This window comes from Ammospiza caudacuta, chromosome 10 (genome assembly GCF_027887145.1).
Source record: "Ammospiza caudacuta isolate bAmmCau1 chromosome 10, bAmmCau1.pri, whole genome shotgun sequence".
NCBI lineage: Eukaryota > Metazoa > Chordata > Aves > Passeriformes > Passerellidae > Ammospiza > Ammospiza caudacuta.
Genome location: NC_080602.1, coordinates 9,166,001 through 9,426,203, shown reverse-complemented (window position 1 = coordinate 9,426,203; position 260,203 = coordinate 9,166,001). Strand labels below are relative to the sequence as shown.

Genomic DNA, 260,203 nt, shown 5'->3' with positions numbered 1-260,203 from the left:
TTTTTCAAAAGAATGTTAGCCATGACATGGGAGCCTCTAGGATATAGGAGAAAGGATGAGATACAGGCAGAAGGAAAGGAACTCAAAGTTTTTAAAAAAATACCTAAAGGATGGTATCACCTTCACAGAAAAAAAAATAATCTTGAGGTTCTACTTACATGAAAATGTCCAGTTAATAAGCTTTGTTTATAGCAAGATGACCTGTATCCATGGGTTTGAACTGGCTGATGGTGATTTAATTTTTGTTTTCCTCCTAGAGAGAATATGAAAAGTACAGACGTGTGTTAACATGCTTGCTATACCTTTCATTAACAATTTCAATTACTTGGAAGCTTCTGTTCCAGCTGGCCAAGAAAGATAGGTTTAGAAATGAAATAGCTTGTATAGTCTCTCCCTCTTTAATTGATATGTGAAGACAGATTGTATGCAAATTATTTTTACCTATTGAAAAAAGAAGGCAGCGCTAACTTTGTTTTTATGACAGTACCAGTTCTCCAATGTTACTTGTCACCTCTTGTTTTTCACCACAATGGCTCATCTAATCTCATCTCATCCCCTCTCATTGAAATATGATGCAGGAACTCCCTAGCAGTAGTTCCACTTTCTTCTGGGGAGTACCTACTGAACTCATTTTGAATTCTGTTAATTTAATGGGGCTCTTAGCACCAAGAAAGGATAGCTAGTTTTGAAATTCACAACTCCTTCTGTGAGCAGGTGATGCCACAGTTCAGGCTCACTGACAATACAGTAAGGAGCAAGGCTGAGACTTGTTTATAGAACAATGTTTCTGTCATGTCACCTATCCCTTATCATGGGCAGAAATTTGCCTTGAGGAAGATTTGCTCTTTGGGCATAGATTGGGTTGGTCATAGGGGGTTCATTCTGAGAACAGACAAAAGGGGAGATGGACATATTCACTTGGAAAAACTTCAAACATGCCTTTGGAGTTGCTTTACCTACTTCTTATTCTTCTCCTAGGTCTCTCTTTGTTTTGGGTTGTGGGTTGGGGTTTTTTTGTGTGTGTGTGATTTTTTTTTTAAGGAATATACAGGAAATGACACCTTACAACTGGTTCTGCCAGTTCTATAAAACATACCTCCTAAAAGACTATTAAGGATTCAAGTTAGGTCAGTCACAGTGAACTCACAGGCCTGTATGTCATTTGAAAAGTGGAGTGTTCCCTCACATGGAGGCAAATTGAAATATAAACCAATTTCTCAAGGCCCTCTGAGACCTCTGCTGCCCTTGTAAAACACGAATGTTCCTTTTGGACAAAGGAAGCCAACAACATGAGTGTAGGATATTATCAAAAATAGGAAATTGAAAACATCTGCATTCACCTCAAAAAACAAATAAAATAATACTGATGAAATCAGGAAGGTTTTACTAGTACAGTCAGCATATTTTATCCTGTAAGGATCTCCAAGAGCTTTGCACTACAGAAACTGAGGGACAATATTTCTGAAAGAAGCATAAAAAGAGCAAATTTCCCCTGGGGAAATTGGTCATTTGTGCTTCAGCCATCAGGGAAGAGAAGGCCCTAAAGCAGAAGGCAGGAATCCCAATGGCCAGTTCTCTGCACAGCTCAGTAGGCAGCAAACAAGTCCAGAAATACTCCAGAACATGCCAGTCATGCTTAGCACATGCTGTAACCCTGAACAGGTTTTCTGTAACATTTCCTGGGGAATGGTAGAGAGCAGTTTAGCTTTTGTAATTAAGAACTATGGAATGATTTATTGGAAAATTAAGCTTCAAATTATTTTAATAATTTTCCTCTTCAGAACTAATGTTTGTTTGGTTTGTCATTCAAGAAAGCAGTGAACTCCTTAAGTAAAGCAGTATTTATAGCACAGTCTTCTGCACCTGCCCTGATCTGTAATCCGAGGGTCTACTCAGATACCACACCAAATGCTAAGAAGCACATGACCTAACTCATGACCTAAGATCTTAAAATAGCTCTGAGAAGGTCTTTTTTATTTTTTCCCTAAGACTCCTTTCACTCTAATTGCACTACTGCTATTTGCTGGATTTCAGCTGAGCAAACATGTCTCCCAAATTTTTGTATTGGGCTTTCTTTAAAAATCAGATTTGCTTTAGCTGGTAGTTAGGAGTTACTAATGTCATTCTCTGGAAAAAATCTACAAAAAAACAAGTAACAGAAAGACAAAACCCAAAGTCCACTCTTGGTAAGATGTCTTCCTACATCTTTTTCTTTATAGCTTCAATGTGTTTCAGACCAAAAGAAAAGATTAATAGATAATTTAAAACTGTTTATTTGTATTTATATATTGTTTGGATTTGTGTCCCACTCAGTGAAGTCTCGAGACACTTAAATCTGACTAAAGTAATCATCTATTTTTAAAAAGTGTTTAAAAAATAGTCTTGAAAAAGAATATCCAGTCCGTTTTGATTTAGAGTATGGGATTGTGCAACAGAAAAGAAGAACAGTGAAGAGGCCAAGTAAAGAAAAAGACAATTAATATGCAATGAGGGAAAAAAAAAAAGAAATACTACAATCAACTGTACCCAAACACCAAACTGAAAAGAACTGTGAATCAACAAATCCAAAAAGAAGCAACTCTTCTGGTGAGAGTCCACTCATGACCTTACAATGGTGCAGAAATTGCATTAAATATTGTGATCTCTGATTTACACTTATTACATTTATCCCAAATGATTACATTTATCCCAAATGATTACATTTATCCCAAATGATAACAGACCAAGTTCTACTGAATGCAATTGAGAAAAAGTTGTGGACAACAAGAAGGCCAATACCTTCAAAGGCAGAGTTCTATCCTTGTGAAGCAGTGCTTTGAGCTAAATATAGATAAGTACACTATCACTGTAACATCTGCTGCCATATCTACAAGATTACAAGATGTGCTGAAATTTGCAGTTTTGTTGGGGATTTTTCCTCAGCAGAACAAAGAACAATTACCATTGCATACCTCTGACAGATTTGTGTTACTGATCTCATTGGTACAGTAACATATGATAGCAGCACAGAGCAGGAATGAAAAATAGGAAACAAGAAATCTGATTATATTTCTGATGCCCATCCCTTGATACAACAGTAGAGAGATGCTGTAGAGAAATATCAGAGCAGACAGCAATTTCCCTTCTCTTGGCTGCAACTGGGAAAAGCTCAAGTGTTTTAGGAATGTCCTGAAATCCTGTATCAGAATTCACAGCAGTTCATGCAGCAGTACAGCACAGAAGGAAAAAAGAAAAGCTGTTGCAGTAAGTGAATGGACAGGAGCTGTTGGGCTGTACATGTGAGCACCCCTCTCCTGATTTGTTTTAGTTTTAGGATTTAGGATTTAGTTTTGTCTTGTGCAGGTTCTCAACCATCACACATCAAGGCATCAATCTGAATTTGGACAGGATGTAGGAAAATATGTCCACATTCATACAAACTATCATGATATCTACCTATGACTGATGACTGAGGAATTTACACAGATTCTTCAGAGATTTCTGCCATGAAGAAATAGCAGAGTGGGACATTTCTACTGTGTGACTTTGGCTCTGGGAAAAGCAAATTTGCTGATAGCAAAAAAGTTAATATTGCATTTAACCTTCAGGAATTATTCTGTTTCAATCAAACTGTGTGTATACCTCAAGAAAATAATTAATTAAGCTGTGAAAATTCATTATATAAGCCTAGGAGGTAAAGAGGTTATTTCTGGAAGACAGGAGACTTTTTATTTGACCTGAATATTCACCTTTCTCAGGATTAGGGAAGATCCTGAGAACCAAACCGATTGTGCCTTCAAACAGTGTAAATTTTTGTCAACAGCCAACACTGCCAGGTCTGTCCAAAGTATTTTTTTACCATCAAAGGCAGACCCACTGGGGAACAAGAAAAAAACACCCACAAAAAAACACTTTAAAAGAAAAAAACTGTCTACTGAAACCCAGCGAAGTAATTTTTTTTTTTTCTGAGAGGAGAGAAAGGGAAGAAAGTTGCATGCAGCCTTATCTTGTAAACAGCCATTCATCATGTAGCAGAACAAGTAACACTTTATCCCCCTCACTTCAGACCTTGTATTTGTACAGCCTGAGACCAGCTGCCACAGCAAGAGAGCTGGGAAAGGTTCAGTCCCAGCTCAGGAAACAGGAGTGCAGCCCAGGTGCAGCCTCTCTCCTGACATCCATCTCCATGTGTCCCACAGCCTTATCTTGGGCTTTCCTATTGTCCCTGATAGCAAACATGCATTTGGTATCACTGAGATCTTTGCAACTTGATATGTTATCAGCATGCCAGATGAGATTCAGCAGTAGTAAACACAAGAAATCCAATCCACAGGAATAACAAATATATACTAATCTGTCCTCTCATTAGCTCCTTTTTCTTTCTCTGAAACATTTCACTAATTACTTGGCAGTTAATGTTTTTTATTCTTAAAGAAATTACTTGATGTTCTCATTAATCTTCATGCTATTTTTACTATGAAAAGCTATTTGGGCAGAACTCATGGGTCTGTATAATTTACATTTACATAGTCCCATTGAAATAGAAAAAGGAAATTCCCAGATCATTTTCCTGGAATCAATCCTGATTTGAATGTAAATTCATCAAACCTCAGAAGACATTTTTTTAATGTTCCAGCATAAGATCCAAATTACCAGATGCAGAGGGAGTATCTGAAATAGGAAGCTGACAATTTCAGTGAAGAGTACTATTTTTCTTCAGAGAAAAACTACCTTTGAGTTAGTTAAAATTATCTCACACACCATGATGCCAAAATTAATGGCTTTTCATTTGTCTGGGAAAGCTACTCACAGATGTTGGACACAAGACTGCCATGGGCTTGCCACACTACAGCCCCTGGGCAATAGCAGAGAGAACAGTCCCTGCACACCCATCACAAAGGTACTGCTGTAGTTAATGCAGTGTATCACAGCATGTATATTTCAGCATGCAGGTGCCAGTTTCAAGCATTAAGATCATTACAGATAATTAGAGTTCACAGCTCCTTTTCATTTTGCAGGTAAAATGTTCTCTCTATTTCAAATTTTCAATCAGTTTTACTGAGCAACACATTGTTTTGAAATCTGTCTAGAACCTGGTGTCACAGCTCTCCCAGTTCCTCAGTGGCACTGTAGCAGTGGGTGGCAAAGCAGCAGTTTGCAAGTGTCAACAGTGAACCCAGTGGAAGTGGTAATCCTCTGCCTGTCAGTGTTTAACATCCATCTCAGCCCTGCCATGCTCTGCAGCAATTGTTAATCAAGCAGAATTGAAAGCTGGCACTCAAATGGCATAGCTGCTATGGCTGGATAATGGCCTAGGAGCTAGCCAGGAGCTAAAGTTTCATTAGGAGCTATTTTAACATTCATTTGTCTACAGGAACAACAAGCTCAGCAAACAACTGGACTGTTACAGAGCCCTCTGCCACAGGCTCCTGGGAGCTCGTGGCTGGAGTTCAGTTTTACAGAGAATCACCCACACACCTTCCCAGTGCAGGCAGCAGTGAGTTTAACCAGAGCCCCAGTTCCCCAGTGGCCTTTTTGCACAAGTTTTACTTTGCTGATTGCAATTTCAGTTCAGCAGTTTAGAGGGAAGATGACATTTTCTGACAGAAAGGCTGCATGTTCTAACACCAGCACATCAAACACAAATGAAACTGAAGGCTGCTCAAGCCTTTCTTTAGTACACAGCTCTAGAGCCAAGGCTTCAAAACATTCAACTGCTGAGAGTTAGTGAGATTTAGATATTCTGGACTCATTCATCTAAGTTACAGAGATGAGGAGGCCTCATGAGTGGGACATTCTGACTCATTTAATCACTGATGAATGAGGGTTCTGCATGCTAACAGCCATTCCTTCTGAAGACCTTGTTGAAGCTGACAACTACTACAAGTCTAAAACTGAGGCACTTTTTTGATCCTTGACAGGATGCCAACTCAACTTCTCTATGTGCAGCTTTTAGTTTTTGGCTATTACCACAACAGCCTGAATGATTTTTAAGGCAAGATCTGGCAGTGTTTGCTCAGTGCTCCTGCTTTTATTAACAAATCCAGTAACAGAGAGCAGATAGGTAACAAGGGTACCCTGATGACAAGAGAATATAAGGAAAAAAGTGTGACTTTTAAACCATTTTGTAATGTATTTCAATTTGAGTGTTTAACAGGTAAATCACATTTTAAGATCTGTTGGTTTGCTGAAATAAATCCTGAGTCAGAAGATGGGGTACATGCTGAGCAGTTAAACCTTGACTTGGATTAGAAAAGCAATACACCATGTTTTTGTCAGGGCTGTTCACAAAACAGGATTGTTTTGCATGATATTTTCCTTGCAAAAACAGAGCACTGGTTTCATTCTGTTGTCTACAACTGCTCAAGTCACTACAGCATATTGTACACTTCACCTGAGCCCTTCCTGTTCACTCTAAATACTCCCCACATTACCTTGATGTAAAGCAAGATGCAGATGCCTGTTTCTACAATACTCCAGGGTATAATTGCATTTCCTGTACTTAAGACAATGACATATTCAGAACTTCCTGCTATGGTTACTATTTATCTTTTCTTCTCACAGCATCCCTTATTACCCAGTTCACTTTCCAGATCCTTTGGGCATGTGTGCATCACATAATGAGCACCCTGTAAAAATCCCCAAGCAAGTGTCAGGGCTGAAAGATGTTTGGCTGCTTCAGTACCCAAAGGTATAAATTCTAATTAGCACTGCCAGGACCAAATTCTGCTCAGCACCTCTGCATGGTACTCTATGCCCACCACAGCCTCAGCAGCCTCTTGGAGGTAAAGCTGGGATTGCTAATTTGGGGCTTTTCTCTGCAAAGCACACCTGATCATTGGCTTCTCTAATTAAACAGGGGATCTGCAGAACCTCCCCTGTTCTGCAAAACATAGCCTCAGGGTGGATGCACAGATCAAACATCTAGTTTTGGCTGAGTGTTCTACATAGAGGGAAAATAATACACTCCTGCACTATACATTAAAAAATATAATAAAAAACTTGTATGGAATATTTAATATTAGTGAACAATTTAAAAACATAACCAATGGGATTCTTCCACCTCCTACATGAGGTGAATCAATTCTCAGTATTAATACAGGAGCTTGGTGTTGAGAATAAGCTTTTAAAAATTCTTTTCATCCTTTTTGAGTTTTGTATGACATTAAATTTCACTACTTCCTGCATGAAGTTTATTTTGTTTAACAACTGCTCTCAGAGCATGAAGACCTTAAGCTCTCAAGAATTTAACAAAGTAGCTGGGGGACATTTTTGGTTTATTCCCCCCCATATAAATAATTTATTCAATGAATGACAGTGCCAAATTTCATAACAGCTTTGTAAAATATCCTTTAAATTTAAATACAGTAAACAAAGGACAAACTAAATTGTTTAAATTGATTGGATTCCTAAAAACATTACATGATTTTTTAATTAAAAGAGAAGTTTTATAGAAGCTCATTTAACATTGTAGAGATTAAATAAAAGGAAGGAACTTTCTTCTAAATGAGGGCTTATCACTGATTCCCAGTTAGTGCCTTTGCCATGTAACTTACCTGCTTTGTGCCTCTGGTTTTGAGTCTGTGAAAAAAAAAATTAAAACAGGCTGAAAAACTGCTGTTTGTGAAGCACTGTGAGAACAATACACAAATAAGAATATTGCTATCTTCCACTACATTGCTGCTACTTATTTCTCAGCATCTGTACAGCACATAGCATCAGTATCAAGGGAAGGGGGTGAAAATGTTACTAAAACTCCAAAAATAATTACATGAAGTATCACTAAGATCATTGGGACTAGAAATCATATAGAATCCCACCAAATCTCCTTTTAAAGGAGCCTTGTTTTCAAGAGAATACAGCTGGTGAGAAGAAGCTTGGATAACAAGGCATGAGAGCACCTGAGCCTCTGCTTGGCCAGCCTGAGCAATCTGTGACAAAGGCAACGTGCACAGGCTGGGCCTGACAAAACCAGGCATTGCTGCTCTTCCTCTTCATGCTTCAAATATGAGCGCTCAGCCCTCAGGGAATTTTTTTTTCTCAGATTTTAGGGCTGCAGAAGCCCATTTCACAACACAGACAGAGAAACAGTAACAAGTAATACTCTTAAGTTCACAATGTATGAAGCAAAACTCAGACCCAGAATAGTAGATTCTTTGTTACCTCATGGCACATTTTTTTTTGTTTGAACTTCCAAAATCCCTCAGGGTTTATGTTACTCAGTACTGGAATTCAACATAGAACCCACACTGCTTATTTTCAAAGCAAAACTAGACACTCAAGATTAAAAGAAAAATGAACGAGTCACTGAGTGATTTTCCCTGCCAGCTGATTTTGCAACTCACAAAATTTTGAGAGAATCCTCCATTCAGGAGTTCTGAATTTATAAGTAAGGGGATTTCCTAATTCTATTTTTCTTAATCTCTAATTTAAAGGTATATTTTTAACATTCTAAACATTCTCATTCTTCCTCTTCTGACTTCCCTTATTATTTTAAATTAAGATGAAACATTTGCTACATTATTGCTATTTTTTTCCCCAGAATAGCAGAAATTTGGCAGTAGAAACATGACTGCAAGAGCATTGGGACTAGATAAATTTCTGTTCTCCTGTCTTCACAAAAATAATTTACTCCAGAAATAGCTGAAAAACTGTCTGTTGGAAGAGTTATGATGACTGGGGAAAGATGACAACCTTCAGGACATTTTGGGGTGATTCATTTACTTCACATGTGGGCACAGGAAGCAGTCACTGAGTACACAACACATAACCAAATGAGATTTTCCAGAAGCTCCCAAAGAAGCCCTCAACTGCTATCAAGAGTCAATAGGCATAATCAGGCACAGGTTTTTATTAAGTGGAAGAGAAAAATGAGGAAGAACAAACCTAGAACTACACTCTTATCTGTCCCTATCACTGGCTGTGATAGAGCACAAGAACAAAATAACATAGAACGGGTTTGATGAAGAGAGACAGAATGGGGGCAAAATATGAGGCAGAGTCCTGTGGCCCTTGTTCATTCCCTAAATATTCCCTCTGAAACCAGAACTATGTCAGGAATCTCAGCTTTCAAAAACAAAGTCTCTTTCCTACATTTAAAAATGGCCTGACAGATTAAATTCAAACATAGGAAAAAAAATCCTGGAGTGCATCTTTTAATGCCAAGTGTCTGCCTGGAACAAATTTCTGTGGTTGCATATTAATCTCCTGAGAACAGCATAGAAATGTTGACAACTGCAACAGTTATTCATAATGGTCCTTTAGTCCTTTACTTCCACCAAGTTGCTAAAATCTTGTATTTAATTATCACACAGAAAAGAAAAATCCCACTGACCAAGTGACCACTGAACAAAACCCCATTAATTTTCAAGAAAAAGATTCAGTATTCTTTGTCCACAGAATCCCAAGGTCTTCATAAGGAAAACCACAGGACTACAGGAGTGGGTGAAAACCTCTTGGGTTCAGGGGCACTGGTGGCACTGACATCTTGTTACACTGGGCAGCAGCTGCTCCTAATGAAAAGGGCTCTCACTGCTGCATTTCTGCCTTGGAAAATCTGCTCCCAATGAAAAAGGCTCTCACTGCTGCATTTCTGCCTTGGAAAATCTGCTCCCCATGAAAAGGGCTCTCACTGCTCCATTTCTGCCTTGGAAAATCTGCTCCCAATGAAAAAGGCTCTCACTGCTGCATTTCTGCCTTGGAAAATCTGCTCCCAGTGAAAAGGGCTCTCACTGCTCCATTTCTGCCTTGGAAAATCTGCTCCCAATGAAAAAGGCTCTCACTGCTGCATTTCTGCCTTGGAAAATCTGCTCCCAGTGAAAAGGGCTCTCACTGCTGCATTTCTGCCTTGGAAAATCTGCTCCCCATGAAAAGGGCTCTCACTGCTGCATTTCTGCCTTGGAAAATCTGCTCCCCATGAAAAGGGCTCTCACTGCTGCATTTCTGCCTTGGAAAATCTGCTCTCAGTGAAAAGGGCTCTCACTGCTGCATTTCTGCCTTGGAAAATCTGCATGGGATCCAATCAGCACCCTGCCTTTCCAGGGTTGCCTACATCTCCCACGCAGCTTGTGATGGATGAACTAGCCAAAACCACTGCTAGAAACAGCTCAGCACAATAAAGGATGCAGACACTGCATGCTTTCAATGTAAAAAACCCCAAAGTAAATCACTTTTAGCCTTTACCTGGTGGAGGTCAGATAACATTTGATGATCAGTCGGGAATTCTCCAAGGGCACTGACAGTTTTCTTAAGAAGCTGATTCAGAGTTCCCTTTTAGATGGGATTTTGGTGTACTTCACCTGAACCACTCCAACATTTGTAACTTATGGACTGTGCTGCCACTTGACTACCCTGCCTGGTAAAACACAGAATTTCTTATCATGTGTGGCTTGAGGTTGGAAATGAGCTAAAGCTACCATGGCAGCAAGTCTGATAAAACAGTGTGAAGGGCCAGGAGCCTTTTGTTCCTTATTATTGACCAGTTTCAAAGCACACCCAAAGGAGCAGGGAGGAGCTGCACCAGTGTCCATTAGCCATGGGACAAGTTTCAGGTTGAGCTGGTTTGAGAAAGCAGAAGGATGAAGTAGGAACACATCAAAAGCAGATTTTAACTGGAAACCAACTGGGATTCTACGAGTTTCACCAAACCAAATGAAGCAGCTTTCAGCATAAACCCAATAATGATATGTTATTGGGGATTTTTTTCCAAACACAATATTTTAGATCTTATAAATCTTAATTGCAGAGTGCAATAGAACATACAATATTTTAACTTGTCTTTGCTAACACAGAGCAGTCGGGCTAAAACAAAACCACACCAAAAATGAAGGAGCCCTTTCTTGATGAAATGGTAACTAAACTTTTCACAGAGAAATTTACCATAGAAGAGTGCAATGGAAATCTGAAACGTCTGCAGGACTACACATTACTAAAAGTAAAACTTTTTTTTATTGTTTTCCACAGCTATTTTAATGCCACCAATATTATATAATACCATGAAAGATACTTAGTATTTCTTTTTCACTATGCTGAAGATTTCAAAATCTTAGGAGGTTGTTTTGTCTCATTTGATTATTTTTTTTAGTATCAAACATTTCCACAGAGCAAAAACTTCTGGAACAGGGTTTCTGTGGATGAACAGGTTGACAATGATGACAGCATCTCTGAAGGGAGAAATCATATTAACAGAAAATTTTAGAAAACAAATTAAAAATTAGGAAGGTTGTCAAAGAATACTGATTCTAAAAAAAACCCCCACATTATTCTGATTCATAATCTAAATTCAGAATGATTAAAAGCCATTGGATTTAGCTAATACAGCAATGACAATTTATTCGCAGAAATCATCATTAAGTGTTAGGGATATTTCAATTAAAGGTTTTCTCCTGTAGTTTTAACTGGGTAGAAATGAAAAAGCTGGACAGACTAACATCAGGCAAATTCTTTACTTTTCAAAGAGAAGTAATGAACTTTGGGGAAAATGGTTTGAATTTCACTTGTTAATAACTAACTGCTCAGGTGGCTAATTCTCAGTTCTGTTAAAATCTCTGTTCATTGGGCTGATGAGGTTAGAAAGGTTAACACTTATGTGGAAAAGAAAATAAATACAATATTAAAGGGCTATTTGAAAGGGAAAAGGGTACCTTCATCTGTATTTGTGGCTTCAGTTCTGGTGAGCAACTGGGCAAAAGCAAAGCTGAAGAGAAAGACTGGTGAGGGAATTGGAAAAAGTAAAGACTTCTCTTTAAAAAAATCCCATGGATGAAAGGAATTTAAGTGTTTCTTTAATAAAGGAAACTAACAACAATTAGGCTATATAATAACAAATGGTGCAGGAAAAGATAATCAGGAATATCTTTTTAGCTACTCTTTAGAAGAAAAATGAAACACTCAGTAAGCAGCCAGAAAACAAAAAATTTGAAACGGATGAAAACTTGGATAAAATATGAATCCATGGAACTTCCTGCAGCAGATAAAACTGAGGCTAATATTTTGTCAGATAAAAATTAAAACCTGTTATGAGATGATCAGGAAGCTAAACAACATAAGAATTCTTCACAGCTGTTTTTTAGCCCTTTATGCTGCCCCTTTACCTCTCCAAAGAAACAAAATAAAACCAGAGACTCAAAGAGAATATAGTGCCATGCTTCAGGAAGGAAAATCAATAATTAAAAAGAAATCCCAAACATAGGCAGGTTATGTCAGAATTGTACTTTACAGATTTGGGATATTCTGTTTGAAACATCTGGCTCTGGCTATAGAGTCAGACTCCTGGACTACATTCCTCAGAGCTATCATGGCAACTTTAGCTTTTGCCTTTATATTGTGTGTATGTTACTTTTCTGTTTCCCTATCTGTTAGACACAGTCAAAGCTCCCTGTGTTTATGGAATGTCTGCAAAAACCACTCGTTTTTTGGGCAGGGAAAACTGACCACAAGTGCTGAATGTTCAGAGGTTTTCTCAAAAAATCATCTGATGATTAAAAACAGGCTTTGGGAATAGAACTCTCTCTCTCTTCCATCTCCAAAGCAGTGTGCTGATTTAAATGCATGCACTTTAAAAGGAAGAGGAGTGGGGTGGGAGTTGTTTTGTTTTTTTACTGTTTGTTTGGGATTTTTGTTTGTTTGTTTTAATAAAGGAAAAGTAAAAGGGCTCTTTTTTTTCCCTTAGTAGCAAGATCTTGGATTGTGTCAACTTTGAACTTTTCGAGTTCTGTTTCATTTGTGTTTGGATCTCAGCTGGGCATGTTCTCCTGCTGTGCACACACATTCAAAGAATCTGCAGCATTTTCTGTGGATTAAGAGAAATAGCAAGCAAAAGCCCCAAAACCCTCACACTTTGCCCAAAATGCTAACTCTTGTACCAGCTCTTTGAAAAAAAACCACCACACTGGCTTGGGTCTGTCCCTTTCTTACAGTCTCTCACTAGAGAAGTAAGAAATGAGTAAAGTCTGGAATAGCATTTACTAGAACCACAGTCTAACATTCTCAGAAGACAAAAAGAGGAGCACCAGTGCTGCAAAGATTCCCAGGCAGTGGATATCCCTTGAAAACAGGGTGAGCTGGCATTCACTACAGCAAGCTCTAGCAAGGCAATGTTCTCAGTACCATTGAGGAAGTGAGATACACAAAAGTAAAGCCACTTATCTACTGTAGAAAATCTCCTGAGAGGTGGGACTTGCACTCAGGTCTCCTAAATAAGAAAATACTGAAGCAGTTGCTGGAACATCTCTTCTGGAGTCCTGTTCACACCTTACTGTGCTTTCTGATGAATATCATAAATAAGAATCATATTATGATGTGATCCTTATTTAGTTGAAGACTTTACTCAGATACAGAAAAACATAATTTAATATTAAAGAACTAATAATTCCTTTTTCCTTTGCACCTTTTTTTGATGCATTAGCAAGAAAAAACAAAAAAAGAAGGAAAAAGGTGTGTGACCGTGTTCACAGGGGTCCGAGGATGAGGGAAGAGACGAGGATCTGACTCCATGTTTCAGTAGGTTTGATTTATTATTTTATGATATATATTACATTAAAACTACACTAAAAGAAGAGAAGAAAGGATTTCATCAGAAGGCTAGCTAAGAATAGAAAAAGAAGGAATGATAACAATGGCTTGTGGCTCAGCTCTCTATCTGAGCCAGCTGACTGTGATTGGCCATTAATTAGAAACAACCACATGAGACCAATCACAGATGCACCTGTTGCATTCCACAGCAGCAGATAATCATTGTTTGCATTTTGTTCCTGAGGCCTCTCAGCTTCTCAGGAGAAAAAATCCTAAGGAAAGGATTTTTCACAAAAGATGTCTGTGACAAAGTTGAGAAGCCATTTCTCTTTGTGAGGATTTGGCATTACAAAGCTCAGTTGCAGGATGAATTCTGGTAAGGCTTTGAGTCCATCAGCTTTGTTTCTTCATTCCAACTGATCACATAACAAATCTCAGCTGGATACTCCCCACTGTATTCCCTTCTCATTGCAATGAAGATGTGTATTAGACTCTATGAAGAGCCATAGGGAACATCACAACAAATTCCATAGGGACAAAGCCTCACTCTGCCCTTGCTCAGGGAGTTTGCACATCTGGAACAGAGCTAAGGGTTGGCACTTGCCATTTGGCAATTCATGTGCCACACAATTTAACCTGGGAAGTCAAGAACATGTTCAAATGAAACTGCAGAGCAATTTTAGGTAGAATATAGTTACTCACACTAGACTTCAGCTGGGAGATGGGATTTATTAGCACTTGCAAAAATTATGCAAGAAGAGATATTGGACAAGACATAAAACATATCTCTTAGATCCTTCAGTAATGACATGTCAAGGAAAACATTGGACTTTCAGCTTCACATTTGCTACTGGTTCCATTTTCAAACCACTGTTATTTCTGTCTTTTTTGTCAAAAAAAAAAAAAAAAAAGACCAGAAAAACATTAAAGGTGGAAGTGGTGCAGCATAACCAACAAAGCACACAGAATCAGCAGCAACAGTAAAAACTCTGGAATTGAAGCAGTCCATTGCTGCTTCAATTGCTCAAAAAGAGAAGAGGGCTTTAGCACATAGCTCTGACCCTGAGGATAAAGGAACTTTGTAGGGCCCTCCTGCTAGGATGGTCCCATATACCCTTTAACAGCCTTGCAAAAAAGGTTGCAGAAGCCAAAAGTATAATTTGTGAGAAGCTAGGGTGGAAGCACATGACTACAAAGGGGGAGTGGATTAAAAACAAACTAAAATGGATCCTTCTGTTTTTCAAGTACTGCTTTTTAAAGTCAGCTTTCCTAAGCTCCAGATACTGCTCCCTTAGCAGACTGCCTGTGGAGACATTCACTAACCAAGGGTATTTTGGAGCAGATGGTTTCCTTTAATACTTGCATATAAGAAATTGGTGTTTCTCTCTCCCTTTCCCACTGTGACTCTTTGAGATTGTCTCAAGTGCCTTGGCCAACTTAATTAGTCCAGTCAGGCCAGACTCATTTCTCTGGCACAAGCATTTAACAGCTCTGGTCAGCAGATGGATTTTTGGGGGCAGGTTTCATGTGGCTTCATTTTGAAATAATGAGAGAGAGGGAAATTTAAAAATAATATAACTAGAAAATAGGAAGGCAAGCCTGTGGAGGTGGTGCCATCCATCCATCTGAGAATGCAGAGTGACCTGACCCCACACTTCACATCTTCCCTGCTGCAATGCTGGAGCAGATGTGGCAACAGTCAGCAGTATGGGCTGTGTTTTCTGCATCTACAACCTGCAGATTTCCTTGGAGGTGTGGAAAGAAACAACAGTTATGGAACAGTATTCTTGGATCACATCATGCCACTAGATGCTGGTTTTTCAAAAGAAAATAATCCAATACAATAATGGTACATCTACAAAACCCAGCAATTTCTTCAATTAATTTTATTTCCCATTTATAATGATGTGAAAATATGAGACAGAACACATCCTGGAGGTCATGGATACTCCAACAATGGCCTTGCTATTTTACATGGACTGTGTTCACATTCTGCAGTGATGGGGAGCAGCATAGGCCTCTAATAACACCTTCTAGCCTTCATTGTTACTGATATTTTTTAAAATACAGTTATTCTTTTAAATACTTGAGCTTCTGGAAAGCCTAAGAATAAGAGAATTTATATCTTCAAAGTGACAGGTCTTCAAAATGGGAGGACACTAAAATAGAGAAAAATTATTTTTCTGGATCAACCATCAAGAATAAGACAGAGAAACCCAGGAAAGAAGCACTAGTGAAGAAGTGCTAGGAGATCAAGGATAGGATGTATTTGAGGTGATACATTTCTGAGAAACTTTGATTAGATTATTCCCAAAGCAAAACTGTCTGGTGAACAAAATTCTTTACAATTAAATTATCTTATTATATGTTCCTGATGGAAGAAACCAGTTCTGTAGCACAATTAGCAGTGAAAAGACAACAATGACCCTCCCATCTGTGAACCAGACGGGTTCCACTGTCTGTGTCTTGCAACACAAATACAAAATACAAAACCTGTTTCCTTTTGGTTGTTCTGGGGGTGTACCATGCTTTCAAGCAACACAATTCATTTCTTGAAATGTCACTGGGATTTTGTGACAAATAGCTATTAGTAACTGATGGCTTGAGTAATGCAAGATAGAAAATCAGGAAGTCACAATGTTAAAAATCTAATCAGAACCTTTCTCTTCACCAAATATTCACATGCAAAATTCTCTTTTGGGATTCAGAGGTTTTTATGCCATGCTGTTGTTGTCTTTAATGACAGACTTTGGTAGGCAGAATTAATTCAGAAGACTTCTGATCATACTTGGGATATGTAAGGATAGTGCAGAGCAAAGACAATGAAGAGTTCTTTGCTTTGATGTTGACTGCAGTACTGTCACCCACTGGGAGACATTGCAGCTAAGTCAAGCAGAAGGAAGATCACAGACAAAGGATACAATAATGGAGAATTTTGCTAATAATCTGAACACTTGGAGACCTCCAGGCATGGATATCTCTATAAAATAATAAGGATATTATATTCAAAGTAGAAGCTACAAAAATGCATATATTTAAAATCCTGATAGAATTGTTAAAAGGTTCAACCTCTGGTGCCTTTTGGCTATGTGTGATACACTGTCTTATGAAAACAAAAGCCAGTTCAGATCTTGGAAGTGGAAAAGCTTGCATTGTCCTGAACCACACCAGCTAATAGACCTTGTTTCTCAGCACCACTAAGGTACATGAGGAGTGCAGCCTTCCTGTGGCCACATTGCCTCACTCTGTGTGGGTGCATCCTCTGCACAGCACAGGCTGAATTACCAAACAGGGAGCAGCAGGTTTGCACCCAGATGACAGCACAAAGTGAACAGTGCCAGGGCTGGGACTCACAGCTTGCCCCGAGAGAATCCCCTGTTTTCACTGCATTGCTTTTCCTCTAGCCAAACCCATTTTGATGTCACTTTTTACCACCAGTGGGTTGAGTAAAATGACTTAAGCAAATGAATGCATGCGCTAGTTAATTAACACAGAGTTTGGGACAAATAGCAAATTATAAGGCAAGCAATTTTTCCTCTAAGTATTGTGATCTAAACAGCTATAAATGAAATTTAACATGAGCAAAACCAAGAAAAAGTAAGCATTTTGTCCAAAGTCTTTCTTCCTGCCCTCCCCCCTCTGCCTAAATCTAGAGTTAACATTGTAGGAGAAATCCCTCAAAAAGCTGTAAAACAGTATCTCCTGCAGAAATTTCACAGCTAGGTAAGAAGGATATATCTTGCCTCAGGCTCTTTCTTGCCTAAGACTCTCTAGAAATCCCAGCACTTTATGCAGTGATCCTGTGAGTTTCCCACAGCAGGCAGCAGGAATGACAAACATTCTTTTCGAGGCTATTGCCAGCAGTGGACCCCTCACACAGACGATTAAAAATCCCTTAATCCCCTCCACTTAATGCTGACCTAAAGAAACAGAAGATCAAAACATAACCTCTGGAATGACCTCAGCTTGCTCTGTAACACCTCACCCCGGTCAGGGATGTCAGAGTTCCCTGCAGGCCCTTGCTGCTCTCTAAGGAATGTGCTGCTTATCAGATCCACCAGAAAGCTCCTTTATCCTTCACAAATATGTCAAATATACACAAGGCCTACTGGCCATCTTCCTCATGAGATCTACGTGCAAAGCAGGAGGCAAAGTTTACATGTACACAACCAAAGACACTGAAATAAAATCTGTACAAATCCAGAGCTGGAAAAACAAAACACCTCAAGGTTGCAGGACCAACAGACTGATTCAATGTATTGCTCCACATTTTTAAGTGGTAAAGACATGAAGTAAGGCCTAGAACACGACTGCAAAGGACAAGACCACTACTCTGCACATCCTGCTCTCTTCCAAGTAGGGATAAATTCGCAGGGACTCAAGAACAAGAAGCCAGGGGATGCTAACCTAGACCCTGGAAAACTTTCAAGGCTAGCAGAGCAACTCCCTTGGTTTGTTTTTTAATAATTACAGTTTGGTGTCAGAAAAAAATTTGAAAACAGGTTACCATGTCTACTGGATGTCACAGCATATGCCACAACACATGTCACAGCTGAGATGGCCATGATACACAGAATATCATCATGCAATTTCAGAAAGCTTCACCCCATACACAGTAACACCACAGCACTTCAGAAGGCTTCAGGTGTTGTTTCTGCCCATACAGAATGACATCACTTCACTGCAGAAGGCTGCAGGCATCTGCTCCTCTTGTTCTTCAGCCCAACCTTTTACACCCCTGATGTTGATACACTGCCCTGTGTGCCCTCTGCTCCCTTTGGTGGCTGTCAGTGCCCCTGGGCACTCCCTGGCTCATTGCTGCCAGTGCTGCTCACAGCTGTGCCCACTGGGGATGAGCTGCAGCCCCACTCCCAATCACCACACACTGTGTGCCTACAACTGGCCTTAGGGTTTCCATTGGCAGAGGAGCAAATAGCAAAGTCTACCTCCAAAAATCAGCTTCTGCATGAGCTGGCAGAACCCCAAAGGAAGCTGCTGTTTTAACCACTGTTGATTCTGGAGATGCTGCAAGGTTCTGCAGACTGCCCAGGCCTGCAGACCTGAAGTTTGATAAAATCAAAGTCCAGAAGAGCAAGGTGAAAAATGTTCTAGGTGCCATATTACCTAATCCCAAAACTCAGCAATCTGAGATAAATTCTGTGTGCTAATCACAAGGCACTGGAATAAAGATTCTCATGTTTCTTTTTCCTACTGGTTATATGTTAGTCTGAATTTACTGGAAGTTCTAAATTATGATCACATTTGTATCCCAGCATTTTTCACAAGTCACATTACTGGTTTACTAAAGAGGCAGTTGCCACTAGGTTGAACAGCTGGTACTTTCTGTTTTTTAGTCATTCTGACTCTCAACAAACCCAAGAAATTAAAATCTAGATCTTCCATAGCAATGCTCAAATGGCCTTTTTGATGGCCATCTAAGTTTAAAACCAGATGGCTTATTCCCCACTTTATGCTTTAAAGCATGCTTTAAAGAGCTCAGGGGCTCAGAGATTATCAGGCCATTTCTGGGGTGCCTTGTTTGATGCACAGAAAGGACACTAGGCAGTGAGGGAGACTCTGGGCTATGCTGCCATCATTCCCACAAACACATCTCAGCTAGCCTGGTAGCACTTTTGCCATGGTGGTACAAGGTTAACTCAAAAATCACAGTGTAGGTATTTAGCCAGCTTTTAAAATGGATTTTACAGCCTATTTTGCCTTAGCTATACTACTCCCAGTGTTTAAATAGCCTGTTAAAGGACAAATGTGTAAAACCTTTAGTCAATGCCTTCCATCCTAATTATATTTTCTGCTCTAGTATAGTCTCTGAAAGGAAATGTCTCCAAGAAAGTAATTTTCCAAGGATTTTCTTTCTAAAATATAAAAAGCAGAGATGGAGAAAGAGAATCATGTTTAAAGCAGCTTAAAAGGAAATGCTGGGATTCCCAGAGGGGCTGAGAAACATGTGGGATTGGGATGAAAAGAACCAAGCCAAGAGCTAGCTGGCTACTTCCAGTTTCCACACCATAAATTGTTACATTCTTAATGTCCAGTCCTCTTTCACATGTAGAAGGAAACTGAATACAGTAGGATGCAGCAGACAAGACAGAGCTTAGCCAAGGGCACACTGTGTCAGGGACCTTTTTGACTCTCTAGTAATGCAAAGAAAAAGCTGGCGCAGGGCCCAGCATCTCTGTAAATCAATACAGCTGTTTATTTAAACCAAATGGCTGGCAATCGTATCAAGCTTTGATTGTTGTAGACATTTCCAAAAGGAAATGAATAAAATTTCAGGAGATGACAGCAAACCCATGTAAGAACAAAAGAATTCTTTTCAGCTAAGTTTTATTCATTATAGGGCATGCTTTCAGTTCACTGCTTGAAGCCAAACAACAGGAGTACCCAGTGTTAGCAGAATCATTGTAAAGCCCAACAGTCAGCCAGACAGACACTTCTCACGTACTCCTGACTGCAGAAAGCTCCTAAATGTATTTGTAGTCATGAATGACATGGGTTTAAGCTTCTCAGTAATGTGTGAGAATCCAGTCCCTAGATTTCACTGCCAAGTGCATTAAAGACTGGCATGGACATGTGCAGTGACATAAAATCCACTGGGTGAGAAGCCAGGCTTGGCATGACTCAGGCCCAAGGTCCTGCCTGTGTACAGGGACAACTGCAACACTCATTTTCTGCAAGGTAATATCTCACTCTAATCCATTTTTTCCCTTTGAGGCCATGGCTGCAGATACAGAAACCTCTCACTTAGAAAAAGAGAGGAAGAAAACACCTAAGAGGGAGAATTTGCATCTTTTCACTTCCCCTCCCACCCTATCCTGGATCACACAAATGTTGGGGGATTTTGTTATTGTTTTTAAAGAGATTGCTTTTGCTCCCTTTCTATCTATTCTCAAGCTTGTTGTTAGTTTTTTTAATAACCTTTTGAGAGATGAAAACAGATACTCTTAAAAAAAGCTGCAACCTTTGACACTTTCAAGCTATGCTGTCACACTTCATTGGATAGATGACAGGGTAAGATAAATGTGACAGCTTCAAGTGAGCATGGGGAACATGAGACTAAAATGTCTTTTTATACTGAGTAAGGAAACTGCTTGAGTGTGGGTCAGACTCACAGTTGGTGCAGGAGGATAACAGAAATCACTTTGGCCTGTCACTGTTTACTGTCAGTAAAATAACATAAACCTCTCCTCAAACATTTGAAATTAGGTGCTGGGAGATTTCTGGTTTGTGCAGCATTAAAAAACCAAGACTGAGAAAGTCGTAGATTGTATAACAAGCATAAATTGTATTTCAGGCTGCATTTTGTCAAAGTTCTTGCAGAAGTCACAGATTCCAACATATTCATATATTTAAAAAAAACTCTGTAGCTCCTGACACACGTGATGCTTTGCCTATGAATATGGTTTCAGAACAGATATTCTCACAAGAGGCCTCCTTAGCTGAAAGCAGACAACTTCAGGAAGTTAAGAACCACTACTACAATAGCAAAGGCTCTACAGACACAGGATTCCTTTTATGCTGTGCCCATTTGATTAAGAACCATGAGGACCATCTTGCTATTGCTAAGTCTGGTTTTGAAGAGAAATAAAACCTGTGTGGCTAAAGATTGCTGGATGGTAAAAGATGGCAGAGGAAAAGCTCTTTGTCACTGTGCAGTGGAGACTTGTAGGGCATAACAGTCAAAAGGCAGCATTGGCAAAGTGAAGTGTTTAGTTAGTTCTGTCATTCATTCCTGCACCTTCAGATATTGCTGGAGCCTCTTGGACACAGTGATGATCCTAAAATTGCTCCTTCAATTCTCAGTAAAAGACACCTACACCTTGGAGACAACTCAGAGACTCATGGTGAGAGGCACCAGAGAAAAAGCAACTTCTTCTGCATGTTTTTGGTTACTGTGATGTTATTGGTAGAAATTTTGGACAATGAGTCTTTGGCATTTTGAGCCTGACTATAGCCAGGGTAATGTAAAAGAGAAGAAGCATTGAGGAGTTTCCCACAGGTAAGGGTGCTCCAGCTGGCAGCCTGCAGGACTCTGTCCAAGCTGTCCCTTTCCTGTGCTGAGCTCCTCCATCTGCACTGATGGATGTGCACCTGACTGCACCTGTGCACAGCAAAGAACCTTAAACATCACCCACTGGCTCACACAGGCTCTAATTGAGACCTGAATTCCATCTTCACATGATTGTTCTGCCCTACATAACACACAGTTGGCAACAATAGGCACTCCATAGCACAAACAATCCTGTGTTACATTTTGTCTTCCCCTAAAACTAATGCTACAGCCATGTATTAATCTTTGTTTCAAGAAAAGAAGGTGGAACAGGAAATCAGTCCTATATTGCATCAAGAACTAGCTGGGCTTTCTCTAAAAATCAAACCACTCACTTAAAGCTGTATCAACAAACAAAAAGAAATTAGAACATTATGTGATTAATAATCAGATTTCAGATACCACTGCATCAGTCTGGAAATAAGTACTCCCTTCCTTGGCTGAAAATAATAGCAATACTAGTCAACATAAACCCTGTCAAGCTCCATGACAGGTAATGTAACACCTTCCCTTCCCAATACAGTAATGCATCATTAAGTACAGTAGTGCATAATTAGCTCTGGTATTAGAGACAAGAAAGGAGTCTCTAACTCTTCTGAGGTAGAAGCTATGTCCTGAAGAATCTAACTGCTGCTTTCAGAAGTCTACTCCCTCAGGAAAAATGTGCTTGCTCTGGTCTTTAGTGGGGCTGTTGCAATATTCCCAACCCTGTAATCAATGCTGAAGCACAGATGTAACCTTACTACTGGTCTGAATATAAGGACTTCACAGAGAAAAGCAAGGCACAATTCTTCCCAAGAATATTTCTGGGTTTCACATTCTTTGAACCTCAGAGAAAGAAAAACCAATTCTTACCTCATTTGCTGTGCCTGTGTTTGTGCCAAAGGAGAATGCAATGTGGAGATTGTTTACCCAAAGTGATGGGGTTTTGTTTCCTTAGCCTGTCAGGGCCAAGTGTGTGTGTGTGTGTCAGGACTGTGGGCTGACAGTCACAAGATTCTGTGCAGTGGTGCGCAGAGTTGAGTGCTTGGCAGATTCAGTTTAGATATAATATAGAATAATATAGTATAATAAAGTCATTAATTAGCCTTCTGATAAGATGGAGTCAGATGAATAATTTTCTCCCCCTTGTCAGGATCAAAAATATCCACTATAAAGGACTCTGTGATTTTGTACATATGATCAAGAACATGCAAAAAACTGCTTCTCAACACACTGAAAAGTACTTATGATCAACAAGAAAACAAAGATGATATATATGTTATCAGGAGTACTGAGTGATCTTAGCCACTTAAACACTGAGTGGGCCCTCACATTTAACTTTTTCAACTCTTCTGCGGACACTGATTTTTCAGAATGCATGTAACACCTACCACAGAAGGGCACTGCTACTACACCTAGTGACAGGTGTCCTGTACACCTCAGGGTGACATCACACCACTCCAAATACCTCAGCTTCTGAAATCCAAATCTCAGGATCTGACTAGCATAGCCAAAACCACCCTGTGATCACAAATACCAGCATAGGGGAATTCACAGATGATGGACATGTTCCAGTGTTCAGACAGTGCAGGAGGACACATGGCAGGGAATGTGTTACCTGCTCACCTCCACATCAAAGCAAGCACATTGCTTCCATTCAAACAGGAGAGACACATTCTAAATACTCATTCTTCAAGGCATCATAGGGAATTTTAGCCTGACTCTTCTGAAAACCAGGTCTAAAATCAGTACAAGGATATCCATCTTGCTGCACATGTGTGTCTTACACTCAAATTTCTCTTGAAGTCCATGCTGAGGATATGCTGTGGTCCCTGCAATAGATATTGTAAGGACTGTTACAACAGGAAGAGCAGAGAAGACTCTTAGCTCAATTCAAATATGTTTTCAATGAAAGCAAGCTTATTCTTACATCTATTGGGCAGCTGAAGCTGAGTACAGGAGCCAAGAGCAAAAGGACACTATTGGCTTTTTTACTGTGCAAAATGCTTCAGGGCTGGGCAAGCTCTCTGTTCCCATTTCTTTCACACACCTGTGTGCTTCCTCAGCCTTTCATAATTTTAAAGCTGAGTGCCAACAGTTACAATGTGGAACTCAGGAGTCCACATTGAATTACAATGGAATTCAGAGGCATGAATTGTACACTCTGTGGAATTCCCTAAGAAGCATCAAGCAGGGCCCCTGCCTGTCTTCCCAGATAAAAACAAAACAGCATTTCCAAAGGCAACAGGTGCGAACCTGATTTTGACAGCACAACTTTTCCATGTGCTATGGAACATGTGGAAGACTTGCAATGGGCTACACTGCTGCTCTGCCTGCAGGAAATTCCATGCTGAATGGCACACTGTTTGGAGAGAGAAGGGGGGGGAAGAAAAAAAGAACAAAAAGAGAAAAATATTAAAAAATAAAAGAACATGAGTTGGCTTAGTAAAATATTATTTCTGGACTCTACATTAATAGATGCATTAAAACTGCACAGCTTGCAGTGTAGAAGGACTGGATACATGAGCATCTGTATATATTCTCCATCTTGAGAGAATCTGTAGGAATTGTACAGGAGTTTCTGAAGACTGATTTTGAAAAAATGGTAAAACAGCTCATGTTACACTTACATAGCATACAAAATAACAGTATCTGATATTACCATTTTTGCAGAAGGTTGCTAAATTTTCTGAATTTTAATAAGAAATAATGAGGTGGAAGACTGATTGTAATTGTGAAGAGCACACTTTCATACTTATGAAAGGAGTATTTCTCAACAGGAAGGCTTTCAAATCTGGAGCTAGTTCTTGCACTGGCAACTGTGCTTTCTTTTTTTATTTCCTGCAGCTGAAACAAGAAAGCAGACTTCTGTGGTCCAGGGCACTGCTCCTCTCAATTGCCACACACTCTTGTGTTCAGGCAATGTTTCTTGCAACATATTGATTTTCTTTTGTTTAAGTTATTAAATATTTTCACTGTGGTTTTTTTTTTTTAACCCTGTTGATTGAAAAAAGCACAACAAAAAAAGCCCCAAACTACCACTTGTTTATAATTCACTATCCCTTTATCTCCTACCCAACCCTTTTTACACAGGGGCTACTTCCTAGGCCATTTACTTGTAGTTCCCTTCATAAACCCAAAAAAGAAAGAATCAGGTTGAGCTAATGATCAACTAAGACTGATGCTTGTTCCCTGAACTCTAACATTTGATCAACAATAAAACAAATACTTGTGTGGTTGCCCAGTTAGTAATAATGAAAAAAGAACCCAGCTGAAGATTCTGTCACATCCAACTCATTCCTGAATCTGTTCTACAAGAACCAAGCAGTTCTCTGAAGTGCAACATAGCTCAAAAAAATATTTTGGATCTCAAAGAAACAACTGTGGAAATACATTGTGACTTCTAATGTATTTTGACAGCTGTTGTACTGAGCTCTGCAAACTTACCTTGGTGCTTTAGGATCATGGCCATAATGCCTGGTGGTGCTTGGTCTTTACCTCTTCCAACATCACCACATTTCTCTTTCTGGATGAAATTTGCTGCTTTTTCACCAACATATCTGACTCCATCTTCCCACAAAAAAGCTAGCACATGGTACTTGGAGGTGTCCATGTCAAAGACAGAGAATAGAACTGTTTATATTTATTTGCACTATCTAAATTCACCCTACTTTAGGCTCTCTGACATAGGCTACAAGAATAAAAGTTAAGCATCTGGAAATGGAGCTGTAAATTCCACATTAATCCATTTGAAAGGAAAGGACACAAACAACTTAGTCACATGTGTATTGTTATCTTCTTATTCACAGATGAAATAACTGATAGGTTTTTGGCTGTACATAATTCTGGTTAGAGAGCAATAAACACAAATACCAGCAAATGGCAAGGGGAATTACAGGATTTGATAGTACATGTCAATAAATTTTAGAATTTATTGACACAGCAGCACTACAGGTGATGTAGATGAAAGCTTTTTCTACCACTTCATAATAATTCCAAGCACTTCTGGTTATTGCAGATCTCAAGTACAATACTTACATTAGAGAAAAGATCCCTTACGTGTAATGACATTCTGCTGCTTCTGCTTCTCTGACTGGATATCATACTACCATCCTTCCAGTATCTGCAAAAATGTAAGCTAATGCCTGTAAAGAAATCTTTAGTGTAAAACAACCTTCTAAATTTCTCATGTTGATCATTCCAGAAAGTGGAGTTAATTTCTTATGGATATGCCAGCACAGGAAGGATGTGGGCTTGTTGGAACCAATCCAAAGGAGAGTGACAAAAATGACCAAAGGACTGGCACTCCTTTCCTGTGAGGAAAGTTGAGGTTGTTCAGCCTGGAGAAGAAAAGGGTCCAGCAGGTCCTTATTGCTGCCTTTGGTCCAGCAGTAAAGAGGGGTTATTTTGAGCAGGGCCTTCTGTGATAGACAATGGGTAATGGTTTTAAACTAAAATAAGATAGATTAAGAGAAGATGTAAAGTAGAAATGTTTACAATGAGGGTGATGAAACACTGGAATGAGTTGTCCAAAGAGGCTGCAGGTGCTCAATCCCTGGAAACATTCGAGGTCAGGTTGGACAGGGCTCTGAACAAACTAGATCTAGTTGAGTATGTCCCTGCTCATTGCAGGAGGGTTGGACTGGATGACCTTTAAAGGTTTCTTGCAAACCAAACTATTCAATGACTCCATGCTGATAACATGGAGCTGAAAATGTGGCAGCAGACATATAAGGAATTAAAGGAAGTACTTGACAGATTCTTTGCTGTGGTGGTATCCACTTTATCTTGGTAAAAGCTGGAGGGAAGACACAATGGCTGAAAGGTCTAAGTCTATTGCATTCTTCTTTCCCTGGACACACTGACCTTTTCTTCAGAGACAGAGGGTGAACATTGTTCTGTTGGCACAGCCATGTCATGTTGGCTGGCACTCCATGTGTTGAACTTGGTGTCTCCCAAGCTGAACATGTGAGCTACCACAACCCAAACTCAGGAGCTAACACTTTCTGGCTGGGCAACAGCTGACTAATAACATTTTGTGGGTTGGGCACAGAGAGAGATTTACACCACAGTCTCACTGACAGGTTTAATTTCAGTAGTTTTTGAGATTACTGCTGGTAAATATGCATAAAAAGAAGGCGCTGTGGAAAAATTCTGCCAAGCTGCTGTCCACTTGGGCAAAACCAGAGCACTTGCAATAAAACTTGAAGTTAGAGCAGGCAATGTATGCTCCAAGTTGAAAGCATAGTGAATTTTCTCTTTCATCCTTCCAGCCCAGGCATACCACAGGCATTTACTTTAACAAGCAGTTCAAGATATGCATTTAAAACACTGATTTGCCTCAATAAAAAATTCTAGGATCAAGGTTTATCATTCAACATTGAGAATGACTCATTGTACCTTAAACATTTGACCTGCCAAGGCATTATTTATTATATGTTTGTAACTAGTAAAACTACATAAACACACACATCAATTTTAAAGGTGTTCACTGTGTAAATGCAGGGAGGGGTCTCAGATTTCCAGTAATTCCTCTTCACCCAGTTTTACATGCTCATCAGGCCTTTATTATTACAGCTTCAGGTATTCCCCACATCCAGGCCCTGATAGCAAGAGGGTGGGTTAGCAATGAGACCAACGGGAAGTGCAGCCAATGTTCCAACATGCTTCCCTGCCTGGGGCTAATGTTCATTCCAAAGGCTTGGTATCAGCCATGGTTTTAAACAGTACAGCTTACACCTTCAGAAAGGTGCCAGCAGGCTGCTGATTCCCTCCAGAAAGCTCTTCTACAATCTGCCTGCTGGTCACAAATGCATGAAATCACAGGCAGCTTTTTGATCTCTTCTGATGCTATTTTCCCATGTTACTGGAGAACTCCAGGTCTAGGAAGGGGACACTGTATGTGCATCATTTGGAAGCTGCTTTCTTCTAATAGTTTGCTGGATCTTCAGCTTAGTTCTAAACACAATTGTTTTCAAGGGTTGAATCAACTGATTAGTATTTGCTCTGTCCAGGCAGCATGGCAGGGATCCTGCTCTGGAAGCACTCATGCATTTCACTCCTCGGGAGGATCTCCAGGTGCCAGAGCTACAGATAACAGTACTAAGTTTTCAGACAAAGACTTTCCCCTCAGTTATCCATCTGTGTTTACAGGAACCTGAAGTAATTTGCCTTGGTAGTCTGGATATGTTTGCACAATGCCTATTTATGTTACACCTGGCTCATACCAACACAATGAGGTACTTACTTTCATTATCACTAAATACATTACCAAGCTTGAAAGAATGCAGCTGTTAGAGATAGAGGAGGATCCCAGAGCACTCCTCTGTTGAGAGCAATAAATTTTGCTTTGCAAAGTACCTGTACTTTTTTAAACATCAACACCCAGAGCCAGCCTGAGTGGAGATAGGAAAAAGGGGATGTGCAACATGAAACCACTACAATTAGGCAACAGCAAACACCATTCACACAGGCCTGTGAAATGGAGGGTGGACATTCATTTTACTTGCCAACTCAACTTCTCAGCTTGCTTCCACAAAACCTAAAACTGCTCTGCAAAAACCTACTGTTAGGGTTATGCCACCTTCATCCAAAATCACCTGTTTCCCATAAAAAGTTTATGAAATACCAAGAATATATGTGAAGTACTAATTTCAGTGCAAACAATTAATGAAAATACAGATGCTAGACAGCTAATTTGTGAGTTATGAATGCAATCTACTTCATAACAAGTGTGTCCCCATTAACAAGTGCCTTATAGTTTGATGATACTCAATATCTAAAAGGTTTATCATTACAAAATCTTGAGTGAAGGCTACCATAACACTGTAACATATTTTTTAACAAATGGTTATTTGTGATGATGTCAGAAAGCACAGTTAACTCCTGAGCCTTTCTGTACATAGGGAAGACAGTTTATCATAGAGCATCTATTGTTATCTGGCACTGGATTGCACTGCTGAAGACCTGGACTCCTTTCCTTACCTGACTGCACGCTCACATCAGTTCTTTTGGTTATGAGTTAGGTGTATCGGTGTTTGCAAAAGTTTCTTGAAGCAAACCCTCCCTACTCAGTGCCCTGAAGGGTTCTCTCCTCTGTAATTGATCCTTCTGCAGATAACTGCAACAAAAGTAACACAGAGATCTTGGTGAAACAAACCAAGCCGAGACTTGGAGGGTGTGGTTCTCCTTCTCATTTGTTTTGGAATGACTTCACACACCTGACAGCCAGATCCAGTGATGGACATCCATTCTAAGGCTTTCTGAGGAATGGAAGAAAATGAAGTCAGTTCTGATTTTCTAGCAAAAGGTTATCTGTGAATACTGCAGGCAAAACACTAAAGCTTTTAATATTCCTTGGACAGAGACCTGATAGGGATGTTTCAGTTTGTTACATTTATTGTTTTAATTTCTTATTCAATCATTTTGTTTGGTTTGTTGTGATTTTCTTTTTTACTAGAAGATGCTATGAGGTGAGAAGGAAACTCACACTAAGGTCCTTAAATTCTTTCTGGATCTGGCTTCCAGCCTGAAAAAACATTTCATATGGTGTTATTTTGCTGGTCTTTAAAGCTCTATAAGCAGTGTTTGTACCACAATAGACCAAAGTGACAGAAATTTCATAGCCACAGCTCATCTTCTGCTAGAAAAGGGAATCTCAAAACTATTTCTGGTATTGTAGGATCATCAAATTTACCATAACTGGCTCTCACCCTTGACCTCAGATACTTAGAAATTCATGTCTGGCCACTTTCTGTCTTGTTTTCCTGCACGTATACAACTTGGTTTCCTGTTCAGAATAACACAGAATGCAACTCTTTCTTCTTTCTGATTAATCAGAGAGCTGCCTGAATGTTCACAAAATTAAAAATAAATAAATACAAGTGATGCTACAGCTATCTAGTCCTTAACATGCTGGTCATCACTCTTAATCTGCAACTGTGCTGGTTTTAGTTCACCCCACTGTGAGGTTTAGAAATTGTTTATTTAAGGATTGTCACTCTCTGCAATTCATAAATGCCAAATCAAGTTCCTCTTTCTTCTAGCTTGCCCCTAGGCATTGAAATTTGCTCCTGAAACTTTTGGAGAGGGACTTTCCCATAAATTCACTTAAGCCAAGGAAGAGTCCAATTTATCCCTTCTCAGAGAGCTTGCTCACATGGCTCTGCTCTGATGCCCCTACTCCACATGGTCTCTTACATTTGGCTGCTGGAGGACCCTGTGGAGGATTCTGCTTCCAATGAATTTCATGCTTTCATGCTTTTCTGGAGCTGGCAGTTAGAAAAACTGAATCTCTCACTCTACCTTGTTCCATCAGCCCTGGAAATGACTCTTTTGCAGATATATACAAACTGATGAGTTGCTTTTGCATGACGCTCCAATGCAGTCATGTGAGCCACGTTTCATGAGTGAAAAATCCTGTTAAAATTCAAAGCACAAAGCAAAATAAAGAACACAGAAATATTTTGGATGAAATATTCAGAATATTGAACTATTGAAATGAATTGCTTTGATATTTATTTCAGAATTAGCATTTTGCACCAGAGTTTGTTGAAACACACAATCTAAAAAAACTGAGATTTAACAAAGTGTATAATATATTTACAAATATTTTTCATCCTCATCTTCCTCTGTCCCAGATACATAGATATAAGTGCATCTTCTTACTCCAAATTATAAATAGAGGATCACAAATATATGGAAAAAAAAGTACTGACACTTCAACTACCTGTCAGCATGCAGGCATACAATGTCAGTTTTCCATTCCTCAGTTTCAGACATCCTCCTTGAAACACCACACTTGTTTTTCAGCTGGCCCATGAGTATGTTTCTTTGCTTCATTGGATTGCTCTGACATCTAAATCTTGAACTAATCTGGAGCACAAAATGCCTCTGATTTACTCAATCCTGACCAGTTTTTCTTAACACAATTACAACAGCAGTTCAGGAATCAAAATGTCAAAGTGGAAGACGGTTCTGTGGAAGGAAGTTACTAGATCAGAATGGGAAACATTTCTGGTTGCATTCCTGGACATGAAGCTAATCTGCTGCTGAACACTGGGGATATATTAAACACAACATGACTTGAAAAAGTCTAGTTTTAAAGCTGAAAAATTACAGGGGCAAATTCTGGTAGGTTTAAAATAAAACTTTCAAACCCATCAAAACATGCAACTTTCTTCTTCAGGTGAAAGGCAAGAATAGAGAACACTTCAAGTTTTATATCTGAAGCCTTTTTAACTGCATGATGAAGAAGCTGTTAAAAAGCAGATTCCTTCTGGGAAGATGTGCCTGTATCATGTTGACACCAGCAGATATAAATAGCTGTGAGCTCTATCAATAGCTATTTTCAGAGTCAGGCACAGTGGTATTAATGCGTGAGAGCAGGAGGGAGGCAGCACAATCAGCTTAAATGAAATATGAGAAATCCCTCATGTAGGAAAGACTGGACAATGTCTTGTAAGGGAAAGCTAACCCATGGAACTTCTCAGAGTGAGGTAAGGTCAACAATTCCTTCTGGAATCTCAGCTCTCTGACATCAGCAGCTCCTGAAGTCACAGAGAGCTGAGAGAACTGAAAATTCTGGCATTTGATGACATCACTGAGTAGGACTTGTACTTCCTTATAGGATATAGAGGGTTCACATCCTTTTAAAAGAAGAATGCTACCTTCCTATTCATGTTCTAGAGTTTTGCTCTTTCCCTTGAGAGCTGGCATATATAGCTACTCCTGCTTGATTTCCTACTGAAACAAACTCCCAAGCAGAGGTGCAGTAGAAGAAATTTAGTATAAAGTTTATATTAAGGCTGAAACTTCAAGGGGAGGCCTTGAGCTCTTTCTTCACATTTCCTGTTTTCCTTCACCCTGATGATGACTCTGTACCTGCTAGTCAGCTGAGAGCACTCAGAAGCAAAAAGTCCTGAAAGATTAAAGTTAAACTGAATGTGGATGACTTAAGGCTTAGTTATGGTTTCTGATGAGTTTTCTGTTTAATTATCCTCCACTGCTTGTTGCACACTGGTTAAGAAATTAAAATCCTGCATTATGGCTGGTACTGCCTCAGCACATGCATGTGAGTTTCTGCTCCACATACTGGTTTAGTTTGAAACTACACAATCAAGCAGAGGTTTTGTGATGCTAGCATGCAAACCCTGGCACTCTCATGCTATTCTGAACTCAAATGCCCAAAACCAAAAGCAACTTGTGCACTCCAAGAATGGCCAGGAAACATGGTGTGAACTGAGAATATCTGTAATGGTCCAGAGAAAACGGCTCAGTATGTACTCAGATTGGAGAATAAGAAAAAAATAATGTAAGACTAAAAATTTTTATTCTTATACTACTTACAGATAATGTTACAGGATGTTGTCTTTATTTAAGTAACATGTCCTGCTTCCCTATGTTTCCTTCCCTATTGCTGTTTACTGCCTACATATTACAGAGATCAATGTCTTGATGCTGTTTATGCTGATAAATAAATGACAGGAGGTTCCTCTCTGATGACCCATAGTGCACACAGTAACAATGCACACTTCAGAAATACACAGAGTCACTGAAAAACCTGTAAGAGCAAAACTGGCTGTGAGGCTGGAAATTGATCCACATTATCCTGTGTCTTACATGCTGTCCTAAACTGTTTTTGTCTTACATGCTGTCCTAATCTGTTTTGCTGTACCAAGGGCTCCTATCACAGAAGCAAAGAAAAAGCAGAATAGCACTTATCATCATCTGGCTGAATTTACAGTTTAGTGACAGAAATCAGAAGCATTATTCTAGTCTATTCTAGTACTCAGCACAGAATATTCTCTACCATATTCTGTGGTAAATGTGTAGCACAGCTCAGCTCTGTTCCCTCACTGAGCTCAGGGAACCCTCTCTTAGTTGCACTTTCAGCCATAACCTTGAAAGATACCCTGAGGAGGCCAATCAAAACATTCCCCACCCATGGCAGGAAAAAGAAAACTCCTAACAAACCATTTCCCAACCTTTTCCTCAGGGTCTACTTCCAAACCCCAAATTCAAACATGAGATACACCAATTCAGAGAGCAAAGCTCCAAATTCCCTTGTGCGCCCTTCCTGCCCCAGGAGCAGGAAGGAAAGGGGAACACCCTTCTGATAACCTCAGCCCCAGAGGCTGCTGCTTTGCCCAACACCTTCAGCTTGGCTGTAATGTGACCCTGAGCATGCCAGCTATTCACTGTACAGACCCTGGCTCACGTCCTGAGCATGGAAAGGAACATATGAACACCACCTAGGAGCTTTTGCTTAATCACTCAGCTATGCAGACACGGGATCCTTACAGGCAAGCCACTCTGGTGAGGCAGGAAAGAGAATATTTAATACTCCTTTCTAAAAATACAATTAGAGATGCTTCCTGTAGAAAAATCAAAGTTCTTGCCTCAAACTGGAATTTAATATAGTAATTTTTATGTTTTGAATGAATTTGTGTGGTCAAGCTATAATTTGGAAAGGAAACCTAATCCACATAAAGTTAGGAAAAATGTGAAATATAATCTAAGAATGTCTTTCAAAGCAAAGGCTAGATCAAAAGAGAGATCCTCCAAGGCAGAAGCAGCAGCTCAATTGAAGCAGCTCCATTTGATTCATTATGTACAAACTAAAAAAGATATCCCTGGAAGAGAACTTGGGACACCTGCTCTGTTGGCTCCACTAGCACACCTCCTGCTTTATTGACACTTCATATGCAATAATGCATTTGAAAAGAAAATGAAACAGCCTGATGAAAAAAAAGGAAGAAGTGAGAGAACTGCTCAGTGAAAAGAAAGGATGAAAGAGTGTATTTATTTTTTTACATGACTATGTGTCGTAGACATCTTTTATGGAAAATCCTTTCCTTAGGATTTTTTCTCCTGAGAAGCCTCAGGAACAAAATGTAAACATTGATTATCTGCTGCTGTGGAATGCAACAGGTGCATCTGTGATTGGTCTCGTGGTTGTTTCTAATTAATGGCCAATCACAGTCAGCTGGCTCAGACAGAGAGTCCAAGCCACAAGCCTTTGTTATCATTCCTTCCTTTCTATTCTTTGCTAGCCTTCTGATGAAATCCTTTCTTCTATTCTTTTAGTATAGTTTTAATGTAATATATATAATAAAATAATAAATCAAGCCTTCTGAAACATGGAGTCAGATCCTCATCTCTCCCCTCAACCTGAGACCCACGTGAGCACCGTTACAGCTGTGAAATATTATTACCACTTTAATTTGCAGATAACCTCAATATATGATCCAAAACAAACCAAAAATACACAAACAAAATGTATTGCAAAAAAGACCTTGAAAACAACTGAACTTCTTACAGCAAAAGTCCAGAGGTGTCTCTGGAATTTGAGGTTTAATTTATGAGTCTATTGCCAGGCTAAGAATTGTTGCATATGCCTCCTGAAAAGAGGAGAGACCTGCTACACCCCAAATGAGAGGATTTAGGACAGCAGATTAGTAATCATTCAAATAGAGACTTGTCATGAACTGTGAACAAACAGCAGCAGCTCATCCAACACTGACACACCTTCAGAAAAATCTGCTCTGTGATTCACAGAGGAGCTGTGATGCAACCTCCAATGCTCTGCTCCCAATTGATAATGAGAGTCTCATGCACTCTACACAAAAAGAAAATCTCTTATATTGTTCCACTGTTATTCTTTTGATTCACCATGGTTTATAATGGCAGTCTTGGCAGAGCCTGAGGGCCCAAGAACAGGCTCTCACAAATGATGCTCTGTCTATGACAGGCTTTCTAGGATTTACAACAACTCTGGCTTGCTTATTTGAGGAATTCAATTGGAATAGACACATGAAAAGAGTAGTACCCTGCATAGACACTTAAATAACTCAAATATCTTATCCTAGGGTCTGAAATATCTGTCCAAGGAAGACCCAGAGAGGCTAAGCAAGCACGAAGAATTGGAAGCAAGTGGGCTGATAATTTTTTGTTGTGCAGTTTCACCCAACAGTTTTCACTTCAGATTCTTTTTCCCAGCAAATCTGAATACACACACCATACCTCCTCTGTAAGTACCAGCAATTCAAGGTACCTACATGATTTCCAAAAGCTTGCCTGTTTATCATTCTCAAACTCCACAATACAGAATTGATGTGGTATGAAGCAGATTTTCCTGATAGCACTTAAAATTCTCTTTGAAGCAGAGAATATCTTGCTGATTATATCTGAAAGAAATCTTGTAATTTCCCTAAGCCAAATTATCACATTTTTTTATTCATCCATTTGTTTATTGGATTTTGATCTATGCAAGGAGTAATTGTGAACAGAGTATACAAAGGCATATGACTGTCCTGGTTTAAAAACACCCCTGTGTTCAGCAAATTTGCCTTGTCTGTTTAATATAAATAAATTTGCCTTCATCTGTTTAGCATTTTAATAAATTGTTAACAATTGGTCTTCCACCTATAGGCCTAAATCCAGGCTCTGGAAAGAAATATTTGGGAAATATGGATCCATTTCAGGTCCATCTCTGTCCATGTCTTACTTTTGAGATGTCTCACAGCTGTTAGGTATGATCTCCTAGATTCCCTTGTGTCCTTGGTGAGAGAGCTCTGAGGCTGGTGATGCACAGCAGCCAGGTCACCACACAGAGAAGGGACACCACCATCACTCACTCCTCACTGCAGAGCTGTGCCTGTTTAACTGGCCCCCTTGCTCCTGGTAAGGTGCTTCAATTCCTGATCAGGCAGCAATGCTGTTGAGCTTGGTAATTTTTCTGTCTCCAGCTGGTAACCTCATGCCAATACTATCCACTCCCCTTTCCTCGTGATGTTTGTCACCTGCCATTGCTTGGAGAAATAAACCACACTCTGAAATAAACCACACCACAGGCTGAGGAAAGCAGATTCTGAACCACTACTCTCTGCTGGTGATTTCTGAAGATGTTGCCTACCATGGAAAAATATGCACCAGCGTGCTGTGCACAGCACCAAATCTCAACCACTGACAATGGAGAAAAAAGGATATCTTGTTATCATTTTCTTTGAATTTGATGTCAGAACTCAAAAAGGGGGAAAAAAACTGGCTTGCCTGACAGCAGATCTTAACTCAATGCTACCTTTCCTCAACAAATACTCCCCCACATTTACAACACACTGGATACTGCTGCACACAGCCCACTGTGACAGCTCATTGCTGTCTAGCTTGGCCACAACATCAGGAAGGTATCATGGGGCTGAGCCAACACAGAGCCAACAGGCTGCTGTTATCAGAACACACTGCAGCACATCACCCAGATCCTCATCCCCCAGCACAAGAGAAAAGTGCCTTGTCAAATTGCCACTCACTAAGGAGAGCAGTATAAAGTATACAACAGCAGTGAGGATTCAATTCCCAGATATCACAGCTCTGGGGGGTTTTGTTTTGTTTAGGTTTGTTTTTTTAACAACTCATAGGCACAGTCTCTCTGAATACAGAGCAAGTATCTGTGAGAATGGTATAGTGAAGGTGATGAGTGGGATGGGACAGCTTTCTCTTCAGGTCATCAGACATTTGTTTTTTAATTAACTATTTGTTAAAAAAGCAATTTTCCACTATGACTCCACACACCTTCAATCAGTAAAAAAATCCTTCACTTGCCTTTAACAAGCTAACTTCAGCATTGCAAGGAATTTAAACCGCTCACAAAGAATGCAGTAAATCTCTTGCCCCTTCTCTGTTTGAGGGAATAGCTCTTTAATTGCTTAGCAGAATGATGCTAGAGATCTTTTAAAAAACGCAGGAATTTCAGGCTTAAGCTACACCCACATGTGTAACTGAGAATGGAAAATTCAGTTCTACTGTCTAGGAATTTTTCCAAAAGTGTAATTTTTACAATGGGAAATAAAACTTCCTTTGAAATAATAAATGGACATGAAAATTTTAATCGGGAGTCCAGTATAACGAAATTCCACAGCCTAAGTTTTAGCAGTACAAAGATGATCTGGAACATCACTGGCTTAATCTGCTTCTGAGAAACAGATTGTAGGCTCATAGCAGCAAGATCATGGAACTGCTCACTCCAGAGACCTCCCCAGGAAATCCCTGACCATGGGATAAATTGCTGCTAACAAATAGTGTCATCAGCAGACTAGATTTTAGAGTTTACCTTTGGCAATGGTGAGGGCTGTCCAGAAAGCAAGCACTGTGCTGGCTGCAGGCTGGCTGAGCCCTGCAGAAGGACTTGGCAAGGCAGGCACTGTCTGTTGCCAGGAGAGCGGATCCAATTTCACAGGTCTGTGCAACAAGACCCCTGACGGCTCAGCTGCATGAGCACACCCTGAAAAATACTTAGGGACAGCCAACTCCTACCCAGACATTAAAAGAAGAGTTTTGACTACAGAAGCTTAAGCAAACAACTTTCTTTTCTTTTCTTTTTTTTTTTTTTTTTTTTTTTTTGGGGGGGGGGTTATGTTTTTTTTCTCCCCTATATCAGCGAGAGCTCTTGCAACAAAATGATCTTTAGGAGCTGGATTCATCAATATCTAAGTAATCCTACACTCATATAAAACAACTTCTTCCCCACCGTCTTGATTAGAAGCAAGATGTGGGGTAAGCAATTTAAAGCTCTGTAGCTCAGGACAGTATTAGCAACACCTGTCACCATGTACAAAAATCCCTGTATAACATTTTATAAACCAGAAAACTCCCCTGACTTTGTCTGATGTATGTGAGCTGCTGGGCCAAACCCAGCCCTGCTCAATGGCAGCCGTGGTAGGTGCACAACCTCCTTGAAGCATGTTGCTAGGACTTTCTCCCATATTTTCAGGGATACCACAGATATTTGGGATGGAGAGGACAGAGATAGGTGTGTCAGCTCGAAGGACTCCCTCAGGAGCAGTACAGCACCCTCACCGCCCGTGCCTGGCAGCCACGTTGGGCACCCGCCCTGAGGCGCCCCGCACGCCCCTCACGGCGCTCCCGCCATTTTCCCCCGAGGCTTTTGCTGAGCTTCTCCCAAAGGCGAGGGAAGCGCCCCGAGCCCCCTCAGGCAGGGCTGCTAAAGGAGGGCGGAAATCACCGCCCAGAAATCACTGTTTGGCACCTCAAAGAAGGGTGAAAAGGTCTGTGAGGAGAAAAGGTGTCAAACTTGTTTTGACTACGGGCTGAAAAAGACGTCATGGGAAGGTAACGCTGCTGCCAAATCCCGCCCTCGCTCCGGCAGAAATAGCCGCCCTTTGCCTGAGGTGCCCGGGGGGCTGAGGGAAGCCAGGCCGCCCTGCCAGAGCCAGCCCTGGGCACACCCGGGTCCGTGGGTAACTACCGAGGCCCCCACATGCCTGTCCAACAGTGGGGGATGCCAGGACATCTGCACAGAAAGACCAGTGTACCAAAAACCCACAGAGAAAAGGGTGGTGAAAGCGCCATCTTGCTCGGCGACATGTGGGTTGAACTATACGGTATCAGCCACACAACCTTTACAATCTGTATAGATGAAGCAGACTATTGTGCTGATGTAAAAGTGGCAAAGGGAGGTTATGAAATGGCCCCCAAACTTTTGACTGCACTCCAGAGATTCTCACCACAGCAGTTGCAATATTATCAGCCTCATCCAAGGGCCCTCCCTTCGTAATGGCATCCCCCACAGCACAGTGAGCAGGAAAGACGTCCTTGCCTTTGAGCAGCTCCAGTATGTAATCCGGTATAATTTACAAAAAAAAAAAAAAAAAAAGGAGCAAAGATAGAAACCTGTGCAAGTAAAGGGCTCAGGGACAGCCTTTTCCTTTCTGATGTGTCTGCCATGAGGGCAGCAAGCTTTGGCAGATGGTCAGAGTGGACAGCAGGACAACCACGGTTTATGAGGCTTTAGTGAGGTTTGTCATTACCTTGATTTAGTGAGATGAATCAATGCTTGCCTGTCCAAGCCTCCAGTCAAGTAAAACATGCCAGGCCTTGCAAAGAGCAGAGCCCAGAATACCACTCACCTGAAGTCATCTCTGAGACACTTACCTGCAGGGGAATAACAGCTGAGGTAAGATGTTGAATACCAGCCATAGAAATGATTTGTTTTGTATGAACTTGAGAAAGTGGCTATCAGCCTATATTTCTTAAGTTTCTCTGCTTCAGAGTAACTTACTTGATTTTGTCTGTTTCCTGTGAGGTAGGATTAACCTTACTTTAAGGGTCCTGAAATTTCAGCGACTTTTGATCAGGCATGGCAGCTCTAAACATTGTTCTTAAATCACCTGCTCATATCAGCAATACTATAACCCACAAGTTTATAATCACCTAATTGACTGCTGTGGAAGTACAGCAACACCTCCTTAGAACTGGTAGAATAGTCATTGAAACAATATCAACAATTTTTCTGCTGCCCATTCTGAAAATCTGAGGGAAGACTTGTCTAATGTCAGCACCAACAAAAAATAAAGCTTTTGTATAGTATGTTAGGGTTAATAAAAACCTGGGTTTGTGCAGAAGAGAATCAATATATGGTTTCTGCAGAAATACAGAAGACAAAACCTCCTGCAAATGCAAGGTAGGCTAGAGTTCTGGCACCATTTCATTATTAAGTACACTTTTACAGTTGTGCCCAAACATGCCCACATAGAATTTACTGACTGAAGTAAGAGGCAGTGGTGACTTACAGTGTCTTAAAAAACAAAAAAAGATTGTTCAAGTATTATGTGTAATATAATACACATGAGTGCATTATATTACACACATTTGGGTATCATGTGTAATATAATACACTCATGAGGTTTTTTGCTGCATTACTGATAAGCAGAACTGTGTCTTGTCTTCCTTTTTTTATTTGCCTCTTCTTGGGCCCTGGCAGTTGGATTAAGGTAATGGAACTGGAATGTTGATGGGCTAATATCTCTTTTTAAATGAAAGATTTGGTCTCTAGCTCACTACTCTTTACTAAGATCACTGCAGTAGGTTCATCCTGCTGGTTTTGGGAAATAAGTCAATCATCTTCTATAGTTTGATTTTAATTAACAGCACTAGGTAGGCTCACTCCACTAGAATATTAGTATTGGAATCTAGGAAGTGCTTGGAAGGAAAAAATCAGGCTCTGCCTCTTTATGTGGCTGAGATTAATCCTCCTCACCTACCACCCAACCCTCACTGACTTGGAGGATGTTGTTATGCCTTAGAGCAGAGACTTTAAGTGAGTCTTGTTACTCTGTAATTCATGAACTCAGCCTCTCAGTTTGCTGACAAGAACTTCTGTAATTTGTACCTGGACTGCAGAGAATTGAGGGTTTGCCTTTCCCCCTTCCTTTTTACAGCACAGCTGGCTTGTTTGTGTCCAACATCCTTATACTCTGGAGTCTTCAGAGTGCCTGAGTCATCATTTTGCCAGTGTTTCTCTGGTCTAGTATGGGCAGGTAAGAAAAAAGTCTGTCAATGCCAAAATCATTTTCCAGAATGCTCCCTGTAAGGCTTCAGACTGAATATTAAACACTGGGCTAAAGTCCAGCACACTGAATCTACAGAAGTTTCGTAAACTAAATTGAAGAATTAAACATTTCTGCAGTTTCTAGTGTATCCATAGCACCGTGGGCTGAGTGTGGATGCATCTGAAGCTCTTTAAAAGGGTCATGTACAATTTCTAGTAGAAATACTTCAGTATGGTGCAATAGTTTGGCATTTAAATTGTGTCTGCTGAAAGATTTGTATACAGGTTAACAGGAGAGTATTTTTCTTTTTGTCTCAAAAATGGTTGAAATTGGTAAAACCACCTCAAAATATTTTTGAGGTTTATTTTGGGGGGAGGGGGGTTATTTGTTTAATAATCTATGAAAATAGGGCTTAATTAGGAAGCTGACATTTGCATACTGACCTGTTCTTCCATAAGAAGGTCACAGAACAGCTCTCCACACCCATGGAAACACACAGCAGCTCCCACCTCCAGCCCACTGTGACATAAGCCTGCAAAAAAATTTACTGCCTGTTTCCAAAGATTTCACATGCCACTCGTGAATGTCTTAATTATTTGGATTTAATTACCACAGTTCTAGTTGGGATACTTGTGGCTGGCTTTCATCCAAACTGTGCAGCTGTCCTGACTGGGGGAACAGTTGGTCAATAAAAGGGACTTAACTAGTTAACAGAAAATAAAAACACACAGCTGAGAATGACACACCTATGATTATACTTTAGCTAATAGATAGGAAACATGGCCTGGAAACATGCACTGAGATTCAGCTCTAAACACAGCTTTCTGCTTACCTTGTGACTTTTAGCAAGTCCTGGTGTTCTGAGCTTTCTTTTCCCCATCTTCAGTTTTGGCTGGTAATTCTGGTTAATTCAAACAGATTTACTAGGGGTATTCAAAAAGCTTTTAAGGCTCTTGCATTGATTTGTGCTGCCTACATGTTTGCATTGTGCATTATGGCCCATGATTTATAGCTCCAAGGGCCTTACAGTCAGATTGAAACATCCTCTGTCCTGAGGAGCTGACCCCTGTGGGGAACAGCTGATCTCTGGGAGGACCAACACCAGCTCTGGTTGGTCTGTTCTCAACAATCAGAAGCATTTCAGGTCAGGGTTGAAGATAAACTCTTCAGGTCTGTCATGGAGTGTGATAAAGCACCAGACAGAAGAGGGGATGGTGGGGGATACAGCCAGCACAACTGGAGAGACCAATGGAGAGGCATGGAGAATAAAGCTGCAGCAATAGAAAGCAAGAGAGGGGACTGGATGCTGCACCTGAGAGCATTCTGACCATCTCTCAGAATGTGTAACAGCTGTGGTTGTTGCTACTAAAGGAATAAAATACCATTCTGAGAAAGGATATAGAAGCTCAGCAAAAGCTTGCTGAAAAAAAGAGCAAAAGGTGTTATAAATCATATTGGATTTTGTAGAAAAAGAATGATACGTAGAAATGGGATGCAAGTTCTGCACAGGCAGGACAGGAAACCTGCAAGAGAACAGGATGCATGTTTTCCCAAAGCAAATTCATTGCACCTCAGTAATCACTAGTCTCTGGATTGATCTTCAGACATTTAGCCAAAATGGTAGTTTAACTGGAACTTGTTGTGGAGGGTCCAACACTTGAATGAGAAGCTGACTCTCCATCATCTACATTTGAAATAAGTTCATTCTTTCCTAAGGTAGAAAGAGAAACGCAATTCTTTCAGGATGTTTGCTTGAGGCAGCATTTTGCTTTTGTTTTTTATTTTACTCCACTTCTGATGAGAAGTAGCTCCAGTTAAAATGCCTTAATAACAATGTGAAGGTCCTGATTTCCATCTCACAAGCCATTTCATGCCGGTATGACTTATGCTTGAGAATTAAGCCCAGGGTGTCCATGACTTCTCACTTCTCCAGGATCCTGAAGATGCAAGTTTTTATACCTGACACAGGCCTGTGCAGAAGCTGCAGCATTTCTGGAGGTCACTCATGCTTCAAAACCATTGCTGTGGTAAAAGAAGAGTTTACAAACAGCCGTGGTTCATTGCACCTGTGTGTTCTCCCCTCTGTGAATGCTAAAAGGCTGCCTGCTTATATTCAAGTGTTAAACAAAATTCAGTGTTTATTTTACCACCAGTGAAAGAGCTACCACAAATGGCAGTGCTCAGGATCATCAAAGTGAAGGAATGGCAAATACTGCAGAGAGTCCTCTGATGGAATTCAGTCCTTAGGAGAGAGCCAAGAGCTGCAGAGCCCTCCTTCTCCTTTAGCATAGCAGTGAGACTGTGATGTCTTGGCAGGCAGCTTATGAGGAGAGGCAGGAGCATCAGAGGGAGCTCACGGCTGCACTCAGCCCTGGCAGATGCAGTTTCATGGCCATACTTGGGATTTCTCTCTAGGTCGAACTCCTGGCTGCTTTCTGTGCTGAATAAGGAAGTGTGAGTGAGCACTGCCTCACGTTGGCCTGCTCATGGTGGGATTATTTGAAATCTCATTTTAGACAATGACAGAACAAGTCAAAGCTAGCAAAATACTGTGACAGCACGTTTCATTAAGGCACTTTCTCTCTCCTCCTGTCTGAAATTTTTGATACCAAAAATACTCTGTAGCTTTCAAAAAATACCTTTTAGAAGGTACTTCTCTGTACCAGTCAGAATGGAAAAACTGTAAATAACAGAGAAATTTAGATTATGTTTGAGATTAGCTACCCTCAGAACCTGCTGTTATGGAAAACTTCAGGGAAAGCAAGACTGATCTTTCATCACTAACCCCATTTATAAATTGAGTCTCATGCCAATGTTAACTTGCCATTTAAAGGACAATGAAAGATCTGTTGTTCACTGTTACTAATGACAAATATTAACTCATCTATTTCTAACATCCCATTTTGTAAGGCTGATTTTTAACGTATTCCTTAATATGGAAATACTTTTACTGCTTCTGAATGTTTATGTGGTATTCCTATGACAGGGTTTAATCCTGGCATTCATTTTTGTATGCAATGAATCCACTTAATGGGGGTTTTTAAGAGAGACTGAAGAAACTTTACAGTGAGCTGCCCACTTCATTCCACACAGAGAGGTGGACATCTGCACAGTCTGCTGGTCATGTCTAACTGGAGTTCAAGGGAGCAATCAGAACACATCTTTCTCTGCCAAGTACATTATTTGAATTTAGGTTTCCTCACTGTCATGGGGTGACAGCCTTTATCCCAATATCGTGTGTTGTGTCTGCCAGCTGTGCCTTTTCTCTCTTCCCCCTCCCCCGGCCGTCTTGCTGCGGCGGGGCGGGGAAGAGAGGAGGGAGTGTTTGACCAGGTCTTTTTTGCTTTTGGCTTTTGGCTGCTTGGCTTGGCTAGCCGCTTGCTTTCTTGCTTTCTGCTTTTTGCACTGTTTCTTTTTTTTTCCTTTTCTTTTGTTCCCTCTTTCTTACCCTCCCCTGAAGATACTGGACCGGCTCCAGACCTGACCTGGACATCCAGGACACCCGGAGCTTGTGAGAGAAGCTCAGCGCCCTTCACAACACAGTCTGTTTTCTTTTCTTTTCTTGTGTTGGGGAGTGTTCTTTTGTTACTTGTAAATAAATAGGTTTTGTTTTCCACTTTGCTCCTCCGAGAAATTCCTTCCCGAACCCGGTGTTGGGGGAGGGGTGGTTGGAGGTTTGTTTTGTTTTGGGGGGCTCCCTTTTGGAGATTTCCCCTAATTTTGTCCTAAACCAGGACACTCACCTTTGGGTTTGTGAATCCCACTACTTAGAACAGCTCCAGCTCTCTGTCCTTGGGCTTGCTGCAACTCATATTGTAAAGAACATGGGGGAGGAGCTGGCTAACTCAGCTGACTATAAAGATACTGTAATATTTAGGAAATGTTACTTGCTGGTATTGGCAGGTTTCAGTTAAATGGCAGTGACTTGTGCCAACCCAACACATCTAAAAGCATGATCAAAGGAAGCAATTGATATACTTAAAGATATATGTATGTGTGTGCAATGATAGTCCAGTACAATAGAATCTGCATTAGTGAGTAGAGTGGTGGAAAAGTAACAGTTTTGGAGCAGATAATTTGGTTTTAAGGACCTGAGTTGGCCCTACATACATGAGTGGTTTTTTTGGGCTCACTCCAGCCTTGTCTGGACTAAATGCTGCTTTGGGGTCTGAGCACATCTTGTGGTCTCAGCTGAAAGGTCCCTAGTGTGTGTGCCTCAGAGCCACCCAGCATTGCAAACAGCACAGGAAGTAAGGTTACCAAAGAGACTCACATCAAAACTGCAGTCCTGGATCTAAATTAAAATGCTAATGAGGATGGATGTTATGTCCCACTGGCAGTGCAGATGGGTGATGTGGTCAGTGCTGTACCATTCTTCTGATAATCATTTGCAGATAAACCCTCAGTACCTTTAGATGTTAATAACTGTGACTGTACTGGTAATTTTTGTTACATACATGCAGTCTGGCCTCTCTCTGTGTTTAAATGCCATTTCAATTCATTGCTGGCTAGCAGAGTTTTAAATTATGTTTAGCTTTCTTGTGGCACTTGAGGCTTGTAATGCCCCACCATAAATGCACTATGCTGCTGCCCATTGTCTGTAGAGCTGAGAAACGTTCCAAGGTTTTTTATGAGCAGTCTCTAAGTCATTAGTCAGCTTGGTCAATCTCTATTTTCCACTGGCCTATAAACTGGAAGGGAAAGTAAAATATGCTAAGTTGATGCTAAAATACCATGACATACCTCACTGATTTAGCAGGGAATAAACAAAGGGCAGATCTTGCCTTTTATAGATGCAAGCTTCTCTTTGCCAAAGTTGTATAATCTGCCTTTGCCAAAGTTTAATTACACACAGTGTTTGTGGACACTTGGAATCACAACCTCAGTTAATTTTCATTTAAAAAAAAAAATCTGTGTTTAAATATCTCCTCATTAGATTTTTTTTTCATCACAGGCAGACTGTGATGAAGGAATCAACTGAGAAATGACTTATTGCCTGTGACTGGAGATGCTCTGCATCCTTTGAAGTGACAGCACATTCATGTGGACATTTCTGATCCATCATAGCACATGCTTTGCTCCATCAGTGCCAAGGACAGGGGGATAAATTCTGACACCCAGAATTGTCTGATTATTTAGCAAAGATCAGATCTCAAAACTGCCTGAATGCTGCCACAGAACCCACAGCAGTCAGAAGTGGGATAAGAGGGATCCCAGAGGTTCCTCATCCTCCCTGTAAGCTCAGGACACTGCAGATGCAACAACTGAATCACGTCAGCATTCCTGCTGAGCATCCTAATGTCAGGCACTTGGGGAAACTCCACACACCAGGGTGTTTGGGATATGCCTGGGTGCCACAAAGCCCTGCTTGTTATTGTAATAGTTCCTCAGAATACTTTTAAAAAAGAGAGAGAAAAAAAACTGATTAAATTACCTTTTGGCTAAAGATACACATTCAATAATAGATTAGTCCTGCTGTACACAGCCACTCAGAATTAAGGGGGTTTTGTTCCTTTTGCCAAACACTTCTCCTTCCTTCTATCACCACTCTGCTTCAGAAGCAGATAAACAGAGGTTGTGCTTTAAACTGAACTTTCCAATCTTCTCAGGCACAACACAGGCATTGACAAAACCTTCACTGACAGATTCCCAAGGTCAGGCAGGGAATTCCTGTGCCATCCAAGCAGCTGTTTGTTCAAATGCCTCCTTCCCAGCTCCCCATGCTTTCATTTGGTGGCTACCACCAGTTACTTAAGAGTGGGGTTTGGCTGTTCAAGAGGCAAGTGGCAACAGCAAGCATGATGTGGCAGACAGCAAGATGATGTAAATTTTGGAGTGGCTTCTTTCTTGCCACTGGAATGAGTTAGAGAACGGAGCTTTAATCAAAATCCATTCAACTGAAGCTAGGTTAAAGCTGCCTTTGCAGCTCACCTGTCAGCAGTAGAGTTTAAGTCTCAAGTTGCACCAAGGGAGATACAGGCTAGAATTAAGGAGGAAGTTTTTTACAGAAAGAGTGGTCAAATACTGGAATCATCTACCCAGGGAGGTGCTGGAGTCACCATCCCTCGATGTGTTTAAAAAAAGACTGGAAGTGGCACTTGGTGCCATGATCTAGTTGAGGTATTAGAACATGGGTTGGACTCGATCTTAAAGGTCTCTTCCAACCTAGAAATTCTGTGATTCTGTGATTAAGTGTATTGGATTGCCATGCAGGATAGAATCCAAATGTTATAGGAAATTATACATCAAGAAATGTTGGTGGTGTATATTGGGTAATTAAGTAGCCCCATGCTTTGTCTGGCTTACAGATGTCAGCAAGGCAGAAGATGGTTTTGCAGTTTAATTGACATTTCTTGCAAGGTAACATTGTGTTAGTGAGCTCATGGTTTATAGTTACATTGCTTTTCCTGCCATCAGACATCCCTGCTTACCCAGGACTGCCCACTGACCTCTGACATTGGAAATTCACACTCAAGTCCCTGCACTATGGAATTAGTCAGGAATTTGAAATGTCTCCCACATCTGAACCAATGCAGTGCTGCTGACTGCACCATTAAATTGTAACCTTTTAATGTCAAAGTTGTTGCTAACAACAAAGAATCCCAAGCTGGCATCTGAGAAGGGGCAGGGAAACTGGAAGAAGCTGGTGGTAAGTGTAACTGTTATTAAAGCATCAGAGCAAAACAGATGCCTGGAAGGAAACTGTGGCTTTCAATGCATTTCTGAAGGCATTAGCTGTGCTAGGTGAGGGTGACTTCCTTAAGTGTTTGGACAGTGCAGGGGGGCCCAAACCTTGAGTGTCATGCTGTAGCACAAGTCTGCATGGACATTTTCTCTGATTTTGAAATTGCTGCTTCTGCCTGTCAAAGAAGCAGGAGTTACCAGATTTGGTCAGTGGCCCTGTACTTCTCTTCTGAAACACAGAAGCATATTTGATGAGCATATTTGATCTTTATGTTTCCTAAAATCTGGTTTACATTTTCCTTTTGTCTTTCAAGAGCAGGTATTAAAGGATTGATTCAGTGGGTCAGCTCTCCAGGGCTGCACAAACTATCACAGCCTGTGTTAAGGTATTCTGATGAAGCCATTTTGGTTTACACTACTAAAGTCTCATGAGTAGTCTTACCCAAGATGGCCATTATTTCATTTTGGCACATTTACACTTCTGTGTTTCATCAAATGACTGGTATTGGTGTGAGAAAACAGGGAAAAGAAAACCATGTGGATATTTGCATTCAAAACTAGATGTTACTAACTTATTTGCGTTCCCAAACCCAAGGGAACTTGCAAGAGCAGGGAATTTCCCTTGCTTTGAATTCTTATCTTTGTGGTCCAGAACATATCAACCAAAAACTAAAAAGCAGGAATATCATAGTTTCTTGCATGTTGGTCCCAGGCTCTGTACATTCCCTGGTGCTGGCAGACTCTGCCTCAGCAGAGGAGCCCTGGCTGTAACATTTCCAGCAGCAGACTGAAGTGCTTGACACCAGTGAGTGCCAGACAAAGTGTGTGACTGAGCTCTGTGTGATAAGCCTATCTGCAGCAGCAACAACAACTACTGTAACTTATCCAACTCACTGCCATACCAATTGACATTTTAACTGCACACACACTGCCTAAAGGATCTAGGGAATTTGACAAGGGATTAGTTCAGATAACTCAGCATTATCACCATCCTGCCAGCATTGTATCTTCTCTCCACAATGATCTGCTTAATGGAATTGTCTGGTAAGCAGCAAGCCTCAGCTTGTTACTGTCCTTCAGGTTAAGTTTTTAAATCTTGGCAAACAGAAGTAGGGACACAGTGAATAATACTGCACAGCAGTCTGTCCCTCACACTGACCTGTGGTGGTGTTCACAGGGGTCCCAGGACGAGGGAAGAGACCAGGATCTGACTCCATGTTTATTATTTTATCACATATATATTATATTAAAACTATACTAAAAGAATGGAAGAAAGGATTTCATCAGAAGGCTAGCAAGGAATAGAAAGGAATGGAATGATAATAAAATCTTGTGACTGACCAGACAGTCTGATACAGCTGGACTGTGATTGGCCATTAATTAGAAACAACCACATGAGACCAATCACAGATGCACCTGTTGCATTCCACAGCAGCAGATAACCATTATTTACATTTTGTTCCTGAGGCCTCTCAGCTTCTCAGCAGAAAAAATCCTAAGGAAAGGATTTTTCATAAAATGTGTCTGTGACACTGCCCTGGTAGACATCTGGTGTGCTACAGAAATGCTTCCAGGAGAGTTGCCTAAGTAGGATGGAATTGGGTTGGGATGTCCTCTTTAATCCTGTTTACCTGCAATTATCTATGGTGATAAAAACATGAGTACAAATTAGAGATTGCCTTGAACTCCTTCAGAAAATACAGACAAACATTAAACAAGAAGGCAGGTCAACTGTCCAGCACACTCCATGGGAATTCCTCTTCTCCAGGAAAATTGGTTCATGTCATTCCAAGTTAGATGCATATTCACATCCCTGCAAAGCTCTCTAGGAACTGGAGCAGTGTAAGATCAAAGCACCTCTCACCTCTCAGTATTTAATCTTGCCAAGTATCTCTGTGAGGTTTACGTGCAATTATCCGACTTTACAATGAGGTAGAGGCCAAAAGACACGAGTGAGGTCATCCAGGAAGTCTGTGGGAGGATGAGGTATTGAACTGACTGTTTTCATCTCTTGGTGACACACCATTCCAGTGGGGCACTGGAGGTTTGCCTTTATCACTGCAGCAGAGTCTGAAAGAAAACAAGGGGAGTCCCTGCTGACAGTGAATGCATCCATGTGAACACATAAAGGGAAGGAATGAGGGGAATTCTCTCTGAGGGTTTCCAGCTTTGATCCATTTGTTTACGGTGCTGTGATGTTAGCAGAGAAAAGCAAATCTCCTTGGGAAACCTAGAAAGCATGCAGCTCCTCTCCCTGCCATGGTAGCTCTGAAACCACTTGGGATGAGAATCTTGGTTAAGGCTGTAGGATATTTATTAATGTAAAATAATAGCTGATGATTTTTCAGTGCCTTTGATTGTAACACGCTCTGCACACTAGACTTGCTGTGCTGGATGTGATATTTCTGACATCCTGACACTTGAAGAGCTCCATGAAGAGCCAAATGTTGTTTTGGTCCCACACCACTGAGCTGAGGGAAGGAATTGTGGCAAGAATTAAGAATGCAATGATTCAGCTTGGAATTTAGCCAGAAATACCCAGCTTCTTTTAAAAATACATAATTAGATGTTCAAGTAACAAAATATGGAAAGATTAAAAAACCCTAGGACCATAAGCTTTTCCCATGCTTCAAGGACTGGGAATTTTCTCAGAATGCTGTTATCCAGGCTCATTCCAGTTTATCATTGTACTTTCAGAACTGCTACCCTGTGACACCTCTAGGCCAAGGTGCAGCATCTCCCTCAGAGGCAGCACTCCTTTGTTTCTTGCAAAGGCAAATGAACAGCCAAGTCTTACATGGGACAGACTCTGCTTCTATTTTCCTTCAAGGCCCGCAGGCATGGCAGTGTCCTGGCAGAGCTGGAGCTGCAGACCACATCCTGGAGTGTCTGTATCTCACTGTAGTGCAGGGCCAGAGCAGACAGCTCTCAGCTCTGTCTTCCACTGAGTGTTGCAAATTGAAGACTCCTGTACCATGTTACTGGGAATTTCCCAGTTCTGTGGGCATGTCTGTGTAAGGAAGCATGACCTGCTTGCAGATCTGCCCATGTATCCGTGTGAATAATGAGGCAACCTTAGCAATGTCTGTTTCATTGGTGTGTCAGGTTAAAACCCACAGATGGCCACAAAGCTGAACGTTGCTTTGAGCTGACAGGAGAACATGCACCTTCTTTCCTATTGTAAAATAACAGTTCCTGTGTCACAGACATCTTTTGTGAAGAATCTTATTTTTAGGATTTTTCTCTCTTCTGAGAACCTGTGGCTTCAGCAACAAAATGTAAACAATGGTTATTTGCTGCTGTGGAATGCAACAGGTGGATCCATGATTGGTCTCCTGTGGATGTTTGGATTTACTGACTACTCACGGCAGAGCTGGGTCTCGCTCTCTGTCTGAGACACAGACCTTTGTTATTCATTCTTTTTCTATTCTTAGCTTAGCTAGCCTTCTGAGATCTTTCTTTCTATTTCTTTTGAGTATAGTTATAATGTAGTATATATATCATAAAATAATAAATCAAGCTTTCTGAACATAAGGTCAACATTCTCGTCTCTCTCTTCACCTGCAACCCTTGTGACCACTGTCACATTCCTGTTTCTACAGCCAGCCTTTTCCTATGCCTGAGCACTCTGTGTGGGTTTTTAATTTAAAGGAAACCAAACCAATCAAATTATAAACCCCAGAATTTCAAACACTGCTTTATAGGCCCAGTGTGGTATTTAAGTGTGCAGAATTGAGAACCCTAGCATCAGACTACAGCATTTACTCCTAGAAACAGGTGCTTTTCAGACCTCCTCTACTGAAAGGCAGTCACTAGCCTTTTCAACTTTTTGATTCTAATGAGGACCAAAACTAACCAGGTGTAACACTAAAGCTACCAGTGCCACCCTGTAGCTTTAATTGAGCCAAAGGAACTAAATTTACTTAAGATAAGCAGTGCACATGAGAACACTTCTTCCTTGTGAATCAGATGACAGCACAGAACCCACCCAAAAGAAGGGAGCCAGGCATGCTAGACCATATTTCAAGTGTGCTGAAGATGTTTCACCATGTTTGGCTCATGTTAAAATCACCAGAAGATTTCTTTGTCCTTCCTCAAACACATGGAATTGGCTGCAGCTGAGGTGTGACAGTGAGCAGGCTCCAGGCTGGACTGAGGTGTGCAGTTCCACAGGGCTGAGAAGGGTTTGCATCCCCATGGGAGAGCAGGCACAGGCAGGGACTTCTCTCCCACTGCTGCACCCTGAAGCAAGTGAATTCAGACATAACTTCACAGTCACAGCCTCTCCCATTCTTTCAGGAAAACAGCAAAAGCCAGCTGGGACCCTGGAGAACTACAGCTAAAATATGTAACAGAAAGCTACTAGAAGTGTGGCTGTATGAGTACTGGCAAATACACATTTATTTCTGAAGCTGAACATGGCTTTAAAAAAGACACATCTCATGAAATTACTGAGGGAAATTACTTGCTCTGTTAAGCACTAAGAGTCTGTGGAGATTTATTGGTCTCCACCTTTTTTCCCCTTAGATTTTAGGGGCAGATGAAAATTTTTATGTACACTTGCAACTTACTCTTCTCTGTCCTGTCTCCATCATGTAGCCTTTTCAGCATGGAAAGCTTCAAGACTGCTGTGGTTAAAATCTAAATTGTCCCCTTGTTTTATCAGGCACCAGAATATGATGCTCTGTTTCCTGGCATGCACCCTAATTTCCTTAGGGATGTGGTGAAATTACCCAGTGCACGGAGACTGACTTCAGTTGTTCTCAAAGTCTGATTTTCTTTTTCAAAACGGTCAGCATCTCTTTAAGGCTGTCTGACATCTCTGAAAATGGAAAGTAGAGCTTTCTAATGCATGTTTAACAGCAGTCAGGGAATGTTAACAGGATGCAAAAGCATTCTCTACAACCAGACAGGGACTATGAAGAGAAGTGGCCAAATATGGTCCTGCTTCAGCATTCCAAAATGCCTTTGCTGATGCATGGGTCTGAGCAGCACAAGTTTTCATCACCACATACAAGTGGAGTACCACAGAGTGTATTTGCATTGTTGCATTTTTACTGCAAAAAACCCTACAAGTAGTCACACACAACCCTCCTTTTTTGTTTTTTGTTTTAAACATAAGGAAGTGCCTTGGGGAGTGCCAGGGTGATGCTGGAGGAGGCTCCTCCCACACCAGTGCAGCTGAGCCCTTGCCAGAGGCCGTGTCTCTTAGCAAATATTGAGGAGCCAATTTACACAGCCCTGCTTTGGGAAGGGTTTCAGAGCTCCCTGGGGCATCCAAGTTAACATTAAAGGCATTTTGGTGTGGTCACTGCTGCACTGTGGGCACAGCAGCTAAGTTAAATAAGGACAGAGGAATATTGTGTGGAGCTGCAGTCCTGATCATGCTGGCAATTGAGGAAGTGGTTAATAATTGCATTTCTGTATGAAAAATGGATCTTTATCTGCCTTATCACAACAATGAGTTGTACTTACAAGAAGAATTATCCTGACAAGAAGGAATACATAGACTTGGTGTGTTAGCTTCTTCTATTTATAGAATTGGATTTCTCATAGAAATACAGCAGAGAGGTACTCAAACTAGTCCTAAATGAGAGATTAGACACCAGAAGAAGTAATACAAAAAAATAAGTAATATAAGTAAGTCCCTCCCTTCTCCTTAATGCTAATACTGAGATATTTCCCCTATTTTGTTTCCTTTTTCTCGCCAGAGAAGTCAAATCTGAGCCAAACATAGTAAAAATGAGAAAAACTGTAACACTTTAGTTTGAGGAAGAAAAAAGGGAAGAAGCTTTCAATCACTGTAATTCCTAGGTCTCATACCTGTGTGCAATACTGTTCTGATTGAATTTTATTTTTAAAGCAGTTCAAATAGAGCTGTCTGCAACAATATGAGAACTAAATGAAGAGAAGATAGCGTGTTGACCATTCCTGCAATGCAGTTCAGTGTTTTATACCAAAAGTTGTTACACCAGGTGGTTTCCCCTCCAAATCCTGCATCTGTTATGACACATGAAGAAGGATGCTTCACTAATCTCTAATTTTTAAAGACTGCTGACCATACAAATCTTTTCCCAGATTATAGGAAGAGTTCTCCACAGCTATGTGAAATAACTTATTTTCCTATATCCTCCATGCCTGATGAGCAGTAGTTCCACTTCTTGTGCTTCTGTGGATGTTAGAGGTGTGGGTAGAGCTCTTTCCATGAGAAGGGGACAGGAACAGGATCTGAACTGTGGCCCATTCCAAGGTGTGTTTAAAGAAGGTAATGTTCACTGCTTGGTCTACCTCACCCTAATATCTTTGGAGATACAAATAAAGAGGAAGCAAAATAGGTTAAAAGATAATCTAACAAGAGGCAAAACTAGCATTGAAGGTTATCCCATTTTTCAAACTATTATGTTATCCTTTCTACTTAAAATAGTTTAGAGGTTATGCCAAATCAACTCTTTGCCCAAGTTAAACCTTAATTACCTCTCTCTAAAGAGAAAAATTAATTCCATTTTCTATATTCACTGAGAGAAGAGAGGAAAATTGCCAAGAGCCATATAGCTCAGTGGTAGAAGAAATTCAGCTCTAAGGCTTGAGGGCTGTAAATCCTCCATGTTAATAGAAGTTTTATACAGTCAGAGAGTGAAAGTACAATTTCTGTGTAGCAATAGTGGCAACAATATAGGGGAGAGCTTGGCATATTAAAGCAGACACACAAATTCCACCCAGCTCCTTGTTCCTTTGTTTCCCAACATTTGTTGAATTCTTCCCACTTTCCATGGTTTTTTTAGGAGTTCTTGCAGATGTTTTAGATTTCATCTAATCACAGTTAGGCACTGCTTATGTTGGGGGTTTTAAAAACAATATGAAATACATAATTTAGTATTAAGCTCCATTTTCCACAACGTCTGTTCTCCTGTGCTTTTTGTTCTCATGTTACCCATTATAAAAATGGACTTATAATTAGAAATTATTGCTTTAATATTTTCAAGCTTTGACTGTTCTGTCTGTTGGTAAAAATTACATCTATCTCTGTAGTGCAAGGATGCTGTGGGGAATTGTGCTCATTAGTGTATTTGCAGTTTTACACTTTACCTGAAGAAAAACTCTGATGCAGTTCAGCATTGCTTGCTGGAGGTTGAACTGGTGGTTTGGGATGAGGTGGTGGAGCATGAGCAGCAGCTTTTCTAGGCACAGAACCAGCTGACGCAAACAGGAGAAGTTAGAAAGTCTTTGTAGGAATAACCCTCTTGCTGCTTTCCCTGCACATCCCTGCAGCTGGGCACTGCAAACAGCATCAGAGGCTGGGAGCAGTGCAGGAGCATTGCTCATCTCTGCCACCCCTGCTAAGATGTGGCTTCATCTCATGCTCTGCTGTAGCTCAAACACTGCCCTGAAGACTCTGCAGGTTCCAGACCACCTTCATGCCAGAGGTGCTTACAGACAAAGCAGCTCTGAGAAGAGACAAGTCTGGAGCAGCATGAACAAAGCTCATTTTGTTTGGTAGGATGAGGTCAACTGTGAGCTGCTGCTGGAAGAAAGATCCTCCAGTGAGTCCACTGCAGGATGATGAAGTTTTCCTATTTCCTTCCTTCTTCCCTTCAGTCTCTCTGCTCCTCTCAAGCCAAGCCAAGTTAAGAGGTCCCAAGCAGCTCCATGCCAGAAACACCAGTCAAGTTTGACAGAGCTTTTCTCTTATGTTCAGTCCACAGGCAAGGAACAAATGGAAGAGGAAAAAGTGAAACTTCACCCAAAATCACTTCCTGAAACAATCACTTTGTCATCAACTCACCTTTCTTTGGTGGGCAAAAAGAGAGTGAGCAGAGAAATGTGAGCAGGAAATGCTTTCCAGTCAAACCCTCCCAGTGATGAAGTGCAAAGACAGCAGAAATGGGACATTGACACAGGCATACACAACTGTCAGCACCAGCAGGCTGAGTGAAGAGCTAGGGGAAAGCTCCAAGCTCACAGTCAAATCATCACCAGAGCAAGAGAGAGAGTCTGAGACTGCAAGGCACATTGAGTTTCTACAGTGACAGCACTTTCCTGCTATTAATAAATTTAATCTTGTCTGTTGTGGCATTTGTCCAGTAGGTGGGAGGTTTCTGTAAATCCCAGGATTTATTCCCTAGTGAAAAAGTGCAGTGTTTGGCTAGCCCTATTTCTAGGACACATTCCCAATTGAAGAACAAAGCCATGGAATTATCCTTTTTGGTTTGGTAACAAATCCAAATACTGTTCTGTCCCTCAAATGAAAGGAATTGAGAATACAGAGAATATACAACACTTGCAAGGGAAGACATGGCACTGTTTTACATGAAGTTTCTGCCATACTTGCACTCCAGGGTGGAGTTGGCCCAACACATTCTGGAGGCAAGTAGGATCTTGGGAGTGACTTTCCCCCAAGAAAGGCACTAAACCTCTGGCTAACTCCTGTGGACTCTCCCTTAGCTGTTTCTCTCCTTGGCTCCTGGAAGCAGCTGGTTTTAGTGATATTTATAGAGCAGGGTGTGCTGCTAACTCATCCAAACAGTAGGCCTCCTGCAAACTTTTAAGAGGCCTCTGCTTGTAGCAGGCATAAGTTCCCAGATCTTATTAAATGTTATTCTGGGCACTAGTCTATACCCTTGTGAAATTCCTTACTGAGCAGATTAGAAGGACAGGCCGTGACCCAATAACCTTCATTTTCCTGGGATGATGCAATAGCTGCTTCATGCTCAGGAAGTAGAGAGGGCTGAGCAGAATGAAATGAGCTGCTGAAATTCCCAAGTCAGCATTTTGTTCCCATGCCATTGAGGGTAGAATTTCAAAGTGTAGAATGGTCCTTCAAGTTCTGTCTTTTATGAGGTCAGGCTAAATGCTTCCCTTTTATATATGAAGAGAGGGTGATCTTTGCCAGAGTCTGCACTGGGTTTGCTCTTGATTTCTGCTTTGCTTGAGAGCTCTGTGTAGCAGGAAACAGCTTTCAACAGCAGTTCAGGCTCTGCTGGGAAGTGGCCCCTGCAAGAAGCAGAGGGCTGCAGAAGCATCAATGAAGCAATTTAGCAGCAGCAGACTCTTACTCAAATTTCTCATTCCTACTCAGTCTCAGCTTCAAGATATTTGATTTGGGGCAGTGAGAACCATGAATGAAGGAATAAAAGAAAAAAGCTCTGAAGACTTGTCCAGGCTGAGAGAGAAGTGCAAGGATTTCCATATAAACTGACCTAGTGAAGGGCAGGTTATAAACACCCAGGATTCTTGACAAGAAAAAATTTTAAGAGCAGTCTACAGGGATCTCCAGAAAAGCATTAAAAAGTACATTAAAACTGGTAGCTTGGGTGAAATCACCAGAAAACATTCTCTACAGTAGTACTTGCAATAGCAGAGAAATAGACTGGGTGCACTAACACACTTGTGCCTGTTTTAACACACTTTTGGATGCTCTAACACACTTGTGGATGCTCTGACACACTTGTACCTGCATTGGCTGCAGGGACTGCAAGTAATCTGGGCAGCTGTTTAGATTCAGCCATTCAGGGTGATCACCCTGGAACCCTAACACTGGGTTCCCATCTCAAAGTAAACACTCTGTAAAGGGCAGAGACACAAATCTCTGAGGCCAAGCCTTTACTGTGACTGTTAAAGCCTGTTTCTCATTCTTGATGTCAAAGCAATTTGACCTCTTAAAGACTAGTCCAGAATTTTCTTCCTGCCTAATCTAATTTAGGACCAATACATATAAATTCCTCTTATGCCAACACTACTGTGAATTAAATAGCACCCTGTCTCCCAAATGTGCACTCACCTTCTTGCTGTTTGCATGCAGACGAGCCATATCTGGCTCAGTCTCTTATGCTTAAACAAAACATTTCTCCCTTTGGCTCTCAGAACAGACTCTCATTTCCTTTTGATTTCAGAATTTCTGCCCTTTGAAATGCTGTGCTTAGCAGTTCAGGATTTCTGAGCATGGAAGTTTCTGTAGGGGAACAAAAAGTTGTCAGAGCATTCAGAACTGGTCCCTAGGATGAGTCCTGCAGGAGCAGCACTTCACAGAGCTCGAGGGCTCTGGGGAAGCAGTTAGGCTGAAGAGCTGCCAAGTGGTTTTTGAGCAAAGAAATGCATTTTTCTTTGAAGATCTAAACAAAGCAACAGGATCTCACTGCTGATGAAAGGGGCTGGACATGAGACTGGACAAGCACTGCAAACACAAGAGAATTTTCCAGGGACCATATAATGTATAAAAACAAAGCTGCAGCGAGATGCAAAATTTCTCCTTGGGGCTGCAACATAAAGAGTGGTCTGTTCTTAGTCCAGAAGGAAACAAAATCAGATGAATTTGATCCCAAGTAGTGAACAAAAAAATGCCAGGCATTTTCTGGATGTCTGTGTTATTACAGGGAACAGCCAGGGATGAATTATTTGTCTTTGAGCTATACAGCTGTTAAAGTTCTAAGAAATGAAGTCATGGCTTTTAACATGCCTCAGTTATTGCATATATTTTTGTTTGAACTCTAAGGTGGCTTGGACTCTCAGAAATGCACAGATGTCTCAAAAGCCACTATTTACTTTGCTGCAAGATCAAAAGGGACTAAAAACATTTGAGTTCACCTGATTTTAAATATTATTCTGTAATTCACCATAAGTAGTGTCACTGCAAGTTTGACTCACCATTTGGATACTCCACTACAGCAGGGAGCAACTAGAGATGGTGTAATCCTTGTTTGGAAGCAAATATCTGAAACAAGTCTCAAGTGGTCTGCTTGCTGTCTCAATTAATGTATTTTTGCAATTTTGCTAAACCATTCTATAAAATTCAAAGTAACTCAGCATTTACCTGCTAGGAAAATCCAAGTAAAGTTCGCCCAGTCCTTATTCTGTTGCCCTTTTGCAATACAGTAAAGATACAGCAATGTCTTTCACTATGTCTCTTAAAGGATGGAAAGCTCTTATCTCATGTTTTGACCCTCTACCTTTGGTCACAGGGATTATTTTTTGTCTCCAGCACAGGATTTAGACTTGCCTGTGCTGCAGGGTTTGGCCAGCCCCATTTCTAGAACACATTCCCACATACCCAAAGCTGTGCTGGCTTCTCAGTTCCGCTGCAATAATGTGACCCAGCAGAGAGAGACCTCTGCAAATCCCAGAGCCACTCCCTGACCTGTGCCTGCCTTGCAGTCCCAGAAGGAACCACAGGCAACTTTCTATTCTATCCAGCAGCTCTGGATCCCAGGAACCCCACAGCATGACTGGCAGGAGGAGGAAGGGTATGAAACAACAAAATAAAGGGGAGCACCTGCTGTCTTCATCAACTGGCATCATGAATCTACCCATTCTGAATCTACACAGGCATCAAGCAGTTTGAACTTTGTTGCAAGCAAATACTTTTGAAAAACAACTAACTGGAAGGTTCTCTTTTAATGGGTGTTATCCTTAAGATAGGGAAGAAGATCTGAATAGGCTCTGACCTCTTCTGAGATGGGTTCAATGGCAGCCTGTTTTATTTTACAAAACATTCAGTCTACAAAATACTCAGCATATTCAGTTTTTCCAGTTCCAGGAGAGAAGTAGGACATCTGAAATAGGGGTCTCCTTGAATTAGGTCTCATAAGCTCTTGGAGATGTATTTCAAACCCAAGATACCTTAGCAGGCATAAAATCAACAGGATGTCTTCTGTGGTGGTGTTGGAAACAACAAGTTTTTACAAAAGGCAAAATAACAAAACTCTTTACAGAGAAAAACCAAGCCAGGTGCAAGAGGTTCTTGCTCCTGGTAAACACCTCAAAAAAGCCATTGGTTTCTTTTTTCTCTTCTTTTTCTAGTGAATTGCTCAGGTGGGACTTTTTAGCTCCTGTCCAATTGGCCATCCTTAGGTTTGAGGTGAAGTCCCCCAGGTCCTATGAGGTGTATTTCCACCTAATTGAGGAAAGAAACCTCTGGGCTTATTTCTTTTTTAGGGGGACAAACGATAGTTTTGTATCTCTCTCAACAGGAGGCACATTTCTACAGACATCCTTTGAAGAGAAACTTTTGCATCTAGCCTATTTTCAAATAAAAAGATCTTGAACAAACCAAAATAGGAGGGATCTGGTCATGCAGTAAGGAGCCACTCCTGTGATTTGGAAGAGATCTGAGATGACTCCTGAACAGTCAAGAAACTAACCAGAAAATTTTCTCTGTGGCCTGAATTGCTGAGCTGCAGCATCTGGAGGCATCATAGGCATGTCACAGCAGTGGTTTAGTTTGAGAATTACCCTAAATAGCCTTATTATCACCACCAAATGATAGAGTATGGCAACTGGAATGCAAGCCAAGCACAGTGGAATGACCGATGGAGCTCTTTTTCTGAGGTCATCTTGTTGAACTCTTATTTTTTTTCCCCACAGTTTTCACATGTGAAATCTCACTAACACAAGTCCCAGATCAGAAAAGATCAGCAATATATATGAGATCAGCAACATGACATTAAAGTTCTCACTCACTTTCATTTTTCTAAGGCAAAAAGAAACATTCTTCAAGTTACACTCACACACAAACATTTAGCTGAAATCACTGCTGACTTCATAAAGCAAAAGTTCAGTCTTAAAAAACTTATTAAAACATAATCATGAGACTGGATCTTGAGAAACTGTGCTAGCCTTTTAGAAACATAGTGTCATTTCAACTCATTTACCATTAAAAAATGCAAACAAAAGATGAATATTTAGAAGAGAGAAAATATTCATGCTTATATAGCTGAAGGCAAAGAGTAAGTAATTGCAGACAGACCAGAATCACTGCAGCTGACTAAAGGCATCTCTGAGTAAACTTCAAAACGGGTTCTGTGGCTAAAAGTGTCACACTGAAGGCTTCAGTGCCTCAGGAGTTTCATTGTATTTTCCAGGAAGCTTTGGGAAGGCAGGAGGCTGATTTAAATAAGCTGCAAAGCTTTTGTCCAAATTCTCAAAACTGTCACTTTTCTTGTAGAAAAATTCAGAGAAAAAAAGGTGCAGTAAATCCTAAATGGAAGGGAACTGAGGCTGGTGCCTCAACAGAAGTGGTTACAACATAAGGCAAAGGCAAGGAACTGAGCAAAGATTGTTGCAGATTAAATTCAACTCTGGAAGACAGGATGTTTGTCTAAAACCTTGGCAGTGAAAGATGGTTATTCTTGGCTCTAATCACAATCACTGTTGAAGTCCCTCTGCTATACAGTTACCAATAAAGAATGCATTTGATTTCTCTGGAACTGACAGAGTGCAGACACATTAATGCACAAAATAATGGATATATGAACTAGATGGGAATATAAGTATTAACTCTTTGCTTCTACTGGTCTGTCTAGTTCTATGTGGATCACACAAACTGGACTGGTTATTGCATTCAGGGCAACCTGCTCCATGGATTTGAACAAATTAGCTCCCTTCCTGCAACATAATTTTGCCATCTGTACAACAGGAGTGACTCATTTGTATGAGTGTCCATATAGGAGTCTCCATTTGTAGTGCTCTGCAAAGGAGAAATAAGAAATAGTTTCTAGGGGTAGATTATTTTTATTAATGCTTGAAATCTGCTGTGGTGGTCTTGGAGTGGGTATGATGGAGAAGGTGGTCTAGCAGCAGAGCAATAAAGCCCATGGGCCAAAAGGTCTGAAACACTGTCATTTGGAAATCTCTTAAGCAGGGGCTTAATCCCAAATTGAGGCAACTGCATTGCAGACAGAAAATGAAGGTTTGGTTTTTTAAAATAATGTAAATATGTGCTACAGCATTTGGTGAGCTGGGACATGAATACTTTTTCTGGTTTGGAACCAAGGCTGATGAACTTCTGTCTGGCAGCACATCCTTAATACACAAAATGTACTTACGGGTGAACTGGAAAAAGTACAATACAGTGCAAGCATATTTATAACATACCCACTGCCCCAGAATCTCACATTCTTTCCAAGACTTAATCAGGTCAACAGTTTGGTGACTTATATTCAAATTAATATTTTAATCAGTTGCAATTTGAAGGCAATATAATGCAGGAAGAATCCTCCCTGTTAACCTTCTTACTTGGTCAGTTCCCACTTACAAAATACAAACAACCACGAAGACCTGGTTTTGTACCATGTTCAGAGAAAATGGAGCACAGTACAGGCAATTATTCTATAACAAAAGGGTTTTACTAACAGCCTAGGCAGTGCTGAATATTGATCTGTGTGGCATTGAAAATTCCAATTTGTTTTATTAAATTCAGCACTTTAAGAGCAAGAAATGTATTTAGAAAACAGCCAGTGACATTCTCTCACTGTCCTAATGCAGCCTCTTTCCCACAACTTGAAAATGCCTCTGACTGTTAAATTAACATGTAATTCAGTACCATGAGCAAGTTTTCATCATAAGTTCTGGCCTTCTAAACTTAATGCTCCATGTAATTTTTTAATAAAGAGATGGTTAACTTCATAGCAGAACTTTTTACATATAACTGTGCCAAAAAAAACCTCCTTCACCTGGATAAACCCTCACAGTGGACATTTTGGAATGGTACAAAGTCAGCAGCCCTTGTTACCCATTTTAAAAATAAATAAATATACTTCAAGAAAATAAGCAGGATGGAAATAAAATCATGTTTGTAAGATGAGCTTTACACCATCCAAATTAGGCAGTGTATGGGTAAACCCCACATAGTAGTATTTTCTCTGCCACACTAAACACAACTGACTTGCACAGGTGAAAAACTGAAGTGTATATATTGATAAAAGATGTTCCAGGAGGGAAAAAATCCAATTTGATAAGAGGAAGGCAAAGGCAAACAGACTTGTAAAGAAAGGTAAGGTCAAAAGGGATCCAAGCATGTCAAACATTGTGGTTAGGCAATACGGTGCAAGCAAAAAGAACTAATTTTCCTAGAGTCTCTAAAGTAATGCCTAGAATGTTCTGAACACAAATTAAAATTGTGCTACACCAAAAATACAAACAGGCAGCAAATTTGCTAAATTTCTTTTTTTTTAGTAGCTTAAAGCATCTATTTTCACAGATATTTGAAAATATTTTAGCCTAAAACATGTCTAGGGCCTCTATAGCTCCTCAATTCATTATTCAGCTAACCATCATTAAACAGGAGCTTCTTCAGGCTTGTTTCTGTCATGAAAAAAGCTATCACATCATCAGAGGTGTAACATCCACATCTGGTGAGCCTCTTGATGAGCACACAGAATGCCCAGAAGATCCCACTTTGACATGAGTGTAATTATGCCAGAAACAACCTCCTCTGGTAATGACATCAAAGTACTTTAATGCAGCTGAGCAGTGGCAAAGTTCTGGCACAGTTTTCCTATGGAAACCTGGAGTACCTACACACAGTTATATCTGACATGGAAAAATGTTGAATGAAATGTAAATCATTAAAATATAAAAGCAAAACATGCCTTCCCCCCAAAATAACCTGAACAACACCAAGTATCCAGCACCCTTGAATAACTGGTGTTTGATTTTTCCATATATTTGTGTGCTTAACATGTACTCTACTTTATGGATATTGAATAATCACAAAGAATACCTGATACAAAGATATCATAAAATAAGCACTCCTAGTTCTGTCTGTGCAGCAGAACTTGAAATGGAACATTCCTCTCTGTCACCTGGGAATTTCAACCTCTTCCAGGCAACTTCAGCCTTATTGTGCTTAAGGAGCAAAACAATCCTTTGCAAGTAATTTTAACCTCTCACAGGCAACTTCAGCCTCATTTTGCTTAAGAAGCAATATAATCTTTTGCAAGTTACAAATACCTGAAAGGGGAAAAAAGGAAAAGAAAGGAAACAAGAAAGGAAAGTAAGGGAAAAAGAAAAAAAGAAAAAGAAAAAAAAAAAGGAAAAGGAAAAGGAAAAGGAAAATCTTTCAAGGAGCTTATTGTTGGTGAAGACCAAACTAAAATATATTACTTATTTTTATGGCCAGATAAATACTCTACATGGTAGCATGACTACAAACTTCACTGCACTTCTCTTGAGGTTAAAACTTAAAAGGAAAGGAAGACATTAAAGTGAGAGCTCAAACCCCTAGAAACTTCAGCATAAAATTTCAAAACTATCTTCAAGAAGGTTCTTCCACTGCAACGAAGTGATAATTGGAAGAAAAACCAGGGGTTTATACTGCATTTTATTTTTTAAAAAGTGTCAGAATGGCACTTATAGCTCAGTAAATGAGGGCAATTTGTGACAGAGTTGTGACTCATGTGACTAAACAGTTTTTGCATTTGGCATCATTAACTGTGCCACAGAAATGTGATGTTCCATTACCACAACCAACCACAATGTGTTTAATGGAAGTAACATGAATATGGAAATGCAGGTTTCAGAAATCATTACAATTCTGGGCAGATCATTCTCTCTGTTAACCATGATGCAATTACAAAAGGAGAAAATTTCCAGTGTAAGCTACCTGCCCCTAAACCAAGCCCACTCCTAAAAGGGGAAAAAAACCAAACCCCAAGAGGTTACAAAATATGTAGGGATGATAAATGCCATACTCCTGGGCTGAATATTTTATCAGTTTGATAAGGACTGATGAAAACCAGAAATGCACTCGTGATCTCAACATATTTAGGTTGAGGAGGTTTGTAGATTGATGTACTCCTCCCTTCATTAGCAATTAAGTAATGAACAAGCAGAAAATCAAAGGGAAAGGGACATACAAAAAAGTCTGGAATTCAATTTCTATTTCAGAACTTTTCTAACTTTTGAGGCTTCTGAAGGATAAAAGTTTAGACAAGCAATGAAATATTCAATTTTTGAACAGTTGGGGAAATGACATTAGAATGTTTGTACACAAAGAACTTTGAGGCATTTTGTTTTTAATTTGCATACAATTCTCAGAGTGAATTCCACATGAAGAAGGGTGAGATACAACAGAGCTCATTCATCATTTCACAAGTTAACAGAACAAAGTAAACATCTGTCCTTCTTATTAATTAGCATCTACCCCTTACTCCAATTTGTCACTTCCTGCTGCAAGTTCCCATGCCAAAGAAATGGATGGACTGGTTCCAAACTCCACAGATGTTCACATGTGAACTGCAGCGATACTGCAAATTATAACAGCAAGAAAAAAGTTGAAAGACTTTGGATGACCTTATATTCTCTTAATGGTTCACAAACGAAGACCCAAAATTCTGAGTAAAAAAATACTTCAGTTGTCCAGCTCAGCTATTCACCTGACTGTGGTTCCTCTATGGAGCAGTGAGCTAAGGAAAAAATACTTTGTCATGTAAGAGGGGGCACTAAATCAGAACAGAGAAGTCTCAAAATCGCTGTGCTAAAATGGACTTCCCAAACACTTTTCTCTGGAGTACAATTTGAACATGCTCTTACCTTCTACATACTGATAAAGTTTTCTAGCTATATCATTTCCATACATAGCTGCATTTGACAAGGTTTTTTTGGCTTATATCAAACTGGCAGATACCATCCTGACCGAAGTATATTACATCAGTATTATCCCTACAATAAAATAGTGGCATGGTGTTAAAGACAGCATCATCTTTCTTCATGCTTTAATGAGATCAAATAACACTTAAAGGCAGGTTGGAAGGGAAGGAGTAGCAAATCTGTCTTGCAGATCTTTCTGAAAGAGATCAGAAACTGAAGCTGTGCAGGTAAGAAAAAGAAAGGCATAAGCTGCAAAGGAGTTGAACCTACCAACAGCAGCAGAAAATCCCCATCATTTGAGCAGTCTTTATTCAGGTCTTACAGCAATAAATACCAGTTTAGCCTTCTGCCCAAAGACTTACAGAAAGCCTTTTTCTTGGTGGAGGACTCCAGACTGTGACACTGTTCACAGTGAGTTGAACAAAAACCTAAATTGTGTTGAAGTGGCAAATGAAAGAACTCAGAACTGCACATCTCTGATAGGACAGGGTTTGCATTTACACACAAGCCTACACATCACAGCACATCTGTCAATGCCAGTGATTCCATTTGGGATACACCAGTTTATTTTCCTCATGATTGTGGATTTTCCAGCAACTCTACTGAATCTGAAATACGTCAGTATCAGAGAAGAGACAATAAAAACCTTTTTACACTTCAATATTTATTAATTCTCTAGCAGATTTTTGCTATATATTTAGTACTAGTGTAACAAAATTCCTGATAATTCTGTCTCATGCAGGTAACTTAAATGAGGAGTTAGCACTATCTAAACTGAAGAACTACCATTGGGGGTTACTGGGGATGTACAAGACAGGTATTTCCTGCAGCAAGGACAACGAGGTGGGGATGCACAGAACACAGGTCAGGCTCAGCTGAACGTACCTGGCTGGATGTAAGGACAGCCCAGCCTTCAGGAGGCCTGGAGGGGCAGCAGCCTTTGACCTAAACAGACTTGCTATTGCTGTTAGGAGGGCTTGAGAGGAGTTGGAAACTACTGGTAGGAAAGGTGATGTTTCTGTAGTTATTTAAATAGTTTAGCTCTTGCTACTTAAAGTTGCTGTGATTTGTGTTCTCTTTTTGACATAGTGAAATATGTTACTCTACCCAAATTGCTATTTAGGTCACAACAGATACTGAGAGCATACTGTACCTTTCTGCACAAAGACTGCTGATAGACTGCTGCTATTCCTTCTCTGCAATTCCCTGGTGAATACTTTTTCATCAATAGCAACTGTGAAAACAAACTCTCTAGAGTCCAAATTTTTAAAAAATATATTACAGGAAAAATTGTAAATCTACTTGTAAATCACTTATTCTTTTCTCCTACAATTCCCACAGGTTTCAAAACATAATAATTATAAATGTAATTATTAAAATAATAACAAGAGTTGTGATAGTCTTTTGTTGTACTGGGCATTTCCCTTTTTTAACTGAGATACATTCTAACAGAAATACCACAGTACGAACCAGATAATTTCAATTAAAAAACAAAATGCAAACGATTCAGTCCAATGTTAGAGCATGTGTATGTGTGTATAATACTGTAAAAGTAGTCACACATTAGAGGTATATAATTGAAACAGCATTTTCTTTCATGAACCTGCTATTATTGAGGCAGTGACAAGGCTTCCATTTCTTTGTTTTTTGAGCTCTTTAAAGAATGGCTAATGCCACATTATGTAAACCTAAATACTGCACAAGCAGAAGCTTGTTGGTATCAGGTAAGGAACAATACTAGTAGTGCAAACAGCTGCAGAGACAATTCCTCCAGTTTTGGGGTGAACCAGCCATATAACACTGAAAGAGGACAGGCTTCTTCAAAGCCACACTCGTGTGTGTTTCTCCACTCAGCAATACATCCTTCTCCATCTTGGTCTTCATTTTACAAGGGTACTTGGGGGACAACCACCAGCTCATGGGATATTTATCATATAAAAGACTTCTTGACTCTTTTCCTACTTAATCTTATCAATGTTTTAGAACAAGTCAAGGACTGATAAATACCTCAACCATCAGGAAAGTGACAATAATACTGACTTAGTATCTTTAGTAAAAAGTGAAACATTCTCTCCTGAGATACAAATCAAGGGAGGAACAGGAATGATGAACCTAACACTGTACCATTGTTTGATCATCATGCACCTCAGCTGAGCAGGTGGGAAAGAACAATTGTTTATTGCCCTCTGCTCATCCAAAGCTATGACAGGCAGTTTATTTAGCTAAGTGCTTGGCTTATCAGTATGCTGTCAGAGCAGTTCTCAATGTGCTGTCCCCCTTTAGCTTATTTCTTTAAAAGAAAAAAAGAGAAAAAAAAAAGAAAAAAAAATAATAAAAAGGAAGAAAAATCTCAGCAGGTTAACAGTTAACCCTCATCTTCTCTCAGCTCTGTGGGTAGAAATTTGTATTGCTGTTGGCGGATCTGAGCCAGTTTTTTCCTTGCCTCTTCCAGTTCTCTCTCCTTCTTCAGCATTTCTTCTTGGGCTGCAATAATCTAGAAAACAGAAACAGCAAGGAATACTGTGTAAAATAATATTTCTTTCCTTAATGACGCCACAGTCACAGCTGGCCATGTGAGCATTCTCCAGAGATGCACCTAACTTCAATGACTTCATCAAGAATTGCTCAAATTTTTCCAGATGCCAGGACTAGGCCATCAAGAAAAGTATTCTATTTCCACTTGAATAAAAGAAAAAAAGAATCTACCACCTTTAGTTGTACCACACATCCACGATGAATTTTACAGTTCTGAATTTTACAGTTCTGCATTCTCCCAACATTCAGCAAGGTGGAGGTTTAGAACATGTAGAATAAGCACTATGTCTTAACATAGTATCTGATTGACAGTAAAATTGAACTCTCCTCATGCAGGCATCCACAGTATTTTCCTGCATCTCAGAATGCCAAAGAAAAAATGATAGCAGTACAGATATGCAGAAATAATCAAGTCCAGTATATTTTAAGTAGCATGTACAGTATATGATGTACTTCATTCATTATAAGGAATCTAAAAGTTGATACCTCAGAGCCTTGAAATCTTTTAAATATTGTTATTATTTCCCAGTAATTATTATGGTCACAGCAACAAAGCCTCATTGGTTCTTATCTCTCCTTCTCTATTTCTTTGCTTAAATACATGCAAAATCATTGTTTAATTAAGATTTGGGAACAGTTAAAGTACATGAGAGAATTCTGAAAAGATTTATTCATTTAATCTGCTCTTACAGCAAATGCTCAGTGGAGAAGTGCAGCTACCACACAGGACATCACTGCTCTTATATCAGGGGTTCCATGATAAGGAGGCATCAAGTAACTGATCATGGATTTTTCAAGTAATTAATCATGGATTTCTCAAGTAACTGATCATGGATTTTTCAAGTAATTAATCATGGATTTCTCAAGTAACTGATCATGGATTTCTCAAGTAATTAATCATGGATTTCTCAAGTAGCTGATCATGGATTTTTCAAGTAATTAATCATAGATTTCTCAAGTAACTGATCACGGATTTCTCAAGTAATTAATCATGGATTTCTCAAGTAACTGATCATGGATTTTTCAAGTAATTAATCATGGATTTCTCAAGTAACTGATCATGGATTTCTCAAGTAATTGATCATGGATTTCTCAGTAGATCTGTCCAGCAGGTGGACATTGTAACACCCCTCATTTCTGTGCTGGTTTTTATTTCTGGAGTGATGGTACCAACCTGAGCAATGCCACCCACAAACTTTGTTTTGACCACAACGTCATCATCCTCTGCTTTTCCAAATGCTGCTTTCTGGGCTGCCCTGACAAGATTGTCTGATGCACGCTTGACAGCATTTCCTGCAGCCTTTGAGGAAAAAAAAAGAAATTTAGTAAAAAGAAAATAACTAACATGGATTTGTCTGAACATCAAAACAAACATCTTTGCTTGACTGCACAGGAAAGGTATGGGGTTTTTTTTCACAGGGAAAAGCAAATTAATCTGTGAAAATCAGTGATACAGAGAAAACAAAATTCCTTTCTTTAAAAAGCTGAAAGTTGGAGAAGTCACAAATGAGATTTTTTCCTACAGTTTGAAATAAAGCAGCGGATGAAATTACAATTTATAATTTACTGATCAGACTTTTGTTTTTGAGAAGAACAGAAACTAAAAACTAGTGTATAAAGATATTATAAAACAATAAATTTTTTAAATTAATGGATTTTAATCAGGGCAAGTTAGCAACTTACACAGCCAGGGTTATCTCACATTTAAACTTTTATTTCCTAAAAATTCTCAGAGAAACAGTCAAATATTTGTAATATGTATCTTTTGTTGTAATACATATCTTTTGTTTCTACAAAATATTTCTTTTGTTGTCTGAATATATATATATTTTTTTGTTGTTATATAATATATATATATATTTTCCTATCCCATATTTCCAGCTGCATCTCACTTTCAAGTCTTCCTCACTGAGATGTCCCAAGGATAAATTGTTTGAAATTTACTCTGCTCACTCTGGAGCTCATCCAGAAAGAATGGAAACATTTCCAATTGCTTCATTAAGTTTTGGAAGATTCTGTAACAGTGCAGTCCAAATTTACATTCATGGGAAATGCAGTTCAAATTGGGGTATGAAGGAAAAAACCAAGACACTCAAAGTCCTCAATCCAACCTATTGATTAAAGCTATGGAAAACATTTCTGCTGGGGGCAAAGCCAGCTGAAAAGTCTCAGTAGTTTTGGCATGTCCACCAGAAAAAATGTTTAGTAGACATCAACTCATTGTTTTTGCTATGATAAAGGACATGATTTCCAAGTGCAAACTGCTCTTCCTTTCATCATTCATTCTGGGACTAAAATGAAACTTGGTAAAATGGCAAAGTTCAGTTTCAGTCCGTGCTTGGGCTTGTTTCCTTTTCACATTCCCTTCCAATTTCTCACATTTGGTGTCTATTTAATAATATTTGCCCACAATGACTGAGAACCCCAAATTTCCTGTCAGAGCTGAGAAAAGTCTCTAGTAGTTGAATTTTTCCTGTTTCTATTGTTTGTTCTGCATTTAAAATTCCTTCAGACCTATCTTGGCACCTAGATATTACAGAGCAAATTGCATTATTCCAGTTACTGCCACCTTCCCCACACCCTTTGGCAATGTCAGTCTACATGGATTGACTGGAAAGCACTAAAACCATCTCAGCCCTATAACTCCCCTATGACATACCACTGTTTGCTGTAGAAACATGTAGATTTTTCACACAGTCATATATTTTTTCCCTCCTAAATATTTAAACCATGTTTCTACTTTGAAAAAAATGATAACATCAGTTCCTCATGCTCAGAGAGATACTCTGTCATATGTATTTCTGTTGAATTTGATTCTGCCCAGCCATACATGAACTGTTGCACTGAATGTCCATTAGTAGCAGCTGTGCAAGTACAAGAAAAAAGGGAATTTTCACTGTTCACCAAAGGTGATATAAAAAAAGCAGCTGAAATAGTTGTATGTTCCAGGCTGAGCCTGCAGAGAAGGCTGTGGTCATTTTAAAAATTACCATCCTCAAACAAAACCTCCAGAGACTTTACATTTTACCCATCAAAACACAGTGGTAATTCAGCAGCAGTTGAGAGAAGCCCAACATGAAATGGATGTTAACATAAAAGGGAACCAGTTTTATGTAAAGAAGCTCACTCAGACCTCAATTGAGATGTTGCATTAGGTTCTCCTCTTATTTTTGTCTAACAATGATTGTCCATTTTAGAAGTGCTCTATCTACAACTGCTGTCTCTTGACTCCTAGGAACAAAGGCAGTCTGACCACAATCTTAGCACTTAGAGAAATACTTTGTTGAACATGTGCATAATCCTGGAGTGCTGAAACAGTGTTCACACAGCACTACATGGGTGCTCAGAAATTAAACACAGGTACCTGTAGCCTCCTCATGGCTTCAGAGTCATGATCAGCCTTCACTTTGCAAGCCACAAGCAGCTGTGCTGTAGAAGCTGCCACTTGTTTGGCAGATGAGATGAGTTTCTCCTCACTGGCATGGCCTTGCACTGAGGCATTTGCTGCTTCACAGAGATTGCTGGTTGCAGCTGCCACCATTCTGGCCTAGAAGGCAGCAAAAAAAAGCCACTGGGTATTCTCACAGATATTATTTCTTCAGAGAATGTGCCAGTTTTCTCAAGAGAAGTAGTTACTCACAGCAGAAATAAGTCCCTGAGACCACTGTCCATCATCAGCTGCATTTGCAGGGATTGCTCCAACCTGAAAAAACAGTTCAGAGATGCTTACAAGAAAACAGAAAATACAATTGCTCTGTCTCAGACACTCAGTAATCCATGAAAAAAGCAAACACCTGTACCTGTGACTGTGCCCAGCACATTCAAGAGCAGAATATCCAACTGAAGTCAGTTATCACAGTGACTGTGCTTCCAGCACACATCTGCCTGCTCAGGAAGTGTCCAGCTTACTGTACTGCTTCAGCTGACCCATTCTTGGAACACACAGGAGCAATTACCAGAATAACCAGTAATTAGCTGACTATGGTGGTTGAAACCACAGCTGAAGCAACAGCTGAAGCAGCAGTTCCTTAAGTCCCAGGCTTTAAAATAACTTACTTCTGTCTCCATAATACATTTGAATTTACATTATTCTTTCATCTCTTCTGATCTGAGCACTGTGGGAAGGTACGGAAGATCAGAAAGCTTCACAGGGAAGCCCCCACGTGCCTTCATGCCCAATAATGGCACTTCAGGAGAGCAGCTCATTTCTCTGCATGGCTTTTCCACTGAAGTGTTCATGGCATCAGCAGTACCAGCAACAATTTGGAGACAGTTTTCTTCCCATATTGGATGAAAGCAATGAAGCTAAACCCTGTAGTTGGTTGCCAGACCCACATCCCCACAGCTGCATGGGTCTGGGTGGTTTTTGGAGAGAAGCTCCAAGATGTGAAATGTAAACATGGTCCAGAAACTTGTGTTTTAAAAGAAATGTAAACAGGCATTCAAGCATAATGAGAATTCCAGGGAATTAGATCAAATCATTAAGTACAGCATCAACATAAACAGAAGATATGTTCTCTCATGGCTGTGATGACACTTATGCAACTTAAAAAAAAATCAGTTATAAAAAAACCCCTAAAGTATTTAGGTTTCAAGTTTTTCTTGCCTCATCATCCCCTGAACAGATATGTTTAAGCAGACCACAGATGAAGTGCTTGTTGGTTCTGTTAGAAACAAAAGCACAAGCTTTCCAGAGCCCAGGCTGAAGAGACAGCAGAGCCTGATTGTGGGATCCATGACAGAGCCTGCTCTGAGTTAACAGTAAGGTGAAAATGGAAACCAGAGCTATACAACAACAATGATCCTATAATAATTGTTCTCACAGGCAACATACCTGGTTGATGTTTAGATTTTATCTTTCAGAGTATACTGACTGTGAAAAATAGTGATGGATGTGAAATGATTTACAAAAATCTCAATTCTGAGCACACCAAAAGGATGTCATGTGCTGTAAACACTCCTTCCATTGATTGCAGCAATAACTACAAGCACAGCCACTGAAATGTCCTGAATTGACATGCAGGCCTGTGTCCCCATTGAATCACAAGTCACTGAGGGCACAATTACTGAGGCCTTCTGCTGTTCTGGCCCAGAGCAATATTGGACATGGAGACATTTGGGTTTGGATCCCCAAACTGTTGTGTGGGACTGTACATTACCAGCTTCAATCACAGATCTTCATGAAGTGAAAAAGCCCCACAGCAAAACTCCCCATGACTGAATAATTTGAGGAGTCAAGAACTTGATTACACTTGTGAGGTTGAAATAAATGTAACTGTGGGATTTTTTAAACAGAACCAGGTCTGGGCCATGTATTGTGATGAGCAGTGAACAATTCACATTTTCATTAGTTATTCCAAAGCTCCTTCCTACTGTTTAACAGAACCTTTAGGAGACTATATTCATTTTTGATGCTTTCCCCCAGTACTGTTGCTACATGTCCTGTTTACCCACCTTTCCCTGAGCCACCAGTTCCCTCTGGGCTGCTGAAGCTGACTTCACAAGGGCACTGGTAGCAGCTGCAATGGATTTAGCTGCTTCCAGGATCTGTTCTTCAAAATCCAGAGTCTCATCTGCTTGCTATAACCAAGAAAAAACAACGTTACACATTCACCTGACAGCATTATACTTTCCAGACTGAGGATATATACAAAGACAAGAAGATTCTGGAACATGTCAGTAAAGTCAGTAAGATCTGTAACATCATTTTCTGCACAGGAGTTTTGTGTGGATAAAGCTGGGAGTCAACATAAAGTATTAGAGCTTGCCCCTGTGCCTGCTCACACTGAAACAGCATCACACAAGATATTTAAACAAAGCCATCAACTTTCTAATGCATTAACTCCACTAGAGCTACTCTAAACTACATTCAGAAAAGTGCAGGTCTGAAAAGAAATTCTTGTCTTTCCTATCAAGACTATCTCTGTAATGCCGTAATAGTGGCTTCCAAGATTGCTAAACTAGGGAAAGCATTTTCTAAATACTTAAAGACTTAAGGCATTGAAAAAGAACAATGATAAATATGTGTTGTCTCATTCACCTGCAATAAGGAATGTAAAGTAGATACCAAGCAAGAGCACAGATTTAACAGCTTTTGGTAAGAGCTGTCACTGCACAGAAAGCAGCTTTGTGCAGTTCAGTGATCTTGGACATTGAAGTTCCAAAGCTCTGTCTGGAGCACTTCAGTCATCCAATAATGTCTTTGAACAAGCATTTGCAAAACCTCCTAATGAGGTTTCTTACTATTTAAAATGTAAATTTATTGTTCTATAAAAACTTTCCTGACTTTCAAATAATTTAAACAAATATTGAAAACATTTGTCCATCTAAGCATGCTTACTATCTTTTGAACAGTTAACAAAATAGATAGAGATGAACAGTTATTGTTATTTTAAACAGAACCAGGCCTGGGCCTTGTATTCTGATTGTTTTTTATATAAAATATTCCAACAGAATGTATTTTGTTTGAGACTCAATCACAAGCCCACTGGAATCCAAGGCTGTATGACAAGCAGGGCTAGTGGCTACAGTATCAGGACATCCTGTTTTGTGAGAGATAAGGCTTTTGAAATATTATATAGAATATATAGAATAAATAGGTTTATTCTAACTACAACCACAATGTTCTTGTGCCACACAACTAACTTTAGAAACACCAGCCAGGAGGGCCATGAGTTAAAAAACTGGGCACTCATTTGCAAGTCTAAGCACACCCATCTAAATTTAAATCAGGTTTAGTTCTCCTGTTACTGCAGTTTGATGAAATAGTAAATTATAAAATAATAAAGGATAATGATAAGTAATTACAAAATGACCCATCAAGCAGCACTCAGTCCTACAGCACTTCACATAACTGTCACATAACTAAAAGTCCAGGAGATGAAACAATAGCATCCACAGACACCAGAAAAACTGAATCATCTGAAAATTAAAACTGATGTGTAGATTAAGATGTCTGGCACTTTAAAGTTTTTCTTTTTTTAAGAAAAGCCACCTAATCCACAGAAAACTATTTGTCTTGCCTTGCTATTGGGCTGTTCCCATAAACTAAAGTATATGTCTTTGTAATAAAAGAAATTGCTTTGGAAAGTGAGCAAGTCATGTTCCACACACAATTTTGGCAGTGCTTGCAATGCCACATCATGACCATTGTTATAGCAAAGTACAATCACATTGGTCCTCTACAGGCCTCAAATTTCATAAATAAAACTCCTATTTCAATCATGACATTGCCAGAGTGATTAAATAGAATCCAGTACAGTCTGTCAGAATTACTGTCCTTATCAAAACAGATGCATTATTGACTTTGATTTGGCTAAAGACAAACAGAAATATCAACAAAAAAACCACTGACTGACAGTAAATTGAGGAGACTGTTACTGCACTTTGAAAAGTCTGTTATTGCACTTCTACTTTTGTCCAAAACTTCTTACTATCAAGTTTTTAAATTCTCATTTCTAACATAAAATCCATTGTATGCATTACTGTTTATATGTCAGCACTGTCAGGAATTCAGACTTAAATGAGTGAGAACTTCAATATCTGCTTATTTATTACAAAGGAAGTGTCAGTCTTTGTTGACATTTAATAAAATGCTCATGGCCATAGTGTGATCTGCTGGACAGCTATGAATGTGCTCAGATGGAATTCAATTTGTGAAAAAACAGCCACCAAAAAGATGCTGAACAAAAGCAGTTGTTTAATCTCAGTTCAGGGTAGTGAGTGGACTAAATATTGCACACAATTCCTTAGCAAAAATTAGCTGCTTTTCAAAGAGAATGCCAAGAAATCAAGAGTGCCATTGTACAATGGCTGGATTAACTTCCACTGTGGGGCAGCAGGTGAAGCTCAACAGGAGAACAAACAGCTAAACCTTAGTGTCTCATCTGGTAACAGATTTTTTTCTCTCCTGTTTGCCCAATCACTTTCTTTCCAATTATACTGAAATCCAGGGCTTGGGAGATCAAGCCATAGGTTAAATTTCTCAAATTTCCAAGTCTTGCATGCTCTGACATCTCACAGCTTTTTTTACTTCTGGAAAAAAAACCTCTTGACAGTTGATCCCTTCTGTGAAGAATTTATTTCTGTAGCAGCCTTACACAGCACTCAAACTGTTGAATGCCTGTTGACTTTTTATCTTTTCTAAGAAATCCTTCTTTTCTAGTCCTTCTCTGTGGTTTTCCCTTCACCATTCTCAGGTGTGCCACATCCCAGGGCTGGATACTCAGTGGGGGAGGCACAATGCTCAGCCAGCACTGTGGCTGTGTTACTGCCACAGCTCTTCCCAGAGCATTCCTCAGCAATAGGGACAGGGAGCAGCACAAGGCTGAGCCCAGCAAAATGCCCTACAAGAAAAGGAAATATTTCACCATTCTCATTCTTAAAAGAGTGTGTCTCCTGGACTGCCTTAAGTTCACACTCATAAACAGTACCCTACAATATGTCAGTTCACAGCCTTCATAAATAAAGTTGAGAGCAATGATGGCAGAAAATATCACATTGTGAGATTTTAAAGCAGGTTTCTTTAGAAAACCAGATCTAGGACAAAAGGGATAAGCTTCTCCTTCCTCCAGCGGCCCCCATGAAGATCAGCATCTCATTTTCCTCAAGCCTGAGCTAATATGCTGTTATTAACCATGTACAGCTATAAATAGATGGGAAAATTAAGTCACCAGAACAGACAAACATTAGGCTCACTACAAAGTCTTTAGCATGGAATATCCTTAAAATTATGTTGATTATGCCATTGAAATGTTGATTATGCTATTGAAAAGAAAACTAAAAAGATATGGTTTTGTATTGTATTTTAACCATTTTTCTACAGCATCTGCATTATTAGGGGTAGCATAAATAAAGTCAGAGTTAATAGGAAAACAAATGAGCCCCCAATCTCATTGCAAAACAGTAGCAAAAATTACAAAAGACAAACCACTTTCTTTTCAAGCACCTCTAATTTTCTACCTTATAATGAGCAAACCAATATGAGTAAGTTACTGCACTGAGCCATGGAAAGCACAATAAGAATCTCAGTGAAAGTCAGCTGCTGCTCACTGTCACAAAGAGCCCTACACAACTTATAAGTCCCTCCAAGAGCAACTCTACTGATAAAGGAGCACTCCATGTATGTATTTTACACCAGATTAGATTAGGAGTCTACAGGAAGTCTTCTAAACCTGCTTGTGAGTGACTCCACTCCTTCATATTTCCTTCTACTAGGTTAAAACCCCCGGAGACAGGGCAGGACACTGTAGGAATATGTTTGATATATAGTTGGATTAAATAACAACCTAATATATCAAACATATCACACAGAGTCCTGCAGAAAAAGGCATCCAGGTTTGATTCATCTTGGGTTAAAAAAAACAAAGGACCAACTGCTGAAAGCTGCCAGCAGGGAACTCTTCCTGACTACAGGACACCCATGTGTGGAGGCAGAGGCCTGCACAGAAGCTTGGAGAGCAGACAGAACAGGGGAGGGACAGCAATGCTCTCTCCTTTGTACCCCATCTACCATACCTTTTTACTTAAAAGTGGGTTTTGCCCAGTATTAGCATGAAGATTTTGCTAGACCAAATAGTTTTCTTCTTCAGAAAATTACTAGTTTTGGGGGTTATTTTACAGGAAGTAGCATGTTTGCATAACAGAAGGAATGTGTGTCTGCACTGCAATACAACTGACTCTCCAAATGGAAAACTGAAAAAATAAGAGTCCACATTCAGGAAAAATAATTGTACTTAAAGGAAACATGACAGCCAACTCCTGCTTAATAGACCATAAAGATCTCAGTGCTTCTCAGATAATTTCTCACTTTGAACACTGCAAGGAGAATACTGAACAGGTTTTGTGTTACAGACAGTAGTAATAACAACTGCTCAGGAGAGTCCTCTGAGCTCAGAAGACACACAGATATTTACAGAGTGTCAGTGGGGCTGTGGACTAGTGCACTAAGCATGTTGGGAGCACATTCACCTGCAGCCAAACAGCCAGGATTTAAACAAACAAAATAAACACTGCAATAAAGCACAGGCAGCAGTTACCAGCACTGTGTCTCATTAGAAATTGTCCTCTGGGATAAGATGATTCCCAGCAGCAGAAAATAAAGATGTCTCATGCTATTTGTGTCAGTTTAAGACATCAGGGGGTTATGATAGGTGCAAAAATATGAAGAGGAAACGAGGAAAAGAAGAAATAAAAGAAAATGAATCCAAAAGTAAAAAAAAAAAATAAAATGGTGAAACAAATGAGAAGAAACCCTACCTTCAGCTATTTGTGGTTTTTTTAGAGCTAAAAGACAAACTGGAACACAAAGATCAAAATTTCAAGCTGAAATCAAATTACTCCCATTCACTGCACTAATAAAACAACTTCAGAAAAAACAGAGAATCAGCCACCAAGCAGTAATGATGAAGATGATGGATTTCCTGCAGGTAGACATTCTAAAATTACCAACTGAGGACTCTGCAAGTTCACTTGATGATGATTGCTGCTAACCAAAGCAGGATTTTGTCTAGCTAGTCTGTTCCATTGTAGAAAATAACTCCTATTCCTGCCTTTCACAGACTGAGCACAAGACAAAGCAGCCCTTCCCTGGTCTAAGCATTCCTACTCAACACCCTGGGTGTTGTCAAAGATGGCTTTAGGGAGACACAGGCTGCTCACCACAGGAAATCCTGCTCTGGGAGGATACAATCTGCAAGTCTGCAGCAGAAAAAGTGCTGTTTGAGCCACTCTGCCATCTTCCTGTAGCTTTTGATGTGGATTATAATCCTTATTGTGAAAGAGATTAAACATCTGAAAAGGATGCAAAGGCTGCTGAAATCCCAAATCAAACAAACAGCTGGATATGAATTTTAGTTTCAGAAAATGACAAACCAACCAGTAAGTCACAAGGAGACTGGATACTCAAATTAACATGTTAAATGATGAGCAGGTGTGAGAACTGGGAAATTCACTGGGAGATTACAATGACCCTGGAGGGGCTTAGATGTTGGCAGGAAACTGCTCCATGGTTCCCAGGCAACACACATGTGCTATTGTGCAGTGACTGCATAGAAAAGGTGATGGAGGACTTCTCCACTCCTCACACTCAGCCTGTGGAATCTCATTAGAAAGGACCATTTTTCTTTATAAACAAAATGGATGTACTTGTTAAAAAATGCAGACAAAGAGCTTTCTTTTTTTCATGAGCTAATTTATTCCTATCACTGAACAGGGAGTGGGGGCTGAGAGGTCCTCAAAGGCTGAAGCTTCCAAGAACTATTTCATCTGATGCTCCTAAATAACAAAATACTACCCTGCACCAATGGAATCATCCAACACTGAATGAATGGTCTTGAGGCTCTGCTTTTTAGAAAGATTTCTCATTAGCTTTACTTTGAAAACAGATTTGCACCTACAAAGCAGCATAAAGAGGAAAAATGGACACATAGTCCTTTCCTGACATCAATTACACACCCAAATATGTTTTTAATTTTAAAAAGATACAGCACAGTAATTTCTACTAAAACCTGCCTGTTAACACCAGGCAAAAGGTAGCAATTCTCTGGGACCCACCAGTTTCATATATTCCCTCTGTACTGCATGTGAAAACAGTTGGCTTAATTTTATTATATCCTCAGAGACACATTTGAAAGGACCTTGGCAACATGCAACACTACTTGATATCATAATGAACTGGAATTTAATTTCCTTCAGGAAAATGACATAGAAATGATCATACAATGTATCTATACTGAAACAGCTACTCTCTAAGCAGGGCAGAAAATGCTGGTTTTAGCCTTAGAAAATCCTGCAGGTCCTTTGCATTCTCTTGAATCCCAACTGTGTTACTGCTGCTTTCTCCTGCTACATCCCACAAATTCAGATATCAACAAAGGGGCTTCAAAAGAAAGCAAGTAAGAATGACTACACAGCAGTAAAATGTTTGGAAACAGAAAAGTAAACATTCAACAGTAATGATGCCATAACTTACAAGCATTTCTAACATTTGGCTCCTCTTCCTTTGCTTGCTTATGGCTGGTGCTTGACTCACTCCCTGAAAAGCACCTTTTTACCCTCTGCCCTCAGGGGTAAGTGCCATCCAGAGTAGGTGACACTTAATTCATGGCACTAAAATTCGTGCAAGGTTTGATTTTCTACACCATTATTGTGGCCAGTAGCAAATACACACCAAACTATGGGCAGTGTGCATCCTCTGCCTTGTTAACCTCAAACAAACAGTGGGGATGGACACTCACCTTGGGCTTGGCTCTTGGTTTCAGCTGCTCTAACTTCTTTGCTGCAGCCTCAATTGATGCTGCAGCCCCTAATAGCTCTGTCTCTGCAATGACTGTTGGGTCTTCTGGATCCACCCACTCTGTCCCTGAAATTAATGGAGATGGAGACAATAACTTCAGTGTCACTGTGAGCTGCCACTCAAACAGGGGGAATTGCAATCACACCTCAAGTGTCCAGAATGTACACCACAGAAGGCTAATTTTAGTGCCATAATACCATGAAGCCAGTGGTTTATGTCACAGAGAAAACTGTAAAGCAGAGGGGGAAGAAATATTTAGTAGCATTATTTTTTCATGACAGTAACTTATTTAATAATTGTGTAAGCAAAGAAGCTAATTTTAGTGCCATAATGCCATGAAGCCAGTGGTTTATGTCACAGAGAAAACTGTAAAGCAGAGGGGAAAGAAATATTTAGTAGCATTATTTTTTCATGACAGTAACTTATTTAATAATTGTGTAAGCAAAGAAGCTTCAAAAAGGGATGCTGTCCATACTGGGAACAAAACCAGCTGTCACTCAACTTGTGTTTATCAGAGATCTTACTCAGATGGTTGCCAACTTGACCAAGCCATGGGTACATTGAGAAGTCTGACACAGAGGTAGAGAGAACAGGCTGCAGCCAGCACAGCCACCCCAGCACACTCTGCAGTCCCCCTGCTCTGCCCTGGCATCTGTGCACTGGCAGTGCCTGGGGATGAAGTTGGCACTGCCTGAAGGAAGCACACTTCTGGCAGTGTGTGTCTAACAGTGATGTAGAAAAGGCCAAAGCAGTTTCTGTACTACATCTGAAGGGTAATTTTTTTTTTTGCGGTTGACTTTTTGGCATTTCTATTTTCTCAAAGAATTTTTGTAGATCGACAAAATGAATACTTGGCTGGAAGTGGTTTCAGATTTTTTGAAGCTGTCAGTGCATTATTATTTTTGATTTCCGAACACCATTCTCTGAATTACAAGATTCAGAAAGCATCCATATTCTGGATTGAGGGAAACAATGAATCAGCCAGAAGAAGTTCATAACCTCCAAGGACATGGTCTAAAACCCATTTCTCAGCTCAAATGCTGTACAGAATGACAATGCTCTATATTAAATCCTAATACTGGCAGATAAACAGGGTAAAAAAAAAAGGCAGCAAGTATAAATGCAGTCAACCCCAAATTTGTAAAACGTACTAGTTGCTCTTCAAAAAAAGGCATTTCACAAAGGTTAAAACATTTACATGTTGAATTTGTTAGGAGACAGCTTTATTGTGTACCTATAAATGAAAATGAGGAAAGAAAATTGTGAATGGCTAAAACACATTTTACTTCCCACAAAAAAAGCTTCTAAAGAGAATAAAGACATCCTCTACAGGCAGCAAGTGAAAAAGAAATAAGAAGTGTTTTTTTATTTTAGTGAATATGAATTAAAATGCAAAAGTAGCCAGAAATTAATAAATGTGTCCAAAGATGAGAATAATATAAATATCTTTAAAAAGCACTTAGGGAATAGAAGAAGTTTGATATCAGCTTGCCTTAATAGCAAATGAAAACAGAAATTTTGAAATATATGAGGATGCAGCAAGAATTCAATAAAGCTACTTGAGCAGGGAAATAGCATCATGTAGATAACTGTTCTGTGAAAAAGAGTAACTCTATTAAGAGATAAGGAGGGAAGCAGGAGAAAAAAAATGGATTCCCATATATGAAAATTGCTTATAGTTCAGATTCATTTGCAAGGATCAGGTACTGATAACAGCAGGAAATAACTGAGGAGAGCCTGCAGTGTCTGTGACACAGAACATCAGACCATGATTTCTGCAGTAATGAGCACACCACACTGGGAGCCTGCTCCCAACTCACCCTTCATTGCTTCTGCTGACTGGATAAGCTCTGTGACAGCACCTGCAACCCGCTTGGAGAAAGAGGCCAGCTGATGCTTTAGCTCTGGAGTTGCTTTTTGCAGAATCTAGAGAAAGAGAATGCACATTATTAAGGATTCCAGGATGCTGGAGGATTCCCAAGGCACTCTAGTGCAATATTTATTTTGTATAGCAATTGTCTGAAGCCCAGTGAGAGAACTGTAACTGTCAGGAGGGACTAGGAGCAGAGGCTTGCACTACAGTGCTGGATGCACACCAGGAAAGTGGCACTGCCTTGCACAGCTCCAGACTTCCCTCACCTCAGCATGGACCAACACTGGCCAGGATGGAGCACATGGATCTGCAGGAGGTCAGGTCACTCTGGATTCTCACTAATACTTACCAGTTTTATTATGATGTGCAGAATTCAGCTGGAATTAGCGTGTTCCTGGCCCTACCCCCAGCTAGGTGATTAATGCAATAGTGCTTTGAGCAAACAAGTCACTTTGTGCCACGTGCCCAATGCAACATTACCCAATTAATACACTGGCTTGAGAAATTTTAGATATTGCATCTGACAACTCTTGTACCTAACAAATATCATTTCCAAAGAAGGATGGCTGCCCTGTAAGCATCCCTAGCCTGAGCACTGAGGGTATAACTGAATTTACTGACAGCTGTATCACAGGGTGCCAGATGGACCAATTGGAGATTCCTCATCCCACATGATCTGCATTTCTGGAGGTTATAAATTAATGAGATTGCAGACCTAGGGGTTCTAAACCACCAGAGGCAGCCAACACTGGGGTAGGGACAGGGTGGGTATGAGGGGGCAGAACTTGCTTGTGGCTTCAGGGTTAAAAGGCTTAAGGTAGAAAAGGCCTGTTACTTCAATAAAATGGAACATGCCTTTCTTACCTTAAGCCTCTTGACTTTGCAGAGAGACAGAAATAAAATGAGCAAAAGTGTTTGGTCTGTTCTGGCACTCAGTTTGAAACACATAGTGCTGGCCTTCTAGGGGTCAAATCTGAAAAATTCCCCACAGTCCTCTAAACTAAAAATGGATCAGACATCTAATGCTAAATCACTTACTGCAATACAGCTCTAAAAATTCCACTAGCAAGTTCCAATTCTTTTAAAACTATTTTAACTGCTAGTGACAAGCACAACTGTGACTGGACTTTTACTTTATATATAAATTTCAGCAAGTTGATGCAAATAATTACACATGCTCTGTTCTCAGCAGAAAAAACTGATTTGGGTTTGCTAATGTGCAGTTATGGCTGCAAATTTCAGTTTCACAGACTTTAATATGTCAGCTGAGAGCCACCTAAAAGAAACTGCTGGTCATCCATGAAGCTGATTGCTGATTTAAGTCTTCTCATAAACATTAGTTCAAACACATTTTATTGCTTCCTACAAAAGTAATAGCATCAGAAGAACAAGTATTATGGGGTAACTAATATATCATGGGATAACTAATATATTATGGGATAATTATGTATGGTCAAGCAAAGCCCACTGACAGCAGGGTTCATGAGTTTGCATTTGAGTGTAGAAGTTTTATGCAGAGCTTTGGGGGTGCCATGTCTGATGTGTTGGAGGGTTCTTTGTGAGGCAGTGCTGGCTGGGGATTTTGGGATGGCTTGGAGTAGGTGTGGCTGTGAGAGTAACAGTAACACTGATGTAACAGTGCCTTAATGAAGATTGTGTAACCTCTTCAGTCTGGGGCACAGCCCTGTGCCTAACATGTCTGGTGTTTACTGTGGGCTTAAAAGAATGCTGAAATGTCTTAGTTTACTTCCTTTGTCACAACCTTTTTTAGGTTCAGATCCAGATTGCCTCCAATCTGATCCAGAATGCAGCTCCATTTAGGTACTCCAGTATTCCTCCTGTCTCACAGAGCTGAAATATAGAGTTTCCTTTAGCTTTCTATGGCAACAAAACTGCATAACCTTGTGACAAACTGACAAAAATGTGTCACTAGCAGTCACTGTAGAAAGAGGGCAGGGAGATAACTCTCTTTGGAAGCAATCCAGTGTGTGCATGCAGATGAGTCCTCACCAGGAGAACGTGCTCCAGGAGCTCCAGGTATCCCAGGGTACATTCTGTTCCGAAGCGCAGGGCTCTCTCCCGAACTTCTTCACTCACATCTGGGTGGTAGGATGCTTGCTGAGGAGGCAAAACAACATCAGCATCCAAAAGGATCACACAAGAGAAGATCAGCACAGCACAGAGATGGGGGAAAGAGAAGGGAGGAGATTTTTTTTTGCACTGTGCAAATGACATTTGAGCTCAAGGGCCAGCCATTTCTGTTGTAAGCAAACGGTGCTGGAAAAGCAGCAGAGCTGCAGTTCTGCAAGGGCTCATTAATGCTGTTAGCTTGACAGAGATTTAACACAGCAACAGCAGGGCTGGAACCATCTGCTAAAATACAGAAAGAAGCTGCAGCAGAGTCAGGTCTTTGTAAGGATTTCCACTGAGTGTCACGTCTGGCACCTGACATAAGCCCGACTAATTCAACCATTTTATTTTCAATGAAAAGTGAAACCTGCAGCCTCTTCAAGCCTTGTGCTTTCTCCAATAAACTTCTAGGGAACTTTTTTATTGAGCAGAAGTACCACTTGTTGCCAAGGGGAAGTTCCCAAAACACACAGCATTTCCTCTCACAGAACAGCTCCTTCCATTCCTGCTTCTCTTATCTCCCGCTGGGACGGGGATTATCTCACAGCTCACTTATTCTGCAAACCCGCAGCATGCCGAGCAGGGCGGCGCTGGTCTCTGGGCTCCCTCTGCAGGGGAGCTGGGGATGAGCAGAGCACGGAAACCGCAGGAGCCACCTCCCCTCCTCATCCCCACACCCTGGCCGAGGGGATGGAGATCACAGAATCACAGAATCACAGAAGTTCAAGACTGGAAGAGACCTATAAGATCATCAAGTCCAGCCGACGTTCTAACTGTTCAACTAGATCATGGCAGCAAGTGCCACATCCAGTCTTTTTTTGAATTCTTCAAGGGATGATGACTCCACCACCTCACTGGGTAAATGATTCCAGTATCTGACCACTAACAGTACTGAATTTCCTCATCCTCAGCATGCTTCAAACGAGCTGCCAAAGCCCACAAAGTTCAGAACAGTTTTGGAATTTTCAAACAGGGCAAAGGGCCTCTAAGTGTTTCTTATGCATGCATTGTAAAGAATCCTAAAATGTCTCTTCTGCATTTAAATATTACTGTAACACAGGGAATTAGAGGAAGCATCTGTAGGAGGGAAATAGGAGGGAAATTCCTTCTATGTTTTGCATACATAGCCAAGACTGGTATCAGAATATTTTGGGAGTATTTTTAAGGTTCAGTATAAATTTTGTGTACTTCACAGCAGGCTAAAGAGGTGACAGAAATAATTTTAGGAAATCATTTTCATAATCCAAAAACATCCAAACACACATCTCACTATACCAGTTGGGACTTGCAACAGAAATGTTCTCCCCACCGGCCCTGGGCAGAAGGGCTGAAAACTGAAAAGTGTCTGAAGAAGCAGAACACACACTTGTTTCCTCATGCTGAAGCTTCCTTCACCATCAGCCCTCCTTTTCTCTCCACACGCCAGCACTACCTGCCTGTGGTCCAACTCCCAGCCCACCAGCAGCCCTGGTGCCTCAGGGAGGGAGGTGTGTGAGGGAGCTCCCCCTGAGCCATTTTTCCCTGGCTGAGCCCCAGCTGGGCTGTGTCTGCTCCCAGGGCCTGTGCTCCAGCCTGGCTCTGCTCAGCTGCCTCCAGTGCTGAGAAAAGGTGAGAAGTTGTTTCCCTCCATCCACTGCCTCTGGAATGAGCTCAGTGATTGCTCACTTCCATTGCTTCCTATGGGTTTGATAGGCCTTTCATATCTGCTTCCTCTCCAACAGCAACCACTCCATACAGTGATACTGTGCACAGGTTAATTATGGCATTATTTTATACAAACACATAATAAAAAAACAGAAATTGTTAGCTTAGGGCCTGCTCTAACATTCAAAAAATGTAATTACAGCATTTCCACTGACTTTAATGAGAGTTGTCTCAGTACATCCCACAATAAGCATCCTTATTGTGTTTTGAAATGGCATCTCCTCATAACAACTGAATTAGTAATGAGCACTGTAAATTCATCTATAGCACAGGCATCTACATAACTGTTAATCCTGACTCCTTCTACTACTTGCCTTAGGCAAGAGGCAATTAAATAGAGCTTACATTCAAATTCCTGACACTGGGGAGGTCAGAGCTATGTTCTGTACAATTCTACCACAGATCATATACATGCACTTTTGTCTTGGCCCAAAGAACATAAAATCTGATAACCTATCAGTGCTATTTCTACAAAGTACCTTAATATCACTATAAAACCCCTCCAGTGTTTGTCAAATACCACAAAACCCAAGTCCCGTTGCATCACACAGCTTTTACAGCGTAGTAGGGCTAAGAGTGCTGGTTCCTATCCCTAAAATTCAAGGAATGTGGCTTATCATGAAAATGCCACATCCAGTAATCAATTTGTAGAATTAATGGCATAAGATTTCTAAGACTCTGAGCAAAATTCATAGAAACGAAGTTTTCTAAATCAAGTCTGGTTAAAAATCTGCATTTAAAATCTTTGTTAAATGATACAGCTATTTTCTCATACATTTTAGATAATGCACAAAAATTAGTATTCTTGGAGACTTTTATTCTTGTTTGTCCAATAAATGGTCTTGGTGTTAAGAAAGTAGACTAGATCTCAGGCCTTGGCACTGTGTAATTACAGCAAGTAAAATAATTCCCAGCCCTTTTCCTTCTGTAGGATCCTTTCTTTGTGAAAGCAATTCCCTGGGAGATCACAAAGGCTTTTCCAGCATCCCAGACCTCCACTGTTCCATTTACAGGAAGCTTCATACTGTCAGCCACTTACAGTGCACAAACCATTCAAAATCATTAAATTAACTGGGAGCAAATGTAGACATAAAAACATTTAAAAATTAATGTTCATAAATAGATATTCAAAAGAAATTTTGGTTCCGGGTTCAATTCAAACGTGTTGAGTATTTGAAGACTCAGAATTCCTTTTTAGTAAAGCAAAAACCTAGTTTTTCTAGTATTTGTCAATCCATAGAGTCAGAGAAAGAAAAACTAGCTTTAGTCCAAAGGGTAGGTCCTTTAAAATGTAGTGGGCTGTGCATGCATGGAAGTGTTTTATAACATTACTAAAACCAGAGGATTCTGTTCCTGAGAATTTGCTGCCTGTTTGGAAAGATAAATCAAAATCTGAAGCATGCAAAGTGGTTAGACACTAAAAAACCTGCTACAAAGCTAAGTCAATATAAAAAGTTTCATTCAATGGTTTTGTATAAAGGCAGTTCTAAAGCAGAACTTGCACTTTTGAAAGAGGATCATATTTAAAACAAAATAACCCTTCTGTTTGGGCAGTATTAGGCTAAAAATCACTCTGGGACTGATGTAGGCAGTTAGGATTTGACCAGATACTGAAAATCAGACACCACACAGAGCACCATTATTTCACTGTCACCTTCCATAAATGGAAAGGCAAAAGTAAATAACTGTGATTTACAGGCAAAGGCAGTTTGCTACTACAATCACTACTGAAAATCAAATAGAATGAGATCTTCATAATCCCATTTTTTAATCATTTATGCCTAGAAATTTTATCATCAGAACAAGGCCAAATGGCTTAAGAGTCATTTATGTAGCATACAGTGTAGAAAATAGAGCTACAGCTATTTTTATAAAAATTTGCAATAAAAATTGCACACATTTTTGAAAAGAACAAAAGAAATTGAGCAAACCCACAGACTTAGTCAGGGGGAAAAGAATTAAAGACAGATCAGAGTGATTTCTTTCACCAATCCTTTCACTTTTCTAGGAACACTGAAATTATATTTGTGACCACAGGAATATTTGTATATTCTACTACTTGCACAAATTGTTTGTCTCCTGACTGGAAACCAGGAAATTTCAAAAAATTCACAAAAAACCCTTCCTGAAAGAGCTTTCCTTAAAATTACCTTAACTTTCTCATACGAAAAGCAGAAAACTGAACAAAATACACAACGTTCTATGGATTTAGAGGCACAAACACAAGAAGAGCAGTGTCAGCAAGGAAGGGAATGTTTACCTTACAGGCTGTCAGCATGTCAGACACTGCCTTGCGGCTCAGGTTTGCTGTGGCAATCACATCCTCCTGCCTGCACGAGTTCCCAGCTGCCACAGCTTTGGCAGTTGCCATGGTGATGCCTTTCGTCATCCGGATGGATTCCTCAGGTGATGATGTCTTCTCTGGAACCTCACTGGACTGAAACACCTAAAAGTGAAAGCAGAGGGAAAGACTGATAGCCAAGTCAGAGCAGAACAACCACGAGAGAGACAGCAAAAGGAAGCAGCCTTTGAACAGCAGGAAATGAGAAACATATTTGGAGAACTTGGATATCATTGCTGCTTGTCATGGGCCTGGATCTGATAAGCCTGCTCACCTACAGACACCACGGAGGAACAATAAGCTGAGGGAAGGAGACAATAAAAAAGGTTAACCCTTTAATCTCATCTGCATTTAACTACCCACAAAACAGTTACAGGCAGCTGTTCAGAGCCTTACCAGGTGAAAATGAAAGGCACAGTAATATTATGAAAGGAACAGTAATTCCTTTCATTATATTCTTTCTGCTCCTTTCATTATATTCTTTTCTCATCCTGACTGCTGTTTAGCCTGGTCTGATGACATAAGGAGATCCTTCCCCTGCAGAGGCTGGACCCTACCCAGTGCTTGTTGATAGCACAGAGCAGTGGAGACTGAGAACATCACCACTAAAATATTCAAATGTGTCTTAAAAAAGCAGAGGTGGAGCGTTGTCTCTGAGGCTATATTTAGTCTCCCTTAGAAACCTGAAGATAGAATTTTGCAGGGTGAATAATGTGAAAATAGTTCAAATTACCTGACAATACACAAATTATGGAATACTGGAACTGTGGGAAGGTGTAGGTAACAAGAGCTGCACAACCTTAATTTGATCACATGTTTTCTTCTCCCAAGCTTTAGTCTGTATTTGCTTGCCTTTCTTTTAATGTACACCCTTTATTTGCCTGCCATTATTTTACTGTGCAGGGGCAATTTGGAGTGCACAATTAATCAGGAGATTTCTTGACCACACACAGTGCAACCTAAGCAGGCCGGTGGTTTCAGATTGCAAATGTCTGGACACAGTGAGCCTGGTCTATCCTGTGCTCCTGGTAAATCAGTTTTTCACTTCTTCTCTCCAGAAACAGAAGCAATGTTAAAAAATGAATTCTAGTTGTACATGCAAAGACATCCCTCAGTGTTGCTCAGAGTCAGCCCCTGGAATTCCAGATCAAGCCTGACACATTTTCTTGAGTACCTGTGTGCCACCCTCTGTTCTCCCCAGGAATGAGATGACAACACCACAAGCAGAGGTTCAGCCCTCAGCAATGCTGACAAAAGCAAGAGGAACACTTCAAACAGGTACCAACCAAACTGAGAATGATGTGATAACCCAGTGACAGATCTGAGCAGGGTTTAGCTCAGAGTTACAGGATGGGATGTAACAGCCAGGCCTTCATGAGGATACACAACAGTAACTGGTGAGATAATGTACAGAACATGCCTGATCAGGAACCACATCAGGAGGTCTTATGACTGCCATATGAATTCCCAATGACTATAAACAGATATTTAAAAAGAAAATATTTTAAAATAAATTTCCTCATTACAACAGCTTTGCTCACACAGTAAAAAGTGGATGTTTGATGGAGAGCATTTGACAAGACAAAATGGTGCCACAGTGCAGTTATGGTGTAAGAATTGCTAATCCACTGCCTATATAACAAAGCATTTCCTGCTGAAGACTGTATCTACAGGGCTTTTTAAAACAAAAATGGACTGTAACTAGAGGAAGGAAAAAATCAGGCTTCTTCACAATCATGCAGGTATTAATTTATGTCATTCATGATTATGCTAGCAAAGAAAAAACCCTAAATATACTTTATGTCTTAAGAGGAAGGAAAACAATTGTCATGGTATAACACTTCATTTGAGAGAGAATTCCACACTGCCATTAATTCCTGCTTACACAGGATATTCACAGCAGGCCATGTATCACAGGTGCAATCATTCCATAATAAGGGAAAAATAGAAACAAGTTTGAACTGCAGACACAGATGAGAGTGATGTTGAGGAGACACTACCAAAGCCAGGATGAAAAAAAAAGTGAACAGCATCAGATCAGAAAACAATATCTGTACTGAAAGCTGAAAGTCTAATGATAAAACAAGCAATTGCTCCCAGCTTTGTGTAAGGACACACTTGCAAAAACCACTACAACAATTCAGTTCTGTACCGTGAGCTCCTGTTTGATGTACTCAATTGTGGCCTCAAGGGCTCTTGTCCCTCGAGTGGCTTCATCTTCTACTGCTTTAACAGTCTTCAAGAGGGATGTGACATTTGTTACCATCACCTGAAGAGGAGAAGCAAAGCAAAAAAATAACATGTGAATCCTTCCTCCTGTGTTCAGGGTATGAGGCAAGGCAAGCTGGGAAGCATTGTCAATTCTAATAGGACCTAAGAGATTTCATGAATTCTACTTGTTACAGGACTAAATACCAACTCTTGTGTTGGCCATGATACCATGATAATTAAACAAATAAAGGTGTTTTCAGGCAATTAGAAAATGCTGACATCAAAATTCCACATGTTTATCAAATGTGATTGCACAGACACTTGCAAATAAAATTAACACTAAGGTTTTACCTTGGCAGCACCTTTCAGCTGGTACATGGATGGATCATCTGCTGGTTTGCTGGCAGCTCCTTTGGTGGCACTAATGAGATCAGAAAGGGCTTTTGCAACATCCTTGATAGCATTGATCAGAACAACCTAAGGAATGAGAAACAGCCATAAGGCTCAGGCAATAAAGCATGAAGGTGTGATTTTTAGACCACAGCTAAAAGAAATCTGTGTCTTTTTCAAACATCTGCAATTTGCTTGCCTGCCTCCATTTTACTGAGATCCAAACAAGAAACTGAAGAAATATTAGGGATTATCCACATAAAAAAGTTGTAGAGTTAATTGAAAAACAAGACACATATAGCTGGAGAATGGCAAGAGTTTGTCAGCCTACACAAATAATACACAGCACAGTCCAGACATAAGCTGGATAAAGCAGCTTTAAAGCCCTGCAAGCTCTTCAGAACAAAACTGGGATGAGCCAGAGTTCCAATGACAGGTCAGTAAAAATGAGCCAATACTTGCCAGAAGCATCCCAGCTGGAACACAGCAGTGAAATAAAAGCAGAAGGATTACACAAAGGCCTGACTCGTTCCAATCAATGCTTGAGCCTTTTGACTGTATTCTAAACAAGTGATATCTGAGTAAACCCAGAAAACTTCCAGAGGAGATGAACCATATTGTGTTTCCTAAAAGCATTAAATCACACAAAGTTCTACCAAATGAAAACTGTTCTCTGTAAGAGTATCAGAAAATCTTAAAACTTCTCACCTGTGTTTCAGGATCATCAGATCCCAAGCTCGCTGCTCCCAATTTTACTACCTCAGCAAGTTGTGTGATGGTGTTAGCTGATGACTGAGCTGCTTGGGCCAGTTTATCCTGACTTGAGGCAGCACCAGAAACCAACAATTTTGTGTCTTCAACTAAAGCTTTTGCTGTTTTCAGGATATTTTCCCTGTAGCAAAAGAAGAGGAAGCAGAGAGGCAGTGGAAAATGAGAAGAGGGGAAAAAATGAGTTTTCCAGAGTTATGGTGACTAACATGAAAGAGCTGATCTAAATCATCATACCAATGTCCCTTCATAACATAACACAACACAGGTCAAAGGTGTAAGTTAAAAGAAAACAAACCCAAAAGCAACTATGAAAACAGCAGCAGAGCATTTGGGGCAAATGCAGGGCAGTGTAATAAAATGAGCCCATCTTGAAAAGAAAGAGATTGGGCAGTAGCATGGGAGATCATTGTATTTGAATACTAAAATAAAATCTGGCCATGCTGTGAGAGAAGTACCAGCTGATGAACATCCATAATAATGAGCATATTGTAAGAAAAACTGAAGTAGTCACAGGTGAGGGAGGTAGAAGGAAGAATGGCAGCATGAACAGAGAGTGTGTCCTGGTCAGGGTTCCCCACCCCCTCCCACCCATATCCGTGTTTTGACATGTCAGGACAACAAAGCCAAAGCAACATTTAGGTAAAAGAAGAAATAATTTTGAGTATGTAGTTCACAAACAAGTCACATTCCAGGTTTCCTATTCCTCCTCTCACTCCCCTGCCTCATTCAGTTTCATTCACAGGAATCCAAAAAGGTAAAAATTTATCTCCATGTCCCAGTCTCTTCTGCCAGTTCCACTGTTCCCCTGGGCACGCACTCTTCCATCTTTTCCAGCAACACTGACCTGTGATCTGCAAATGATTCATTGTTCTCAGCATTAAGGGTTCCAGCAGTAGCAAACATGATAGTGGTGTCCAGATCTGCAATTATCCCAGACACAGCACTGGCTGCAGTGATACAGGCTTGTGTGCCTTTGTTCCCTGCTTGGAGGGCAGATAAAACCAAGGAGACCTAGAAGAGCAAAAAGAAACAATTGAAAGAAAGTTGGTCCTGTGAATCATTACTACTCTCTTTATCAGCTTTAACTTTAATTACTAGGTACTGTCTAACTCTGTCTAAATTTGGAATTGTCACTGCTCCTGGGATCCATCATGAAACTGGTACAGCTGAGAGCACATTCACACAGGCTGAACCAATGGTGTTTGGTGAGATGTGAAAACTCCTGGCACCAACTCTCAATGTTCATGTCCAATAAAAGGAGAGAGATGCCATCAAAAGGGTTCAACAAAACTACCCGGGACATTTATTTGAAGGGGATGTTTCCAAGGAACAAGAAGCCCCAGAGTTTGAAGATGCAGTTCGAGGCAGTTACTTCTGTCCTAAAAGGGGAGGACATTGCTGCATGAAACCACATGTCACTGACCAACCTCACAGTAACTGTGACCTGGGAGTGCCCCATAAGGCACAAGAGCCATCTCACATCTTAGGAGATTGTTTGGACCAATCTCCCTCTGATAGGAGATTGAAGTTTTATTGCAAGGCCTGAGGAAGGACTATCATGGGCTAATCCAGCACAGGAACACTGAATGCTTGAAAGAGAAGCAAGACCTTTGGGTAATTCAGACACTGTTGTACTACAGTGCAAAGCTAAAAGAAACACTTTCCTGAATCCAGTTTGACTGGTTTACTCCCAGTGGGAGCTGGGTAGACAAACACCAGGGGGTAACAAGGAAAGCCAGCTCACCTTTTCTGTGACAGCACGAGCACATTCTATCAACTCCCTTTTGGTGTAGCTGTCTGTAGGGCATATCTGGAGAGCTCCAGCTTTTTGTACAAGAAATATACACCCATGGCCAAGCTCCTGCACCCGAGTCCTGATCTGGAACCCAATCTAGATGGCAAAGAAGGCACAGGGAAAAAGGAAGAAAGCAAATAAATAAATGTCATGCTGGTACACAGTGTCAACAGAAATGGAAACACTGTCTCTCTGGTGAATATCAATATTTTGCCCACCACTATAACTTCTCCAAAGATCAGAAAAAAAGCACAGATGTAATTGCATCTACACATGAAGCACAACCCTATAAAGGCTCCCTCATGAAACAGGGCAGGAATGACTCAGAAAGAGAAGGGTAAGGAGGTAACTGAGTCAAAGGGACATAATTCAACCATGTGCAACTTCACATTTAAACAATGCACTGTCCAGAACTGCCCTGTCAGCATGAGCTGTACTCAAGGTATGTTCAGCAGGTAAAAGCACATGGTAGTGTTCACTGCTGAAACTGGGTCAAAAAGTAGGTAAGTATGTGATTCTTTTTGCTTGGTTTTGAACCTTGCACAGTCTTCACTCTCCAGAATCAATCACATCCATGTGGAGCACTGAAATGGGGAAAATCCTGCTATTACTTCTGATTTATTAATAATCCTACATCCTAATATGTGCAGTCCCTCTTCTGAAACATAGCTGTAGTCCCTGCATGTATGCCCTCATTCCAGGGTGATTTGGGATTAATCCATGAGCAGGACTCACAGCCATTAGTATCACAAATGGAATTATTTTAACCTCAGGCACAAAGTAACATGCAGAAATCGTAATTCAATTTAACAATATTGGGCCAAGTGCAATTGCTTTTCATGTAGCTGCTGAGCACAAAACACTTAAGTCTATCAGCAGGATGTGTAAGCACAAAGTCAAAAACTCTTGAAAAGACTTTTATGTAGATAATCTGATACATCTGGAGAAGGTGAGATACCCTCTACCCCATCTTGACAAAGTTTGTCTATGCTCCAGTAAGAAGAGAGGGGTGAAAGGGCTGTGCAGCTGTGCTCAGAGAAGATGCAGCAACTCCCAAACAGGTTAATGCAACTGAGGTGAACAGCCCATCCTCCTCATGTAGCACGAGGCAAGTAAGATACTTGTCCCACATCACATTCCAGCTCTGAGCTATGGAGGATGTCGTTCAGCAAAAGACACTTGTGCCCCATGTGATTAAAGTGTGAAGAATCTCACTTTTAGGATAGCAAGTTATACTTAAAATCACTTACAGGCAAGATAAAAAAAAATATAAATATTTGTAACTTGTCAAAACATGCAAGATTGAAGGAAAGCCACATAGTAACAAGTGAAGAGTTTTAAGAGTTTTCATTGTATTTACAAGTTGCCTGTGGGTGAAAGCCCCAAGTAATTTAGGAGGTTCTGTTGTTGTCTATGGAATTATCCACTTTTATCCTGAGCTGTTTCTTTCTAAAGCCAGACAGAGCTTTTTGACAACAGGTTTCTGTTTTTTTGACTGGGCAATTCTTATAACAAGGCTTGTCACCTTTACTGTGCTCTTCACAGTAAAAGAACACCCTTGTTAACATCACCATGTAGAGGGAATAAAGAGGTCTAAGGGCTGCAGACCTCCTCAGGTTCTGCCGTAGCTGCAGCCATTCGGCCCTGCAGAGCCAAATGCCCATAGTCATTGGTCATTTGCGATGCCAGTCCTCCCAGCTCCTCCGGGTTAGTAACCGACTTAGTCATCTGCAAAGAGAACACAGGCAAGAGAAACAGAAAATGGACAGGCGTGAGGATAACTTGTTAATACACCCCAGTTAGAAGCACACTCATCTGTTTGGCCACGCTGATAAAATGGGGTAATCCGCTTGCCATGGAATGGACGTGTCCTCCAGCAAGAATTCCAGAGGAAACTCAAGCAAACATGCTTTATTAGAGTCATGGCAACTGGGCAGGTGCTGCAGACACCGAGGAATCCAAGAGCAGCAGTTAGAGCCAATACTTCACTCTTTGACACACAGGGGGCCATTGGCCAGGTACAACTATTCAGACTGGGAAGGAAAGTGGGGTTTGTGTGTCACAGCCATCTCATTTTGTCAAAGGTGAGCTAATCCCCATCAGCCTCAGCTGAGATGTGGAAGCACGGAAATGGAAAAAATCTGAGGAACAATGCAAAACACATCTCAGATGAGGGAACAGGATGGAGAAGAAATAGGCAGGATGACACAGAATGTCTCAGTACAAATAACTGAATCTCTCTTTAGAAAATTCCTATCTTTTAACAGAGATAGTTCTTCTGTCTCAAATTAATGTAAGTAAATGCAATGGAGGTCCATTCCTGGGACAAAACTAGTTTTAGACCAATTTTTACTGTCATAGATAGCAGAATCATGGACCTGTCTTGACTTCAAGAGCAATCAACTTCATGAAAAGTCCTGTCTGTAGCACTCACAGAAACATCAACTCTCTCAACAACAAATTAGCAACCACTGTACTGTTCCAAGGGAAGACACATTATGCATTACTGTGAAACACAAGTCAAGAAAAATCTCAATTCAAGAGGTGTCACTTTTTTCTTTCTTTAAACCCAGGTGAGTCATAGAAATAAAAGAAAAGGATAGTGTGGGATGTTGATCTGCATTCATTCATGAAGCATTATAGAGCTTTGAAAACACTGATGCTATTTCACTTGCTACATGAAACAGTAAGTGTGAAAAATTATCCCAAAGTCGTTGATGAACAAAAGGTGGCATTTCAGCCCAGTTATATGGACTGATGAAAAAACATGTGGTTTTCCTTTTATTTCCTCTCAAAAATGAGCCAAAGAAAGAGCTTTTGTGCAGAAAGGCCACAATACAATCCAGTGCTCCTCCTGTAGAGTACCCCTCCATTATTATACCACTAAGATGCAAGAGTCAAATCAACAAGATCATCACTCCTTTTGCTCTATTACCCCAAAAGAGATGAGGTTATTGAAAATTTGATGATCAAGAGTGTCTCAATACTGTGCAGATAATTCCGTGTTCCTTACGTACATGGAATTTGGACCTTGCCAAGGTAATTTCTTACCATTTCCTGTGCTGTAACAGCAATGGCTTTAGAATATTTCACCACAGTGGTCTGATAATCAACAAAAGTTCCTTTTGGATCTGGAGGTGTACCTTCATCCAGCTGCAAGACAAAGGGAAAACCACAGCATTAAAAATTCACAATAAACAGCATACTTTACAGGCAACAGTAAAATTGTATTATATATTCAATTCTGTGATCTCTCTCAAGATACACAAGTGAAAAAAGTGCACCAGGATGTACAAAGAAGTTCAGCAAATACTTGACCCCAAGTTATGAGCATGGAAAATGCAGAGAATGTACAGAGCAAAGTACAGTTTTTGAGCATGAGGTTTACTTCTCATGCAAGATCAAATAATTTGCTCTTCTCTGCTAACAGAGAAAGGTGAAACAGTTACAAACCAAAATGTTCATGACAGAAGATAATGTAAGATTTCTTTATATGCTAAAGTATTTAATCTTTAAGTCAGGATAGGAAAGGCCAAATATTTGGATTGAACTCATGTACACTTTGCAACCATACATCTTCGGTAGAATGCATTACAAAGCACAGCAGGGCATTTCAGGCTTTGACAGCTTCTCTGAAAGTAACTTGCTTCAAGGTTGGCTGCTGTTCATTTAAGAGACTAACATGAAAAATTAGGGAAAAAAAAGGAAGCAAAAGTAAGAGGTCACTTGACCTAAGATGATAGTTAAATGGCAGAATATTACAGAACAAATATTTTGTAGGAATTCTACTGACAGGTACCATGTAGGTTGTAAAGGTGAGCACCATGGCCCACATCAGTTTTATTTTACAATATGCAAAATCAATTAATCTTCAGGTTTCCTGTGACAACATTTCATGACTGAACACTAAATCAGCACCAGTTTGTCCAAAGCTCTGCATTGTGGATCAGCTTTCAAACACAAAGTGAGAAAGGGGTTTATTTCTATGCTCACCTTGGTCATTGCCTCTGCAATTGAGTCCACCATACCTCCAACCATGCCAACTTCACTTGCAGCTTCATTTAAAGTGACCATGATGTCATCCACAGCCTCCTTCATCAGCTGTGCAGCCTCAGTGATGGCATCGTGAGTGTGAGATGCCTGGAGGACACAGAATGAGAGAACTGAGACAGTCAGAGATTTTCTCTCTGCAAAACAATGTGTATGAATGAATCAGAAGTGTAAGAAATTAAAACAGTAAAGGCACTGAAAATAACACCTCTGGGCAAAGATGACAAGTCAAAACACTGCAGCAAAGCAGACAGAACAAAACTTGGTAACTCCTACAAGGAGCTGTGGCACATGACACTTTCAGCCTCAGGTGCCACAGCCTTTTTGAATGTCCTCTAAAGACAGCAACTCTCTGAAAGCCACCAATGGCACCTGAGTTATGTAATGCTGTGTAATGCTGCTCTTTCCTGCCAAGGGTCCCCAAACCATTGGGCCATGCACCAGACAAGCCCTGCTTTTTAACCCTTTGCTTTCTCTGTAGAAGCCTAGATTGCTGCTGTCATACCCTGACTGTGACCCCTGAGACAATGCTGTGAGAAGACTGGAATCCTGTCCTGGAGAAATGTTCCTACTCTCAGGAGACACCAGGAGAGCTGCCACTGGCACTTGGACTGCAGACATATCCCTTGGCTGTACAGCAGGTACATGCTGGGTTTTCTGCCATTCTTGCCTTCTACTCTCACCCTTAATGCCACACAACCACCTTACCTTGGGGTTTCCTCCCCCTTCTTTGGCAGCATACAGTATCTGTAAGGCAGATTCTGCTAGAGTCTTGCTCTGGTCCAGCACAGTCATCTGTTGCTGATGATTCAGTGTCTTGGATGCCACACCAACTGCAGCTGAAACGAGGGGTTCGAAGTAACTTGCCAGCTGTGTTACCTAAGAAAGCCAGAAGAACCCCAGGAAGCCATTAACCATACCTCTCAGGTGGAACAGAGAAAACACATTCCCTGCTTGCCCCTGGGATGTGGGTTAGCTCAAGGAGCACAGTGCTCCTGCACTGTACAGCACTGGGTTTGGATCATGTGCCCAGGGACTGGGTCTGCCCTCACTGCCCAACTCCTTTGCAAAGCCACAGGTCTGCTCCTCCAAAAGCACATGGCCCCTTGAGGTTCCATCAGACTGTTCAAGACTGTCACAGGAGCCACATGCTATTCAACATCTCCTCTGGGCAAGGGAGGAACCTCTCAATCTTTGTTGCCTCTGAAGTTTTTACTCTCAAGAATATACAGGATGACAACTTGCTATGTGAGAAACTTCTAAATCTTGCAATAACCATGGTAAATATGCTTTTGGTATGTGCATTCTAACATTTGTTTTTTTGGACAGACATCCTAAAGCATGAGCTTGACTCTACTTATATAACATATAACAGAGGAGAGAGAGACATTTACACAAGGCCCCTAACCAAAAACCTCAATAAGAATCTCTCCCCTCTAGCCCAACATGTAAAAAGCTTTATTTGGTCTTGGCTCTGAGTATTTGAAACTTCCACCCTTTTTTTCTTACTACAAATGTGTTCTTCTGCTCTCCCATAGGAAGAGAAACTGCCATCAAATTGGGCTCTTCCCTAACATTCAGCTGTCCAAGATCTCAAAAGCCTCTGTCATGGCAGCACAGTACCTTGTGCCCCAGCTGAGCTGCCTCTCCCCGAGCTGCAGTGGCTATGGGATCAATGAGGTGGCCAATTTCCTGTACAACTGAGGTCAGCTGCTCCTGTAGAGCCTAAAAGAGAGAGAAATTGTCAGTTGCTATCACAGCTGTTCTCCCACTTGAAAATCACCCTTGGACCAGCCAACATCCTCAAAGCTGTTCAAGTGACCTGCTATGGCAGAATGCAGGAATCCACACTGCTGGTTTTCCTCACATACTGCCTCATTTCTTCTCCCTTATCCTCTTTCAACAACAGCAGCCCTGAGATGGGCCTGCTCCTCTTAGGTTTATATGACAGATCTGGGGAGAGAGTGCTGACACCAGCAAACTCAGGGCTAGGTGTTCTTTCTCACTGCAATGTGATTAAGGATCCCCTGACACCTCCCAAGCTATTTTCACCCTGATAAAGATTTAGTATCACTGCACCAATCAGAAAACTGCCAGGAGCACTGATTTAAGTGTGATGAGACATTTTTCAAAGCAAAAAATACAATGCAAGAGCAAAAAACTCTGCCACAGATTTTGAAGCAAGTGGGACAAGTCCACTGGCAAAGGAAAAATGTCACATCTCTGAAGGACAGAGATGAGGAGTGACCTCCTGATTACAATCTGCAGGACAGGAGTAAAGACATTAAAAGCATATTAGTGGCCTGGTCAAGACATAAATACTGGCTTTTAATTCAGAGGCACTTGATGTCTTGACAGCCATCAGGATTAAGGTCACTCTCATGATAGGGAACAGAAAAAAAATTGTTTTTGCCCTTTGTTACATTCCTTTACTGCTTTATAACTGCCATTTTTGGTAACATTTACTTCAGTTCAACATGGTGAACACAATAACTGCATTTCAATTAAAATGAATGATAACATATTTCCTGCAATGACTTCTTTTGCACAGCTTCATTTGGTCTGACATGTTTTTAGTATGCAATGTTACAGCCTGAAGGAGCCACTCCAATAAACATGTCAGTTCAGGAAAAAACAGTATGAAAAGGCATAAATACCAAGATGAGAATCTCAGTGTGGGTTGACACACTGAAGAGGGAAGCTTTCTTAAAGTGAACATATCAATATCAACTTCAAATTTCACTTATCAAAGGACAAATTAGGCATTAAGAATAAAGAACATTGACATTTATGTCATTGGACTTCTATAACAGACCAGCTTCAGAAACAAATTTATTAAGAATCTTCAGAACCTAATCCTAGTTTCCACATGGCAAGGCACCACAAAAACTCTATCAGTCTGTCATTTCAGCATAGGAAGTAAGAGTAAAATGTGGGTGGCAGCAAAAAATAACTACTTTCACCCCTACTACTCCCTGGTGATTTTGGGATCTTTGAAGAAGTGATTCACTTTTGTCTGTGTATGACTTTGCCTAGAAAGACCCCAACAAGGACATTTCTCCCCTCACTGGCAGTGCTGTGGTTGAGCAGCAGGGTGTCCAGCCCTGCTGTGTCTGTCCCTGCCCTCTGCCTCACCTCCACAGAGATGTCATCCCTGGTGGCCAGGCTCTGGCTCACAGCAGCCAGCGATGCCTGCTCAATGTCCCTGATGCACCTGTTGATGCCATCGATGGAGAAATCACATTCACGCTGCCCTGGGGCCTTGTCCCTGCAAGACAAACACTCAGCTGAGCATGGTGCAAGGAGCAGGGTCTTTCCTGAATGCACACAGGACCTCTTAAAAAAAAAAAAACAACCCAAAAACTTATTTCCTGCATGTTGCTACACGATCTCCATGGAGGTAATATCAGCTAGTGTTCATTTTCCACAGCATTCTTTATTACATTTACCTTAGAGTGAATTGGGGGTGGAACCAGAGAAGGAGAACAGAACACAAACACACAACAGCCCTGTGCTGCAGGGTGCTGCAGTCATCAATTATGATTAAACACCCAGTGTAACTGGGGAGATATTGTGCATCACAGAGTCATTTCCATCAGAGAAAAATAACAGTGCTAATGGCCATATGGCATTTTTCTTTATGAACAGTAGCTCAATTGCTACAGAAGACATACCTGATAGAGGTAATAAGACTCTTGATAGAATCTGAGACTGTGTGGGAATGCCCTGCTAGTACAGACCATGTAGGAGGGTCTTTGGGATTGATAGCTAGAGAACGGGCGGTTTTGATCAACAAAGATGAGCTCTCCAACATTGTCCTGGCAGAAACCAGAATTGGCTCCTGTGCTTGTGATCCCTGTGGTCAAGAAGGTATAAGAACAGAAAGAACATCTGAATTATTGTTCAAGTTCATCCACACTTTCTGCTCCTAGAAGTCTATTTAATTAACAGCATTAAAATGGAATTATAATCCCCTCCATTGTACTATTATATTCACAGATAGTCAACACAGAAATAGAACAAAAACAATCAGTCCAATAGCCTTCTCTGAAACATACTTAAGAAATATGTCTCAAGAAATGCATTTTCCAGCTGAGAAACAATGACTTGTCCAGTTGCAGACTACAGAAATATCACTGAAAATACACTTTGTCACAAAAATTCTTGTCATCAACAGATGTGCCCTTTCCCCAGTCAGATTAACTCCAAGTGATGACTGATGATTCTTGACTGGCTTTTCATCTGTGTATGTATTTTATTTTATAATCTGATAAATCCAGGTACCACAGGCCTGGAGGACACATTTAGATTTCAGTTACAGCCCCACAGCTGTAAGAGTGCAACAGCTGCTGCATCATCTGATACTGCCATCTGGAACAGAGCCTGACAAAAGCAGGAAGCAGCCCCTGGAGGGCCAGCAACAACACATGACCTCTACTCCAAAGCTTTTACAGAGCTTGAGGGGTTTTCTTTTTTATCTTTTCCCTGTGAAAAAACCCAAACTCAATGAATCCCTTATTAGTCTCTTAACATTCTACTCTGCTGTAGTTACACAGTTTGAGGATGGAGAACTTGTGGGCAAAAAGGAAAAAACCCAGCAACATCTTTTTGATTCTTGTCAGAACTAACTAGGTTCCATTTGTTAAAACTGCTCTTGAGGGAAAACAAAGGGTATTTACAATTGTATTGCATGGAAGGATCCAGCTACCAAAACATGCAAATCCCCTGTGCTGTATGGCTTTGATAACAGCAGACTTGCAGCACTTACTGTAGCCAAACTGTGCAACCTGCTGATAGAAAAGTCAATGTCAGAGGTTAAACACAAGACAGCAGAATGCCCTGAGAACACCCAGAAAGCCAAGGAAATATTTTGGGGTTTTTACACTCACTCTCTCCCAACTTGTGATTAATTCAACATTTCCAGCTTTTGGAGGATGGAAATGCAGTATCCTGCCTTACCTCAGTGCTGATCTGTGCTGGGATGCTGACAAATTCTGGGTTTGAAGCAAATGCTGTCAGATTTTCCACAGCCTCTATTAAAGGTGCAGTGGCAGTTCTGCACTTGTTGCGGTTCTCCTCTGAGAAATCTCCATCCAGTGCCTGGAAATGAAATCAGGATTGAGCTCTGCCTGAACAGGTTTCTTTAGCAAAATGGAAGGAAGAGGACTTAAGTCTTCCTAGTTTTAAACCACTGCATGTTGAGGATATTTGAAAGCTCCTTCATAAACAAGACTGATGCAAAGAATGTGATCTTTTAGGAGTGTGTTTCCTTCCTCAGCTGGTTACTGACCCTAAACTGCTGCAGGTTTTCTGTCACTGCACTCTGATGAATCCCTCAGGTCTCTCTCTGATGAGACTCAAGTCTCTCAAGTGTCCCAGGACCTCACACTCCAAAGGTGGAAGAGGCTAACTCCCATCTTTTTGTGGTTTGTGAAGGTGGTTGTTTTCTATGGGCAAATTTTGAAAATTCTCAGTTATTTTTGTTTTAAGCAAATCATTAATATATTGCCCTCATTTTCACTCAAGTCAACTGATCTCTCTCACAATCAGAATAAACATTTCAGCTAATGAAATCAGATTAGATCAGTTAATGGCTTCCAGAAGGGTTCAGACTTGTGAATTCTCCACAGCTTCACAAATATTACTTCTGCTTGCATGAAAAAACCTACTCCCTACCAAACTGCTGGAAGAAATCTTGAAAATAAAAGGTTACTATTAACAAGAGACTACATAAATGGCTTCTGTTTGGTTCCCACTATTATTTATTTCCTTTTTTTTTTTCCTCTGTTGATAAGGTAAAGCTGTCAGAAGCAGCTCCAAAAACCTCCATATACTGGGGAACTTAACACCATTAAAAACCTTCACATTCAGTTGCTTGCAGATTATTATGGTGCAAGATCATTAAATACATCAATCCCTTCATACTGGATGGGTCAGCTGTCTCTCCTAATATTAAAACTACCCAATTTTTTTCAACTTGAATTCAGCAGTTACTCCATTGAACATGTTTTCCAATTCAGATCTTCAAAAATTTAATTAGTTATTTTTTAAAGCATGCATGCCCAAGAATATAAAAAGATATTTATAACTGTTCTGATTGTGTCTCAACAGGGGGAAAAAACCAAACAAGAAAACCCTCTAAATCACAAAGGAAGAAGAAAGCACAACTGAGCAGCATTTGTACCTTGATAGTTTTAACCAGGTTAGCAGTGCTGTTTGCAACTTCCTTGGCAGATTGCACAAAGTGTCTCTTGGCAACAGGATTTGCTGTTTTTGATGAAGCAATGCGACAGGCGTTGCACAGAGCAGACGTGTGCTTGGCCACGATGGTGGCAGCTGATAGCACCTGTAAAAGCCAGCACAGAACAGGCACAAGGTTTAGGACCTGTAAAAGCCAGCACAGAACAGGCACAAGGTTTAGGACCTGTAAAAACCAGCACAGAACAGGCACAAGGTTTAGGACCTGTTAAAGCCAGCACAGAACAGGCACAAGGTTTAGGACCTGTAAAAACCAGCACAGAACAGGCACAATGTCTTAACCCACAAGGTTTAGGACCTGTAAAAGCCAGCAGAGAACAGGCACAAGGTTTAGGACCTGTAAAAACCAGCACAGAACAGGTACTATGTTTTAACCCACAATGTTTAGGACCTGTAAAAGCCAGCACAGAACAGGCACAATGAGGTTACTGTGGGACAGTAACCACACTGCAGCTCTGCGCATCAGCATCCAAAGCCAGGCAACAGAGTCCAACCAAAACTCCTTGGAATGGACAGGAACAAAGCAAAGTCCCTTGTCCCAACAGGGATGGTCCCTCTGCATCACCTGGGATGGGCTGCTTGCTGGATCCACCAGGTTCTGACAGGCCATCTGGATCGCTTGGTTGGCACGGGCAAACTGGATTGGGTCAACGAGGCCCTGCTGACCAGCCTGGCTGTTTGGATCTGAGATACCGACCAGGTAAGCAGCCTACAAATGGGGAAAAGAAGAAAACAATCCTAATAAATCATGTTCATTGTGTCTAGGATCTCTGGTAAGCTGGCCATATGTCATAGCACATGGTGGTCAGAGATAATTCAGAAATCATACTGTGAAACACAATTACCATTTGTTTTTAGCAATACATCACCAGAATCCACTGAAACCAAGAAAATATACCCTTACACTTGAGAAATTTAATTAGTTGAAACAAAACTAATAGTCCACTGTTCAGACAACTGCTGTTCCTGAAAGCATTGCTTGTCACTTGCACAGCCAATAGAGCTTTAAGGATTGCAGGTACTGGCAAATTATTTACTGTATTAGCCATAGTTGGAGGCAGTGGAGGGTTTTGTCAAGACCATAAAAGCAATCCAGCAATGGCACTTCTGCTGAGTGCAGGTCCTACCAGGCCTGCAGCTGCTGGTCTCACTGCAGCCCAGAGTGTCTGATGGCCAACCTTACCTCCTCTCTCAGTTAAAAGTTTCATGCCTCTCAACAACCACAACTTAACTGTCACAATCACATGAAGATTCCTCATCTCTAATACAGGTACAATTATCTGTCACCTTAATATGCCAGTAAGGCAACTCAGAGTTAGATGTGAACGAGATTTAGTCCATACCAATGCATTACACATTTGGGGAAATAAGGAAGAGGTTTTCAGATGCAGAGCATGATCCCCACAGCCAAATCCTTCACCAAGGTGACTGTATCAGCTCTTTATAGTTCACTATATTGTTATCAGATCAGTGAAACCACAGAGATCAGACCCTAATTTAGAATTTTGGTTATTCCAAAAGTATCTGAACAGCTGAAACAGGTTTCGTTTTAGTTTCAATGTCTGAAACTTGTAGTGCTCCCTAAGAACTTCTACAAACTACAACTTGATTTATTACTTTTAACTGTGGCTTTTTTGTGCATGTCTCTATGATATAACAGTTCTGAGCTTGAACTAGAAACATGAATTCCATATGCTGCAGCTTTGCTTTATCCTCAGCAAAGCTTCCTTCTACATGGTATTTCCCTTCCTTAGAAAATACTCATGTTATTGCACTCTGCTCCTCCTGCACTTTGTGCAATTTCTGTGACATACACAGAACACACTGTGTAATACAAACTCATCACTTGCTTGATCACAGGGAAGTGAATTTCAGATTACAGACCCAGAACATGAGCTTGCTAAAAAATAAAATCTTAATTGCTTTACAGCCTTCAGTCTCTTACCTGAGCTGCTGCCTCTGTGAGGCCACAAAGAGCCTTGGATGCAACTCCAACACATTCTCCAAAGACTAGAAGATCCCCAGTTTTTGCATTCTGGGAAATGCCTGCCATTGATTCTCCAAGAACCTCAGAAATTAAAAAAACAAAGTTATCTTCCAAATATGCATCCCTTCCACTTAGAGGCAAGCAATTGCTGGCCTGAAACCCATTTTGGCCCACAAACCCCCTGGACTTAGCTTCAGAATATTTAGATTTCTCTAAAGTGGGCACATTGCTCTGTGTCATGTCAGGGATCAGGCATGCTCACCAACACTGGACTGACAGGGAACAGAAGCTCTGCTGCAGCTCAAATGACTGAGAGGGTACAGAATTACCCCTCATTCATTCTGCTGTCATCCATTAATTATTTATTATTATTAATTATTATTTATTAATTAATTATTATTTAATTAACAGCTAACCTGGCACTAGGTGCATTTCATGCAGCCTGCATGGCAGTCCTGCAGATGCTGTTGACACCTACAGGATCATCTTTGTACCCAAACTCACTGAAGCTTAGTGGGAATGAACTGCACCTGGACTTCTGGAACCATCTTAGGGTCAGAATGCACATGAATTCCCACATTATGTCCCACTGAATTCAGTTCACTTGGATTTAGAATTCAAAATGAGCTCTGACTGCAGTACAGCATCAGATGCAAGATGACACACACATCCATTAGGTATTTTCTTTTAGAGAAGAAGGAATATGAGACCATTCCAACAAATCAAATAATAAGGACACAAAAGCCAGCTTCAAAGGAAGATGTACAGCAGAGTTTGATTAAAAGTAAGTGAAGAAGTTTCCCACAGGTTTTCTGATGTGGTGGGGTGTCTGGACTGCTCAGACATTTGGCAGAATGGGATTTCATTGTCAAGCCCTCCCATTCATGCTTTGGGCTGTTCTAACATAGCTGCAGTCAAAATACAGCACCCAAAGTATGGCATGCTGTCTACTGCATGTCAAGGAGAGGAAGGGAGAGAGCAGAAGCTTTCAGAGCATTGTGTACCTGTCACTTAATTAAAAATTTCTTACTGAGGCAATACAGTAAGTGACCAAAACCTGAAATTACCTGTAAGAAACCAATCTCAGGCAGAGTTTATCAAGGAGTGTAGCAGCCATTTTAGCAATAAACACTGACTGCACCTCTAACGTTCAATATGCATGTGGAAACCTTTGAAAATCCAAACACATTTTATAACTCACAGAGAGGTGGGAAAAAGAAATTACCTTGGAGTTTTCCATGACGCCCTCAATACAATCAAAATATGAGAGATCACTCACAGGCTCATTTGGGTTATCCAGCATTCCCTTCACTGTCTGAAATAGTGAAAGCAACTGATTATTGACACTCTGAAACACTGAGCTGAGAAGAACACAGACCTTCATGCCTATTCTGCTTATCCCAGTGTAAGCTGACATGTTTGTCTCCAGCAAGCAGCCAAAGCTACACATTCCTGAGGGTGTGCCATGCAGGAAACTGCACCCAACAGGAACTGAGCTCTGGGAACTCCATGTTTGTGCACCACCAATCTCTTGGAAACTCAGGTTTACCTCGTGTTTGTGATGAGTGATATATGGCCAAAGGTGCTCAGCTTGACATGAGACAATCTGGTTTTCTGTCAGGTGTCAACAGTGTAACACATGCTTTCAGTACTATTTTATATTTCATAACCAGATTTAAAGAAGTGATAAGAAAAGCAGCTGCCATTTGTTGAGCATTGTCTGGAAACACAAAGGGTTACTGAACTGAGTACACCTGCCTGCCTCTTACAGTATCAGATTCCCCCAGCACAGGAAAATTTTCTGCCAGGAAACTACACAGTTGGGTTTAATTTCTTTTTTTGAGGTGATTCTGAGTCCTGAATATAACAATGTGACAATCAGTCACATATCCATTGAGAAGAATGAATGTAGTTAGATAATGAAACTTGTAAAAAGCTGCAAAATGCAGGAGACTAATTCTTTTATACATTAAAATATCTGTAGCACACCTTTTTTCAAGTCTTAAGGAACACTATTTTACTGCCAAATATCATGCAGAAAAGACTTTTAATCCTTCTGATGAAAGTGAAATCAGTATGGACTTGCATATTAAGAAAAATCACAATATCCTGAAATGACTTTGGTATCCTTGTGATACTAAGGGCTGGAAATAAAAATTTTAATGGTATTTTATGCTCTCCACACAGGCCAGTCACCCCTTGATGTTTTGACCTTGACAGTAACCAACAAATATCTAGTTGAAATTAAAAGATTATTTCCTTCTACTGACAGTGGCCTGTCTGTGATCAGTGGAGGTCTCTCAACTGACCCATTATTTAGCCAGCCAAATCTTTCACTCAGGACCAAGAACTTATCTTGCAAGAACCTGTATTGACACACACATTGTATCAGTCTGACAGGGAAGGCACAAACAAGGCATTAAAAGTCTACACTAAGAATGGTCAAGGTAGAAGATTCCAAACATCATCCTAAAGTGGGATGTCAGCAACAACTTCTTGCAAGTGGAAAAATCAAGATATTGCAGCTCCCTCCAGTGCACTGGAAAACATCCATCTTGTCATGATTCTTCCTTAATGAACAGTAAGTATGAATAATAGGGACTAAAGTGTATCTTTGGAGGGCAGGACAGAGGAGATGGGGACAGGGCAGCAAATTTCATTCTGGCCAAACCTACCAGATGTTTACATGGGTTCCATGCTCACCTTGTACACAGCTAAAACCCCTGCCACAGATGAAGTGAGAGGACAGTATCAGGAGCTATTCAGACACAGAATATAAGGGAAACAACATAAGAACTTTTGACATATAGTAATACCTCCAGTTCTCTGAGTGCATTATCACATTCCTTCTGCCCAGGAGCTTGTTGGGTGCACAGTGTGATGAGCTGGTTTATACTCTCAGTCACAGCTCTGGGGAGAGTAGGAGGAAAGAAGGTGCATTTTAAAATTGAACTATTCCTCTTAGTAAAACTGTTGTCATTAAATGTATACTGCATAAAGTTATACAACTTGGATTATCTACTACACAGCTGAGCCCAGCAGCCAAACTGGTGGCACATCTGGGAAAACACTGGTGACAAAGGACACAACATCACCTGGCAGCAGGTCAAGGTCAACCTATTACACTGTCACAGTGACACATGTAGCTGCTAAAAGGTATTTCAGCACTTCTCCAGGTCTGACATTAACTGAATAATTTCTCAACTTCCAGCCCAGAAGCCCTGAAGGATCCAGAAACAAGTGTCTGGTATGGAAAACAATGGTGAATGTAAAGTAAATGTTATTTACCTTTCTCTAGCAGTCTTGTCTCACATACTGTAACACACACAATCCTGCTATATCTATAGTCTTTTAGTGAATCAGTCTTTTTTCTCTTTAACAAATAATTGATATTCTCCCATAGGTTTATATCCCCAGAGAACAAGTTATGCAAAGGCATTGTGTTCCTGTGGGAGTTCACAGCTCCTGCACACAGGCTGAACCTGACATACCACAGTCACTGTCTGTCTTTCTGATCAATGCTCTGATAATAGACAACATTCATTATAACTACATTAACTCAGACTCATGACTAACAAGCCAGGAAAAGTGGCATCTAGAAGAAGAGAAAATCAGTGAAATTGGAGTGCATGGAGAGTATGCTTTCCTCTGGCCTTGGAAACTGAACAGCATTTGCATCACTTTCCCTTTCAGAAAACAGGCACTTGATAACTTATCATGATTACCTGGCTGGATGGTATCCTACTGTTACAAGAGGAAACAGGATGTGTTTATTACATTTAACATGTTTATGTTAAATTCCAGGCAAAAGAATGGAAACTAATAGACATGTTTAACTGAGACTCCTACCCTTTTCAGCAGCCTTGGTGTCCTTGTGGAGGACTTGGTGTTCACCTGCTGAACATCAGTGATTTCTATGCATCAGAAAATAATCATTGCATACAGACATAGGAATACAGGACAAAAACTGAAATTCTGTTCACTCCCAGAGAAACTTCACACAAAAATATCTTGTCTGCTGTTGATTCTAATCTGAGACACAATTCATATTGACTCAGAGAATATCAGCAATTGAAGAGAGAGAATTATCAGCTTTGTTAAAGAGGCCACATGATCACAAATATCATTATTACACACCAGGTACCTCTTCCAGGAATCCATCCAGTGTACAGACATTACTCTGAAAACCATTTGGACACAGTAGAACCAGGAAGGTGGCCCCTCAAACACCAATCCCAGAGTGGCAGAGGACTGCTAGGACTCCAAAGGCCACATCTGTTTTCATCAAATACAACACACAAATATTGGACCCTGCAGGGAACTCAGCCAGTGCTGCTGCCCTGTCAGAGGTGGTCAAGAAAAATCCCTCCACAAGGAAGACAAGACTACTGAAAAAGCTGGTGTCTCTTACAGCTGGTGCAAATGGGGAGAAAGCAACACAAACCCAGCAAAACCCCAGACTAATCACAGTACCACTGAGGATGAGAGAAAAATGAGAAGAAAAGCTATCTTATAAGAAGGCAGTTGTGCCTCTTCTTTCATTTTCATAAGAGAGAAAGTACAAATATTTGCCCCTGATTGTATCATAGCAGGGAAAGAGAAGAGAGCCCTGGCAAGCTTGTCCCAAGCCAGAACAGGGGTCTGAGAAGGGAGCACAGTGTCACCTCAGCACCTTAAACACAACCAGAACTGGTGCAGTGTTAACCTCACACAGCTCTGTGCTGTCTGTGTAAGGTCTCACACATGCACACACACAGGACAGCTGAAGGCTTGACCTGGCTCACCTCCCTTTTTCTATTAAATGCTTCCACAGAGGGAATCCCAACCTGGCAGGAACTTACAACTACCTGGTTTCACTGGGGTGAAATTCCTCTACACTCCCGTCAGGAATGCTCCAAGCCTAAAGCAGAAATCTGGAGCAGCTTGATGCTGCAGCAGTAACAAAATCTCATGTGACTCCTTCACTTCTAAGCAGCCTGTCTTTGGTTATCTATAATTTTCATAGATGTTATTTATCTCCAGGGAGATAAGACAGATGTTTTCTTAAACAAAATACAACAAAGTAAAGTAGTGTGAGTCCTTAAGGAGTCCTTTACTCAGGGAGTGGATTTATAATCCTTAAAGTAAGGGTATGCTCCACTGCAGAAATGTAGCATCTAACCCTTTCAAGCATTCCTGATCATACACATATGCACACTGTTAGTGATAAAGAGCTGATTTCTAAGCACATTTTATTTAAGAATATATTCCATTTCTTTTCTTTCAGGGACTGAGAAGCTTAATGTTAGCTATGCCTGGAATGAACACAGATAGTGAGAAACCAGTAAGTAAAATACACTGGGGTTCCTTTCAAAAACCAGGCCAAGTTCTCAAATGCTGTTCCTATTTCCACAAGGGTAACAAGTTATCCCAGGTGAGGAACTACTCCAACTCTCCCCTGGCCTACTTCCATTTAAACAGAACTGCAGGTTCCAACCACTTAACTGTCAATAGTAGAAAAATATATAAGCACAATATAAATACCACAGAGAAAAGCAAATATCCCAGGAAAACAAAGCAAGCAACACATCCTTACCTTGCTGCTGCTGCTAAGAGGTTCTTGGCATTAGGAGCTCCAGGATCAACAGACAGAGACTTGGCAGCCAGTAACAGCTTGCTGGAAGCCATTGAGATGCTCTTGAGGTTACCTATCACTTGAATCTGGTCCTCTTTAGTCTGGAAAGCCACAGCAGCATAACATTAAGTACAAAATTAGCAATCAAGAGAGTGTGCTAAAACCACACATGGAGACCCAGTTTATTTATCCACCTGAAACCACTGACATAGGTGAGCTCAGAGAAGGAGGGCTCAAGCCATCCTTCACCCAGACAGGTGCCCCTAGCTTCACTTACATAACACAAAAAGACCCTTCCAACAAACAGCTTGGCTTCTAACACTGGTAGCATTCACAAATGAGCAATGGAGGAACTTCCCTACTTGTTGAACAATGCTTTTGTTGACAAGACTCTTATGTGTCTCTGCCTGGCACAACTGCTTCCCATTAGTCAGTCAGTGCAGGCTCTCTGGCACCCTTTGTGCAGCCCACAGGCTTCTCCAGCATCTAACTGGAATTGCTCACACAAAAATAGCCTCCAGGAAGCAATCTTTCCCAATAAAATGACTTTCTATAAGCCTATTTTGGTCAACATTCTGATTTGGATGTTCTATTACTTATTTTAAGCCCTTGCTTGGAAAGGGAAACCTGTATTTAAATCCAGTTACAGAAAATTATTGCATCTTTACAGTAAACAGCAGTGACTAGATTCTTCTGCCAATGATCAGTAGACGTGAACCCATTTTTTCTAACAGTCTGTTCACAGTTTTATGTAAAGGGGTTGCATATTATTCAGTTGGTATGAATAGCTTTTACTCTATATTTACTACATTCTACTTCCTCCCTACCCCTATATTTTTCTAGTCCCCCAAAATCCCTGGTATTGCTTCTGTTCAGGCCAAATAACTACATACAGAAGGCCTTCTCATTTGAAAGATCAGCCATTAATAATTCAGAATAATAACCACCCCCTGTGCCAGCAGGATCAGCAAATTCACAAGGGCCACAAGGTCACCAGCAGCTGGATTCTCATTTCAAGATTTCAAGCAGCCATTTGCAGCATTGTTTCTACCTCTGCCTTCACTGAATTGCCTCAAACAAAACATTCTAAAAGTCAGTGTGGTCCACAGCTAAAGAGACAGTCAGGTACCTCACTACTACTCAGAGTCAGCTGTATATGTGGCCTAACTCACTTCACACATCTGGAACCTGAATGATGGAGTCCTGATGGAAAATAATCACCAACCACTGTCAGATGTCTCTACTCAGTTCTATGTACAAAGTATCTGCTCTAGAGACCTTTCATAAAAGACTTCAAAGGGCTGACACACTCAGGCCCTCCTGGCTGCTTTCTGGCAATCATTTCTGGGGTTTGCAGGATCCTCCTACAAACCAGGGTAAAACCATCTGCAGATTCTTTTTTCTGCTAGTCCTCCCATCTCTTCTGATACACAATTCCTTTTTATATGCTGACATGTGTTATGCTAAATCATAGGCAAATGACCAATTACTGTAGCTCAGCACAACTCTATCCACTAAGATAAACTGAAGGTGGCATCTCCAGCTACCAGGAATGAGCTCAGCAATGTGTGACAACATTCCTGATTGTTACAGCTCCTCAGAGTAGAACTCTGCCAGATTTTAAATCACTGAACACAAGTCCAAGTGCTTGCTGTCACATCCAAGGATGGCATTTTAGGCAGCCCTCTTCAAGTGCTTGCTCCACTCTGCAGCAGATCCACAGCACCATGGAGCAATATCAAAGCATCATTTCCTCTATCTACTTAACAAAAGTAGCAAAGAAAGGTGCTACATTTTGAACAGTGTTCACCTAAATTATGCTCCATGGTAGTTCCAACCAAAAGGAAGCAACCCTTTCCACAGGCTCAGAGGTTCAGCACACCTTTGTACCTTGGCAGCTCAAACTGCACAGAGGAGTATGAAGTTGTATTTCTGACTGGACACAGAAACAAATCCCAACATCCTATGGAAGATGCAAATGTTGAGTCCTGAACTTTCCAGATAACAGCTCCAGATGATTCCCTCACAACAAACATCTCACACAGCAGCATGCTGTAGTGCTCCATAAACAGTGTGCTGCACTGCCAGAGGTTATGGCAAGATTATCCCTCAATCAGCATGATCAAGGACTTACTTGTGCTTGGCCAGCCATTTCAATACCAGCATCAAGAAATTCATCAAAGTCATCACTGAATTTGCCAGAGGCTGCAGCCAGCTCCCCACTCTGGCCCCGTGTGGCATGGACAACTTCTCCAGCTGACTGATTCAGGTCTGCTGCTGCCTGGTTCAGTTCACTCTGAGCTTCTTGAAATGACTTTGAACTTGGAGGTAGCTGTAAGAGACAAAGTTCAGTATTTTACTGTCTGTCACATCACACCAGCCTTTCCTGGAGAGTTCAACACGTGCTGAGAATCCCAAATGCAGCAGAGCAGCGAGCTGGAACTGTGGGACAGCTGTCAACCAGAAATCTGTCCAGCAACTTGTGTCCTGCTGTTTATTTCAAGGGACAGACAAGTCTGTAAGCTTTTCAAGGGACACAAATATTGGCAGCTCTTCAAAATTACTCTAAACTCTCTTTAGTAAACCAGTTTGGTAAAAACCTCCCTGGTTTTATCAAAAGGCATTGCACAAACATATAAAAATACAATTGCTCCTTCATTCACAGGTAGCAAGGTCAGTGATAAATGCAGAAAAAAAAGCTGTTCAAATATTATAACCATCTGGCAAATTGCCAATGCAAAAAGAGTTTGTTGACATGAATGCAGTTAAACAAAGTAACAATTCCACTCTTTACACAAAATGACCAAGCATTTTTTTGACATATCACAATGCTCCTTCAAGTAAACTGATCACTTCTAGGTGGGAGATGAACTATAATTTTCTAATTTTAATTTTTTCAGAATGTCAAGTCATAGTTGCCATTTTCAAAACCAAAAAGTTAATACCAATCTTTGACCATTTTAATACTGCCCTCACAAGTCACAGACACATTTCACCTTGCCCATAAAACTACAAAAATGGTATTTCAGTCTAAATAGCAGCTGCCTGAAGGTGCATAAACTTAAACACAGCTTATATGAAGTACACTTAGGGCTCACTTACTAAATAATGATTTGACCCATGAGGAGCTCAGATCTGCTGTTCAGTTTTCTCAAATCTATTTGCACACGAAAAGCCATCTTACCGAATCAACCAGGAGCTTCTTGCTGGATTCCCCAATGCTCTTTAAGGCCACATCCACATCCTTTTGTCCAGGCAGACAATTCACACAGTTATTCAAGGAGTGGGACACTGCTTTGGCCACCTACAACACACAGGTGAACACAGTCACACTGAGAGAGGTTTAAATGCTCATTAATGGGAGGCACAGCCTCTACTCCATAGCCAGAAATTCCGATATTCTGACCCTTACAGCAACATTTTTGCAACTTTCTCAGTTTGTTGTCCTGCAGTCTTGATTGAGGCTCATCCATGGGATAGGATGGTGTTGGCAGGGCAGCCCCACGACTGCTCCTGGCACCTGTGATAAAGGCTGCAGCACTGCAGATAAGGGAACCCCCTGAAGTTATCTATAAACTAATCACAGAAATTCATTCCATGCCACTTTTTACACAGATCTGATTAAAACAAAGATATCTTCATAAGAAATTATTTACAATGCAGGCCAATTCTAGAACTTTTCAAATCAGTAAAAAATGAACCTGTCACTCCTAAAGAATTCAAACATAGTGGTGCTACACACGAAGAAAACATGCACTCCTTTTTTGAATGTAACATGGATAGAGATCTTTTATTTGAAAATTCCCAGTTTAATGGCTGTCTCACTTTTGCAGTCAAGCAGTCTCCTCACATATGCTGTGGGTAAAAGCACAGAGCTGCATCTTTGTATGTTTTCCTAAGAGATGACTAAAATACCATACTTATACCATTTACCTTGTTTAACCTAGGCATGAAATTGTCTGAGAGCTTGAAAGGAACAGAAAGTTGAACTATCCATCAGCCTTATTTTCTGTCATTCTTTCTCCTTATTCAGTGCTGGTTTGGAGTAAATTCACTGCATGTTTGACAACTCTTGCAGCTGCCCAAGTCCCAGCTTACCTGGGCTAGTCTCTGCTGACTGTCTGCATCCCCTGGGGCAGCCAGGGCCTGCTTGGCCTCCTGGATCAGCATGGCAGAGCCTTCCATGACATCCCTGGCTGAATCCAGCATGGCATGGGCTGCCACAGGGTCACTGGTGGATGCTGCCACACCTCGTGCTGCCTGAGCCAACGTCTTCAAGGCCTGAGCAGTTTCTCTGGCAGCAACTCCTGTGGTCACATTGCACCAAGGATTTTGTTAATACCTTTAAAACAATCTTTGTGTTTCATGACATGATCTTGCAGGTAATGATCCTATTGCAAAATAACACTGCAAATGCAATTTAAAAGAAAATCTTCAAACGGCAACAAATTCGAAATACACAGAATCATTTGCTTATTGAAATGCCTGTAGTGAAGCCATAAAGTAAATGTTATAGCCCAAAAGCCACATTCTGGGCACAGTCTCTCAGTGACTACATCCTAGTGAAGCACTGAAAAAGAAGAAAAGCTAAAACCTGAAGATGAGGAAAAATTCCAAGCTATGGGGGGAGTGATTGTCTGCAAGAATGGTGCACAGGAGTTCAGAGCCACAGCACAACAGTTTAACTTCAAGCAATCACAAAAGAGATTATTAGGAATGATACAACTTGATATAACCTAACATCACTGTGAGTAAAAACACATAAAAATAACTGAATGAAGTCACAGAAAGGATGTAATAAAATTACCTTCTGCTAAAGGACATCTATCAACTCCAGTGCTAAGGCATAGGACTATGTGAAAATGGTCTCCTTCTTCTATTTATGAAATTATTGAAAAGTAACACATTGCTTTGTAGGGTTTCCTGCAATCTCATGATAACAGGGCTACTAGATTTAGCTATTCATTATCAGCTGCAAGTATCTGTACTCCCTTGCCTGATACCTAGTGCCTACTTGTGCACAACAATGTGACAGAAACATGAGCTATCTTGATGAAATTCCATCTGCTGCAAATGAAAGCAACTCTAAGTTCTAGAGCCCAGATGCAATTATAGCCAATGAAGTGGTAATTGCCATAACACATTTTATCAGTAATATTAGACAAAAAATCTTACGGGAGCATTTGCAACAACAGCTTTCATTTCTAACAGGAATAAGGACACAGAACATTTTAACATCTACAAGTGAGCTTTTGTCCCTCCTGTAGAGCATTTTTCTTATTAAGGCATTTTTGTTTCTAAACTAAAAGTACAGGTACAAAAATAAACTGCAGCATCTGTGTGCCCAGGTTTCCTATTGGCTTCACCTCAAACTATGCAAATGTGCTCAATGAATCAGCCAGAGCAGCTGCATTGTACATAAACTGGTAACAGCTAGGAAGAGATGCAGTTCTGAATGTCACCAAGCTGTCCCCACTATGTTTGCACCCTGTAGCTTCAAAACATGTCCAAGGCACCCTTTAAACATTCTGCAAAGACATAGCAACATTTCCAGTGGCACTGATCTTTAAAATGCAATACATTTTATTTCAGCCTTTCACAGTTTCAGTGGCACATATTTACAAAAACAACAGATGTCCCAATCTATTCTGATTAAAGACAGAGCAGATTGCATCACTGTTCTTTTATGAAGTATGAGTCACGCTCAATTCTTCATAACTTAGCACAATTCACTATCAGCACTATAAAAAATAGTGAATTTCTTGATTTAAGTAGTCTGTGATAGGAAAACCTTTTCTCAAGGTGATGCAAAGCAGAGGTTTCAGAGCCATTATGGATAAAGCAGTACCTGTGTAGTGCTCGTTGCCCTGAGCAGCACAAGTTAACAACTGGGCCATGGAAGAACCCACAGCTTTGGATGTGCTTCCCAGGTCCTGAGTGCACTTCTCAAGCTGTAAAAAATTGCAAAGTACAAATTACTTAGTTTAAGCACAACAAAAATGCACTTTGTTTTAAATAGTACGGAAAAATTCCTCATTCCACAAAAAACCTAAACTTCCACCTCAGCTACTGAACACACACACAATTTCTCTGAAATCTGACTAAGACATTTTCCCTGCTCAGGATGAAATAAATTAACATATTAGGTAGTGTGAACAATAAAACTATTTAACAATTAGCAATGGAAATAAATATCTTCATCCAAGGAAGGGCTTTCCCCCACCACCAAATAAACCATTTCAGTTTTTATGCCTACTAGAACTGTCCTGAGTTCTCATCATTGTCACTACTGAAAAGCAATTATTTTTGACAAGACCAAAACATGATTGTTACCAAATTGTAATTTGTACAATAGAGCACGAGGCCCTACAGTCCTATGAGTAACTCTACTACAGAAGACACTGTTGCTGTAGTAGTAACATACACAATTTTAAGAGAATCAGAGCAAAATCCTATCAGCATGATCATTATCCAAAGCTTCATGATTTGTTTTGCCTCTAATATTTAAGTTTTTAACAGCTAACTTTGTTTGTTTTTAAATGAAGAAGATCCTTCCTCAATTACAGTTTCTCCTGGGAGAGGTTTTAACTGTCCATCCACAGCTGCCATCTTCGCATCCTGCAGTTCATTTTTGAGTGTCTGGACTGTATTCAAAGCAGAATCAATTTCCATTGGGCCACAAGCTTCATGAGCCTGTTCAGAAACCAGATCAGCACCACTGTTAGCAGCTGTACACAACTTTCAGAAACAGTAAATGCTTCAGATCTCATCTCCCCTCCCATATTATTTCTCTTCCTACTTTAGAGGCCATTGTGAGCCTCTAAGGGTGATACATCATGGATTCCAAACTCCTGAACAATATTTCAGTGTGTGAAGAGAATAGCACCCTGCTAAAAGGGGAATGAGGTGCACTTGCCTTGTGTGCATGTCCCTTCACAGCAGGCAGCCCAGGGACTGAAAAAGTGACTGTGGCACTCTGGATTTCCCCTTGGACAGTGGCTTCACTGAGCATCATGACCAAAATCCCAGTGACTCCCTGCTGTGGCAGCCCACACTCACCAGTATGGGATGGAAATTGTAGCATTAGCTCAGGTGTGGCCACCTCAGTGCTACAATCCTGGTTTCAGGCCTCAGGGTACACACACAAAAAAAATCAGACTTTCCACTCGCATTTTTTAAGCCCCACATAGTTTAGAAATCTGTGTGTGAAACACAGAGCATCTGCTTCCCTGAGTTTCACAGATGATGATTCCAGTTCACAATGACAGCACAGCTGTAGCTGGTTCTCACTGGTTTGGTGGGGCATGAGATGTGTTCCCTTTTCCCTGCTCTCCCCTGAATGTAACAGCAGTTCAGAGTCTTGATGTGCTGCTCTGTACACTCTGCTCCCATCTGGCTGGTATGGAAAGGGCAGCACAAGCTTTTTCAGCTTTCTTGTCACTTCTCCCTCCACTTTCTCTCATGCCACAGAGGCCACCTGGGAGTCTGAGCAAAGTGTGCACAAAATACAGCAGTGAAAGGTGAGCACTGCCTCAGGGGGGACAAGAAGTCCTCTTGTTTTAGCTGATTAAAAGCAGGATTTATTTACCTACCTTCTGGGAGGCAGTTCTCAGCTCAGCTAAGCTGGTAGCAAGGTTCTTTGCACACTGACTGAGCTGCATTGCTGCTGCTTGGTCAGTCACTGTGGGGACAGCAGCCTTAGCAGATGCCACCATTTTACTTCCAGGCTGTTCAGAGAACAACAGTGAACACCATTAGTTTTACCAGCTCATTTTCTTTAAAGAAAGTTTAGGATTCAATAAAACTGCTTCCTTCATTCACACACTTATGAGGTTTCTAGGTTTTTCTTCAATGACTAGCACATTCCTGCTCCTTAAGCTGGAAGATCCTGTCAGAATTCTGTCACATTTCCAAGCCCTCTGCAGCAGGACTCATCTGTGCTTTACTGGGACAATGATTACTCCATTGGTTCCAGTGTCTGCCTGAGGCCTTTGAATACTTATGAAGACTACTTAAAAATACTGAAATGTGAAATTTTGCCACTCAGCATTCATGTGGTACAATCAGCTCAAGGTGGCAGAGATGGCAAATTTCTCTCTACATTTCTGAATATTAACCTCTGCCAAAATTCTATTGAATGAAAATTGTAATTCAAGCAATGCCTCTGCACAGGGATTACTGCTGATACAACTAAAAACCTTTGCTGATTCTCACCATCACCACTGTACACACACACAGCCACAGGGGAGATGGATCAATCATGTGAATGACTCCAGAGGGAATCATAAAGCAAATACTCAAACAGAGTGAGAGGATGGTTTGTGATCCCTCTGCCTACACAGGACCATAAAAACCTGCTAACAGCCATCACTTTAAGGTAACACTAACTGATGCCAATAATGACCATGCCATTGCACAGAGAATTGGTTTCTGGTGTTGGTTCTTGTAATGTTAACAATAAGCCAATAGTTTTGTTATCAATACTCAATATTCTATCTTTCTATTTTAAGATGTTATAGAAAAAGCACACAGTCCAATTTTGTGTTTTTCCCAAACCATCAATCTAGATCTATTATGGAGGCTAATATCTAAAAAACCATGCTAGTATTCCCTTCTACTTCTGAGGAATTCTGAAATTTGTTGCTGCAACACTAAGTTTACCTTGCCTAAAAAAGTCACAACAGCCTGTCACATATTCAGACTCAGACCTCTACTTAGAAAGATGCTAAATTCTCTCCATTTTGTTCTTTAAACTCTAACCCAGAAGACAAGTGTACAGCAATGACTGTTTCTTCTCCATAAACATACTTTTTTCTTGTTACTTTTAACCTCAATGTCAGCAGTTCTCACTCTCCATAGACACAATGAATTCTGGCCACCTAACCTGAGAAACAAAATTCTGCCTGTCTATGGCTCAGAGCAGTGAACTTCTTTACATGGTTCTTAACAGTTTACTGGTTATTTATCACAAATGAAAACATACAGCACTAAAAAAATGCTTTTTACATCTACTGCAATGATTGGTTCACTTCACCTGAAGGAAATTCTGGCTGGAATTGATTAAAGCAAGCTGAGCACTGAGGTCTTCTGCCTGAGCTTGACTTCCTCTTACACCCTGCACCAGCTGAGGAATGTGGTCTGCAACAGTCTAAAATGGACAAAGGGAAAAGATTTTCAGGAAAAAAATAAAAACTCAAAATCCTTTGAAAATAAAGCAAGCACCCTTCCCACTCTCCTTGAAGACAACTGCAGTATTTCTGGGTAAATTACTTCTGAGCTGTCCTAGAATTAATTTAGGATGCATGGAACTAAACTAGTACACAACAGGACTTTTTATAGATGTTCTATGCAAGAAATCATTATTGATTTCATTATTGATTGGTGATCCTCATCAGGTCCCCAAAAAGCATTTCTCAGGAGTTATTTGCCATGGGCTGTGTTTACCTTGCAGCTCTGCACAAGTTGCTGGTGGGCTGCTGTGTTCTTATTGGAAACAGCTGCATTCTGAGAAGCTGCAATGGTCTGAGTAGCAGCAGCTGCAGCTTGTTTAGCTGCAATCTTTGGAGAAAAAGAAAGTTAAATCAGTTCTAAAAGTGAATAATTCAAAGGATGGAACACACATCACTGTAGGTAACTTTGACAGTAACAACATTGACAAATTAATAAATTTTATCCCTTAATTTGATTTGCCTTAAGGAAACCTCAACTGACCATCATTGCTCTTCTCTCAAGGTGAAAATGATTGGAACACTGTTACCCATCTCTGATTTGCCAATAAAGAAAAAGGCAGGGTTATAAGCATTCTATGCCCTTACTCTTTCACAGCTTAGGTTTCAACAGGAGGAAGATAAGTGAATTACAAACAGCAGAAATTGTCTAAACAACGAGCTCCCATGAAGGCCAGAGGAAACAGCAAAGCCCCCACATTGCCACACTGACACCTCTGAGCCAGGGCTCAAGGGAGCCAATTTCTGCTGAGACTGCCCTATGGCAAAAGCAAAGATCCTACAGTGACACAGAGGTACAAAATATTATTTCTATTTCTGAGTCTAAAAGCATCCTGAAGACCATCTTCAAATGTTATTATCAACATCTCCCTATTACAAAAAATAAAAATTCAACAACTTATCCAAGGTACTTCAACACATTGTACAACACTAACTGGCCCACTAAACAGAAGCAAGCATGAAGTTAGTTACAGATTTTACTCCTTCCTTTGTAAGGCAGTATATGTTATAATAGTAAAACATATTAAATACTCTTTTAAGAAAACTTTCTTGAATGCAATTAGAAAATTACAGACACCAGCCTTTATTTCCAATAGTCCTGATTTTTACTTCTAGACAGACACAGGAACTTAATGTATCTCTGGAACATGGTCACCTTACTGTATTTGAATCAGATTAATGTAAAAATCACAGTTGCAAACTAGGAACTATGAAAAGTTTCTTTTTTCAATCTGTCTTTTCTTCATTTTAGTTGAGAATGTGAAGATCAAACTTTGCCCACAAAACAAATTTCCATGGTATTTTATCCTTACTAAATTGCTTTTCTCCTTCTTGGCTGGGGCACTAGATAGGATGCATCTTTTTACTTCCATTTCTGCTTCCTGACTCTGAGTAATTCCCCAGTTTAACTGGACATGCTGTGATCCAACTAACTTGGTACAGAAATTCGTCTGGAATTCTATATCCCAGTAAAGGCACAAGAGGTACTGTGTGTAAATGGCACACCAGAGAGATAAATTAACACAGCAGTGAAGCCATTTCAGCTCAGCTGTTTAATTTTAGGACTAAGCCACCATCAAATGCCTTCTGAGTCAAATCCTTACAGCACTTTACCACATCTGTGACACAAGTTACTCAATTTTCTGAGAACTATGTTATGATATACTGGCATGTCTAATGCTAAGCTTTGTACTCTGGAACTGAGCTTACAGCACTGTCATTCTCTGCTTAGCACTTTCACTACATGGTTTCCAACCTCCAATCTGTTGACAATTTTCTTCTTGATGGCATTCTGTGCAGCAGCATTTGTAGCAACCCGCAGTCCCTCTGCTGCTTCCCTCAGACGCTGCTGCTGATCTTCATTTTCAGGATTGGCTGCAGCTCCCTGCACAAAATGTCCAAGCAAAACTGAGTCTGAGTAAAAATGACTGGAGAAAATGTGGATGAGCATCAAGACTTAAGTTCAGACAGCATCTGCTACATCAGCATTCATTTTCCTTAAACTATCATAAGGAAGTTGGAAGAACACTGAAGTATTACAAAACTTCAGAAAGTTTGTTTCTAGTGAAAGGTTGTTACTATGTCTGGGACTTAGAGGAAGAAAATAGAACTTTGGCTTCATATACCACTTCAGGTGCTTGGGAAAAAAGAAAAAAGCCTTTTTTAACTGCTTCTCCTTTGATCTGAAATAATGTACTCGTATGAATATAGGTTTTTGAAAAAAAAAAACAGTTTTAAAATTCCCAATTCAACATGTCTTTCAATAATTGCAGTCCAAAATTTGAAGTTTAACACAGTAGATCATCTCCACTTGAAGTCAGAAAATACTGGAAAGCCAAGGATAGCAGCCAGGCACAGGCCTTCTGGAGTCCCAGCAAGAATGGCTGGCCCTGCTGCTGTAAAAATAATTTCAATGCAGGATCTGGGAAACAGTTCAAAGGAATTCAAAAATTCAATTCCTCCCTAGCAGACTGAAACAGAAAGGGAAGAAAAGTCGTGATATTTGTGTCTCTTGTGAAAACAAGGAGGGAAGGATGTAGAAGGGAACAACACAGGCAAGATTCCCCAGGTGAAGGAAACTGTTTCTTTAACAGAGGGGAGTTACTGTGTAATGACTGCAGGAAGAGATTGCTGTGCTTCTGTTGCTCCCTCTCACTGGTACAGACCCTGCACCACAGCAGGGCTCAGGGCTGTGGTAACTGCCCTACAGGGCTTGAGCCAGGACCACAATGCACACAGGAAAGCAAAAGCAGTGCAAGATGATTTTTGAAAACCAAAAAAATCCAGGCAGCTAATAAATTGGTTTTTGGAATGCAGTAAGTCATTAAATGCTAAACTTTTACAGGATAAGAGAAACCAGATAAACAGCCAGATGCTATTTATAAACCCCAACACCCTCTCCTCCTTGTGCACAGCATTACAATTTTAAGCTGACAGCTCATTTCCCCGGTACCTTTGCAGCTTCCACCATGCGGGCTGTGGAGTCTGCCAGGAGCTTTGCAGCAGCCAGGAGCTTCTTGGAGTTCTCCATGTCAATCTCAGCCTCTGCATCAGACCTCATGGCATTGACCAGATCCGAGGTGGCCTGAGCCAGCACCCGCGCCTGCCGCACCATCTCACCTGGGAGCACAGGGATGGAAAATGCACTGCCCCATCTCACCCTCTCCTCTCTGCACTGCAGGCTTGCTTCAAACCTCAGCATCCTTTCACAAGGTAAAAATTTAACTTCCATTTGCTGAAGTGTTTTTTCACTTGAAAATGATACACATGTAACTTGAAAGTTTCATAAGCAAATACTGGACCCCAATATAAATGACAGAAATCACTACAGTGGAGATAAAAGCGTAGTATTTGCAATCTAGATCGTAAGACAAAAACACACAATCAGTAGTTTTAGGTAATTTTGAATATACAGTTCAAGGAAACTCCTGTCTCAGCAAAGACTAACAACTTGGCTTTCAAATCACAGCCAAGATTTCCCTCCATCAATAAAAATTATCCATCTTTTTCTTGTGTTTCTAGGAAATTATCTTTTGTCTAATATAAACTGAGAACTTTGTTAGAAAACACTTAGCACCATTAAGTTCATTTTAGCCAAAACCATCTTGTTTCTTTTTTAAGAAACTGCACTTTTTAGAAACATCTCAGAAGAAAAAGCAGATGTAAGTTTAAAAACCTACAACAAAATCTATGCATAGTAACACCAATCACTATGAAGGATTTACCCAGGTGCCTGTCTTCTTATTTGGAGATGAGAAACTGCTATACAATACTATGAAGCGAAGCAGTGGCAGAAAACACAAAATATTACAGTGTTCCTTTAGCATGGTATTGATTGTTTTCACTGAATATTTACTCCATCTAGCACACAGCTATGTGCACACTGCTGATTTATATTATGAGCTGGATCACTACCCACGACAACAGCGCTAGCTTAGAAGCAGAAAACAGAGAAGGATTTTTATTTTCTTGACATACTGTTGTAGCTATGATATTTTCTGAAAAATCCTTTCCTTAGGATTTTTTTCTCCTGAGAAGCTGGGAGGCCTCAGGAACAAAATGTAAACAATGATTATCTGCTGCTGTGGAATGCAACAGGGGCATCTGTGATTGGTCTCATGTGGTTGTTTCTAATTAATGGCCAATCACAGTCAGCTGGCTCAGACTTAGAAAATAAAGAATGATGAATGAATGAAATCTTTTCATCCTTCTGATGAAATCCTTTCTTCTATTCTTTTAGTATAGTTTTAATATAACATATATCATAAAATAATAAATCAAGCCTTCTAAAACAGAGTCAGATCCTCATCTCTTCCCTCATTCTCAGAGCCCTGCGAGCAGGGTCACACACTGTGGTGAGCTATCTTTTTCTTTTTGCTATCTATGCTAGCTTTTCTTTTTGCTATCTATGCACAAATTCTGAAGTAGCACAGGCTCTTTAGTCTTAAAGTTATGCAACTCAGTACTTCCTTTTTTTCATAATTCACACTATTTGATTTTAACTCTAATATTCCTTTAAATTATTTTCATTAAGAAATACAGAAAATAAAAGCTTAGTACAGTAGATTAATTTTGGGAACATTTTTAGAATGCATCCTCAATAGCTGTTAATAATTAACATGATCAATAAAGGGTTCTTAGTTACCCAAGCACGATGATTATCACAATTATTACAAGCCATAAACTTATTTCCCTATACTTAGGGGCTAAGTGCGGCGGGCACTCACCGGCGTCGCCCATGGAGCTGAAGATGCTCTCGGTGACACACATGATGGTGTCGGTGGCCTGGTCGTAGCGGCCGATGGGCTCCCCCCGGCTGGCGAACTGCCGCACGTGCTGCAGGAGGTCGTGCAGGGCCTGGCTGACGATGCTGGCGGCGGCGCTGACCTGCTTCAGCAGCTCGCCGTCGTCCGTGGCCGCCTGGCACGCCCGCACGCAGTTCTCCACAGAGCGGTCCACCAGCTTCCCTGCCTCGATCAGCTGCTCCTGGCACACCGGGGAGCTGATGGTGGGACTCACCACCTGCGTGGGGACGGCACCCACAAAAGGTTTATTATTCACCGGCCCACGCTCAAGGCGTTGGGGACGCACAGCAGCACCCCCTGCCCGCGAGGCTCTGGCCCTTGACCAACGCCCCTGGCTCACCTTGGCACAAGCCACGAGCTGGGAGGTGGACAGGGCACACTGGGTGGCGGCAGCAATGACCCTGTTCTGCAGCACTGTGTCCTCAGCCACCTGGGCCACGTTCTTGGCCTTCAGCACCAGCATGGCAGCAGCGTTGGCAACGGCTTTGGCCAAACTCATCAGGACATCCTGGTAAAGGAAAAGGAAAAGTCAGTCTGAGACATGAAAACACACCCAGGTGTTAATTCCTGCAGTCACTAAGTGAAAATAATTTCTTCCCATTTCCCCACTTAAAATCCCACCCATATACTTCAGTTTTTTAGTAGCATAGAGTCTTCCTAATGCCTCTACTGTTAAAATAACCTGGTTTTCCAGCAAAGGAAATACTTCCAATACACTTATAAATAATTTCACCTTCACAGCAGGCAGAAAACCTTGCATTTCTAAAACCAAACCCACTACTTTTTGTTTTGCCTTTAGATATGATAAACCATCCCCTTTCCTTACCCCCTATCTCCAACCTCCATAACATTGATAAGAATGCTTAAATGCTTCTTCCTCTTAGCCAAGAGTTGTAATAGATATATTCAGCTAGGAATACAAATGAGAACTGATGAAGTTCACAGCTTCACTGCTGGATGAAGGGTGAAAATGGCCTGTAAGTTGTATCAGCAGACACCTTGCACACAGTACACTCCAGAGGAGTAGCTGCTGCTGAAAAGCGCCTTCCCTTGCTTCTGGTGCAAACATATCCTTGGCATTCAGTGAAAAAATCCACACATGCTTTTTACAGAGAATTCAAGAGCACTGGTAACAGCAAACACTGTTAAATCATAAGGCATTAATGATTTTGTAAATGCTACTTTTCATCTTGAAGAAATTTTGTTTGCAACACAGCTTTTTTTTCTACTCAGTTTACCAAAAGATTTTATTAACTTCTACATGTTTACATATATATATACAGACACAGCAAACACTTACATAAACCCCATTATATTTAATGAGAAGAAATACAGTGCAAAAAGCTCTCCATGAAGCATCTGTATGATGCACAGAATGAAGTAAGGGTTCCTATGAAATCAGCATTGTGATTGTGTGTGACATTGACATTCTCTGAAAAAATTCCTTCTCCCAGGATTTTTCTCCTGGGAAGCTGAGGAGCCTCAGAGAAAAGAAAACAATTCTTATTTGCTTCTCCTGTGTTTTGCTCATCTGTTTGGAGATTGTTTACCCCCACAGGTGATTGTTTCATTGCATTCTGGTGTGAGTTGTTTTCACTCTTTGGCCAATTATGGCCAAGCTGTGTCAGGGCTCTGGCAAGAGTCACAAATTTTCATAATTATCTTTTAGCATTCTGTAAGTATCCTTTCTTTTTTCTTTAGTGTAGTTTAGTATAGTATTTTTTAATATAATATAGTATAATAAAGTAATAAATTAGCCTTCTGAGAAGCTAATTTAATTTAATGAGAAGGCATTCCCAGCAAATACAATAATTGTGTAATTAAAATCAACTTCAAAATGGATTCAATTAGCATAGGGAAACTTCAGCATTTTCTAACCACACTCTGAGCAGCTTGGTTTTATGCAGGGACCTCCTCATTAAAGCTGCACAGTTCTGACAGTGAAAACAATCCCCCCATTACCTGGAACCTCTCATCTGTCTCATTCTCCCCAATTTGCCTCAGCAGCTCCCCACTGGCCTGTCCAATGCTTCCAGCTGCAGTCAGAACTGTCTGGCGAGGCTGGGAAGAGGTAACAGAGAAATGCATTAATTCACAGAAATTGCATTTTATATTTCCTCAAGGAACTTGTGCATTAGTGTGCATGCAATATGGCCAGAAAGAGGGAACCTGACAAGTTTTCCTTTGCTCACCTCTCCTGAAGTTGGTTGCACAGCCTTCAGCAGGTCTGAGACAGCACTGGCCAAGGTTCGAGCAGCTTTCAGGAGGTCTTCTCCACTTCCAACCTCATCATCCATGAGAGCAGCAAGCAGTTTCACACCTTTGGACATCTCAGTGAGGTTGGAGGAGATGGTTGTAATTGCACATCCCACAGCAGTGTAATCAGTGTCAACTGGGTCCCCTGCAGAGCAAATGGTTTTCAATGATCAGAATGCTTTAGTGGCTAAAAGGGAAAAGCAGCAGCTACAACAAGCTACACTGGTGAGAGATAAGAGAGACATTTCAGGACAGCCAAGCAATGTCTATTAAGTAATGTGCCACTTAAAAACACATTAGATTGCTTTAAACTTACTCATTTCTACACTTCTTCTGCAATAATCTATCCTCTAATAGAATGTTTCTTCATTCAATGCCATTTGCTGAGAAGTCCACAGTTTCAGCCTCCTTCAATACTAAAAGAACCTAAGGCAATACAGTCTTGTCTCCTTTAAGCCACTCACAGCTCCCTCAACCTGTAATTTGCTGAAGAAAAACCCCCTGTCAATAAAAACAGAAACTCTCCTTAACAACTGCCAGATCAATGATGCTTTCTTGTAGTAACCTTGCAAACACTCTACTCTGCAGGATAAGCCAGCTCCATTTTGTCTTCACTGACTGTTACACCTTTAGAGAAACTGAAGATAGAAAAATCTGTGCTGGGAGGGACACCAAGTTTGTTCCACATGTCAATGCATTAACTACTGGTGTGTTTTAAAGAAAAGTTTCTGCAGCTGCCCCATATTCAGTTCATGTTTCTTGATTTAGATTGACAAAAAAATAGAATGACAACTGCAAGGAAATCCTTCCCATTGAAATTTACCTGCTGTAAGGTTAACAACAGATGCAGTTCCTGCGGTGATTGCATCAACCTGAGAGTGTATTTCATGTTTTGATTCATCAACCTTGTTCTGAACCCAAACTCTTGATGCCTGAAGAGCAATAATGAAAAGAAGAATTAAGGACTGCAGTGAGGTTCTGTAAGGTAAGATACTAGGTACATATCCCATTCCTTTGTGGATTTTTAAAAGTGAAACAGAAGAAAAACAGCAGGCCCCTAAAGTGAAATAAGAATGCAAGCATTTTCCTCTGCTGATTCATTCATTACAGATTTGCTGTCACATTTCAACAGCTGCCCTTTTAAGGTAAATGCCATAAGAAAGGCTAAACACTCCTGACTGACAGTCCCCCATAAGCAGTGACCCTCTGGGGCTCTGCCATCCTGCCCTAACCTGGATCATGAACAACAGAATCATGTTTTGTTCTCATCTTCCATGTTTCTGAGAGGCAGTAAGTCCCACCATTAATACTGCCCATAGTTTGTGTTTAACTGTACATATGCCCACAAAACAAGAGCATTCCAGGCAGGATTATGCAGTCTGCTACATCTGGTCTCAGCAGACTGATTAGAGTGAGGTGGGCCACTGTACATGAATTCCTTAGAGAGAGCACAAATTTTACCCCATATTAAAAGCTTTAGCAGTACCACTCTAGATCTGGGGGCAACGACTAAACTGCTCTGTGAACACCCCAAAGGCCATTGCTGTGTGGGCCAGCACTCACCATGTCCTGCCCCAGGGGCGGCAGGTTGTCCACCTCGCTGAGGTCGGCCTGCGCCTGCTGCACCGCGTGCATGCTGCTGTTGATGGTCCCCATCAGGGCCTGCTGGGCTGAGGTCTGCAAGGCAGAGCAGGGCAATGGCTGGGCTGTGCTCCACAGGGCACTCCAGGCACAAGTGACAGCAGCCCAGCAACCACCCCAGGCCATTCCAGAGCTGCCTTTTCCTGGCACAGTGCAGAAAGCAAAGCACTCAAACTCTTCTCACAGTCCTGATTCTGCTCATGCCATTTTACACTCTGTGCTACTTTCACACACACATAAACTGCTCACCTTTCTCAGCTCAAACAGTGGCCAACAGACACACACAAACCCACTGAGCTGTCTTACTGACCTGCATTTGAACAACATGAAAAATCAATTTGCTTCTAGGAGATCATTACCGATTTCCTGGGATAGTCTCCCAATGCAATGAAGGATGATTCTAAAACTAAATTGTCATCAATATGCATAAGCTAACAGAAAACTGAAGGGGTTTAGCAGAGCAGGATGCTGCCTGTACTGGGTCTGTCTGTGGCAGAAGTTTTGGCTGCAGGGGTGGCCTCTGGGAGAATTAGCCAGAGGCTGCCCCATATTGGGCACACAGAGCTGATTCCAGACATCTCCAACAGACCCAGCACAGGACACAGCTGAGTGCAGCACCCAAACTGATGGCACATCTGGGAACACACTGGTGAGAAAGGGCAGTAAGGGGAACAAGGAGTTCAAGAAACAGCCTTGCCAATGCCAGTGCCTGACAGGGATGTGGAGGGTGTGATCAAGATAGCAGAGCTGAGTTTCCTTAGCCTGTGGGAGAGAGCCAAGTGCAGCAGGTATTTAAACCCTTTTTTTCCCCTTTGAATACTAGTTTTAACTACTTAAAAGTAAAGAAAAGGCTGGAAGAGCCTGCTTTAAAGAAAATGAGGAAATAAATAAAAAAGTGACACCCTAAATATTTAAGGGATACTCATAACTTATGTTTGGTAGAAAAGTCAGGACATGACAGCCAGGAGTCTCAGAAATGTGTACAACATTCTGTTTCTGACTACCTGCTGCACAGACAGGTTTCACGAACAAAAAATCTGTTTTTATGGTCTCACTGCACAGAAAGATTTGACATTCCTTTGCAAGAGCGTGGCCAGCTCCACAGTTCTGTGTTTCCCTGTATTCAGTTACTCTCCCATCAAAACCATAACCTGACCTACCTGTACCAAACCCTTTCCCCTACCCACACCACACATCTGATGGCTTTGGCTGCTGAAATAAGCCAGCTCTGCTCATAACACTGCGTACAACCAAACTGACAGGTGTCAAACCTGCTGGAAACCATGGAACCAGCAGACACAAGCAACCAAAACCTTGTAAATCATACATGAAGATGAAAAAAAATACTACAGCTTCTCAGCTCTGCTTCATTATCACCCTCTCTGCCTCAGCATTTTACTGAATTACAGCCTGAGTGCTGTAACTCAGTCAAGTTGATGGTGCCATTACTGGTTGCTCTAAACAAAAATTTCTGACCAATATCTGCTCTTCAATCCTTGAACGAAGCTAGGAGCCTGCTGCACTGCCTGGGACAGCACTTCCTTCTACTGAAATACTCTGTAGAAACCCATTCTTTCCCAGTAGCAAGTGTTTCTCACAAGAGGGGGCATGTGTCCTCGGTGCATCTGGCCAGTTGTCACTTGCTGCTGAGGGGAGGGCATGATGCCCACGTTGAAGGTCTCGGGGCCGCTGGAGCCCGAGCGCATCACGGCCGGCAGTGCCACCGAGCCGTGCTCCACCTTGCCCGTCCTGTTGAACTGCTGCTGCAGGATGGTGGGTCTGCAAAACACCAACACACACTCAGTCAGCTCTGCCTCCTCTAGGCTTTCAGTTGCATTTCACAGTGTTTGGAGCAGCTGGAGAACTTGATGGTTTTTCTTTCGAACCATTTTTTAACATATTGGACAAAAGATAATGTGGGGCTTCTGGCAGATCAGTTATTAATAGCACTAATGAGCAGGCACCCAGGAAAGATGGCAATGTGCAGTTTTGTTAAACATGAAACAACGGCTTTACCCCTGTTAGACACTGGGCAGACAGAACCAGAACAAGGTTTATGGCATAACAACTGCTTTGTTTCACTTGTATCACAGGCTGATCAATACAAAATAGAAGCATGAACCTTGTGGAGATCTTTTGCAATTACTCCCTAGAACTGGGATAAAAACTTAATTCTTCCTCCTTTACACAAATAAGCACACACAGTACTTGCAAATAATCTGGCAGTCCTCCAGATACTGCACTGGAGAATAATAAATAAAGTTACTGCCATCCTGAACTGCCTTGCCAGATATACTGATCATATTTAAACATGATTCAACCTTTAATAGCTGGAAGTGTTGACAGAAATTCAGGCTGTAACAACACTCTGCTGAGGGAAAAAAAAAAGTGATTTCAACCATGAAAAAATTTTGTAGTTATCTACTTCAAGTTCTGGGTTTCTCTGCACAGCATTTAACTAACAGTATATGCTGGAAGTGTTTTGGAAAGGACCATGTCAAAATAAAGCACATCTGAACATGTGTAATCCATCAAAAGATGAAATTTCCCATAAGGCCACATGAAATACCTAACAAATCTATCTCATATAAACTGTAGGCTTAACAATAAATCAAATGGACATTTCACATACACACTGCTGACACTGCCACCCTCAAGAGCTCCAAGAAAAGACTTGAGTGGCTTATTACAGCTTCTAATGTCACAAATCTGTTTTTATGGTCTCACTGCACAGAAAGATTTGACATTCCTTTGCAAGAGTGTGGCCAGCTCCACAGTTCTGTGTTTTGCTTTATTCAGTTACTCTCCCATCAAAACCACAACCTGACCTACCTGTACCAAACCCTTTCCCCTACCCACACCACACATGGTGTGATGTTGATGGCTTTGGCTGCTGAAATAAGCCAGCTCTGCTCATAACACTGCGTACAACCAAACTGACAGGTGTCAAACCTGCTGGAAACCACGGAACTAGCAGACACAAGCAACTAAAACCTTGTAAATCACACATGAAGATGAAAAAAAATACTGCAACTTTTCAGCTCTGCTTTATTATCCCCTTCTCTGCCTCAGCATTTTACTGAATTACAGCCTGAGTGCCTTTGTTCAGGAGTCAAGTTGATGGTGCCATTGCTGGTTGCCCTAACCAACAATTTTGTGACAAATATCTGCTCTTCAATCCTTGAATGAAGCTAGGAGCCTGCTGAATTGCTTGGGGACAGCATTTCCTCCTATTGAAATACTCTGTAGAAACCCATTCTTTCACAGTAATAACTCTAATGCTTCATTTGAAAAAGCTGCCACTGCTAAATGTGGCACTCTTAAAACCAGACCATTTCCTCCTGTTGCATGCACTCACTTCTTAGGTGAAACAGATTCTTCCAACATGGTTGATTCCTCATCACCTTCAAGCCCAAATCTATCTTTACTTTGTTTCTGGAGGGGGGGAAAAAAGAGATAAGTTAAACAATGAGTGTTGTTTCTTGCTTTCTCTCCACCATTTATCACAAACATAAACAAATGACCTGCAAAGCCTTGTCAGGTGCTGAACACCACATTGCTGGGCAGTGACTGACAATACATCCTCCCCCAGAGAAGAGGAACTCTTCAGCATTTAACAGCCCAGGCTCTAAACCCTGGCAGATGAAATATGTAAAGGAAAAAACCTGCTGGTGCCTTTTTGAACAAAGGTATAAGCAAAGTGCTGAAGTGTTACTGTATGGTGCTACCCACTGATACCTCAAGATTTTAGCCTTTATATTTTTGAAATCTTGTACTGCAATATGCACAATTTTAACCTCCGTATAAATGTGTTAGTTAACTTGTTAAATGCTAGTTACCTGTCTTCACATTTTGCTCAGAGAAAATAATCCCTCTAGGCCTGAGATCCAAGCACACCCTATAGCCTCAGGCCCCAAAAAGTGTAAACAAAAGGGAAGGGGATGGGGAAGGGGGGTGGAGAGCAAACTGGGGGAATGTAACTTCATCACCTGAGGCTGTCATTGGAGGATTAACTCCTGATATGTAAATGGACCAAACTTATATCTGTCTGAAAAACTCGTGACCACCGTTCATTTTGGGGAGGCTCTGTCTGCCCTTAATATACCTGAAAGATATACTTAAAATATAAAATGAATTATTTAAATTTAGTTGTTTAAAATTAAAATATACTTAATTAAATATATCCACTTTTATTCTTTATCTTTGCCAGGCCTCTGTTTCTAGATAAGCCCAAAAAAGGCATCGCTGCCAGTAGGAAATACATACCCACCAGTAAAGACAATAAATTGAATAGTGTCTCCAAGTCATTTTATCATAGTCTTTACAAGTTCAGGACTTGAAAGTTGACTTTAATGACTTTCAAGTTTAATGTTCAGGCTGACTTCAGGGTGAAGATTGATGCAGGGGTTTTTTAGTGCTAAGAGAGATTTGTAAAAATGTGTAAGGGCACTAAGTCTAGAAACAAGAGGAAACTACAAATCATAGAAATAGTGCCTTATAAAAAGAGTCTATTTCTACTTGTTGCCTAGTGCAGAGAAACTGTCTGCTTTCCCTCTTGCTACATGCTTTGTAGTCTGAGTCCATATAGAGGAATATAAACAGAGAAGTATCCACTGTGCCCTTCCATCCAAGAGGAACTCCTCATGCACATCCATGTGAACACACTACTTTGGAGAAAGAAGTTCTTACTATTAGAGTTTGATTTTATGCATGGACTCAAACTCCCTACGTCTAGTCATGATTGTGCTTGACTTCTGTAATAATGTGAAGTAAAAAAAGAAATCTACTGGTTTTAATTTAGATGTATGCTACTCAAGTTCTGGGTTCTCTGTCAGCTGATTAATGACCTATCACTAAAATTGCAGGACATGAGGGGTTGGGTGGAGTGGAGAGGAACACTGTACTAGTAACACTTGAGCAGAAAATAATGTACCCATCAATGCACACTGGAGAAAATGAGCTGGACCAGCCCAAAACACAGCAAGAATTAACAATATGCAACTGAAAGCAACAAACCCAACTTTGATGCATCCATCCCAGACATTACTTGGGCTCAACAACTACAAACTGCAGCTTCTCACAAGAATCAGGGGTGTTTATGATTGAACCTGTTCCTAATTCAGTAGTTTCAAACTGCCTGTGTCAGCAGATGGTAGAGAAAAAAAAAATCAAAGAACTGGGAGTGGAAATTTGCACATTTGTATTCTATCAAGACAGAAGGCTGCTTTCATTTGGCACTAGACAGCAATGCTACTTTTGAATCAAGTTTTAAACCATCTACAGAAACCTGCAATTTATTTGATGTTTATTAAACCTGAGCCTGACAGCCTCAGAGAAAAAGGCATGTGATGAATTCTGGCAATCCTCCTCAACCTTTTATTATGTAACCCTTAATGTTACATCCTAACTGCTCACATTAACAAAGGCAATAAATTCTGGGCTTCTTAACTTTGTGATTTCTTACTGCTGAAATCTATTACAGTAAAGAATGATGTAGTTGGAATGTCAATGAAGTAAAATTTTGACAAGAACGAATCAGTGCTGTTTGAACACCTCAGTTTTCTGTGTAACATGATTAGAATGGGACCATTCAGCTCCATGTGTGGTGGCAAATTTGCCATTTTTTGCTGTTGCACTTGTTTTCTTGGAAATATTTTGAGTATTTTGGAAATTTGTATCAGCCCTTCCTCTCTCCTCCCAGGCACATTCTATAAAAACAAGTTTCAAGGCAGTCTGACCTCTTCACAAACACTGATTTTTATCCCCCTCTGCACAACTCAGGTCTAATTTTTTGCTTTACTAATCACAGTGTTTTTAAAGCAATGTACTGTTGGGGCTTTTTGGTTTGTTTTTCTGGCCAAAAAACTTTCTCAGCTTTGGTACATTATATACAAGAGCACCTGGACAACTATTGTGTAGTCCTGGCTGTAGTTTTAAATGCTGCTTCTAGGGTAATTTCTTCCCACCTGCTTTATGAGTTTGGACTATAGCATAAAGATCCACAGCTGAAGCTTTGAATTCTTCCCTGGGTATACACTCACAGCCACCAGGTCACTTTCCAGACAGAAAAACAAAGCCCAGGAGTGCTGTACTGAGCCTGACACATGCTAGAGATGTAAGAAATAGCCTTGATTTTTCCAGAAGCAGCGCCCTACTTGCAGGTAAAAATATACAGCATCAAAACACAAGATACAACACTGACTCCCTGAGAGAAAAACTGCAGTTTGCACACATCTGAATTTTTGCATTGTTTTTTTTTTTTGCTACATGCCAAGACGTTAATACTGTACCTTCTTTAGGATGATATCAATGTAACCTGCAATTAATTGAGAGATCTGTTCTCCTTCAGTGGTCTGTACTGAGTAATAGCTTTCCTGATATTCACCAAAATCCTGAAGAAAAAGGGAAAAAAACCCAAAACTTATTTGAAAGTGCAAAGTAAGTAAATGAAGAAACAGTATCAAATATGAGTGAGAAAATTCAAATTCTGAAATTGTATAGACATTTTATTATATCCAACAGTAAGTTAAACTTCTCCAAGATTCTAAACCAGTCTGTATGTGAGACTGAGGGAAGAGAGAAGAATGCTTTTTATTTCAGTTTACTCACAGATGTTTCATAAATTGAAATACCCAAGAGATACTTCATCTAACTTTATCAGATTCAGTCACTTGAGGATGAAGTTTTTTTAGAATTTAATCCTAGAGCATAATCATCCATGCAACTGGAAATTAGATGCACATGAATTAAGTGAATGCAATTTTCCAGCTTCTGCCTCTTGCTCCATCACTTCAAACAACCTTTTCATATACAAAATGTATGTTGCAGTGGTCTCCTATTGACCAAATAATTAGCAAAATATCACATTCATGAAGCTTCTCAAAACTCATAATTATCAAACACATGAATGAGCCAGCTGACTTTGTTTATGTTCACATCTTGCAAGTCACAGAGTGCATTTTGAATGACAAGCATCATAACTATGTACACAAGTGTGAATAATAGTTTTCTTAATTGGTTCTTCAGTTATGCACAAATGAGATTTAAGCAGTGGTTTGCTGAAAGATTTAAACAGTACTTCAGAGGAACTGGCCTGTCCAGAAGCACCAAACTCCAGACTGAACCTCAGTGCCTCTGTCAGGCTAGAGAACTAGAGATGGAGCAAGTCACAGTACAGAAACTGTTCTGAGCCTCCCTGCCACACAGATCCCTTGTCCTCTGAACACACACAGCCAGATTACCAGAGTGAAGCTCTTAGGGGAGGCAGCCCAGCGTTTCACAGTTGTCAGGGGCCACTCCTGCAACACCTCCTTGGTCTTCTCATCCACACGCATCACCGAGTCCTTGGTGACCCCCAGCAAACGAGGAACCAGCTTGTTCTTGCCTTTCATTTTTTCCTGTAACAAGGTGTGGAAGATTGTTTTCCTTACAAATGAAGCTTCCCACAGGACAAAGGAGAAGCAAGAGAGAATATTCTGCAAAGGGAAGCAACTGGCATGCAGACAGTGACGATTTAAAACTGCAGGCTGAGTTTGTTTACAGACAATGATTTTCAAGCAATGCATTATTAAGAAGCTCTGGTCTTTAGTGCAGCTTTACTACTCAGTTCAAAAGACAACCCTATTGGTGACATTTCTCCTGATGGGCGGGAAGAATGATGAGCAGGACTCCATGATATCACAAGGCTCATTAAATACTTTATTATACTATATTATTCTATACTACTTCACACTACATCTAAACTGAAACAAGAACTCAACTGAACAAAATCTTTTGACTGTCTCCTGACCAACCATCAGGACACAGCTTGCAGAGATTGGTCAAGAAAACAAAACACTCCCACCAGAATCCAATTACCAAACCCCTTCAGGTAAACAATCTCCCATAATGCATTCCACTTGTGCACAAACACAGGAGCAGCAAATGAGATAAGAACTGTTTTGATCAGTCTCTTCTCTGCTTCTCCAGGCAAAAACCTGAGAGAGAGAATTGTCTCTGTCTGCTCAGAGAATATGAATCCCACACAGCCCCTGTTCTCACTCCTCCTGGAAACTGAAATATCTCAGTGGCTGAGGTAGCAAACCCTGGCTGAGAGAGGGAGCTGAGATAACCCACAACCAAGGGCACAGGGTGGTCCCAGCAGGAGCTGTGTTACCTTCACAAGGAAGAAGGAGACGCCGTAGGTGCGCAGGGAACGCGCCAGCTTCACGTACTTCACTTTGGCCTCTATTTCTGTCATCTCACCACAGTTCTTGTGCTCCTGTAACAGAGTTCTGTATCAATTAGCCAGACCAAAGCTTTCTACAAACAAGAAAAGGACACAGCTTTTATCTGTTTCAGGATGCTTAGTTCATAATCATCACAATTAGAATATTTGAAAAAAATTCTGGGTAGAAATGTTAGCACAACTATCACATAATGCCTCACATGAGAGAAAATAACTAACCTGGGCAAACAGAACTCTCCTCTTTGACCATCAACCAATCTGTGCCTCAGACCATGCACATTAAACCCCTTCTGACACAGTTTAAAATTCTAGGTATTCCTGCTGTTTGACATCATTAGGTTTCATACAATTAATGCCTCTTCACTCAGCTTTTAAATGTCATTTAAGTGTACCCACACCCTTTTTTTCCTCCTAGAAACAGATTCTTTATTTCTGCTTTGTGCCCAAAACTTCTGACTCATGACAGCCTCACACCTTGTACTTGAGACCATTTTTCACGCCTTGTAGGCACTTCCAATGGGCCTTTTTTGCCAGTTGGAGCATTATTCAATTTTTTTTTCCATCACAGGAAAATATCTCTACAGCTGAGGAACAAAAAATTATTTCTCTGAATAGTGTGGCCTGAAATACTGAACTAAGTGTGCCTTGTAACTCAGTCTCCATTTATTACTTAAACAATGTGGTCATTAGTAGATTGATGATTATGTGTAAGTAATGACAGGTACCCATTTTATGTATTTAAATTTGTTAAATTTAAATAGGATCTGCTCTCCTATGCAGACCACTGTGCTGAAAACCTCATCCCAATGTCTCCCTATTTAAATCCTGTCTGTGGGATTCCCCATCCCACCCCATCTTCCCCTCACGTGCTTCTCAGCTGCAGGTTGCCACCTCTTTGGGGCTGACCGATGGCAGCAGGGGGAGCAGCAGGAACATGGGAAATGCCTTCTGATTCCACTTGTTCCCACCTCAGCAGCCTGGGAGCAGCAGGAACATGGGAAATGCCTTCTGATTCCACTTGTTCCCACCTCAGCAGCCTGGGAGAGCACTGGGAGGGGGAAATGCAACTCCCAAAACCTCCTGCATCCCAAGGACACAGGCTGCTCCAATCTGTCAGTTCAGCAGAGAACACAACCAGGATCCCCAAAGAACAAGGAGCACAAATGTAGCACCTGCCAAGCTCCAGAACTCCATGGCTTGGGAAACAGCTGAGTTTTTTTCAAAAAGACAGCTCACATATGCTACCTTGTTGATTCTTTGCCCAGATCAGTGCCCTCACTGCTGAGCCTCTGGTCCATGCACACAATGAGTGAAATTACTCCTAGGTCATATCTGACATGGGCAAAAATCCCATGCTCTGAAAAGCATGGCTGTGATACTCAGAAGTGAATGAATCTGGTTTTGCTCAAACTGCAACGTCACTGCACCACATAAAGGTGCACAGCAAAGTGTCAGACACACTCATCTCCAAGGAAGTGCTGAAAACTCAAGGTAGAACAGACTCACTAAGTCAGAGGATTGTTCAGCTGGGAGTGCAGCAGACAAAAGAAAGGATGTGACCTGCTCCTGCCCTTGAACTGGTCTCTGTAGCTGGGATCTCAGATCTCTGGTGTGTCCTTCCAGAAGCCATGAGACTTCATCTCACCTGCTGACCTCAGAATTTTCCAGCTTCCACTGTATTGCCACACTTGTATTTCTGTGGGCAGTTACCTGGTCCATCCATAGCACTCAGGCCCTCAGACCACTCCTAACAATACCAGCACATTTTACCATTGGTGCTTAACTGCTCCAGTCTTTTACAATGGGGTGATTCCCACACACATCACTGAATTCAAGCATTAACAAGCAGAATTAAGGCTCATGTTTGAATGAAGCATGAAATTAAAACTGGCTTTCCTAAACATGTGTCTATTTTAATACAAATATGCATCTTTATATTTCCATGCAACTGACAAAAAGATCTTTAAAATACTTAATTTTCACTCTCTCCACGTAACAAAACACATTGGATAATCATCAGTAAACAAAAAATGATCAGGACAATAAACCTGCTGAAGAAATAAAATAAAAGCTGTCAAATACTTGATACTTCATTTTCTGAGAGCTATATAGTTCAAAGTTCTTTGTAGAGTTCTTTGTACACATGCAAAGTATACACCTGAGAATCTCAGATTTTTCTTATACAGATAGTGAAACCATAGCAATTGTTTTAGCCTCACAATTACCTGAAATATTCTCTTTTCAGCCCCTCTTTGTTTGGTATATTCTTTAGGCAGGAATTCTTTCAGGCTAGGGGAAAAACAAAAAAGAAATTCCAAAGTTAATGGTTCCTCCTTGAGGAGGGATGCTGTCCATACATCTTCACTGGCACTAGGTCGCCCAGGCTTCCTGATGTGGGTGTTAAATACTTGCACAACAAAACAAAACTAAATAGAGCAAGAGCAAGTGGTTGTCTTACCACCTGAGTTGCTGCCCCATGTAATACCTTTTCATGTTTTGAAAATTCATCAAAAATAAAGAATAGCTGGGACACTTTCCAGTTTTAAATTCCAGGATGTGTCGCAGCAGCTCAGAGGTTTCATATCTAAGTGTAACCACACTCAGTGTGACCTGGGACAAGGGGACGTGGAGGCTTGGGCCAGCTCTGGGTTCAGACACTGCTGTCACTCTACAGCAGCACTTGGATTTACTGATGGGTGGGAACAAGTTCTTTCTCTGTGTCATCCAAGAAGTGTTAGAGCACTAATACTGTACTGAAAAACCAGACACTCATTTAAGTGGACACTTAACACCACTGTGTTGTCTCAAAGTAAAAAAAGAAGCAGTTTTAATTTCCGCAGCACTCAGTTTCCAAGGCTCTCAGAACATGGATTAAATTAAACAAGTTCAGCTCCCTGACAGAGTTCAGTCAGAAGGAATCCTTCAACACCTCATCTGCCCCTCCTTGCTGTACAATAAAATAACCCTTGATCTCAGCCAGATTTCACCCTAACCTGAGGGCATATCAGCACCATCCTTTAACAAATAACTGATCTGGACTGTCCCTTCCCATCTGCAATATTCTACTCTGATGAAACCATGTCATATATTCAGCAGGTCATTTTCCATCTGAAGAAACCTGCACAGTTAAAATAATTAGTCTCTAAGGATTCCCCCTACTTTGGACTATTAAGAATCATAGAAAAAGGATGACTGGAGAATGTCCTCCTTGTTCTGATTTATTCAGTGAACAAGCAACACTTAACACTGAAGGCTAGACTACGTACTATGATACAAAGTTAGACATTTTGAGAAGGATGGATTGTTTTAAACAAGACTGGCAAAATATTGCTCAGCTGGTCTGTGGGAGTTGCTTTGTTTTTATATCTTGAAGGTGGTTTTGTTTATATTACTGTTTGGGGTTTTTGTTTGTGTTTTCAAACACAAAACACTGCCATTGCAGACAATCAAAAAATAGATCAACATACTTAATTAGGATTTTGTGCTTCAAAAATATTACTCAGTACTGAGATCACACATTTTGTCTTTTCCATATTATAAAACAAAGTAAGAACAACTGTCCTTGATAATCTTTGTTCTGATGTTCTCATAGCTACATCTCACTTATCTGATAAAGAAATCTCTTCTTGGAGACTTATTTACAAAGACACATCATGGGGTAGGGAAGGCTGAGAAGCCAAATTAAAACTGTAGTTAAGGACTGAATACAGCTTATTATCTTAAAAAGCTGGGGTATCTATTATGAAATAATTGGTGGTTTTATACAGAATTTCACAGGTTCAAACCAGTTTAGTTAAATTCAATTCCAAGGCAAATTAACAAAATAACAAACTCAAACCTGAATTAAACAAAGTTTCATTCTGGAAATCAATTCATATAAACAAATAATTTAAAGCTATCAACACACTTGAAATAATCATCTTTTATTAGCTAATTTTCTCAGCTACCTGCATACAGATAAACTATCAGAACCATTACCTTTTTAAGCTTGCCTACTTAATTTTTAATTAATATAACACTTTAAAAAACATTGCTAAGCAAGCATTACTTGGAGCTTCATAAGCAGCAAGGGTTAAGAAAACAACTTTGTGCTTTGTCCACTAACAGCAATTGTAATGGGTGGCAATTGGATTGGAAGTTTTCTCCTTCTATCACCTTCCACTACTTTTAAATCAAGAGGCAAGTGATCCCCTCATCTGAAAGGGTGAAATGCCAGTTGTGAACAGACTTAAATTATTTTAATTCTACCTATAATCCAGATATCTTCTTTACAGACACAGTTTCACTTTATGTTGCAACTTTTTAACAGAGCTGGCAAAAACAATGGAAATATCATTTAGCATTCTTTAATCCCTTAAATGACACATATTAGAATGTGTACATTGAACTCAGTTAAAAAAAAAAAACAGCTAATAGCAAGCAGGGTTGATTTCACTTGGTTTACATTGAATTTCATCTTCTAGTTCCTTAAAAAGTTACATGAGTGCCAACACTTGGATTGTTTCTCATGAGCACAAATGTGTTCCTGAAAAATCCAGCTTCATTCAGCAAACCAGGTTAGATTGAAGAACTGAGCTCAGCACCAAGCTCACTCATCATCTGCAGTGTATTTGTTTTTCAGTGTGCTTGCACAGAATGGAGCTGTGCAGTTTGAGTGCTCCTTTCCTACCTGCACAGGAGCAGTGGGAGCTCTTTATTAAATATTCTCTCAGCAAATTCAGCCCCAGGGCAGCCTCTGCAGGTGCCATGCAAAACTAGATCTGTTCCACAGAGCAGGACTGCTTTTAAATTGACAGTTTAATGCTTTCACAATTTACTTTGGCACGAGCTTCAAGGAATTCCAAGAACCAATACCAACATCTTAGCAAGAGGCAGGAAAAAATCTCCATCTGTGCCAAGAATATTTTAGCAACGACAGAAAAAGATACAAAAGGTGTCTCTACACAAACATAATGTAGACAGGCAACTAAACTAAGCTGTTTCCAAACAATATCATTAAATACTACTGCTGCTCTGTTCTATTTTTTGTACAAGCTGACAGATTCTCCTTAAGGGAATCTGTAGCATCTTGAGGTTTCAGCAGTGAGTGACTGGATACCTCCCAAATGTATTTCACATACTGACCTACAGCATACAGTTTATATAAAAGAAAACCACTTTCTTACTTGAAAAACATCAGTGTTTATGCATTAAATAATCTTCAGAAAAAAATAATGAGGATTTAACTACACTTTTCTCTGTATTGCTCACAGTGAGCCAGGATCACTTGGCTCACTTAGACTCACAAAACAAAAGCAGGAGGTTTCACAACAAGGCTGCCATGATGGCTGTGTAAAATAAAGATATCATCACTAAATCATAAACATGTACACTTCAAATTAGGAGACAATGACCAGGGACTTACAGTTCTGGAGCAGATTCATCTACAGAGGAAAAAACTGAATTACCTCCAAATAAATGCTTAATTTTATGAAACTGATAAAACACCAGGACACAGAGCAATTACACTTGGTTACCTGCCAAGTTTGGTTCAAATACAATCAAAGCCCTAAATGAAAATAAAACAAGAGCAGAGAAAAATGCCCTACTGAATATAAGAAGGTTCTGAATTTTTGAATTCTGGTTCAAAATGGTTTCCACTGGAGTAACACTTTTCTAACAGATTGTTCAGTTATTAATACCTTTCATCTCTATTAGGATTAAAAAAACCACAATGCACATTATATGAGTGATGACTGTTTCATGATGGGCTCCAAACTGTCCAGCACTGCATGCAAAGTACAAGCAGTACATGCACACAAAGCAGCTTCAGTACACCACAAAACACACTCACTGTATGGGAGCTTAGAAAAAAGAAAAGAGAAAGAAACTTTCACTGAAAAATCCAAGCAGTGCATTAGAAAATCCTAAAAAATTTAAGCAACTGAATGCTGTTCAGCAGTTTGCAAAAGCCACTGGTGAAGCTTGTGGGAAATTACTGCTTTAAAAATTAAAAGCAACTATTTCAGGGAACACCTAACTCTTGAAATCATTGCCGTGGCACAACATGAGCTTATCATGACATAATACCCCAATGGTTTGCTGCAGGAATACTCCTCAGTGAGTGGAGAGGGAAGGGAAGAATAAGCAGACAATGGACAAATCCCAGAGTAAGATTGTTGTGTAGCTGGTCACAATTCTAGGAAATAAAACCCAAATGTACACTGAAGCTCTTACCCTGGGGCCCTGTAATTCTTAGACATCAGCATTTCTAATAGGAAAGATTCATGGGCCAGTCAGGAGCAGACAGACAGTAAAAGGAAAAGCTGATTATTAACTGGAACTGAAGGATGTTTATTTGCATAACTGAACTGCTGCTCCAGGAATAGGCTTCAGAAGTGAAGTGTTTCAGACAACCAGAGCTGCAGCACTGCCCATTCCACAGCAAGACACCAGCTCAGAGTGCTTCCCTGAGACACCATAAACCCCAAAGAGGCTCACAAAGGGAGCCTGAGGCAGCACTGAGCACTCTGCCAGTGGAACAGGACAGAAACCAAACACACACCCATTGCTGTGTGCCTCCAGCTAAGGGATTTATGAGCCTCATGTAGGCTTGGTGGACTGGGCAGTAAATAGCTCTCTTGTACCTTCCTACATTGCCTTCCTCAAACTTCAGCCCTTGGTTAATCCTACTGCAGGTAAGCCAATCAGAATATCCAAATCAGCAGAAAAATGGGACATCTAAATGTCAGTCAAACTTAACTTGCCCTCCTGATAGCAGTAAATTGTCACAATAAAGACGAAAGGATGAGCCACTTGTGAGCAGGACTTCTGTCCATGTCTGAAACAAAGAGCACAGTTCTGGAATTCCATTCATCCAACACCATGAGAGGCTGAATCTGACCAAGTGATTAATGCCACTAGAAAGTTTGAAAATTTAATTTCTACACACATGAGTATTCACTTTATTCAAATGACAAAACTTCTTCCCACTCTTGTACTTTCCTGGTACTAAGAGTGTATTAAACTGGCACTCTGGGAGGAGCCAGTGTCCTTATTAGTGCTGTCTGATAAGCCATTGCCAAAGGTGCCCTCATCAGCTGAGGCTGCTGATTTGTGCAATAAAGCTCCTTTCACTTGGAGATTGCTATTGAAAATACACTGAATCTGATTACCTCTGCTTGGAGTAATAAAATGTGCTTAATCTGTGACAACTCAACATTAGTTACACTTGAGGTCACCCAAAGTTAGAAGTTAGAAGTGTTTACTCTAAAAATCCAGGTTTATGTTTGTGTTCTACATGAGGTCCAAACTGGATCTGTGCTTGAAAGCCTCCGAATTCACAAGCCTTCTCAAAGGAGACAGGATGGGAGCCATTCAGAATGTCATCACGAGCCTGGAGGGGACAAACAAAGATGTGTCAGAGACACCCAAACTGCTAAACCCATCTCCAATTCCTTGAAAGCTCCAATACAGCCAGCAACACACCCTTTTCCATCTGAATGTCTTTGTTATTCCATTCTGGATGTGAATGTGACTAATAAAACAAGGGGCTAGATTATTTCATGGTGAGTATCTATGGAGACTTACTGAATTTATGATTGTATCAGCTTTGATCAAAAAGAGAGTTTGACAATCATTTCCTGTGTATATGTGTAAATAAAACACAACCTGCACAGACACTTCTGTGTATGTACACACACATTTACAGATGCATGTGTGTGCAAATACACACACTGAAAAGCTTTCACCCCACTGCCCCATCTAGGAGGGAGAGAGATCTCCGTAATTATAAAGGTAAAAACAAAATTACTGTTACAGATATGGCAATAGGACAGGCCCACAGCAGTTTTATTCCCTCTGTGTAAATTTGGTGGTCATTGCAGATGACAGATTTTATAGCTCTGGCAGTAGAAGCTCACCTACCCAAAGACAAAGCAATGACAAAGCATTATCAACACACACTGTCACACCAGCCTGGATTAAGTATTTCAGTGGCAGGAGAACAGCTCAGTGTGATGGTCTTCTAAAGTACTTCAAAGAGGTACTGCTGTTCTACAAGCAATAGAACAGCCTTACCTTCTGCCTCAGATTTTAAAAATGTAATTTATAGCAACATCAAGTATAACAACAGCACATTCCATCAAACTTTTATTTTTTTTTCTTTGAAAAAACACCCAAAAACTTTAACAACGAATTTAAAGCCTACTTTTTTTTTAGATTGAATTGCAGGCAACTGCAATGGCACCTTCAGTTAAATACTATCTTCTGCATAAAGCTCCTGCCTTTGCTAAGGCATGCACAGTTCCTCTGAGAGTTCAGGAAACCTGTCTGGATGGAATCCTACTGTGTTACATGACATGGTCCCTTCTGATGGAAAGCCTGCCTGCCTTGTGTGCTGCTGGGCAGAAGATTAGAAAGGAGTCTCACTGATCAGGCAGAAGAGAAAAAGACATGAGAAACAGAAAGCTGTTCAACATGACACAGAGAGCACCATCCACAGAAGAGAACAGGGAGAAGAATTAAAAAGAGCAACTTGGGACTAAAGACATGTACCAGTTTTAAGGACGCAGGATGTGAAAGCCAGTGGATTTTTGGCTCAGTGTCCATTACTGGGTTCAAAGCATTGGATTAAAAAAAAAATCAGCAAAGCATCTGTACTATCATGTGTTTTTGGAGGGCTAGACAAAAGAGCAAAACTAAAGCACATCCAGAACTGGAATTCTAGAAGATGGAGTATTTCAGCAGTGTATTTTTTCTAATTAACCTCCATGTGGGTTTCCTCAGACAAGGTAGAAAGTACTGTACCTGAACATAGAGCAAATTAAGCTGAACAGGATCTCTGGAATCTACATTCTGGTCTGAATAGAAGAACTTTCGCCTCAAGAGCAGCGTTTCATTCTCATCCACGCCTTGCTCGCGGAAGGTGCGGCTGTGATCCAGCCAGTTCACTGCAACAGAGACACAGCCAGGGACACGGTGAAACCCATGGGATAATGGGCATTTCCACTGGGGGAACTGGGATCCAGCCAGTTCAACAGAGACACAGCCAGGGACACTGAAAAATCCACACTGCTGCAGTGTCACAGCCTTTGTCAAACCCATGGGATAATGGGCATTTCCACTGGGGGGAACTGGGATCCAGCCAGTTCAACAAGAGCCATGCACATTGTAAAACCCACACAGCCCTTGTGAAATTCATGGGATAATGGGCATTTCCACTGGGGGGAACTGGGATCCAGCCAGTTCACTGCAACAGAGACACAGCCAGGGACACTGAAAAATCCACACTGCTGCAGTGTCACAGCCTTTGTCAAACCCATGGGATAATGGGCATTTCCACTGGGGGGAACTGGGATCCAGCCAGTTCAACAGAGACACAGCCAGGGACACTGAAAAATCCACACTGCTGCAGTGTCACAGCCTTTGTCAAACCCATGGGATAATGGGCATTTCCATTGTGGGGGAACTGGGATCCAGCCAGTTCAACAAGAGCCATGCACATTGTAAAACCCACACAGCCCTTGTGAAATTCATGGGATAATGGGCATTTCCACTGTGGGGGAAAACTCCACAAGAAATGTTACTTTCATTTCTGGGGCTAGGCATGAGTGCTGAAGGTTTGCTACAAATGAGAACTGTACAACAGCACTGCTGAGAAACAAGGATATACTACAGCATAAACATTGTTAATATTGAAGAAACAACTACAGTCATGTTTTACTGGTAAATTTGTATCTTTAAAGCTTCACAACAAAATAAGTTTACCACATTTTACCTCTAAAACATATGATTTGTTTACCTTTCTTATCCCCGAACACAATTTTAAAACATCTTCCTGCCACTTAGAGTTAACCTTAGTGTCTTATAGTAAAACAGAAAACACAGTTATCATGACTTAGCACACAAACCAAATCACATACTCTCTTAATTCTTTGGCAAATTTCACTTACAGTTAAAACTTATACTTTCAAACACAAAGCTACCTTTTAAGTGCTTTCAGTAGGCATCAATTATTAAATATCCAACTTCAATGAAGGGAGAAAAATAACCCTTCCCACTGAAGCTGGAATAGCCTTACCAAACACATACCAAAATGCACCTCAAAGCACCTGCTAACCCTCAAACTTACTCATTCACTTAATTTTAAAAGTACTCAATTGCAGACAGCACTACATAAAAAAGGGATGCAAAACACAGCCAGGAACCAACTGAAACACACTGAATGGCCACTGCATGGCTTCTTTGCAACATGATGTGGAAAGATATTAATCCAACAATTACCCTGGAACACAATACTCACAATCATCATCTGTATGAAGCTTTGCCTTGAGTTTTTCCATTTTTCTTTCATCTCGTAGCAGGGTCCTGTCTTTCTTAAGTGTTCCTGTACTCTCCTCTTTCTTCTCTTCGATGCTCTCCTGGATTAATGAATATTCCTCATAATTTGTTATTCCTGGAATTATAAATAAATCCAATATCTGACCTCATCTTTCCAATATATGAGTTCTTTGTCATATGCTGCATCTGCCACTTTCAGAAAGGTATGAAGTATAAGGTATTTTTTTCTGCTGCCTACCCAAGGGAAGCTGCCAGTTTAAAAACATGATGGAATGTAAAATAATTGTAAATTCAAAAATGGGGAGAGGCTATAGCAAATTTCCATTCATGGATGCCTACAATTGCTTCCTGAGGACTCAGCAATTTCAGCTTGCCTGTGATGTAAAAGAAATGTGGCAGAGCCAACTGAGGAACAGAAACCATGTGAAATTCATGATTTTTTTTGTTTAAAGTGTTATGACTCAACTCTTCCTGTGAATTTCATATGAAACTGAATCAAAAATCAGTTCAAAACATTTAGCATATATGCTAAGTTGTTCCAATTTCTTTGTTCTGTTTGATTTTTCTGTACTGTTTAGGAAAGCATGTTTATGATATACCAGACAGCAAATTAAATGCTCACCTACATGACCACATTCATGAAAACAAATCAAACTAGTTTTTGAGGTAAATTAGTTATAGCACATGAGAATCCAACATACAAAACCTCAAAGCTGAAATACATGATTCCCTTTCCAAGTAAAGTAATATAAATCAAATTAAGGCTGCTTGAACTCTAAATGAGATTTTAAGCAGTTTTAAGACTTAAATCAATCCATGTTGGATGCATACTTATAGTACATGTATTAAATACAAATTTGTTTTAAAAAATACCTACTTAGCTACGTATTGAGACAGACTATAAGCAATATCACACATTTTTGACCAGCTGCTCTGGATGGCTTCTGTGTGTATTTTTATAAATGATACAATTCTGTGATCAACTCAATCATAACAACACAAAGTCCTAAGCTTGGGCACGTTTCAAGGTCAGCAATGTTCCATTTTTATCCAATTAACACTGAGTATAAATTCAGTTCTAAACCCTTATCTCATAGCAAGAATAAATGTAATGTACAACAAAAAATTGGTACCTGTACTGTTGGATAACTTTGTGCCTTCAACTGCTAAATCCTGAAGTCTAAGGATACAGCTGACTCTCTACAGACTTTGATAAAACCTGGACAACAGGTTTCAAGAAAGTGTTTGGTAAGTAGTAACTTCAAACAAATGTAAATTTTTTCACATGTATGCTGATTTCTAGCCACATAACATCCTAACAATCAAAATTTAAATATGACAGAAGAAAAGATTCTTAAGCATGTGGGTCCTGAAACCTTACCTATCCTGCTGCAAATGGTAACCAGCAATTCACCCACTGTTTTAGAGTCATCCACCATGACTGTTTTCACTGAACCATCCAGCATCCGGATTTTCTGAGGTCTCTGTTTCTTTTTGTACTCCAATATATCCTAGGAAGTAAACACAACTGTTTCTAAATGCTTCTGGAAGCCACCACAAGCCAAAGCACTACCTTAGATGCCTAAAACAGGATTCCCTCCCCACCCTCCAAGCTGGATTTTTCCTTTGTGACACTATAGGCAAAGGTACTCATTTAATAAACTGGAGCAGTGACTGCTTTTAGATCTGGCAATGTCATTTCTCAAGGATTGCTCTTGTGCTGTGCAATGTACTCCAGCATTTCAGAAGGACTGCAGTGCTGTGGTTGCAGCAAGCTGGCCAGAACAGGAGCCAGTGGGACCTCGCCACCTCCAGGACACAAGAAACCACCTCTAACACAAGGTCACATCAAATATAGAGGATATAGCCAAAGTTACTTTCAACTGCCTGTTAATCATTCTCTGAAGACACTGCTGCCCACAGCAGCTCACAGTCACAACCTGAGGGCAGGAACAAACTGAGCTCTGAGGCACAGCAAGGAAAAGGACCAGGCCAAGTTCAGGAACAGACTCAGACCCTCCCAGCCCTCCAAATGCTGAACATTCTTCTCGCTGTTTAGGAAAAAAGATTTCTAAAAATATAGAAGCAAGAGCCTTGCACCATACCCATTCTGAGTGTGTAGTAACTGCACCATACGGATTCCTCAGCATGTAGTAACTGCAGCATACCCCATTCCTCAGCCTGTAGTAACTGCACCATACCCATTCCTCAGCATGTAGTAACTGCACCATACCCCATTTCCCAGCATGTAGTAACTGCACCATACCCATTCCTCAGCATGTAGTAACTGCACCATACCCCATTCCTCAGCATGTAGTAACTGCACCATACCCATTTCCCAGCATGTAGTAACTGCACCATACCCCATTCCTCAGCATGTAGTAACTGCACCATCCCCCATTCCTCAGCCTGTAGTAACTGCACCATACCCCATTCCTCAGCATGTAGTAACTGCACCATACCCCATTCCTCAGCATGTAGTAACTGCACCATACCCCATTCCTCAGCATGTAGTAACTGCACCATACCCCATTCCTCAGCATGTAGTAACTGCACCATACCCATTCCCCAGCATGTAGTAACTGCACCATACCCCATTCCTCAGCATGTAGTAACTGCACCATACCCCATCCCTCAGCATGTAGTAACTGCACTATACCCCATTTCCCAGCATGTAGTAACTGCACCATACCCCATTCCTCAGCCTGTAGTAACTGCACCATACCCATTCCTCAGCATGTAGTAACTGCACCATACCCCATTCCTCAGCATGTAGTAACTGCACCATACCCCATTCCTCAGCATGTAGTAACTGCACCATACCCCATTCCTCAGCATGTAGTAACTGCACCATACCCATTTCCCAGCCTGTAGTAACTGCACCATACCCCATTCCTCAGCATGTAGTAACTGCACCATACCCCATTCCTCAGCATGTAGTAACTGCACCATACCCCATTCCTCAGCATGTAGTAACTGCACCATACCCCATTCCTCAGCATGTAGTAACTGCACCATACCCCATTCCTCAGCATGTAGTAACTGCACCATACCCCATTCCTCAGCATGTAGTAACTGCACCATACCCCATTCCTCAGCATGTAGTAACTGCACCATACCCATTCCTCAGCATGTAGTAACTGCACCATACCCATTTCCCAGCATGTAGTAACTGCACCATACCCCATTCCTCAGCATGTAGTAACTGCACCATACCCCATTCCTCAGCATGTAGTAACTGCAACATACCCATTCCTCAGCATGTAGTAACTGCACCATACCCCATTCCTCAGCATGTAGTAACTGCACCATACCCATTTCCCAGCATGTAGTAACTGCACCATACCGATTCCTCAGCATGTAGTAACTGCACCATACCCCATTTCCCAGCATGTAGTAACTGCACCATACCCATTCCTCAGCATGTAGTAACTGCACCATACCCCATTCCTCAGCATGTAGTAACTGCACAATACCCATTTCCCAGCATGTAGTAACTGCACCATACCCATTTCCCACCATGTAGTAACTGCACCATACCCATTCCTCAGCATGTAGTAACTGCACCATACCCCATTTCTGAGCATGTAGTAACTGCACCATACCCCATTCCTCAGCATGTAGTAACTGCACCATACCCCATTTCTGAGCATGTAGTAACTGCACCATACCCATTCCTCAGCATGTAGTAACTGCACCATACCCCATTCCTCAGCATGTAGTAACTGCACCATACCCCATTTCTGAGCATGTAGTAACTGCACCATACCCCATTCCTCAGCATGTAGTAACTGCACCATACCCATTTCTGAGCATGTAGTAACTGCACCATACCCATTCCTCAGTATGTAGTAACTGCACCATACCCCATTCCTCAGCATGTAGTAACTGCACCATACCCATTTCCCAGCATGTAGTAACTGCACCATACCCCATTCCTCAGCATGTAGTAACTGCACCATACCCCATTCCTCAGCATGTAGTAACTGCACCATACCCCATTCCTCAGCATGTAGTAACTGCACCATACCCATTCCTCAGCATGTAGTAACTGCACCATACCCCATTTCCCAGCATGTAGTAACTGCACCATACCCCATTCCTCAGCATGTAGTAACTGCACCATACCCCATTTCCCAGCATGTAGTAACTGCACCATACCCATTTCCCAGCATGTAGTAACTGCACCATACCCATTTCCCAGCATGTAGTAACTGCACCATACCCATTCCTCAGCATGTAGTAACTGCACCATACCCCATTTCCCAGCATGTAGTAACTGCACCATACCCCATTTCCCAGCCTGTAGTAACTGCACCATACCCATTCCTCAGCATGTAGTAACTGCACCATACCCCATTCCTCAGCATGTAGTAACTGCACCATACCCCATTCCTCAGCATGTAGTAACTGCACCATACCCCATTCCTCAGCATGTAGTAACTGCACCATACCCATTCCTCAGCATGTAGTAACTGCACCATACCCCATTCCTCAGCATGTAGTAACTGCACCATACCCCATTCCTCAGCATGTAGTAATCCAGGGTCCTGCCAGCCTCCAGCCAGATCCCTTTCCGGGGGTCATCATCTGACAAGAACAATCCATAGTCAGAGGCTGTGGGACAGAACAGACAGAGACACATTGAAAAATATCAAACCTAAGGAAGCCAACATGGTTTAATTCAGGGCTAATCAGATTCAGGGTTAAGCCTACATTACACTCACCCTCCATTCTTAGTAAACTTGGATCGAATATTTTTCTGTGCTTCATGAAAAATTCAGTTTAGCAGCAGATAGCAGGGTACATTAGGCTTTACAGAAGGCTTGGAAAAAAGCCTCACTTTGTCATCACATCCTCACATGTCACATCTTCTGTGTATTATATTTATAACTACTTTTTTTGAGACAACCTGTTTTAAATGCTCACAGGTCCTGCTTTGGAATTGACTAACCAAAAATACAAGCAAGTTTGGCCTTAACCACAGTGTACTATTTCAGGCAGCAGCTCTATTTTCAAAACACAGTTTGCTTTCAACCCTCCACAAAATGAGTTTATAATAAACTTGGGAATCTTTTGGGTAGATGATTCAGGTTTAGCTGTTTAAAAATATACAAGACTTCTAGAATTATATCCATGGCAAACACAGCAAAAACTTCTATCTTTTGAATGTCAATTGATTCTTTCAGAAGTAAATGATAAAATTTTCATTGACACACAAAACCAAATCCAGGCTTAAGTTTAAAAGACTGAACTCCAGATACACAAAATGAGGCATCATGACTGTTAATTTAAGGCCTAAACTCCAGAAATATCAACTGAGGCATCATGACTGTTAATTTAAGGCCTATCCATATGCATGAAGAACCAATGCAGAATCCACTTCACAAACAACCAACGATTCAGCAGCTGAGCCTGCTCTGTTGGCAGCTCTGCAGGTTAAGCTAATTCCCTTTCTCATGGCCAACAGTGCAGAGCCACCTACAGCAGCTCTGGGCCCCACCTTGTTACTGTCAGCCACGTGTCAGGACGCTTTGGACAGAAAGCCATGTAAAAATACCTACAAATTTTTGATAATATTTCATTCTTAAATACCATGCATAGCAATAATTTACATTTAACAGCATTTACCTTGAACACATGATTATTTATGCAATTATAGAGAAGACCTTAAACATAACTGATAGAAGTGCAACTGACTTACAGAGACCCAATTTAAAAGGAAGAATCCTTCCATAAACAACTAAGTGAGATGAAAAACTTTCCCTGCTGGCCTTAATTAAAAACTCCCCTGAAAGGTCAAGTGATCTGCCCATACAGGGATATTTATGATACAGATTCAATACATAACCACTTCTGTAAGATTTGAGAATCTCTGCCTATAAATAGGTTGTGACCTTTAGAAGCAGACAAAGTGCCCAGAGCACAGCAGCACCAAGGAAGCACAGAGAGCTCTGTGCTGCCTGCACCTGGAAATGAAACAGCAGGAGCTGTGCAAGTGCACATGGAAATCATGGCCAGCTTTGTGCTGGGACCAGGCTGTGGGAGAGTGAAATGTGCACAGCTGACAGCCATAAGGACATTTTTTATTGTGCACATCCAGTTTGTCAACTGTACAGCTGTCTCCTGAACTAACAGGCAAACACACACTTTAACAGCCACCAAGAAAGGGAAAGGATGTGTTGGAAACATTTCTGTTCATCACTCAATCTTCTAGTGAAGACTCCAAGTGCACTGCAATCATAAGCAAAGGAAAAGCCCTACTATAAAATCTGAGAATTCCTTGGCTTTTCTTTGAGGTTCATGATGTTCAGGGATATTTATCACTCAACTTCTCCAAATTCAACAGCTGTCTACAATCACTGCCTTGAGAGGCCAGCATGGTAAAAATGCACAACTTTTATCTGAAAAATGAAGCTCTGGGACTAGACTTCCAAAGGGCTCCTGCAAAGAAGCAATTCTCAGTAACAGTAATAAAGTCCATTACTAGTAAGTTTTCCTAAGAAGATTTTTGAAATGGCTGTAGAATTTGAGAGCTTAAACCTCAATAAACAACCTGCTTTAAGAATTACATTCTGGTGGCATTATATACAATGCAGCACCAAAGGGCTTTGAAGTATCTGAATTTTTGGACAACTTTGGTTGTGTCAAAACCAGATCTTTTGTCCATGGTGTTTACCAGTCTATATTTACCTAATTTGATCAATAGGTACAGAGAGTTACATTTGATTAACATGTAGCACTGTGGTAGCTATGGTATGCACAGCAGGGTGATTTTAGTTATTAACCAGTTTCAAGCATTTCTCTTTGCACATTTTGGAGGTACCAAGCCATTCTTTTGAAATTCGTGTCACTGCTTCCTTTGCTGAGGCATAAAATAACTCTGCACAGATTTTCTTAGAACACATTGCCAGAAACATTGCTTTAAGTAGGCAATACCAAACAAAAAATGCTCTTCAAGCAGGAGAGCAATTTCTCACCTTTAAAGCAAACCAGATATTTATTTAAGAAATCTAAAAACATCCATTGTAGGAAAACCTCTGTCAGGACAAAAGGAAGAAAAATAACTGTCAAGGCCCAAAACATTCCTCTGACTGCCCTAGAAGACTCAAAACCCTACCAAAGAGTTCAAAGGGTTGTGCCCACCCAGGGATGCCAATCTTGGGTTTGTGTTGCTGAAATGGCTTTTGAGGTATTAAAGAGTTGTTTTTTTTTTTAGTTTTGTGACTGAAGAAGAAGTCAAGATTTTTAAACTTTGGTTTTTAAAGTTGTTTATATTTTTATTTAATACATTCTGGTTTTGACTTGTTGAGGTTTGTTTAGCAGATTGGGTTGAGGCACACTGACTGCTTTAGGGGTGGTGTTAGTTTTTTATACTAGAAACTATGTGTACTTTATTTAGAATAACTTTTTAATACTTATTTATGTTAGACAGTTTGTCTTTAATTTAGAAGTGTCACTATTACAGCAGAAGATGGAGGACAAGAAGAAGAAAGGATATGTTTAAATTTTTTTATTTTGCTTTTTGAACTTCTATTTTAAAAACTTTAAAATTTTACTTTTTCACTTTGTGACAAGTTAGCTATCATTTTACTTAAACTATTGTGGCTTGTAAATCTTCACATAAAGTTGGTAATTGTTTCTATGGGTTAAAATTAAAGGTGCAGGTGTCTTTGACTTTGTGCTAAGGTCCTTGAGCTCTTTGCTAGGGTTTTGAGTCTTCTAGGGCAGTCAGAGGAATGTTTTGGGTTTTGACAACAACTTTTGGTCCCTTAAAATCTGTTTGCACTTGCTTCCTTTCACTCCAGAACCCTACAACTTAAATAAAAACAAAAAAAACAACAACAAAAAAAAAAAAAAAAAAAAAAAAAAAAAAAAAAAACAAAAAAAACCAAAAAACCCCCCAAAACAAACAAAAAAACAAACAAAAAACCAAAAAAAAAACCAAAAAACCCCCCAAAAAACAACAAAAAAAAAACCAAACCAAAATCTGTCACAGATATATTTGATGAAAAATCCTTTTGCTACGATCTTTTTCTCCTGAGAAGCCAAGAGGCCTCAGGAATGAAATGCAAACATTGATTATCTGCTGCTGTGGAATGCAACAGGTGCATCTGTGATTGGTCTCATGTGGTTGTTTCTAATTAATGGCCAATCACAGTCAGCTGGCTCAGACTCTCTGGTCAGTCATAGGATTTTATTATCATTCCATTCTTTTCTACTCCTTGCTAGCGTTTTGATGAAATCATTTCTTCTCTTCTTTTAGTACTGTTTTAATATATCATTCTCTTTTAATATAATATATATCATAAAATAGTAAATCAGCCTTCTGAAACGCGGAGTCAAGCTTCCCATCTTTCCCCACGTCAGGGCTGCCTGCAAATTCAACACTCTCCAGCATAAGAAATCAATGGAGAAACAGGACAAATGTCCAAAGCCCCTCGGGGTCGGTGTCCATTTCCAGTTCAGCGGAACTGGAGCGAGGAGGGAGGAGAGAGGAGCTCACCCTGGCCTGTCTGCGCCTCGGGCACGCGCTCCCGGATCGCGCGGCACGCGTCGTACACGGCCGTGGACGGCTCGAACTGCATCGTCTTCACCACATTGCACTGCCGCACGCAGATCTTCAGCGACAGAGCCACCATGGTGCCAAGCCTCTTGCAAGCCCCTACTGGAGTGCCTGAAAAAGAAGGAGCGGTGTTGTTGCTTAGTTTTTCATTTAATGCTTTAATGTAATCAGCTTTTCATTAAACGAATGAAACTAGTTCGGTAAAATTGCATTTATTCAATTGCACTTCTATATAAAGTCTCATTAGGATCATTAAGGTAGAAACTGGCCAAAACACGTATTTTTCTTGGTGTAATGGAAATCCATTTTTCAAAAACTTGTGTACACATACTAAATGTTCATACATTCTTTGAGAAATGTTAAAATGGTGCATAAAAAGCCAACACACTTACTGGGTATATTGGCAACCTATTTACTTTTTCTTATATATCTTTTTCTCTCCACACATTTTTATTAGATCATCTAGACCAGCTTGTAACCAACAGCTTAAAATAACTACTTCATCAAAAGTAGGATTTTCTTAGCACATAACTACTCCTCCCTGAAGATTCTGAAATGTGCAATATAGTGTTATGGTTTTTCTCAAGTCTCCACATAGACCTGCTAGATGTTTTTAGCGGGTTGCACAGCTACAGAAAGCTTTGAGAATGAGTTATTTTTCATTTCAGCTATATTTAAAAACTACACCAAATCTGACAGCATTTTTTTACAGAAACAGGAAGCTACAGATGCTTTTTGTATTGTTTCATTTTGTAGATAGTCTGGGTTTTGTCTCCAGTGTCTTCCCTTGCTGTTTTAACAGTCCAAACCACTCTTCCATCACTAGACTTTCCACAACCATCTCCAAGAACTCTTCAGAACTTAAATCCATTCTCCATAAATACAGAATGCACTAGAATGCCCAAATAATTTCTGCATAAACTGATGTGTGTGTCCTATTTTTAAACAGGACTTTCCTAGGGGATCCTAGTGACTAACTTGAAGAGCTAGGAGCTTGTTTTCCTCAAGTTCAGGGGCCTGACTTGACTCTTCATGTGAACCACATCCCTCAGAGCTGCCAGTCCAGCCTGCCTCCAAACTCAGCATCCCTGCTGAGCCCTGCTGGTCACAGGACAGCACCACCCTGAAGGGATGTTCATCCCCTGCTGTACAAGTTCCTCTCTGCACTGCCCAGGCTCCCAGTGCTGCTTCTCCGGCAGCTGCAGGGGTGGCTGGAGTGCCCCAGCAGGACCAGCACTGTGTCAGTGGCTCCCCTGCAGCAAACACCCACCACGAGGTTCTCCTTTGTCTCCTCACACTCTGATTTTTATCCTTCAACCTGCTCACAGCCCTTCTTCAGATCCAGCTCTTGGCAACCTCTTCTTCTCCTGATGCAAAGGGAGCTTCACTCCTGTCCCTTCTCAAGTGCCAGAAGTCACTGAGAGTGACACCCCAGCCATGGGATTCATCTCAGCAGCTTTCAGTGAAGGCAACAGGGCCACAGCTTCCTAACAGCAAGATGTACTCTGTTAGTGTGACACAATGCTCTACTTCAAAAACAAGCAGGGTTCCTGTGTCTTAGAAAATGTTCTTTTTAAAGGACATTGTTTAGGTTTTCAGCTTTTTAGTATTTTTACTTTGTGATGGTGCACCCCATAAACCATAAACATGCATGTCAGAAAGAACATCACAAGGCAGCCTAGCATAGTGCCTTGCATTGTAAAATGATGCATGCCCATGCTGTCCCTGCCAGATGCTCATTTAATCCATTCTGACAAAGCTCCATAAAATTGGAGTCCACAGCATCCACAGCTAAACTGCTCCACTTTTGTTTTTCTTTTTGCTATTTCTACATTTTGGATGCTTCTCCCTCATACAAGTTTTCAACTTAGGCTCTCCATGCTGCAGAAGAATGTTTTTTCCCTTCCCTATATAATATATACAAATTTATCCCTCATATCTTTAATGCACTTATACGAGTTGGGAACCTGTTACTGTCTCCTCTCACCACCACTCCTATTTTTTTTTCCAGGGTCAAATTCAACTCAAAGAAGGAAGGACCTAAATATATCAGTGGTCTGGTTTCCTTCAGCTCAGGGTTCTTGGTCTCAGAGACACCAAAGGATGCTTCATCTGAAACAGAGCTCATGACTGATCAGCTTCCTCCAACAAAATGTTCTCAAACTCAAGAGAAAGGTTTTTATTTGCCTCCTCCAGATTATCCTCAGGCTCTAAATCTCTCCATTTGGCTTTCAGTAATAAATGGGATAGGCAGTTTCCATCTCCTGGGTAACAGCCAGAACAGGACAGCTGTTCTTTCTCAAAAGATCTAAGAACTTGGTCAAGAAAAAGGGCTGAGATCACAGAGAAAAACATGGGGGAAATATCTTCCACATTCCCTTTATCTTCTGTAGATTGATTCACATCATTTAAATATTTCTCTGTGCAAGAAATGGACTCTCTGTGCCCCCAGAATCACTCTGTCTGTGGAATGGCTGACCAAAACTTGAAAGGATTCTGAAAATTAAGAAAATTTTAAATGGAACAGCTTGCTTCGTACTGTGAGTAATAAAGTAGGAAATTTCTAAATCACACTGTGACTAATCTGTGCTTGTAAGGTGGGAGACTGGAATAATAAATTATGAATCTGACAGCTTTCGGAGAAATAGCAGCAGCTTTGAGCTCTTAAAAAAGCCACAGAGCATAACTCAGAGAAGCCAGAGCCTGCAGATACATATCAGAGTGTGCATGTCAAAGCCTTGAGCTGAACCATCACAGGGCTCACATTCTGGAAAATCTGAACAAAACAGAATTCTAAGCAGTGCTTGAATGAAGATGAGCAGCCTTGGTGTGCTCTCAGAGATACCTCACCAACAAAGCAAACAAGCACAAGGATTTCAAACACACATTATCCAAGATAATAAGATATAAAGCAATGAGATATCATCCCAAGATGTTAGCAAGGACTGAAAAGTAAAACAAGAATGAGGCAGCAATAAGGTTGTTAAAAGTAACTTCAGGGGGAGGAACGTGTGCCTCTGGGTTAAGGGGTGATTGCACAGCACCAGCCACAACACCCATGGCAGGAGGAGGCAAACCCTGCCCCAGCTCTGCTCCCTGTCCTTGGCAGGACAAAGCTCCAGCAGACACCTCCATCCATCTGCACAGCCTGCTGCAGTCTCCCCTGAGCTCCTGCATCCTCCCCACAGCTCCCTGCCTGCCTGCATCCTCACTACAGCTGGGATGCTGTTACACAAACTACAAAGGTGTGGCCTTAGAAGCACATACATACTCCGTGAGCAGTCAAAATATTTTTCTTTAATAATTTCTCTTCATTAAAAAAATTAAGAGAAAAATCTGAAAATTCTGAAAATCTAAGGACCAATATTTACAAAACTAAACATCTCTTCATCTCGTAAAGCAGGTGTTTTCAGTGAAACAATCTGAACTTTAATTACAAAAAAAAAGTTATTTGATGAAACACTTCTATATATATATAAATATATTAAGTCTATTATTATATATAAAATATATTATGTCTATTATTATATATAAAAATATATTAAGTCCACTATTAGATATAAAAAGATATTAAGTCTGTTGTATTTTATGAAATAAATCTGTAACTTGCCTACTGCAAGTCACAAACTAATATTTTGAACAAAAGCTCCAACATATTTGTTTGAGGAATGTTCCCAAATTAACAGGAAGAAAGTTGATGCCAAAACACCCCCACCCTTCATTTCCACTGGAAATTAATTTTAAATTGCTTTTACTCCTGGTGTCATTCAAGGGGAGCAAAACAGAACTAACCAACATCTAGAAGGACTGCCAAAGCTGAGTAACAAATGAATTTATTCCTATCCTACTGCACCTCTTCCTCCATCAGCTCCAGCAGTAATTTCTGGAAGGGTATTTTCTAACTAAGCAGTAATTTGTACACACTGTCTGTGCTACCACAGTAAATGAACAGTTTTTGCATGGATTTACTCTCAAACCTCCTTGTTCCATTTCTGCTTCACCCACAAACAGCTTTCCCAACCAGCCCCTTAAAAAGCCTTCTGTAACAGTATGCAAAAATGAGTTTTGTCTGCTGTTTGTGAATATATCTATGTTAAAATATTAAAAGCATTGAGATGGATGACACACATATGATGAGGTTCAGACTTGCCCTAATTAGAGAGCTTCCATGATTTTTTGTCATTAACAGAGTACTAAATCAGTGTAGGATCCAACTCTACACAGTGAAAATTTCACAAATCAAATGAATACTCTGAATGTAAGGCTCAGGTAACGTACAACACAGGTCTCCATTCCACAATGCCTTGCTGAGATAACTAACATGAAAAAAACAAAATTACAGAAATTCCAGAAAAGGTTTCCCAAGAAACTGAATTGTACCCGAGAGTCCAGCTCTGAGAATGTGGCACTGCTGCTCTGCACAGAGACAGACAAGGCAAGGGGCAGCAAAGTTGTCTCAACAAGCATTTTACAAGGCCTCTCAAAACACATGTAGCACAGGGAAAATTGCTGCTTCTCCCAATACTGACAAGGAGAGAAGTTTGCATCACATAATTTCAACAGGAATTAACTACCATCAAGCCAAAAGCATAAAATAAAATAAAGTAAAACAGCAAAATAAAGATGCAGGGAGAAGGGGGATTTAGAGGGGAGACCAGATAGTGCACACTGACCTCCCTGATCATTTACCCACTCACCTGGATTAATTTGTACCATTGCTACCCTCATATCTATGCTGTCTGTGCTGATGAGGCCATGATTTTATCTGGATACTCTGAAGTGCAATGCTAAGCAAACAGAGAATGCAAAATGTCAGCTCAGTGCCATGAGGGCACGTGCATTTCCCATCCCTGCCAAGTGAGCTGAGGTAACTCTCAGCCCAAACCCAGCTGCATTTCACAACCAAGCAAAGGTGGAACAGCCACCAAGACACTGCCAGACACTCACCACACCCACCCAGTTAAAGAGAATTGTCACTGCCAGTGCTGTGGTTAAAGCACAGCTCTGCCATGATTCAGTAAAGGTCTCTCTCCCTGGAGATATTTCTTAACTGGTTCATTCAAGCTTGAGCAAACACAGATCTAGGTCATGAGACTGCCACAGCCTCAAAGCCTCTATGTGTACATGCTCGTAGAGGCAAAGCTACGTGTTTTTATACTAGACTAACTTTGTAACAAAATCCAATGGAACACGAGTCCTCTACTCTTGTCAGTATTCCTACCAACTACCTGCTGGCACTGGGCACCAGCAGTACAGGACAGATGATATTTTCTGTTGTTCACAGAGGTTGAACATCTAATTCTATGGTACATAGGAAATACTTGTTTCGTGGACCTGCTAAGACCCTTGTGAGCAAAATGCACTCTGAGGTACAAATCCAGCTGAACTGATAGCTTTGTGTACTTCGAAATTATGAATGCAGATGAAAGCATCATCCTTCAAAAATCAAGCATAATGGAACCACAAGGCAGGGAGACAGGCATAGAGAGTAACAACACCCATTTTACTCTGAACTCACAATGGCACCTGTGTTGGCTCTTACCATAAAAGAGGTGACACAACACCTTTCAAGGAGCCCTCCCTTCAGCGCTCCAGCACTGTCAATTTGTAACTCATTTACACCACAATCTCTTAAGGGCTGCCATTAACAGATTTTCTGAGACTAAGCTGATTCTCCAGTACAGGAACCAAGCCATCATCTGTGGGTTGTATATTGAAATGCATGCCCTCATGTCACAGCAAGGCCATCATCAGCTCCTTGCTGGACCAGACACTGTGAAGATGTCATCACTGGCTGTTGCCATTCCACTGGGAGCTGTGTAGTGAGGTGCTTCCAGGGGTAGCTATCACTCATGCACAAATATCACATTTGTAAGCACTGCAGTGGAAGTTGTCTTGTCATTAGAGGTTAGAAACTCTTCTGGTCAGAAAGGAAACAAAACAATATCTCTTAGATTCCCTCTAGTCAGCTTAGAGCAGAAGGTAAGAGCAGTAAAACAAGAGAGGAAAAGCTGATGTTCTAAACGGGCAGCAAGTACAAAGAGATCAACTTGGAGGGTCCAGAAGCAGCCTGAGAACCTCAGACACCACACACTGTCTGGGGGGCTGATCAGAGCTCTTGAAGTTTGAACAAGCAACCAAAAAAGCATAACCCTTCCTTCCATTGGTTAGAATACAGGGAACTTAACACTGTACAGCACCAAACATGGTTTATTCTGTTTGCAAGTAGGCACAGACAATTAAAATTCAAGAACTCTCACATGCCCCCCCTGCCCTAAGAAAATCCCTGCTCAACCACTATGGCTGTATATACACACCACAACCGCTGCTAAGTTTTTTACCTTAAAAAACTTCAAGAATCTCAGGAAAAATTTGCTGCATTCAGCTGTAGCATGCAGTACTGAATTTTACAAACAAACTACTTGGAAAAAAAATCCCCACAGCAAAACAAAGATGAGCCAGGACAAGCTTTGAAAGGTTACTATGAGAGCAGGCTGTAATTAATGGCATTAATAGATACCATTCTCAGTCCATGCTTTATAGTCATTCAGCAACAGCATCTCTTTTGCTAAGAGCCCAGCAAGGAAGTTCCCTTAAGCAGAATTATGTAAGAGACCAAAATATTTGGGTCTAATTAAGAGTTGTTTATAGGACAGTCAGCTTATTAGCAATTGAACTTCAGCTTGCTTTTTAAGTCAAAAGGCATATTTGCAAACTAACTTGCTTGAATAAATCTTCAAAAGGAAGTATGAATTACAAGGACTACAGAAGGAATGTCACTGTCCCAGACAGAGCTGTAACAGCTTTTAGATAAGATAAGCCAAGAGCTTGACTGGAGCTAGCTGCAACACAGAAATCACAAGGCTCAGCAGCAAGAGCCTGCACTGTGGCACTCAATGACATGTCTCATGTCTTTGAAGAGGCCTTCCAGACTTTGTTTTCCTATTTTGCAAGAGAAAAGCAAAACCAGAAGCATGAGTTTCTGTAGAAACCAGAAGAGAATCACATCCTTTGGCCAGGTTCCTCCCCCAGAGTCCTTGGGAAGACAGGAATAAATACATGCACAGACTATTACCAAAATGGTATCTGATGTATAGAAGACATTTTTATTTGGTGTGGGTGTGTTTTTCCTCCTTTTAAAGGGTTTGTTGGGTTTTAGAGGGGTGCTTTATTTTTTTAAACTCGACTCCTATAAGGTTAATCTAGGTCCACCTCAAGCACTGCAACTTGCTTACAGTGGGATATATTTGTATATGTTTATACAGCTTCAAATATATTATCCAATCTGTAGTACCTATGTAAATTATAGGATAAGAAAAAGAAATTATGATTAAAAATAATTCCTATTCTTTGGAAAGGTTTGGCTGATAGAAAACTGATTTTGCAAAGCAGCAGATATGACTATTTGAAATATTTCACCTAGATTCTAAATCACAGAATCTAGGTGAAATGTTTCAAATATCTAAATCTAAGAATAGGTTGAACTAGAAAATGGGCTGTTAAATCCAGGCTAGAACAGTTCTGTATATTCACACTATTTTCAATTGCTTAAATACTCTAATATTTTGAAGGACAATTTTAAAGCTTTTATGCCTAGATCTACAACCTATGAGCACACTCAATTTAATGCTTTTTTCCCTCCCCATTGAATTAACTGAAGCCACCACTCAAACTTCAGAGCTCCACCAGCCATTTTTGGGAGACACCACAAAGTCAGATGAAATAAATCCCCTGGAGTTCTTCCCTGAGTCATTTAATGACACAGCTTGGACAAGACTGCTTGGGTTCACCTGCTGTGCTCTATTACTCTGCATTTTCCATTTTTCTTCTTTTTTTAACTGACATGTTTTGGCAGACAAACAGTATTGCAATGTCCCAGATGAACTGTCATGGTAAATCATATATGGATTCTTCTTTTGCTTTCCTTTCACCCTCCTGAACATCATCTGATGCTGCCCAGGAACTTTTTAATTATTTTCTTCAAAGAGAACAGCAGTCAACAGTTACCTCATACACATCTACTTGATCATCCACCTCAGGGAACAAGAAGGGAACTAATAGGCTGCTCAAGTTTCTTATAGGCTTTATAAACAACCTTACTAATTTGTTAAACAATTTGAACTATTTAATGATATGAAATCCACTCAGCTACTGCAATCACTGAAGTAAATCCACACTGATAATTCTGATCAGCATCACCATTCAGAATTAGATGGGGTTGATAAGTCTTCAAAAACAGCTTTGCTACACAGAAGCAAATTAGTGAGGCTCAAATACAGTAATTTTTTGCCAGTCCTGTAATGGGGTTTATAGGGAATGGTTCTCTGCTCTCATTGATTCCATCTGAAATGGTAAACTTAACAGGCACTGAAATTGCTCTCAGTGGGTTTTTGATGCATTTGTCCAAAAAATCAATTAATTCAATTATTTAAAACAGATCACTTAAACAGGAAGTGAGGCAGAAAAAAATTCAACATTTATAAAATGTTATTTGAATGAATGCAATAGTAGTTTTAGCAAGCCAGCATTCCACTTATTTAAGTAAGCCAAGAAAATGTGGGGGATTCACACAACTGGTTGGCATGCTGGCAACCAAACTATGATCTCCACAATAAGCCAACTCCTCACCTAGAATCTTCACAAATTCAAGATGAAGGCAAAGAGATTTCTGACTTGGAAAACTGTTATTTCTTGCAGGCCCATTTCAAAGGCAGGAGGCTTGGTAAAGAGCTCACTCATTTAGTGAAAATTCAGGTTGACAGCTTGGAGACTGACTGTCATTTATATTAGGGAAAGCATGGCAAAGTGGGTCCCAGTCACAGCTACAGCTACTCTTTAGGCAAGATAATCCATTTTTCCTCTGTTCAAGAACACAGAGTACACTAAAATCCCTTCTATGTTCACACAGCCACATACAGAACAATGAAGTGCACTTTAAAATCACAGTTCAGCATCATGCAAGTTCACTACTTTAGCACACTTCTTGCCAGACAATACCTATTGGAGAACTCAGAACAAAGCCAAGCACTACTTAAATCTAAATTATAATTAATTCAGTTATGTTTCTACCCTTTAAACACTCAGGTCTCTATTCCATCTACTGCAGTACTATCTAGACAATTTTTTCTCATAACCTATCACAATTTGGTATCAACCTGAGATTAAGACAATTTTTAAAATAAATTACCATTCTTTATCAATTTTCATGTCATGAAGATGGAAAACAGTTTACAAAAAATAGTAAAAATAAAAAACCTTCATGTCAGTGAAGACAGCAATTGTAAGCCAACATATATCCCTCATTAGAAAGGTGGTGACATGGAACTGCCATCATATCCTGGCAGTGCTGGAAAGTTTACACACAGTCTACAACTCAGATGGTGCCACGGCAAAGAGAAAAAGAGCAGACCATGCAATCTCCTTCCTATGGGTTTAAACAGCTACTGAAAATAACCTTTTCTTGCTCTTCCAACCTCCATCATCTCCTTGAGATTTAGCACACACACATTACCAGCCATAGTTTATAATTTTTAGAATAATAATGCTTTGGCTGATGCTACTGCAGCAAGGTGGAATGACCTTAGTGCATGCTCCTTTCATTTTCTGATGCCAGCACCTGAACAGAGAGGGAAGGCACAACAAGATGTCTCAAAACTTCACCATTTCTCACCATCTTAAAGGCTGAGTGCCAGCGCCAGCTCTAAACATTTTTTTTTGAACCTCAGGTTCAGGCAAAGATGTCAGACTCTGCTTTTTGATTACTAAATTATTTTTTATTAAAAAAGAACACTTCTTCCAAAAGAAGAAACAAAGAGGGAATGGCTAGTCAAAAGAGCTCTGAACAACTAATAAAGGGATAAAAAGGAAAAAAAAAAATTAAAAAAGAGAGTAGCTGAGGAAAGGAAAAAGATCTATAGCTAGAGACTGCAGAAAGCTCAGTTACTACCAGAATCAGCAACATTAATGAAAACAGAAAAGCTCAGCAAGAACAGTGTGCTTGCACCCATCACATCTCTGTCACAGCCACAGAACAGGACAACACAGACTGAGCTCCAGCTTTAAGAGCACTCCACACCCCCAAGGTAAAAAAAAAGCTCACAACCACTGGATAAGGAAGGACAGAAATCAGAAGGTGATGGGGTCCTTATAAAGATTTATGAGCAGGGTTAGAGAAAAACCTAGATTTCAGAAGGGAACAGGACTGAACCCCAAAACATCCACTGCTCACTGCTTCTACAGCAGAGACAGAGGAACAAAGCAAGCATGAAACAGCTGAACTTTTCACAGGGGGTGACAGTGTGTGCAAACATTACATGTCAATTGGATTATACTGAGTCTAGTACACTGCCAACTGTGTGCTAATGTGAAGTCAAACCTCCTCCTACACCAAATGTGCTCACCAAGAGCACATCTCACCAATAAGCTCAAAGTCAGCTCAGAAGCCTTAAGATGGCTGAAGCGAAACTCACACATTTTGTTATTTTTCCTAGCAAAGCCTACTTCAATATGTACCTAAACCACCTTCATTTACCCTTGTCCTTAGACATATTTGATACAAACTGACATGCTGCTTTAATTATAGGCTGCTGTGAAAGTTCACTGAAGACATTTTTCAAAGATGGAGAATTGCAGGACAAAATTCCATTAGCGACCTTTGAGTATTTCAAGCTCCATTTCCAGATGAGCAGTCAAAGCCACAGCCACATTTAGAACAGCAATGTGGGCAAGGTCAAAGTAACTCCAACAGATGAAGAACGTGGGGTGAGATTTATCAACACCTTGCCCAAAGCCAATTTTACCATTTAGTGACATTCTCTTCTGAGAGCATTACAGCACAGAAGTGGTAATTTATCTGTGAAGTTATTCTAGCAATGATTTTTTTCCTTGTCCTTTTTGCCACCTCTTACATGTATTCAGATGAAAGAGTTAATTCATCTCTCAGCTGTTTGTTTCATACCAAGGAAAGGCATGGCCCTTTTTCTCAAGGCTTAGAGAAATCACTTATTACATGATCATATTCTCCAGTCTCCCTGGCAACTGATTCAAAACAGTCCATGTCTGTCACAGTCAGGTTAATCTCCAGGCTGTTAATTACAATATTTATCTGGCACTTCAATGTTCATTCATCACATTTATTTTTCAGCTCAGATTCTCTCTTCATAAACACACAGTCACAGAAGTATATATTTCACATTCTCCCTACAGAAAATTTTATACTGATATGTACAAGCTTTTAAATTACTCTAGGCTTTATGTCATTATATGCATTACAAAGAAAATTAAACAGGACCTTACCTCAAAATTAAACTTCATTTAACAGAAAATTAGTTTGTCTGAAAGTACTGTTTGATCACATGGAAGGCTTCCAGCAATCAAGTCTGTAACACAAAACACAAACAAGTTACTTATCCCCAGTTCAATAATTTCTATTTTCAAGTACCTTCTCAGGAAGTTGTAAGTTTCCTTTTCCCTTCAGGAGTCACAATTTGCATTGCCAAAAGGCCTTTGCGCTGAAGAAAATAAATTTCAGTCCAAGCTACTAAATTACTCACACATAAGAGCTCATAATAAATGAATTCATTAGTTTTTACAGGTAAACACTTTGAAATTGCCAAAAGTGTCAATTATGAAAACACTTGTAGCACAATTCTGGGTGTTAACATAAATCAAACTATCACACTGACCTCTCAAAACCATTTCATTTATTTTGCATTAGCTTGCTTTTCCATAGTTTACTGTCCCTGTGTGGAATTACAGTTTAATCACCACAACTCAGGCCTCTCTGGGCAATCTTCCTTCTGAAACTGCGATTGCAAAAAAAAAGGTAAAAACAGAGTTTTGTTTTGTTTTTAAAAGATGACAAACTCTGTTTCAAGGCTTTGGCTGTTTTGAGGAGATGGGTTTTCTTGTTTGGGTTTGTTTATTAGAATTTTTCTTTTTTTTTCCCCTAGGTTTCTTAGGCTCCTTTGTCAGTTTTTACTCTAAACAAAAGCTAATATATCATAGTGGTTTAATAATAATGAGGATGGGCAAATCAGCTTGCACACAAGCCATTTAGCAATTCTGGATGCCCAGAGTGCTCTGAAATAAACATCAGCATCTCTCCCATATCTCCAAACATCCCCAGGCTCAGCATTACCCAGGCCCAGGTCTGGCTGCTGGCAAAGCCTCGTGTTCCATGTGTGCAGTTATGGAAGGCTCTCATCCCATTTTTACATCTTCTGGATAACCTAAAAATTCAAATGAAGTTCTGATCCACAGCAGCTACCCAAATTTGAAACCAGTTCATGCATCAATTTAGAAAGACCAGGATGTTAAAGAATAGAGTTACACTTTCATACAGCTACATGGCAGGGAACGCCTTTTAGCTGAGAAAAGCCCACAGCAACAAAAGAATTCTTGCAAATTTTAACCAACCAAAGCTGCCAAAAACATTTCTGATAAAACAAATTCATCACTTAATGTTTTTCTTGGTTGGTTAGAAAAGTGATTTTTTGCTTTCAGTGGACTTTTAAGCAACATCAGCTCTATGCCAACACAACTATTAACTACAGGTTAACAGACTTAATGCAGGCCAGAGTAAATGCAGGATGCATACCACAATTATTTCAGCACCCAATTTATCATCTGCACCTGCATTAAAACAGGCAATGCAGTCGTTTTCTACTTGGAAATTGAGATCCTTGATCACTCTCATCCAACTTCTCAATGCCTGCCAAGTTCCCAGTAATGAGCAAGTAATGCACAATTACATCTAATTAAAGGTGTGCCAGCAGCCTGCACCTCATGGGCTTCCCTCAACCATCAGGTGAGGATAAAAGCAGGTTCAGCTCACAGAAATCTGAGCATCTGAGGCATTCCCTGAGGTGGCTGTATCAGTGCATAGGGATTGATCTGCAAGACAAGGATCTGCATTACAGGAACATCCAAATTCCTGTTCAGTACAGCCCATAAACTCACCAGCCACCCCACTTCCTACATCTCTATGTCCTTCTCCATACCTGCATATATTGGAAGGTTCTAAAATTTCTATCAAGTGGAGTTGTGAAGTAGCTCAGTAGTCCCTTGCAGCTGCCACTGTCTTTGCTCTCACTCTGTTAACAAAGACACCAGAGCCTTCCCAGTCCCCATGCTCTGCAAGCACAAAGCAGCAGCTGAAGCATCATCACCTCTACTCAGAGCCACCACCAATGCAGGCTGACACCTTCTGGACGTGTACCAAAACCTGAATGCCTGCAGAACATACCACATCTAGCAAAGAGCACAACCAGATGTAGGAGAATGAAGTGACCATCCCAATATTGCTCCTTTCTAGCTGCACCACACAAAGGCCCTCAGATAAATTTTCCAATTCAACATATGTTGTTGCCATCATGGTGATTTAAATAGTTGTGAAACTGCTTTGAAATTTGCCCTTTTCAGAGACAATTCCAAAAGAGAATCATTGCTTAAAAAAAAAAGAAAAAAAAAAAACCCAAAAAAAAACCAAAAAACAAGCAAACACAAAAAAACTCCAATAGTTTGGGGTTTTTTCAAGCTGTACACCAAACATAGCTAACGAGAAAGTTATTTTTCTGTAGTTTACCAGGAGGGTCTATCTATTTACTCAAGTGTTAATGAGACAGGAAGGAAGGGGGTAAGGCAACTGCTGTCTTAATATTTTACATCAAGGGATGAAACAACACAATTAATTTGCATATATTACCAGAGTAACTCAATTAATAGAATACCATGTTTCAAAACGCCAATTTTAAATAGTAGATTTTAAGTTATCAAAATACTTAAGAGTAGAAATTTGAATATATCTTGTGGAGTGTGAGGAAAACAAAAGTTGTTTGTACTATGATATACTGTAAGACTAGCTGGAATAAATATGACTGTGGAGACAACATTCATGTTGCAAGTGGGTTAATTTACTGCTGAAGCAGCCATATATTTTTTACTTATCAACAGGGAGATAGAGAGTCCCTAAAAAAACCTATTAATCACTGTTTTTTTTATTCTATTGTGCTCGCTTCCTGGAATGCAGTCAGAGAGGGAACTAGACTGCCTAGAAGCCCAGTCAGCAAAGCAGCTGCCCTGAACCCAGGATTTGTTTACAATTATTGGAGGGTGGGAGCACTGAGTGCATGAAGCACCTAATTGCAGAGGTTTACACAGGGCTTTCTCAATATCTGGAGTATTTCTTAGCAGTAGCCCCCTGGCTCCCCCCTTCTCCTCTCTTTCCTTAGCTGCAGCTACATTTCTATGAAATGTTTTTGGTTCAAATGCTAGTGATGTTGTTCACAGAACAAGAAAACTAAATAAACAAAAGCACTGAAGCAGAATGTACTTTCTCCATTCTACTGCTGATTCCTACACTATGAAATAGAAGTAAATTACAGTTTTATCTTTATAGATATTTCCTAGGTAATCTCTAAATTCTTGGTGGTAACAGTTTCATTCAGTAGCATTTGGATTTCAGGCTCAGATCAAACGTGAATTCCAGCATCATCTCATACCACATTTTGCGAACGTGGAAGATCTTTCTGCCCACGTATTTCCTTTGGGTTTATGATGTGTGTTTTTCCTATGCTGTGCTCTGTGGGCTGTTCTTTTTGTTTGTGCTGCTTTGATTGTGTGGGTTTGGGGTTTTTTACACCACAACCAAACCCAAATCTATGCTCCATTACACAGGGTGTGTTTTAATCCTGTTGGCATTCACCTTCACTGTATCACCTCTGCTAAATGAATCTGCTGACAGCTTAATATTTTAAAGCTACAGACAGGGGAATAGTTACTGTGGGACATTGGCAAGTTGAGTTTAGGACATGTGCAACATTGAGGAGTTTAGTTCTATGATCAAGTTCCAAACTATGTTCCTTGCTCATAATAAAGATATTGAATGGCTGCTTCAGGCTGGTACTAATTCACATGTCCTGTAGTGTGTGACTTCTTTAAATTTTAGTTCCTTCTTACCTGTCTCTGTTACTTGCTTCAAGACTACCTCATAAATGATCACAATTCACCTACTAGAAGGTTTTTCAGCATTTAGGCAAATTTGGCTATGCCCCATGTGAAACTGTACTCTCCAATGCAGTTCTTCCCTACTTGGAACAAAATGTTATTCCTTAAAAATGGTGAAGTTCTTAAAGTGTTGGTTCAAGCCAGACTTCGTGGGCACCTGACAGATGGTGGTAGCTCATCCCTGCACTGCTCTGCCAAAACTCAGCTTTCAGCCCCTCAGGACCTACTATTGCTTCACTCTTATCAGACCTTAACTGCTGTATTTCAGCTATCAATCCTTACAACAACCTGCACATCTGGGATAACAGCTTTGAGGAAGTCTGAATAGGTAGAACAAGTAAATTCTGCACCACAAGAGCAAAGTTTGGCATTAATTTCTTCTCAAAGCTTCGTGTTTGCATATAGCAGAGAAAAAGTATCTGCTGTGATCATTAAAGTCAGCTATACTCTGATTAATTTTCAAAATTATGTAAATTTCATCTCTTACATTATGCTGCTGACCCAACTTTCTGTGATTAATGTTCTGTTTTCATGAATATGAACTTTTTGTCAAGCAAATATCACTTGCCTTCTGTTCAGGGCTCTTCAAGAGCAATCAATAGTTTTTCATAAAGGAGCAGCTATTATTTGAACTTTATTCTGAACTCCAGTTTCTAGATAAATTTAAAAAAAAAGTTTCCAATTTTGTTGTCTAGGAGAAACACTTTAAACCTTGTTTAAAGGAAGCTGTGCTCCTATTATGGTTAAATGATAACTTTCAATCTTTTTACTACTATGATTTTTGTTACGGCTACTACAGAAAAAGCTACAGCAAATATTCACATTCAGTTACCCTTGGTAAGTTATTTCAAACATTTGGAATGTGGTTGGAGATTGTTTATACAACATGTGAATTGTTTTAACTTAGTGACCAAGCACAGTCCAGCTGTGTCAGGACTCTGGAGAGTCACAAGATTTTCATTAGTGTCTTGTTAAGCCTTCTGTCTGTCCTTTCTCTATTCTTTAGTATAGTTTAGTATAGCACTCTTTAATATAATAAAATAACAAATTAGCCTTCTAAGAACATGGAGACAGATTCATCATTTCCTTCCTGCCATGGGGACCCCAGAAAATACAACATATAGATTTGAGCTTAGAATATAGTCTTTCAAAAGCAGAGCTAAACATATAATTTGCAACTGTATAATACAATGTATAGTAATTTAAAACTACAAGTAAAGATGTGAAACAACAGGTCCTCAAAAAATGACTATATGACACTTTGCTCACCAAGGTACCATTCACACTACCTGTAGTTTCTGACCTTTTACAATTTGCAATCTATGTTAATGTTATCCTTTATTTCAAAACAGTCTGCAAGCAGGTAACAAATGCAGAGAAGATGCTAAGCCAAGCTTTTATAAGAACAGCCAGTGTAGAACAGTTGCAGGATACCAGGAGCTGAGCAGTGAACACAGCCCCAAATATCAGAAATCCCTCAGCAAAGGGACTATTTTCTTCTCATGCTGTGCTGCTGTACACTCTGAATTTTCAAACATGTACTTGTACTCAGGCCAAAATTAAACAGGTTTCTCATCCATTTATGGTGCTAAACATTACAGAATCAGTAATTCAGCAGTCTAAAGCAAAGATTCACTGGTTCAGTGGCACCTGCTGAGTTTCTGCCCTCCTATGGCAATATAAATAAAAAATAGTACATTTTGCCTGACCTTTATGAAAAGGTGTGAATTCAGCTGTCATAAACAACTACCATAAAAACAACAATACGGGAATTGCACTTTTGCTTTGGTTTTGAGTCATTAATCACTCAGGCCTCAAACCTTTCTCCTCAATAGTCTACAGTGGGTTCACATTTCCCTTTAAACTACTTATCCCAAAAGGCATATCAATCCAGGATACAACAGGCCATGTTCCCAATCCCCAATGAGACTGTCTGCAATGTGAACACTTCCACCTTGAACAATGACACTCATTTCATCATCCCCTTCTGCCTCAATACCTGCAAATAAAGTCATTGGCAATGTGGCTGCTAGAAGCTGAGATTTCACATCCAGGGCTGGTGCATGAGCTGGAGAGGCAATAAAATAACAAAAGTAATCTTTCAGTGGGCAGGTGAGAGAGAGAGAGAGAGAAGAAAAATAACCAATCCCACAACAAAACAGCACCAGGTTTTTGCTGTTGGCACAATTCCTTCAGAACATGTTACCGAGACAGGGCACCTGCCATTCTGATGGTGCAATGCTCAAGCTGACTGCAGCTAAATTTTGCCAGCTAAATCTGTTCACAACAGAGTTATGGCTCACTCACCCTGCAGCAGACAAAACATACACTTTACTTCTTTGGCATGACTAACAGCAAGTTTGCCAACTTCCAAACACACTCCTAGAAAGCTGGGCTGCTCTGTGTTTGCATCCAAAGGGTCAGTACAGTAATAGTTCAGAGTCCAGATCCAAAGTGTTGGAAACCCAGCTCCAGCAGATAGAAAATTTGGATCTTCCATTTTTATACTATCCTCATTACTTCAGTAGACTGAAGAGCTTCCTTTTAAAGAGCAGTGCTTTGTAAAATTTCCATATCTTCACACCAAGTTGTTAAACACTTAATTTAGGCACCACATTAACTATCCTGAAAGGAAACACAGCGAATCACAACTATACTAAATATTCAAAGTTCATGTTAGCATAGAAATTTATGATGTATGGAGTGATAAAGTATTTTGAACTCAAACTAGAATGATACAAAACAAATTTAAACTCCTTTCTGTTAGCATACCAACAAAGTTTCGATGGGCCAGGCCTGCATTACAGAGAATTTCCAAACAGACAGACAACACCAGTCCTAGACCTCCTGAGAATGAAACCTGGTTACCAAACAAAATGCAACTTCACTGAGGTGTGGGGGGAAGTGATTCTGGCCCAACTCTACATACACACACACATGTACATATATGTTGTTATTTCAGACATGCAAGCACACGTGGCCTTCTTCCAGAGCTCACCATGACCTTATCTGGGTGCTCTCCACACTCCATCACCTCAGCACACTCTGCATTTCCAACACAGTCAAGGTGAGAAGTTTCCAGCAGGAGGAAGTCCATTTTATATATACACCCCAGTTTGAAAACCCCATCAGCACTTGGGAAAAGACACAACTTCAGAACACTAGGAAATGTGGAGAACATCCAATAAATCATTTCTGGGGGAAGTAAAGGCCAAGGCACAACTTGTTGATTTTCTTGTATGCTTGCAGCTCATGTTCTCCCAGTACCAGGACTTGGTATCAAACCTCCCATACAAAATTTCAACATTAACCATGATTCTAAATTACTTTAAATACACTTCCCTCTCCAAATCACAGCCATTTATACAAGTGAGTAAAGACACATCTAACAGAAGCTCAGTGTCTACCTCCTGCATTGACTTCTTGAAGGAGGTGCATGTCTTTTGATGTGACTGTGGGAAGGGGAATTTGAAAGGCAGCTTTAATCACAACTACCTATTAGTGTTCCTCAGCAAGGGAGAATTTAGTATGTTTACAGACTGCACACATCACTGCTGTTCACTATACCAAAAATGCATAAAGCAGTTCCCTTTCTGCCTGATTTGCCTTGGAGGACATTAAGTTAACATTTCAGAAAGAAACAGCAGTTCTTTAACTATGCAGCTGCCAAATCAATTCTTTCTGATTCTAATATGCTTTGAATTTCATAAGATCTTTCCACAGACATAAATCTTTCAGTCCCAAGCACTTCCTGTCATTTTAATTACTTCCCTTCAAGTCCCCTGAAGAACAGAAATGATGCTTTGCAGCGTTCACAGACAGGATGAACAGCACTTACTGTGTCCTAGGGGAGAACACTGTCAGGAAGGGCTATTCAAGTGGGGGCAGGAGGAGAGGCAGTGCTGGAAAACACATACCTAAGAAATGCATACACTTAATACTCAATTGAAATTGAAAATATGAGAAGCTCAACCTCCTTCTCACTCCCCCCTTCCAGTAAACAGAGGAGAGATGCCCTCTCTTGACACACTGAGCTTTCCAAGCACACATTTCTGGAATGAAACAGCACCTGAGTTACATTGGAGAACATGAAATAATCCTTTTCAAGTTGCTTCCCCTACTTCTAGATATGTGGTGGTCTTAGATCAAGGGTTTTTTTATATAAGTATATTTATTTAATAGGGTAAAAAGCAAGCAAGTCTCCATCAGTCTTGTGCATTGATATGGTCTTGAACCAAGTCAGATGTGTACACATCAAATCCCAAGTAATGTCCTTTCCAATCACCCCCACACGGGAACTGCTTCCATTTCCAACCTCCTGCCTCACTGTGGTTCACCTTGAAGTCACCTCCTGTAAGCTCCCTCCACACACCAGCCCACACTCCCAGAATCTTGCTGTGCAGAAATTGAAATCAGGTCACCCCGAGGCAATTTGCTAAAGAGAAAGCATTGTTTGCCTTCATGTCAACTAAGCTACTTAAACACTGCAAAAAAAAAACTTCAAGCACTCAATCTCAGTCACTCAGAGCTGCCTTCAGTTGTTTCAGGTGACTGTGGACCTGCAACACTGCAGATGGAGACAATGCCCTTTACCTGCCACTGCATGGTTGCCCCATACAGCTGCAGGATTTCATGCTTCAAAAACCCAAAAAATCCTCAAGTAAAACTCCCGCCACAAAACAAAATCACCAAATGCAAAAAAAAATTAGAACAGAACTACTCGGCATTTTCAACATGTCAGCGGCACACCAAACTGTTTGTATGGAAGAATGAACTGACTTGTAATACTTTGAATAACAGAGATCCCAGAAAGATGTATCTTCACTGATTTTCCATTCATTGTCCTGGAGTTGAAGCCAAAAAAAATGAGTAAATCAAGGAATTTTCCTATCTGGTCTTTTTGAAACACTAACAGTGTGCATAGTATGAAGGCTTTAGAAAGGCAGAGGTAAAACATTGCATTCTCAGCTCCAGTCAGCATATTGCATTTCAGTATTTTCACAATAACATACAGTTGATATCCAAAGTTTATTCCAAAAGTTTTTTCCTGCAACGTCTGCCCAAGGGACTGATTCCACTGCATTAGAAAAGCACATCTGAAGTGTTTATTGCTTCCAGATTTTGAAAGGAGAAATTACTGTTATAACTCAGCTGAGTCATCTTAACAGCTCTGCTAAAATCTCTCTGGTTTTCATCCCAAAGTCTCACTTCAGAAAAGACACGCTTCCTGTATATTAATTCTCTAAGCATATAAAGCCCATATTCAATGTTTTGGCAAAAAATATATTTAACAAGGAAGATGAATGCAACTCAAAACTCAGAGTGCAGGCAGCTTGAAACACATAGCAAACTTGGGACCTTCAGTTACTGCATCCAACACTCCCTAACCTTTCTTCCCTTCTCTGCCAAAAAGCCAAAACACCACATCCAGAATTTGCACGAAAAGCAAAATTTGACGATCGTGACCTGTGTCCAATTCTGCATTTAATGGTTTTATTGGATCAAGTTAGCACAGAGGTGACAACTGACCTCAGTGCTGCAGACACGCCAGCTGTGTCACATGAGAGGAGCCACAGCCAGCCCAGGCAGAACCCAGTGAATGACAAATGAAGCTCATGTGGAACATTCAGATCTGGAGTAATGCAACAGCTCAGCTACAGACTGAGCCCAGCAATCAGAGAACAGGCACGAACCAGAGATGCAAAAAAAGTCTGAAACTTCTGCCCAGAGAGCTTTTGCTGGAAAAAGGTACAGATCTTAAAATTAAAAGAGTCTATCAAGAATGCAAGTGACTGCTGAATGCAACAAGTAAAATACCTGCTCAGCAGCACTCACTTTGGTCACAGATCACAGACATGCATGAAACAACATTAAGTAAATGATTAGCACAACATTATACATAAGCTATTTGGGATGAACAGAGCTAGTGAGCATGTTCATGAAAACTGGTGAAATAGTCCAACTGTACCTTGGTAGGTAATATTTAACAGGCCAAGTGGCAATATCTGAATTCAACTTGCATTTTCATTGCCCTGTTTCTAAATCTGTGGTTTAGATACTAAATGGGTTTCATCATAACAACTTGCAAGTACTCCTCACTATGCTTTAAGTCATAGACTCCACTTCTGTCACAGTGCACTCTGGAAAGCAAAGCTTCTGACTTGTCTGAAAATTCAGAGCTGTGTTCTGGATTTCCTTTCACTCCAGCTGCTCTCATGAATGATTAACACTCAAGTCTCCTACAACTATGTGTTACTGGCTCCTTGGACAGCACTTAGCTGTAGGAGCAGATGGACAGCAAGTTTTTGGAAGCAATTCTGCCAAGAATGTCCAAGCCAAATGCTCTTTTTGGACTGGCATGGGGAGAAGCATGTGGGAAGAAACACACTTCTGGTTGACATGTTTGCCACTTGGAATGCTGCCCTGAACCGGCAACTGGCAAATATTTACAGAGGAAACTTTTCTCTTGGTTAGAAAGTGACAGGGCACACATCAGTCAGAGCGTGGAAATGACAGATTTGTGTTTAGAAGCACCACTGCAGGATCCAACAAAGACTAAATGCTGCATGACATTAGTGTAGCTTCAGAAACACACACACAACAGGCAGAGGAGCAAAGTTTTAGCGATGTAGAATACTCAGTTACACAATATCCAATTCTTCTGAAATATTTCTGAATTGCTGGAGGGGAGAGGTTCTCCCTCAGGGAAGAGACCAAGGATCAGCATCTTAAATCCGAAGAAATCCCCACAATTGCCTAGAACTTAGCCAGTGCACTTGAGAAAAGCTCATCTGCTCTGGCACTGTTGCTATCCTCCTGTATCTTCGCAGCTGTACAGAAATCTGTGAAGGTGGAGAGTATCAGCCTCTGATTGCATGGACCCAGAAATGAAGGCTTGAAAAAACTCAGGTGACAGAAAAGACTTTTCCACAACCACCAGATGGCTGGGGAAGTAAAAAAGCCTTATGATGGACAGTCTGTGTCTCTGAGCTTTTATGCCTTCTTGCCCCAAGGACATATATGCCTGAAGTGACAGAATTACTTCAGTTAAATTGTAATACTGAACTTCTAGTCACAGGGAAAGCAGGAGAAAGAAAAAACGGGCAAAAAACAGAAGTGAAGGTTTTTTCATTTCTTTATTCCATGATTTTCCCTAGACATATGGGTATATATAATGTTAACAATCCTAACCTGTTTGTAACAGGCAGCAGAGAAAACATTCAAAAAATGGTAAGACAAAAAAGTAATCTGATAAGTATACATGAAATAAAAGAGTTCAGAGGAAATGCCTCTGTACAAGGGAAGTGTCTATAAGGGTGCTGTACAACTATCACAGAGGAGACTTTTAAAACAACAAAATCAAAATTTACAACAGCATCAAGATAGCAGTAAAAGCATAAATGAACAGCTGTATCTGCAGAGGCTTCTGCCCTGACATCTGCGCTTCAGTTGAACTGACAGGTCACTGCTGCACAAAACCTTCACACAAATCAGGCTCTGGGGAAGAAAGGGTCACCTAGCCATGCTCACCCGCCCCAGGGCTGCAATACCAAGACAATCAAAGAGATTCTTGAGAATTTCAGAGATGGAAGTAGCTGCAAACAGGACCAGTGTAAAAACAACCAGGACCTTGGCAACTTCAGGTGTTTTCATAAAAGGCAGACAAATAAACCCTCACAAAAACACAGTAGCTTTCTTCAAGGTCATGGGGTGGTTTATAACTCTCCCAGAAACTTCTGTGCTCTCTACTTGAAGCCCAGTTTCTCTGGAGTTTTCATCTTCAAGCTGCAAAGGAGGTTTTTTTCCCTTTGACTTTCATTTGCAGCAGTAACCGCTCCACAAGAGCATTGCAGTTCCCCCTACCAGGCACTCCTGTGAAACAATCAAGTTTCAGGACATGTTCCAAGGCATCTCTCATTCTCCACAGGGGATTTAGAAGCACTCCCAGCTTTCCCAATGGTCCAAAACCCAAGCAGTTGTTTCTGTCATGTGGTCCATTTTCACTGTTTTCATGAATGCAGCCACCCCTCCGAGGGCTGGAGGAAGCTGTCAGCCTTTAAATGGGCAGTTCCACCAGAGGTGCCAAGCTCTAGATGTCCTAAACTACCAGAGATGCCCTAAACCACCAAAGCAGAGATGCCCTAACCTACCCTCTGAAGAAGACACCATATGTGCAACCCTAGTGCACAACCAGCTGAATGCTCAAAGTGACAGCAGTAAAAACTCACTGAAGTCACACTGTACCTCCGTATCTTCCCTTGTGGCTGCAAAAGCCCTGCTTTAACCCAGGCATCCAGAACGAAGTTCCACTGGAATTCCAGGGCTCTGTTTCACAGAAGGCACTGTGCACAGCAATATGAGCTAGAGAATGAGAAGACATCGTCAACAAACAGAGGCACATGGTCAAATTCCAGCTGTGACCTTATTCCAATACCCTGCACACTTCAGTCCTGTGATAGGATTGAACAATACTTGAATTTAGCCCAGAGGAAAAAAATTCGTGTTTCTGTGGTTAAGAACTATAAAATCTAAATTTTCAAAGGTCCCTGCTCCAAATTAAATATTCACACAAAAAGAGATTTCCAACAATGAGACAGTTTCCAGAAAAGTTATGGAGACTATTTGGTTCAGTCTCCCAAGGAATTTGCCTTCCCACACAAGCTGTAAATTTGAATGATACTCAGAGTAGTTGTTTTTCTATCTTTTCTGTAAGATTTGTAGACACTAATGTCAGAATGTTCAGCAACAAGCAGCCAACTTTCCAAACACAACTAAATTTAAAAATCAGAAATAGTGATTCCAAGACAATTAGTTACTGTGCTGATACCTGCTAAAGATAACTGGAAATTTGAGTTCTTTTTCTAGACAACCAGACATCCTGGTATTGCTCTTAAATTTATTTCTATGGAATGGATAGTGTTGGAATAAAAACTGAATAGAGGAGTTCTCTGCTGGAAAACTGCTTGCAAGGGTTGTTTTGCTGTTAGTTCAAGGTTGAGGGGGCATTTCTTTTTCTTAAATCAAACTGTGGTGAAAGTTAATTTTTTCTTATAAAAATAGTTCTGAAAAATCAGGTATTTTCAATCAGTATGCAGAGTGTTCTTCACTCAGCAGCTCAATTCTGGATGCTCAATGCCAGGTGTGGCAGACCATGCTCAGAGAGTTAACTGATCATCAGTAACTGTGCAAGAAAGCAGCATCAGAACTCCAGCCCAACTCTTCAACACAGCCCTGCACTGTTGCTGCACTTTCTGCTTGACTGCAAATGTTTCTGATAATGTTTCCATCTAGAGATTGGGGGGGAAAAAAACCCACTGGCAGGCTCTAGCCAAGATTCCTACCTTTTGTACATTTTAATATGCTACGCATGCTTTGTTAGAGCATTTTTAGATAATTTCAGGTAATTTGACAGCTATGCTGTTTAAAGCCACAGTTTAATCACTCCTGACTCTGGCATGGTTTGTTTCATACAAGGCTTTCCACTGCCTTGCTTGATCCAGTCTAAGATGAACCTCCAGAAAAGGAATTTGAAAAATGAACCAGAGAAAGGTGAATATGTACATTTTTTAGCACTACTACCCAAGAGAGCACTTTGGGCATGCTAAATGACAGCCTAGACAAGGGGAGGGAAAAGTAAAACAGATTCTAATCCTGGAGTTCCACATGGAGTTGTGAGCATGATGAAGAGGCAGGCAGACACTAAAATCTAGGCCATGAAATACCACCTCATTTACAGGCAGAGTTTCTGGAAAGACAAAAGTGGAGGAGCTTACAGCCAATGAACCAAAGCTCACTGATTCTTTCTTAGCATTCTCAAAGACAAAACACATTTCAAACAATATGAACAACCAGTAAGCAAAAGAGACAACCAATTTCCATCAGGCTCTCCAAAATGTGAAACCTGTTGACTACTTGCAATTATTCTCAGTCAGAGAAATCTAAGTTTTAAAATGCTCTTAGCAACATTTAACTGTTTATCTTCATCATTTCTAGCCTACCCAATAAAGAACCTTGACTACAAATAGCTTTATTCAACATTATTTATTTACTGAGTGGAAGCCTAAAACCAACTCACACGTGTCATAAGAAGCTGGCACCCTATTCCCTTCCTGTTTGCTGCCTCCCAGAGCTGACATCACTTCTCATGCCTGCCCACAATTCCTTATAAACATCCATAACTGGACCAGAACTATGCAGAAAAAGACCTGACAGCCAAGTCCATTTTTGGAACATTAGCTTGCAACCAACATATCTGAGAGCATCTGCAATGCAGAAAAATCCAACCAAGGGCAGAGTTTGCTGTCCCACCACTGAAGGTCATTTTTGCTCCTGGTGTGCTCCCACAGGTTTCATCTATAAAATGCAGTTTGTAAAGCTGCCTCCTCCTGGCTGTGCCTCTCCTCACTGTGTGTGATGTGCTCAGTCAGGAGAATCCTACATGAAAACTGCTATGGTTTAAAAACCAAGCAAAATCCAGCCAGGTTAGGTCATTTTCTTACCTTTGGAATACAACAGCAGTTCAGCCATGGAAAATTAATAGTTAAAACTTGAACAAAAAAGAGACCAAACACCAGTGTCTTTCATTTCAGCACTTGCATACTATAAAATGCAATGAAATTCAGTTGCAGTCAGTCAGGCTTTCTTATGTCATTATTTCTACTCTATGCCACATTTTGTATGACAAGACAAAATATAATCAGAATGCAAACTTTCATGCAATAATTACACAAAAATTTTAACCAACCATGTGTTTCTCCATTACCATTCAATGAACGTATTCCACTATGGACACCACAGCACAATTTCAACCATTTCTGTCATCAAATGGAACAGATTAGAGCATTACATGACAACCATGACAGCCCACAACTTACCCTCTGACACCTTGTTACTTAAGCAAATCCATAGTCCCCACAAACTAAACACTACCACTTAGCCTCAATTGATTTGCTTCACATTAATTTCATCATACCAGCTCCTATACACCTAATAGTACCTCAGGACAATGTAGAAATAAATTAAAATTAAATTACACCACCACATGAAAAATAACTGTTTACATGGTATTTTTTAAAAAAACATCAAATCCTTCTTATTTTCAAAAACGAGATTTCAAATGCTGCACTTCTGGGCTCTGCTGTAAGGATTTATTTAGTGCTGATATACTGCTCTCCTCTCAGATTACACTGTTTAAATCTAAAAGGCAATGCACATGCTCAAGAGGACTGTTAAGAGTAAACATGAAAGTCCTGACGGAAAGTTCCTGTGGACTAGGTTAAGCTTTATAGAGATATAAAATCAGTCATTGCCAGGGAGAACTTGGACACCTTGTTTGTCACTTTTCAGCCTTCAAAGGTGCTGTACTAATTCCTTAGTAAAGGATGGGCAGAGATGAATTGCTCTTCCCTCTCAGTGGAGAAAACCCTTTCTCCACCAGGCTGAGACACAAATAGGCCACCACAGCCTCAGATAAAAGCTAAGTCCTGTGGTTTCCAAGCCCTTTACCCTTGAAAGGGCAACCAACCACACATACCACAAAAGGAAGAGGACCAGAACTCAGTATTTCTGTAGCATATATAGCTATGAAGTTTTTCACAGCCTTGCACAGGTGCTTGATAGCTGGAGATTGCTTCAGCTGCCTTGGTTCTCTGGATATGGAGAGGAGTAACAGTGCCCTTCCCAAAGCAAATATACAGCCTTTAAAAGGACCAGCAATGACTGTGCAACCTGAACACCAGAGGGTAGAAAACAGCAGGCTGAAGGGGAAGATAAAGAGAAGGGCTTGGCAGCAATTCCTCCTTCCATGGAGTGCTTGTGAAGAAACTGTCTGTGGCATTCACATTTGATGATAAGAAGCTTGAGAGACACAACTGCAGGAGGCTGAACACCTGGGAAAGCACCTTTGGTGGCCCTCCAAAACAACTGCTTTGTGCAAGCCAATCCACTGCAGAACTGCAGCTTTTGCTGAGTCCCTGTCCTTTAGTATTAGGGAAAAGTCACCCATTGGCTGACCCATGCTCAGAGCTCAGATTTTCAGCTGAACCAACTTCACCTGGATGAAATGGGAAGAAATCCAGCCCCTCACTTGTACCTAAATCCATGTCAGGAGTATTAAGCAGATCCTAACTGTATTTAATTCCTAACCAAAAAACTGACTTCAACCACATGCGTGGCACCTTTTAATTACTACCAACTCTAGTAACAATTGAAAAATGACACAGAGTAATTTTAGAAAATAATTTACAATATCTGAAAATGGGAAAGAGAAAAAAATTACTTAAAGTAACAAAAAATGACAGTATTGTCATGTTAAAGAAGCTTGACCTTTCTGACGTTGTTCCCTAAGGAGCCTTCAGCAGCAGCAGGCAGAAAGCGAAGTCAGGAAATTCAGGTTGCAAAAAAGAGAAAGCTGCAGCATGCAGGTGATGAACAAGTTAAGTGTGCTAGAAGGAAGCAATAGTGCACACTGAAGACAACAGCAGGACCACAACAGTTGCAGTGGTTTGGAGAAAAAGAGGATGCAGAGGCAGCTGCAGCATTAGAACAATCAAATAAAGGCTGAGACATTCCAACATCTTCCCTCAATTTACCTCAAACAAAATTCTTGTTTAAAGATGATCCAAAGTATGGACTTAAGCAGTTAAAAAATTTTACATTAGAGCAACAATTGTAATGAAAATGCACAGTTTGTTGGTTTGTTTTCATTTTTTTTCCTCCTGCATAAATGGCAGAATGGCTGAACTCCTGGTAAACTAAACAGAAGCTCACAATAATGAGATCAAGATTCAGATAGAACCTGACAGTGACTAATCTGTCCTGACAAGTTTGCAGACACCTTTCCTTTAACCACATTCCCTGGAGAAAGAGAGAGGCTGAGTAGAATCCCCAGATGGTTTGAAGGAGTCAAAGTGAACAGTTAAAAACCAAGGGGCGTCTCACTGACTGTAAACTGAGTAAATGCAAATCCTACTGAGTTTTCTATCTGGTGAAGACTGAATTTGATCCCTCAGTGCTTCTAATAAGGAAGAAAAACTGTGGACACTTATTCTTCCTACTTTTCCTCATTCAGCTCAACTACTGACAGTGTTGGAACTTCAGATCAACAGACCTCTACAGTTTCACCTTCACAAACTGCACACCACCACATCAGCTATCCTGAAAGTAACCCAAGTGTATCACCAAAGCTCAATTCACAGAAACACTGAGAGAAGTGCTACAGTCAGTGAGAAACACAAAACTCATTTGTCAGAAATGGTATATATTGGTTTTCCACAGCACTAATGCGTCTTTGATTTTTTTTTCTATTTACTCCCTTGACTACCTTCTAAATGAGCACATGTTACCCTCCTGACACCACTCATATGAACTTCAAATCACTTGAGCCACTTGAAGAAAACAGCAGCATAATTTGAAGCACTTCACTTCACAGAAAAAACACCTAAATGCCCAAGAGAGTCCCCCAGCCTGTACTGCCATTTCCCATGGATGGAATCCATACACAATTTCACTCACTCTGGTCTCTTGCTGGGGTTCTAAGATGCCTTTATCCACGGATAAAGGAGATGTGTGCTAACAGCCATGCAATGGAAACACTGACAGCAGGGATATGGCACATGGAGCAAGGAAATGTGCCCACAAGGAAGTCAAAGCAAGCTCTTCACTGTGTATTGAAGGATATTTTCCAGAGAAATTCAGTTTACTTCAGTTTGTTTCTCTCCACCCTGCAATTCAACAGCTTTTGTGCCTGTTCCTGCACAGATTTTTTGGTCCCACACTCCAGGCACCATCACTGTGTCACCTATTTAATCTTCCCTAGTAAACAAACACTTCTCTTTTACTGCTGTCACCTAGAATACATGTCCTCAGAGCCCAAGCAAAAGCAAGGTGGAAGGAATTTCGTTTCAGCTATTCTGGCACAAGTATTACAGAAAAAAGACAAACAGGATGCCAATGAACACCCAATGATGAAAGCACCTTCTGGAACTAGCCCCTCTTAGGTCTAGATATGCAATTAAAATTCAGTCTGGTATTTTATAATCCACTTCAAAATGAGAGATTATCTAATCATTTAGTGAAAGCAGAAGAATTCAAATAAAGAACTCATCACACAACATCAGCACACATAATTGCTAAACAGGAAGCTTGCTTTGGTTTGCATAATACCTTAATAAACTGCATACTGGATTTTTGAAGTGGTAGCATTTGTAAATCCCATCTGCAAAAGATTCTAAGTAAACAAAAGCAACCTATTCTTCAATTTACACTGAGCTTTCTTGCAAGAACCTTATAAAAGTATGTATTAACTTGTTTAACTAGGAAGGGAAAGTATTTTTTCATGACCAAACATATCCTTGGTTATGCTGCAGAGTCTGCTCTAGGTTTAGAGTTTTCTAAAAGTTTCCCAAGACTTTTTAAGGATCTGATCATTGTGCTGCTGTTTATGAAGTTCCCACCCATCAAAGAAGAGCAGCAGAAATATGAAAAAGTCCTAAGCTGCAGAGCAAGTTCTCACAGCTTTGCCCTCTTGAGCTGCTGCCTCACACAGAGAGCAGCAGTGACGCTGCAGAAGGCTGAGAACCCAGTTCTGGGCAGCAATCAAAGCTGCTGACAAAGGGGCAAAGCAGCTCCTGCCCAGAGCTCTTCCACGCATGGAAACAGTTGTTCTGTAGGCTGGAAGGGAATACGCATAAGGCACTCCCATTGCTTGAAAATCTTTCAAGTGTCAAGTATTAAACTCCACTATAATGTTCTTTCTCTTACATAATTTCAGGCAGAAGCTTTTTTCTATAATGTTGAGCACTTTAACTCCACAAAGTACAACTTTAACTCTACAAATCATAGATGTGTGTGAGTAATTCTTTTCAACTACTACAAATATCAGTCAATGACCACCCAAATACTGGAAGCTGTTCAGAGTTTCTTTCCTTCTGTTAGCTGCATTTCTAATTCCTATATTCCTCAAATTCCAGGAAAAGAACTATGTTGTAATGATAATAAAAGCACTGACAACACAAAACCAGATTTTTCACTCTACACTATGTATCATGACTTTTATCATGGATACTATAGTCCCAGCATACTTGGTAGCTCCTCAGACTTTTGGAGGAACTCCTAAAATATTTAAGCTTTCCTTCTGTCTCCCCTTAGTTATTAAATGTATTTCACCCATTTAATTAACTTGGTCAAAGCAGATATTTTAAGCTCAATATTTTTTTACACATTTTCAAAAGATATTTAAGTTCTCATCATTTACATATGAAGATAACAGCTTCTGACACATCCTGAAATTAATTGGCTAGAACTGCTTATCTATTCATTTGAAGTATGGAAAGCATGTACCAAGAAAAAAATATTTGTTAGAACAGAATATTTAAACTGGAATTCTTCACTCTTTCCTACCTCTCAGAAAACAGGCTTTCTCTATAAGCCAGATCTCAGACAACATCAGAAAACTCTCCAGATATAATAGAGTTGATTGATAAGATATGCCTGATATTACCAAGTATCACTTAAGTTCAGTATCATCTTCAAAGTCATATAATTTAGACTGTTTCTTTGGGAACAACACATAAATAATCTAAGGGAGAAAAAGCAGAGGTAGACAACTCTGGAATAACAGTAACAGGAAGAAGAATTCTGCTAAAGTGTGGACAGGTGTAAAAGGCCCTCCTGTTATCTAGAAGGTTCTAGAAAAAAGTGAAGCAGTGTGCATAGAGTTAAGTTGAAATGCACACCATTTTATACCTGATTCAACTGTGACTTTTAAAATATTAAAACAAGAATAATGCCTTCGTTTTAACTTCAGCACAAATATTTCAAAGCTTTTTCCAAAGAGTGTTTCCCTACAGTAGGCAAAGACCCTCTGGAACACTCCTTTAGCTTTACAGTCAGCACCAATTTCTTATAGATTTTACATTTATTCAAATATGAACTGACACAACTCTCTAAAACTCATAGCACTGGAGTTTTCTTTATTAGGCTGCTTACACTGGCTCTGCATCTTAGATTACATTATTTCGCGAGCAGTTCTTTCTTACAAAAAGAACCTTTAGGACAATCTTTGAACCACAGAACCCATCAGCACAAAACCACTAAACCCAAAGTTGCACATTGTGCAGCTGTTACCATCCAGCCACCAACCCCACCTGCAGCAAGCCCTGCCTGGCAGCAGCACGCACAAACACATAACCCGGGGCTGTAGCAGGTTTCTGAAGAAGCTGAACAACAACACATTGGCAAATTTCCTGGAACTCAATCTGAACAGAAGTCAAGGACGCTTGGGCAACACTGTGGGGCTGGTGCCACAGCATGAGCCCTGAGTACAACAAAGAATGCTTGGGCTGCAGCTTCACTGCTGCCTAGATCAGCCCTCACAAGCCAAAGAGCCAGGCTGGGAAGCTCTGCCTGAACAGCGACTTCATTGTTGGGCTGACAGTGCAGTGGAGATCGGCTTCATTTGGGTTTCCCACTCTGTACTCGGTCCTCCTTCTTAAAAGCTAGCATAAATAAACCTTTAAATAAATTAATCTTGAAGTTTTAAGAGTTACTCTACATAGATACATAGTGAGATAAGGAAAGAAAGGAAATGATGCTTTTTTTTCTCTTAGTTGTTTCCAAATCTGGAACAGAAGAGGCAAAACCCCCTGGCAATAGTTGTGACCATTGATGTACACATAGTAGCAGCCCCAAGTACCAGAGATGAATATCAGCAGGGCAGTGAGCAGCTGAAACAATCTTCAGGGCTGAAAATTCCAGTAAATCAGAGTGTTTGCACTTCAAAGTCAAGTCAGTATTCAGACAGTTAAATATAACTAATATTGAGAATCAACTGTATTGACAGAAGAAAGTCATGCCAGTGAGACAGGAATGGGAGAAGAAAATTTTATTTACACTTGAACGTTCTTGTATCCAAAAACGGCCTCAAAGAAAATACTGGGGAAACTAAATTACCATGCCAATCTTCATTAAAAGAGAAAAAAAAGAACAAAAATTAGAAAGCTGAAACTCTTGTCACATGAGGAAGAAACCTTTGTTTTCAGAGCAAGGTAACTGATGAAAACCTCAATAGGTTCTCTCAAAGGGAGAAGTGCAGTTTCCCATCACATTTTAACTCAAGGATTTTCATGTTTCTGCCTCCTCTCATAGTAAATTGAGGCAATGATAAAAATATCCTAGCATTTCCCATTTCTGAACTATGACAGTATGAAATCCTGGCAGCAAAAACAAGGTTTTTTTCCGTTCAGATATTTCTCTAGAACCCAATTATTGCAGCATGACAGATATTTGGAATACTATGCAGTGGTTATTATGGCACTCCCAGCAAGGAGAACCTAATAAATTGCTCAAAAAATCCCCAAACTTTCTTTCATTGTGCTAGCAAAAAGATTGTCTTAATTTTCCATTCCTCTACAGATAACACCATTTCCTCCAGAGTAGTTGCTCAAACATGATATTCCTAGTTTTATCCACAACTTTGCAGCAACAAAACAAAGCACAAAGCAGCAAAGGCACCCAAGTAGTCCCCTGAGGCTGCTGATTAGGGACCCACCTCAGGGGTCTGAAATAAGAGATGCAGTGACACATTCAGCTGCTCATCACAGAAACCACACACTGGTGATGACACAGTTACATGTGCCTAAAGCAGAGAGGCCTTTCAGCCTTTACTTGCTACAGCTCCAGCTGCAGAGGTGGCCAAGAGGGGAACCAGAAAAGGAAAAGGCAAAACAACTCACTAAGCATGAGATGAGTGGGGAAATCAAGTCAGCTGCTACAGCTACAGTGCCTCAGTTGCTGAAGGAGCTCAGACATCTGGGCAGAAATACCAGACTCTGCCAGAAATGCCACCTACCAGACACTCCCTGGGCATTTAGACAGAATGCTGCTCGGATGACACGGCTTGTTTCCAAACTGAGCAACTGTAACAAAATGTACCACAACACAAACCTTCCTGTGCATTTACCATGTGCCAGTGCACACATAACTCACATGCCGAGAACACTGCCATGGGGTGCAACAACACATACACATCACGTCCTGTCAAAGACAAAAGTTCCTCATGGCAAACTGCAGATTGTCAAATTAAATCTGATCACACTCTTATTTTGAATACTTGATAGTATTTCTCCTCCTGTTGATACAATTTTATAGGTTATGGAAATATTTATCCTAAGATGGTAAGACTGTAAAGAAGATAGATACATTAAAAGAATCTTTTCTGCTCTTTTTTCATTTAATATTTTAAAGGATGCGGATATAAAATACAGTTCTAAGACAGCAGTGCCTAAACTCTGATTACTAATCAGCTAAGGCAAAGAATAAAAGCTAAGAATAAAATAACTGCTGGCACTAACCCCTTGTTTTGCCAGGTTTCTCAAAGCACACACAGCATCACTCTGACTAGTGCTATGTGGCTCTGAGGAATGCAGAGCACTAAATGCCAGTAAAATATTCCCCATACCATTGTACCTCCTGGCTCCTTCCTGCCAGTCTGGGATCCCTGAATAATGGAACAGCTCTACAGGACAATCTAGCAGCAAGCAAAACTTAGATGTTAACTCACATCAGAGCACTGTTGTGGGGAGAAAAACACTTTGAATACTTTACCTAAGCTAAGAGGTTTGTGAAAGAAACAGCATGTTATGACACTGCTTTTCAAAATGAAAGCCACACCAAGCCAAATAACAGAAAAACTTGAATAACTTGACTTGTGACAGCAAAGCAACCACGTTTCAGTCCTTCAGAGTAAAGTTAATAACAAACTAGGGCAGCTCAAATTGCAGAACTGAGCTGGAATGACCTGACAGCAGCAACTGCTGTCCAAACACACATGTGCTATAGCAAACCTACAGCATTTCATCAATGCTTCCAAGAAAGTCCATATTAGAGATGTGTGGAGAAGAAACTCTTGATAGATTATTTTAATATTTGCAGTGCCAATATTTCTATCACCCAACAATTACTTGTAGACAAGGAATCTTCATTTTCAAGATATCTGCAATAAAACACTACAGTCAATCAGCAATGCTTCAAGCAGTGACTGTTTGTGAACCCAGCTTCTCTTTAAATGTCATTTGTCCTCACTGACATCCAAGAACCTGAAGGCCAAAGTCTGAGACTGTCAAAAACAACAATATTTTTGCCAAATCATAACAGAGTACCTTTATGAAAAGCCAATTTTGACATATTTCTAAAAATCCCACGTTTCATTCTCATGCAACTCGTCAATTCAGCATTGACATATTTAGGCTAAACTTCACACAGCAAACTAAGCAAAGAAATTACATTAGAGCCAGTAGAGTAAATATTGCAATCCAAAAAGGGTTTTTGGTCTTTGTGAGTGTTAAAACATTGATTCTAAAATGTTAATTTGAGAAGAAATGTATCTTCTACAACTGAAATGCTTCTTCACAGATCTCATCTCCCTTTCAAATCACTAAAATTCACATTATGCAAGTCTAACAAAAACTTCTCACTTTAATACTTGCCCTTGAAACTTTCAACATGCTCACAAAGTTAAAAGAATTGCAATGTTTTAAACAGGACTTGGAAGGTGTTGGTGGTGTTATCCAGTGATGCAAACACAAAAATCAACCCTGCACATGCGTGCAGCTACACAGGCTACCCTTTATCCTGACTGGTTTCACTGCTCCCAGCCTCAGGAATGAACACACCACTACAATATGTTGTTAGAGGCTGCAAGCATTAATTTACAAGTGCTTAACCTCCCACAAAAAAAAAAAAAAAATTATCTAGGAAATGGAGTCATTTGTTGGTCTTGAAACTCCAGCAGCTGTCACTGTCATTCACTGCAGTGCTGCTGCTCTTGCAGGCAGTGAAGCCAGACATTCCAAAAGACACCAGATATTCCAGCATGAGAACCTGCCCTCCTGCCCTTCAGTTCACTATCCTACACCTACTGAGGGTAATGGACAAAAATTAATAGAAAATATTAGCTTTTTGCCTTTTGATTAAAAGAAAATAAAGTGCATCAATAGCTTTCCTTCAGTTTTAAGGGTCAGTACAAAGAAGTACTTCATAAACATGTACAAGTTATTTTATTTCACCTCAAGAGTTTATAGATAAGGGAAATGCTAATCTTATTTAAAAAAACTGAAGCCATGCCAGAAATAACTGGAGTCTCAAAACAAACCTACACCACAATCTATTGTTAGGTATCTATCTTACCCAAGTTCTTACTGGAATGATCCTGTGCCCGTTGCCACCAGCAACCTCACTTTATTTAAGAATTGCTGATCTGTCAGGGATTTTAGTGAAAAAGCACCTCAAACATCAAATGCCAGGTTGAATTCTGAGGTCTCAGCACTGCAACTGTAAGACTTCAGCAATCCTCTGGAGGGGAAATTGGGAGAACACAACACGGCCAGCACTGCTGTAGCACTGGATGAACTTGCTGCACTCTTGGGGAATTTTTACAAGACTAGCTGCTCCCAAACTGGAAATGACAATCCCTGTATTTTTGAGATACAGAATGTAGTATTATGCTCCAAAATTCCACAATGACTACTCAGAGATGCCTTCTGCTGTGTATGTGGTGCCCATTGCAGATCAGGGATCAGTAAGGATTTGCAGTCAATCTGCACTTCAGTATCAGCAGCACACTGTAAGCAGAGCAGAATTCAAACTCCTTCTATGACATCTGGGTTGAATCAAAAGATGCTTCAGTCTGTGCATGTCCAAGTCCTTGCAGTGTTGAGTAAAAACTACTGCTCAGACCCAGGTTTCAGATGGTTACATAGCCAGGAAAAGAATACATTGCCATACAGATACATAATGAATAGAGATAAGCTGGTCACTCAAAAACCATCAGAGCCATCTCAGATAGAGCACACAAAGCTGATTCCATTTCCATGCAGATCAGCTTGTTAATTACATTTCATACATCCTCCCAGACTTATACCAGTATTCTGGTATTTTACTGCTTCTTCAAAAACAAAAATGTAACAAATAGCTGATGGTGGTTAATGCTTCTAAATCTGATGATCTAAATTACCCCAAGATTATGATTGTCTCAGGAGATAGTTAAAGTCCTGTCAATACAATTATAACTTACTAACAAGAACACATTCCACAATCTTCTTCACTTTCAAACAGGACAAAATACTCAATTTATGCATGGCACATGTAAACAATGGCCTTGGCTACCACAGAAGAGTTTTGCAAAGAGAAGCAGATGAAGTTGAGCAGCTTCCTTCCTGAACTGAAGAGCACTGAAAAACCCACAACTGTAGCTGCTTCTTAATCTCAACAACTGGAAGTACAATCACCACTCATAACCTACTTGTGTCAATCATAGAGAAGCTGAACCAGACAAATCTGGTTTAAGTTTGTCTGACATGAGCAAAAGGATGGAAAAGGATTGACATGAGCCCATAACAGATGATGTTTTTCAAACTAATTCTACCTTCGCCCACGGTTTTGTTGTCTTGTTTTGGGAAATGACATAAAACTACTACTAATGTCAAATCAATTTAACTAGACTTGAAGTCAGAGGCCAAGCCTGCCTCCATTCTCCCTTCAAAACTGGGTTATAGTGATACAAAATAATGGAATATCACTAATTATGTCCTGCCAGGCATACAGAGCTTTTTACACTGCTTTACAGGAGCTGTTTTCCCATACAACCCAGCAGAAACCTTTGATTAGGAATCCTCTTGTCCAGTGGCACTCCCTACAAGATCAAGTATATCAATCATATGATCATATTCTAAATGATCAAATGCTTCCTCCCAACACACTCACATAATTGCACAGTTGAAGATATAAACAGTGTGACTTGAAGGTGAGGTGCAAACTGGACACCAATACCAACCTGCATTTGGCCAAAAATGTATTTTAACAGATAACTGATCAGCTAGTGAGATACACAACATATATAATTAAATGGCTGAGAACAGTTAGCACTTTAGAATCAAATAGGGTATATCTTCACTAACATTCTATAGAATTTATTTTTAAAACTGTTTTTAAATGTGATCTTAAAGAAAGAACACACTAAGATAATGACTAAAATGTTTTGCCAGTTATTTCAAGTGCTTTCCTTCCACAACAGTAAAAGAACCACAGCCCTCTAAGAGAAAGCAATATGAACAAAAAAAAGGGTTGCCCTTTCAAGCTATCATATACACAAGATTATCTTTCTTCAAATCTCAGGCACAGTAGTGTTTCACCACTAACAGCTTCCACTGATTCAACAGAGCCCAAAGGAACACATGAGGCACACAAATTAGCACACGGGCACTGTTTCAATACATACTGTGGCATCTCTAACTCCACCAACCAAAAAGTAAACAAAAGGAACTTGTACCAGAGCAATGTTACCTGCTTGTGACCTCAAGCACACAGTTTTTGGAATGCAACTCCATTTGTTGCAGCATGCTGAGGGCTGGAAGTCACAGTGCACTCATTGTAAGACATGGCTTTAACCAAAATAGAAAGCCATGAATGGGGCTTGACAGCAGGGGAATCCCCTTCCTTTTTACTGCTATTTATAACTGAAGGCAAGTAAGGTCATTTCCAATTTAACAGGCAGTTCTTGAAGCAACTTTTTCTGCAGGGGAGGGGAAAAAGTGAAAGGTACAAGTATTCCAAACACAGCATTCTTAGGCTTCATCTGCCAGCAAGACACACTGACCATTCCTACAACACAAATTAGTAACAGTCAACATTTAGTGTTCTGTGGAGAACATTTATTTTCATGCCAAATGCAGTGAACTTGGAAGCACCTGGCACTGAAATAAGGAGTAAACAAGGAAAATTAATACCAACTTTCCCACAGCTTTTCAGCTGAAAGAAAGACTAGATTTTGCATTGGTTGGGCTCATTTGACAACTTGGTTCGGCTGCAAGTGTGCTCCATCAAGCAGACTTCACTCCTCAGAAAGAATTTCTTCCAAAAGGAATTTCCAGTTTCTAGCTCAACCCAAAAAAAGTGTGCAAACTGATATACAGTTATATATATAATTTGCTTTCACACAACTAAAGTATCAAAACACAGTTGATTAAAACTTCTGTCCCACTATTAGGCAGAATCTCTCCTAACACTCTCTAACTCATTTAAATTTAAAAAAATGAATATAATAACTTTCAAACTTTGAATAATAGCTTTCAAACTTTGAAAGTTCATGAGAAGAACACAGGAAATCAACCAAGTCTTCTGTTAATACACTGCCCAAAGTTTTCAGCCCCATCTCCATCAAGCAGATAGATATTGTACTAGAGTTTACTTAAGCTACTGATTTCAGGAAAAACTGAAGGGTGGTCAGCAGAGCAGTTAATCCCATCAGGAAGCTTGTTTGTAGATGTTTCTGCACACAAGAGACTGTAAAACAGTTTTTTGCACTGTTGGATGGGCCAGGGATTCACCACAACCACAATAATCAGTAGCGATCTCTGCATTCTCTTTGATCACCTGAAGCAGGAAACAGTCTTTGGAACCATATTTACCAGAGTACCTAATACAGAAACCTGATGAGAACTCTGTTCTTGAAAGCTGGCATCAAAAGTTTCACTGCTGATGAAGGGCTGTCAGAAACTAACAGCATATCAATATAACTTCACTTGAAATGAAACAAAAGGGCTTCCAGCACAAAAGACACATGAAATTATACTAACTGTTGATGAGATTCTCTTTGAAACATAGCTCAGAGGTAGAATCCAGATTAGGGGCCAGAATTGGACACTAGTTGAATTAGCACCCTCCTGTGCAGAGTTGACATGCCACAAGCCTTTTGAAAACTGTGTTTAAGAAAAACATGACAAGTTACCAAGATCAGCATCCCCAGACTCCCAGTATTTTCTGTGTGCACCAGCACACACTGTGTCACCCACAGCCAGGGCAGATTCCTCACTGCTGCGTGTCCAAAGCCCAGCCCCTCCCTTGCAGTGATGCAAGAGTCAATAAACATCAGTACAGGAATAAGACCCCTATTTTCACACAGAATAAACAATCTGAGAAGAAAACAGCATTAATGGCAATTGCTCAATGTGGATGATGTGCTTGGTGAGGCTGCAATAAAGTTTGTTACTTGGTAACAAACATTTCTTGCAAGATTTGGAATTAGATATTTGCTGCCAAACATATCCCACACTTCTAAACAAGGGTTCTCTTTAGTGTTAGCAGCAGGCAACTGGAAAAGATGTTCCCTATTAAGAGCAGCTGAGGAGGAACCAAAGAAAAGCAAGTGTCTGTCCTGTAACCTGACAGCCTTCACACAAAGAGCTGCTTCTTACAGAGGGCAAGTGGTAGCTGGACACAGGAAATTATTTTTATGGTGTTCATCCCAAGTGTTGAAACCCAAACCTTGCTAGAGGGACAGATTTTTTTCCCCCAAGTCTTAATTTTAATAAAATAGGATTATCTTTTTACAGAACAGAAAGATGGGATTCAAACTCCAGCAATGTGTGGAACAATGAGGGTTTGCTACGCAGGCAGACACCTTCCAATATGCAGCTGGGAACTGTTTCAGTAATGCTTCCAAGCAGCAATTTGGGGGAAAAGTCCAAGAATCTGGGGTATGGGAAAGAGTGAGGCAGCATAAATTGAAAAATCAAATCCAATAACCAAGATGGAAAAAGCTTAGTTTTGAGTTTTAGGATGAAGAGTTAACAGAATACAACTGAGACAGGATTTATTTTAATTTCAAGAATGCATAATACTTGCAGCACACCAAAATGGGTTTCTCACATTCCAGGTGCAAGCTGCTGAGCAAGATTTTTCCACTTTCTCTATTTAGCCATTAGAAACAAACAAGCAGCTTAAAATCACACCCTTAACAATTAATCTTAGCTTTAATTTTAACCAAACTTACAACTTACCAAATCCTAAACGAGGTACAAGTAGAGAGCAAGCCACAAACTAAAAACCTATTTACAACCTATTTATTTCTTCAAGCCCAAGTCATTAATGCTTAGGAGTCTGGAATAAACTTAAGTTACATGTCACTGCAAGTTGGGGTCAGTTACAACAGTGAGTACAAAAAGATAAATATATCCCTGGGGAACTGGAGCATTTTCAGTTTTTCCTGAATTGCTGCCAATTTTTTGGCTCTTATTTTTAATAATGCAACAATTGGGATATATTAGTCCCTTTTTCTCTGAATAAACATATACTTTTGCAAATGAGGAAAAGACTTTTCACACTACTAATACTTGTGTGCAACACCCATTCCCTCAGTTTCTCAAGTATCATCAGAACATAGCAATTCGGATTTGTTATTTCTATCATAGTCAGTGAGTATACTAAACATTACTGGAGAATGGCATGAAAAAGAAAGACGGATGCAAGTTTAATAAAGCTTCAAACTCAAGCTGTAGGTCAGAATATGCCTTCCAAGCCAGTATTTCAATTTAAATTTTCAAATCCAAACTTGACATTTCGGGAACTCAATTTGCTGTGACACACAAAGTTACTTTCCCCTTGCCCATCAAGGTTTCTGCCTTTACCTTTGACAGAGCAATTACAAACCTGTAACGTTTCTGAGAAGGGTCAAATGCTGATTGTTTAGCCATGCCTGCATATGCAATGCAAGGAAAAAAGCATTATTCCCCCAGGCTCTGTGTCAATTGTTTGTGGCTGAAGCTGTAGCTGCACACCCAGAGCCCATAGGGCTGCCCAGCCCTGACAGCCAAAAGCCACAGAGCCCACAGAGGGGCTCCATGCTGTGGGAAAGCATCGAATGTCAGGAGAACTTGGCTTTCAACTATCAAACCCTTTTTTTCTCCAAAAGAAAATGCAGAAACAAAATAATGAATGCCAGTAATTTATTGATGCTGGGTGTGTTACACCATTCTACCTAAGAGAACACTACAGAAATAGTTCAGATTTCAATTCAATGTGCAGACACTTTGTCATTGAGGCATAAAGCCTGGTCCTGGTCTCTGACTCACAGTAACTATCCTAAAGCACTCAAAATCAACAGCACAGACTCATGGGTCTATTTATGCTTGTAAAGTCAAACAAAGCATCTTGAAGTTAAATGATTTCCACTTTTCAAAATGTATATTTATTCTTTCTGACCATCAGCACTAAATAAGTGAATTTATTTTGATGTGAGGGTTGAATTATAGTGAGTAATCAACTGCCAAAGCCACAGGCTGCATTGGTACTCATTTAGACAGATGTGACACATCTCATGTGCTCATTTTACACACACATTCCCTCAGAGCTGATCCTCCTCATCCTCAGATTTCAATAGTGCTTCCATGACTTTGCCTCCATGAATAACTGAAAATTTGAGCTCAGTAAATTAGCAGATAGCAAGTATATGCACAGAAAGCACAATTTCACTATCTCATTAATAACTTACATTGCCTTCAGGTGCACTGTCACACAGCAAGCTCATTCTTCTGACACTTTATGGAGGCAGCCCAGAGTACTATTTACAAGATTCTTTTGAAGTAATTTGTAAAGTGTAATTCATCTCTGTAGACCTCCTCAAAGGCTTCCTATAGTTTTTTCACTTGACCACCACCACAGTGTCTCTCTTGTAATAACAAACCTGGGGTTTATGTTCTATATTGTATGCAGTTTTCTATTCTGCCTGAAGAAACTTTTTGCCACTGACAGCCTGAATCCATAGGCCTAGGAGTAACCCAGAGCCTCAGGAAGTCAAATATAATTTCCTTAGTTTTCAGGATCCCATGGTCACCACGGAGACCTAAGCTATTACTAGCTCAATTTTGCATTTTTGTATGTCTGTTAAGAGCACCTTGAAAAACAAAGCAGTCACACCGGTATCTCAGCAGGACAAGAATTTGAAACATCAGCTCAGAAAATGCAACCAGCAGCTGGTTCAATGTGAGAACTTATTCAACATTAACACACAGCTCATACAGATCTGGGAGTGGGCAAACCTCCTCCTGCCTACACGCTGCTTTATGTAGGACTAAACCCAAGTTCTGTGTATTTGGAATCATTAAAGACAGCAGAGCAGGCATGGGAAAAGCAGAGCCTGTGTGAGAAAACAACTTTTTTTCAATTCCAGGATTTCAAAGCTGAGTTACTGGGAAGTACCTTTTCTCGACTACCTGCTAAGCACTCCCTCAAACACTCAACACTGCTCCTTTGTTCAGCTGCAGGAAATCACTACTGCAAACTTCCCAAACAAGCCAAGAACAGACATTCAGAAACCAGCAGTATAAACAAACAAATTAAGTTGCAGCACCCTGCAGACTTGGCCTTAGACTCTCAGAACAGTTAAACATATTAAGTTAGATCTTCCAGCTCAAGGAATCAAACTCTTCTACAATAAAAACTTGCTTTGAGGGCGTTAGTTCCTTATTCATTCTGCTGGGCAGATACAGCACTGTATTATTCATTTGCAGTATAACACCCATGTTAGACACCCTTAAAAACACCCAGACTTCATTTCCCTTCAGTGAGATACCAGCCACTGTGTACTGAACAGCTCATTTAAAGCTTTGCATGATAGAGAAGTACTATCAGGCAAAGCAGGTAACAAAAGGATGCTGGAACTGCAAAAGGTCTAAAATTGTCTAAATTTGTCTAAATCCTCTCTTTAGTTAACTCAGTCAGGATTTCTGCCTTCCACACATCACCAGAGCTTTTCTGCTGAACACAGGTCCCTTCTTAACAACCCCTTGCACTTCTAGACTGTGGGACTTGCACCAAGATCTGCATCCCACTTGAGTTTCATTTCTGCTGTTCCCAACACATCCACTATGGACCAGAGTCTGCCTAACAATGACCCAGATCTACCTGTGTACATCCTTCACCAAGCATGATAATGTTTTTTTCATGCATGTAGCTCAGTTTAACCCCATTTTGCATCAGATGCACTGTGGAGAAAGAGCTGGTTTCGTGGCAGGAACAAGAACTCCAAGAGAGAAGCCCAGACTGGCCTGCCCTACTTGCCCCAACTCCTCCGCCCCACGTGCAGCTGTTTCACCACCCAGTGGTCACTCACACCACCCAAAACACAGAATTGTCTCCTACCCAGTCAAAGGCAGCACTCCAACAGCCACTGACAAGACAGCCACACTCCCCAGACAAACCTGATTATACAAATACTAGGCTTTCATTAGCTTATTACTTACAAAGAAGCATTTTCCTATTGCTTAGTTGAATATCCCATGAATGTTGCCAGAAGAAAGCTTTTCTAATTCTAAGCTACTTGGAGATATCTAAAGTATGAATTGCTTTGATTCAAATGGCAACTCCTAACAAGCACAAGTATTTGAAGCATCTGTAGACTGACCAGGAAGAAACAAAACTTCTACTAAATACTTTCTTCTAGAAAGCCAAAAGGAAGACAAATTTCAAGTCTCCAGCACTCTGATTCACTCATCACTTGTCACGGGAGAGTTAGATCTCACAGAATACATGTAAAGAAAAATGTGCCAAATAAAAGGAAGCTAAATTACAGAGTTCTTACAGAACAACTCAAGTTCAGAAGGAACTAGCAAAACCACTGAAGACATCAGAACAAGTGTTGATACAAAATACAGCTATTCTGTAAGGTCTGTTTCTGTGATGACATTTTTGCTTTCTGCATCTGGTCATAAAAACACAGTACTTGACAAGCAGTAATATAGTTATGGTTAAAATAATAAGAGGTAAACACAAAGCAAGAAATTTTACATGAGTCAAATTAAAAGAAAAAAACCCCAAAAAACAAAAAGCAATTAGTCAGTACACACTACTAGAAACCTTCAGTCTTTACAAAGCTGTAACTAGAGTTTGCAGAAAAACATTTTAAAATGCTTTTCTCACTTTTCTTTCTATTCTATCATTTTCTGTCCTCATTCTACATTTCTTCCTTTGCTTCTCAAAGTCTTGTAAACAACTTCTAAAAGCAACTCCCTGCTTTATCTTCTCTTTCTACCCAAAACACAATTATCTGCAATCCCACCTTGTTTTTGCATCTTCCTCAGGGCAAAAATTGTATTTCACTCCTTGGCAGCTACAGAAAGATGAGCTGTACAAGAAAAGATACACTTTTTGGGTGGGTACCAAGACAGCACTGGTGCTTGATAGCAGATGTTTTGCAGGTACTTGGAATTTATCTGCTGTAGCCTCAGGCAGGATGAGAACTTCACTACGTTGGCTGCTATAAGCAAGCCAGAAGAATTGCTGTCCCTCCTTACAAGTGCCAGAAGCAAAGAAAACCAAAAGCAACAAAACTTCCATTATTTAGGAATGCTTATTCCTAAAGGTTTAACTGGCACAACCTAAGACCACAATTAACAAAGGGATGGTTACAGAAATTTGCATGCTATCACAACACATGTGGACTAGTAACTAAATACTCTATTTTCAAGTATAGTAACATGAGACAAATGAAGGCAAAGAAATACACAAATGGTTTAGGTGCTTTAGGGCCCTCTACAGCTACAAATCTTCCTAAAATCACCTTTGATCCTAAAGGCTCTGAAGTGTTACTATGTCAGATACACAAATGCCAAGACAGATCTTCTTTCTGCTTCAAAATCCATATGCAACAGCTGACTTCTTATTCCCAGTAAAAGCTACTTGTCACACAAATTATGAGGTAAAATCAACAATCTAATCAGACCTGACAAAAAGTGGGCCAAAAAAAATTGGAATTATGATGATAAGTATATGAAATATGGATTTGCATCTACCATCATTAATGATGAACCTCACTCTAAATACACATTTTGCCTTGAGATATTAGATAATGATAATATGAAGCCATCATGGTTAGCAAGTTATTTAAAAATTAAGTACCCAGCAAGGTGAGGACAAATCTTATACTCAATTTCTTCAAGTCTTGTGATATTCAATATAGTACTTCACTTAAAAAAAACCCAACCCCCTGAACTCAATGGCAAACCTTCAAAAGCCTTTTTAAAAGTTTCTTACTTTACAGCAGAAGAGAAAAAGACACATAGCATGAGAGACCATTTGGTCTTCCTACTTCAGCAAAAAATGGCTGAAATAATACATGGAAGACAATATGGCATTCCTTTGTCAGCAAATACTGCTGGAAAACTCACAGAAAACAGCTGAAGATTTGAGGAAAAAAGGATTAGAACAAATTATGCAGTGTGGGAGGTGTGCTACACTGTTGGCTGACCTTACAGATGTTTCTTACATGCCTCATGTTAGGGTATATTCTGAATTGTTCCCCCAGTGAAACACACTGGGAACTTCTCTTTTGTGAGCCACTCCAGGAATGATGTATTGGAGTAAACTCAACAGCAAATTATTTCTTTATTAGAAACAATGTTTTATTAAACTGTGCAAGTGTACACTTATGTGATTTTATCTGTAACCTTTACACTAGAACCCTTTTATTTTTTTATTCCAGTTAAAGCAATCACTCCATAACCACACCTGAAATTTTTTCATTGCATCATTCACAGACAAACCAACACAGCAACGCTGGAGGCAGGAGTGCACCAAGTGCTCAGGATGTCATGGATTATATAATTTTATAAAAATAAGAGCTTCCAGCAGTAGAATAACAAGATGGGGAGTGACCACAAAATTCCCACTCCCACAGTAAGCTTTGCTAGTTATGCTGTGGCAAAGGGCCTAACAGAGTTGTCACACCTAATGACACACCATGTGTTTTTTCCTACAAAGGCAACTATTCAAAACTGCCTGTTCTTTTCTGTGCTGAAAAGGGGCACTGTCTGCACTATCCTACTTACCAGATATTTTCAAATATATACACACCTAAGGTGTCCCTTCAAGGTGAAGGTGACAGGCTGTTTTAACAGGGAGCAAGAGGGTAACTGCTTTCCAGAAGAAACTCACTTTACAGAGACTGTTCTGAAAACAGATGTTTGCAAATCTGTCCACTGAAAAAACCTCCTATAAAAACCTCTGAAAGCTGTACATAATTTACAAAACTTTAAAATCTTTTTTAAAACCCCAACACTGTTTAAAAATCTTCCAAAGGAAGTGCTTCAGGAAAAGAGAAGAATGCAGCATCTTCCCATTAGTCTGCAAGAAGAACTGACTGGCGTCAGGGAAGGCAGAAATTTAATAGATGAATTCCAAGAAGAATCTCTGCATAATTAGTGTATGGGAGTGGAAAATCAGTATCATTATTTAGTAAGCACCAACAAGGCACTTCTTCCACTTGGATCTGTCATTGGCAGGCATCTTATTTGGCTTGGAAAGTCATTAAAACCAAGTAATGAACTAAACTGAACCTAAAACCAACCCTTAAAATGGCTGTATACAAGTGATAAACCAACATTTTAAAAAAATTTTGAGAGGCACATTCAATTACATAGCTCTCACTAAATGATTCCTAAATGAAAGTAAAAAATGGGTTTGGTTAAAAAATAAAACATATTCTATTTGTCTTCTTTTTTATTAATTTCTCATTTTTTGTGTGTTCTGTAATATGCATAACAATAGTTGAGTAGTATGTGTGCAAACTGATGAATAATACATATATATTTTGGTGTGTGTGCTCACAAATCTTTTACTGATAAGGGCGTGAGATCAAAAAAAAACTTTCTAAACTATTGCCTTAAATAGGCAATAGTTTAGAAGTAGGCTGGCAATATTATCCCAGAGAAGTTAAGGCAATGGCTGATTATACTCAGATCCACATGGAAAACAGTGCTTTGTGTTCAGTAGTACTAAAGGATTTTTACCCCCATACACAGATGGCATTTGTAATGCTTCAAAGTGCAATTTATCCCTGAAAAGGAATGATGATAGCATTGAGGCAGGAACACACTGTTCCCACACAGACATTCACTCATTACCGAGCCACTGTCACAGCCTGGCCTTACAGCTGCTGCTGCACTGGTGTGCTGATTCCTCAGGCACACCCACCCTTCCTCCACCTGTGCTGAACAACCCCCAGGTGCACAACTGCTGCACAAGCAGCTCACCTCCACCACACACTGGTGCCACCATCAAGGCGTTCTTCTGCCTCATCTCTTCATCACCAAAGCCCTGCCATTCCCTTGGGACTGGTACTACAGAGTCAGCCAAAGCTCTGACAGGAAAACTCTAAAAATACATTCTCTGCCTAGGACAGAGAGCGAATAAATTTTCACTCCCTCATACACCACCTGTGATCCATTTGAACTGACCCTTTACATGTCCAGGTCTACTACATCCAAAGCCCTCACTCAAAACTCCTTACATCCCCTCCTCAATGGATTTGTTCTGTATTAATCCATAGTCTGCTCTGCCCAAGCTCCCAAGGCAAAGTTAACTCCCCTTTCTTCACAGCTTCTGCTCTTCTGGACACACACCTACAAGCATCAGCTGCTTTTAAGTCTTATTAGTACCACAGTGCAGCTGAACAGACAACCCAGCAAACAGCCAGGCTTATCTGCACCTTACTCACAACTGCAAACACAGCCACCAATTATTTTTTTTAATTAAAATAACCCGAATATTCCTCAGAGTTGGTACATACCACAACATCTTGGGTTCTTGCCTGGGGTCTGTACATCCTCAGCTATTGCAAAGAACATTTCCAAAGAGTACTTTAAACATCACAACAGAGTGATATCATTTCCCACAGCCTTTGCATTTTTCAGCTGAAGCTGGACACTGATATCTTCCTCCCTGTACCAGTGCCCTTAGTGATACCCTGACCCAGGAGAGACCACTGGTTCCTTTTGCTTGGCCCTGCATGCTGGCTGTGCAGCAATGACTCCCACTCAGCCCTTTCCCCAGGGAGCTCAGACACACCTTGTCAACAGGTATGTCCTTATGCCACGACAAAAAATAATCAAAGAAAATCTTGCAGTCACCAATGACAAAGAATTACAAGAATTACAGAAACTGCAAGCTACAGTAAACTGAAATATTCAGGTTAGACCTCCTGATTTCATTTATTCATACATTTATTCATAGACCCATTGCTAAATTTTGATTGTTGTGGTATCTAAACATACTCATTGGGTTTAAGGATGATGCCCATCAGCCCTACACCAGCATCACATTCCTGAGACCATCCCTCCTGCCATCACAGGTCTTCTCTTAAACATGCACCACCACTTGTGTCAGACACTGACAATCTGTCTTTCCTGCTGCTGTTCTGACTGCCAAGTGCCACTGTGCCATTTCCTGCTACACAGCACTTGGCACACATAAACTGAACTAAGGTAAAAGGTACTCACTGTAAATTACTTTAAGCCTAATTAATGTTTCCAGCTGAACAAATTCAAGCCAGCAATTTTTGGAACTGTTTCATGCTTATATTTATGTCACCTGTACACAAAGTTTAAATCTCACATTCCAGAAAAATCAGAACTTTCCTGATAGTACAGAACATGACTGAAACCAAACCACAGGATAGGCTGGACTTGAGGTTGCTGAGACAGAGGGTTACTCACCACATTAGAGCTATCAGCTCTCAAGAAAAGTCAAGAGAGATCATTATATGAAAATAAACAATATGTAATAAGAAAAGGATTACACAACTAAAGACAATGACATTGTTTAAGAGGTTCTCACACCACTACACCAAATACTTCAGCAAAAACTAAACTCTTCTACATATTAGAGCAACAAACCTACCACAGCTGGCAAATGTAAATTGTAATTCAACTCAAAAAAGTAATCAGTCCATGTAGTACCATTGATTCTTTATCACCTCAATTGTTATTTACTGTGATTTAGAAGCCTGAGAGTCTGCTGCTTGTTCCTGGGTTATATGTCACTTTTCCACAAAAATAAGAAATCTCAACCTTACAAAAGTTGCCACAGACAAAGACACAAGGTTCATTTACAATTCACTTCAGACCATACTTTCTTCCTGCTGCCTGAACACAGAAAGATGAGCTACCTACAGAGAATGAAAGGAAGGCAGTTTCAATGCCAGCCTGGCCCATCTTGGCAGGAAATCAACTGGAAGCTGCCAAGCAAAGGGACTACAAGTAAGTCAGCACAGTAATACTGTAAAGATATTTTAAGACAAGACTTACTGTTGTATAGTCAACCTCACCTTGTGAAGTCAGTGCATTTTCTAGCTTTATGAAGATGCTTGAGTAAAAAGGTGCTGGAGCTTTGAGAATCGAGGGGGTGGATCTCTGGGGATGAAATTCCAGCTTGCAACTGGAAGTGGAAAATATCAAAATGTTATCACAATTGCTTCAAGTATGCAGGCTAATTCAAACTCAATTCCAAGATAAGCATGTGTGCACACAGCACACCCAGGGAAATGCTTCTCTGACTACTGTGAAATGGGTTTTCAGCAGCATTAGCAGGGACAGCAGGCTACAAAATTCACTGTACACAGTTAAAATCTGGTGTTAAAACTAAGCACAGGGCTCCTTACCCCCTTCTCACACTCAAGCATCCCAGACTCACTCCAAAGGTGGAACTCCCCTGCTCTCAGGGACAAAAGGCACAACACTGAACACTGATCAGACCCAGGATTGCACCACATGCTGTGAATCAGCACTTACACATCTAAGGAGCTCAGGCTACCTTCAAGGCATCCTTTGTGCAAAAGGAATAGACTGTTTAATCACAACAATAAAAATCAAGTATAAAGGAGCTTAAGACACAGCATGATGTCCATAATCATAATCTCATCCACTGAGTTGCAAAACCCTAGATTATTTTGCTTAACATAGCCTCTGGAAGTTGTAAGATAACCTACTCTGAAAAAACCCCTCTGCTTTATCATTTGCATCTCCTCTGCCCCAAAATTTTTGCAGTTCAATTTACTGTGTATTTTAATAACCATATGTAGCCAAAAGCAGAACCCTGGAAGCAACAACCTGCATTCTCCTTCAGGAATACCTGACACTGCAATTTCCACCTCCAATTGTCCCAACTGAAACACTGAAATCCAAGAGTAAACAAATGAAACATAACACTGCTTTATTCAGACAGCCTCCCTCCATGTGCAACAACACCCAGCATTTTGCTTGCTGTTCTCAATTTGCATCAGCATTCTATTGTCTGTAGAAACATGCACAAGCAGACTTGCCAAAAATTTTAAAGATTCAAAAGCAGCGAGGAGAAAAGAATTTCTGAAAGCTGGTACAGTGGTCTGTAAAGACATTCACACTTGTTACCTAATTAGGGCCTGGTGCAAAGGCAGCATCTGGAAAACACTGCTTAACAAGGAACTCTTCATATTAAAAAAATTAATATCAAGATGTCTATGTATTTGGCAGCTTATCAAAATCTCCAAAGGTCAGATAGGACTGGCAGCTGAGAATTAACTCAAATGGTGTTTTCAGTACCATATTGCTAAAATTATGGATTGTAGGGATACTTCAACAAATGGTATTGCTCATATTTCATGAACATACAATATTGATAACCCAACAGTTATCTGACACTACAGTGCCACAAAAAGGAATGGAGGTGAGATGCTTAAACTCCTGTCTAGATGTGGTGACTAATTAAGCACTGCCATTTTTGCAAACCATCTAGACTGCATTTGCACAGGTTTAATAGATACAGATCATATAAGTAAGCCTATAAAGCAACAATCCAAATATTAATGCATCAGAACATCCTTGCTCTCCATCTGCACATCCTTGATGTGCAGTCAAATCTTTGTAGAAACAACACCAAATAAATGAAAGTTTTCACAGCAAAACTTCCAAGTCTCATGCAGTTCAAGCTCTTTCAAGCCCACTTCTTCCACTCCAAAATAAGACTGGGATTCTGCTGTAGTGGTGCTTTGTACTGATAGTTATATTTATAACTGCAGATGGATTTCCTAATATAAGTAGAATTCAGTCATTGCATTTGCTGGCAAATGATGAAAGAAGCCTAAGTAAAACTGTAAAACAAACCAAGCCCAGAGTAAAATGACTTAATCCTCTGCAGTTCAAATGCAAGTTCATCTTCCTCAATATTGTCTGCTTGTAACCAATCTGTCCATCACACACACCACAAAACCTCTCACCCTCTCAGGCACTACTACAGTGCAATGGCAATGTTTCAAATCAACCTAAATTAGGCTGTACCACATTCCATTACATGATATCATGCAACAGATGTTACTCCAAGAACACACAGGACAATTATTCAGGATAAACTCCTGTAATCTGAATGGTAAAATGAATGGGTATCCCATGAATTGGCTGTAGACTTTATCTAACTTTATACTGAGATTCAGAACTTGAATACCATTCAAGCTTGCCATAGTTAACCCACTTAGATTGGCAACCAGAAACAAGAAGTATTCTTATCTTACATAAGCTCAATAATTTTGTCACTAGTAGATAAGCTAGAATTCCACTTAACCCTTTAGTCCTGCAGTGACCAGTGAGTTAAATGAGGCATTAGGAAACTCAAATGAAATGCACTTCCAAGAACCAAGAGACACTCCCCCTCCCTCCTCAGCTGTGTGATAACCTTTAATCTCCCTTGAAAATGTCACATTATGAAAATTAAAGCAGGAATGGTAGTTCAGCCAACTTAACTCTCAGTTAACTTGTCTAACAGCTGTTGTGTTGGAAGCATGGCTGACCAATATACCATAGAGATATGAAAGTTTTTCATATACTACAATTTGTAAGGTATTTTTAATTGACACTGGCAGCTTGCTTTTCCACTTAAAAGACATTGCCATAAACATATAAATAAGTCACGTCTTACACAAGCAAGAGCAAGCTCAGAAATATGGTGCTTCTTTGTTTTTAAATCATTGGGACATTGTTCCATGGCCACTGGGCTCTTCTGAGAATGCAGAACTCCTCAATGCCTCTAAGTAACAGACTTCCAAACCCAGAACTGCCTTGAAATTTAATATGGCTCAAACTTTGCCCCAAAATACAGGTCTACAAAATATACTTTAAAAAATTAGGAGGGAAGTGGACAATTGTTTAACCTGACAAGAGATTTTTTCAACCAATGAACATTCCCACAATCTTCCTAACTAGACGTCATAGCAGCATTTTAGCACACAAAAAGTGAAGCCTATATGAAAAAAAGGCTAAAATGAAATGTCTGGTCAGCAGAACAAAAGCGCTATGGAAGGTGAGCATAAAGGCATCAGAGGCCCCAGCTCTCAGTAAGGTGTCCCCACGCAGTGACACCGTGCCAGGCTCCACAGACACCCGAGGGCAAGGCTGCACACAGAGACAGAAACCTGCCAGGAGAGCATGGGAGAAACAGAGGGATCAGGGCACACAGAACCCCAGTACCTGCCAGGAGGGGACGGGAGACACACAGGGATGGGGGACCCACAGGAGAACCTCAGTACCTGCCAGGAGGGCACGGGAGAAACAGAGGGATGGGGGACACGGGAGAACCCCAGTATGTGCTAGGAGGGCAGGGGAGAAACAGAGGGACCGGGGCACACAGAACCCCAGTACCTGCCAGGAGAGCACGGGAGAAACAGAGGGATGGGGGACACGGGAGAACCCCAGTACCTGCTAGGAGGGCAGGGGAGAAACAGAGGGACCGGGGCACACAGGAGAACCCCAGGCGGGACGCGGACAGCCCCGCTGCAAGCACACAACGCCGCCTGGCACTCAGGGAGGTTTAGCGCTTTGCCCCGGACACGAAGGCTCACCGGGGCAGGCAGCCCGGAGCGCTGGAGCGCTGCACGGCCCAGGCCGGCCCGGAGCACAGCGGGGCTGCGGAGCAGCGCCCACCCACCCTCGGCTGCGCTGCGCGGGGGCGGCCGCGTCCTTCCCTCCCTCCGGGATGGCCCCACGGGACCGCCCCGCTCCCAAAGCGAGCCTGCCACCGCTCCCGTGGGAAGATGCGGACGCAGAGATGGATACAGATCCACGCATATGCAAACGCGGCAGGAGCGTCCTTGGGAGGTCGTCACTTCACCACGTATTGCGAAAAGGTTTTTTCTACATCGCGGTCGCCAATAGCGCCCAACAGCGAACAGCTCCGTTCCCCGGGCAAGCACAGCTCCGAGCCGGCCACGCCACGCTCCCCCAGGCATGATGCGAGTGGCCGGCCGAGCCAGCACCTGCCTCCTATTCCAGCCCTCCACGGCACAGGGAAATCCCGAGAGACCGCTGTCTCCCTCTCATGCCGGCCCGGCTCCTGACGAGCGATAGGTGAGCCGAGGCCGCTCTCCCCTCCCGGGGCTCAGCCCGCACGGCACCGGGCCGGGCTGTTGCTGTCCCCCCTGGAAACGGCAACTTGTTGTGCAGGGAGCGCTGCCCGCGGGCTGCAGCGAGCCTGCCCAGGCGCTGCAGGGAGCGGCGGCTGCAGCCGCTCGGAGCAGCCCGCACCGAGAGCCCCGCGCAGCCGAGCGGCTCCGCGCTGCCGCCGCTCAGCCCCGCGCCGAGTCTTCCCCCTCTCGGCGGCTCCGCACAGACCACACGCTCCATGCAATGTGCAACGGCGGGGCAGGACGAGGGTCCTCGCGGGCTCCTACCGGGAACGTTGTTACTGTGGCATTGCGGAGCGCCTGAGCCCCGCCGCGCTCTCGCTTCCTTCCTTCCTTCCTTCCCCCCGCTCCCGCCGGCTCCACCGCCGCCGCCGCCCGCAGCCGCCGCCGCTGCGGACTCGAGGCGCAGACCCCCGGCGGGGAGGGCAGGAAGCGCGTCATCACTCCGGGCCGCTCCACCGCCCTCCGCCCGGCCCGGCCCGCTCGGGGGACCCGCGGCTCCCGCCCCGCGCCCGGAGAGCGGCGGGAGCAGAGCCCGCCTCACCTGAGGGGCCGGAGCTCCCCCGTACCTGGGCCTGAGGGAGAGGCGCCTCTGCCGGCCGCAGCCCTCGCCCAGGCGGGGAGGTAGCGTCGTTCTCGCTCTGACCGCCCGGCGCCGCGGCGCCCAGGGCACGGCAGCTCCTCGGGGGAAGGAGGAGGAGGAAAGCCGGAGCAGCCTCTCAGGGAGGAGAGAGACCCCGCAGGGCCGGGCAGGGCAGGACCCAGCACCAGCGGGGCATGAGGCGCCCCTGAGGCAGGGACGCAGCGGAGCGGGGAGAGGCGCGGGCGCGGCCGCAGGTGCGGGAGCAGCCCCGACCCCCGCCCAGCGCCCCGTGCCGAGCGCGTACGGTCACGGCATCCATTAGGGTGGAAAAGACCCCTGAGGTAATCGAGTTCCAGCTTAGGACCGATCACCACCTTGTCAAACAGACCATAGCCCTGAATGGTGCCGGACGCCTCTTGAACGTCTCTAGAGATGGTGACTGCACCACCTCCCTGGGCAGCCCGTTCCCATCTCTAATCACCCTCTATGTGAAGAAATTCCTCCTAATGTCCAACCAAAACCTCTCCTGGCATAGTTTAAAACTATGTCCTCTTCTCCTCTTACTGGTTATCTGAGAAAATAACCCGACCCCGCTGGCTGCAGCCTCCTTTGAGGGAACTGTGAAGTGATAAAGTCGTACCTGAGCCTCCTCCAGGCTGAACGCGCTCAGCTGTTCCTCGCAGCACCTGTGCTCCAGACCTCTCCCCAGCACTGTTACCCTTCTCTGCACCCACTCCAGCTCCTCAATGTCCTCTCTGAATGAGGGGCACAGAACAGGACCCATCTCGAAGTGTGCAGGGCACAGCACAGGGCAGGAATCGCAGCCCTTGTCCTGCTGGCCACACCGCTCCTGACACAGGCTGGGGCTCAGCACCAGCAACCAATGAACTGCTGTAGCAGCAAAGGAGACTCAGGGCTTCCCTCACACAGCTTGTGTCATTTGAACAGTTCTAACACTGTTAGAGTCGTGTAAATGCTTTTCATACCAATATATTCATACAAATATGAGAAAGTCAATACCTACTCCAGGTTAGGTCCCTTACATGAATTAGTGCCATATATACTGGGGCCTCAGTAAAATTGCAACAGTTGAAAATCATGCAGTTAAAATAACTTCTCCTGATTTAGCTGAAGTACAGTCATTAGTAAATGTTTTTACTTGTAACTAACTTAAAAGAGCTACATCAGTATACAGCTGGTTTTGCCTTTCAGAGTAACCTTGCTCCAATAAATTAACCTTAAGACACTAAACTCACAATGCATGGTGACACAGTCCAACACAGCTACACAGCTTGGATCAATGCACTTGGTGGGCACGTTCAAGGCAGTCCAGAGATATAAAATCCAACCAGATTATTTTATACACCCGCCCTACAGAATTAAAACCATCACAATTTCAACAGGTTGTCTTTTCCTGCCACCCCTAATAGTTACCCTGAGCTGTGCCAGCTTTATCAGACAAGAGGTGTCTGCTCTCTTAAAATAGAAGCTACACAGGATTTACCTCATAACTCGCCAATACTTGACAACATCATGAGTTTTAGAAATGAGTTATTGTTATCATCTGTTACTAAAAAGATACTATCCAACCTGTTATTAAAAGAAGTGATAACTAAAGGTTTTTTTTTTTGTGGTTTAGAGGTACTTTTGCACATGTAAGTTACCTGTGAACAGCCATAATATTTACATAAAGAGCAGTTTGGCATGTTTTGGTTTGTTGGCTTTTTTGTTTGGTTTGGGTGCTTTCCTGGCCTTTTACTACCATGATGATAAGCTTCCAACAATGTGGTTTTCCCTGGGTGGCATACAACTTAAACTTCCCTCTAAAAAAATAAATAATGATGCATTTCATTCTTCTCTTCATGCAGTATTATCCTATTTCCTGGCTGCAATACTGCATCAAGAGAAACTTCTTGTACAACATGAGTATTCCTGATTGCATTATCTTTTTCTGCCTTCACTTTTAAACCTTTTCCTAACCTGTGTGTTCTCTCACATAGTAACATGCAAGGCCACAATTCCAGTCTCTGTTGCCCTTGTCATTTCTGTGTTCTGTTTCCTCTCAGCTCACAGGAGGGCTGTTTAAATCCCTGTGCTGCACTGACCTCCAAATAACTCCTTTGAAATGTCTGCAAAGAGATTTCAGCAGAATGTCAGTAAAATCCCAAAGAACAAAATTTCACTACAATGTGGAGTGCAATGTCAAGACCAGGCTCCACTGTGTCATTTCTGTGTCTTGTTCCTCCCAATACATCTCTGTGTCTGGACACATTCACTGTCTCCCTTTGTGCCAAACCAGCTTTTTTTTTTTTTTTTCCTCCTTATGTTGTATCATATCAAATACAAGGTGGTCTGAGCACACACCTGCATTTTACAGTAAGAATCCTTGAGAAAACTAATGCAATAATAAATGAGGTATTCTGTCAATCTGTCATGTGAGGATTCAGTTTTTGTTATTTCACAATTCTAGGCTTATTTGTATTCAGAGAATACTTTGAAATTAAGGCATTCTATTGGACACCTGACTTCTAAAGTTGTTTTTTTCCTGCCACCCCGGCTATTCTAACACTTCATCTTTCCATCTTCTTATTACCAAACCCCAGAACTTTAGGGTAAGTGTGTTTTATCAGAGAAAGAATTACAACAATCTAATGTCCTTCTTCACCGTGTGTGTGGTGTGTGAACATCAGGATGTCTCCAGTGGTTTTCCTTTCCCACAGGTCAGGAGACAGACATTAAATGATCTCCCAAAAGAGTCATGAAGCACCCTCCCAAACTGCCCCTAAATGCTGTCATACTTGTCATACTTGTTCACAGCCCTCTGTTAATCCTGGTACTGCAACTGCTTTAGCATTCTGGCCCTCAAAACATCCTGTGGAAGGAAGAGAGCAGCACTGGCATATTTACTGATGTTTGGGTGAACCAGTCTGGGTGCAATGAAGTACATTATAAACAATTTTCTCATCTGTCATGTCAGATACATTTTAAATCACTGTCTCAGAACAAGTCCATTAAAATGTAGCCTAAATCATACCCAAGCCTGTAAACTAGATTCTCTGTGTGTGACAAGACAATTTTAATAATTACACTGGATAGCTTAGAAAGATATTTTGAAGACATTTATAAAAGTGACCTTTGTAATAAGTCAGATTTCTCCTTGGTAAGTAATACTGAGCAAAGCTCAGCACTGCCAGTATCACTTTGGTATTGCAGGTGGGGATGGTTCTGAGAGATCTCAGAGCCCTCACTGGCCCTGACCAACCTCACCTGGGGTCTCCATCCACACCCCCTGCCCACGTGGTCGAGGTGCTCAATAAAAGAGCAGTCCTGAGCCTGGGCCTTCTTGGCTCTGCTTTATTCTCTAGAAATTTGGGTTCTTTGTTGAGCTTGTCTTCGTCCTGATTGCTGTCTTGTGACTCTTGTTTTTATACTGTAGGGTGGTTTCTGGGTTTTGTTGTTTTGCTTTGCTGGGTATGGTTTTGGTTGGGTTTTTGGTTTTTTTCATTTGTTAAAGTCCTTGGACTAGGGAATATTGTAGTTTCTTGGTATAACTAATTCTAGTATTCTACCAGTCCTACTAGGAAGTTTCTGTGGGGACCCAGCCCAGGTTTGTGGTGCTAAGTGCTAATTCAGAAGGGTTCTTTTTATTCTGCTCCTTCTACTTGCAATAAACAAGTGGGTTGTAATCGAGACTTTATATTATTGAAATTGTAACTTCATAGTCTGAATTTTTTTCTTTACTCTGTTTGACAACTATTTCGGTGTTCATAGAAAGAGTATTTCTTTGGGGTTTTGTATTCTTCTTTGATCACTATAACTTTATGCTTTTCAAAGTCCATTGCAGCCCTCTCCAGTGTCTTTTTAGCTTTAATAATGAATCCAATTGGCTCTCTGGCTGATCTCTGATATTCTGATACTGAGCTGATTAATTTCTAATTGGTATTTGTATTTAAGCTTTTAATTTTCTGTTTGAGTCCTTCTTTACCAGCTGAGTTTATTGACAGTGGAGCACATCTTCAGATTATTGCCATCACTCTGGATTCTTTAGCCTGTTCCTCAGTACTCACAGGTATTTTTAACTGCAGTGCTTACTTCTGCTGGTTTGGTGTTTTCTTGATACCATGGTGCCTGGTATTGAGCAGTTCATGGTCTTTAGGAGGATTAAATCATCTTGAGGTTTATTGCTGTTCTGACTTCACCAGAGCCATAACAATCTCCTCCTTGGGCAGCATCCCAAACCCTCCCTGAGCTGAGGGGCAGCAAACCCCCTGTGCCGCAGGTGGGTTAAAAAAGATCTTAAAAAAATATTAAATGACTGAAGGGATCATGTCCCTCCCATCTTATGGTAGAGGATTATAGTATTCTCTGGAATGTATAGCAGTTTAGCAGTCTTGTCGTGATCTAACAATTTTTCCCAGCTCTACTAATTCTAGTTTTGATGAAAGGACAATGTATTGTCTGTTAAGGCAGGATCAGCTGATCTCAGAAAATTCATTTTTTAGCTTTGTGGTTACAAAAATTCAATATGGAAAAGAAATTGTATTTCTCTTTTATGTGGGTTATATCTGCAGAAAATTTATCAGTTTTTTCTAAATGAGAAAATAAATGTACAGGGTTGACCTTATTGGTAAGGAGCGCTAAAGACCAAGACTACAGAAAACAAAGAGGGTATTTTGGTACCTAAACTTCAAGGGAACAGCTACAAGCGAATGAAGGATCAGATTTTAATATAGATTAAGTTACCACAGAAAATGTCATTCCTGGCAAAGTTAATGGGACACAGGTTTGGTGGTGTGGGAGGTCGGGACACTGAGAACCAGAGTGGCATCCCTCATAATTGTGTCTGACACAGCACCTGCAGTGGCAGGGTCATAAATTGATCCTGTAGTCAAGGTGTCTATCTGCCCTTGAGCAGCCAGATTTTCTGGTTATTTGTATCATCAGAAAAATTGACTCCCTACCAGCAGTGTTTTCTGTCCCTCAGAAGACAACCCAAGTTGCCTTTTAGTTCTACAGCTCTGTGGCTTCTGATAAATGCATTAACACTTCTGTTTGCAGCTGAGCTGCATTCTGCTCTGATGAACACTTCCAGGTTTTCAAGAGTGCTGCCAGAAGGATCAGAAAATGAACATGAAGACTATTGTTCACAAACCCACATCCATCTAGGTGATAATTCTCAATGTGAACAGTAAGTAATACAGAGTCTTTAATACAGGGATTCCTGAGTAGCAGTGTATATGCTTTGCCAGGTTTGTTTTCAAAAACAAATTAGTATTGATTTCTAAAAGTCTGACCCTCTCTTGTTTTCTTGTCCATATCCAGAGCATTAAGTTTGCTGTACAAATTACATGAAAATACTTTATTGCAGTTTTAAAAACAGAATTCAGCCTTCTAAATTGCTTGGCTATTACATGGTGTGATCCAAATTGGATGTGACTTGTACGGAATTATGCTGAACTTTTTGCTTTGTCTGAAATTCATATTATGGAGCAATAATGGGTATTTTTTCAATTGCCTGTATTTTCAGGATGCTGATAAAGCCCTGGAACAATGCCAGGTATTTTAGGAAATGCATTGCTGTTTCCCTGGATCACCAGATGTTACAATACATTAACTCTGTTTCTGGAATGAAGAGTAATTTTTATTGTATTTCTTTAACTAGGGTGATTCAGTGCTAGACAAAAATCTTTACCTTTAAAATGAGGGATGTTGTTAGCACCTTACCTAATACTACATTTTATGTAAATTATGTGTTTGAAGACATGTAACTGTTTCCTTTTCCTTGTATAATCTCTTTCAATGAATGGTAATAACTGTGCCTCATTTTTATCAAGTTGTTCTATTGTTCAGCATTATTGGTTATTTATGATTTTTAGCAAAAAGTCTTTTAAAACAATGAAACACAGACTTGGAAGTATTTAAATGAATCCAACATGTGCATTAAATCTGTGTGGTACCAGAGGACAGAACTGTAGCTGACACAGGATTATTTCTTGCTGGAGTTTTGCCAAAGACAAATTGGTGTCATTCTCACTATTCTTTATTGCAAGCCTCCTCTAACGAGTGTGTTTAATAAAACTAACATCTGGCCCACAGGGTACACATACAGCTCCATGTGTACCAGCAGTGGAACTCTTCCAAATCACTTTTTATTTGCAAACTTTTCACTCAAGCAAAGCCATCCTGAAGTATCTGCTTTGGGGCTGTGTGCTACTGCAGTGCTAATTTAGCCCTGCTTGGGTGAGGGTCCATGGTGAGGCAGAGTCCCCAGGCAGATGCAAAGGAGAGCTGCTTTATTGCAAAACCCTGGCCTTTTAAAGCAGAGAGCCCATTATCAGCTTTAAAGTATAACAAACATGATTCAACCAACCACCATACAGCACAATGAGAACACATGGTTAAATAACTTGGTTTTCTACCCCTTATTCAGCCGAGTCTCTTTCCCACAGTCCTTTCCTACTTAGCCACAGCAACAGGCCTGAGCCATGATTTTCCAAGGCCTTCCTTTTGTCAAGTTTTCCTTGTCAGCGACACGTGGGGTTTGAGGAGCTAAGTATTAGATAAGCTTTGTTCCTTCCTGTGCTTCCCATTCAGTTGCTGTTCTCTTTATGGCCACACTGGGATTTCCATGGCATGGCCCCAGGCTTGTGCAGGCAGCCAGCACTGCTGTGTCTATTGATCTCCTCCGGAGAGCCAAGGAATGAAATCACAGGAAAATGGAGCTGTGTTTTGGGATGGTTACTTCTAAGATAAGGCATGTGGTAGGCCAGAGCACAGGAAGGCATTTGTCATCTGTGCTGTCAGGAAGCTGCTTACATGGATTTCTGTTTCTTCCTGGCTGTTCCTGGTGCTTTCCCTTGTCCCTTGATGTTTATCAGCTGGAGCGGGTGCTGCACTCAGGTGTGAGGTGAGCAGGAGGGTTCATGTCTACTGCACAGGCTTGAGATGATTCTGGCCTTTCCACAGCAAGGGGAAAGCCCTGCCAAGGGCTTCTGCTATAGCACTCACTGGCCTTAGTTTAAACTAGCTTTTCACACACCTGAGATTCTGCTTGGGTGTCTTTCTAGATATTTGTATTCTTGTTGGGGTGTCTTGTTGGGTTTGTTTTTTTTTAGTGAACCAAATCCTCAAACCTGCTCAAACAGTAGTAGGAATTGTTTTTCCCTGCTGAAATCAGTATGTGTACATAAGCACAAGTTTCATGTGGTAGCAGTATATGTACATAAAAGCATAAGTTTTACGTGGTAGAAATATGCCAGTGCTTTTGTTCGATAGTATTTTACTGTATTGCTGACAAATAGTAAAATCTGAGGGGAAAAAATAAGAGAAGGGGGGCAAAAGGTAAGGGAACTTCTTCCTTGTAGCTGGTGGCAATGCTTTAAATAGCCTTGAGCTCTGAGAGGGATTGCAGTATGTGGGTAGAATTTTGCTCCACAAACAAAGTGGCTGCATAGAACCAGACAGTAACTTGGAGGATAAAAGGAGTTACCATAAAGAAGGCAGTAGATTTTTGAGAATCTGTCTTCTACAGTAAAGTCTTAGGTCAGTTTATCCAATGCTATCTAAATGGGTGAAAAATGCAACATTATAAAAACCTGATGAAGCAGATCAGCTTTTACAAGGTCTGTGTGGGAAGAGAAGAGCCACTTCTGCCATTAAGTGGAGACTATAATTATACATAATTGATAATTCTGCATAATGTGTCTTAAAGGGTAAATGTGCAAGTGGAGTCCTTGTCTGGCAGTGCTGAGCAAGCATCCTCTACCTGTCTGAATGATCTTTGTGCACATCAGGATGGCCTGTGTTTAACTGAAGTGATGTCTAGATATTGCAGCATTCTTGTTTGCAGAGGCATTTTCTAGACATTTGTGCAAGTGCTGTTATTTCTGCTTCCTGCTCTAATCAGAGCACATCATTTTGCTCATGCATATGAAACCAGGTTTATAAGAATAACAGTCTCAACCAAGTAATTAATAATTTCTGATTATAATTGGCAAGTTCATATATAATTGTCTTTTTAGCCGTGGGAATAGCAAATTAATTTTCAGTAAAATGAAAAATTTGTACTCTTTGTATGAGAGCACGGACAGCACATAATTAATATAATATTCCATGTAATTTGTATTTCTATAAAAATAGATCAGTGCATCCTTTTGTGTCCTATGAATCCTTATCTTAGACTGTTTTGAAAGTAAGCTGCCTTTTCTGTGACTTCCTTGATAAATCTCTTAAGGTCTTTTGTTGATGTATTAAGTCAATAATGATTGAACAGCCTTTTTTAAATTATTACAGCAGCTATTAATGAGAACTGTACTAATTCAGGCATGCCTGAGCTCTGGGGGAAACATAAGTGCAACTGCCATGACTCTAGATTTTATGCTGCATTGTGTGACACCTTTGGGCTTGCTGGTTTTGGGGGACACTTTAGCTCTCAGGGCTGGCCTGTTTGTGTTCACTCGTCCCATCTCCTGCTGGGTGGTGGGAAGTGAAGGATGGCTGGCACTGCTCCCTCTCCCACACTCTGCTTCAGGCACAGGTCTAGGAAGGCCCAGTGCCAGCCCTGTGCTGCCACCAAGCCCCTTTTTGGGCCATTATTCCCTGGGAGGGGCCGTGTCCATTGCTTTTCTGCTGCTTGTGATGCAGATGAGGTTGGGGTGCCCTGGAGCAGCTCTTGTACCCAGCTGTACCACTAGAACAGGGCTGGACATTCCCCAGCCTTTTCTTTTTCTTTTTAGAGATCTCATAACAGAAGAGTCTTTAAATCTACTAATTGTAATCAGGGCTTGTGTATTTGGCAGTTTTCCCTTACTCCCTGACCAGCTTTACTGTTTCTGCCAAGCCACCCCTTCCTTCCCACAGCTGAATGCTTTGCAAGGCTGGGCCTGAGACAGCTTGTCCCAGCTCTGGAAAATGGACCCATGGATTTCTTCCTACAGATGTAATGAATTCTATAAAATTATTTTCTCTTTTTTGGATTGTATTTATGACCTCAAGAGCAAAATTCACTGTTTAAGGGCAGACCTGCATTCCTTCCAGAATGGATTAGTCTTCATTGTGCTGCATGCTCCTCCTCCTTATCCTGCAGGAAGGGGGAATGAGAGATCGTGAGCTTTTGTGTGGATAAATCCCTGATGCTTTACTTGCTGGAATGTATTGCATATGACCATGCACCATTACACATTTTGTGGTCAATTCCTAAGGAAAAAATGTATCCCAAAGCAAGGGAGCAGTACAAGTTCTCTTATATCACTCTAGCCTTGTGCTCATGAATTGTGTTGAGGGATTTCTTAAGTGTAGTACATCTTTTTTAATTATGAAACATGAACTGGGACTGCACTGGGGTAGATATCCTGATGGGAACTTGGTGTCATTTTCAGGTTTTACCTGCCATTCTGCACCCTGCATTGTGCATAGCTGGCTTTAGAGTTGGCTTTTTGTTTGGTTTTTTTTTTTCAACTACCCTTGCAAAAACTTGATCATGCAAATAAAACACAAAACAAGTTCTTTGCCTTTTGAATGCAGTAGGCCTGTGAGCATGTGTGTGCATGTACATGCCTACATCATTTGCTAAAGAGAAACAATTAATAGTGACGTTGGCAAGTTGGGCAGAGGTGTTTTTCTTTTAGCAGATTTCAGTAAGAGATGAACTCAAGGTGGGAGCTGACACATACTGCTCATGATTTTGTTTCAACTTTGCAGGCAAGGTTATTGATAAGTAATTTCTACTGAGGTGGAAGTGTATGCATAGGCAGAACTCACAGAAAGAGCTGATTTGTGGATTTTTCTTTCATTTTGAATGAGGCTAATCTCAGTGCTTGGCAGGGCCAGATCCAGGCACAGGAGGCAGCAATGGGGATGGCAGAATGGGCTCTGGCAAAGCCCTGGAAACCAGCCTGGCAGCTGCTGCTGCCAGCAAAGGGGAGGAGAATGTATGAAACAGGAGCTACTTCAGGAAAAATGGGTCATGTGAGCCTTGGCTGGATCCTGTTCACTTTTCTGTGGCATAAAAGGCCAGCTCTGTGTGTGATGTGAGCCCTTCCTCCTCAGGGCAGCACAGGGTGGTTTGCTCATGCTCATAAGAAGCCTTGGGTCAGCTCTGGTGGTTGTCTTCCAAATTGAAAGCATTCAATTATTCATTAGCCACTCCACAAATCAAACAGGTACTGCTTAAAAACAACTGTCAGAGAAAGCTATTGATGAGCAGTGGCAGACACCCATGGATATTTACAGACAGACAAAAACCCAGATCCACATGAAATGAAATATGAAAAATGAGCAGAACAAGTGAGGAGAAACTCATCTGTTCCTGCAGAGCAGCAAGCTGTGGGCTCTTCCATGGTGTGCAGACTGAACTGGCAAGATGGAGAAATGCAGGAGGGTGCTCCAGATGTGAGAGTTGTGGAGAATGCTCTTGGGCTTTTGTGGGCCTTTGTGAAGGGATCTTCACAAGCAGCCTGTTCTGAACTGGTGGGGGAAATGAGGGCTAGAGAGTAAGTCTATGGTGTAGAGAATTGGTCTGTGAATAATCAGCCATTAATAAGTGTTACTTTTACTTTTCCACAATTCTATCCAGACAAAATTGTAATAATGTCTCCAATTGTTGCTGAGTCCAATGAGTAACTTTCTCCAGTGGCACACTTCCAACCATTCTTGTGTTCTGAGCTTTCTGAGATGCAATACTCTTCCCTTGCCCAAAGTGTAATCTCTTTTGTGGCCACTAAGCTGGATTTCCATGTAGGAGTCTAGACTGTAGATTCTCCCAAATGTTTATTTTATTATATCCCAAAGTATTTATTTTATCTAAATAAATGCAATAGAGGCTTACTTACACCATGTTAGGTGCAGCCACCTCTGTGAGACAAATATTGATGGATTTAGCAAGAATGCTGCCACACCAGGGGCAAAGATGATTTTTTTTCCTCACTATTGCTCTCTGAGGAATAATGAAGTGCCACAATGTACAGCACTCAGTATGTGGGGAGAACTCATCCATGCAGTTAAATGTCACTTGGTCTACATGTTACAATACCCAAAAACCCCCTACTTTGTTAAATGTATTTTTCACAGAGCTTCAGTAACTATTGGCACCTTTAGATCACTTTAGTATTTGTCAGGATTTCTTTGCATTGCCTCTTCCTACCACTCTGACAAAGCTCTGTGTGTCAGATTGTTTTTCTAGGCCCTGATTCAGCAGCCAGCATCAGGATTGAATGTCTCAGCAGTAGCAGCATATTCAGAGTTGTGACTGTGGCAACAGTGAAAAAGAAAAACTGGTTAGGTCTGTGATGGTATCCGTTTTCTTGGAGGAAAAACAGTCCAAGGGGAAAGGATCACTTTTCTGAAGGAGCCCCTCTCCTAAAAAGACCAGTGGAATCCTGCTGCAATTTTGAAATAGCTCAATACCAGTCTGTGTCCTATGTGTGAAAAAGCAATTTTTAACTGATTGGTCCTGCACCTCTTGAAGCTGATAGCACAAACCCTGCTGGGATCTGTGGGGCAGGGTTAGGCATTGCCACAGCTTGCTGAGTTAAGGCCACAAGATGAGGCAGGATCTGGACCCTGGCCTGCCAGACATCAGCTCTCTCTCTGTGCAAGCATTTGGGGAATCTTAAACATGGCTGGCATGGTGCTGAGGCAACAGCTACATCCAGGATGAGTTGTCCTGTTTTATCAGGGGTTTTTTGGAGAACTGGGGGCTGTAACCTTCATGACACAGTGAGCTGGGCTGCTTCCTTCCAGTGCTCCTGGGGTTGCCAGGATAACCTTATAGTTAGGCAGTTGCAGTACTAGACACTACTACTAAGTGTAAGCATCCTGCCTTAGGAATGATTTTGGCATTCATTCAATATAACAGTGCCAATTAGAGATAGCACACAAATTAGAAACACAGCTTGCACAGCAATGTTTTGTATCCCTTAAGTGTTTAATTAAATTGTAAAAATCTTAAATACAGATTTACTCTAGAAGATCTGGTGGAATTTTATGCAGTATTACTTTATGTTCACAGAATTTGAATGGTTTAAATATTTCTTAACCACCTAAGGAGGAAGAGGTATCTGTCCTGCAGCAACAGAACAGGCTCTGTAGCTATGCCAGCCTTTGCCCTCAGAAGCTGGCATGCAAGCTTTGCAGATGCCTCAAGCTTTCCTTGGCAAACAGGGCTGGAACTTGTTGTGTATCATGCATGTTTGGGGTAGGAAGGGAGTAGAAAGGAGAAAACCCCCTTTTTTCCTAAGTCTCTTGTTTGACAAGAGACTTAAGTAATGAATTAGGAAAAGTAGGAAAGATTTTTTTTTTCTTCTTGCCTGCCTAAACAGAACTTTTTTCTCATTGTTGACTGCAGCCCAGGAGTAACAGATGAGAAAAGGGTTTATATCTACACTTCATATACAGGTTTAGCAACCTGGAATCCATTTTGTAAATGCAATGATACTCTTATCTTGCTAAGTTAATGCAGTTTTGTGCACTTCTGTTACTCAGAGCCAGGGAGGAGGAGGGGAAGGCTGTGCAGTGCCGCAGCCACAATCTGTGCCACAGTGGTAACCAGAGATGTGTGTGCCCCAAGCACACAGCAGAAGGGACAGCTGCTCCTCTGCCTAGGAGAGAGTAACAGGGGTGTGCCTCACGCCCTGGGAGTTGGGCACCTTTGGGCTGCATCTCTTGAAAATGCTTGCAGTGGTTGTATCTCCCTCCTGTGAGGCACATACTGGCCTCGTGCAGGATTGGCCAAGGGAACTCCCCAGAAAGCAGAGGTTGGTACCTGCCTTACCACTTTGAGAGTAACTGCAGAAGCAGCTGATGGGGCTTTCCTTGAGAACTCTGGAAGTAATAGAAGTCTATTCTCTTCAAGTAATAGAACCTGTTAGCTGTAAGTGGGAGCAGCCTTTTTGTGTTAAGATTTACAATATAGAATCATCTTACACTTGATGTTCACCCTTGTTTTCCTCTCTTTTTATGCTTTGCACCTGGGTAAGGCAGATTTCCATTTGCTCAGCTGAAAAGTCTCCAAAGCTGGGCTTGCAATCTGTTGTGAGCTAAAAAGAGCAACCAAGGTCTTGCATTACCAAGTGCTTTTGTGCTGGGCCACTGCAGGGTACAGATGATTACAGGTGCTGAGGTAATGCCACCCTTGCACAGCTCTTAAGTGAGTGTTTCAAGGGGTGCCAGAAAATTGACAGTGACATGCACCAAGGGGTCAATCCAGGATGCAGCCTGCTGGTGGCTGGGCTTGCTGTTGCTGTCCTGTTTGTGAGAAAGGTTGTATGTCCTCAATGCAGCCATCTCCAATGCTGATTGCTTCATCCTGCACACCCAGGGTCTACCAGGCCTCCACTGGGACTCACTTTTCACTTATTGGAGAAAGCCATAAGTCAGATTTCCAGCTAAACCCAGATGAGGAAAAAAAATGCTTCTCCCAGTGAAAAAGGGGAAATGAGGGTGAAATGGAAATGCCGTAGTGACTAAGTGCTTGAACAAAATGAAGGTGCTTCTGTGTACATGGAGCCCTAATGTTAGTGGGGAAATTGAATTTCAGGATGGCAAGGTTGTATTGCACCAGAATTAAAGGAAACTGAGGTGGTGAACATAAATTGTTTAATCATGATCAATAAAATTATTTTTAATTTCACCCCAAAGTTTGATTTCAGCTCAGGTCTGTGATGTTCCATGGTAGTAACTGGATTTCTAACTTGAATTTAAGGAAAATACTAACCCTGTAATACATGTCATTTTAGGGGTAAAGAAAAAGCTTTGACAGGGCTGGAATCTGCAGTTACCAGAGCCATCCATGCAGACAAACAGCTGAGCCCTTAAGTCTCAGATAGCCAGGAGGGCAAGGCCAAGGGGCTGAAGATTTGGTGGCTTTCTGCACACCTCCATCAGTGGCTGGAGTTGACAGTATCTTGTGAGGGATGTTTTGGTGCCTTTTCACTAAGTCCTGATGTTCACATTGCAATACCCAGATGGAGGAGCTTGGGTGAGGTGTGTCCTGACTCAGAGTTGGGGAGGGGGTTGGAGGGAGCTGGCTGTTTGACCAGATGTAGGGGGGAAATGATGTGTGCCTGAAATCACTGCATGTTTTGCTGTGTATTTTAGTGAGAAATGAACAGCCAGGGAAGGTGTGGAATTGCCTGTGTACACAGACTTAAGGAATGCAGGACTGTAAAAGCACCTGAGCTGTAAGTGCAATTCAGCTGCTATTTAAAATCTCATTTCAAGAGACCCTGCTGAGTGTTTATTCCCATCACTGAGTGTGTAAGTACATTTTCAACTCTGTCACTGCACACTGAGCTCTGCTGTGCTTTCCCTTCCTGAGAACAACTGTAAGCACTTTTCATTGAGCTGCTTTGCTTAGGTCTTATTGAAGGACACAGCAGAAATCCCAATCAGCTTAGAGCCCACCAGTTGTGCAAACTTCCCTCTGTGCCAGCCAGCTTGTCCCACTGCAAGGGAGAGCTCCAGTGTTTCAGCACAGCCCATCACAAGCTGTTTCCCGGCTGCATGGGACTGGTGGTGTGCAGGGAAAACAGCTATGAACTGGTTACAGCTGCAAACAGCAAATCTGTGAGACAAGGAGTGGGGGAAGAAAAGGGAGAGCATAACATTGGATTTTCTATGCATTCTTGACTGTGTAAGGAGTCAGTTACGACTTTAGAGTTTTGCAAGGAAATTTGTGCTGCTTCAGAAAACTTGGCCACAGGGCAAGAGGGTCTACCAATCTCACAGCTCAAAATCCCTTTTTGGCTCTTGGACAGCTTTTGCAGATGTTTCTTGTGTGCTAAGACACTGCTTCTGCTAAGCAATTCAGTGAGGGAATAGTATCCTCCTGCCCAATATTGACACACAGCCCTTCCAAGGAAGGGAGCTATGCTAATCACCTGTTCTGGGGTTTTTCATGTGGAATGTTTGAGGGAAAATAATCCCAAGCAAAGTCCATGAGGTAAGCTGCATTTTGTTTGTACTCAGCATTTAAAATCACGTTAACAGTGAACAGCTCTAAGTTTTTGTGTAATATTAGAATACAAAGTATTTTGTGCTGCTAGAGCCCTGTTCAACACCTCAAGAAAAGGTGTGTATACTGAGGAGTGTTTGCCCAAGAGGAAGGAGCCATTATTTCAGGGAGCATGGCCAGTTCCGTGCTTCTGCAACAGCAGGTTTACTTCCCCTGTGATAACTCAGAAAAGGGTTTTTCACATCATCAAGTAGTAGAAAGCTGGGATTTTTATCTGCTTTCTACAGCTGACTTGTCAAAAGATGTTACAATTGAGCTCACACACATCAGTGCTTTTGAGAAAGTTGTGCTCTGTTATTGATAAAGTCAGGGATTGACTTAGTCAGTGAGTTGAAAAATCATGTGGTGTATATCTTTATTTCCCTCACTTTTAATTGAGGTATTCCAAACAGAGCAGAGAGATCTTTCCATCTCACCTTTTGGCAGATTTGTGATGCATAGATTGCTTTATGTTTTCTTATTCTATTTATTGGTTTGTAGAATTTCCAGTTCCTTGGTTTGCTTTGTGAATATTGTTAAAATCAGGAGGTTCAGTAAAACACCTAGAGACAAACAGATGTAGTCATGGGCCTGAATCATTTTGGGGATTCCAAATAAACTCATTACATGTTTACTGTTTCACTGACAAAACTTACGTAAAACATTTGCTATGATTTCAAATTTTCTTTTGAGTTTGTTACATGCCCTGATAGCCTGCAGAAAATAAAAGCATCTGGAAAAAAAAATCCCTTTCACTCTGAATTTGCAAAAATGGAAACCAACAGCTGTTTCAGAGCCAAAAATAAATAAAAACCATGTAGCAGGTGGTACCACGCATGTGCATCTAATTGCAATCTAACAATCTGCAAGCCAGCTACCAAATAGTGAGGGGTGAGATCACAATTTGGGCAGAGAAAGGGAGCAAAGACAATGGGAAAGCAAGAGAAATAGTTTTGGCTCAGGAAATTGGTATCTTTATAGGGAAGAGAAATGAGCGTAACTAAGAGCAGTGAGTTGTGATATCCTTTTGTTTTTGAAATGTTGGGCTCTTGACTCATCACTGTCTAGAGAAACTGGCTATGGATGCCAGAAATAGTGGGGCAGTGATGGCATGTCTGGTTCATGGCTCAGCACAAGCAGCCCCGCTGGGTTTGTCAGGTGAGGTGCAGCTCACGGCTCTGAGGGTCACACAGAGCACTTGTGGGGCTGCTCCTGGGCCTCCTCTCACATAATGTGTGTGTGTCTGCTCACACCTGTGCTGTGGAGGAGCAGATTGTGAACAGCCCTTCTAATTTCCTCATAAAGGAGCTGCCTTAAAGCACTGAGTTTTGTGGTGTGGATCTCAAGAGCTCCAGCAATGTTCAGGATGGATAGAAGGATTAGTGTGGGTAACTCTGCAGTCCCAATTGCCAGGCTGGGTCAGAGGCAGTGTGGTGTGCATTTGGCAGGTGATTCTCTTCTCACTTGTGCAGTGAAAGGCTGAGGTCAGCAGGATTACACACAGGTGAAGCCAGCATGACTGAGAGGAGGAAGCATGAGCCCATTCCCAGCTGCTTTCTCTCCAGAGATCTGATGGTGATTTATTTTAATGCTGTTTTTCACTGGTGCCCCCCATGAGGCATAATTTGTTTGCATTTTCTGTAATCAGATCAATCTTCCCTCTTATTGTCAGCCATTCACTGATAGCAATCCTCAGTTAGTTCTTTTTTTTAAATGCTATTTTATTGTACAGATAAACCATAAAGGATCTCTCTGCCTGGAGGACGTGTGGTACTAACTGAAACTGATTTAGGAAATGCTTTTCCAGAATTTCACTGGGCAGCACACTGAAAGCATTTTGAACAAATATTTAAAATTAAAGCTTTCAGTATAATAGCACAAGCCCAAGAGTGCTTTTTTCCCTTGTCTGGCACTCCTTTCAGAGGGTGGAATGTACTCCTGCATGGTACCAATAAGATCATACCTCTGGAACCATCCTTGAAGGGCTTCTCTCAAGGTAAGTGTCATAGCAGCTCACTGCTGCCAGGGCAATACTTCACAAATGAGAAATCTACAAACCTGTGGCTTATTTTGCAAGTTTCCTTCAGAAACTTAATCAAGCCCAGGGTCACTAAGGTTCCTCACAACTTCTAAGGGGCTTTGACTTAGATGTAAGCGTAAGCAGAAGAGATCTGAATTATATTTTTAGAGGAGAGCAAATTGTTGGCAGGCGAAGTTAGGCTGCTGTGGATGACTTTTAGTCTGCCTGAAAGAGCTGATCTTTGAATGGACAACGTGGGCTGAATGAATCCCAGTCTTCATTGCTTTAGGGAAGTTGCTGAGCAGTACATTGCCAAGTGTAATATTTTAATTGGTTAAGATCAGCTGTTCTTCCCAATTTCCACTGATCACAGTAAATAGCAATTAGGAGCAATCAGCACAGAGTGAGGGTGCTGCTGCCATGGAGCTCAATATTAGGAATAATCAAAGCCAGAGTACTGGGTTTATTAGTGCCTGGGCCATTGGCTGGCTGCAGTTTGCTGAGGAGTTGTGCTTAATGAAAAGCAGCAGGGACAAGCTGATGGCTCTGTGACCCTGGCCCTACAGTCTGAGAGTGCCCATGGGGCAGACCCTGCTGTGGCACAGGGTAGAAGGGCAATGTCAGTCTGGAGGCCAGAGATGGGATTTTCTCTGTGGAACAGCAGCTTTCAGGTGTGTTTTGCCCCAGAGCCACATGAGAGGGGCTGGTCCCTGCCCTCAGCTGATCATCTGCATAATGAATTAATGTCAGGGACAGAAAAAGACTGCTAAAGTTTCTAATTTATTCATGTGGGAGGGAAATACAGAACCTGCTGGATCCCCTGGCTGGTTCCACACTCAGCTCTGAGGATGGTGCTGCCCATCATGAAGGAAGAGCTGTGTTTCTCTCAAGCACAGCCTGGAAAAGGTGTCCTCCCCTCATAGCCCTCCTTTCTTCTCGATGACCTGCCTATGCAGCCTCTTGTAAGACTGCTGCTAGAAGGGGCATTTTCCAGAGCTTTCACTGTTTTGAGACAAACTAATGGTGAAAGATACTTTTAAGTGCCAGGAAACAGGAAAGCATGCTTGGGTAGCAAAAAACCCCCCAAGAGTCTTAAGAGCTGAATTATTGGGTTCTGTTTGGGGTGTGTGCAGCCTCCAGTGAAACAAGCACCACAAGCAAATTGCAGCCTGCTTGAAGCATTTGGGGTGGAGGAGGTTCCCATGACACAAGTGCCATGTGTTCCACATTGCCTGCTCCAGCAGGCCCTGGGGGATGAGAGAGGGAGGCTGGGGCTGGATTCAAACTTCAGGCACTGAAAGGATGAGGAAGCCAAACAATAAAGGGTTTAATTTTGTCCTCCCCACTTAAGCAAAGCTGCTCACCATGAGACAATTTTTACCAAGTGCCAGAGAATCTGTTATAGCCACATGAGCCTATTTCTGCTTTTCCAATGGGAATGTGTGTGACAGCAATAACTGCAAATTATTTTTCTTTGTACAGTAATATCTGGCCATATGTTTAAACTCTGTGTTTAGTAGCAGTAGTTAAACAGTTTTTCTCATGCCTAGTGCTTCCTGAGTTGGAAGTAATTTTGTCAAGGAAAATCCTTGCATTTTTGCCACTCTCTTTGCTAGCTGCTGTGAGCCAGTGTTGTTCTCCAAGCACTTTTAACCTAATTTGCTACACATCTCTGGTTGTAAACCATTAATAGCAGATGTTTTAACATGGGAATTCTGGAGTGTGATCCACACCCCAAAGTGCCCCAAAGCTGCTGCTTTATCCCAGGATATAATTATAGTATCCTGTGACTTTTCTTCTAATTTTCCTTTAAATGAAATTTCAGACAATCCATTTCCTCATGGTAACAAAACTGTAACTGTCTGTTTTCACTGTTTCTGCTCCCAAAGACCAAAACCAGCACCTCCACAAAATCCTGAGTGTTTTCCCAAAGCTGCCTGAAGTCTGTAGAGCTGATTCCTGGAATCAGATTCCTCTTACCAGTGTCAGGTTAATTAATGGATTTTTCCCCCCCATCACTGATGGTCCAAGGACTTGTTCTCCAAATATTTTTTGGGCATTAGGAGCTCTGAGAAAAGGGAGGTATTCACAAATCATCTGTGTGAAGCTTTGCAGGGTCAGGGCCATAGCAGGCCCTGTTTTGGAAATGGAAAGTACAAGTGGAATGCTATCTCATTTCTGAAAATACTCCTAGGAGAAGCAAAAATACAACCTAGGGGACAGAAAGCCCCAATCTAGAAATGTGCAAACTCTAGAAAAAGAACTGTCCTTTTGTACACAGAAATGCCAAGGACAGCCTAAGGGTGAAGAGTCTAGCTTTGAGCTCTGCTTTGAAGGTTGAACTCCAGTGTACTGAAAGCACCATCTGTTTCTTAATGAGATGCTGCTGGTTAGTGAGACTACCCTGAAATGTATTCCACTTAAAGGTATGGCTGTCATCACTGCATGTCCTACCCAGCAAGATATTGTGGCCAATTCCAGCAGTGTGCTGTGCCACCTTCAGGAGAAGAAATGTTCAACTAAATTTGACTCTTCAGTGGAAAAAATTACTCTTCAGTTATTGGTGAGTTTTCTTTTTTCACATTTAATTTGCAATGACCAGGTCAGGCTGCCTGGAGTAGCAGGCAGACTTCCCCAGCCTAGTTCTTGATCTGCCTCCCACTGGGACTGGGCTGGGGCCAAGGGAGGAACAGCAGAGTCCCCACACTCAGTCCAGCACAGGATGACTGCATGGCCTGCAGGCAGCTGCACTTGTTGGGCAGAGCTTGGAAACTCCTCCTGCAGTGCCATCTCACTCTTTGTAGCTCATGGCATGGAAAATGATGGGAAGTGAATGATTGCCAACACACCTGCTTTTGAAGTGTGAAACACTCCCAGTCAAGACCCAGCATGTTTTGATGAGGTGAATTATCCTTTTGGAAATGTCCTTGGCTTGCTGCCTTGTTCCTTCTCACGAGCCCTGTGTGTCCCAGCAGGTTGCTGCTCCAGCACAGGCACTTGTTCTGGTGCCTTTATCTTCATCCATACCATACATGCAGGACACACTCAGCAGCCAGGAAGTCCTGAGCATGCATTTCAGGAGCATTACAGGGAGATCCTTCCTCTGTTTTTAGGGTTGCTTTGGGTCTGTGCTCTTTGGAGACTTTGTGGGTGTCACTGGACAGGGAGGAAGGTGATGAAGAAGTTCTTGTTTAATAAAACCTGCCAGTAAAGGTTTTGCAGTGCATAGATGAACCTTGCCAAACTTTTGGGAATCCCAATCACCTTTTACAAGTTTCTGCACGACTACAGGAGTGTTATAGGGCACATTTGTTGAGGAAATTCTCAATATTATTTGTGCAAATCATGGGGCATAACTTGACAATTGTGGTGCCTAACTTGACAGCTTTTACCTTGAAGGAAGATGGCAATCAGGGAAATCATAGCAGTTACTTTCCCAAAGAATAACTGCTGACATTGTAATACCTGGTTAAGGTGCCAGTAGGAGATAATTATCCTTTTGCTGACTCATATAGTCTTCCTTTGAGGTATAACATGATGTCTAAATGATAAAATATCAACACATAGAACCACAGCTTTTCTCTAATTCAACTTCTTGAAATGGATGTAAAAATACACTCTTAGCATGGACAAGCATAGATTTATTTTCCTTATACACAGTCCTGGCACTGTTTTCTTCTTTTTCTCTTTAACCTTGACAAGTGATTCTTATTGATTTTAAGATTTGTGGAGACTTTTTTATTTATTTATTTATTTTTTTTTACAAAGGCTTATTTTTATTTGAAAGCAAAAATTATTTGTAACTTTTATCTTTCATATTTAAATTTACTTTGAGCACAAAGATGGAAAGAAGAGTTTTTTCTTGGTATGTGTGATTCACCTTGCAGGTGTCAATGTAACTTTTCATGGAATGACTTAATTTAGGCCACATGAGAATAACCATCAAATTAGACCACATTAGGCATGAGACCAAACTGCAGAAAATATTCCTCTATTGAGGCTACCAGAATAGAGATGGTTGCATGAAGTGTTTATTTATGCTTTTGTGCCTAAGCAGGGAATGTGAAATGAATGTGGCTGAGGAGCAGCTGAGGACACGCTGTTTGCCTGGCTTGAGGTACAGGAGGCTGAGGGGTGACCTAATTGCTCTCTACAGCTTCCTGATGAGGAAAGTGCTGAGAGGGAGGTGCTGAACTCTTCTCCTGGCATCCAGTGACTGGATGTGTGGCAGGGATTCAAGGCTGGATGTTAGGAAGCATTTCTTTACCAAGAGGGTGGTCAGACACTGGATCCGGCAGGTGATCAACGCCCCAAGCCTGTCAATGAGTTAAGAGGCATTGGGACAAGGCCCTTAATAACACACTTTTACCTTTTGAGGAGCCCTGGATTGGTCTGGCAGTTGGACTTAGATGATTGTTGTAGGTCCCTTTCAACTGAAATAGTCTGGTCTAGAAATTGTAAAGTTGTACTGCCTGATTTAATTTCTGTTTTTACTCTGAGGAAAATACTAATGATAATGATCACATTTCATTATTGGGGATTTATCCTGCTATAAGCACAGCACAGTAACTCTGCAAAGCCATGGCAGCAGTGGAGATCATTGCTGCTCTAACACAGTACATCTCTGTGACATGACCTAATCAGTTTGGTGGAGATTTTTCCTGACAATCCTAAAAGGCACTCACTTGGCCTAGTGGGAGAGGCCTGCCCTGGAATTGAGCTGTTTGACACTGGAATTAGTTTATCTTCAACAACAGCTGAGTGACTTGAACAAGACAGTCTAGGGGCAATTCTGCTTTCACCAGATTGCAGAATTCTTGAAAGAAACACCGTCTGTAACACAGAAATGTTACTGTGGGAAATGTCATGGGAATTTTTAGGTTTTCATCGTGTTTAGCCCTATAAGATTGAAATGAAACATCCACTAACAATGCAGTTTATACAGCAGCCCCTTGGATATGTTCTTTCTGTCTTGCTGCAAAGTTTGATCGTGCCCAAACTGTGCACCACTGCCATTGCTTCAAGAATCTGAATTAAAGGCACTTGCAGAGTATTCTGTGGAATGTAAATCTTTTAGAGGAAATGCAATTTCCATTCTTTGTGTCTGCATCTGTGTGACTTGGCTGTGACCTTACGGCTGGCCTCTCAGTGAGCATGTGTCCAGCAACAAAGTTTTCTTCCTGACTGGCCACCCTTTAGCTCTGCTGGTGAAATTGATTCCCTGGAGGAGGATCAGACACTTTGGTGCTTCACAATGGTGGCCATGCACAGGGGTACCAGCAGCCTCCTTGGGGGTACCTGAGGCCTTTTTCCCTTTGAAGTTTAAGATTAATCACTGAGAGGCACCGCGCTGAAAGGCAGCAGCTTGCCAGGCCTTGGCTGAGTCACATGTGCCGAGTCACATGTGCCTTCAAAGCTGGAGCTGTGTAACACAACTCAGAAATCCCTGCTCTTTTTTCCCAGAAGCAAGCAGTCTTTCTGCCTATTGTATTTTTTTAAAAAAATCAAATAATCCCACATTCTTTTGTCTTCTTTAGGATCCTTTCCACCAGCATTACTAAACTGCCCAGGCTGTCTAATAAACCCTCGGTCCTGGGAAATCTGCTCCACTTTGCTGTTGAATCTTTATGCTGGTTATCTATGTGTAGAAAATTGCTTTTTTGGGAAACTGGCTGAGTGGAATTAGGAGCAGCATACCTTTCTTGGATTTTTGCATGGCAATTGTCAGCTTCTCATGACAGGACTGTGTAATATGCTAGGAAGAATGAATTTTTCAGTTCATACTTTTAGATTTTTACAGTTCACACTGCTGTGACACAAGGCACTTGAGATACTTGGCATGAAGTCCCCAAGTGCCTGAAGGGCCCTGCAGCTCCTGACCTCTTGCTGCCAGCACTTGGGCACCTGTTCATTCATTTGTTCATTTAAAGGAGCATGGACATTTCTTGTAAAACAATGCAAGAACTTGTCTTTGCTCATGAGATAAAATATAAGCTACTCTGTGATGCAAAAGAAGAAAGGTCAAGTTGTCAGATGAGTTTTGCTGAACTTCTGTTACTACTTTGTATTACTGTGAGAGTAATGCAGAATGATTTGGCCATTGATTTAGGCCAGAAATGGTGAGCAGTCTGCTAATAGATATATTTGACATTAGTCAAAGTGACAGGAAGGAATTAATGCACTATACAATGTGCTGTATTTGCTCATGATACCAATCTCTAACAAAAAACTGTATCTAAGTGCCTCTTGGTTGATTGAAGTCTTCTTTCAAGAAGCTACAGCTGAGTTACTGCTGCATTCTTTAGGAAAATAAAGCTGAACTGGGTTCCTTATTCTCACAAAATCTTGTGAAAATTTGGAATATTTTAGGTAATATAATGCACAGCCATTGCTGCTGCTTTAAGAATGGTGAGATGTTATGCGCTATCTCATCCAGGACTGGCATTTGCATAGCAGCACACACACAGCAGAGCCAGAGCTTTTTTGGTTTTTATCTTTCCAGTCATTTTTCCCCTCCCCTCGTGCACGTCCTCCAAGGGCTGTCAGCTCCTGCAGCTCTCCTACCTCTCTATCCCCTGTAAAGCACGGAGAGGGTTCTGAGGTTCTCCTTGCAGTTCCAGGCCCTTGGAGCAGCCAGCCTGAGCCCTGTTTTGTGTTCTGATGTTTTATCCCCGGGCGGCCGGCAGGGAGGGACGCGGAGGTGGGCGAGGCACGGCCGGACCTTTCCTGAGCCGCTGTGCCCAGGGAATTCCGAACGGCAGGGGAGGAGATAAATCATAGCAGAACACACGAAGGAAAACTCCCGAGCTCCTCCTGTGCTGGTAGGAAATTCCATTTTTTACAGCCCCTGCCCAGATCCCAGGCTTTCACCTGTTGTAATAAAGACTTTCCACGAATTATATCCGCTTTAAAAGTGGATTATTGTAGGCACATTTTTTACAACAACAGGAAGTCCTGTTGGCAGCATATTTTAATTATGCTCTGAAGCTAATCAAGGAAAGAATCTGTTCTGAACACAGGAAGTTATATATACACATTTGAGTGCCTATTTCCATGGGGCAGGTCCAAGTGCTTCAGTGTTGCTGAACTCCCAGCACATGAGCAATCTGTTAGATGTCTATGAAGTGCAGGCTTGCATAGGAAGGGGAAGATCCACCACCCCGTGTAAGGCACCTGCTTCCTCTCTGCAGTCACTGGAGGGAGACAGGCAACTGTGATCATGAGACTGATCACCTCTGGAGAAGCCCTAACTTTTCCTGATGTTAAAGAGACGCAGGAGAAATCACGTAGCTATAAGTTATTTCATAGCAATTTTATTTTATCACTGCCTGATGCCAGCTGTGAACTTAGTGCACCTGAGACTGGTTGCCAATTATTGCTGCATATGAACAACCTCTGTGATCTGTTACTGAAGGCAATATGTTTTCCACTAAAAAGTACGATTTCCTTAATTTTTCTCCATGTTTAATTTTCTTTTTGTACTAAAGGCAGAGGTGCATAGCACATAAAACAAGCCCACTTACTCTTTGGAAACTACATGGTGTGTAAAGCATGATACAAGGTATGGTATTGCCTGGTCTGAATGGGTAACAGCGGTAAGGTGCACACACTGCTTCCTAAAGGAGAGCATCCCAGCATCTCCAGCAATTTCCCTTACTGCTCTGCTGTAAAGTCTCATGGGCTGGAGAAAGCACTAACCCTCTCCACAAGCCTCTAAATTGGATTGGAGATTATTTGAAGCACACCCACATCAAGTAAGTTCATCTAAGTAAACTACGCGAGCTTCTACAACTGAAACATCACTGGGACGTTTGGAGTGTCCTGAACCTTTGTAAAAAGCACGGCAGAAAGAATTTTCTCAGATTTTAATCACCAGGAGATTGTTATGGTAATGAAGCCTAACTGGTATTAAAAAAAAAAAAAAAAAAAAAACAAAAAAAAACCAGGAGAGAAGCAGGGCTTACACCCATAACACGTGTGTACCCAGCTAAATCTTTCTGCAGGTTCAAAATGTTCCCTGCCCCTGTTGCCCACGGGATTTATTTTCTCTGAGCACATCTCATCTATTTCAAGCACTCAGTAAACATGCATTTCAGCGAAGAGGGAGGAAGAATATTATTTGTCTACTATCCATGTGATATAGGCTTCAGGTGAATATTTAGCCAACAGGTTTGGCAGGCCTTCCTGGTTTTGCATTAAAGATTCCTGCTTGCAGAATAATCGCAGAGTTTGCAGAGGTCCGTTCAGGCTTTGCTGCGTTGGTGAGGAAGTTCATGGATCCCACCTGGCTTTGAGCAGGGTCTGTAAAGCATCACTCGGGCCTGGGTTTTGGACGTGCTGCTTTTCAAGGTGACTTGCCAAAGCATTTCGTGCCTTGTTTTTCCCCTCGCTGCACCTGCATTCCCGTTTCTGTCGCTGCTCAGTATCGGCGATAAGAACGCTGTGTCAGGGCTCCGCAGACTCGTGTTCTTTGTGAGTAACGAGGGGGTGGACACGCATTCAGATGTAGAAAGGCAGCAAAGTTCTTTACAAATGAGCTCGAAAACCGCAATCCTCACTTCCTACTGCTCTAACGCTGGAAAGCTGCCAGGATATCCAGAAGAAAAGAATCCCCAAGACAATGTTGCTTTTGTCCTGAGCTTGTTAGTTATCTCGGGACGCCTCTGCAAGTAGATGTTAATCAAAAAGAACCTGGACGCGGGGGAAGGACAAGGGGCTGGGGCCGGGCACTCACACACAGGCGAGTGCCAAGGGCTGGGAACATCCGCTGCTCTGCGGGGGCGACAGGACACGCTCCAAGAGCGCTTTCCCGTGAGGGGCCCCTCCGGCACGTCCCTCCCCGTGCCCCGGTGCCCGGCAGAGTGCCCTGCAGGGCCGCTCTCCCTCCTCACCCCCGCATGAGGGTGGGAGGTGCGGGTGCTGCCCCCGCCCCTGCCCGCGCTGGGAGGCGCCCGGCGCCGCTACTAAAGGGAGGATCGGGGCGGGCTGCGCCGTCCTGCTCGGAGTGCGGCAAACAACACGGCTTGAGCTTGGCAAGGTACGTCCTCTGCTGAGGGGAAAGCACCGCAGGGATTGTGCGAGAGGGACGTTTTCCTCTGGTCGTGACTCGATGCTGTTTTCTCTCTTTAGTAGTTTAGCTCTGTTCTTGCACCAATTGACTTTGCTAAAGGTAGTGTTCTGGGCAGGGGCTGTTTTGAACATGCCTTGAATGGCACCCTTTGTGCCTTGCTTGGCTGTAGCATCTCCAAAAAGGATGTTAATGTACCTTTTCTTCTCTGTGTTCTGCAGGTGGATTTCTCCTTCAAACTTTTCCCCTTCGAGGACCTACTGCCCAGTTACAGTGATGTGGTTGCTGGAAAAGATCAGAGCATCTCATGAAAATGGGAACCTCTCCAGCTCGTCCTTCCTGGGACTGCCACAAAGCCAAAATCTGCCAGAAAAAGCCCAGCTGAGGGCTGCTGCTTTTCCAAATGTGATCACTCCTGACAGAATCCCTGAATTCTGCATTCCCCCCAGGCTGACCAGCTCTGGCTCCATTAAGGGCAGTGGCTTCCACCAGGATCACAGTTCAGTGGATGGAGCTCTTACTTCTGATTACAGCCCCAGCTCTTGCCCACATCTCATTCAGGTGGAAAGTGTTGAAGAGGAGATCTCTGCCCTGGAGGAAGAAAGCACCAATGCCGACCCACAGTCCCAAGCAGCGCTCTCCCTGCCCCACTTTCCCAGAGCCCCCACTTCCTATGGCTTCTGCACTTTGCTGGAGAGTCCCCACACCAGGAGGAAGGAGTCCATCTTCCATGGTGATCCCCGTGGGGCTTTGCCCAGCCTGAAGCTGTCTCGATCCAGAGCTAACACCTTCAGTGGCAAAGGGAGCATGTCTAACCCCATTGCCATCAGCTTTACTTCGGTGAGACTGCCGCCCAAGCACCTCTCTCTGCACAGGCAAGCTGCCTGTGACAGTGACACTGCCTCTTCCAGTGATTCCTCTCCTTTCAGTTCTCCACTTCTCACCAGGTCACCTCCCAGACCCAGCTCCCTGATCAAAGCACAAAGTCAGGAGGGGTTGCTCTGCAGAGCACTGAAAGACAAGAGCAAACACAGTATGCCCAGGAACAATTCCCTCTCTACAGAGGAGAGCAGCTCCACGGATAACAGCCCCAGTGCCATCAGGAGGGCCTCCGAGGGGCTGCTCGGCATCCGGAGCTTTAGCACCTCCTGCTCTCCCTTGTTTCCAGTGGACCTGAGCTGCAGTCGGGAGAGGCTGGTGGGGGAGAGTGCAGTGGTCATGGACAAGGGGGGCGTGTTGAGGCTGTCAGCTGAGTACTGCTCAGAGAACGAGAGGCTGCGGATCCGCCTCATCAGTGCAGAGGGCTTGTACGATGATTCTGTAGAGCCCAAAAGCATCAACTGCTGTATCTCCTTCTCCCTGGTGCCAGGGAAAACACAGAAGCAGAGAAGCACAGTTATAAAGAGAAGCAGGAATCCCATCTTCAATGAGGACTTCTTTTTTGATGGTATTGCAGAAGAAGAGCTGTACAGCCTCTCTGTGAGGATGAAAGCAACAAATAAAGGGTGCAGTATGAAAAGGGATTATACCTTAGGAGAACGGGAGTTGTCCTTAATGAGTATGTTGGCAGTGTAGTGATTCAAATATTCAAACAAACGGTCTTCTGAAAGTTTTCTACTGAATAAAGTTTTAGGTTGACTTTTATGTTGTTGGCTTTTTTTTTTAGGAATAGTTAAAAGCACTGCCTTGCTTGGTGTCATGCTCTTGTGCCTTGTTTTGCTGCTTAACACTTCAAACATATATTGACAGGAGGGGGGAGAAAGGCTGGTTTGCCTTTAGGATAAAGGATTAGGCTGTTGCCAAGTCAAGGCTGCTGTTTATGGCTTTCAGGCCATAAATTTCAGGTGGAAGTGTTTTTCCCTCTCCCTGGTCCCTGAGTGGGTAACAGTCTGTGCACACAGTACACCCTGAGCTCTATTGCAGCTCCTTGGTACAACATCAGCTAAATGGACCATTCTGACAGCACTCATATTTGCACAAATGAATGTTTTAATGAGCCTTGTGTTTGGAGGGAGAATGAGGTGGATTTTACACCTTTTACAACATGTGGATTTGGTTTCCCAAAGCTGGTGTAAGTTTGTGTTGAGGATAACAAGATCAGCTCCTGAGCAGCAGCTAAAGGACACTTGAGGCAGGGCTCTCTTTACACAGTCCTACAGTATCAACACCAACAGCCTGGTGAGCTTGCAGCACGGTCAGCATCCTCTTTTACCTTCCCTTTCCATGGCCGCTGTCACAGCCCACAGAATCAAGTTGCCAGGTAATTTCGTTTTGATCAGGAATGTTCCTGAGAGCTACAGCCCTCAGCAATTCAGCTATTGAATCCTTTCTGGAGCTGAAGCAGATAAGATATCAGTGCAGCAAGGACAAAGGACAGTTTGGGATCTCGCCATTGAATTCCTGCTTCAGCTAATGACTTCATGCATACCTTGCTCAAGTCATTGTCATACAATTAGTGTAATCAATCTGTCCTGTCACCACGTGGTGAGTGGCTGAAGAACTTGCTTCAGTGCCAGGGGAAACAGGAAACACAAAGGTGCAGAACTCCAGCATGTTTGAGACCGTCTTCCCTTCTTTTTTTTCTTTCTTTCTTTTTTTTTTTTTTTTTCTTTTTTTTTTTTTTTTTAATGAGGTTTACTTGGGGTTGGGTAAATAGATAAATTAGTAGGAGAAGGTAAAAATGTCTTGAAAGTCCAGGTGTGTTGCTGCCTCCCTTGAACAAGTTGCAAGCTTCATTACATGAAGGTAGATAAACTTTAATGGAGGATCAACCCATGCAGGCAAGGGGCAGAGAAAACAAAGGTTTACTTTTGTGTTCCCTTTGAGGCTGTAGAAACAGGGCCTTGCTAGTGCCCAAATACACACCTTAAAGGCAATTTCACAAAGATTTTAGCAGGATCTCCCTCTGGCCTATTCTGGCAAGAGTCTAGTTGTCTGCAAATCATGGGACTGCTCACAGGAAGACTGTGGGATTCCTTGGTTAGTGAATAGTTTTATTCAGTTTCAGACAGAAATACTCCAGGAAGAACAGCAGAAAATTCCTTCTGATAGCAGAAGAAGCCCAAAGGATGTTAGCTGTGACCACAAGTGCTCAGAAATGCCTACTGCTAATCCTTGATCCAACTCACGTGAGATGCTTCTAAAAACAGAGTCCTTGTACAAAGGACAACTCACACAGGTGAATGGCTGGGTGTATTCCCAGAAGCCAACAGAAATAAAATGGAATAATAATCCCTTTGTGCTAAGGGAAGGAATTAAATGTACTGACACACTGCTCAGATGGAGGTGATGCACTGTCACTTTTGTCCTTGAATCTGGGCAAATTGACCATAAGGGAAAACTTAAAGGAAGTGGGGAAAAGTGAAATTTTAAAAATGTGACTTCAAGGAAGAATCAATAATGTTGCAAAAAAAAAAAAAAAAAAAAAAAGGTCAAATTAATTAGTTATTGCATGGGGTCTCCTGAAGGATGGCAGAGGCTCCCTCTCAGGCTTGTCACTCATCCACCACCACATTTTTAGTTCCTGAGGTTTAGGGTCTCTTCACAGGTATATTCACATGGAGACTGTCTGAGATAATACAGAGCAGTTTCAGGCCTCAGAGGAGCATGTACAGTCACTCTGTGCTGGGTGTCTCTGCCCTGTGCCCTGTGCCATGCCAGTGCTGTCCTGCAGGAACACAATGATGGTGGGTTTGAGGTGGGGCAGGGCCCTTGGGGATTGTATCACCTGATTGCTGCTGGAAGCACAGCCAGCTCCAGCAGGTTGCCCAGGACATTGTCCTGTATTGGGCTTAAAGTGTCTCCAAGGATGGAGAGTCCCAGATCTGCTGGAGAAACCCTCCAGTGTTTTACCACCCTACCAGCAGAAAAGGGTTTTATTCCTGTGTAAGTGAAATTTCCTGTATTTCAATTTGTCCTCATGGCCTCTTGTCCTGTCACTGGATACTGCTGAGTAAAGCCTGGCTCCATGCTCTCCACTCCCTCCCAGCAGATATTCACACACATCAATGAGATCTCCCCTGAGCCTTCTCTTGTGCAGCCCAGTGGGCATACTGCAGTTCCTGCCATAAAAGAAATGTGCTTCTGAAGTCTTATCTTTTTTTAGGCAGAGAAGGAGTTAAGTCCTTAAACAAGTTGTTCCTTCCTGTCACAGGAAGATAGGTTTCCAGCTGGGCTCATCTGTTCAAGTATTTAAACAGGTGAAGGCCACCTCTTTGGTTGGTTGAAAGGAAACCCAGCTGTTTTTTAAGACACTTTAAAAAATGATATATTTCTGAGAAAGTCTCCTCATGGAAGTTTGATGATAGGCCTGCAAGTTAGAGGGGGACAAGACAAATCAGTAGAAGAAAGACTTGCAGACCCAATTAAAGGCAGAGTTTAAGCCTGGGAAGGATAGAGGGACTTTGCCTACATTTCTCCAGTAAATAATTTAGATTCAGGTTTTTCTTGATAATTTTCTTCCTTAATATAAGAACTTTGAATTAAGTATCTATTCAGGTACATTAGACTAGACTAGACATGACTGTAACACTAGATGGAAAACAGTTTTGGTGGACTCCCCCCATTTTAGTGTGTCTCTTTATATTTTAGAATATTTGATTCATTTTGAGTTTTGGGGTGTTGCTTATCAGGTGTTATTAACAATGCAAAGCCAAAATCTAATTTGAACATTTCAATTAGCCTGTCTAGGAGCACAGGACTTGTTTTGCTGTGCTCTTAGAGGCCAGCTAAGCTGTGAGTGGTGGAAGTAGTGAACACCGACAATGCTGCCTGTGCTGCAGCTGCTTTCCGTGAGCGTCAGCCTTATTGGGGCAATTACGTAAAACACCTGCATGAGCAAACAAAAGGCAACTGGATACTTCAGCCTGGAAAAACTCATGATGCCTCAATGCTTCTGTTAGAGTCAGCAGCAAGAAGAAAATCAACTTCCTGGCATTAGCAAACAGCTGTTCAGAGTTAAGAAATATTATTGTCAGGAGTTTTCGGAACTTCTGAAACAACGTGAAAATATGGGAGCATAAATGACTCTTTCAAGCAAAAAATCCTGTTTTGGGTAGTCTGATCAGTTGTGTTCAGTGGTGCTCGCTGGTTGGAAGATCACATCTCAATTTAAATTAAAAAAAACAAACCCAGACAATTGTTTGAGGAAAGGAAGGTCATTGTGCCAAGATCCTGGACTCACGTTCTACTAAGCAAATATTATTTGTTTCAGCTGCACTGGAAGTCACACTTTTGCTGGCCTTTTCAAAGGCAGTTATTTCAAGCATGCCTCTTCAGTTCTGAAGAAATGTTACTGCAAAGCAAGGCTTATGTTTTTCTTTCCAGAAATCCACTCAGGTTATCTCAAATACAATTTGAATTGAAATATACTGGCATATGGTACAGTAAAATGCAATTCCTGTAACTGAGCTCCTTTTCAGGTAAAATTCAGAAATAACACCAAGGGAAGCAAATACATGTGACCTAAAAAGCCTAACAGGACAGATCTGTAGACCAGGGATTAGGCAACACAGTGTTTGCAGTATCAAATTCTGCTTATTGCATCACTTTTTCTAAGCTGCTCCCATTTCTCAGACTGCCTTTGGTGAGGCACTGTGAACACAGCACCTGTGCTGCTTCCAAGTGCTTCATCTGAGAGGGCTTTTTGGGGAGGCTGGAACCTCTGCTCCTGGGGCTTGGCTTTTCAGTCAGCAACAGTGACTGTAGTGAAAGACTGAGCTTATGATGGGGCCTAATGGGCAAAAAGTCTTCTATTTTTTTAGTCTAGGTAGGAATTGCTGTGGATAAACTCTTAGTTTCCTTAGAGAACTGATGAAAGAACAATTAGATAAATATATGAATCTGTGAAAAGCCTATCTGTGAGTTGCCAGGCTGGGGAAGTTGTCCTGGAGAAATCTGTGTCAGTGGGATTGCTCAGTGTGAGGACTTCTCTTGCAGGAGCTCTAGGGAGGTCATGGCACAAGCTGTGTGCTCACCAGGCCACCCCACACTCACCAGGCCTGTCCCAGCTGTTGGCTGCTGCTTGTTGTCCTGTGTCTAGGCTGGAGCTCCAGCTTGCATGGGTGCCTGAACTGTGGGCCATGACATTTGGCCAGGGTAGGAACGGGATATCTGTTGATAACTTTTTGCAGCAGGATTAAAACCAACAGTAGCCTTACACTCACAGAATGAATAGCATAGATAGAGGCTATTTTTTTTTGAGTTCTGTGTGCCCTGAACAAAAAATGTGTGTAAGATTTACCTGCATATTTAAATGAATGGCATTTCAGTGCAGACTTAATGCTGGTGACTGTAACTGAGATGTACTCTCATATTATTAATAGTGCCTTAGAAGCAAAGGCAGATGCTGAACAATCTGTCCTTGTAGCAGAGGTAAAATGAAGTTTAATGTAGTGGAGGGTCTGCAAACAAACCTATTTGCATTGAGGTGATTGATGTAAAACATAGGAGTGATGCCCCAAAGCCCATCTCAGCCTGGCTGTGCACAGTGCTGCCTGCAGAGTGGGGAAAGGCTCTACATTCTTTGACTCTTTGTGCCTCCATTAGGATTGATACAAGTCATGTTTTGTGCTGCTGCATCTTTGCATTTAGGGTATCCTTTTGAGAGGGAAAGAGCTTCCAGTAGTTCTTTGTTCCTGTCAGGAACAGAAATAGCTACAGCCCAGGTTCCTGGTTATAGGTGGCAACTGAGGAGAGATACTGGGAACTGAGCACAGTCAATTGGGTGAGAGGAAGGGTCCAACAAACAGGAGTGAATAGAATTCACAGCCCTTTTTGCTTAGATAACCATCACAGGTGACCAGACATGTCTGGTCTTCTGGTTTTGTTATTCCTATTCCTGCTACTTTTCTCTTTCTGGCTATAAATATTCCAATGCTGCAAAATTAGCTATCCTGTGTGGTACAGTGAGAACCTGACCTTGTCAAGCATTGCATGTTCTGGACAGGAAAGAACTGAACAAGATTTTCCACTTTGCCTCTGTTCTGTTAAATCAAAATTATTTTTCTACTTACCTTTCTCAGCCTCTTCAGTGCAGGAAACATCTGAAGGAGTACAAGGTGAAAGATAATCTGACAAACCTTAGAGTTGCTTTTTTTTAGTGGGAGGACCAGACAGGTTTGGATCTTCATTTCATTGCTGTGATGGAGAAGCACTTAGAGGGAAGCAAGTCACAGCCTGCCTGTTTAAACTGTTGCTGTGAATTAGAGGAGCTCACACAAGTTGCTCCTGATGCCTTCATCCCTGTGTGCCGTGCATTTCCCGTGGCTGTGTCACCATGTTCCTCAGCTGCCTGTAAGGGAGAGCTCTTCCTTCCCTTAGGAGGTGATAAAGACATTGAGAAATGTCACTCAGGAAAGAGGCTTATACTGGAGGTGCTCATTTGCTCATGTGCAGAAGTGAAGGATAAAGTAGCTTAGAATGTATGAATATTCAGGATCATTTCTATAAGCTCCTTATGAAAGTGCACAGTTCTAGAAGGTGAAACCTTTAACTCAAATATTTGTTCTGGTTTTGGTGGGGTGTTTTTTTTTTTTTTTTTGTCAAATCTTCCTGTGCTAACCACTGCCTGTTTCCCACGAGCAATAAACCTGAATTTACCATACCAGTAAATATAAAAGGAGGAACAGATATTGTCTTGAAATCCCAGAGCCAACTTCAGCTTGCCTCTGAGGTTTCTGTGATTTCACTGGATTATTTTATTTATGCAATTTTGGTCCTAGAAGATACCCTAGCTGTAAGCATGTGTTGTTTGATTGTTTCTGACAGCCCAGTGCCCACAGCAGATAATTGTTTTCTGTTGAAATCCCAGCTCTCACATTTTGCAGAAGGCACTGGGCACAGCTGGCTTTGCAGGGCTGCCTGCCAGAGCCTCAGCTGAGCTGGGCCCAGCTCTGCTCCTGCCTGCACTGGAGCAGCATGACAGAGCTTTGGTGTCACACAGGCTCAGCATGACCTGCCCAGCCCGCAGGGACTGCGGAGCTGGGGCTCACAATAAACGTGGAGGTGAAGGGGAGGAGAAGAAGGATCACCCAGCAGAGCTTGTTAAAGGCAAAATAGCTCATGCTGAGTGTTGGCAAAAGCAGTGTCACAAATGGTGAAAAAGTGACTGTGGTGGTAAATGCTGACTTTCACACCCCTAATTAGCTGCTGTCAAAGCTGATTCAAGGCAGTAATTCAGCTGTGCAGTGTTGAACCGCCTGGTCTGTGGGGGAAGAAGGAGAGGCAAACCTCCACAGATGATTTCTAAAGGATGGGACAAGTTGTGTAGAGCCCTAAGTGTTGTTTGTCTGCCACGTGTGCTCCACCAGTGATGGAGGATGGCAGGGTTGGGAGTGAAGGCATTGTCAAGTGGGATTCTGTAAAGGAAAATATCCACTCTTCTCCTCAGATGGGTGATTAACCCTGTGCCCTGGCAGAGGTTGCAGTGCACCAGAGAAATAATTTTGCATTTTTAAGATAAAACTTTTGATTTCTAGAAAGTTTGGAAAAGTTACAAAGCCTATCCCACAGCTTTGTTGCTTATTAACCCAGCTGGTTTTGTTAGCAGAATATTTTGCTGGGCTATTTCCTCTGGTATAATCCAGAGGAATCTGAAACAAGACCATTAGTATGAAAACACTGGTGAAACTGAAAACTATTCTTAACCCACTGGGAACATGGAACATTTTCCAAGGCTCCATAAATCCTAAGCACAAATCTAATTCAATAGTGTGCTTCCTAAGACTTGTCTTAACTAGATCTATTGGAAAGGATCAGACACATCTAGTAAATGCAGACAAAGAGATATGGGAACCAGCTGGAATATTTCTGTATTGTTCTAAAAAGATGTGACTTTTTTTCACCATCTGTTTTGAAGATATCTTGCTAGGAATGATGGAGTTAATGTTGCTTCAGGAACTGGACTGGGTGGAAGTTATGGGACAACAGACATGTCCAGCTGACAACCCTTGGAAGTTACTACATGGGCACAGGAGATGAGCAGAACACTTGAGAATTGCACAAATATGAACAAAAACAAAGGGAGATTTAATCCATGGGACTTTTTAAAACGTCAAAATGCAGCATGATCTCAGGGAAGTTACTGGAAAAAAACTGATAAAGTCAAAAGCCAAAATGCAGGGCAGGTCTGCCAGTATGGAACTAATCTGCTCCATTTATTTATATTTCCACTCAGTGCTTGTGTTGTAAAGAAATATTTGAGAACTGAGTACTGCTCACATTTCACTTTTGCTTGATAAGAATTTTTTTCCCTAAAGAAAAATAGTCCTTGTTGTGGCTTTGGCCCATGACTTTTTGTCAGCTCCAGAATCCTGGCATAGCTGATGCTGGCAGGGAGCCAGAGATCCCTGAGTCCAGCCCCTGCTGCCAGTGAGGTCAGCACAGCAGTGTGCCCAGGACCACCTTCACTTGGACTTTGAATATCTGCAAAGGATGGAGACATCCTACATCCTCCCTGTCCTTCCCCACCCCCAGAGTAAAAAAGTGGCATTTTTCTGCTCTTCCTTCTCCTGTGTCATCTTTTGTGTAAATGGAATTTCCCATGTGTCATCTGCACCCATTTCCTTTTGTTCATTCTGCTTGCACTGAGAAGAATTTGGCTCCATCTTTGCTTCCTCAAATCACACTAGCATTGTTCCTTTTACTCAGTTTCACTTTCCAAACACAGGAGATGACTTCTCTGTGCATTGCTTATATGTTTTGCTAATACCAGAAGTGTAATAATATAAGATGTCTCACCCATCTTGGCTTTATTTTAAAGCACTACAAATATCTGTGGTCTGACCCTGCTTACATTACATGCAAAGAGAATCTCAGAATGTCATAAGTACCAAGTTAAAAACTTTTAATACCTATATGAGATGCTTTTATATAAGTTTTGCAACACATTAGTTTTGTAACACTTGTATTTTATACTGTCAATGCAAGTGTTACAAAACTAAGCAAGACTTAAAACCTGAAAAGCATATTGACACAAATAAATTGGCAAGGCTGAAGTCTTGTTTCACTACATATTACCAGTGCACAACACTGGGATTCAGTCATGATCCATTTCTCTGCTCATTGCACTTAAATTAACAAGATTTTTGACTGCACAGGCTGCAGGACCAAAGTGTGTCAAGTGAAAGAGTGAAAAGATTTGCAGTATGTAATTTCAAATGCATCAACCAGACTGACAGAAGTTTTAAAGTGAAGATGGGAGCTGTTTAAAATTTTTCTGAAGTCACCCTGAGCCCTCATTGCAAAATAATATGCTAGATAAACATGTATTATCATACATGAGACACAGCAATGTCTGAAGAGAAGTTTTTGCCAGAATACATCAGAAGAGCAAATTCTTTTTACCATAGTCTTGAATATACCAGGCCTATAGCTACCACCTATGCAACATCAAAAAACAAGGAAAAAAGGAGGCAGGACTGAGTTAGTGGTAGCAGCAGCAGTAAGGACTGTATTTCTGTGTATGATGGGAGGGAAACTTTACCTCTTTCTGCTTTCCATTGCTTTCCATTTCCATTCTGCTTTCCATTGGTCCCTCTGACACTGTGCAGCCTTCTCCATCTGCCTCACTGTGCCCTCCTGTTTATCCTTGTTTTGTTGTGTGAGGATGATGTGAGCAGGTGGACACCTCAGATGTGTCCATCTGGAGAAAACCAGAGTAGTCTCAAACTGACATCTGTGCACATAGACATCAGAGGGTAAATCCAGCTAAAGAACCTGAAAATTATGCTATTTTCACCTATTATGTTGTACAGATTATGAGGAATAAGAAAAAGTGAAAGTAGCACTTATGTGCCATAGGTCTCAGGTACAAAACCAGAAACCTGGGTGTATTGAAGGGAGGCCTGGACCGTGAAACAAAACATGAAATATCCCCAAGTAAAACAGTGCTGAACAATTTTATAAATAAGCTAATCAGAAAAAGATAATTTTCTAGTGGATACATCATAAGAAAAGCTGGGGATCACCCCCACTTTAATTCATACTCAATGACGAGCATTTTGGGTTCTGCAAAACTACTGAATTGGCATCTACATGTCTCACACTGCCCTGGTGACTGATTTTGAAAATGTGGGTAACAGTTCTCTGATTTGGAAAGAGCTGACAGCACACCACAGCTTGGCTTGCTCGTGGTGCTCTTACACATTGAGTAGTGGTAGGTGAGAGGAGACCTGTTAGCCATCCTCACATGATTAAACTAACACAGGCTGTGCTGCCAGATTTCCTGGACACTACAAAAGAAGACATAATTGGATGTAAGGGGAAAGGAGCAATCCAGCACACCACACAGAACTCTAGTTCTACAGGTTTCTTCTACACCACATCCACTTAAATGTTACTGAAATATAAACATTAACAAAACCCATTGGCAGAGCAGAGCAGGACTTGCTCAGGTATATGAAGCAGAAAACATTGGATGAGGAAACTGGTGATATTAAAGTACATCATAAAACACAATTACTGACCTCCTAATTTAATGAAGCATTGCAGCTCATTGGAACAAGCAATTTGTGGAATAGAATAGTTTAGGAAATAAGAGACCTATTTATATCTCCCAGTAGTTTAAAATAGTTCTAGAGGTGAAAACAAAACAAAAAAGCAAGGCCATGGTGATGTCAAGCTAACTGTTCAGGTGAGGAAAGATTTTGGATTTGCTAATTCATTATGTGCCTTGACTAGATAGGGTTTTTCCTCCCTCCTATTCCCCCACCACTTCCAGTTTCTGAGTTTCTGTATACAGGCACCCATAAGTGTGCTAATAATGTAACAGGATTCTACTCTGTGCACGTGAGAGGGGAGCACACAGCCAGACTCTATGTCCTTGCTCAGTGTGTATGAAAGCAGATTCACAATTTATGCTGCTGCTGAATAAGTCGAGGTACCAGAGCATTGCAATGATTAATTTAACAAAGCTTGCTTAGAAATGACACCACAAGTAACAGCTAATGGCAGGTTGTTTCACTCCTGCAAGTGCATATTAGCTGTTACTTTTAAGAAAGAACAAAGGGCTGAAAGTCTGTTCTTCCTAGTCAGTCTGACAGATAAAATGGGAGATTGTATATTTTGGATTACTCAGGTGATCCCATATAATTGCTCAGGTGTGTCAGCTGCTTGAAGCAGCTTTGGCCTGCAAAGGAGAGGGTAGATTTCCCCCCATGCATGATCAGGGCTCAGTATAATGTTTAATCAAGGTGAATGCTTATCCCTTTCATGAGCCCACAGTGGGTAGAGATAGCACTCAGCCAGTCTGCCAGGGCCACCAGGCTTACTTGGTTTGTTTTGGAATTATCATTTGCTTCACACCTGGGTCACAGTACCTAGCCTCCAAGTGCACCTGGACAAATGTTTTGAAGAACAGTTTGAGACTGTAACTATGTGCCTGTCAGCCATGAGCTGCTGATGTTTCTTGGTGCAGCTTTGACTTAGCAAACAGGTTCTTGAGGCAAGGTTGGCCAAACAGTTTGGTTCATCAGCTCAGCAGTGAACATACACCCAGAACAGTCAGATCACTGGACCTGCCATGAAAACAAATGAACTTGATATGAAAATGCTTTTAACCTGTATTTGAATGTTTTTGTCAGGGAAATTGCCAAATCCTCATTTCACATGAGCAGATATGTGAGTCATAACAGTTGAGCATGTTTATTGTACATGGCAGTTCTTTTCAAAACACACGTTTAAACAGATGGCTCGTGTTGACTATTAATGCAGTTCCTGCAATTAAGTTCAATCTGAACAAAGTCGACAGGGACTGACATTCTATTGACATCAAAGCTGCTCTACTGCATCTTCTCCCTACGAATGTTCAAATTTGGACCTGCTCCTCCAGCCTTACTGAAATGTCAACTGTGATAAGTCACGACACAACTGAAGAGCAGAGATAAGGTACCTGGCGTCTTCCTAAATTACTTTTTGACGGGGATTTATTATTTACATATTCATGCTGTTACATTTCAATGGTGAAAGTCCACGTTTGAGCAAATTGCTAGAAATAAACACAGCAGGAAGAAATTTGTCTCTCTCTCTCTACAGATGTGGTGAGCTCAAACCACAGGCAGGTGAACTCCCCATAAAAGGAGCCCAAGCCCACGGTGATGCCGTGCTCTGCCCACCATAATGCCCACAAATGCTGCTGTCAGATCACTGGACCCGCCAGTGATCTGGTTGTCACATCCCTGGTGAAACCCAGAGCTCTTGAAATGCAGTTGTGTTGAGGCAGGATATTGCAATAGTAACTGGCAGAGGAGTGTGAGAGCAGATCTGGTGACACAACCCAGACTGCAGAGGTTGATTTGGGGCTTTCTGATATGCAGCTCATTTTGATGTGTTTAGAAATGCCAGACAGGTTTCTCCTCCAAGAATTTGTTGCAGAGTCTTTGGAATTTATGTAAACATTCATTCCTGCAGCAAAGTGCTTCATACTGTAGCTGTGCAGTATGTGAAAATATGTCTCCCCTTCTTTTGAGTTAGCTATTATCTTCATTTGACAATCTGCAGGTCTTTCATTGGAAGAAACACAGAACAATTGTTCCCTACTCACTGTCTTTTGTCACCAATGATTTTACAAGTCTGTTCTATCATCTGGTGTGTTTTGCAGCCTGAGGGATCCTTGCTATTTTTAGCACTTTTCCCTGTATTAACTTATCAGTAATTTACTTGCCTATCTCAGTAATTTCCAAACACCTGCCTGCAGCAGGTAATGTGTTGGCCCTGAAGCTGGGTTTGTATGGCTGCAACTCAGCAAAGAGGGCATCAAGTCCCTAGTGATCCATTCAGGAGCTGTTGATTGTGACTTCTGAAGTGACAGAAAAATGTTTAGTGAAGGTTTAGCTAGGTTTAGTGAATTAGAGTAACAGGAATAGTTTAACAAGCATGTCAGGTCTGTTAGAAACTGCTCACCTTTCCTCCTTTCTTGGTACTCTCCTAAAGCAAATTCCATCTTTACTACTTTTTCTACTATATTGCTCACTTTCACTTAGTAGTGGGAAAACATATATTTCATACATGTCTTTAGAAAGAGATGTTTTCAAATGTTCTTTCATTATCCAGTAGCAACTTTGTAAATGTGCATGGGAGCAACTTTCATACAGCACAGAGCTGTACAGTAGTTGAGCTATTTTTCCTATCTGCTCTAGCAGGGCCTGTGACACACATTCTTGGAAGACCTCCAAGTGTCACTGCATGATGCTGGACAAGGCTGAGGTTGAAGCAGAACAAGGTCTCTTCTATTTCCAGGTCTGGCACATGTTCAGTGTTGCAGGGCTGGAACAGCCTCCATGCTGGAACTCCACCATCTGTTGGAGCAGAGAGCTCATTTGCAGTCACACTCATGCAAATACCCAGGCAGACATAGTCAACAATCTAATTAAGTCTGAACATTGATACATGCAACCTAAACCACAAATAATTACCATTCTTTGAGTGGAATTCACTGCTGGAATTAAAAATCCCACTGTGTTTCTGGGAAAGGCTTTCTGAGGAACAACATGAAAGCTCTGAAAAACAACATGCAGTGCTTAAATCTTTTCTGATTTGTTTTTATTAGCTTTAACAAAATTTACACCTAATGAAGAAGAGGAACAGCTATATATCTCATTACATATGTTCTGACCTTTCATTTCACTAAATACATTGTAAGAGTAATGAACTCTACAGAGTTATTATTTCAGCACTCTCAGATAATAAAAAAATCTAACTTCACCAAACAACACTTCACCACACCAAACAACCAAACAACAACCTGAAAACCTATATACACTGTCTCACCAAGCCAGTGAAATATCCTGGTAAGAGTAGATTTTCTCTCTAGGAAGATATAGTTAGCATTTTAGCTGACCACAGCTCTAGGAAGGAAGTCTTGAACCCAAAGGGAGAACAGCCTGGATGTTTCTCCAGTAAGATGTAACTACAGCAACCACAGATATTTGCCTTTATAGAAAGGAGCAAAGTTGTGCTGGAGCTTGATTAAATATTTGTGAAGCTGATTTAACATCCTTTCGCCAGGTGAACCTATCATGCTCTAAACAGCTGGGTAAAAATAACCTGTGAAAACAGATTATTTTTATAACTTTTCTTGAAAAATGGCTCCAGAGAAGTACAGGTAATGAAGAGGTACCAGAAACATTGGGAAGCTGATTCAAATTGTAGCTCTTAAAGCTGGTTGTTTAGGTTGCTTGATATTTCTTGTCATTGGAGCTGGATTTCAGTCATTGCTAGCTTTGTCAAATCCCATGTTTTTGGTCTCATGTTTTCTAGCCTGGGTTTTAGTGAGAAAATGATTAATTTTTCTTCTTTCTGATCAAGCTGTGTGTACATGAACTCTAAAGACTAATTAAGCCTGTTTTGCCCATGCATGCAAACAGAGTCAGTTTGCCCATCAAAGCTGCTCTGGGCCCAGCACAGAGCTTGTATTTTTGTGCTTACATTGATCCTGTGCTAATGGAACCCAATGGATGTATGATGAGAAGGAGGAGTGAAGACCGAGAGGAGGGAGGGATCACCTCAGGGAGCTGGCAGGACATGGCAGCCCTCTGCAGGAATGGGTCATGACTCTGGAAGACAGTGGTGGCTGGGGGGGACCAGCCCAGCTGGCAAAGGACTCAGCAGGAAAACAGCTCAGAGAACTGGGGCCCTGGGAAGACAAAACAGGGAAGAGAGTTAAACTAGCAGAAGGGGTAAAGCAATGGAGATTTTGGAGGGACTGTAGCTACACTGGTCAAGGAAAGAAAATCAAAAACAGCAGCAGTTTCTCAAGCAGCAGAATCAGTTTTTGGGTTTGAGGATAAAATATCCCAGGTTAATTTATTTTTTAATGTGTGTTTTCTGAAAAGTGTTTTAAAACAACCTATTTCAAAAGTATAACATTAACACAATTGCTACCATCATAGGAAGCAGCCAGATCTTTGCTAGAGCAGAAGCTTCCCAAGTTATTTCTGAAGGATATTGCGAGTGGGAAATTGTTGGTCAAAGGGCAGGGGATGATGGGGGAAGGGAGCCAAGGTAGTCACTTTGAGTCAGAGGAAATCTGATGAATGCTATTGGTTAGCAATGAACACCTGCAGGTTACATGCATTCATTGAAGAATTTCTCAAATCCAAATTATGGAACAAATTGAAGGAAAAGTGGCCATCTTATGGCCATCACATTTCTTGAATTTTCCTCCCTACTGTATTAAACAAATGATATCATTTTGCTGCTGCATTATTTTCAGCTTCCTGTTTTTAAGCTTATTGGCATTTCCTCCAGTCCCAGAAAAACTAATTTACTGAGAGATTATAGAGCAGTCAGTTTGTGTTGGTTTAGGCAGACACTCAGATTCTGCCTGACCTTAAAGATTAATCTCTACTTCCCTTTGGCATGTGGATAAATGCAACAAACCTTCCACAGTCACATGGGTAAATAAGGATCTTTACAAGCAAAGCAGGAAAATTAGTGTGGTCCTCTTTGAAAAGTTGTATCACACTTGAAAGCAGCAGCTCTCGTTGTAACCTTGTGTCTGCTGAGCATCAGGAAGATTCCTGTCTGTGCTTCCTTGTTCTGTGCTGCCAGCTATGAGGAATGGTTTTGGCAGTGGTCCTGATAAACTGGTAGGCTATAAAGCTTGATACTCAGATAGAAGTAGGTGTGAATGAAGATCAGATGTTTATTTAGTGGTTTGTATTAATTTTGTGGTTTGGTTCCCCCCCACAACCTCAGCATTTGCTGCAAGTGAACAGATTTTGCTTTTTCCATCTAGTGGCAGTCTGTCTGCCTGCATCAAAGCACCAACAGGATTTTTCCTTGCTTGTATGCAGAGTATGAACTGTCATTCAGGGAGACATTTTGTGAGGCACCCTGGCCATGCTGGCAGCTGTGGCATAGTGGAGGTGGCCTCGTTCTTCTCTGTCATTGGCCTTTGGCAACTGAGTGTGTAGAAAGAGGGGGTGCAAGCAGGACACACACACCTTTAAGCTACAAAGCAATCATTTGTTGGCTTATGCACAGAGTTGAGACTGACAAGTTCCCAGGCTGAGGAGAGCTGGCAGGGACCTGAGAGCAACAGAGGAAAAACAGTGTTCTCTTGTTCCCTGGTACCAGCTCACCCTCAGAGCTGCTGAGTTGCCATCCTTGAATCCCTGGTTTTTATTCAGGTCTTTATGCCTTTCCAGGAAGTGACATTCTCCATCTCAACAATCTTGCCTCTGTCTGTAAGGTTCTCTTTCTCATTTTGTCCAACCCCAGCTGACACACAGCTCTTGCTCACAATTTGGTGGTTTTCTCAGAAGTCTGAGTGGGGATTATGCTGCTGCAATTCAAAACAGAGCCTCAGGTTACAGAGGGCTGGGAAAAAAGGAGGAGGGTGCTGCCATGAACTCTGCTATCTGAGGCTGTGGGCTTAGCAGGCTGGCTGGTCTGGGAAATCTGGGAAATCTGGCACACACCCTCACACTGTGCTGCCACAGAGCTAAGAGCCCTTAGCTTGGATTAGGTAAAACTGCATGGAAACCATTTTGGAGCATCATTAGTGAAGAAAAGAATTAATTCTCTCAATTGTTTAATACTGACACAACCCTATTTAGCAGGACCTAAAGGAACCACCCTAGCACCAAACAGTTCCTGCTTGCTTTAGAAAAAGAGTTATTCATATGTATCTTCCAGGAAAGTGCTCATCCAGCATTCCTGATGGAGGAGAGAACAGAAAATTTTAATGGCTAAGCTCTGCAGTTTAGGGACAAATTGAGCTCACAGTGAAGAAAAGGCAACCAGAGGATATTACAAACCTGTTAAGGATGGATGAGCATGCAAGAAGTCTGTGCCAAATATTTCAAACTCTACTCATGTTATAAAAAATGATAACTCTTGTGGTTACTTTTTTCACCTTTTTTTTTCTCTATGTGTAATTTATTTTTTAAATTTTATTTTCCTTGCTAAGTATATGACAGTACTGAAATTCTATGAATTGAAATGCTGTGCTTGAAGTGAGAGCAGTTGAAGTAAAATCATCTGTCATAAAATCCAAATGGTGACCATGAAATTATAACAGATGTGTGACTGAGAAACTCAAGCTGCCTGGACATATTGAGTAAATGCTGTGCTGGGACACAAGGCAGGGTAATTGCTTGGTTCATCAAGTAGCTAGAGACCTACAGCATGAGAAATCAGTGCTGACATACTCCCAAACCAGTATGCAAGATACATAGTAGTGGATGAATAGTTGTGATTTGCAGTAGAGACCATAACGTACTCATATACCAACCCTGGAGGAGGAAAAACATGATTTACTACAGTAATACATAAAAGAAGACAAATGAAGAGGCTTCTGAAAGGAGATTTAATATAAGCTGTGCAGAGAGGATTTAAAGAACTCTTATCAAAGACTTGGATGTATGCACCCCATCCAATGTGTTTTCAAAAAGACTAAACCACAAAGAAAGTGGTATGGCTAAACAGGAATGGGAGCCTTGTTAAAGTAAAGAAACATTAAAAAAAAAATCTTATCCAAATCACAAAAATTGAGAAGAGCATAAGTTCTGGTTTTAGAATTAACTTCCCCCAAAAAGGAAGCCATAAGAACTGAGCTGTACCCTTATCATTCTTCAGTTTGCTAGTCAAGCCCTTCTATTATTCTCCTGTACAACTTGCTCACCTGTCCTCTGCTCATGCTAGTGGATACATTTGAATCCATCTTTCTTCACAAGGGGTGGCCAACTCTAATGAAGGCCTTTGATTTTAGAAGTCCTAACTTGTGTTTCATGAGAAATTTGCAAAAGGCTGTTAAACATGAAGACATAATCTAGTTCTGTGTGCTTTTTCATATTTTATTATTTTAAATGATAAAGGTAAATATTAGCATCACAGAAGCACATCACATAGGCTTAACTACTATAAACTAAAATGAGCAATATTATAATCCAACCAAAATGACAGTTCAGATTAGACTGAGTGTTCACAACTTTATGAAGTCATAAATCAGGTACAGTATGTAATCAAAGCATGTGCCTACCAAAGAGCAGAATGGCTATTTGTTAATTTTACTCCTGTTAATTTTACTCCTGTTCCTGTTAATTTGTTAATTTTACTCCTTTGTAAAATTTGTTAATTTTACAAACAGGAGTTGTTTCCCTTTGGTAAAGGCCTGTCTGTAACAGAGGACTTGAGCAGCCAGGGATTGCCAGGGCCAGGGTTTGCTGCATGAAGGGTATTGACTGCAAGAGAGGATAAAGCCTCTTTTGTCAGGGTTAAGGAACCACAGAGATCTAAGCAGACCCTTTGCCATTTTCTGCTCCAACACTTTCTCCTGAAAATCTCATTGCCTTGCAGAGATATTGTTTACCCTTTCATTATTTGTTGCCTTTACCTACATGAGCACAAAGCTTGCCAATGGTTTTGCATAAAGGTTCATCTCTGGACCAGCCTCAGGACTAACAATGGTAGATCAAGATGACCAACTTGCAGATCACTCTGCAATGATTTCAATTTAATCAACAGTATTATGAGCTGAGGTTTGCTTTTCAGCTAATTCTGGACTGTCTCTACAAACCAGTTTTTCTGCACTAGCTGACAGTCAAGTTAATTGTGCACTTTGGGCACAATCTGTGGAACCCAGTCCTCTCCAAGCAAATCTTTAAACTTATGTCCTCTTCAGAAGTGGTGCTCATCCTCTGTGCTACAAATAAAAATCTCAGAAAGAATCCAATTATTTATTTTAGGGTAGGTAACTGGAAAAAATATTTTTTTATTTTTAGTTTATCTGAAAACACATAATAATTTATGTGCCAATTGTGTTTTTCATGATTATTCCTCTGTGTCCACTGAAGTTTTGGAGTTTCTGTGTGATCTGAACACACTTTCTTTCATAAAAAAAGTACCAATCTAAACTGCTGTAAATGTACCTAAGTTGCCATGTCTTCTCTTTACAGTACATAAATGGGTTGTATTTTGAAGTTTGAGCTATTCAAATCATAGTCTAAATTCTATGGTTACATATTATTAGTGCTTCTTACATATTCAGTAAAAGCTAGTGTTGTAGAAAATATTTTTAAAGTGAAAAATATATTTCTATACAGCTCATTAGCGTTAACTGTGGAAAAATTGGAAAAAACCTTTTTTTGCAATCATAGACTGAAAAACTCCTATATGATTGAACTGACTGATGCCTTAATTAATTATGAGATGCTTTTATCCTTTCCTGTCTGCACTGGTTCCCAGAAACAGTGGTGCTTCTGCACACAGTTTAACTCCCTTGTAAACACACCCATCTGCTCAGTGTTTTCCTTCCTGCATAACTTTTACCTCAGAGGTAAAAGCAGCTGACTGAGGGCATTAGGCAAGAAATACATCTGTTCCTGCAGATCACCTTGTTAAAATCAAATGGGAAATCAGGCAATGGTGATTCTCTCAGATAATCCCTATGTTGACAAATGCCAGCTAGAGTTCAAGGGTGTGGGTGACAGGACACCTCAGTGACTTTACCTTAAATGCTTATGTGTCAAAGAACATTTTTATTTACTTCTTGATATCTCAGCCTTGGAGACCGTTATAATTTAAAGTGGCTTTTATCAGAATTGTGTGCTCTCAAAAGCAATGAAATTTGATGTGATTATTAGACAAACTGTTGTGTCATGGAAATCATTATTATTCCACTGACTCCAAATATTTTTCTTGGTCTCAAGAGAAGTAGTGTCATCTTCAGATTTGACCATTAAGTACACACAGAGCGTTCCTATGAGGTTTAGAGCAGTGGAAGGATTGTTTCAAACTCTGATAGAGGTTGGGGTGGGCCCCTTTCATGCTGGTGACAAGTTTCAGAAGTAGGATGCCAGCAAAATTCAGCTCACCAAGGACACTTATACTGACTGCCTCTGTACTTCGTGCACAAAAACCTCACGTCCCTGTTTTATTCCATGGAATTTTCCAAGAGCAGCTATCAGGTTCACAGGTCCCAGAGCCTCTACAGGAAAGAAATGTCACTGCAGACCAGACAATTTCAACAGCACAGTCATAGCTGCCATGTTATTCTTGTGCTGCTGTACTAAAATGCTGAATACAGAATCTGGTCTGCTCGTTGCTGTAACGTTGAGTGGTTGTTGTGCTCCCTGTTCTCATGAAGTGAACACAGACAAACTACATGGATTGTGTGTTTTGTGGCAATTGTACCCTTAGGTGTGCTCAGCTGCATTGATCCCCACAGGAGAACACTGTCTCACCAGGGAGTTTGCCAGCTTTCAAGCTGAATTTTGCTTGGAAGCTGTGCCTCTCCATGCTGACTTCAACTTCTTCCAGAGGATCAGGAGATATCTTCCATGTTTGGTTGTCCCTGGTTTTTAAAGTGAGGACTGACTGTTCTATTCTTACTGATTTTAACTTTGTGTAGATCTTATCCTGTGCATTTTAGAGGAGAGAAAATAAAAATTGAAATGACACAGACTTTCTGCAGGAGAAATGCTTCATGTTGGGACAAAATACCTGGGAATCTACCCAGGAGAGAATCTGGTATTCTATAGGTGAGTAAGTTCAGCATGGACAGGAAGGTTACAAGGTGTGCTGGAGACTACTATTTAGAGGTGTCAGCTGGATCAAAAATATTTAGTTTGGTATTTAAAGGATTTTAAAACTGAGATTAAAAATAAAGAAAAGTTTGAACATGAGTGGTTTCTGATCTAGCAGTGGAATTCAGATAGATCCCTGTGTCCATGCAGCTAACCCCTTTAGTGACTAGGACTTGGTATAATGTGTAAGGTAACAGGCAACTTGATGTGTTGTTCAGGATTACTACTTTGCATTTAATGCATAAACCAAGAGATTTGTCATTCCAATAATCTGATTTGCACAGACTACTGCAGCACAGCATGTGAGTGCCTAATTCAGGTATTGTTTTTTTTAACACCGTACTTCTTTGTTATAGTAACCAGGAAAAAAGTACATATGGTTCCTGCTGTCAAAAATAAAGATGTAGGAACATAGTAAGCAGAGGCTTCTAATTTCTTTCTCATCTGCCTAGTACAACCTTCCACCTAAAAACCCCAATGACCTGTAAAAGGTAGTTGTAATGCTATTATTTTATTAGGTATTATTAAATAGCTTCCTCCTGATAAGTGACTGCTTACAATATGTGCAGCAACTTAAAATACCATTCGTATCCATAGGCTTCAGCCTTTCCAAGTCACGTATGCTGAACGTGCAGAGGGTGAATGTTTCATGAGAAAGGCAAGCTTCAGAAATCAGGTTAATCTATAAAGAGCTTCATTATTGAATGGTGGCATTTAGGGCTGTGTAATATTCTGAAAATTAAGGGTTTGTGTTTTCCAGTATTTTCTACAAATAGTTAACGTATACTCTAGGCCAGGTTGCCTTTATTGCTTCCTAAGCAGCATACAAGAGGCTGTGGGGCAATCCACTCTGTACCTGAGAGGTCACAAAGACTGGGATACAGCTAGAACTGTCAAAAAAATCAGCCTCAGTAGGATGTTGCCAAAGAGCTCAATTCTTTGACTTTTCTTTTTCTCTGTTTGCATGGAAAGCATTTTATCAATAAAATATGAAGTGAAGGACAAGGAAAAGGAAGTGGCACTAATTTGTAGGAGAGCTGTACCAAACAAGGAGCCTTTCTGCTTGGTGACCATGACACTCCAGTGCCACTTTCTGATTTGGCACAGATGTATTACAGCCTTGAAAAATGTGGGTTCAGCACAATCTGAGTGTCAAACTTGACATCTCCAACCATGTTATGAACTGTCACTGGTCAAGTTTCCAATGGAAGTGAAATCAGGATTTCACTAGAACAGTATCAGTACTTACATGAATCTCCTGTTTGGGTGGTGGCAGTGTTGCACTGTCACATTGCCTGGGAAAAAGTTGCAACTCCTGGCTACAGCTTCAAGTATCTAAAAGTTACAAAAAGCCAAAAAATACTGAAGTTCCAGAGAAGATTAGAAGGCCAAATATAAGAGTGACATTTGAGGCAGACGTTTTGTCTTAAAATCATGCTTGAGCTGCTTAGTATCTCTTATCTGTTGAGAAGAACTAAAGAATTTAAGGGCAGATATTATGTGTTTGAGTTCAAGCACAGTATTTAAATATGTTGTATGTTGCGACCTTCAAGTGCCTCACTTCTGGAATAACTTGCTACTTATATTTGGCTACATATCTACTTATATGAGAATCCTGGTCTAATAAATACCCAGATTATGCATATAAAACAATAAAGTTGGAATAGTAATTGTACTTATCTTCAATTGAAATACAATAAACCCTGAATTTAGATAAGCTTTAAAAATGTCATTTTAAAGTTAGTTCCTCATATGAAAGTTAGTTTCAACAATTAAGTGGCAATATAAAGACCATGTTTTTCTGTAGTGAGAAATGACAGTCTTTGCAATCTTGCTGAGGTGTGTGGAAAGGTGATCCCCAAACCCAGCAACTTACCCTCTCTGGAGTGTGGCCTTGCAGGCTCTGGAGAACGTGTGACCCACTGGGAGCAGCATCCACAAGTTCAGCTTTGAATAGCACATTCTGCACCCATTGAAGCACCCAGCCACTGTACAACAGGGTAAAGAAGAAAAAGAAGATATTGGCATTAAAAAGTTGCTCAGAAGACTGTAATTCTCTTATTATGACTTACTGGGTTTTGCTGGGGGACTCTTCCAATGTCCAAGTGAATGTGCAAGAAAATGAGATTTCTAGGAAGGGCAATGGTTTGGCTTTGGATTAATAGATGTTTATGTGTGCTTCCACAATGAATAAATTCAAGTCCTTGTCCATGAATGAATTTACACTTATAATATAAAATAAATACGTTCTGTCCAGACTAGACTACTATTGCTTTCTTCCCCACTTGAAGGCAGCATATTCATTAAAATAAGCAAAATTTTATTTCAACCACTTTTCTACCCAACTAGTGGCATTTTCATCTTCACAGCACATCACTGAAACAAAAAGCTATGACTCTCAAAAATTCTGTCAGACAAAGCCTTCATGAAAAATTAAGTTAGATTGTTCTTATGATAGAACTTAGGTGCTTTTTGAAGATTCCCTGGCTCAGGATAAAATACAGCAATGTAATTTAGATTCCAAACTTCGGCTGGTATGACATGCATGTGATCAATACTGATAAGATAAACAAAGCCTCTTAGCCTAGAAATTTCATGCAGAAATGCAGATTCTATAATAAACCTTTCAGATGCTGATAAGGTGCAGGAGATAAAGGAAATGATTCTTCAAACTCTATTGGAAACCACCTGTCACAGTCAGACTGGCCATGGAGCTGTCATCATCTGTGGATACAGCATTATTTCATACCATGCCGTGTTTACACTTTGCTGTGCTTGCTTTTTCTAATCACATGGAAGCTGTAAAGATCTTGGGGTCTAGACTTTTAACTAAGGTCAGTGAGAATTCCAATTTTTTAAATCTAGATTTCTCTGAAAATATATTTATAGAACCCAGTGAGGATAATTTTATGCAGGGTTTGTCTTGGAGGATAATGGGTACACATTTATTTATTTATTTAGAAACAGATGTGGCATTTTTATAGGAGGAAAAATATAATCATTGTGTTCAGATTTAGACAACATGTCTGGTTTAAAATTATTCTGAGAAACAGAACTGGGCTTTCTGCAGATGATTGAAGTTATTTTTATGAATAAGACAGGCTTCTATTTGCATATCATTTAGTTCTTACATATTTGTGCACAGCAAGTCTTTTATATTTTATTGTTGGATCACAGAGAGAAAGGACACCCAGTGAAACAGTATCATAGCTTTTTGCAGATGTCAGTTCTTCTCCACTGAGAACTGAGACTCTCCAGCTGTTACAGGGGAAAAGGGAAAGCAGATTGCTGTGTGTTGGCAGCTGCTTAGTGCAGATATATTCAGATATATATTCAGACATCTGAATATATCTTAATCTGTTGGGTTTACTTACTGCTAATAAGATTAGTGTTGCAAAAATTCCTAAGAAATGTCTTAATTGTTAGCAGTGCTCTAAGTAGAAGCAGTTGTTTTAACTATTTTGCTACTCTAGTCCTTGTAATTTGGGTGTTTAATCTAGTATTTGACATAACTGTTTAAGCACCTTTTGTTTTCGTTTATTGTCTACAAGTGCATTCAGCTCTAATGAAATCTCCTGTGTATTACTTAGGAAAAAGATTAAAACCAGTGCAAAATGAAGTTATTATAAAAATTTTAAATGAAAAGATAAATAAGAATAACTCCAGTATCAAATACTACTATTTTACAGCATACTAAACTTTTCTTTAGAAAAGACAAAATGAATACTGATCTATTTCATTTGTTAGGTCCAAAAATATGTATTTTAAGTATATAGTTACTTCTGAGACTGTAATAATCCAAAATTGTGACAAGGGAAATCCTCAGTAGCTGGAAGGAATGAAACATCCCTCGTAATCAGAGTCCTCAAGGGACTGGCTGCTCAGAGAAGCTGTGGCATAATTGATTTTTGGAGATTTTCTAAAGTTGTCGAAACACTTTTGGCTTTGGCAACCTGATCTAACTCACCACAAGTCCTCTTATCTCTGCAGACTTTGTGATGAGAGTGATGCAACATTACCTGGCTGATTTCCCAGCTGCTAACAGGCATA

The 260,203-nt window shown here is 41.0% G+C and overlaps 2 protein-coding genes across 2 annotated transcripts; one reads left to right on the top strand and one right to left on the bottom strand.

The window, feature by feature from the left end:
- Positions 1-62,654: 62,654 nt before the first annotated feature.
- TLN2 (talin 2) lies at positions 62,655-209,138 on the bottom strand. Its single transcript, XM_058811020.1, has 58 exons — positions 208,925-209,138; positions 203,867-203,976; positions 154,870-155,040; positions 150,883-150,980; positions 147,745-147,874; positions 146,326-146,478; positions 144,831-144,973; positions 143,291-143,418; positions 138,269-138,332; positions 135,972-136,076; positions 135,058-135,213; positions 134,107-134,208; positions 131,175-131,251; positions 129,415-129,595; positions 127,739-127,852; positions 126,999-127,107; positions 126,112-126,320; positions 125,882-125,980; positions 124,260-124,427; positions 123,842-124,136; positions 122,068-122,234; positions 120,871-120,999; positions 119,332-119,445; positions 118,922-119,035; positions 117,480-117,614; positions 116,452-116,580; positions 115,736-115,838; positions 113,986-114,194; positions 113,072-113,191; positions 112,022-112,219; positions 109,849-109,988; positions 107,090-107,183; positions 105,499-105,588; positions 104,232-104,354; positions 102,852-102,995; positions 102,213-102,374; positions 100,988-101,128; positions 99,703-99,884; positions 99,164-99,296; positions 97,652-97,753; positions 96,737-96,907; positions 95,972-96,118; positions 95,030-95,131; positions 93,587-93,706; positions 91,928-92,074; positions 91,028-91,194; positions 90,121-90,304; positions 89,374-89,499; positions 88,964-89,080; positions 86,731-86,916; positions 82,647-82,754; positions 80,584-80,689; positions 78,705-78,829; positions 71,923-72,048; positions 70,109-70,171; positions 69,833-70,015; positions 67,643-67,768; positions 62,655-66,427 (listed from the first exon to the last, which is right to left on the bottom strand). The coding sequence occupies exons 1-58, from the start codon at positions 208,939-208,941 to the stop codon at positions 66,299-66,301; spliced, it is 7,791 nt and encodes a 2,596-aa protein (XP_058667003.1). The 5' UTR covers positions 208,942-209,138; the 3' UTR covers positions 62,655-66,298.
- A 25,435-nt stretch (positions 209,139-234,573) lies between these two features.
- LOC131562157 (C2 calcium-dependent domain-containing protein 4C-like) lies at positions 234,574-236,217 on the top strand. Its single transcript, XM_058811725.1, has 2 exons — positions 234,574-234,596; positions 234,848-236,217. The coding sequence occupies exon 2, from the start codon at positions 234,903-234,905 to the stop codon at positions 236,199-236,201; it is 1,299 nt and encodes a 432-aa protein (XP_058667708.1). The 5' UTR covers positions 234,574-234,596; positions 234,848-234,902; the 3' UTR covers positions 236,202-236,217.
- Positions 236,218-260,203: the final 23,986 nt, after the last annotated feature.

Excerpts from the sequence above, each read along its gene's own strand:
- TLN2 (XM_058811020.1), bottom strand. Across the intron at positions 109,989-112,021 it reads AAATGGCTGGCCAAGCACAA|ACTAAAGAGGACCAGATTCA; the intron begins GTAAGTCCTTGA and ends GTGGCTTTCCAG. Across the intron at positions 70,172-71,922 it reads AACTGGTGGCTCAGGGAAAG|GTTGGAGCAATCCCTGCAAA; the intron begins GTGGGTAAACAG and ends CTGTTTTTTCAG.
- LOC131562157 (XM_058811725.1), top strand. The coding sequence starts at position 234,903 with ATGTGGTTGCTGGAAAAGATCAGAGCATCTCATGAAAATGGGAACCTC.